The sequence below is a fragment of the Tetrao urogallus genome, assembly GCF_951394365.1.
Source record: "Tetrao urogallus genome assembly, chromosome: 10".
Taxonomy (NCBI): Eukaryota; Metazoa; Chordata; class Aves; order Galliformes; family Phasianidae; genus Tetrao; species Tetrao urogallus.
This window is the reverse complement of record NC_136823.1, coordinates 3,270,312-3,509,023: the sequence shown is the minus strand read 5'-3', so window position 1 is coordinate 3,509,023 and position 238,712 is coordinate 3,270,312. Positions and strand designations below refer to the sequence as shown.

The 238,712-nt window shown below is 55.3% G+C and overlaps 18 protein-coding genes across 20 annotated transcripts; 10 read left to right on the top strand and 8 right to left on the bottom strand.

Annotated features, from left to right (window-relative positions):
- Positions 1–12: 12 nt before the first annotated feature.
- Positions 13–2,040, top strand: LOC306950012 (2'-5'-oligoadenylate synthase 1-like; the record flags this gene model as incomplete). The annotated part of the gene is made up of 6 exons (XM_079540116.1): positions 13–201; positions 280–571; positions 671–846; positions 926–1,164; positions 1,242–1,377; positions 1,457–2,040. 6 exons carry the CDS (start codon positions 13–15, stop codon positions 1,976–1,978), a joined length of 1,554 nt encoding a protein of 517 aa, XP_079396242.1. The 3' UTR covers positions 1,979–2,040.
- A 680-nt stretch (positions 2,041–2,720) lies between these two features.
- Positions 2,721–9,061, bottom strand: SEMA3B (semaphorin 3B; the record flags this gene model as incomplete). The annotated part of the gene is made up of 19 exons (XM_079540582.1): positions 2,721–3,113; positions 3,183–3,322; positions 3,396–3,675; positions 3,751–3,792; positions 3,864–3,955; positions 4,030–4,249; positions 4,318–4,462; positions 4,528–4,597; positions 4,665–4,779; positions 4,853–4,998; positions 5,080–5,199; positions 5,285–5,378; positions 5,449–5,568; positions 5,641–5,703; positions 5,871–6,028; positions 6,558–6,681; positions 7,073–7,384; positions 7,536–7,835; positions 9,002–9,061. 19 exons carry the CDS (start codon positions 9,059–9,061, stop codon positions 2,721–2,723), a joined length of 2,994 nt encoding a protein of 997 aa, XP_079396708.1.
- A 9,207-nt stretch (positions 9,062–18,268) lies between these two features.
- On the top strand, positions 18,269–22,453 carry SLC38A3 (solute carrier family 38 member 3; the record flags this gene model as incomplete). Its single annotated transcript, XM_079540466.1, has 15 exons — positions 18,269–18,378; positions 19,203–19,284; positions 19,365–19,480; positions 19,585–19,658; positions 19,736–19,828; positions 19,909–19,990; positions 20,619–20,701; positions 20,769–20,827; positions 20,904–21,071; positions 21,149–21,228; positions 21,293–21,393; positions 21,486–21,610; positions 21,815–21,959; positions 22,041–22,144; positions 22,349–22,453. 15 exons carry the CDS (start codon positions 18,269–18,271, stop codon positions 22,451–22,453), a joined length of 1,527 nt encoding a protein of 508 aa, XP_079396592.1.
- A 2,275-nt stretch (positions 22,454–24,728) lies between these two features.
- Positions 24,729–34,694, top strand: GNAI2 (G protein subunit alpha i2; the record flags this gene model as incomplete). The annotated part of the gene is made up of 9 exons (XM_079540334.1): positions 24,729–24,846; positions 29,920–29,962; positions 30,342–30,483; positions 30,783–30,943; positions 32,654–32,782; positions 33,224–33,353; positions 33,552–33,705; positions 34,362–34,562; positions 34,668–34,694. The coding sequence occupies 8 exons, from the start codon at positions 24,729–24,731 to the stop codon at positions 34,550–34,552; spliced, it is 1,068 nt and encodes a 355-aa protein (XP_079396460.1). The 3' UTR covers positions 34,553–34,562; positions 34,668–34,694.
- Positions 34,695–35,986: 1,292 nt separating this feature from the next.
- Positions 35,987–38,365, bottom strand: GNAT1 (G protein subunit alpha transducin 1; the record flags this gene model as incomplete). Its single annotated transcript, XM_079540156.1, has 8 exons — positions 35,987–36,177; positions 36,353–36,506; positions 36,582–36,711; positions 36,787–36,915; positions 36,984–37,141; positions 37,215–37,356; positions 37,733–37,775; positions 38,260–38,365. 8 exons carry the CDS (start codon positions 38,363–38,365, stop codon positions 35,987–35,989), a joined length of 1,053 nt encoding a protein of 350 aa, XP_079396282.1.
- A 1,909-nt stretch (positions 38,366–40,274) lies between these two features.
- SEMA3F (semaphorin 3F) lies at positions 40,275–54,889 on the bottom strand (the record flags this gene model as incomplete). Of its 2 annotated transcripts, XM_079540157.1 has the most annotated exons (18): positions 40,275–40,691; positions 40,760–40,893; positions 41,956–42,023; positions 42,091–42,248; positions 42,449–42,490; positions 42,767–42,855; positions 43,427–43,649; positions 43,731–43,875; positions 44,045–44,114; positions 44,306–44,420; positions 44,503–44,642; positions 45,597–45,716; positions 45,982–46,075; positions 48,084–48,173; positions 49,029–49,148; positions 49,777–49,839; positions 49,926–50,086; positions 54,778–54,889. In XM_079540157.1, 18 exons carry the CDS (start codon positions 54,887–54,889, stop codon positions 40,275–40,277), a joined length of 2,361 nt encoding a protein of 786 aa, XP_079396283.1. The 2 variants fall into 2 exon arrangements, with proteins under 2 accessions (XP_079396283.1, XP_079396284.1); XM_079540158.1 differs by lacking the exon at positions 48,084–48,173.
- A 12,399-nt stretch (positions 54,890–67,288) lies between these two features.
- Positions 67,289–81,864, bottom strand: RBM5 (RNA binding motif protein 5; the record flags this gene model as incomplete). The annotated part of the gene is made up of 24 exons (XM_079540580.1): positions 67,289–67,436; positions 67,865–67,994; positions 68,073–68,170; positions 68,743–68,817; positions 69,026–69,205; positions 69,722–69,793; positions 69,868–70,014; positions 70,477–70,641; positions 71,101–71,192; positions 71,453–71,531; positions 71,876–71,961; positions 72,481–72,553; positions 72,644–72,721; positions 72,885–72,972; positions 73,410–73,507; positions 74,378–74,538; positions 74,972–75,037; positions 75,164–75,224; positions 76,170–76,253; positions 78,553–78,626; positions 79,100–79,169; positions 81,071–81,226; positions 81,309–81,768; positions 81,848–81,864. 24 exons carry the CDS (start codon positions 81,862–81,864, stop codon positions 67,311–67,313), a joined length of 2,736 nt encoding a protein of 911 aa, XP_079396706.1. The 3' UTR covers positions 67,289–67,310.
- Positions 81,865–83,038: 1,174 nt separating this feature from the next.
- PARP3 (poly(ADP-ribose) polymerase family member 3) lies at positions 83,039–85,870 on the top strand (the record flags this gene model as incomplete). The annotated part of the gene is made up of 10 exons (XM_079540278.1): positions 83,039–83,221; positions 83,349–83,474; positions 83,695–83,880; positions 84,051–84,186; positions 84,344–84,570; positions 84,669–84,815; positions 84,899–84,976; positions 85,150–85,327; positions 85,486–85,632; positions 85,701–85,870. The coding sequence occupies 10 exons, from the start codon at positions 83,039–83,041 to the stop codon at positions 85,868–85,870; spliced, it is 1,578 nt and encodes a 525-aa protein (XP_079396404.1).
- Positions 85,871–86,997: 1,127 nt separating this feature from the next.
- Positions 86,998–88,299, top strand: LOC306950020 (putative G-protein coupled receptor; the record flags this gene model as incomplete). Its single annotated transcript, XM_079540124.1, has 1 exon — positions 86,998–88,299. The coding sequence occupies one exon, from the start codon at positions 86,998–87,000 to the stop codon at positions 88,297–88,299; it is 1,302 nt and encodes a 433-aa protein (XP_079396250.1).
- Positions 88,300–89,337: 1,038 nt separating this feature from the next.
- On the bottom strand, positions 89,338–92,632 carry PCBP4 (poly(rC) binding protein 4; the record flags this gene model as incomplete). The annotated part of the gene is made up of 12 exons (XM_079540405.1): positions 89,338–89,653; positions 89,789–89,958; positions 90,035–90,087; positions 90,426–90,501; positions 91,245–91,289; positions 91,378–91,452; positions 91,554–91,682; positions 91,768–91,887; positions 91,973–92,089; positions 92,270–92,302; positions 92,382–92,405; positions 92,549–92,632. The coding sequence occupies 12 exons, from the start codon at positions 92,630–92,632 to the stop codon at positions 89,338–89,340; spliced, it is 1,242 nt and encodes a 413-aa protein (XP_079396531.1).
- A 1,755-nt stretch (positions 92,633–94,387) lies between these two features.
- LOC306950232 (putative protein-lysine deacylase ABHD14B) lies at positions 94,388–95,251 on the bottom strand (the record flags this gene model as incomplete). The annotated part of the gene is made up of 3 exons (XM_079540413.1): positions 94,388–94,570; positions 94,734–94,975; positions 95,047–95,251. 3 exons carry the CDS (start codon positions 95,249–95,251, stop codon positions 94,388–94,390), a joined length of 630 nt encoding a protein of 209 aa, XP_079396539.1.
- A 661-nt stretch (positions 95,252–95,912) lies between these two features.
- ABHD14A (abhydrolase domain containing 14A) lies at positions 95,913–96,982 on the top strand (the record flags this gene model as incomplete). The annotated part of the gene is made up of 4 exons (XM_079540271.1): positions 95,913–96,109; positions 96,212–96,327; positions 96,445–96,680; positions 96,800–96,982. The coding sequence occupies 4 exons, from the start codon at positions 95,913–95,915 to the stop codon at positions 96,980–96,982; spliced, it is 732 nt and encodes a 243-aa protein (XP_079396397.1).
- A 1,006-nt stretch (positions 96,983–97,988) lies between these two features.
- LOC306950085 (aminoacylase-1-like) lies at positions 97,989–101,339 on the top strand (the record flags this gene model as incomplete). The annotated part of the gene is made up of 14 exons (XM_079540209.1): positions 97,989–98,097; positions 98,337–98,401; positions 98,770–98,874; positions 98,944–99,038; positions 99,133–99,209; positions 99,431–99,520; positions 99,702–99,758; positions 99,846–99,919; positions 100,086–100,135; positions 100,342–100,486; positions 100,570–100,638; positions 100,722–100,801; positions 101,044–101,104; positions 101,175–101,339. 14 exons carry the CDS (start codon positions 97,989–97,991, stop codon positions 101,337–101,339), a joined length of 1,242 nt encoding a protein of 413 aa, XP_079396335.1.
- A 1,125-nt stretch (positions 101,340–102,464) lies between these two features.
- On the top strand, positions 102,465–109,722 carry SEMA3G (semaphorin 3G; the record flags this gene model as incomplete). The annotated part of the gene is made up of 15 exons (XM_079540579.1): positions 102,465–102,552; positions 104,519–104,679; positions 104,883–104,945; positions 106,145–106,264; positions 106,498–106,807; positions 106,911–107,053; positions 107,268–107,382; positions 107,472–107,541; positions 107,652–107,796; positions 107,965–108,196; positions 108,268–108,359; positions 108,485–108,526; positions 108,640–108,853; positions 109,049–109,188; positions 109,276–109,722. 15 exons carry the CDS (start codon positions 102,465–102,467, stop codon positions 109,720–109,722), a joined length of 2,382 nt encoding a protein of 793 aa, XP_079396705.1.
- Positions 109,723–111,420: 1,698 nt separating this feature from the next.
- BAP1 (BRCA1 associated deubiquitinase 1) lies at positions 111,421–122,286 on the top strand (the record flags this gene model as incomplete). 2 transcript variants are annotated; one of them, XM_079540481.1, is made up of 17 exons in its annotated part: positions 111,421–111,457; positions 113,567–113,596; positions 113,697–113,751; positions 114,481–114,613; positions 114,894–115,013; positions 115,377–115,438; positions 115,516–115,658; positions 116,513–116,591; positions 117,761–117,884; positions 118,228–118,345; positions 118,682–118,869; positions 119,455–119,588; positions 120,389–120,861; positions 120,941–121,047; positions 121,676–121,768; positions 121,893–121,965; positions 122,153–122,286. In XM_079540481.1, the coding sequence occupies 17 exons, from the start codon at positions 111,421–111,423 to the stop codon at positions 122,284–122,286; spliced, it is 2,103 nt and encodes a 700-aa protein (XP_079396607.1). The 2 variants fall into 2 exon arrangements, with proteins under 2 accessions (XP_079396607.1, XP_079396606.1); XM_079540480.1 differs by having other exon boundaries at positions 120,941–121,101.
- A 2,411-nt stretch (positions 122,287–124,697) lies between these two features.
- Positions 124,698–196,878, bottom strand: DNAH1 (dynein axonemal heavy chain 1; the record flags this gene model as incomplete). Its single annotated transcript, XM_079540465.1, has 79 exons — positions 196,817–196,878; positions 193,545–193,797; positions 192,907–192,979; positions 190,444–190,618; positions 188,721–188,868; positions 187,110–187,242; positions 186,396–186,566; positions 185,631–185,880; positions 184,237–184,394; positions 182,957–183,168; positions 181,654–181,952; positions 180,508–180,658; positions 179,612–179,805; positions 178,288–178,513; positions 177,785–177,904; positions 177,005–177,087; positions 175,785–175,926; positions 175,124–175,279; positions 173,853–174,051; positions 172,176–172,429; positions 171,097–171,309; positions 169,307–169,471; positions 168,540–168,661; positions 167,914–168,019; positions 166,370–166,549; positions 165,716–165,856; positions 164,686–164,849; positions 164,094–164,207; positions 163,306–163,494; positions 162,379–162,484; positions 161,304–161,417; positions 160,831–160,980; positions 160,202–160,288; positions 159,910–160,096; positions 159,700–159,791; positions 159,034–159,188; positions 157,225–157,402; positions 156,814–157,008; positions 156,251–156,370; positions 155,490–155,648; positions 155,102–155,203; positions 153,872–154,012; positions 153,257–153,417; positions 152,262–152,419; positions 151,952–152,125; positions 151,554–151,592; positions 150,309–150,487; positions 149,319–149,549; positions 147,760–147,956; positions 146,775–146,910; positions 145,774–145,982; positions 144,701–144,872; positions 144,182–144,373; positions 143,303–143,413; positions 142,093–142,278; positions 137,627–137,818; positions 137,020–137,187; positions 136,187–136,378; positions 135,795–135,926; positions 135,261–135,386; positions 134,488–134,607; positions 133,361–133,510; positions 133,058–133,218; positions 132,725–132,950; positions 132,445–132,640; positions 131,585–131,736; positions 130,922–131,122; positions 130,442–130,582; positions 129,859–130,017; positions 129,296–129,427; positions 128,638–128,808; positions 127,960–128,139; positions 127,698–127,874; positions 126,782–126,952; positions 126,475–126,605; positions 125,977–126,121; positions 125,528–125,734; positions 124,991–125,225; positions 124,698–124,819 (listed from the first exon to the last, which is right to left on the bottom strand). Exons 2-79 carry the CDS (start codon positions 193,755–193,757, stop codon positions 124,698–124,700), a joined length of 12,669 nt encoding a protein of 4,222 aa, XP_079396591.1. The 5' UTR covers positions 193,758–193,797; positions 196,817–196,878.
- LOC306950183 (HAUS augmin-like complex subunit 3) lies at positions 138,314–141,034 on the top strand (the record flags this gene model as incomplete). Its single annotated transcript, XM_079540352.1, has 5 exons — positions 138,314–138,733; positions 138,866–139,495; positions 139,643–140,082; positions 140,484–140,700; positions 140,816–141,034. 5 exons carry the CDS (start codon positions 138,314–138,316, stop codon positions 141,032–141,034), a joined length of 1,926 nt encoding a protein of 641 aa, XP_079396478.1.
- Positions 196,879–229,900: 33,022 nt separating the features above from the next.
- Positions 229,901–233,958, bottom strand: GLYCTK (glycerate kinase; the record flags this gene model as incomplete). The annotated part of the gene is made up of 4 exons (XM_079540528.1): positions 229,901–230,803; positions 231,365–231,540; positions 233,286–233,437; positions 233,672–233,958. The coding sequence occupies 4 exons, from the start codon at positions 233,956–233,958 to the stop codon at positions 229,901–229,903; spliced, it is 1,518 nt and encodes a 505-aa protein (XP_079396654.1).
- Between the last annotated feature and the right edge of the window lie 4,754 nt (positions 233,959–238,712).

Genomic DNA, 238,712 nt, shown 5'->3' with positions numbered 1-238,712 from the left:
GCAGTGAGCGGGATGGAGCTGGGTGTGAGGTTGGCGATGGGGCTGGAGAGCGTGAGCCAGCGCCAGCTGGATGGCTGGGTGGCCGCCCATCTGCAACCCAGCCCGGAATTCAGCACGGCGGTGAGGCAGACGGTGAAGGACATCTGCGACTTCCTCAAGGAGCGCTGCTTCGAGGGCATCAGCGTGCTCAAGACCGTCAAGGTGCCCGCAGCCCCCCGCCGCCCTGCGCCTGGGGTGGGGGCCGGGGGCCGGGGGCTGAGCCGTGCCGTGTCCCCGCAGGGCGGCTCGGCGGGGAAGGGCACGGCGCTGCGCAACAACTCGGATGCCGATGTGGTGCTCTTCGTCAACTGCTTCTCCAGCTACCAGGAGCAGGAGGAGCAGCGGGGCCGCATCCTCGCCATCATCGAGAGGCGGCTCTACGAGTGTCCCCCGGCGTCGTCCAGTGTCAGAATCAGCACTCCGTGCTACAAGGACAGCCGGGACAGACCGCGCTCCCTCAGCCTCACCCTCTCCTCCTACACCTCCGGCGAGTCCATCGACGTCGACATCCTGCCTGCCTACGATGTGCTGGGTAGGATGGGGCACGGGGTGGGATGGGGGCTCGGGGTGGGGGACATCTGTTGGGCTGTGGGGTGCAGGACGGGGCTCAAGGTGCCTCTCACCTTTACAGGGCAGGTGATTGAGGATGCCCGCCCAGACCCCGAGGTCTATGTGAAGCTGTTGGCCACGAGCTGTGGCCCCGGCGATTTCTCCCCCAGCTTCACAGAACTGCAGAAGAACTTTGTGAAGTGGCGCCCTGCTAAGCTGAAGGACCTGGTGCGCCTGGTCAAGCACTGGTACAAGCAAGTGAGTGGGGTTACTTGGCTGCTCTGTGCCCCCACAGGCACCTCAGAGCCCCACCAGCTGCCCACTCGTGTGCCCCCAGGTGCTGAAGCCGCAGTACCCCAACGCTAAGCTGCCCCCCAAGTATGCGCTGGAGCTGCTGACCATCTATGCCTGGGAGGAGGGCACAGACAGGAATGACTTCAGCATGGCCGAGGGCTTCTGCACTGTGCTGGAGCTGCTTGGCCGGTACCAGGACATCTGTATTTACTGGGAGAAGTACTATTCTCTGCAGGATGAGCAGATCGGTGCCTACCTGAAGAAACAGCTGTGCCAGCCCCGGTAAGGAGCGTGTCCCCATCCTACTGCTGTGCTCCAGGGGCTGTGCCCTGATGGCAGGACCCTCTCTGTGCCTGCAGCCCTGTCATTCTGGATCCTGCTGACCCCACTGGCATCCTGGGCCAAGACAAGAGCTGGGACTTGGTGGCCAAGGAGGCTGCCCGGAGCCGTCAGTCACTGCCCTGCGTCAGTTCTACCCGCTCCTGGGATGTGCAGGTAGGGCTGCTCACACGGCAGCACTGTGGTCCCACCTGTTCCCCTATGGCTATAATCCACCTTCCGTGTGTCCCCACAGCCTGCCCGATCTGTGACGGTGCAAGTGAAGCAGTTGCAGGGCATCAGCCTGAGCAGGAAAGTCAGACCCAGCACCAAAGTCTGGGAGCTGAAGGGGGAGATAGAGAAGGAGTGGGGCATCCCCCGCTACCAGCAGCGCCTGGCCCTGCAGCAGAACTTCAGCAACTGCCCCAGTGTGCTGCAGGATGGGGACAGCCTGGCCACCCACGGCCTCTTCTACGACATCACGTTGCTGCTGCTGCACACAGAGCCCCAGGAGATGGATGTCTTGGTGAAGGACAGCAACAACAAGACCACTGTCTACACCGTACGGCCCAGCGACACCGTGTGGCAGCTGAAGCAGCAGATCTGTGCACGGCAGGGCCTGGCTGTGGAGCAGCAGCGCCTGACCTACGAGACCAGGGAGCTGGAGAACCACCACAGGCTGGAGCACTACGGTGTGCAGCCCCGCAGCACCATCTACCTGCTGCTGCGGCTGCGGGGTGGTGCGGGACCCCTTCCCCGATGGTTTGTGCCCTCCTGAGCTACCCTAATCCCCAGCCTGCAGCCCTGCCCCAAGCCTGGGAATAAAACCTGTGAAACGTTCTCGTACTGTTGGGGGTGTGGAGTGGATCGGGGGGACCTGAACGCCAGGGAGCACGGAGACAGCGTATGTCCACCGCTCTGGGATGCTATTGCTTGGGGGAGAACAAACGGTTCCTGTGGAATCGCCCGCGGTCCAGGGAGGGGGGTGGGAGCAATGGGACAGACGGGGACACCCTGTCCCCGAGCCAGCTGGGCACGGCGGTGGTGATGCCACTGCGGGGGGCCCGGAGCTGTGCCCGCAGCGCCAGGACTGGGGCTGGGAGCGGGGCTGGGCTGGCGTCACCGCAGGCTGCGGTCATCGCCGGGGCTGAGCCGAGCCGGGGAAGTGCTGAGCTAAGGGTTTCGGTTTTGCAGGAAACGAAAGTGTAGCCGAGGGGCGGGGAGAAGCGCCCGGCATCCTACAGGATAAGGAGAGGGGGGGACGCTCCCGGCTGGGCGCACACCGCTGAGCCGGGCCCCGTGCTGCCTCCTCTGCTTTATTGAGCTCCATCAGTACAGCCCGAGGGGGACGGCCCTCTCCCGCCCGAACCCACCCCCACCCGAGCCCCGGGACCCCTACGCCGTGCGGGGCCGCCCCCCACCGTTCCCAGCCGTCAATAAATACACCGCCCCCCCGCCCCGCGCCTCCAGCCGAACCGGGGGGCCGCTCCCGGTCCGCTGCGCGCAGCCCCGGGGGGGCTTCACCGGGCAGAGGCGCTGCGGGGCCCGCGCTCGGCTCTCGGCCCGCCCCGGGTACGGCGGCGTCGGGCGGCCCGCGGCTCCGCACCGCGCTCCGACTCCGTCCCGCCCCGCCGCCGCGCGGGGGGCCCGGCCGGGGCGGGAGGGGGGGGCCGCAGCCGCCCGCAGGCCGCCTCGGGCCGCTCGAGCAGCTGCAGGAAGTCCCGGTACCAGGGAGCGCGACCCCCGGGGGCGGCGGCGGCGGCGGCGCCGAGGACGCCCAGCGCCAGGCGCAGCACGGGCTGCGTGAAGCCCTGCTCGGTGGCCCGGCACACGTAGAGCCCGGCGTCGTGCCGCTGCACGCTGCGCAGGAGCAGCCCCCGCTCCGTCCGCACCACCCGCTCGTCCGGCTGCACCTGCGGCCCCGGGCGGCGGTCAGGGCACGGGGATGGGAGCGATCCCCCGCCCCGCCCCGCGGCCCTCACCTCGCGCTGGGGAGCGTCGGGACCGCGCTGGTACGTCCACGAGACGCGGGCGCGCAGCGAGCGGGGCACGCACTCCAGGAAAGCGCTGCTGCCCTCCACCCCGTACAGCTGCCGCTGCGGCACGCGGCCCTGCGATGGCTCTGCGGGACGAGACCCCGCGTCCGTCGTCACCCTGCTGCGGGCGCGCCGTCCGCGCCCCGCAGCCCCACACACCTTCGGAGCACAGCAGGTTGGGATCCCCGTTGCGGACGTCCTGCCGGCGGGAGCGCCTGCGGAGAGGCGTGGGCTGCGCGGTGCGCTCTCGTCTCTGGGCGCGGGGTCCCAGCGCGACATACCTCTTGGTGCTGGGCACGAAGCGGGTGCAGGCGGTGCCGTCCCAGGCGCAGTACGGGTCCCGTGCCAGGCAGCACTCGGCGCACGCCTTGCCGTAGGCGCCACAGCGGTGCAGGGGCAGCTGGGCCACGGCGGTGGCTGAGCCGGCGTAGAGCTGTTGCTGCAGGGAGAGGGGGCTCAGCACCCCTGCGATGGGGCCCGTGAGTCCGGCAGGGCACAGCCCCCTCCTCCTTACCCGCTTGGAGGAGAGCTGCAGGCTGGTGATGGGGGACGCGTCCTGCAGGAGAGCAAGGGCAGCAGTTATAGATGGGGCAAGGGAGGTGTGCAGCCCCCAGCACAGGGACCCACCTGGAAAACCTGCAGCTCCTCCAGCAGCAGCGGCTCCATGCCGTGCCAGCTCTGCTGCGGTGCCGAGACCACCTTCAGCACAGTGCCCACATCTGCAGAGAGGATGGTGAGCGGGGGGCCCAGGGATAGCCCCAGCCCTCAGCCCCTGAGCTAGGGTGCCACGTGCCTGTGCCAATGAAGAGGACGTCGTAGTGGCCATCGGCAGCAGCCACCCGGTCGACGGCGATGCGGGTGAAGGTGTGGGGCACGCCAGCTTGCAGGAAGAGGGGCCGCTGGCCGTGGGGCAGCACCGGGTTGTACATCAGCGGGTGGTGCCGGGCAAACTGGATCACCTCATCCGGGAAGTCCTTGGTGGAGCTGAAGGTGCCGAAGGTTCTGCTGGGGCACTGCGGGAGGCAGAGCTGGGTCAAGAAGGGTTTCTATATCCCCCGGCAGCCCGTGCCACACCACCTACCATGCCCGGGCGGGGGTACGGCACGCGTGCCTGGTATGGCACCCACTGGTAGTTGGGGCCCTCCTTGTGCGCAAAGGGGCCCAGGAACGCCCGGCGGATGTCGGCCATGGTGTAGATGCAGACGGCCGAGCCCTGGAAGATGGAGCTGGGGAGAGAAATGGGGCATGAGGATCAGCACGTGGCACACGCAGGGCGCACGACGGGCGTTACCTGGAGGTGGAGAAGGCGGCATAGACCAAGGGGTTGCGCTTGTCCCTCGTCTGCAGCAGGAAGACGTCACCTGTGGGCAGGGGAAGCGTCAGTACAGCTCCTCCAGGCACCACCCGGCCATCCCAGTGGGCACTCACGGAGCTCATCGAAGTGCGTGTCGGCGCCGTCGGTGCCGGGCACGGCGCACACCAGGCGCGCCTTGAGGAACGTCGTCCACTTGTTCACCAGGCTGCGCTGCCCACCCACGTCGTTCTGTGGGGCGAGGGGCGGCCGCTGGGGGGTGGCACCACGGCCCCACGGCCCCGCTGCGGCTGCCCGCACCCACCCTGCAGATCTGGCCGATGCGACTGATGCTGGCCTTGCCCAGTCCCTGCTGCCGCTCCACCGCCATCTCGCGGAAGAAGAAGTAGATTTTGTCATCGTCGGGGTTCTCGCTCTCTGGCACCCAAAAAACATCCACGAACTTGGGCTCTGGGAGTGGATGGGTGGCACATTCAGAGCCTGTGGGCACCCACGGGGACCCGCCAGGCGCAGAGACCCCCTGTCACTGACCGTTGAGCCAGCGGGAGTCGTGCTGCTCCGTGCGGACGGACGGGCGGGAGCCCATGCTGCGGAAGATGGTGAAGTCGCGCCCCATCAGATCGGTGGCCACTCCTGAGTAGAGCTCCTCGCCTGGTGGGCACAGAGAGAAGGGTCATCGGGAGCCGCTCTGCCAATCCCTGCCAGAGCCCTGGGAGTGCCCTTGCTGCCCTCCTACCCACGAGAACGGAGGCAGCTGTGTGCCGGGGGTCGTAGGGGCTCTTCCCTTTGCCATCCTCAGCGCGCCGTGCGTCCAGCTTGAAGATGTGGTCCTGGGAGAGTGGGGTCAGTGCCGGCAGTGCCGTGTCGCACCGCGCTGCACCATGGCACCCCACATCTCACCTCGGTGTGCTGGCCCACCTCCACGAAGGCGCAGGTGGGGTGGAAGGCACCGGTGCCACAGGCGTACAGATGGGTCCGGTTGTAGGCGTGCAGGATCTTCACGAAGTTCATGCACTCGGCCTGGTGGTGCAGGGTGGTACCGAGCCCTCTCTGCAGCCCCCACGCTGCCCGCCCGCCCCATCCCGCACGCACTGTGATGTCCTTGCCGGCCCAGTTGCACTCTTCCCTCCACTCCACTGGAGCTGGCCAGTAGATCTGTGGATGAGAAGGAAAGGTGGCATCCCCCACGCCCAGCCAAGGGCACCATACCCGAACATCACACCACGGGATGCCACCTCTATCACAGAATCACAGAATGGCCAGGGTTGGAAGGGACCTCAAGGATCACGAATCGCCAACCCCCCTCTACCCGCCTCCTTTACCTTCCTGTCCCGCTGGCTGATGTTGTCCAGGCTCAGTGACAGCAGGTGGTTCTTGGCGCCCACAAAGAGGCGGCCGCGCTCCTCATCCAACAGCAGGGCCTCGTAGCAGCACGAGCGCTCCAGCTGGAAGAGTCGCAGCCCGTGGCGGGCCCGCAGCTCTGCAGGGCCGGGCCACTCTGCTCAGCCCTGCCCAACGCAGCCCTGCCCAACACGGACGGATCCCCAGGGCGCACTCCCATCCCAATGCCACGACCCCATTTCTGGGAGCCTGGACCCCATTCCTCGGTGCAGCGAGGGCTGAGAGCCGAGCTCCAGCTCCATGCGTGACCGACCCCGAGGTGCTTTGGGCAGGATCCGCAACCCCCCGCCGCCCCATCCCCTCCCCCAGACCCGTCCCACCGGCTCTCCCGGCCTGGCCGCCCCCGCCGCGGCCCACCATGCCACCATCCATCTCTCTCAGCGGGCGGCCGGGGGGGAGAAAGGGCCTTTTCTCTGCCCTGCCGAGCTAATCCCTCGCGGTGGGAACAAACGGCTCTTTGTGGCGGCTGCGGGCCGGGACCCCGTACCCACGGCCGACGGCAGCGGGACGGTGCCCCGCTCGGCGCCCGGCGCCGAGAGCCACGGAGCCGCGGCGCGGGGTTGCACCTGCAGTGCGCTTTCCCCCCGCCCGCCTCGTCGCACACTCACCCGGGAAGGACAGCCGGAGGCGCGGGGTGACGGCAGGTGCGGGGCAGCGGGCGGCGGGCAGCAGCAGGAGCAGCAGCAGGAGCGGCGGGCGGCTCATGGCCGGGGCTGGATCGCGGCCCCCGGGCTGCAGGCAGAGCGCGGGGGGACGTCAGCTCCGGTTACGGCCCCCCGCCCGCGGCCCCGCTTCGGGCTGGCAGCGCTGCCCCGCATCGGGCACGGACGGGAAGGCTCGCCATCGGGGCGCGGACGGGACTCGCCGCGTTCCCCGCCGTTAAGCCTTCCTTAATCCCCGCCGCGACGCCCCGCACGCAGCGCTCTGCCCCGCGCTGGGTGAACGCCGCACGGGCTGCCTGCCGCGCACCGCGCCCGCTGCGGGCCGGACCGAGCGGCGGCTCCGCCGACATCGGGAAGGGCGACCCCCGGCCCCGCCGCGCTCAGTGCCCCCCGCGCTCAGTGCCATCCCGCGGAGCCTCCGGTGCCGCCTCGCGTCCCCCACCCCGTCCCGCGGCACCCACCTGGGCTCGGAGCGGCTCGGCCCGGTCCCGCACGGCCCCGCCCCGCCCCGCGGCAGCGCGGGAGGGCGGCGGGGCGGCCCCGGCGGGGCGGGGCGGGGCTGGGCGGCGGGGGGCGGCCCGGGGGCACACGAGCGTGCGGACACGTGCAAACACGCGCGGGCACGCGGCCACCTGCGAGCACCTGCAGACACGCCTGCGAGCGCACGCACACGTGTGCGAGGTGCGCGAGAGCAGCCGTGCAAACGCAAACACGCACGTGCAAATGCAGGCTTGGGCAGGGACCGCACAGTGCAGGCAAGTGCACGCGCACACCTGTAAGTAAACAAGCGCGAACGGGTGCGCGCACCTGTACACAACGTGCGAATGCACACGCGCCGCACCCGCTGCCACGCACACGCCTTGCACCAGCGCGCAGAGCACGGATGCAGCCTTCGCTGCTCCCCAACGCCCGCCGTGCCCTCACGCCCATCTGCGTGTGCCCCGATGCACGCACGCTCTGCCCACGGGCCGTGTGACACGCGCGCAGCCGTGCCCTCCGCCTCCCTCCACGCGCCGCCGCACCCAGTGCCGCCGCCCCGAACGCCCGCCGTGCCACGGCCGTGCCACCCCGGTGCCACCCGCTGGGCGCACCCAGGGGCAGCTGCGGGCTCGAGGGCCCGGGGGGGGCGGGGGGGGCCGCGCTCAGCTGCGGCCCAGATGTCTGGCGCGGGCCCAGGCTGCAGCAAACAAAATTCCTGCGCTGCCTCCCATTTTCCAGCCGCTGCTGCCAAGAATAGCAAGTGCCGAGAGGTGCCGGCAGCGGCTGTGCCGGGGGGGGGGGCCGTGGAGGGACGCTGCCAGGGCCACCCCGCTCTCGTCCCGGTGGCAGCGGGTGGGTGCTGGCCGCGCTCCACGAGGAAGAGGACGCTGCGTCACGGGTTGCCGCGTTGCAAGACTTTGCCCGAGGCGCTGCGGGACGAGAGGCAGGGCCTGGCCGCGCTCAACACGCGTCCCCATCACCGGCTGTGGCGGCGCCGACACATCCATCCCCCGGGCATCCCTGTGCCGGTCCCAGGCCGGGGGATGTCCCCTGCCTCCAGCGGCAGGACGTGGTGCGGTGGCAGCCCGCGGCCGGTGCCAGCAGCTCGGCAGGCCCCGCCAGCAGCGGCCCCACCTGCAGAAGCCATCAGGCGTCTCAGGGCCGCGGCCGTGTCCCGGAAAAACAGCGCCAGAGCTGCCAGGGCCGGGCAGGCCCAGAGGGGGGGGTGCCACGTTGCCGCTGCCCCCCTCCCCCCCCCCGCCCTGCGTCGGCTCCCGCGTGACGGGGACGGGTGGGCCGGTGCTGGGGTCACGGGATGGGATGGAGCGTCCCTGGATCTCTCCTCCCGTCCCCAGGAATGCGGGAATGCATCGATTTTCCGCCCCGCTGCTCCTCAGCACAGTTTTGTCTCCGGTCCCCGGGCAGACCCCAGCGACGCGCTTTGTCTGTGCGGTGTGAGGGGCCCCCCGGGCACAGCCACCATTGCTCAGCCCTGCTGGCAGCATAGGGACCACCAGCGGCAGCCCCTGCCCGGCGGGGGCACCTGGGGCCCGGGCTGGGGACTTGTGCAGCCTGAGGCTGCGGCTCCTCAGCCGTGCGGAGGCTGCAGTGGGGATTTGACGCGCCGGGATGCGAGCCGTGCCATTGGCACGTAGCAAGGACAGGGGGCACCGCTGCCCCGGAGCCGTCTTCCCCTGAGCTGGGCTGGCTCCCCTGGCTCCCGGACAAGGATGCGGCACATCAGGACCCCGATGGGCCCAGCGCAGCTCCCACTCAGTCCCTCAACCCGCGGCTGACGAGCACTGCCCCAACACAGAGACCCATTCCCCGCATGGCCCCTGCACATTCCTGCCAGGATTAGGCCCGCTCCGGCCGTGCCAGCTAATCCCGTGTCACTGTCCCTGCTGTACCAGGTCCTCCCCCACCTCCCCACCATGTGCCGGCCAGATCATCCCATCACGGCCGCCCATCGCAGCGGTCCCCACGGGCCCGGACGCCGTGCAAAAAGTGGCCGCTGATGGCACGGCGGTGGCTATGGAAGCACAGCGGATTCTTATCGCCCGGCGCCGCAGTGCCGCTCGGCTCAGCCCGGTGCCTCCATCCCCACGGCAGCACCCAGCGCGGTGTGGAAGCCCCCCAGAGCAACCGCTCGCAGCCTCACCTCCGCCTCCCGTCCCCGCTGCTGCCTTGGAACGGGGCCGCGGCTGCCGCCCTCCCTTTATCCCGATCTGCCGCCGGGTGCCGGGCCCGGGCGGGGGCGGAGGGAGGGCCGCGGGGACGGATCCCCGTCCCCAACAAAGGGCGCAGTGTGCTGCGTGCCCCCCACGGGACGGGGCACGGCGCTGACGGCCGCGCTGGCCCCGCTCCCTGCCCGCGGCGCCTGGGAAATGTCACCGCAGCCCCGCGGCCCGGCCCCGTGCCCCCGTGCCCCCGTGCCCTGCCCGGCCGTGGGTGTGGGACCGTTCCGTGGGGTCGCGGCCGGCTCTGTGGGGTGACGGTGCCCGCGGGGAGGGTGCCGTGCTCCGGCTGCCATCCGCCGCCAGGCTGCCATCCCTCGGCGGGGCACTACGGAGCTGGAGCGGAGGGTGCACGCACAGTGATGGGATGCCCGTGGGTGGGAGCCCCGAGCGGGCACTGCTCCGCTGGGGATCGCACGGCCGCAGCCCGCGGCGCTGCACCGCACCGCACCGCATCGCACAGCACCGCACCGCTCCGCACCGCACCGCACGTCCCGCCGCCGCCGCGCGGGGGCAGCCGGGTCCCGTCCGCGGCGCATCGCTCAGCCCTCGGGGCGGCCCCGCGGGGAGCGGCGGGGGGCGGGCGGGGGCTGGACGGGGCCGTCCGCTGTTTGTTCGGCCGTGGGGACAGCCCTGGGGAGACGGGGACGGCCGCGGGGACGGGTCAAGGCCGTAGGTGCAGCCAACGGGAAAGAGGGGAGGAGAGAAAGGGGATATAGATGAAAGGGGAAAAGGGAGGCGGGGGGGGGGGAGGGGAGCAGGAAGGAGTTGGGGAAGATGGGCAGAACGGGGAGAAGGGGAGGAGGAAGAGAGGAGGAAAGGGAAGGGGAAAAAGAGGGAGAGGGGAGGAAAGGGAAGGGAGGAAGGGGGAAAAAGAGGAGGGAGAGGGGAAAGGAGAAAAGGGGAGGAGGAGAAGGATGAGGGGAAGGGGTTGGAGAGGAAGGGGGAAAGAGGAGGAGGAGGATAGGAGGAGGAAGGGGTTGAGGAAAAGGGAAGGAGAAGAAGAGAAGGAAGGGTTTGGGAAGGATTGGGAGAGGAGTGGAGGGAAGGGAAGGGGGTAGAGGAGGAGGAGAGGATGAAGGGGGAAAGGGGAGGAGGACGAGTGAGGAGAAAGGGGTAAAGTGGAGGGGAGAAGGGGGATGCAGAGGAAGGGATGGGTAACGGGGCAGGGTGAGGATGATGGGGGGCACCGCTGTCATGCACAGTGTCTTGGGCAGCACCCAAGAAAGGCAGTGCTGGTGCCCAGCTGGGACCCCCCCATGCCCCCACTCCTCCCTGTCTCCAGCTCCCTGGCCATCTGCAGCTCCTTGCTGCCAGTGCTGCTCCCTGGGGCGGCCCAGCTCCGTGCTGCTCCGCACGGCTGCATGCTGGGGAGTGTGCTGGGGGGCCAGCACTGTGCGCGCCCCACAGCTACCCCACACATCCCTTCCGCCCCATGTAGGCCCCCCTCCTACCCTGCTAAACATTAACCCCGTGCCCAGCGAGGCTTGTCTGAGAGCTGGTGTCCCCAAGGCCTCGCCCCATGCCTGGCCCAGGCACGTTTAGGGACACGTGCAGGGTGGCAGTGGCACCTGTGGCCTCTCAATCTACTCGAGGGAAAGGCAGCAGTGGCAGGGCTTGGGGTTATGGGGACAGGAAGGGCAGCAGGGCCTGGAAACAGGAGACACTGGTGGGAGCAGTTTGGCAGCGAGCAGTTTGGGAACATCATTAGGTTGTTGTTCAGCAGTGATGACCAGCAGCTGTGAAGGGCAAACCTGGCAGGGAGCTCAGGAACGGGGACCTGGCGTGTGGGGCCAGGACACAGGGATGTGAGGATGCCCAGCCCCACGGGGCTGTGGGGCAGCAGTGACACTGCTGCCTGGGCTGGGGCTGGAGCTGAGAGGCAGTGTTGGGTGCAGGAGGAACGCTGCCAAGCCGAGCATTGCTCATCCCCTCGGTGGGACGTGGGGCGTCCGAGCAGAGCTGGCACATGGCGGCCAGGACTGGGCTGTGCCCCGTCCCCCATCCCCACATCCCTCATCACCAACGCTGCAGGACACTCTTGGGAGGCTGTGATTGAGTGTGGTGATAAACCCACCCCATCAGATCTGCGGAGCCGTGTTTTGCTCCTGGCTTCTGTAAAGTTAATTGGGTTAGAGTTTCCAGGAAGAAATGAAGGAGAAAAACACTCTCCCGGTGTGTGGGGCCATTGAATGCTCTCTGGCGAGTTATAATTGCAAATCATGTTTTGAAATCGCATTAACCAATTATTCCTTGTTGTTGTTGTGCCCGGCTGCAGGACAGCGTGTGCATGGTGGTGGAGGAGAGCTGTGCCAGTCCCACCAGCAGGGCGGGCGGTGACACCTGGCACTGGGACCGGAGGCACCCGCTGCCTTGTCCCCAGCAAGAGAGGTGTCCGAGGCTTTGTGCTTCAGAGGAGCCACGGGGCTGCAGGTGAAGCTGTTTCCTCAGCTGTTGTGCTCCCACCACCACCATCTCAGCTGCAGGAAGGTCGGATGGCAGGAAGCAGAGCATGACCCCATCCAGCCCCCGGCGCCCAGTGCCCGTCCTTCATGGCTGAGGATGCTTGCAGCTGCCCCAGCCCCTGTCCTGGCCGCCCTCATCCAGCACCAGGCAGGGCTGGATCTCGGGGCCACTGATCCCATGCGTGGGCTTGTGCGCAGTGACACAGAGCACGAGGCTGAGGCCGCCTGGGAGTTGGGCATAGGGCAGCACTGGTGAGGGCAGATAGAAGGGGCAGAGTGCAGGTAATGGGGTGGTTCTGTGCTTCTGAGTCTGTTCAGTGATTCTCAGCCCAGGGGAGGCTCTGCAGAGACCTTACAGCAGCTCTTCCAGTGCCTAAAAGGGCTAAAGGAAAGCCCTTGTCCTCTACGGAAAGGGAATATTTACAAGGGCATAGCTGGATAGAACAAGGAGGAATGGCTTTGTACTGAAAGGTGGAGATCTAGGTGAGATGTTATAAGTAAATTCTTTCAGAGGGTGGTGAAGTGCTGGCAGTGCTGCCAAGAGCTGTGGGTGCCATCCCTGGAGGTGGCCCAGGCCACGGAGGGGTCCTGGGCAGCCTGAGCTGGGGGGCAGCCAGACCATGGCAGGGGTGGGCCTGGGGGCTGTAAGGTTCTTCCCAGCCCAACCATGCTGTGATCCTATGATTCCGTGATTCTATGATTACGGTTCTATGTGCTCCAGTCCCAAGGCTCGGCGACTTTTCTCCCTTCTCACTGCTCCGATTTCCTGCAGAGCCCGGCTGGGCATGGCTCGAGTTCATCTGGAAGGAGAGGAGCAGAAGCACGGCATGACGGGGCGTAAGGGAAGGGATGACACCGCGGGGCTGTGGGGCTGAAGACCACCAGCCATATTTGTAAGTCACGGGGGTCTGAGCCCTGTCCCCATCCCATCCCCACCAGGCTCAGCCCGCGGCTGTGTTTGCGCTCAGGGCGGCAGCTCCTGCTGTGTTTACAGCCCGGTACGAGGCACGATGCCACGTGGCTGCTGGGTGCCCGCCCTCGCTGGGGTGGGGAGGGTTAAACGGATGGAGCACAGAAGCTCTGGTTGTCCTGACCCCCCCGCGCCGAACCTGGCCGCTTCGCTCCAGCACGCCAGCCAGCGCTGGTTCAGCACTTACGCATGATGCTGTTATTAGAAATTAGTTAATGGATGTCTCCGACCGAATGAGAGCGGTGGCAACGGGCACATGGGGGGCAGGAACGGCCGCGGGTGCTCACGTGATGTGCAGCACCCACCCCAGTGCCGCCCTCGGGTGCTGGGGAGCGGGACGTGTGCGAGCGCGATGCTCGCTGGGTCCGCCGATCTGCTTCGTAGGAGAGATGTATGGGACCCAACTGCAGCCCCTTAGGGCCGTGTGGGGCAGGCCTTGGGAGAGGCGAGGTGCCTTGTTGGTTGGTGGTGCTGCAGCCTGAGAGGTGTGTAAGGAAGAATCCCCCAAAGCAGGCAGGCCGCTGGGTGCGATGGCGCAGGGACTGCCACCCATGGAGCCCCAACGCTGCAGTGCACATCTCCCCCTAAGCAAAACCCCATGGCCACCAGCGGGGTGCAGTGCCAGCAAGCAGGGCTTTGAGCCCCGTGCAGTGCCTGGGACCCACACTAAGGGAAACAGCAGCCCCAGGCTCCTCGGGATGCCCTCAGAGCAGAGATGTCCTCGTTAGCGGCTCTTTTTGAGGGGACAAACCCCAACATTTCATCGGTAAAAGGTGCTCTCAGCACAAGCAGGGAAGCCTGGAGGGGTTCCGGGGGCACCGCACTGTCCCTCCCCCTCTTTTTCCCCCCGTTCTGGAGGCATCCGCATTTATGCCCCCCCGCCCCTCTCCGGTGCCCGCCCGTTCCCAGCCCTCGGGGTGGGGTAGCCGCGGTGGCCGTGCCCGGTGGCAGCGGGGCCGTGTGCTGCGTGCGCCTCCCCCTCGCCACCGGCCTCCCCGTAGGTCCGCGTTGACGCTGCGCGGAGATTGGGAGCCGTGGCACGAGGGGCGGGCCTGGGCTCCCGTTTAATCCCCGCTCTGTCGGGATTAGGGCCGGAGGAGACTCGGTAATCTGCCGGAGGCTCGGCACGCAGCTGGGGCTGGCAGCGAGGCAGCGCCGAGGGGACGGGCAGGTAGGTCCGGCGGGACTCACATCCCCGCGCTGTCCCCGCTTTCCCCCTGTCCCGTGCTGGGAGCGAAGGCTGCAATAGGTTCCCCCCTTCGCCGTGCCCCCCCGGCGTCCCCTCGCCGTGCCACCCCCGCGCCGCTCACCTCCTCCTCCCCTAACTCCAAAAGTTCCTCCGGAGCCCCGAGCCGGGAATGCTGCAGAAGGAAGGAGCCGCTGGCCGCCTCCCCCCGGCGCGCTGCCCCACGGCACGCTGCCCCACAGCGCACTCGTTCGCAGGTGGCACAGCCGGATCAGCGCAGGGGCTGTTTGCTTTGCTTTGCCTTCCTCTTCCCTCTCCAGCTGCTGAAACCCTCCCACAACGTATAAAAAAATCCTGCGAATGCTCGTAAAGAGGCAGAGCTGCAGCCCTCGGGGGAGCCCCGCCGCCCCTCGCGTTTCTCAGCCCTCTTTGCTCTGCTGCAACCCCTCGCACTCCCCTCCCCATTTTTTTCCTTTCTTTTTTTTTTTTTTTTTTCTTTCTTTTATTTTCCACTTTAATTTTTAATCAGCCGTGCCAGCGATGTGTGTGTGTGTAAGTGCTGGAAAGTGCCGCGGCCGCATCGGGTGTCAGGGGCTCCCACGCGGTGGGGCCGTGTGTGCCGTGCGGGTATTTTTAGGGCAGAGCACAGCGCGGCCGTGACGTCTGCAGCGCTCCGTGTGTCTGCGGGATGGCAGGAGAGCTCCTGGGGAAAGAGAGGCACCGCCGTCGGGCTCCCATCTGCGGGCACACGGGGCGGCCCCGGGGCTGCGGGACTGCCGTGCCCACGCGGAGGAGGAGACGGGAATTTTCCATAGGCAAGCGGATGGTGCCCGAGCTCGGCGGTCGCATCTGACGGCGCACGGGCCGTGGCTGCAGAGACGGTGCCCAGCTGCCCGCCGCGCCCCCCCAGCGGCGGATGGGGAGCGGTGTGGATGCTCGGGGGTGGCATCGGGGTGCTGCCGCCGCGGGGAGCCCGGCTCAGGTGCAAAGGTCCCGCAGCGCCCGGCTGCGCTGCAGCTGCAGTCGCGCTGGGGCCGCGGCCACGGCAAACAAACGGGCCCCGGCCGAGGCTGTTTTCCTTGGCGCAGGGGGACCGGGGGGAGGACTGGGATCCCACGGGCTCCTCGGACTGAGAAAACAGAGGCCCCTGCCCTCTGTTTTCTCACCACGGGGTCCCGGCCACCCCCGCATCCGCAGCACCACAGGGTTGCTGACGCAGGGCTGGGGACAGCTGTGACCCTGGTGGATGGTGGTGCGTGTTTTTGGGTGCTGGACGCTTGGTGGTACCCCATGAAGGTGTGCGTTAGGACACTGAGAGGTGTCATCCTTCCTAGGTGTGATGGAAAAGCTCAAATTGTGGTTTCGGGCAGTCTGCGTGTTTAATCTCTGCCACGTGCTTGGCACCTTTGTTCTGTGCCTCAGTTTCCCCATAGCCCTTCAGGGGAGGACATGCCAACTGTGCCACCCTCTGCTCGTGGTGCCACCACTGTCCCCATCACGTCTCCAACCCCGGCATGTCCACCACTGGAAAAGTGCTGTGCTCATCCCAGTAACGAGGCGAGCACCGCTGCTTTGGAGAGAGTATGTGTGGCAAAGGGGCTTGGCTGGCTCAGAGGGGACCATGGCTGCCAGCGTGATGGGGCTGCCCATGGCCGTGGTGTTGGGACATTCAGAGAACATTCTGTCCTGGGGATCCTCTCCCTGTCCCGCATGGCCATGGGGCCACAGTGATGACAGTGGGGTCATGGCCAGGCCTGGGGCTGCAGGAGGTGTACCTTGGCTGACGTGCTGCTGGCCACTAGCATGGTGTGCTGTCCCCCCCGCCCTTCGGCTGAGTGCCTGAGCTGGACTCCATGGTGCTGCTGGATGTCCCCTCTGTCCCCATCGCATCCCCAACCCCAGCATGTCCACCACTAGACTGTGTGGGGGGGGAGCTACCTCATGGTGGTCTTCTATCTCCCGAGGGTCTCCATATGGTGCCCATAGAGGGCCTCACCCCAGGAGAAGGAGGGGTGGCTGTGCTCGCTGCGCCCATCCTGATGCAGCCCACAGTGCTGGGTGAGGCCGTGCTGTGTTGGGAGGTGGGAGCGCGGCACGTAGCTAAGAGCAGGGCAGGGTGCTAAATTTAGGAAGCCAGGTCAGGAGAAAAACACAGGTCTGTGTTGTGCTGGGCTGGGGGAGGGTGGCCGGCGGTGGCGTGAGGCTGGCACAGGGACCCCAGGCCATGCCAGCAGCCATGCCATCATTGTGCTGCTGTGCCTCCGAGGTGCTGCTGCCGTCACACTGAGCTGGGAACATGAGAGCACCGTGCTGACACCCGAGCAGCACAGGAACCCGTGGGCACGGGGGGGGTGTGCAGCCTCCATCCCAGTGCTGGGCTGCCAGCACTGTGGGGCAGCAGCTGCTGCTGCTTGGCGCTAAATCCGGATTACACCACTGGAGTGCTGCGTCCCCCACCCTGGTGCAGTGGATTAGCGGGTTGGGGTCTGGGCACTGCAGAGCTTTGGGGCTCAGGGTGTCCCCGAGCTTTGGCCCCGGTGCATGAAGTGGCACTGAGACAGGGGCGGACGTGGCGTCATTGAGCTCGGTGTGGTGACAAGTGATGGCTGAGCCCACGGGACCTGATGGCACAGCGAAAGGCATCCCTGTGGGCACTGCTTCGCTGCAGCCCCCTGTCCCCGGGCGGTGTTGGTGCCCACAGGGTGCCCACTGCCCCGCTATGGGCAGCCCTGCGAGGCCCCAGGCTGAGGGCCGCTGCCACACCATCTATTTGCTGTTCTACAGAACCTTATCACAAAGCAAACAGCGTCTGCGGGGGGCACGACCCATGCGTCACCGGTCCCTCGCCCCTTCCCCAGTGCCACCAGCAGAGACCAAAGGCCGGCAGGCGCAGAGGTGGCAGTGAGTGCCGCAGGGCTGTGCCAGCGCTGCCGGCGGGAGGAAGCCGGGGGCGACGCTCACAGCATGACAAATGGGGCCGGGTGTGCTAGGGGAGGCTGGCGGCCCCCGGACGTAGCCATAACCAGGAGGAGGAGGAGGGGGCTGCAGCGGGGGGCACGGGCACCTCACAGCTTGGCACTGGCACTGTAGATGGATATGGGGGGCCGGGCGAGGGATGTGCCGGCAGCGGTGGGAAGGCGCGGAGCTAACGGCAGCGCTGGGACGTGCTGGCAGCCCCGTCCGTGCCTGGATGCAGCCCAAGCTGAGGCCCAGTGGAGGGGATAAATCATCACCCAGCAGCCGCCTGCGGTTCCATCTCTTCCACCACGCGGCTCGGTCTTGCTGTCCTGGGGCCCTGCTGTGCCTCAGTTTCCCCACCTGGACAAGTGCCATGCAGAGGGGTGGCTCGGTGCCACACTCCCACCTGTGGCTCAGCCCCGTCACCCCCTGGTGCTACTGGATGCTGCTGGGCTGTGTGTGGCCTGGAATGACCCTTCGTCCTCAGGTGATTGGGACAGAGCGGTGATGTGACTCACAGGGTTAGGGGTGCTGCAGCCCTTCCCAGGTGTGCCTGGGGGCTGCTGTCCCCTGTGCCCCCCCAACCTGGGGTCTCAGTACTGGGCAGAGCCACACACAGAGCCAGGCAGTACGCAGTACTGCTGCTCAAGCCCAAGTGCTGGGCCAAGAGCTAAAGGATGGGTGCAGCCCCCAATCCTCATGGGGACCTACAGCAGTGGGGTGATGGGGAGGCTGCATCCTCCTGGGGCTGGGGATCATCCTGCATCCCACCCTGAAGGCAGGTGACTGTCTGTCTATTCCCATGATGGGGATCTGGCATGTGAACCCGTGGGTGGGGAGGACGCCCATCACAGGGTGGCAGGGACGCAGAAGGTGGCAGGGGACAGTGGGGGGCAGTGGGGCCGTGGCCCGACTGCCAGCCTGCCCCAGAAAGCAGCCCTGTGCTGTTTCCCAGCGGGGCGGGGAGGGCTGGGCGCGCACAGAGGCGGCTTTGTGCCGCTTGCCAAGGCGTCCCCGCTCGGCAGCCTGGCCGCCATCCCCTGCCAAGGACTCGTCTCACAGCCTTGCACTTTCCTGCTCCATCGGTGCCAGCCCTGACGTGCCCCTGAGCCCCTGCCGCAGCGCCCGGCAGCACCAGGGCTTCACACGGGGGTCCCTGGGCTCTCTGCCCCATCCCACACGCCGGTGCTGGGAGGCAAGGTGCTGCAGGAGGCTGAAAGCTCACAGGGGACGCACGGGGGTCCCATCCCTGCTGTTCCCAGTGCTGCCCTGCTGACGAGGACCCCTCTGCCAGGCCCTGCAGCTCCCACCCGGAGCCGGACCCCACGCCTCGCCACGCCACGAGGAGCCTTGAGCCTGCCATGGAGGGCCCGGAGCTGCCCGTCCAGGCTGAGATGGTGGAGCTGGTGCCCAACGGGAAGCACGCGGCTGCACTTGGCACCACCACCATCCCCTCGCTGCCTGGTGACAGGTAGAGGCTTGGGGACAAGTGCCTTCTTCAGCTGGGGCTGGGCATCAGGCTGGTGAGCCAGTCCCCTGCTTGGGACTGGGGGCTCTGGGGTCAGCGGGCTTGGGACACTTGGGGTGCTCACGGTTCTCAGGATGCTTGGGACACATGGGACACTTGGGGTGCTTGGGTCACTTGGGATGCTCGGGGCACTTGGAGAACCTGGGGCACGGGTTCTTGTGGTGCGTCAGATGCTTGGGATACTCAGGGTGCTTGGGGGCACTCAGGGTGCTTGGGGGCACTTGGGACACTCAGGATGCTTGGGGATACTCAGGGTGCTTGAGCAGCTCAGAACACTCAGGGTTCTTGGAGCACTTGGGATGCTCAGGGGGCTTGAGGTTCTTTAGGCACTTGGGACACTTGGGCTCCTTGGAGCACTCAGGCTGCTTGGGGCACTTGGAGCACTTGGGGGTACTTGGGGTGCTCAGGACACTTCTTGGGACACTTGGAGTGATTGCAGTGCTTGGGGAGGTACAAGGCACTTTGAAGGCTTGGAAGTCCTGGGGTGCTCAGAGCACCTGGAGAGACTTGGGAATCTCTGGGATCTTGGGATGCTGGGCTTGCTCGTGGCACTTAGAATGCTCAGCGTGCTCAGGGGCTTGGGGCACACATGGGGTTCTCAGGGTGCTGATGGGGCTTGGGGCATTGAGAAAATTGGAGAACTGCTCTTGGGGCTGAGGGTGCTTGGGGTGCCCTGGGGAGCTGGGTGCTGTGGGGTGCTGCTGGAAGGGCTGCATCCAGCCCAGCTCCACTCAGTCCAGCTGCCCTGCTCCTCCCTGTGCACCCAGGTTTGATGAGAACCAGTGTGGTGCAGAGATGGAAGAGTTCCTGCCCCATGGCACTGAGAAGAAGCAGACGCACTTCACTGATGTGAGTGGCAGTGCAGGACCCCCTGGCTGCCCCCTGGCAGCATCTCCTCCTTTTGTCACCTTCCCCTCTTTGTCACACAGTTCGAAGGCAAGACGTCGTTCGGGATGTCTGTCTTCAACCTGAGCAATGCCATCATGGGCAGTGGCATCCTGGGGCTGGCCTACGCCATGGCCAACACTGGCATCATCCTCTTCCTGTGAGTGCTGCCAAGACGTGGGGCTCATGGTGACATGGGGACTGACGTCCCCCGGGTGCCGAGGTGCCCGAGGAGCGGCTGGTGACAGCGCTGTCCCCTCGCAGCTTCCTGCTGACGGCCGTGGCTCTGCTATCCAGCTACTCCATCCACCTGCTGTTGAAATCCTCAGGCATCGTGGGTGAGTGCAATGCCCCCCACTGCCCTGACACCCCCGTCTCACCTCCCAGCCCTCACCCCTGTGTCCCCATCCCACAGGCATCCGTGCCTATGAGCAGTTGGGTTTCCGAGCCTTCGGCACACCAGGCAAGCTGGCTGCGGCCATCGCCATCACTCTGCAGAACATCGGAGGTGAGAACAAGGTGTGGGATGTGGAGGAGATATGGGGACGTGTGGCAGCCCCCCACCACGCTGCCCTCCTCTGCCCGCAGCCATGTCCAGCTACCTGTACATCGTCAAGTCTGAGGTGCCGCTGGTCATCCAGACCTTCCTCAACCTGGAGGAGAAGACCACGTGAGTGTCACCCACCCCGTCCTCCTCCCATCACATCCCTGCCCTGGATTCCGCTCCAGCTGTGCAGCCTCTGGCAGGGATTAATGGCATTAAAGCCACTGCTATTTTTGATCACTGTCAGTGCTGAATAAGCCCCCAGGCGGGATTAGTCCGGGATGAACTTCCAATCCCTGCCCCTCACTTCCTGCTGGGATCAGCCCACCTGTTCCTCCTCCTGCAGGGCACATTGCCCCAGAGGTGCTGGCATGGGGATCCCAGGCATGCTGGCACCAGAGGACCCTGGGGGTGTGAACACAGAGATCTCTGCGGCTTCAGGAGATGCCCCTTCCCTGGAACATCTGCTCAGAGGTGCAGAGATGCTGGCCTTGGGGTCCCATAGTAGAGAGGTCCAGTACCAGGTTATACCATCTCAATCGCCTGGAGATGCCATCTCACATGTCCCCAGGGATGCTGGTGCAGGGATGCTCCATGGCCTAAAGGGATGCCTACGTCCCTGGGCACACTGGCTCAGGGGACCAGGAGTGCCAGGCCAAGGATTTCAGGGGTGCCAGCCCTGCAGAGGGCACAGGGGTCCTCCGAAGCTCCCAATCTACATCGGGTATGAGCATGCCCTTGTCTCTGCTTCCAGGGATTGGTACCTGAATGGGAACTACCTGGTAATCCTGGTCTCTGTCACCATCATCCTGCCTCTGGCCCTGATGAAGCAGCTGGGTAAGTGGGGGCGTGGGTGGACATGGGACAGCAGGGGGCTGTGCCCATTGCTCTCCTCTCCCCCCAGGCTACCTGGGCTACGCCAGTGGCTTCTCGCTCAGCTGCATGGTCTTCTTCCTCATCTCGGTGAGCACAGGGCGGGGATGTCGCTGTGTGAGGGGGCACCCAGAGCCCCCCACTGACAGAGCGTCCCCCCCCCCAGGTCATCTACAAGAAATTCCAAATCCCCTGCCCGCTGCCTGAGCAAGGGGGGAACATCAGCAGTGGCACTAATGTCACTCTGGGCGGCGAGCACTGGGATGGCCCCGCAGCCCCACTGCCCACTGAGGTGGGGGCCTGCACCCCCAGCTTCTTCACCCTCAACTCCCAGGTAGGTTTTGTTCCACGGTGAGGGCTCCCAGGAGGCACGGGCAATGGGTTCCCAGCATTCACTTGCACGTTCTGCAGACAGCGTACACCATCCCCATCATGGCCTTCGCCTTCGTGTGTCACCCTGAGGTGCTGCCCATCTACACGGAGCTGAAGGAGTGAGTGGTGGTGAGGCTGGGGGGCGGCGAGTGGGAGGGCCGTGCTGACACCCATTTCCTGCAGCCCCTCCAAGAAGAAGATGCAGTGCATCTCCAACATCTCCATCACCGTCATGTACCTCATGTACTTCCTGGCCGCCCTCTTTGGCTACCTCACGTTCTACGGTGAGCTGTGGGGACAGGGGCATGGGGACGCGGTGGGGACAACCATGGGGAGGCGGTGGCACAGGTGCTGACCCACATCCCTGGTGCTGCAGGGCGCGTGGAGTCAGAGCTGCTGCACACCTACAGCCGGGTGGACCCCTTTGACGTGCTGATCCTCTGCGTGCGGGTGGCTGTGCTGACAGCTGTGACACTCACTGTCCCCATCGTCCTCTTCCCGGTGAGTGTCCCCTTGGGGGCACACATGGGTCACCCTGTTGCCAGCTCTGCTCATCTCCAAGCAGTGAAAGGGGAAACTGAGGCAGCAGTGGGACGGTGTCCTGGGGACGGGATGGAGATGGGAAGGTCTAAGAGGCACCGATAGCCCTGCAGGGATGGGAGGCTCTGCGGATAGTGTGTGACATGTCCCTGTCCCCGTCCCCAGGTACGCCGTGCTATCCAGCAGATGCTGTTCCAAGGCAAGAACTTCAGCTGGATCCGCCACGTCGCCATCGCCGTGATCCTGCTGACCTTCATCAACCTCCTGGTCATTTTTGCCCCCTCCATCCTCGGCATCTTCGGGTTGATTGGTGAGTGGCAGTGCTGCCCCGTCCCTGTCACCCAGCTGTCCCCCAGGGCTCACTCTGCCCACTCATCCCTTCCTGCTTTAGGTGCCACCTCTGCCCCCTGCCTCATCTTCATCTTCCCGGCCATCTTCTACATCCGCATCAGTCCCAAGGACAAGGAGCCCCTGCGCTCCACCCCCAAAATCCTGGTAAGCCCTAGGCCTCCACCCCAGGCTGCGGGGACTGCACTGCTGTTCCTGAGGGGTGAAATGGGGGGTGTGGGGATAAAGGCACAGGGGCGAGGGAGGGATGGGGTCTCCTGGGTTCTCAGTGGGGGCACTCCGGCCCCTCCTGCTCCCCATGGGGCAGTGGGGCAGTGGGCAGCCCCCCACCCTGTGCTCTGTCTCCCTCAGGCTGCCTGCTTCGCCCTCCTCGGGGTGCTCTTCATGATCATGAGCCTCAGCTTCATCATCACCGATTGGGCCACAGGAGGGGGCCGGAGTGGCGGCAGCCACTAGCCACCCTGGTTGCCCACCCTGACCCCCCCCCCCCCCATCCCCACCAGGACCCCACGGGGCTCCCACCTTCGCCGCCTGCCCTTTTGCCTGAGGGGACACATGGGGGACCCCAGCCCGTGCCCACCCCTCCTGGCTCCGCGCTTCAGTTTCCCCATCTGTGCAATGGGAGACCAGCGCTTCCCTACCTCACCGGGGGCCAAAGGGGACGTGGCCAACGTGGCCCACAGGCACCCACTTGTCCTCAGCCGGCCCCAAGTCCTGATGGCAGCGTCTGCGGGGCTGGTGGCCAGCACCTCAGCAGTGCCCGTGCCACCCCCATGTGCTCCGCTGTCTCCACCCCCTGACTGCCAGCTCCTCGCTGCCCCATCCCGCTGGCACATGGTGCCCGGGGGAAGGCTGGTCCCGGTGCCAGCGGGTGGGAACCTGGCGATCCAGGGGCCAGCTCGGGGAAGGTGAGACATGCCAGGGCTGGGTGCCGCCGGCACTGGGGCGGGTGGGTGCACCACAGAGGTGCTGGTGTGGGGCACGGAGGTGCCTGGGGCGGCACCGCTTGGGCTGTGAGATGGAGGGGGTGTGGGATGCGCGCTCCCCGACACCAGGGTGATGGGCACAACCCGGCCCCGCTGTCCTGCCACCACCCACCTGTCTGTCCGTCCATGCCAGGGGCAGCTCCCAGCCATGCCAAGAGCCTGGCCACGGGGACGCGAGCAGGCGGTGAGGGGGGCCGGGAGCTCGCCAAGTAAATAAGAGACGTATTTTTATATGGGGGTGGTGGAGGCTGGGACGCTTTTTATAAATACTGTATATAAGAGTAGTTCTTTTTTAATGTGCTGGGGGGCTCCCGGGAGGTCTGCATCGTGTGCGGGATCGGGGAGGCTCTCGCCGTGTCACCCCGACGTCCCCGCACCGAGCTGTCCCACGGCCGCCCCCCGGCCGCGCCGTTAAGTTATATGTGGGGATGAGCGCCGTGCAGGAGGAGCGCGACCGAGCAGATCCGTCAGAGTAACAATAAAGGATAAAAATGTGAGACGTGCCCGGTGTGGGGCGGGGCTGGGGGGGACCGCGGGGACAACGCGGACGCGGGGATGGCGCCGGGCTCTGCGGGCACACGGCGGCGCTGCGTCCCCGCCGACGGCCGCCGGGTGCCGGCAGCGGAGTGGGGAGGGAGAGCGGAGCGGGCCGCTTTCGGGTGCCCACGAGGCACCGATCCGATGCGCTGCTCCCACTCCCCAGTTAGGACCGGTGCCCCGAGCCCCTTCGCACGAGTATCCCGTGTCTCCTTCCCGAGGCAGGCCCGTGTCCACAGCCCGCGAGCGTTCAGTGTCCCGTCCCGCGGGGGTCCGAGAGCTGCAGCCGTGTAGCAGGGTGGCCTGGGGACGATGCTGGGGCTGAGAGTGGGGACAAACCGCCAGCAAGGATGGTAACAGAGTGGGTTTCAGATTCATGGTTCTAGGAAATGGGGTGCAATGGGGAGCTCAGCCTGGCGCCAGTGCTCCAAGCAGAGTGGGGACACTGGTGGTGGCTCGATGGGATGTGACAAGAAGAGCTACGGTAGGGCAGGGACAGGAAAGCTTGGATCACACCGTGTCCCATTGCACAGCCAGCACGGACACCCCGTGCCCTGGGCTCATCTGTTCTGGGGCACGTGGCACTATGCATGTTTGTCCTGAAGAAACCATTTACTGCACATCTGCCCTGGTCACACCATGACCCGTTGAACATCTGCCCTGCTCACACCATGGCCTGTTACACAGCTGTCCTGTGGAAAGAACGTGGCCCTGTGCACATCTGTGCCGGAATAAACCACGACCTCCTGTCCTAAGGCACATCATAGCCCGTGCACGTCTGTCGTGGGTCCTTCGCATCTCCATGCACGCCTGTGCTGGGCGTACTGGGGCCCCAGCTACACCTGCGTCGAGGAACAACCCAGTCGGTGCACGAGCGTCCCTGCGCACACCGTGTCCCCGTGCACATCTGTCCCGGGGAACACCAATGGCGCACCGCACATCTGCCTGCGTCACACCACGGTCCTCAGCGCATCCACGTCACTCCCCGGCCCGTCCCACTTCCCCCCTTCCCCCTTTCCCCCCTTTCCCCGCCCCACTCCATCCCCTTCCCTTTCCTCTCGCCACTCCCTCTGCCCCCAAAGTCCCACCCCCAAAATAAGCCCCGCCCCTTCGTCGAAGCCCCGCCCCGCGCCGAGGCCCCGCCCGCCCCGCCCGCGCCGCGCAGGGCAGGGCAGTGCCGGCAGAGCGCGGAGCGAGGCGCCGCCGCCATGGGCTGCACGGTCAGCGCCGAGGATAAGGCGGCCGCCGAGCGCTCCCGCATGATCGACCGCAACCTGCGGGAGGATGGCGAGAAGGCGGCGCGGGAGGTGAAGCTGCTGCTGTTGGGTGAGCGCGACCGCCGGCTCCCGGGCGTCCGTCCCCCGCCGCGATACCCCCCCGATCCATCCCTCACCCCCACCGTGCGCATCGACGCCCCTCGGGCATTCCCGGCGCGGCCCCCGCCCCCGTGATTCCTCGCCCTCATTTGAGGCCGCCCTGAACTTCCAGCTCCTCACCCCCAATCCCCCCACATCCCTGGGGGTCCCCTGCTCAAGTCCCCACCCACCCACCCGCCCGTGCCCCCCCGGGGTGCTTAGGAAGCAGCCACGCCCCCGGGTCCCCACAGCAAAGGCCCCGGGTGGGATGCAAAACCCCCGGGCATTCCTCCATCCCTCCCCTCCTTGTTTCGGGTGCTGTTTGGAGCCGCCCCCCCCCCCCCCCCCCCCCTTTCTCCCCCCGTCGCCTCGGCCCGGAACACGGCGTTTATTTTCTCCCATCCCGCTGTTATCTCCGGGAATGGGGGTCCTCGCGCCGCCCCCCACCTCCCCACTGCAACCGCGGGGCGCTGGATGCGGCCGGGAGGAGCATCCCCCCCCCCCCCCCGCTGCCGTCGGGGGGAAACGCCGGTACAAAATGTCTTTTCTCGTCGTCTCCTTCGAGAGAGGAAGCCGAGAGCAGCAGGAAGTCGTGGTGCAATCAGGCATCGGCCGATCCGCTCCAACACCGCCCGCCTCGATGAGCGCGGAATGAGCGGAGAAGGCGGAGCGCGGCGGTGCTTCCCCTCGGCGGGGTGCGGCGGTGGGGCCGGGCCGTGGGGGTCGGGCCGGCAGTGCGAGACGAACGGGAGCACCGGCAGCCCGGGAGGGGGAGCGGCGGCGGAGCTAAACCCCGCGGCGCTGCGGGGCGGGCACGTGGAGCCGAGACCCCGCTGCTGGGGCTGCCGGGGGCTCGGCCCCGCGCTGAGGGATGCGCCCGGTGTTTGGCTGTAGTGACGCCGGAGGGTTCCGCGGCTGGGGATGGGGAACGGTGATGCGGGGCTGATCCGTGCCGTGCAGCGGGCCGGGAGCGGAGTGGTTGTGCTCCTTGATGCAGGGTGAGGCTCCGGTCACTGATCTCGGTGGGTTTCTAAAGCCAAAAATAGAACGAAACAGCTCCATTTTTTAGTATTTTTGATTCCTTCCCCCACCTTAGCAGCTGTTCAAGTGTAAACAGTGCTGAAGGCCCTGAGCTCTCGGTGCCGTTTTCTGAACCAAAATGTGTCCGGAAAGCACTTGAGAGCTCACAGGGAGCAGCTGGGATGGCTCCCGGTGGGTCCCCATAAGGTGCTTGGAGTCCCTCAGCCCCCTCCTGGCGGCCCCCATAGCTGCATCCGCATCCCCAGAGCACAACACGGCCCCCAGCTGCTGCCCAGCGCCAGGCAGAAGTGAAACCGCAGTCCTGCAGAATCCTCACTGCTGCCAAAAGTGATGTTGGTATTTGGGGGACGAGGGCTGCACGCCCGTCCTGCTGCTGTGCACCCTCCTCTGTTTCTCACTTTCTGCCTGTTGCGTCAGTTTGGCGGAGCAGACCCAGGGGCTGTTGGTGGGCACAGCACCTGCAGGCAGCATTGGAGAGGGGGAAGACCCCCCCCCCCCCCAGAGCTGGATGCAGAGCTGGGTGCACTCCTCAGTGCTCCACAGCTGCCACGTGGGCTTCATGGACACAGTGCTAGCAGCCCTTAACCACACTCTGCCTTCTTGGCATGACAGATTCCTTGGCTTCAGCATCAGGGATCTCTACCTCTGCCTTAGGAAGCATTTGGGAAGCCCCAGATGCAGATGTTGCCCTCAAACAAAGCTGGTTGCTGGGCACATCGCTGGGTTTGCAGCACTGGGACAGCCGTGAGGGGCACTTTGGGGCACACTCTGCCAGGGCTCTCGGTGCTGAGGGTGCAGTTTCAGCCCTGGTGTTCAGATGCTTCTGTCTCAGGATGGGGACACCAGGCTCTGTGGCTCTGTCTGTGCACGCAGCAGCAGAGGAAGGGAGGCACCGGCTTTCAGCTCTCCAGCACTGCGTTGCCTCACGCGCCCACAGGTTTTCCTTCCTCCCTGTTCCCCACCCCACGCTCTGCAGCAGCCCTTTGGTGAGACCAGGCTTGTAGGGAGGTGCAGGGCTTTAGCCGGGGTGATGGTTTTAAGGGTTAGGTGATGGGGCCTGTGAGCCGCACTGGGAGAGATGTGGTGTCCTCAGGATTTCAGGGCCAGAAAGCAAGCAGAACGCTCCCTTCTTTCCTGGAAAAAGGCACAGGAATAGCTTTGTCCAGCTCGGATCGCAGCGGGGGTGTGGAGAGGGCCGTGCCCAGCCCAAAGTGCGCCCAGCCCAAACCCTCCAACTGTCAGCCCCACACATCCTCCCCACAACGGGTTGTTTTGGTGAGTCTCAATGCTTTTGCCCAGGAAGCCCGGGCTGTGCTGTGCTCCCTTGGTGGGCAGTGGGTGATGCATGGATGCGGCTCTGCGCCCTCACCGAGCTGCACACCCCCAGTCACCCCCCCAGGTCCAGGCAGTGGCACTGCGCTCACACCACGATGTGTCAGGGGGGCTGTTCCTATGTGCCCATCCCCACATGGGGTCTGCACCCACCCCGCAGCCTGGGCAGCCCCGGGTGCTGCTGGAGGGCAGCCAGCTCTGTGTTGAGGCAGACGGCCGCTTGGAAAAACACGTGGCGTTGCTGTGGGTTTTTTATTTTTTTTTATTTTTTTCTTACATGCAATTATTTTTAAAGCAATTTTCCAGCTATTTTAGATAGGAAGGAAAATGTGGAGGGGAATCTTTTTTTTTTTTTTTTTTACTTCTCCCTCCCCTCCCCCCGCTTTTATTCTGGAGTCTTTTTCACCCAGCTCTTGGTGCAGTGCTTTGGAAACTCCATTTGGTGGCTGGGACATGGCTGGTGCCTGGGGTCTGTCCCAGCCAACTCTATCCCTCCTTGCCACCTCTCAGCATGGGGGCACGTCCCCAGCCCCTCTGTCCCCCTGTGGATGATGGTGATTGTTTCCTATTTTTGTAGTATGGTCTGGGAAGAAGCGTGGTTGCATCCCTGGGGCCCTGGGCTCCGTGCCTCATTGAGACCTGGCCCTTTGGGACAGATGGGAGTGATGCTTTGGGGTTCAGGGCCACAGCCCCAGCCCTAGAGCACTGTGTCCTGCCCAGCAGTGGGAAGCTGTCCTGCTCCGGAAGCTCATGCTGCCTGGCACTCAGCCTATGGATTGTGTCGGGGCTGAATGGCCGGTAGCCGGTGTGTTCCGGGGATTGGGAGCTTCCCCCCAGCCCAGTAATGGTTGTCCCCTGGCTTCCCTGAACACCACGTTCTCTCCCCCATTATTCGCATCCCCATGCCACCCATGACCATTCTGGTGGCCTTGCCATGAGGCAAAGGAGCAGATTTGGAAGGGAGATGGCATGGCAGGCTGGTGGCTGAGCTCCCAGCTGCTGCATGTGCCCGTAGGGCTGCGCCCGTGCCACATCGCTGCCTGGCTGTGCTGGGCTGGGATCTGCTGCTCCGGGTGCTGCTGGGTGGCACCGCTCTGGCTGGGGTTATTAGAGCTAGTGAGGTACCAGAGCGCTCCTGCTAAACAGGGATTATGAAAGGAAAAAATGCCTTCCCTGCAGCTACTGTGACTCAACGCAGGGTTTAGAGGCCGCGGCTCCGCACGTGCGCGCCCACGCTCCTCCCAGCAGGCTCCCGCAGCGGGCTGGGGGTCACGCCTGCACCCCATTAACAGTGCCGTAGGGCTGGGAGAGTGGTGGGGAGCCACGGGGACGGCTCTGTGGGCTGGGATGATGTGCTGGGCAGGGATGTGCTTTGGAGATGCTCGGGGTCAGTGTGGACCGTGCCTGGTGCCTGCTGTCACGGCTTCCAAGGTGGAGGTGGCACGGGGCTGGCACTGCAGTGGTTCTCACTGCCCTTCGTGCAGTTGTGGTTCTATGGGGCCAAGCGCTGCCCCTGCTGCGAGCAGCAATTTTCCGCATGGCGTGGCTGGCTGCAGGGCTCCTTTTCCAAAGGAGGCAGGGGAAGCTCTGGGTGGAAAGAAAGCGAGAAACCCGATCCACCTCACCGAGCTGAGCGCAGTTTTATTTCCGTCGGGTCAAGCCTGCGAGGTTCCAGCCAAATCATATATTTTGGGCCAAATGAGAAACACGTGTCATCCGCCGAGTCCCATAACCAGAGAAAGATGCTGCGGGTGCATGCTGGGTCCTGCCTGGGGCATGCAGCTCCTCACAGCGCAGGCTGGGGACAGGGGGACACTCTGCCTGCAGGATAAGGGGCTGTGACCCTTGCTGCTTCCATGGGGTACCTGGCATAACTACACAGATGGTGATGTCCCTGCTGCTGTGCCTTGGCTGCAAGCTCAGGCTGTGCTCCTGCAGGTTAATTTTAGCATAATCTCCATTTTTTTTTTGAGCTCCTCTTCCCCCTCTGTGGCTGGAGTGCAGCACCCCTGCCATGAGCTGCCTGGGGGCCCCTATAAGGGTGGCTCTGCTTTAGGGATGTGGCAGTGCACACACCTTGGGCACATGAGGACTGTCCGACACCTCTGTGGTGCTGTGTGGGTTGAGGGGATGGGGCTGGCGTGGAGTGTGGCCAAAGAGAGAGACCACAGGGATGGATGGAAGAGAATGCACAAAGTGCCGTGCTTTGGGATGTGGTATCCCTAAACAGCACTGCTTGGAGCTCCTGTGTTGAGGGTTTGCTCCAGGCTGTTGTCCCTGTGCAGAGGAGGGACAAGGGATGGGCCGTGTCCCTCTGAGCTTCCCCTTTCTGCTTCCCCTTTCTGCAGCCGGGTGACCTCACTCCTTCCTCCCTCCCAGCATGGGGAGGGAGGGAGGGAGGGAGGGAGCGACAGATGCACGCAGCCTGCCAGGGTGGTGCATCCCCAATGCCTGGGGTGACAGCAGCACTGCCACAGGGCTGACACATTGCTGAAGCTGTCTGGGTTTTTCCCAGCCATGAAGAAACCCCTGGGTGCTGTGGCACTGCCCTGCTCTGGGCTCTGTCCCCACCTGCTGCTGTAGAAGCCCATTGGGTTTTCTCCTTTTTGGCCCACCCCATGGTGGCAACCCTAGGCTGTAGCTGATGGCTTGTGCCTTACTTCTTCCACAGGTGCTGGGGAGTCTGGGAAGAGCACCATTGTCAAACAGATGAAGTGAGTATCACAGGGACCTGCCCTGTCCCTGCAGCGGTGCTGGGGACATCTGGGCACAATGGCATTGGGGTTGGGCTCCTGGGATGCACAGGATGGTGCTGTGGTGGCTAAAAGTGCCTTGAGAAGGGCTGGGGTGCTGCCGATGGGATTTCTGTTATCACATGTGTCCCTGTGTTCCTGCTGCCCAGCTCCCACAGGCTGGGTGCTCTCCAGGGCATGAATATTTCATCAGCTGTCAGTGTAAGGGGAGGTGAGCTCGGGTGCCTGTGGTTACACTGGCAACAGAGAGACATAGTGAAAGCAAACACCTGGCAGGGAGGCGGCAGCAAGGCTGGTGGCACTGTGAGCAGGGCATGCTGACCTTGTCCCCTGTGCCCAGGATCATCCACGAAGATGGCTACTCAGAGGAGGAGTGCCGGCAATACAAAGCCGTGGTCTACAGCAACACCATCCAGTCCATCATGGCCATCATCAAGGCTATGGGGAACCTGCAGATCGACTTTGGGGACTCCTCCAGAGCGGTGCGTGTCTCTGTGTGCCTGCTGTGTTCATATTCCTTCTGGGAGCAGAGCCTTCCAAAGCAGGACCAGGCCTTAGGTGGCCTTGCCCAATCCCTTCTGCTGTCCCACACTCTGGGACCTCCTAAGGCAGGAAAAACCCGAAGGATGACTGGTGGGAGCGGGGAGGGAAGTTGTGAGTTTCCTGAGCTAGGAAAGGTGATTTTTGCCATTCCTGTGTTTGTTTGTTTTTCTATGGGCATCTGTGATGGGTTGGTGGGAATCGCTGTGGCTCGTGGGACTGATGCCTGGTTCTGCTGCAGGATGATGCCCGCCAGCTCTTTGCGCTCGCCTGCACCGCAGAGGAGCAGGGCATCATGCCTGAAGACCTCGCCAACGTCATCCGGAGGCTGTGGGCTGACCACGGGGTCCAGGCCTGCTTCAATCGCTCCCGTGAATACCAGCTGAATGACTCTGCTGCCTAGTGAGTACATTCCTCCTCCTCCTTTTCCTTCTCAACTTGTTACTATGCTATGGAGCTGTTCTGTGATGTTAGCATCAGGGCAGTGCTCCTTCAGGTGTGCAGCATCCAAGCGGGGACCCTCCCTAAAGGCAGGAGCCCCTCCATGCTGGGCATGGGTCTTCTTTGCATGGATGCTGTTTTCCTCTTGCAAGAAGATAATTGGATTTCTTTCTGTGTAGTTTTTTTCCTTTTATTTATTTTTCCCCCCTGATTGGTTCAGTGAGCAGGATTGATGGGGACTGCAGGCAGCTCTCGACCCCAGCCCCATGAATGCTCATCTGAATGGGGAGTGTGTATCATAGAATCATAGAATGGCTTCGGGTGGAGGGTCCTTAAAGGTCCCTCCCGTAAAGGTCCCATCCCTGCCATGGTCTGGCTGCCCCCCAGCCCATGCTGCCCAGGACCCCTCCATGGCCTGGGGCACCTCCAGGGATGGCACCTACAGCTCTGGGCAGCAGTGCCAGCGCCTCACCACCCTCTGAGCAAAGGATTTTCCCCTAACGTCTCACCTACATCTCACTTCTTTGAGCATAATGCCATTCCTCCTTGTCCTATCCATGCAGGGAAATATCCCCAATAAAAAATGGGGATGCTTGTTCTGAGCGTAGCACTCAAGATCGCTTGCTTTGTTGTTTTATTGTTTTCAAATGAGTTTATATGGCAGAAATCGGCATTCTGCTGGCGTAAGAGCTGGCAAGCTAGTGCTTGGAGAAGTAAATTGCCTGCATCTGGTTCGGTTTATCCCCAACAAGATTTAATAAATAAGTTAATCTGCCTAAAGCATGATCGCTTTTCTGCATTGGGAAAACGATGCCTGAAAGCGGCTGCCGGAGGAGCTCAGCTGTGAGCTTTTGGAGCCTGGTGTCCGTTGTGGTCCCACATGGGGCGGTGATGCTTTTTGGGAAGGGCATCCCTCTGGCTGTCCCAGCAGCACGAAGGACAAGCGTTGCTCAGTGCCCGCATCCAGCGGTCGGGGCGATGCCCTGCGCTGTGCCCGGGTTATGGATGGGGAGCCGCGTGCCTTCCCCTCGCTGACACCGAGGCCGAGGTCCGAGCCCAGCCCGGCCCTGCCTCCCCGCCGCTCGCTTCCTGTTTTTGTGGCAGCCGTGAGCCGGCTGATTTCCGGCTGTTTTTGAGCTCGCTGTGGAGGTGTGGTCCGGCCGTGTCACCGCCGTGCTGCCCCACGCCCTCCCTGGGGTCCCCACGTCCAACGCTCGGCGTCTCCCATAGCCACGTCCCCGCGTTCCATCGGCACGGCTCTCTCCGGATTACAGCCCCGTGCAGCGGGCGGCCTGCTTACAGTAACCCAATTAACAGGAGCCGTGCCGATTACAGCTGCTGGGGGCACGGGCTGTCCGTGGCCGAGCCCTGCGCCGCTTCCTGCAGGACCGGCCCTTTGTGTGCGTGTGACTGCGGAGGCACAGTGCCAGCAGCGGTTTCCGCTGGGCCGCGGCCCGTTGTCGTGGTGATGAATGCTTTCCTCCTTCCGTTTCCCTGGGCTGGGAGCGTCATGGCGGTGCGGGCACGGTCCCCTGGGCCACGTCACCTGCTGGGCTCTGCAGGCCCTGTGTCACCGGTGCTGGGGTCTCATGGAGACGCCTGGCTTGGCGTCTTGGCTCAGCTCTAGCATTCCCCACCCCCAACCTGATGCCGTCCTGCCCTCCTCTCCAGCTACCTGAACGACCTGGAAAGGATAGCGCGGGCCGACTACATCCCCACCCAGCAGGACGTGCTGCGCACCCGGGTGAAGACCACCGGCATCGTGGAGACCCACTTCACCTTCAAGGACCTGCACTTCAAGTAGGTCTGGCTGCAAACCCTCGGCGCGCCAGCCTGGTGCTGAGCTGCTGCTGGTGGCGGAGGTCGGGGTTGGCCAAGCACCTCTCTGTGCTCACCCAGGGCTTTGGAGAGTGTGGCAGGGGTGGGCAGGGTGGCCCTGGGGGACGCAACAGTGGCAGAGCCTCCCCAGCAGGCGAGCGGAGGGACAGGAGTCAGGAAAATCCATCCCTGAGGATGTGGTGCTCTGCGGAGCCTGGGCATCCTCTGGTGCCCACAGAGGGAGAGACACGTGGCTCACATTATCCTCCATAATGCCATCTGTGCATCCCCGGCCCAGCACTGGTGGTACACGATGGCAGCGCTTCAGTGGGAGGCATCACCCAGCTCTGCTGGGGGAAATGAGGCAGGGCTGGAGGTGCAGGAGTTGGGGTGCTGTTGACCCAGGCTGCCATTGCCCTGCAGGATGTTCGATGTGGGCGGCCAGCGCTCAGAGAGGAAGAAGTGGATCCACTGCTTCGAGGGGGTGACAGCCATCATTTTCTGCGTGGCCCTGAGTGCCTACGACCTGGTGCTGGCAGAAGACGAGGAGATGGTGAGCAAGGGGGTGGAAGTTCAGGTTTAGGGTGCTCCAGGGGATCCCTACCCCATGCTGCTGGCAGTGACCCACTACCCCGCTGTGGTGGCTGCTGGCTTGGTGCAGCAGTGTGGGGTGCCCAGTGCCCGGTTCCAAGGCCAGTGGCTCATGGAGTGGCAGCACCACCTGCCTGATGCCGTGCCCTTCCTCTCATAGAACCGAATGCACGAGAGCATGAAGCTATTTGACAGCATCTGCAACAACAAGTGGTTCACAGATACGTCCATCATCCTCTTCCTCAACAAGAAGGACCTCTTCGAGGAGAAGATTGTGCACAGCCCCCTGACCATCTGCTTCCCGGAGTACACAGGTGCACATGTGCTGGCCCTTTCTGGGCTTCATCTGCTGCATCCTCTTTCCTTAGGGTTCCAGGGGAGAATGGCAATGGGAACAGTGGCTCTGTTGGCTCTGAGTGTGGGGTCCCTGTTTCAGCAACCTCTGGGTCTCCTTGCAGGGAATCCTTAGGACTGGTTGGGAGGCCCTGAGGTGTGGGTCCTGCTGTGGTCATTGCACTTTGAACGTAGTGCAGCTTGGGGCGGAGGGTTGCCCATTGCACTTTGGAGTTGGGTGGCACTTGGGGTGCTGTGGGGACAGGGGAGGGCTTGGGAAGGAGTGGAGCAGCTGGGTCAGGAGCAGCCCTAATTTGAGGCTTATGGGATGCCCGGGCTGCAGCTGGATATGCTCTTAAGGCGATGTGTGGATAAAGCAGAAGTGATGAGAAGAATAAGAGGCTTAGGAAGCCGTGGAGGCTGAGATGGGGATGGGCAGAGAGGGAGCCCTGGAGCTGCACTGTGCACCTTGTGAGCATGGTGGTTACTCTGCCCTGCCGTGGTACTTGGGCTGGTGGCATTTAGGTGAGCTGTATCCCGGCATGACCACTTGGCTAGATTAGTGAGGCAGTTCTGTGGGAGGCTTTGGGGCCTGGGGGGCCGTGGCACATCCCCAGCATCATCTCTCCCTCCCCAGGTGCCAACAAGTACGACGAGGCCGCCGGCTACATCCAGAGCAAGTTCGAGGACCTGAACAAGCGGAAGGACACCAAGGAGATCTACACACACTTCACCTGTGCCACCGACACCAAGAACGTGCAGTTTGTCTTTGATGCCGTCACCGACGTCATCATCAAAAACAATCTGAAGGACTGCGGGCTCTTCTGAGGGCGGCAAGGTGGGCACGGGGCCCCTCCAAGACCCGCGAGTGCCATCCCCATCCTGCTGCCCTCCACCTCCCCTCACCCTGTACCCATCCCGCTCACGGCTTGCTCTCTCCTAGGGCGCACCGATGAAGAGAGGACCGTGCCCGGTGATTCTGCTTCTCCTCTGGTTTCATCCCCCAACCCTCTAAAGAGACGTTTTGGTGACGGCCGTGGTGGCAGCGATGGGGACGCACTGCCTGCAAGGCCTGACCCAGGGCTGTCCCCACTTGCCTCTGGTGTCCCCCCGCACCCCTTTGCCTTCCAGGCCGGGGACAGGAGGATTTCTCTCTTGGTTTGTAACCGGTCGCCATCTCCCCAGTCTCTCCTTTTTATTCGGTTCCGCACCGTTTACATCCAAAACGTGTTCGCAGGGGGGCGCGGCGCTCCCGGCATCGCAGGGGCCGGCGATGGGACCCCCCCAGAAACACGACCGAAAACATTCCTTTTAATAACCAGAAAAAGAAAGAAAAAAAAAAAAAAAAAAAAAAAAAAAGGCCACACACACACACACATACACCCACCTACACACACACACACACACACACACACCAAGCTTGGTTTACGTTGCTTTTTAAAGAAACCTTTTTAAGAAACTATTTAAAAGCGTCAAGTGCTAAGTGGTCGCGTCGTCTTCGTGCAGGTAATGCCGAAACCGTGTGCCTTGCAGGGGGGTCCCCTTTGTCTGGCGCCGGGCTGGGGGGAGAGGGCTGGTGCCCCCCTGCCCCTCTCTAGTAGGGCCTAGCAGGTAGGGCTAGCTGTGCCGGGGGGCAGACCCTGCTGTACGGAGCTGCCCTCCCTCCCCCCTCTCTCTCTCAGCTCCTGCTTTTCCCACGGGATGTTTTTCCGAATTGTTCACGTGATTTGAGATAATAAAATGTAGAAAGGAAAAAAAAAAAAAGAAAAAGAATGACCCCTCCACACCCTCTGCATCAATGTGGGGGGGTGATGTGGCTGCTTTTTTTTCCTGCTCTGTGGGTGTCTGGGGAGGAAGTAGGAGAGGCTTGGCAGCAATCTGAGGTCCTCTTTGCATGTGAACTGGGACGTGTGGGCTCAGAGCCCCCTCTGGGTGTCCACTGGGGGGGGGGTGGGTCCCTTGCAGGCTGGCACTCACCTGGGGATGCCATCATGGCGCGATGGTGCTATTCCCTGGGCATCCCGTGGTCCCCAGGGGGATCCAGCACCCCTCAGCACTAAGGGATGCCTCAGGACTTCAGGTGTCACCCAGTGCCCCCCAGCACCCAGGGGTGCATGCAGGTTGGGGGCTGGCTGGGGGGATGCTCTGGAGCTGTGCAGGTCACGTTGCTGGGGTTTGGGAACAAGCAGAAGCGGTGGCAGAGGGTGGGCAGGGGCACCAGTGGGGGGTGGGGGCTGTGGTGGGGGCTGTAGGGGCTGGAGCTCAGAAGAGCCCACAGTCCTTGAGGTTCTCCTTGATGATGATGTCGGTGACGGCGTCGAAGACGAACTTGACGTTCTCAGTATCAGTGGCACAGGTCATGTGCGAGTAGATCTCCTTCACGTCCCGCCGCATGTTCAGCTCCAGGAACTGCAGCTTGATGTAGTTGCCAGCATCATCATAGGTGTTGGGACCTACAAGCAGGGCCGTGGGTCCCCAGCACCCCACAGCCCCTGTATTCCCCTCCCATCTCCCCACAGCTCAGACCTTTGGCTGGGTGCTTAGGGTGCTGGGGACACCTGGTGGGTGTCTGACAAAGGATGCTAGCACCCAAATTCCCCACCCGGGGCTGAGCGTGACTGCCCTCACCATCGTAGTCGGGGAAGCAGATGCTGAGGTGAGCCTTCTTGATCTTCTCCAGGAAGACGTCCTTCTTGTTGAGGAAGAGGACAATAGAGGTGGTGGCGAAGTAGCGGTGGTTGCAGATGCTGTTGAAGAGGTGCAGGCTCTCGTGCATGCGGTTCTGTGGGAGGACACAGCCCCATCAGCCCCCCCGCAGCTCCCCAGCTCCCTGGTACCCCTTGGCACGGCTGCCTACCACTTCGTCATCCTCCACCAGCACCATGTCGTAGGCGCTGAGCGCCGCGATGAAGATGATGCACGTCACCCCCTCGAAGCAGTGGATCCACTTCTTGCGCTCCGAGCGCTGTCCTCCCACATCAAACATCCTGCAGGGCAGGACCAGGGGGCTCAGCATCTCCCCCCACGCCCCCTGCCCCAGCACTTTGGGGCTCAGCCCCTACCTGAAGTTGAGGTCCTTGAAGGAGAACTGGGTTTCGATGATGCCGGTGGTTTTGACACGGGAGCGCAGCACGTCCTGCTCGGTGGGGACGTAGCCAGGGGTCACCAGGCGCTCCAGGTCCGACAGGTAGCTGGTGGGCACAGTGTGAGGCATGTCCCACCAAGGGTGCCCCCACCCACCTACCCATCCTGCACCTACTATCCTGCCGAGTCGTTGAGCTGGTATTCAGAGGCCCGGTCAAAGCAGGCCTGGATGCCTGCATCCTTCCAGAGCCGCCCGATGATGTCTGACATTTCCTTGGGCATGGTGCCCTCCTCAATGGTGTCCGACAGGTGCAGCAGCTTGCGGGCATCATCCTGCAAGGGATGGGGGCTCAGTGGGGACAGGGACCAGGGTACAGCTCCACACCCCGTGCTGGGGGCCCCTCACCTGGCGGGCTGAGTCACCGTACTGGATGTTGAGTGTGCTCATGGCACGCACGATGGCCAGCATGGACTGCAGCGTGTTGCTGTAGATGATGGCGATGAACTCCAAGCACTCCTCCAGTGAGTAACCATCCTGGTGGATGATCCTGGCCAAGATGGGGACATGGGGCTGAGTGGGGTGCTGAGGGCACTCATGGGGCTGAGTTACAGGGTAGGGGCACTTGTGGGCACTGAACTGGTGAGTAGGGGTACCCATGCGGGTTGATAATAGAGTGGTGACTTCCATGGAGCTGAACTGTAGAGTAGGGACACTCTTGGGGCTGAACTATAGGATGGGAGAACCCATGGGGCTGAACAATAGGATGGGGATACCATGGGGCTAAACTATAGGGTGGGGGCATTCATGGAGCTAGAAAATAAAGCAGAGGCACCCGTTGCTGCAGTGTGGGCACTGAGGGGTGGATGCTCCCCTGGCTGTGGTATGGGACAGGTAGGCGGCACGGTGCTGCCCATGGGACTTACTTCATCTGCTTGACGATGGTGCTTTTCCCTGACTCCCCTGCTCCTGTGGGGACAGAGTGGGGGCACAGTGGTGACCACAGCCGTGATCACCACAGGGGGACATGAGGAAACAGGGAGAGAGGCAGCTAGGTCTGAGGGGCACTGGGGTAGTGCTGCTGGGGGCTCAGTCAAGGGTGTGCTGGGGGATCTGGAGGTGGGGATGAAGATGAGGATGCGGTGGAGATGGGGACGCAACAGTGGGGCATTGCAGGGGGACGTGGCCAGGGCCTGGGCGTGGGGTAACAGTAGAGGAACTGGGGGGCACTGGGAGAGGGACATGCTGTGCTGGGAAGATGCAAGGGCAGCTTCTAAGGGGAACATGGAGGGATCTGGGGGTGCTGGGGCGGAGTTGGGGTGCTTGGTGCTGTGGGGGTGTTGGATGGGGTGAGTTTCAGGGGTACTGAGGAGTCTGAGCAGCTACTGGGTTTTGGAGCATGAGGATGCCACGGGGGGAGGTTCAAGCATCCCCCGGAGCTGTGCCCACCTACCCAGCAGCAGCAGCTTGACGGTCCTGGCATCCTTCTCAGCGTCCTCCTTCAGCTTCTTCTCCAGCTCACGGGAGTGCTTCTCCTCAGCACTGGCCCCTGCGCCCATCCTCGCCTCTGCCGCCTGCCGACTCGCCCGCTCGGTGGAGGTCAGCACCAGGACGGGCAGCTTGCGCCAGCCCCCCGCCGCCTCCAGCGCTCGCCCACCGCCCGACTGCGGCCGCCGCTGCCACCCAAGTGGGCCAAGGACGGGGACAAGGAGCGCGGCTTAAGCCAGGCTCCGGATAAAGCCCCGAAATCTGCCCCGGGCTGAGCTCAGCAATCCCCTGGCTCCCGGCGTCAGCGCTTCTGCGGAGAGGACGCCCAGCTGTCCCCGCCCAGACTTGGTGGCCCAATGTCCCCAGGCTGTGGCTATGCCCCTTGGCAGGGATGTCCCCACAGTTCCCAGCCACGGTTATGGCCTCACTCCAGGGATGTCCCTGCTGCTCCCAAGCCATGGGTATGCCCCTGCAGTGGGGATGTTCCCCGCCATCCCCACATCCCCCATGTGAACCATCTCGTGTTGTACCCTCAAGAACCCCTGTCTGATGACATTGTACCCCAAGTGTCATCCCCACTCCCATGTCCCAAGCCCTTTCCAAGACCCTCATAATGTCCCTAGCTCCTCTCAGTGCTCCTTGCCCCAGCTCCCCGTTGCCCCTAGGACTCACCCCACACCACCAGGGACACCCCACGTCCCGCCCCCCGGCAGTGTCCCCCACAGTGTCCCCCCATTGCCACCAAAGCACCCCCGTGTCCCAGAGCCCCGTGTCCACCAGTACAGCCCCCGTCCCCCAGCCCCAGCATCCTACGCTGTCCCCTCTGCCCCCCCGCCTTCTCCGCGGGGCTCCTGCAGTGCCGAGTCTGGCCGCCAGAGGGCAGAGCGACCCAGCATAGAGCAGCACAGCTCTGCGAAGACCAGCTCAACCCAGTACAGCCCAGTACAGACCAGCACAGACTAGAACAGTCCAGCAGAGACCAGCGCAGAGCTGTACCATCCCCCCAGTGCTATCAGTACTGCCTCCAGTACCCCACTGCTGTCCTAGTCTGGCCATGCCTGACCGCAGTCCCCCCGGTAGTGACTGCAATGCCCCCAGTGGCAACTCTGAGTGCCCCCGTAGCGCCCACCATGGCCTCCTGCGTCATGTCCCCGTGCCCAGAGTCCCCTCCATCACCCTGCGGTGTTCCCAGCACCCCGCCATGTGCTCTCCTGGATCCCACCCCCAGAGCTCAGCAATGTCCCTGTCCCCAACAGAGCACACACAGGCATCTGTCCCAAAGCCAGTGTTTATTTGGGCGTGCTGCAGGCTGTGGGGAGGGGGGACACCTGGCCACCCCTGCACTCCTCCCCTACAACTATTTACAACCCCAGCGATGGGCAGGACGCCCCATCTCACCCCTCCTGGCCGTGTCCCCATCATGTGGCCGGCGTCCTGTCCCCAGCAGGGGTCAAGGCCATGTCTCTGTGCCTGCAGCCCACCCTCCTCCCAGCTTTGGCTCCAAAATAACCAGAAGAGGAAACTGAGGCACTGAGACTGAGCTCACCCAGTGCCACCTCTCACTGCTCGTTTGTCCCCTCCCATCACTGGCTCGTCCCCCTGCGTGTGACAGCACCATACCCCGAAGAGCATCCCCCCCTCCTGCACCAGGACCGCCCATCACACCGGGACCCAGAGCCTCACGGAACTCCAGGAAGGGGAGGGACGAGAGGCGCAGTCCGCAGCCGCCCCCAGGTCCTCCACCGTCCCCAGTGCCGGGAGGTGATGTTGGTGTCACCCCAGTGACTATGTACAACCTGCAAATAAATACCACCGCCGGCAGGAGACAGCGGGAGGGGGGCAGGGGTGTGAGCATGCGTGCGTGTCTGCCTGCATGGGTGTGGGTATATATATATATTTATTTATTTATAGATATTTTTTTTTAATATTAAAAGGAGGGAAAAATAGACCATTGTGCTAGCAAAGTCCCTGGGGAGGGGTTCATGTGTGCCCGCAGCTCTCTGGCGGGTGATTCCGGCGGCTCCGTGGCTTCTTCTGGTCCTGCAGCTCCTTGGCTTTGAGGGCAGCCAGCGGCTCGGGGGGGCCGGGGGCCGGCGGTCGCCAGAAGCCCTGGCAGTACTGGTCGAGGAGTCCCAGCTCGGGGCGGGTGAGCAGCTGCAGCAAGTCCTGGTAGCGCGGCGTCGGGGCTCCCGGCAGCGCGGCAGGGGGCAGCTCGCCTTGCAGCAGGACGGCGTGCACGGCGCGGGCGGCCAGGACACGCAGCTGCACCTTGGTCACCGTGTGCTTGAAGTTGTTCTCGGTGGCGGTGCAGGAGTAGAGGCCGCTGTCGGAGAGCTGCAGGGCCCGCAGCAGCAAGCCCTGCTCTGTCCGCAGCGCCCGGCCGCCCTCTGTGCGCAGCTGCGGGGACAGAGGGGCTCAGCTGGATGCCGACCAGCTGGACCCCGTGCACAGCCCCCGGCTCCTACCTCTTTCCGTCGGTCGCTGTTGTCCTTCTGCAGCAGCCATTTGACGGTGGCTTGTGGCGAGCGGGGCTGGCACTCGAGGAAGGCGGTGCTGCCCTCCACCCCGTACTGCACCGCCTCCACCGTGTTCTTGTTGGCTGCAGGAGCGGGACATGGCAGTCAGCACACACGCTCGTCCCCAGGCCCCATCTCCCTGCCGAACATGTTGCTCTGCCCCATGCAACTGAAGCATCCAGACGTGTTCTTCCTTGTCCTGAATGTATCTATCCATCCATCCATGGTCATCCTTCTTTGAATCATCCATCTGTGCTCTTCTTTCTCCCCTCCGTATCCATCTACCCCCCCACCTCCCCATCCCTCCATCTTCAACCTCTCACATTTCCATTCATTCATCTACCCGTTCATACATTCATCTGTGCTTTTCTTTTTCCCAGTGTAGACACCCAACCATGGCCATCCTACTCTGAAGCATCCAGCCACACAATTGTACTTTTCTTTCTCTCCAATCTATCCATCCATCTATCCATCTACGGTCAACCTCCTCCTTCTCCTTCTCCTTCTCCCAGTGTATGCACTGTCTGTGGTCATCCTCCTCTCAAGCATCCATACATCAATCTGTGCTCTTCTTTCTCCCCAGTATATCCATCCATTCACCCACCCATCCATCCACCCATCCACCCACTCACCCACTCATCTAACATTTCCATTCATTCATCTACTCACTTGGCCATCCATATGTGCTCTTCCTTCTCCCAGGGTATTCATCCAACCATGGTCAACCTCTCCAAAGCATTCATCCACTCATCTGTGCTCTTTTTTCTCCCCACTGTATCCTTCCATCCATCTACCCACCCGCTCATCCATCTGTCCATCCATCCATGCATCCATCCATCCGTCTTCAATCTCCAGTATTTCCATTCATCCACACACTCACCTCATCCATCCATCCATCCATCCATCCATCCATCCATCCATCCATCCATCCATCCATCCACCCACCTGCCCACCCCACGGTGCTTTTCCAGTTCATCCCATACTTTTCCAATATATCCACCCACACGCCCACCAGCCCTCAAAGCCACCCACCCACTCATCCCACTCATCCCATTGCCCACATTCTCCCACCTCCTACCACTCATGCTTCCCCAGGTCCTGCCCCATCCCTCTGCCCTCTCTGGGGTCATGCCATGCCCACTCACCGTTGGAGTTGTAGCCTCGGCACTGGCGCATGGGGTTGCCGTGCCGGACGTCCTGCCGCCTGCTCCGCCTGAGAGGAGGCAGGAGGTGACCTGGGGTACCTTCTTGGGCCCCCATGCCCTCCCCCAGATCCCCACCTCTTGGAGGATGCTGAGTAGCGGCTGCAGGCCTTGCCATCCCAGGCACAGTATGGGTCGCGGGCCAGGCAGCAGTCAGCACAGGCTTCTCCATATACATCACACCGGTGCAGGGCCAGGTGGGTCACTCCTACGGCTGAGGACACGTAAAGCTGTTGCTGTTGGGGGAACAGAGAGGACAGGGTAAGATGCCCCCTGGCCACATGGCCTCGTGCCCAGTACTGGGAGCAGTGGGGACCGTGCATCCCAGAGCCACTCAGGGGCACTCAGGGGAACGTGGGGTTCCTCAATGTCATACTACGGTGGCAACAGGCATCCAGGATGTCCTAGTCCCCAAATCTAGCCACACATCACTCACCCTCTTGGAGGAGATGGTCATCACCTTGATGGGTGCTGGCACCTAGATGGGAGCAGGAGTGAAGGACATGGAGTGAAGTACAGTGTGCATCCCCCAGGCCCACACCAATAGCTGGGGGGCTGCAAAGGCAGCTACAAGAATCAGCAGGAAGAGGGACAATGTTGCAGGTCTCCCTGGAACTACCCATGGGACTGGTTGGTGTCCCAAAAGCTCCAGGGTTGGGACAATGACACTTGGTGGCGGTGGTGTCCCATCAGTTCTGGGCATGGGGTGAGCAAAGGATGCTCAGCAGCAGCTGTAGGATAATCCAGCCCTTACCTTGAACACCTCGATCTCCTCCAGCATCAGCTCCTCTGTCTCCATGTCGTCCCGGGGCAGCACAATGACTTTCTGCACCGTGCCCCGATCTGCAAGACACCAGGGTGCCTGGACGCTCAGTGCCACCAGCTGGGCACCCGTGCCCTCCCCTCCTGGGAATGGGGTCCTTGATGGGGCCAGGAAGGACCCCCCATGCCCATCTTCATCTGTCTTGGTTGTGCTGTGACACTCAGGTCACCACTCACAGCTAGGAGCTGCCACTGCCCAGGACAGGGGGGCAGCAACTGGGATAGGCACTGGGATAGACCAGGATAGATCACGGTGGACAATAAGGAAGGGGAAGCACCAGGCTGGACAACGGTGTTCCTGAATGAGGCAGGAGAGTTGGGCCTGGGCCGTGGAAAGGATCGGGCTGGATGTCCCAGGATGGACACCGAGACAGCGGATAGACCAGCCTGGATGGCGCTGTCCTAAGATGGGCACCAGGGCAGGGGACAGGCCACGACACTCCCAGGGTCCATGGCACAGGGGTCTCAGCCCCTCGCCCTGCTCCACCCTGGAGCAGAAGTGCCAGCAGAGGCACCCAGCCCCGGCAGTGCCCGTGCCCTGTGAGGCCGCGCTGGAGCATGCTGCGTTCTCTGCGGTGCGCGGCGTGGGTACCTGTGCCCAGGAAAAGCACCTCATAGCGCCCATCTGCCGCGTCCACCTGGTCAACAGCGATGGTGGTGAAGCGGTAGTTGACGTTGGTGCGCACAACCAGAGGCTGCCGGTGGGCTGGATAGACGGAGTGGTACATCAGAGGGTGCGAGCGCATGAAGTTGATCACTTCGTCAGGGTAGTCCTTGGTTGACTTCATAGAGGGTGTGAAGGTCCCGCCGGGGCACTGCGGGCAGGCAAAAGGCGTTGGTGGGGTCTCCAGTGTCGTGGGACTATCATCTCCATGAGTGCCAGAGGTCTTACTTACAGTGCCTGGCCGGGGATAGGGCATTTTGCCCGTGTAGGGCATCCACTGGTAGTTGGGGCCCTCCTTGTGCGCAAAGGGTCCGTTGAACACCATGCGGATGTCGGCCATGGAGTAGACGCAGACGGCCGAGCCCTTGAACACTGACCTGGCAGGAGCAGTGGCACAGCCTCAGGGATGTGTGCCACCTACGTGCCGACACCGCCAGCATCCCCACCTCACCCCACACCCACTTCCACGTCACCAGGACCTCTACCCACCTCCACAAAAAGTCCCCATCCCCAGGGACCACCACGTCTCAAGGGCACCGCACTCACCCCGATGCGGAGAAGACAGCGTAGATAACAGGATTCTTGGTGTCCTGCGTCTGCTGGATGAAGACATCCTCTTGGGACAGAAGGAAGAGCGTGTTACCCCCAGGGGGTGGCTGGGGACACCTGTGTGGGCTGGGCTCTCCCATGGTGGGGCAGCAATGGAATTCGCAGCCCTCTCAAATGGAAGGTGTGCCATGTCCCCACCCCAGGGCATGGGGGTGCAGATGGTCACCCCGTGCCCTCCCATGGAGCCCATGCACTCACGAAGCTCATCAAAGTGCGTCTCGATCCCATCGGGTCCAGGCACGGAGCAGACGAGCCGGGCCTTCAGGAAGGTGCTCCATTTGTTCACCAGGCAGCAGTGTCCCCCATCATCGTTCTGTGTCAGAGGGACTCAGCACTCAGCCCCACACACCCCACCACCAGCCCCTGCCTGCACCCCGCCACCCCACTGCACACACCAGGCAGATGCGCCCGATGCGGGAATAGACGCCGGGGCTGAGCGGGGCATCTGCAGACTTCTCCCGGAAGAAGAAGTAGAGTTTGTCATCATTCCTCTCGCTGCTGTCAGGGATGAGCTGGGCACGGACGAAGGCAGGGTCTGCAAGGGCACAAAGCAGTGCTGTCAGCCTGGGAACACTCACAGCCCCCGCTGCTGCAAAGCCACCAGTGTGATGGCTTCCCCTCGCCATCCATCAGCCTGTGCCCAGCCAGTGCTGACAGCTCCCCCTCCTCGATCCCTGCCCCGGCAGCCCTCACGCCCAGCAGGACCACCCCATCTGCTCTGCTCTGTTTATTCAGCTGCAGCTCTGGGGCCAGGGGTGCTCTATGGGGGCAGGAAGAGCGCTCAGGGTCACTGGCTACAGGGACATGGTTGAACGCTCAGCTCTGTGAAAACCCATACATAGGCTATGCCAGTGGCAGCCGTGTCTCTCACCAGCTGGGTGCTCCCACCACTCCACAAAGCCCCAGCATGTCTGTCACCATGCCCCATAGAGGTATCGCTCTGTCCATCTGCTCTAGATTTCCATCCATCCATCCATCCATCCATCCATCCATCCATCCATCCATCCATCCATCCATCCATCAATCCCTTCCTTCCTCTCTCCCTCCACCTATCCATCTATCATCCATCCATCTGTCCACTCATTCACCCACCCATTCATCCTTCATCTTTGCACCCACCTGTCACTCATTCATTTGCCCACCCACCTATACATCATCCATCTGTCAATCTATCTGTTTGTCATCCATCCATCCATCCATCCATCCATCCATCCATCCATCCATCCATCCACTCACCCACCCTCCTCTTCATCCATCCATCCATCCATCCATCCATCCATCCATCCATCCATCCATCCATCCATCCATCCATCCATCCATCCACCACCACACCTGCACCTGTCCATTCCCCCTTCCACTCCACCATTCATGCACCTGCCCCTGGCTGCCGCCTCTGTGGGCAGGATGCAGTAGGACACCACCTATCTCATCCCTATGGTCGGAGCATGGGATCCCCGGGGCACCTGGGCAGATGACACCCCGTACCAACCGTTGAGCCAGCGTGAATTGTACTGGTCTGTCCTCATGGCCGTCTGCTTGCCCATCGTGCGGAATATGGCTGCATCAGTGCCCATGAAGTCAATGTAGACCCCGGCATAGAGCTCTTCATCTGCAGAGGGAAGGAATCAGGCCCCCAGGTCCCTGCACCTTCTCCCATCGCCCCATCCAGCCCTGGCCAGGAGTAAACAGGCAACTGGGAGATGTTGCCTATGACCAATCTGGAGAGCAATGGAGGATGCTACCAGCCTGCAAGGAACTCTCAGACAGTGCCTGGTGCCCGAGTGCCTGCAGCAGTGGGAGCCCAGCTGTGTGGGGACATTGGGGTGATGTGGGCAATGTCCCCTCCACCCAGCCCCGGCAGCCACAGGACTCACTTATCAATGCAGAGACGGTGTCCACTTTGGGGTCATAAGAACACTTCCCTTTGCCTGACTCCAGCTTGTCCGGCTCTAGGTAGAAGATATAATCCTGGAGAAGAAAGCAGAACAAGGAGCTTGTGACAATTTCCCCCTCCATCCCCATGGCACATTCTGAGGCAGAGGCCTCTGTGGGATGGAGTGCGGTGGCTGCAGGTGCTGCCAGCAGAGGATGGATGCAGTGGGATCCTGTCGGGGTCTGCAGGGCTCCTGGGAAGTCGAGGTCTGCGGGAGGTGCTCCTCAGTGTATGCTGGGTGCCGCTCCATGCCCTCCACCACGTAGATCCATTATTGCTTGCAGGGTTTCTACACTGCTTCCTGGCCCATCAGCACGGAGGGATCAAGCTGTTGCAGGAGCTGCTCGGAGCTCTGGGATCATACCAACTCCAGTCCTTTGCAGGCAGGGTTTGGCTGCAGGCACAGCCGCTGAGGAGCTGTCTTCCACCAACATCCACCGGGTGGTTCAGGGCCTGCCACCCCACCACTGGCAGCTGCTCTCTTCGCTGCCACTGCGACAAATCCGGCACCAACCCCTACGCCAGGGTGAAACGAAATCCACTTCCCGTAGACCACGTGGAACCTCCTGCCCTGCCAGGGCATGTAGGGCCAGGCAGGGATGTCCTGCATGTCCCTGGCATGCACAGCAAGGCCCTGCGAGCCTCAATGATAGGACAAGCAGGGTCCCCACAGAAGACAGGCTGGAGAGCTGTGTGTGGGGCCACCGCCATCCTGCTGGCCAGCTACAGCAAACCTGGGGACAACAGGATGCTAATTGCAGGGATGCTAGCCATGGGGCTGCTGGCCATGGAGGTGCTAACCTTGTAGATGCCAGTTGTGAGGATGCTAGCCATGGGGCTGCTGGCCATGGCACACTAGCCATGAAGAGGTTAGCCACAGGGATGCTGGCCATGGAGATGCTAGCCATGGAGGTGCTAGTCGTGGAGACACTAGTGGTGGGGATGCTGGCCATGGGGATGTAATCTATGTTGGTGCTAGCCATAGGAACAACTAGCTTCGAGGGCATGCTAGTTGTAGGTACGCTTGCCACAAGGATGCCAGACACAGGGATGGCAGCTGCTTGAGGCTTTTCCTCTCTCCATGCATCCCTTGATGCAAGTCTTGCTTGTGCCAGCTTCTCCTGGCCCATGGGCACCCAGCCCAGCAGCTAGAGATGGGCACGGCCCTGCTGGTACACCTCACTTTTGCCATCCTCATTGCCACACCATGTTTCTATCACTGCCACAAGCTTCTCCATCCCCAGTCCTGTTGGCAACCCATCCATGGGATGAGCCACATCACCTCCCCACCGGGCAAGCTGTGAGCTGATGCAAGTGCTTCATTTGCACTGTTGCTTCCCAACTGGCAATCAGAAATGCGTCCAGCCTCAGCACAAGGAAAGAGGTGCCTGTGTCAGAGCTGGTGGCTGAGAGCATCACACTGTGCTCTCCTAATCTGTGCTGATGAGGATATCCCTCTCAGGGAGGAGGGGACGTGGCAGGGACAGAGACAGGCAGGACCTGTCTGTGCGCCTACACGTGCCCTGTCCCATGCACTGACCCATGTTAGTCCAAGGGGAGACACTGTCAGGGCAGGCTGAATGCTGGCTGTCCCCAAAACCTGGGCACGTCACCTCCCTGACTCCACTGACGGAACGAGGCCCCCTCCCCAGGCAGGGCAAAGCAGATGGATGCTGGCCAGGCAGCTGCTCAGCAATACTTTTGTAGACCCTACCAAAACACCTCCAGCACACGGCTCTCCCGAGCCCCCTCCCTCTGCAGACAAATGGATTTGTAGGGATGCAGCAAGCCTGGAGACAGGCTGAGGGATGACTGCCACCCCTGACAGTGTCCCCTTGGGGACGAGGAGGAAAGAGTTAGTGAGAGCAGGAGAGAGGAGACGCCGGGCCGGCCGCCGCAGAGCACTTTGCAGAGAGGAGGGGAGGCAGTGGGGGGGGCCACAGCGAGGGGCCCCCAGCCCAGGAGCTGCCGGTGGGAAGAAGGAGCCCGCAGCTCCAGTGCGAGGCGGGCACAGCGGCGGCGGGCCCCCAGACCCGTTCCCACCTTGCTTTCTGCTGGTCTCGGGCTGCGGGGGCCATCGGCGGCTCTGCTCTCCCGGCCTCCCGGCTGGAGGGGCTGGCTCGGCGGAAAGCCCTGGGGAGAAGGAGCAGGGCACAGAGTTAGAGCAGGGGGGGGACGGAACCCCCGGCTGGGGGCTGTGGGATGGTGCTGGCAGGCTGTCCCCATGGCACTGTGCGTGGCACCGTGCTCTCTGCTGGCTCTGCAGGGACATAGAGCCTCGCCCCCAGGGCTGTCCGATGCTGTCCTCAGAGCGCATCCCTGATCATCTCCGAGTGCTGTGACAGTGAAATGCCATCGGTGGTACCAGGTCAGAGCAGTCTGAGTGTCCTCCCTTTGGCAGCGGTGGAGCACTGGGCTGCCCCATCCTCACGCAGCACCACGTTTCCTTCGGCTTGGCTTGCTCCATGCAGGCAGCACTGCCCTCGAGGACAGGACCCAGGGGCAGAGGTCAGCACACCATCATGGAACATCACAGCGGTCACCCAAAACTTCTTCCACTGCACATCCAACCCAGCACGCAGGGTTCCACAGCCTCTCTCTCGTGTCAAGCTGTGCTCATCAGGGCAGGGTGATGTTCTCCGTCATTGGCATCCAAGCATCCCAAGGGACATGCCACCGCTGTCCCTGCTCACTCATGGCACCAGGCCACCACGTTTCTCCTTGTGGAATGCTGGCACTGGAGCAGTGCAGGGCACATCCATGCTGAGGGGCTCCACGCAACAGCACCTCCCCTGCTGGATCGGCGTAGGGCTGGTGTGGGATCCCAGTGCAGAGAGAAGTCCTCGTGCTGCAGAACAGTCTCGGCCATGCTCAGCCTCACCTCGCTGGAGCTCAGCCTGTCACAGTCCCCCAAGCTCCCTGGCACTGGCCCCAGGAGGTGCCCTCCTGCATGGGCACCACCGCAGACCCTGTCCCCCCACCCCTTACCTGTGCTTTGCGCCCACGGTTGATGAAGGCGCAGATGGGGTTGTAGGCACCGGTGCCACACACATAGAGGTGAGTCCGGTTCCAGGGCTGGATCAGGCGGATGAAGTTGCCACACTCCCCCTGGGAAGGAGAGGATGGTGGAAGCTATGCAAGGGACCAAGGGCAACATATACAGCAGGATCCTTGGGCACCATCCCAGTCATACTTGGGGTGGCACTGTAGGGTCCATCCCCCAGGGGAAGAACTGGGAAGGCAGGAAGGAGACCATAGAGCCAGGAGGACAGGAGGATAGCATATGGCATGGGGCTGGTGCAGGGCAAGAGATGGTCTGAATCACAGGTTGGCATGGGCCATGGATTCATACAGACCATGGGCTGGTGTAGATCATGGGTTGATGTGGGCCGTGGCTTTGGCACACCTGAGGGCACAGCCTTGACAGTGGGATGATGATTTGTGGAGAACTCTGCTCAGCTGGGACAGAAAGGTCAGAAGGACACGGTCACACCTGGGACTGTCTCTCCTGTCTCGGCAAGTCCAAGACACCTCGGCCATGACTTTTCCATGAGGGCATGGATCGCCATCAGCAGAGTGGCCACCAATTGCCATTCCCAGAAGTGGGTTCATGATGGCCATCAAAGCCCTGGGGACGACTGCGGCAACCAACGGCATGGGGACTCAAAAGTCACTGTGACAAGCCAAGCCGGGCCCCAGCAGGATACCAGCCCTCCACTCGCTGGGTGACACTCACATTGCTGTTCTTGCCCGATAGGATGCACTCCTCGATCCTCTGCTGGGAGGCAGGCCAGTGGATCTGCGGAAACATCGGAGATGAAGAGCAGGGCTGCTGGCCCCACACCATCCCATCCCGCGGAGGTGGCCCACGCGGTAACAGCTTACGATGAGGGGCTCGCGGTTGATGTCGTGCAGGTCCAGCGACAGGACGTAGTCCTTGCTGCCCACGTACATGCGGTCGTGGTCCTCGTCCTTCAGCAGGATGCGGTAGTCACTGGAGTTGAGCAGGAAGTTGAAGAAGTGTGCGGTGCCGGTGGCCTTCAGCTCTGCGGGGCCAATGGGCACACATCAGCACGCCGCAGTGCCCCCGGCCGACGCTCCCCAAACCTCTGCCGTCACCCCTACACTCCTGTGCCCTGCTGTAGAAGCGTCCCCGTGTCCCAGCCCATAGGGACCAGAGCCCCAGAACCCAACTCCTGGGGAAGGGGGGAGCGGAGCCCCCAGCCCGCACCCCCCTTTGGGAGTTATTTTTAGCCTGAGTGTGGGAGAAATGAGTGAAAGAGGATAATGAGGGTCATGAATATTCACAAGTGCAGCGAGGCAGCCAGATGGAAGGCAGAAGTGCTGCAGATGATGTGGGACGGCGCCAAGAAGCACGCAGCAGGGGCAGGGCACAGCCAGACGGGGGGGAGCGGGGGGCTGCACCCCACCTCCCTGCAGCCAGCACGAGGCGTGGGATGGAATGCCCAACGGGTGCCACCATCAGATGCGACCTCCACCAGAAAGCATCCCTGTCTCCCAGTGCTGTGATGGCTGTGCTGGGGCTGGCAGCTCTGGGCACAAGACAGGGTTCCTCTGTCCTGCTCTGGGAAGCTGTGCTACAAGGATGTTCCCCCCAGCCCCAGGTGGGGTGGGATGGGACACAGTCCTTCCCTGAGTGATGTATCCCTATCCCTGTCCCCATTCTGTCCCCATCCTCTCCAATGGCACAACAGGATCGGGGCCGCCTCCGTGCCCCACTGATCACAGTGGGGAATAGAAATGCCCCCATGACCCCTCACCCCACACCCTGCTGCTGATGGACAGGCAGGTGAGCCCACGCCGCGACCTCTGGCCCCCTGCACTGAGCACCCCGTTACATCCCCCAGCCTCGGGTACCCAGTGGGGCCGCTGGTTAGTCGATACGCCCAGTGAGCACATCCCACTGCTGCTCATCCCCCCCTTAATCCCCTTTTAATTGCCCCATTCCACACAGGTGGCCTCCATGGGGGACAGGGGACCGAGCATTCCTGGTGGGGTGGGCTGATCCGCGCCCACCCCACCCCACCCCACTGCTATAGGGCCAGGAGTACACGATGTAATTACGTGCCCCGCAAAGCACCCCAAAAAGCAGAGCTGGGTGCTGCGGGACCCCAAAAAGCAGAGTGAGCAAAGGGTTAATCCCATCCGGGCCCTGCGGCCACCTCCCCAGGTGCTCCATCACCCATCCTCTGTGCTGCGAAGCCAATTACACCCGCTCTCACCTAATTAGTTTCTAATTACGGGCTTGTAGTGCATTCAACATAATTAGCATGTAAATTACACGCCGTGTTTATATTCAATAAGCGCTCTGCCCGCTCCTGGCAGTGCGGATGGAGAGCCTTTCGGGAGCCCTTCTCTTGATTTTAATCCGGGGGAATGAATTTAATTCACGTGCCGACGGAGCCACGGGGCTGCGCGGGATCGGGGTCCTGGCCCCACACGGCGCAGCCCCGACAGCCACACGGCCACCAGGCTCCCATTGTGTGCCAGGATTCGGGCGATCCAAAATCCCCGAGCCCCAAAATCGGGCGACGCGGTGACCACGGGCGCAGGGCTTGGTTGGTTCGTCCCCTCTGCATTGAACCCACGTGCTGTCATCGGGGCGATCAAAGCGCGGGTGGGTCGCCCCAGGAAAGCGGAATTGCTTATTTGTTTGAGCGTCACTCCGCTACCCCTTGATGGGTTATTTATGATGTAATTAAGCTAATTACATGTAATAAGAGAGTTTCCGTGGCCCCCAGCCAAGCTCTTTTCCCATTTAGCCGCTCACAGGTGGTAGGGAGCCGCAGGAGCGCGGCGGGGGCTGCGGGATGGGATGGGAACGGCTCTGCTTTGATCCCTGGTGCCACTGCGGGGACAGGGATGGGGACAGAGACAGCCCCAAACCCCAGCAGGGACAAGGGACAGGTGCCACGGCGCCCAGATCCAACCCCACATCAAAGCGGGGCCAGCCCCACGCCAGGCACTGGAGCCCAAACCCCCCCATTGGCACAGCCTCCCCTCCCACCCTCTTCTCCCCACTCCCCCCCCAAAAAAGCAGAGTTGTTGGTTGGATTTTCTTTTTTTTTTTTCCAGCCAAAAATGCTGATTCATCCCCAGCCAGGAGGGACTGGGACTCTGCTTGTAAAAAGACCTTGTGCCACGGAGCCTGGAGGGGGATGGATGGCTTCCCTGTGTGATCCCACCCCAAAAGCAGCAGGGGACCACGAGGCACCCCTGGGGATGGAGGCGGAGCGAGGACATGGGACACCCCACAGTGAGGATATGGGACACCCCACAGTGAGCATCAGGGTAACACTGCCATGGCCACATCCTCAGCAGCAGGGAGCTGCTTGTCGGCAGCAGGAAAGCCCCGAACCACCCCAAAACACTTCCCCCAGAGGGCTCCAGCGCGGCTTTCCCCACTGAGCATCCCACAGCCACAGCACGGGGTCACATCCCGCCCATCAGATGGACATCCCCAACCCACAGCCCAACAGAGCCCCATGGAAACCCATTCATTGAGAGCCTCCATCGCGTGTGATGCTCCATAACCCCACTGCTGCCCCACACCCAGCCCTGCTGTGCCTTTTCCAGGCAGTTTGCCACCGGCCATTAAGGCGGCGAGGAAGGAATCGGTGCAGGTTGTTGCAGGTAGGGGGCCGCCAGCTGAGCCAAACCGATCCATCCCCCTCCCTCCAGCAGGACCAAATTCGGGGCTGTTCATCACCAAAAGGAACACAAAAATACCAAAAAGGTGGTGGTGGCAGAAGGGACGGGTGCTACACAGCCCTTGTCCCCACCGTGTCCCCCCATCTGGCCATGTTTATCAGCAGCCACTGAATGATGTGCCCCACAGCTGCAGCAGCTTAGCCGGGCGCCAAACAGCCATCTGCCACCAATGTCCCCAGTGGGGCAGAGAAACTGAGGCAGGGCAACGGGCCGCACTCTGGGATGTGGCTATTATTACCATTACTAAACTGAGTTTTCGAGTTTTATTTTTTCCTACTAAAAGGTGGGAAGCGGCCCCACGGGGATGGCTCCCAGAGGTGACTGCAGGGACGGATGCTTTGAAGAGCAGCCCTGACCCTGTCTGCCTTCCTCCCGCTGACGCACCGCATCCTCCCCATCACTCCTGGAACTGACGTCCCGGTGCCCGGCGGAGGAAACCGGAGCAGAGGGGGCAGCAGGATGCGCCCGGCACGGGGGAAATCGCTCACAAGCAAGGAGGTGATTAAAAATATCCACCCTATTTCTGGCCGGCATGGCGCTGGGAAGAGCTGCTGGCAACGCAGGGCGGCCCTGCAGCCTCTCCCTCTTCCAGGGCAGCGCAGGATCGCGCTGTTCTTTCCATGTTGGTCATCTTCCTGCCCGGCACCAGGAAGGCGGTGACAAGAGGGTCCCCCCGGTCCCAGGCAGGGCAGGGACGCAGAGCCGGCCCCGTGACACCACTGCCCATCCTTCTTTGTGTGCTTTTCCCAAAACGCTCCGCGCACGATAGCATTTCACTGAGGATGACGCAGGGACTCAGGGAGTTGCAGCACACGGCGCTTCCTCTCCATGCCGGGAGGATGCTGCACCCATCCCTGTGTGTCACCTTCCCAGCAGCACCTTATCCCCTTGTTCCCATGCCCGGCAGGCAGCCTGCCTCTTGTCCCCGTCCGTAATCGTAGCACCGATCCGTGGTAAAACGTGCACAGGGAACACATCGCCCCGAGACGTGATGGAATGTTGGGAATTAATTGGTGCCCAGGGCTCACCAGGCGGCAGAGGCAGGTCCCAGCTCCCCCAGAGCCTTCCCATGGGATCCGGTCCCCCAGATCCCAGGGAGGGGGAAGCAGGGACGCAGCACAGGACCACGCAGAGCCGCAGGGGCAGCAGCGCTGTGCAGGCACTGCTCCTGCCTCTCGCCCAGGCTTGTCCTGCTGCCTCATTCCAGGGATTTTCATGCTGAGGCACAATCCCGGCTGCGTTTGGGGCTGCTACTCGCTGCGCTCTGCACAGTGCAGGGGCTCTGCTTTGCTCCCCAGCTGCAGAGTGCCCAGCCCACACCCAAGCCCCCATCTGCCTCTCAGCACCCATCTCCCCGGCTGTGAGTGCACATTTTGAGTGTCCCCATTGATCTGCACAGTGGGAACAACACATGGTGCAGCCCCACATGGCTCCCAGGGCGGAGGATGGTGACACTCTGGCTTCAGCCTGGCTCCCAGCGAGATAACAAAAGCCAGCACCCACCTCCATGTTCCCACCACCCCCCACGGAGTGTCCCCAGCCAGAGATAAGGTGGGACCACCAGGCAGGCACACCAGTGCCCATGGGGACCCACGGCACCAGCCCACAATGCAGGGTCTGTGATTTCAGTTCCGCTCCTTTGCTTCTGCAACCAAAAGCCCCGCATTCGGTGGTCAGCAATGCCAGACCTCCCCCAAAATGCCAGTGTCAGGGCTGCACCGTGGGTCCCAGATCTGGACCCACACCCCTGATTGGCTCAGGCACTTAAGGGTTAATTAACCCCCTTCCCTCCCACTGTCCCCCCCCCCCCCTTCAAACCGGCCCCCCGCCAGCTCCGGCACTAATACCGGCGCGGCTGCAAGCTGCTGTCTGGAGCCGGCAGCCGGGGGCCCCCCGGGGTGAGGATTTAGGGTTGGGCACCCCACAGGGCTGCAGATCCCAGCGGTGACCCTATACAGCTCATGGGGTGGCGTGTCCCCCCCCCGTCCCGGTCCCCACGGCTTACCTTTGAAGGAGAGCTGCACCCTGGGGGTGGGGGGCACGCCGTCCTTGCCGTGGGCTGCCCGCCAGCCCAGGGTCAGCAGGGTGGCCCAGAGCAGGACGGTGGCTACGGGCATTGTGGGGGCACGCTGGGGGCAGTCCAGGGGGAGCACGCCTGGCAGAGAGGGACAGCGAGGCGGGCGTCAGGGGGGGATGCCACAGCGAGAAGCACAGCCAAGCCCCACTGACAGCATGGGATTGGGCATAAATGGGGAGGGAAGCACAGAACTGGGGGGGACGGGCTGCAGGGTGAGGCTGCGGCATGCACCCAGGTGAGCTGTGTGTATCCCCCCCCCCCCCCCCCCCGGCTGCTGCCCCCCATCCCCTCCCAGCCCTGAGTGCAGCACAGAGCCGGGCTCACATCTTTCCAACAGGAGGGAAATCTGGACTTCATTATTCCACAAGCGAACACACACACACACCAAAAAAAAAAAAAAAAAAAAAAGAAAGAAAAAAGAAAAAAAAGGAGGAAAGAAAGAAAAAAAAGGAAAGGAAAAAAAAAAAAAAAAAAAGGATTTTTTTTTTTTTCATAAATAAAAGAAGAAGAAAAAAAAAACCAGGGAAAAAAAAAATAGAAAAAGAAGCCGCGCTGTGTGCCAGGCAGCTGGGCTCCCCGGGGCTCCGCACAGAGTGGGGCCACTGAGCTGCCTCCAACGAGGCACACACACACCGCCCTGCTGTCCCCACAGCTTGGGGACCTCCGGGGGACCAGGCACACACCTCGGGGCTATGGACCTCAGCTCGGGGCTCGGACGTGCCCGGGGGGCTCAGACATCCGGAGGTGCGCACGGTGCTGCGTGCCACCGCCGCGCTGCGCCCTCGGGGGCAAAGCGGGATGCCACCACACCGAGCCACCTGGGGACTGGCAGTGTCCCCACTGCGGTCCCCAAGGAGCTCCCCCGCGGGCACTGTTGCCGGAAGGTGGCCGTGCAGCGCGTGTCCCCCCCCGGGGCTCCACGTTTCCCTAAATATTTCGGTTCCCTCTCCCTCTCTCCGTGCGCACACCCATTGTGCCGCAGCCGGGGCTCTGCCCGCCGGACCCCCGCTGCTTCATCCCAACCCGCAGTTGGTTGCAGTTAATTCCACCCCCCCCACCCCGCCCCCCCATCCCCGGGGCGGCTTTTAGGAAATAATTCTGGCAAATCCCACTGTTGCGTTTGGATGGAGCCCGCGTACGCGTCAGAGACAGGGAGCGAGATGGCAAACAAAGGAAAAGAGGGAGAGGAGGGGAAAAGCGCACAGCGAGGAGGGAGGAAGGGGACGGCGGGGAAGGGGGGGCCGGGGGGAGCCCTGGGGGGGGGCTTGGGGAGCCCCATTGCATGGAAAAGGCCCGGCCGGGAGCAGCGCACCGGGAGCCCTCACCTCGGGGTCAGCGCGCTCCGGGAAACTGGAAACTGCGGCGGGGGGGGGCGCATTCCTGGCCAGCTCTGTGCCCCCCCCCCCACCTCGTTCCCTCCGCCCGGGTATTGCAGGGCTGGAGCGGGGCCGGGGGCTGCTCCCCGTTACGGGATGGGATGGATGGGATGGATGGGATGGAGCGCGCGGGGCTCGGCCGCTCCGAGGGAACCCCCGCGGGCAGCAGGGAGCGACGTGGGGAGGGAGAAAAGCAAACGGGGTGGGCAGGGGGAGGGCAGCGAGAGCCCGACGAGCAGCGGGAAAGGAAAAATGGTTAAAAAATAATTAATTAATTTAAAAAAAAAGAAAGAAAGAAAGAAAGAAAAAAAGGAACGAAAGGAAAGGAGGAAAAAAAAAAAAAAAAGAAAAAAAGAAAAAGAAAAGAAAGAAAGAAAAGAGAATCGCCGCAGCCCCGAGAAATAACTTTGCACAACTTCGCGCCGCCTCTCACCCCGCGGCCGGAACCCCCCCGCAGCGCAGCCCCGGCCCCGGGCAGCCCCGGCCGTACAAGAGCAGCCCGAGCGATCCCACCGCCACCGCGCCCACCGCCGTCCACGCCGCGCGTGGGTACCGCCGGAACGGGGGGAGCGGGGAGCCCCGCGGGGATGCGGGGGGCGGCGGGCAGCCCGGGAGCGTGACACGGGTGGGCGCCGGGACGCGGGCGGGATCGGAACACGCGTGGGTGCCGGGACGCGCCTCCGCCGCGGTGAGTTGCGCGGGGCGGAAAGTTTGCGGGCTGCGGGGGCGGCCCGGTCCCCGTTCCCGGCGGCGACAATCGCGATAGTCGCGACGGCGCTCCCCGCCTCCTCCCTCCTCCTCACGCTTACCTTTGCGGGGGCTCAGCGCCGCGCCGGGCACCCGCGGCCCCCCGCCATGTCGCGGCCGCAACTACCGCCGCGTCCCCGGCCCATGGAGCGGCGGTGCGGGGCGGGGCGGGGCGGCGCGGGCGGGGCTCGAACCCGCGGCGGGGCGGGCCGGGGGCTGCGGCGGCGGCCCGGCTCCGAGTGGGCGCCGCAGCCCGTGCGCTCGCCATGGGGCTCCGCTGCCTCATTTGCATAGCCCCGCCCCTCCCCCGCCCCTCCCGCCCGCCGGGCCGCGGGTTCGAGCCCCTCCCCGCTCACCTCCGCTCCTGCCTTTTGTTGAGCCGCGCCGCGAGGGGACGAGGCGGGGGGGATGGGGAGGGGGGGAGGTCGATCGGCGGGCCCCGAAGGCGCGGCCCGGCCCCGGGGGTACGGAGCCGAGCGGGCGGTGGGACGCCTTTGTGTGGCGGTACCGGGGTGCCCGGGCGCAGCGGGAGAGGCGCCGGGGTGGCGGCGGCGGCGGGCGGCGGCGGCTCCGGCGCGGGGAGAAACCGCCCGCCACAAAGAGCAAAGAGCCCCCGGCAGCGCTCCCGCAGCCCCGCGCCGCGCCGCTCCCCGCACGCCCTGCCCTCGGCTCTCCCCGGTGTGCGTGCGGCGCTGCGTGTCCCTGCGCTTCGCATCAGCAGTGCAAATAATGCCCGAAACCTGACCCGGGGAGCTCCCGGCTCTGCAGGAATGTCGGAAAAGAGGCGGTGGTTCCCCCCCCACCCCCCCCCCCACCCCCCTTTCCCGAGCCCCTTTCCCCGGGCCCGGACTAAGCACAAAGCCTTCCCCGCATTCCCCGGCTCCATTTCTTTCCTTGCAGGGCCACCGAGCCGTCACCTACCATCCCCACGTCCCCTCGGTCACCGCTCCGTAGGTGGTGACCCACATTTTGCAGCCAACAAAACTGGGGCAGCCGCTGCCACCGGCTGTGCTCAGCCCTCATCGCTGCTCGCAGTGCTGGTGGGCTCCGGGTTGGGGGAGCTGAGGGTAGGAAAACCCCTCCCAGCATGAGTCCCCATCGCCAGGACACAGCTTGCGCTCAGCTCCGCACCCTCGTGTGTCATTTAAACAAGGCACCAGAGCTGCTCTCCCCTTCCCTTCCTCCCCTGTGTAACCCAGAACTGCCTGACTGCTCGCCCAGGCAGCAGTATCTGTCCTGTGCAGCACAAGGAATGCAATTTGTGTAGGCTGTATGCCCCAAGTTGAGCAGGGGAGGCTCAGCAGGCTCCTGAGGTGCCCCAGCTCGGTGCTGTAGGGAGCAGGGTGCAGGGATGGGGACGCAGGGATGGGCGCAGTGATGGGGATGGAGAGATGCAGAGATGGATGCGTGGACAGGGATTTTCATCCCTGTCCTGGATAGGTGGAGGGATGGGGGTGCAGGGGTAGATGCAGGGGTTGGTGCAGGGATGGATGCAGGGAGCCAGGAGCAAGGCACACCCTGCAGAGCAGGAGAGAAGAGGCAAAAATCATAGGGTAAAGGCAGGATGGAGCCCTGGGATGCTTCCCTGATGGAACCCCATGCATGTTCGGGACAGCTGAGCCTTTGCCCCTCCAGCCAGGCTCTCAGATACTGGCTCAAATGGGACTTTATTATTGTAAGCGCCTGGAGACAACTCTGGCCAAGTTTCTGCCTGGGGACAAGCCAGAGCCAAGCTGTGCTACTGGGGCACCCTCTGCATGGCAAGGGGCTGGGGACCCAACACCCTGCCGTCACCCAGGGATGGGCAGTGTCCCTGGTGTGCCCCATCCCTCACTCCTCATGCTGAGACCCCCGAGCCCTGTGGCAGTGCCGGGAGGCTGGTGGCCGCCGTGATGGATGGCCAGCGCTTGCCAAGCGCGGCGTGTTTGGCCGACGCCGTGTTTGTCTTGGCAGGGGCGGGGATGTCATCTCCTCCACTCACAGGCTGACGAGCTGGGAAAGGCAGCGGGGGGCTGCCCGTGGGGCTGCCCTGATGGAGAGCAGCCCCGCGTGTCCCACAGGGCCGCCCTCAGGGCAGGGGCTGAGTGCAAGCTTGGTGTCACCTGCGGGAGATGAAGGCTTTTAGGATAACCTCCCTGTTTTCTGGGGCCACCAAAGGCTCTCAGGAGGCAGCCAGGCAGCGGAGATGGGGAGCTGCGAGATGCTGACGTGCCGTGTAAGTGGGTCAGTGGCACAGCTGTGGGCATCAGTGGGCACCGAAGGAGCTGGGGAGGACATGCAAGTGGCAGCAGGGATGGCTCAAGGGCTGCCAGAAACTGGGGCATCTCCATGCACGTGGGTCTGCAAAGGGAAGTTCTGCTGAGAGCTGTTTTGGGGCACGGGGTGAGATTAGGAGCAGTGCAGGGAGGTGTGGGGGTACGTCACCCAAAGCTGCCCTGGTGCTCGGTATGCTTGCTGCCACGGGTGCTGCCTGCTACTGACCCCTTTGTGCTCACCTGCAGGATGTTCTTGGCATCACAAGGCTCCTTGTTGCTGAGTTTCGGCAGGGGATCAAGGGGTTTCCCCCAGGACTTCTCCCCAGGACACCTCGAGGGATGCTGGCTGCTGTGCCCCAGAAGGATGCTTCATCCCTCTGCAGGACAATGAGGACATACAGGCTCAGTGCAGACCCCCTGGCTGGGGTGGGAGGGTGGAGTTGGGGGCTGGGGGCTGTTTGAGCCCCCTCCCCACCCCCTGGCTCCCTGCTGCCCACGCCCTCCCCTCTCCCCATCCATTTCCCACCACAAAAATCCTGCAGAAGTAATGTTCCGCTCTGCAAAGCGGGTCGCCGTGGCAACCAGCACAGGGGTACAGGACCCCGTCCCCATCAGGCATGGACCCCACATCCCACAGCCCCCCGGGCTCTGTCTGAGGGGTGGGAGCCATGTCCTTCCCCTGTCCCTGCCCAGGTTCAGAGCCACGCATGGCCTGGAGCTCTGCACCAGCTGGGGCAGGAAGGATGCTTTGAAAGCCCCCAGCCCCCCTGCCAACCTCCGCAGGGTAATTTCCATTTTCAAACCCCATTAAAAAGGAGCCTTTTTCCTCTTTGTTTCTCTTCTCCCTCTGTTCTTCCCCCCACCCTTTAGCTCTTTGTCAGCCAAAAATACTCAACCCACCAGGGAAGGCGAGCTGGGACCCACTGTGCTGCAGCCCCTCCGCATCCCCCCTGGTGCCAAGGGTGTGTGTAGGGATGGGATGGGGCTCGAGCTGCCCCGTTGGCTTGGGCTGAGGGTAAATGTCTGGAAGCATGAGCACAAATCGGGTTTGGGGCAGCAGGAGTGGCAAGGGATGGAGAATGTTGGGACGGGATGGAGGACGTTGGGCTGCTGGCAGCCTGCGTTGAGAGCAGGCGAGGGGCTCGCAGGCGGATGCGGCGTACCTGGTGTCATTGAGATCCTCTGTGCCACAGCGGCTGATGGAGGAGAAAAACAGCCCGGGGCGAATCATTCAGAGAGAGGCTGAGGGAGCAGAGAGCCAAAGGGAGATGAAACAGGGATGAATCACCGCAGCGGGCAGCACTCACCTGTGCCACGTGGCTGCCAATGTGCCGAGCTGCCCCGGGCACAAGTGGGCACACACAGCCTGCTGGGAGCTGCAGATCCACATCATCCAGCTCACGGCTTTGCAGAAAGGTCACGGGCCCCAGAGCTGGCGCCGTTTCGTTTTTTCCCACCGTCGGTGTGATCTGTGCAGAGACATGAGGTGGGAAAATGCCTCGGGTGCTGCTTAATAACCATTGCAGAGCTCTGCTCCAACACGGAGAATTGGGGTGAGGGGAGGCAGCGGGGCGTGCAGCTGGGGCTGGACAGACAGATGGATGGACAGACAGGTGGATGGCGGGCTGGTTGGCTGGCTGGCTGGACGGTGGAAGAATGGGTGGATGGATAGATGGACGGTTGGACGGCTGGCTGGCTGGTTGGATGGACGTGGTGTGGGAGGGACAATGGGCCAGGGACAGTGGATGGGGGACAGCATGTGAGTGGGGGCACATCTTGGGCGGGGGAGTGGGTGGATGGATGGACGGATGGATTGATGGATGGGTGGGCGGGTGGATGGAAATGTTGGAGCTTGAATATGGATGGATGGGTGGGTGGGTGGATGGGTGGGAATGGTGATTGAATATGGATGGATGAATGGATGATGAATGGGTAAATGCACGACTGGATGGATAGGTAGATGGACAGAAGGATGGATAGATGGATGGGTCGATGGGTCAGGGGATGGATGGATGGGTGGAGGGGAATGTGCCGGCATGCAGCAGATGGGTATCTGGGACAGACAGACGGACAGACAGACCTTTGCCCATTCTGCAGCTCCCTGGAATGGAGGCGCAGGGGGCTCTACAGGATGGGGCTCACCACAGGCAGGGAGCTCCTGGCACGGCACAGCCTGGGGGCACGGGGACCCGGTGGCGACAGCGAGGACATCCCGAGCGTCCTCCGTCCATGTGCCGGGGCAGGTGGCATCGGGTGTCTGCAGCTGTGAGGCCGCCTCTCATCTCTGTCCAGGCTGGGGCTCGCTTTCCCGTCACCTGCTGCCCTCCCGGCCCCGGGCCAAGGGGCGGACAGGGGGGGGGGGGTGTCAGCGTGTGGGACCTTGACTTGCAGCCCTCACATCTCACACGGCTGTGCGTGCTCCGCTGTCCGCACCCCAACCACCACTGCACCCCAACAACCTTTGTGCCCCGTTCCCCGTTACACTCCCTGTAAATCCTCCCCTTGCCCATCGGTGCTGTAATTACCAGCGATTGCTGCAGGGGAAATGCCCGGGGAGCGTTCCCGCTGCAGGCAGGAGCCGTGACCCTCATTCCAATCTTCCCTTTGGGCAACAGAGCGGATGTGCCTGTGCAGACGTGTGTGGGTTTTTTTTGCGTGCGTGCGCATCGCTGTGCATTTTCAAGCCGGCTTTGCACGCCCGTGAGACTGCTGCAGCCCTTTGCCGAGATGCTGCTCAGCGTGCGCAGCCTAATGAGCCGGCACGGCGGAGTTAATTGAGGGGACTTGTCATTAAGGAAGCGCTGCAGCAGGTACAGCAGAGAGATGCTGCCTGCCTGTCCCCCCAGGCTGACAGCAGCCCTGCAGGGATGGTGACAGCCTGCATCCCACGGCTGATGGCATGTCCCTGTGATGGGGATGCAGCCGCAGGGCGCCCAGGAGCATCCTGCTTGGGAAGGATGGAGGTTGGGTCCCTGTTGTGCCAATTAAGTTTGGGATAATGATCACGGGCAGCGGGGACCAAAAAATCCCCCCATACCCCAGCATCTGTGGGGCCAGGTGTCCTGCACAGGGACACTGGCTGGGTGCAGTGAGGTCCCCCAGTAGAGTGGGTATTTGGGGTCCCTTTGGTAGAGAAACCCCAGGAGTTGTGATACCACAGTGAGGGACATCAGTTGGACTGGCCTGTGGCTTTCAGCCCCAAGACTGCAACAGTGAAGCTGTCGTTGTCATTTCTCCTGGAAACCAGTGGGACGGTGGCAGAGCTGCTCATGGGAACGCGAGGGGTGCATGGCAGCTTTGTGCCACCCCTTCTGGATCTGGGTCTTTCCAGAGCCAGGGCTGTGGAGGGAGCAGGAGGTGCCTGAGGGAGACAGCAGCAAGCACACATCCATGGGATGAGATTCACCGTGCATCTTCCAGCCCCATGCTGAGGTCACCGTGGTGCATCACCCGCAGCACAACCCGGCCTGTTCCAGGTGTGCTGAGCCCCCCATGAAGTGCCCACAGACCCCCTCAGCCAACCACCCATTGCTATGGGGCGTCATGAGGGTGGGGGTGACCTGTTCTGCCCCACCAGGTGAGCCTTTACTCTGAAAATTAATGGTGCAGGGGGGTCTGGAGATGAAGGCACGGTTCATTCCCTCTTTACCCATCTCATCTTTGTGCACCCCCAGGCTGGCAGATGGGTGCCCCTCCACCTGCCTGCCCTCTCCCATCACCTCCCCCACCCCATCCCACCCCCCCTATAGCCCAGCTCAGTGCTCCTTATCTCCCAGTTCCCACCGTGCTGGCAGAGGAGCGAGGCAGGGCGCTGCATCCCCAGGGAATGGCAAAGCCGAGCGATAACGAAACCGCAGAGATGAGAAGAAATTACCTTGCCTGAATTTTAAAAACTTCATCCCTGGGTTGCCGTGGTAACCAGAAAGGTGCATCACGTTGCTGTGACAACCCCGAAACACCCAGGTTTTGCCTGGCGGGCTCAGAAGTGGTGGGTTTTTTGGGAGGGGTGGCGTGGGGTGCGGTGTTCGTCCTGGGCAGAAGCGTCACTGCACCCACAGCTTAGCCCCAGCGTCACACGCACCTCTCTAGTGCCTCAGGGAGGAATTTGGGGAGGGGGCTCCAAAGGCAGCCACATCCCAGGGGGCGGTGGGGAGGTGGTCTTTGGCTACTCGTGTCTGCTGTGGGGCACGCGGTGCCACGGGCACAGGGCGCTCCGCTCGCGGGGGATGCGATGCACCTGGCTCGTGGCCCATGGGCAGCATTGTCTGAGCGCACGTAAAGCTGTGCCACGGAAATAGCCCCTGTGAAGCAGCAAATAGCAGGTGACTCACACAGAGGCAAAGGGTCCAAAATAGCCCCTCCGGAGCCGCCTAAAATTAGTCCGTGCCGGGAGGTCCCGGCTGGGTGTCCTTGCCAGGGCACACTGCTGGGGGTCCCGGAACCACACCAGGCAACCCCAAAGTGTGCGTGGGGGGGCTTTGCAACGGCTCCCTAACCAGGATCCCACCTTGAGCAGGAGCTGCCCATCTCACAGCCAAGAGGAGGATGAGGCCGTGCCCCCTGCCCACAGGGCAGCCCACTGCACGCACCCTGCGCCGAGCATGCCAAACCTGCTTAATTAGAGGAAGGGATGAATAATTCCTTTTTATAATGCAGCGCGGTGCGGCAGATGCCGTCTGCCTCGTCTGCGCGCGCCACACGCGGGAGCCCGCGTTATTATGCTCTCAGCAGAGTTATTTATACACTGGGACATTTTTCAAAGCACCGCTTTGATGGTCTTCCACCAGCTCGGAAAAAAAAGTAGTCCATCCCAAAATAACCCGAGTGAAAGTCACAGCTCTTCATTACGCACATCTTCAACCGGGGGGCTCGAGAGGCAGAGAACAAAAAGCCGTCACATTCCTCCCATCAAATCCACCCTTTTCAAGTGCACTTCAAATGGGTTTGAGCGCGCCGTGCTGGCTCCCGGGCGCTAATGATGCTGGAGGCACGGCCCTATGGGGAGCCCAGGCAGGGTGCGTGTGGGATCAGGGCTGTAAGCTGCTTTGGGGTGCCAGAATGGGGGGAGCAGTTTCTCTCCCAGCACCAGGAGGGGAGCAAATCCCCAATCATCTTTCTAAGGAACCCGGAGCAAAGCCTGGCCGCTGTTCCTCCGCTGCGCATGCGTCGCTCGCTCAGTTCTGGTTGCTGTTAAAGGGGGAGAGAGAGAAAAAAAAAGCAAAAAAAAAGCCGTTTTTGTAGGTGGTGACAAATTCCTGTGAAAACGCCTCTGACACGGAGCTGTCTCCCAGCCAAGGCCCCCCCCGGGGAGCAGCTCTGCCTGGCAGGGGGCCCAGGCACACAGCCCACTGCCCGCAGTCACACGGGGAGCACCACGAGCTGCACCTTGGGATTGGCACGCTGGGCTTGGCTCCCTGCACTCAATACCTTGGGCTGAGGTGTGGGCACCTGGTGGAAGAGGCGGTGTGGAATGGAGCAAGAGCCAGATCCCAGCACCCAGCTGCTTTTGGTTTCTACGCAGAACATTGGAGCCCCCCTCCCCAACCCCCTGGGCGGGAAATTGCATGCACATTGCTGCACGTGGTAGGGCAATTAGAAGCAGATTTCTTTCCACTTGAGTGGGGAAATCCAGAGCAGGCGATTCCCAAGCCCAGCCGTGACAGTTGCACGCAACCTCCTCCCTACCAGCCCAGGTGGGGAAACTGAGGCACAGGCAGAGCAGTGGGCACCTGTGGCTGCATTGTGGTGGTGCCTGGGTGGTAAGGGGTAGAGGATTCTATAAGAGGAATGCGTGAAGCTATCTGGGAGACGTGGAGCTGCAGAGAGAAACACGGAGCAGAGGGTAGGCAGGGAGGCCACAGCTGTGCTACAGCGTGCTAAAGGCAGCTCCAGGATGGGCTGAGCCGTGCCAGGGGTCACAAACAGCAGTGATTAACAAGCACTCCACGGTGAGTCTGAGTGTGCAAATGACTTGGCCGCACCCCTCACCTCAATGAGCACGCAGGGCCGTGAGGCTGGCAGGAGAGCCCAGGCACACCGAGCTCTGCAGCGCTCACATCGGTCACAATGAACCATGGCCAGAAAAGGCCCTGGGCAAGGAGCAGGCAGCCCTGGGCCAGCTGCCGGGGAAGCACAGCCTGATGCAGATCCTGAACAGGATGGGGCACACCGTGCCAGGCACGTCCCTCAGCCTGTCCCCAGCCCGCATGGCTGCTTTCCCATGGATCTGGGTCCCCAGGGAGGCAGAGAGCGGGTCGCCTGAAGGCAATGGGCCACGGCGCATTGACTCACAAGCAGCCGCATTTCACTGCCTAAATTGGAGCTGCGGGCGCTGGCGGCCCTGCATCCCTTCTCTTCCTTGTGGGACTGGGGGCCAGCATGTCAGTCCTGCCCAGGAACTGGCAGTGCCACCAGCCCTCTGTCCAGTTTGCTTGCCCCTCGGTTGGGAACTCACCTGGTCCTCGCTGCAGCGTCACCAGCCAGCACTTCCTGGGCTCTGGGTTGGGGGCTGCCAGAGTCTGGCTGCAGGCAGAGCAAAGCCCTGCGCCTCAATTTCCCCAGGTGGCCTTGTGCCACTGAGCATCGATGCTAAGCAGCATCCCGGTGGGTCCCGCAGAGCAGGGGCTGCCCAAAGCCATGCAGCTCCTTACTTAAGATGCCCTTAACTTGAAAAGGGAATTCAGGCACTAAAAAGCACTGCGATCCAAGCAGAATCCCACGACGATTCAAGGCAACTTCCGCAGCCTCAGCCCAGCCCTGCCTGGAAGCCGCAGGGCTGGGGATCGATCGGCTGCGAAGCAGCAGAGCAGCGGCTCCAGCAGCTGGTGACACCGGGCGCTCACGCCTCGCGGCTCCCGACGAGCAGCGCCGTCCCCCGGCGGTGGCAGCCGGGCCACGCCTGCCCCCTGGCGGCACAGCCCGGCCCCCAGGGCAGGGGACTGAAGGGACACACGCTGCAGCGCCTAACCGCGCCCGTGGCTTTCGTACCTCTGCGTAGGACAGCGGTGCCACAAACGCCCCGAGTCAGACTGGGAAGCGCCCGAAGCAGAGCTCCCGTCCCACCGTTAGCCTGCAAGAGGTGACGGAGAGAAGAACTGCTCCTCCATCACCCTGTGCACAGCCTCGTGCTCAGCGCAGCCCCCCGGGAGCACGGTGAGGAGCGCAGGATCAGGAGCACGGGCAGAGAAGGCTGAAGGCGCTTGGCACCGACTGACAAACAAGCTCTGGCAGAGGAAAGCCGCAGGCTCGCTGTGACCCAGCCTCCAGCAGCTCCCCGACACTCCCCCTGCAGGCCCCAGCCAAGGCTGCGCAGAGAGCAGAAACCCTGCACCAACAAAGAGGGTTCACCCTCCAGGGCTCTGCAAAGGAGCTGAAGGCAGCCCTGGAGCGAGCCGCAGGAATGCTGCTGCTCTTCACTCCTGCAGCAAGGAGAGCTGGGGCTCTTCTATCTCGGGAGAGGCAAAGAGTGACACCTGCCTGCTGCCACGCTGAAAACTGACATCCTCAGGGCAAGATGCAAGCAGAGCATTGCACGGAGAGAATGCAGGACAAAGCCTCACCAAGGAAGAAGCAGAATCACAGGAAGGACAAGCAGCGTTGACAACTTATTCTTCATTCAACCCAACGAGAAAACAGTAAGAGAAACACTTTTGGATGTATTTCATTTGGAAATGAGCCAAACTGGCAACTAGAATCCGAGTCTTCAAAAAGTCTATACAAAGATGTATCATACAAAATGTACAGGAAAGTTCTCAAAAAAAAAAAATAGAGACAAACGATACAACAAAAGGAGAGCAGAGACGGTGTGAAACCACAGCTGACACGTCCCAGCCCTGCTCTGGAGGGCAGGAGCAGCATCCAGACGAGACGCTCCGAACACAGAATACATTACACTATATACAGGACCGTACAAAGATCAGCATCCCCTTTGGTCTAGCGAGGAGCTCTCCAGCATGAAGTTGGGGCAGCCTGCACAATCTGCTCGTGGAAGTGTGACATGCCGAGAGGGGGAAAAGTCCAAGGGAATGAAATGGTCAGCTCTAACCCATAACCAGCATACAGCCACGTCACCAAGGTACAGACTTTACTCCATCTCTGTGAAGCGAGCAAACATGGCTTTCCGCACTGCATCTTTGTAGGAATCTGCAGTAGAAACACCATAGGAGCTGCCCTTGGCTCCCAAACCAGCACCTCGCATTCGCACTTGGGCCTGGAATGGAAGAGACAAGGCATCAGCTTTGGGGTGCAGCACAGTGCAGAGAATGCTTGTCATGCTGGCTTCACGCGCTCACCCAGGGCATTTTACAAACACCGACAGCAGGAGATCAGACTGGACACAAACCCCACAGCTGCTGGCTTAAATCCACCCATCCTGCCCCAAACGGGTGGGCAGGAATAGATCCCAGCAGAGTAAGGCTGAGAGAGATGTGCAGGCACAGAAGCGCCAGCCTGTAGCACCATGCAGAGGATGCTGCCCAAGAGGGAGACACTGGCCCTTCACCCTACACAGCAGGCATCTTCACCACAGGATGAGACAAAGAGGCAGCAGACAGCACGGTGCCTCCCACAGGACCTCAGCAGCAAGCACTTCTGAATCAAAAAGCACCAGACTTAGAGGAAGCATCCATCCATACTTACCTCAATAGGTGCAGTGATGCCCTGGCATTTTCTTCCCAAGCCTGAACCTTCCCTCCAGCCCATGGCCTGCAGCATCTTGTTGCCTATATTACTGTTGTCGAGGCCATCTTTGGTGGGCTGCTCGTAATTACTGCAGGAAGAAAAGGTCAGTTAATCACACTGCTTGTCAGAAGCCGAGCTGATCACCCAGGAGCTTCCAGGTACATACACTGTGCCAGCATCGTACACCTTCTTGCGCTTTGGCTCCGGGGGCTCTGGGATGCCGTACTTCTCTCGCCTCTCAGCTGCTCTGTCTCTGTATTTCATCTGTAACCAGATTGAGTGTTGGTTTGAAGACAAATTTATTTACTATTTTTATGTAAGCATATACATAAAAACATTTAGCTTTACTGTCAGTGTAAATATTTAGTACTGGTATAAAAATGCACGGCTTCTCCTGGGAGCTGTGTAAGCAAGCTGAATGCCTGCCATTACAGAGAGCTGCCCGCTGCAGGCTGCCAGCATGTGGCTTGGCCAGTGCCAATAGAAAGAACTGGAACAACTCCCCAGAGCTGATGAGAACCTGTACAGCGTGGTACAACAGCCCAACACCAGTCAGGACCTGCACAGTCAGCTGCCTGACAGCTGCTGGAAGGTCACCGGACCCGGTTCTAGCATTGCCCCACTGCTGTGAGGCAGTTAGAACCTCCCTGATAAGCAGCAGCTGTGGTGCAGGAGACATTTCTCTATGTTTAACAGGACAGCCTTGGCCCAAGAATGGCTAGGCTTACACGGCTTATCTCATTAGCATCAAGTCAGGATAAGGACAGCTCAGCATTATCTGTGCAAGCCCTTTTCCATTAGCCACTCATCCATTATCTGCTCATCTGAACACTGACCTCTCTCTCACGCAGTTCCAAGGCTTCAAGTTCCTGTTCTGAGAGCTTTGATCTCCTATAGATATCCATGTTTTGCTGCAACAAGAAGAGATTCATGTTAACATGAAATGCAGAGCACATCAAGCAGGATGGACAACAGCTCTTTGTAAGCAGCTGACTTCTGGGAAAGAAGCAATCCACACGCAACTGCTTTTTGCAGTAGAAAGAAAAGCATTCCCAAGAGCACTCTGCTTTACACACTATGTTACGGGTATCAATCATCCTGGTAACACAGCACACACACCTTGTGCAAGTCCGACAGCTGCTGGTGCCGAATCAGTGCATCTTTGTTTGGGAACTGCCTTCTACACAGCAGGCAGGCCATCTTCTTCCAGTCAGTCAGCTTCTCCTCCTCATTCTCCATTCTTTCTAGCAAGTCCTCGTCGTTATCGCTGTCACCACTGTAGGCAGCCACGAGGCCACGCTGGAAGGAAGGGCAGCATTAAGGGATGGGTGCAGCAAGACAGCACAAAGGCACATGCTTTGCTGTGCAGAAGACACAGAGCCTTCTCAATGCTGAAGGGTGAAACAGCTTAAGAGAACCACGTGCTGCAGCACAGCTGCTAGACTTAATTCAAGCTAGACAAACAATAGCTTAAATAGAGGTTTTGAGGTTTCCGAAAGTTCAAGCGAGACTTTGAGGCTTCAGGTCATGACAACCCTTCTCTGCACCTCTCAGCTTCCGAACCTACTGCGCTCAGACAGGATCACTGTAACCACCACAGCATTCCACAGAGGGTGCTGTGGAAATCCAGGCTGGAAGGCAGGTGTCTGCCGGTCCTCCTCTTGAGAGCGCTCAACATGTGACAGTCAGCTTTAGCAATACAGGAACCCCGCCTCTTTCACCCATAAAGCACCCCATCAGGCCTCTTTCACCCATAAAGCACCCCATCAGGCCTCTTTCACCCATAAAGCAACCCATCAGGCATCTCCCGCTCACCTTCAGGGGATTTTCATCTTCCCCATTTTTCATCACCTCCGGTAGGATCTGCTGCCTCTCAGACAGAGCGCCCTGAAAGACAAGAGCACCGTGAGCACCAAGCTCTGCCACACCACGCTCCACAGCACGCTTCTCACCAGCCTCACCTTCTTCTCAAAAAGGGCAAAGCCTGCATCTGCAGCTGCCGACTCCTTCCGCTCCTCCTCCCTCGTGCTCAGCGGCTGGAAACTGTTCTTGAAATTCTCTTTCTGCTTGTTCAAGCTCTTGGCCCAGCGCTCCATGTCTTTAGCGATCTGAAACAGACGCAGAGTGGTTTGCTCAGACCTCTGCCTCCATAGACACCAGACTCCCATGACACCCATTCAACTGTTCCGTTTGTACAGACACTCCAGATCAAGGCAACTTCACTATCTTCTATACTGCAGCTGCTTCCCCGTAGATAGTGTTAAAAAATAGAGTGAAAGTGCAGTCTGCCTGTTTCGGTGTATGAACCCTTCTTATCAATCCACTCCTCTAACTGGCAGCTCAGTTGTACTCCCACTGCTCCTGGCATCATTTCGTATGCATCTCTCCTATGCAGTAGTTATTTCTGCACTGAAGTCTCTGCCAACCCCGCCTCTTCTCAGCCCTGCACAATGTCTGCAACGTGCAGGTACACATTCCACCAGCCAACCAGGACTGTCACCAGAAGGGCAAACTATAATCTTACCCCACAGAAGACACCAGCACAGCTATGATCCCACTTCAGCTTTTACCTGTTGAGCTGTTTTGCTCTTAGGCTTCTCTTTCTTCTCCTTCACTTCTTTTGTGGTGGTTGCGGTCGCCGTTTGTTGGTATGTGATACCCTCTGCTGCAGGCATGTAGGTCTCTTTTTCACCATCCCAGTACAGATACTGCTGAGTTAAGGCATTGTAGTAATACTGACAAAGAGAAGAAAACCATCAGATAGTTACACACACCACATAAGTTAAGCACCAAAAGTAAGAACCAAAAGAAATGGCCTGATTCAGTCTGATGCATCGCATGGAAAGGAGCTCCTCAGAGCAACCCAGAGCTCACAAAGGAGGCAAAAGACACAGAGTGGCTGAAGCCTGTGACCCCAAACACATGTTCTGACCAACAGCACTATGGAAATCTCTATGCCTCTCCCAAGAGAGCACAGCATGCTCTTTGCTGGCTGCTCCGCAATGAAGCAGCTCACTGGCAGCATCTGTAACAGTGTGTGTATGTGTAACCCTACACAGGACAAACTGGAGGAAAAATTAAGGGCTATAACCAGAGTGAAGTAAAACAGCCCCTCAGTTTCACTCATAAGGCAATAGACACAGAACTGAACTAGCATTAACAGATAAAGATGGGTGCTAAGAACTTATATTTACCTGAGAGTTAGGATCGTAGTAGAGCCCTGTTACAGGATCGTAGTAATACCCTGAAGATTCATCATACTGGTAGGTGGATGTATCAGGGACAGCTGAAAAAAAAAAAAAAAGTCCAAGTATAGGACAAGGTCATTCCAGACAAATTCACATTGGTTCCTGTGTATAATTCAACTATAACTCTGAAATGATTAAGAGCAGACGTGCCTACAAAGCACTCATACCATCTGACCAGAAGGCACAGCCAGGGGCAGCTGCACCACCAACTTCTAGGGGTGGGACACTCAGCTAAAGCAAAGCTTCTCGCTTGCTAGAGGAACAGACACCCGTCCCAGCACGGCCCCTCTCTGCTTACCATACTTGGTTCCAGGGACGACACCAGTTGGGGCAGCTGTTTGTGCCTGAGTGCTGGTGGTGGCTGGTGCTGCTTGTGTCTAGAAGAAAACAGAAGAAATCTTGATGAGAAAGATCTGTCACCGAGGTGCAAAAAAACAAGGACAGGGAGCCAAAGCATATGCAGCCCACACTAAGCATGCAAGAGCTAGCTCCTCTTTGCCAGCACACTTAGTACTCAACTTTAACAAAGAACAGAACTATCAGAGAAAAGAAATAGAAGGTGACTCTTCTATAAACACAAGTGCTGCATTTAACTTCACCCGTGACATCTCACAGCTCTGCTGTACCACACTCACTTTAAAGAGTGTGCAGAGGCCACAGTTAAGGCAGAAGTTCCACCAAATGAAGCCCTGGCACCGAAAGCAAGGAGTGCCACAATTACCGGGGAGTCAGGCGAGTTCGTCTGTTGGTTGTAGAGCTGGGGACTCTGGGACACAACGGCAGCCGTGGTGGTGGTGACTGGGGCTCCTGCCAACACAGAGCAGCAATGGATAAGCCGAATGATTTGTACAACAGCACTTCATCCTAGGGCTAAAATTACTCTGTTTACAGTTTCGGATCCTAATTCCAGCTCCAGCAGCCAAACAAGGCAATAAACATTCAAAAGGAGACAAAAACAGTGGGTATTTTCTTTCCAGACAAGGAATAGTTTCCTTTTCAGGAGGAAATATTTTGCTCTCAAAGCCAGTGATTCCTGGCCTCTGACAGTTGCCAGCACTGAGGATTTCTCTAGAGCTGCTCACGCGGTTCTCATGAATTCAAGGCTTTATGTCAATATTCTGAGACAGCAGCTGCACTCATCTCACAGACCACAGGTCCCACGTGAACAAACTCACAGTGCTTCTCCAGGAACACACATCCATTCGCATATAATGGCAGCAAAATCCGTCCCCCTTTACTGAGGAAATGAACTTCAAAGCTAAAGCAAAACATCCCTATTGCCTCTCATCACCGACAACAGCATCTCCCACACGTTGGAAACACCACCTGATATGGTAGCTGCATCCGAGTCCAACACACCTCCTTGGTTTTGGTAGTACTGCTGATAATCCTGGGAGTACTGCGAAGGAAAATGAATGAAAACACAGGATGAGCAGCAGATACCCAACTGTAACAGCTTGCAGGCTACAGAAGAGCCAGCAGCACCAACCTGAGTGTACTGCGTGTAGCCATCCTGTCCTGACTGGAGGTAGCTGTAGTCAAGGGTGCTGCCTTCTCCGGTTTGAGGCTGAAATTGAAGCAGGTTATTATTATTTCTTTTTAAATCAGAGATGGGCAAGAACTGCTGCATTTAACAACTTCAGTGCTGATTAGGCTCCTGCCTAATGATCAAAACCAGATCTCTAGATTTACACGGGTAACAGGACTGTGAACGAGTTTCCAAACCCTACCTGAGTGGATGACCACTGTGCTGCAGCAATGGCTGTACTTGCCACAGAGAAGGCACTGACCCTGTTCCCATCTGGCAGAAGCAAGTCCCTGAAACCACAGAAATCACACACCTGAGTAAGCACTGCTTTTTGTGAAGTGATCGCTATACAAGGAGGTGAGTCTGCCAGCATGCATGGATTTCTTGGCAGGTCTTAAACACTGTCATGAATGAGCCAAAGAACTGCTTGGCGGGTGGAGGAGCTGGGCTCAGTGTTGGGCAGTCAATAACCAGCCTGTAGGCCTCCAATGAAACAACTGTGCTGTGTACGAAAGAAGTTACAAGGGCAGCTACGGAGGACCGGCGATGCAGACGATAAGAAACAACTGCTGTCACTCTGCTCACACACAATAAGGAGCCACGTAACAAAAGACACTTAAAGGAAGCAAAACTGGAGTGATGGTAATCTTAAAAGCTCCAGTGACGACCGCGAATCTTTATATGGAGGAAGGGATAAGAGGGGAAATGAACTGCTACTGCAACTCACTTTCTGGCACTCTTTGCAAAGTCAACACCAATTGTTTTGCCATCAATTTTTAATGGTGGCTGAAGACTTTGTAAAATCTGCAGCAGTTGAGAAGCATCCTACAACAAGAAACACTCATTATTATGAAAAGCAGGTTACTGAAGAGGACGCAGAAGCTCTCAGAGCTCCAACTTTTCACACGCACCAGCTGAAAACACATAAAGCTATGGCAGCACCTCTGTGTCCCCTCATGCCATACATGCTGAGTACAACGGGATTACAGCCTGCTGACAGACAGTGTGCTTCCCAGAAAAGTGGGGTCACTTGATTAAACATAGTCTTTAGTTTTGCCCCACATTACTCCAGAAGGCAGCCCAGCAGAGGCTGACATCAGCCACCCATTTTCATCCAACACTGAACTGTTGAACTCTGCTTAAAGCAAGTCCAAACAGACCACACTGATTGTCAATTTGAACATCTCCAACAACAGAGGTGCCAGCACCCCTCTGGGAGCCTTCTTCCAGTATTCAACTCCTCACAAAAGGGAAGACATTCTCCTTGTACCTTACTGCCATTTCCCACGTTTCAGTATGCCTGCTGCCCTCACCAAGCACCCTTTGAGACTGTCTCTGCCATCCTCACAGCCTTGCTCTGGATGATGCTCAGAGCAGCAAGATTCCCTCTCCTTCACCTTCTCAAGATGAAAGGAGCCCAACTCTATGCATTTCCTCACGCTGCACGCTCCAGCCTTTTCTTGTGATCCAAATGACCCCAGACCGTTATTTGTGACCCACGCATGAAGCGAGCTTTCAACTCGGAACTGCACTCTGCCATGAACGCTTTTCCCCTGTGTTCACAGCATCCCCCCACTTCCCTTCCAAGCTGCAGCTAACGATGAAAGGCTCTGACACATTTAGTATTTGTTCAATGATCTATGAACCCCTAGGGAAGCACGGCAGACCTCAGCACAAAACCAATAAGGCCCTCACCATGGCAGAAGACAGCTGCACAAATGCAAAGCCTCTATTTTGCTGAGTCTGCTTGTCTTTGATAAGACGAATATTATTGACTGCCAGAGAGGCATACGGAGACAAGGCAGTCATGATGGATTCCACTACTGTGTGAGGAGCAATGTTTCGGAGAATGATGGCTGAGGAAAAAAGAAAGTATGACATTAGCTACGTACAGAAGAACTTGAAGTACTCTGAAAAGCCTTAAAAAAAAAACCAACACAAAAAAACACCACCAAACCCAAAACAGCAGTAGTTTTGGACAAGAGCATGTTTCTGTTTCAAGAGTACAGTATTTGGGGAGTTGGCAGGAAGCACTTGCTCTGCTGGGAAGATGAGAGGGCTGTCAATACTGTTCTAATGAAAGGAAAGCACTTCCTGAGCAGAAGCCCTTGCCAACATTCACACGTACCAGTCTACAAATTGGGAACAACCTAACCGTGGTAAGTGCTGTGCCCTGAGAGAACTCAACGTGGGTTCCAAAGGGCACTCTGAGGTACCAGGACTTTTCTGCACAGATTCACCAAGTCACTTTATACAGTAAACTCAAAATTCTGCTCGACTTTTACTTACTATCACAGTAATAATCCACAGACTGGACGGCTTCTGCTGTTCCAGGTGGTACCTCCTGTTCTGAATCTTCATAGGAAGGAAAAACTTGAATCACAATGTTGTTCTGTCACTCAAAGCCAGAACGTCACAGTGTAGCATACAACCTACACTCATCCAAATTCAAAGACACCCAAAGAGATGAAAGGAACTTACCAAATTTGTCCGCTCCACAGCGGAAGCATTTCAGTCTCCTTCTGAAGTTGTAAAGACAGCACTGTGTGGAGAAAAAAAAAAGTAGATCTAGTAAGGATTTAGTTGATTCACACTAATGGTGGCATTTGCTGTACTTTGCTGAAAACAAGACAATCAAGGTAAGTACAGCAAAGCTGAACCAACCACCATGATCAAGAACAGCAACACTCGTCCTCACCTGCACTGCAGCTGCTTTTCAGAACATCCCAGTCACCCGTACTCTAGTCAGTAAACTATCCTGAATTACACTACATTAACCAGTCCTTCAGCAAGCTCTGAAAACAAGTTATCTTTAAGTGATTAAAGCAGAACACAGTAGCCTGGTTTTGATCTTGCTACATCATCTCCACTTAAAGAGGGTCAAACAAGCGTACAGCAGTTGCACACAACATCAGCTGTCACCTGAAGGATACAGAATTCATCTAATGATGTCGTGTTCTGGTACAGCTCACTAATTGACTTCTGTATAAGCAAAAATGGCAGCGCCCCTCCAGTCTGTTTTACAATATGTGCACAACTACTGCATCCATCAGCAAAAGCTGCAGCTCAACCTAAGGCTGAAAGTATTATTGATTTTCTAAAGAGATGACAGAATCACAGAGAAATTCCCTCAGGGCAATGGCTGTTCTATCAGCTCTGCTGTGAACAGGAACTCCTGGGAGACAAGCTCTGGGTCAGGCATACATTAGTGGCAGCAACACACAGCTCCACTAACGAATTTTGCCTCAGCTGGCAAGTACACCACTGAGTCCCAGCCCTTATCTTCTAGCTGCTGATGTTCTCCGTGGACAATTCCATCACTCCAAGCATTTCTGCCACTGAATTTCCAGAACCTTTGCACTCCTGTGCCTTGCATTTCTCCATCGTTGTTAACGACCACTAGGCCCAAACCATGCACTGCTTTGTCCTGGTCACGGAGCTGGTGAAAAGAACTGAGATGAGAAACAGATAAAAAGACACACTGTACCTTGTTGCAAAGCCAGTCCTCAAATTTAGGCCGCGGGTTGCTGTAGTGCATCGCAATCTGCTTCCCCTGAATCACCAGCTTTTTCTGCAAAAGAAGTGGTTTCAATTATCCCTGTATCGAGGCACACGTGTTCATTTTCCCATGGCAGAGCACCCTTCGGAGGAATCAGTGCTCCTGAATTAAATGGACAACATATGGGGAGGATGTGGAGGACAACCACCGCCACCTACACCCTGCCCATCCAATCCTGCAGAGAGGAGGACGAGGGCAGTAAGAGAATGGGATGTGGAGCAAAGATAAACGGAATCAGGGAGTGTTGAAAAAGTTGCCAAACACTAAACGCTGCCATGGAACCAGGAAGTGTCTCGAAGGAGACAAAGTCCTAACTTGCTGCGTTCAGGATTAACACATTTTTAGGAGTCTCCTTGCCCCGTTTCTATTCACTTCTGGTATAGTATTGAGCGACTTTTTAAACATGTCCTTAGGTGACTGCTTCACTTCTTCCCCTACTCCAAATTCCCCAGACCTTTAAACAACCACATTTGGATTACTTTTCCAAGCACTTTCTTCAGAAGCGTCCCTTTGTAAATACAGGGACCCTGTTTAGACTTCTTGGAGGCTGGATTACAAGTGCCATCGAGTGCTTTCCTTTGACTAAAGCATCGGTTCAATTGGAAGCCTGCGCAAGAGCTTTGTGTTCTTCATTCAGGCAAAGAGCTCTCCACAATGGCTAACTAGAGCGAAGCTTCTCCTGGGGTAGGAAAAGTTCATGATGCTTTCAGCACGTCCGCTCGCTCTAACTTTAGAGGAATTAGGAATTTAGATCTGTTTTAGAAGCCCCAGCTCTCAGCCTCGTGCTTTGCCAAGTGCGGGCACGCAGAGCGCCCCGTCAATATACGGACAAAGTATTTCAAACAGGCACAAGTCAGTCTGAGGAAACGTGCACTACAGGCCAACCCCGATACATTTTAACACAAGAACCAGTTTTATGACAGGTTGGCTTATTGCAGAGGTACCACAGGAGCACCAGGACCAGTGGCTTCTCTGTACCAGGGTCTGACAGATACATCTAGCATGTAGCATGAATAAGGCTCTCACATTCTGTGCAACTAAATAGGGCAAAGCCATTTCTCCTACCGGCAGGAGGGAGGGTTGGAGGGCCCAGCGCTCACTGGATATGCACACATAGAAACAAAGCTGCTGGCACAGTTGCAATACATCATTCTTTCATCTAACAGTCAGCGACCGGGCTGCTGGGGAGACTCTATGTTTTCCCTACTACTAGGGTGGCTGGGTTACCGGAGTGAATTTGAGTATTTGTTGCAATCAATTATGCAGCGATACAGCTTTGTATATATTAAAACTATCTCTAGAATTGCACTCAGCATTCATCTCCTAACATGAGTCCTTCTGCTGCACCTGCCCACCCTACAGAGCAGGGCACCGTGGAACAGGACCCAAACAGTGCCATGGGAAACGACTCCCAGCACGAGCCACGTGGAGCTCTATTCCAGCACAAAGCACACAGCTACCTCCATCTGCTGGAGCTGCTTGCAGGGCTGCTGCAGTGCCTGGACACATAAACTGACGCAGCAGAACATGTTCCTCATGCTGCCCACAGATCCTCACAGCATATATTTAACTGTAAAAAGAACAAGCGGCTCAACGCACTTTGCTGGCTCCAAGAGAGTATTTAAGATCTGTTGTTAAAACAGACTGTGGAGATTCAAAAACTAGCAAATCCAGAGCGTGCTTACAGTGCGAGAAGAAAGCAGCACTGGGAAAGAAACTAGAGCACTTTCTGCATTTTGGCTCCTTGTCAAGTCATAGTCCAGAAAAGCCAAAATACACAGCACAACTTTGAAGAGCCCTCAGTTCCCATCAGATTTATTTGGAATGAACACATTTCTCCATCCAGAGGAGCCAGGTGTCTTCCCTCGACTCAGGGAACACATCTTTTTAATGACCTGGCACATCTTTTTCTGAATTTCACTCAGGATTAATACCAAGGTAATGAAAATCTCACAGTATCCGATGCCTTCTCTGGCAACAGAACTAGCAGGTGGAAGTAAAATAAGAGTCTTTTATGGACTATATGCTACTGTTTCCAGAGCCAAATAAATTGGCACCATGCAATCAGACAACGGCACATTTTATGAGGGAGTGCTCAAAACAGCCCATTTTCTTTTCCTAATGTCACCTGCTATTTTCTATCACTCTGAAAACTTTTAATATATACAAAGCTTTTATTCATTTAAATCACTGTTATGGAACAAACCACTCCTTCCACCTTTATTTTTTTTTCTTTTTTTTTTTTTTTTTTTTTAAACTGTACAGACTTTTTCCATTTTCAGGAATATCTAGACTTGGTGAGTGAAGCAACCTGATTGGCTTCCATCCAGCTGGTAGCATCTTGAAAGTGATAAAACTCCACGAAGGCGAAACCACGGCTTACACCTAGAGACAGCATTCAGATATAGACGGGATACTTGTGTTAGTCAGTTCCTTTAAAACAGGTGAATCTCTCTCCAACTGCTTCATTACTTCACGACAAAGCAGCTTTACAAATGCGACGTCAACTGCTGGGATCTGCTCGTTATTTTGCCATGGCAAGGAACCAAGCTCCCTTAACTGGCTACATTTCACTCCATTTGAATCCACGTTTACAGGTAACCATGCAACAGACTACATACTATTAAATGGGTTTATACTAGTATTACTTACCAACACCTGTTAACTAAAACCCCTGGAGACAGACTTCTTTTTAACAGGACGAGCTATCTACAAGTCTTCCAAAAAGCCACATTCCTTAGCCATGGCAAACTTTTTTTTTATTGATTGCACGTGCTTGCAGTTTGGGGATAATTCTGGATACTCTTTTGGGCTGGGGAAGAGGAAGGCCGTACCAAAAACTGGATAAGAGCTCTCACCTGTTTTTCTCTTCATCAGCCTCACGTCTGCAGGCTGAGGACCTTCAAAGGACTCAATAAGCTCCCGGATCTGCGTAAGATTTTATCAGACAGTTAAGTTTTCAAATATTAGCACACATCTCAGCCACACAAAGCAGCAATCCAGCCTACTGTACGCACAGCGGGTGCACAGAGCAGAAGAGTCTGAATATCATCTCAGAAAAAGCAGCAAGCCCTTGGGGTGAACAGGAGCCTGACACGCACCACAGAACCCACACAGCCCTCCGTTGTCCTCACAGCCCACAGAATCATCCAGAATCTGAATCACTATGGCCTTGAATTCCAAGGCCATCTGTACAGAATTTGGCAAACTCCGTGCTTGCTCCAATGTCTTAACAAAGAATGCTGCTAGCATCTCCAACCCTGCATGCCTGGAAACATCCAACTCCTAGCAGAGAACAGTAACACTACTGGGAGGCTCAGTGATACACATTCCCTTAAGCCCCTAGCCATAGCTGCAATCCTCTAACAGAGTTTCTCTTTTGCTTTTCAGAAAATAAGTGAGATTTGTTAAGAATACTGTCAAAGATCATGCTACAGGGACGCCAGCTCTTCAGACACAACCAAGCTGCTTAAGTTGGGTGTGACAAACTAGATAAATTATTGCCAAGGAGTATAAAGGAAAAACAAACATGTAAAACTATCTCCTAAGAACAAAAGGAGCTTGGCAGCTCCTACAGGGAACTCATGCTACAATACATACAACAGCAGGCGGGACTCAAAGGTTATTTAAAGCTGCCTGCTCATCTTCTGGCTGGAACTGACCTACCACCTTCAGTGCAAATACCTTCTCGTGAGAGAAGAGGAAAAAGCTGTTAAAATATGTACAGTTAATACCAGAAGCACAAAGGGAAAGCTGACTTCAGCAGAAAGCAATCATTCCAAAAATCATAACCTAAACTCTGCTGATGAGTTCGTAACTAAAATTACATTCAGCTTTCCCACAGATTATACTGCAGTTATTTGCAGAACCATAAAGCTGCACTGGTACAAAATCAGAAACAAAAATTGCTAAATATGTTTCAGGTAACTTCTGACTGAATTCCATTGTTTGGATGCTTTGCTCAGCGCTTAAAAAATGATCACACGTGGTGATTGAAAAGCATTGCCAGTATTCAGAAAGTACTCAATTAAAAGAAAAAAGAAAAAAAAAAAGCAGAGATCTACCACAGAAGTGGTGCAAAAAGATGCTCTGTGTTAGCAACTGCCACACAAAGATCTCAGGATCGTAAGGGGAGCGTGCCTGAAAACAAACGGATACACCTTGGCTTTTACAGCTGTTTCTTATCCCACCTCACACAGCAGCCGCAGGCTTGTGGTCTTGGTCACTGAAAGAGCCCAGTGAGAGGGCAAACAGATCCCTCCCAGGGGGGTGCGAGGTCTTTCCAGCACAGTCAGCTGATGGCGCACCACGCTCACTCCTTCCCTCAGCTCCGGAGCAGCCATTTTATGGCTGCCACAGCTGTACCCACACAGCCGCGTTCCGCACGGCTGCTCTCAGCTGAGGAGCTCAGCATCTGGGCTGCACCACCAACCCTCACTTCGGGCTTCCACAAAAGCCCAGAAAGTTATTAAATCACTTTTGTGCTCCTTATCTCCCTCCCTTAACAATCCTTAGAGAGTAACAACAAATAAAGAGGACATACGTCTATACCCTCTTCCACGTGCTAAGTGGGAAGAGCAAAAAACTACACGGAGTTTTAAATCCCACAAAAATCTTAGGGGAAGCACACCATTCACATACAGCTCTATTGAAAACGAACAGCTTAACATTGAGATGACCTCTGTTACTCAACAGCGGCAGCCGGAACCCTTTTAGGATTCAAAATGGAAGCGCTCCCAACACGTCTAGAAGGGGGGGGCCACCGTGATGCAGCGCTCAACAAAATGGCAGCAGCTCTGCACAGAGCAAAGCCCCTCCTGCCTACTCACATCGTTCTCGGTAACCGTGATGGGCAGGCCACGCAACATGATGGTCTTGCTTTCCTTCTCGTCGTTGATGTCGTTTCTGTAGTCGTGCTCTCCGTAGTCGCCATCGGAGTGGTACCCGTCCTCGGATTTATCGCTGTTCCTGCGCTCTCGCTCCCTCTGGAAGCCAACACACGTCAGCGCCCCGCTGCCACCCCCAGCCCGAGCTCCAGCCGCACCCCGCGGGCCCCGCAGCGCTCACCTCGGGGCTGTCGTAGTCGCGGCTGTCGTAGTCTCTGTCGTAGTCCCGGCTGTCGTAGTCCCTGCTGTCGCGGCTGTCGTAGTCCCTGCTGTCGCGGCTGTCGTAGTCCCGGCAATCGTAGTCGCGGCTGTCCCGGCTGTCGTAATCTCGGCAGTCGCGGCTGTCGTAGTCCCTGCAGTCGCGGCCGTCGCGACTATCGTAATCTCTGCAGTCCCGGCTATCGCGGCTGTCGTAGTCGCGGCTGTCGTAGTCACGGCAGTCTCGGCTATCGCGGCTGTCGTAGTCTCGGCTATCGTAGTCGCGGCTGTCGTAGTCGCGATAGTCGTCGTAGCGGTCCCCGCGGCGCTCCTCGCTGGACCGCTTGTAGTCGTCCCTGCGGCGGCTCCGCGACTCCCGCTCGTCGCGGTCCTCCCTCTCCACGATGGAGCCGTAACGGCCGCTGCGCTCCGTCCTGCTCACGCTGCGGGAACGGCGGGCCGAGCTCAGAGCGCGCTCCCTCCGCACCCCTCCGGGCCCCCGCCTCCCCCACCGCCACTTACCGCTTATCCGAGCCCATGGCGCTGCCCACGATCCGCAAGTCTCCGGCACGGCTCTGACCGCCACTGCGCGGCGCCGAACACGCGCCCACAGCCCCCGCTCCCTCGCCACAAAATGGCGCCGAGCTGACTGGCCGTCTTCTACCCAGCAGGCACCGCGCGCGCCGCCTGGAAGCTTCCAGCTGCTGCGCATGCGCAGCGGTGGCCGCCCTCCGCGGAGCACGCTGGGAGTTGTAGTTCGGCCCAGCGTGGGCCGCTCCGGTTCTGCGCGGTTATTGAAGTAGAAACAAACCCCCCTGTAGCTTGTGGCAGCACCCGCTCCGCGGGCGGCTTTGTGCCGCCGTCGTGGCACTGTGCTCTTTCCTGCGTGCTGAACTGTCTGATCCCAGCTCGTGCCCGCAGCTCAGCCCGTCCTCTGCTGAGCTGCTGAGCTGTGCGGTGAGGCGGCGCAGAACGGCCCGCAGTTGTGAGTGAGCTGTCTGGAAGCAGCGCTGGGAGGAGAACACGAGCCGTCCTACTGCCTGCAGCTCAGCTCTGCGAGGCCCAGAGCTCAGCACTCGCCCAGTGGCACCGTCCCCTCCATCTACTCAGCGGAAGGGACAGCAATGCAGCCTGCATTGCTGACCCTCCACTGAGGGCCTCTGGGTTTCTCCGGGCACGCACTGCGATGCTGTTTTGCTGCCTATCCCTTGGGGGAGTTAGGCTGCAGACTGACAGAGAGCAGCTGGAAAGTGTTCCTGCGGTCACTGCTCGCCTCCAGAGGTACTACAGGGAAAACAGACTCCACCTGCAAAATGCAGCTTTAGCACAGATGCGGATTTTAGCTCTTTGAAGGCTGTTTTCTGAATGGCAGTGAGGGAACTGCTGCTTGGGGGTGTGCCTGCTTGCAATTTCTGCTTGTCCCTGGCTGCTGCATCAGGGAGGAACTTTGGCAATGGTTGCCAGCTGTACCGCTCCCCTCTCCTCATTCCTCTTGCTGCCCCCAGCGTCCACTGCTCTAAACCCTGGAGCCTACCCTGTTCAGCTCCCCCCACAGCAGATCCCCATGCTCCACTCCTCCCGCCCAGTTCCTGGCTATAGGCATAGGACAGCCAAGGTACAGCCCAGCTGGACCTTCCCGGAAGGGCAACCCGGCATCTCTCTCTCCCACAGCCTGCTGCTCAAAAGCTGAAGCCCCACGGGAGCAGCTGGCCCATGGCCCCCAAGCGCCGAGCACCCCCTGCATCCCAGCCCGCTGATGGGGGCAAGAAAGCCAAGGGGGGGCAGGAGGAGGATGCCTGGAGCTCCGCGCTCACTGCCTTGAAGGCAGCCCCCAAGGAGAAGCCCCCCGCCACCATTGATGGGCAGTGTCCCCTGAGTGCAGGGCCTGATGCACAGGTGAGTGCGGGGAGGAGTATCTGGGGATGGAAGGAGGATGGAGAGGACTAATGGGGACCCCCATGTCCCCAAATGGGTGAAGCACCCCTCTGCCCCCAGTGCCACCCCAACCTGCTGCCTGCCATAGGTCTATGAGGACTATGACTGCACCCTGAACCAAACCAACATCAGAGCCAACAACAACAAGTTCTACATCATCCAGCTCATCATGCACGATGGCACCTACAGCACCTGGAACCGCTGGGGACGTGTGGTGAGCTAACCTGTGGCCATCCCTGACTGGGGTTGAGGTGCTCCCTGCCAGCTCCCCCATCCCAAATTCCCAGTCCCAAAGCGAGCAGCTCTGCCACAACCCTTCCCTGGGGGGAAACAAGGATGCGTCCTCATGCTGAGGAGGCACCGCAGCAAGGAAACCCATGGCACCAGGTGCCCATGGCTCCCATGCAGTGCCTCTGATCCTGGGTCTGCTTCAGGGAGAAGTGGGCCAGTCCAAGCTCCTGCCGTTCACCTCTCTGGAAGCTGCCAAGAAGGATTTTGAGAAAAAGTTTTGGGAAAAGACCAAGAACAGCTGGGCAGCACGGGAAAACTTTGTGGCCCAGCCAGGAAAGTACACCTTGATAGAGGTGCAGCCCGGCGCCGGGCAGGAGGTGGCCCTCAGGGTGAGTGGCATTGCCTCAATGCTGAGCCTGAGACATCCAGCAGGGTCAGCAGGGTGGGCTGTGGGATGGACAAGGAGGCAAGCTTGGCGCTCTCTACTGAGCACCACAGACATCATAGTGGCATCGGGCACGACCCAGGGACAGCACAAGGCTGGGGTTTGCTCCCACAGGCGGATGGTGTGGGTGATGGGAAGGTCTCCAAGTGCCGCATGCTGCCTTGTGCCTTGGATGAGACCACGCAGGAGCTGGTGGCCCTCATCTTCAGCAGCGACATGTTCCACCACGCCATGCAGACCATGAATATTGGTAGGAGGTGCCAGGGGGCCTGATGAGCGCGGAGGTGCTGGTGGGTTTCTGAGCAACCCCTTTGGCTGTAGTGATGCTGGGGCTGCTCAGCACAGTGGGGCTGGGGAATGCTAGCCCACGAGATGTGGGCTGACAGCGTGCGCTCCACCCCTGCCAGATGTGAAGAAGATGCCATTGGGGAAGCTGAGCAAGCAGCAGATTGCTCAGGGCTTCGAGGCACTGGAGGAGCTGGAAGCTGCGCTGGGAGAGCAACCCTGCAGGATGTCCCGGCTGGAGGAGCTCTCCTCACGCTTCTACACCATTGTGCCCCACAACTTTGGGCGGGCACGGCCACCTCCCATTGATTCTCCCGAGCTGCTGCGTGCCAAGAAAGACATGCTGCTGGTGAGATGTGGCAGTGGCATCTGTCCCTGTGGGGTGGAGAGGTAGTGGGAGCCTTGTCCTGGCCCACAATGACTGTGTCCCTGCTCTGTCCCCTCCAGGTGCTGGCTGACATCGAGGTGGCACAGAGCCTGCAGGCACAGAAGGTGGAGGAGGAGGAGGAGGTGGTCACCCACCCCTTGGACCGGGACTACGCCCTGCTGTGCTGCCAGCTCACCCTGCTGGAGCACACCTCCCAAGAGTATGAGGTGTGACGGTCCCCAGTGCCACGCAGACGCTCTGGGGATACGGTTATGGGCAGCCAGCAGTGACACCGTGTCCTTCCTTGCAGATGATCCTGAACTACGTGGCACAGACAGGGGGCCAGGTCTACATCCTCAACGTCTGGAAGGTGGCCCGAGAGGGTGAGGTGAGAAGAAGGAGCCTGAGGAGAACCCAGCTGTGCCCTCTGGACTGGGCTTCATCTGCAGGTTCAGGGCCACTTACATACAGCAGAGCGGGAACGCCGGCTGGCTGGGCAGGGGAGTTGGGCCAACCCTGTGTGCCCCTCCCTGGCCAGCCCTCTGCTCTGTGTCCCTCCAGGACAAGCTCTTCCAGGCCCATGACCACCTGGAGCACCGGCGCCTGCTGTGGCACGGCACCAACGTGGCAGTGGTCGCGGCCATCCTGAGGAATGGGCTGCGCATCATGCCCCACTCGGGGGGACGCGTGGGCAAGGGCATCTACTTTGCCTCTGAGAACAGCAAGTCTGCTGGCTACGGTGAGCAGCGGGCTGTTTGGGGTGTCTGTGGGGTCGGTGCAAGCCTAGCTCTTTGTGGCACCTCTGCCAAGCCCCTTCCATGCTAGGGACTCAAGCACAAATGAGTGGCAACTCTGGTGCCATCACTCCTTCCCCTTCATTTCCCTTCCCGGTGTCAGTGGGCTGCACATCCACGCGAGTTGGCTTGATGTTCCTGACGGAGGTGGCTCTGGGCAAACAGTACTGCATCACCCGCGATGAGCCCACGCTGCAGCAGCCGCCCGATGGCTATGACAGCGTCCTGGCCTGTGGTCGCACGGAGCCAGGTGAGTGGTGGGACTGGAGGCCTTGGGATGGCCCTCAGGGCTGGCACTAGTGGAGTCTTCTTGTCCAGACCCTGCACAGGATGTGGAGGTGATGCTGGATGGGAAGAAGGTGTTGGTGTGCCAAGGCAAGCCGATCCCCATGCCCGCCTACAAGGACTCGTCCTTCTTCCAAAGCGAGTACCTCATCTACCAGGAGAGCCAGTGCAGGATCCGCTATCTCATCCAGCTCCACTTCTGAGAGCACCAGGCTCCTTGTGTCCCCTCTTGGCAGTAGTGTGCTGCCAGCATGGAGTGCAGGAATCCAGCCCTTGTGGCCACTCACTTAGGTGTGAGATGTGGCATCCAGCCTGCTCCCATGAGCAATAAATTCACCGTGCCTTGCACCAGCAGTGTGGCTGCTTTCCTGCCGGCACGGAGGGGCTGACCAGGGAGCCCTGGTTGGTGCTATGGCCAGGGGTTACCCCTGTTGTGGGTGGCTCTGGGTGGGCTGCAGATCTCATAACCGTAGCCAGACTTGTGCTCACCACTGCGGCATAAGGGCTATGAAGGGATGAGCACGGATGAGCCTGTCCCTGTGTCCCCAGTGCCTGCCCTCCATTGGTACCATGCCAAGCCCCACTCTGTCCCCTGCATCCCCCCAGGCACAAGTCAGTGTCCGTGCAATGACACTTGGCTGTGCCACCCTGATGCTCAACTGGGGACTGCCTCAGGGACACCCTGCACTCCTCTGTCTCGCAGCACCAGCCCCCTACACTTTGCAGTATGTTTCAGTGTGGGAAGGGCCCTTTTGGCTGCAGACCCTCGGTCTTCCCTGCCCTGTCGCCCGCCGGCTGCTAGGACCCAGCAGCTGTCCCCAGCACTGTCAGTGGGCGGGGAGAGCCCGGGGGTGACAGCCGGTGCCATCGGCGACAGGCAAACAGGATGACTAATGGGTGACAGCCAGGGAGGGGTGGATGTGGCCTCCGGGAACCCCATTCCTGCAGCATGAGCAGTGCTGGTGACAAGGACCGGTCCCAGGGAAGGAAGCATTGCCCGTCCCCAAGAAGCCAAGGTATGTTGGTGTCACCCCACTGCTTGGTGACCCCCAGCAGTGAGGAGGGAGACCCGGAGCAGGGGCTGCAGGCATGGTGTGGGTGGGGTTGGCTTTGTCCCTCTGTGGAACAGGAGATGGGGTGTCGGGCTGCCTGGGGTGCCAGCAGGTCCCCCTGTGTCATCCCTGCCCTGCCATCTCTCCGCAATATTTAGGAGACCACCTCCGGGTTTCTCTGTGGCTCTGGTTTTGCTCCTTCATCTTCTCCTTCCCCAGCAGGCAAGGGGCCATGAGAAGACAGCGGCCATGCCCACGGTGGGCTCTCCCTCCATGGGATGCAGGAATGCTGTCCGTGTGATACCGGCAGCAGAGCTGCTGGCTTAGTTCCTGTGGGTATGGCTAGCCGGATGGGGCCGAATGCCACGGCCAGCCTGGAGTACCCCACCATTCCAGAGCAGTCCACAGCACAGGAGGTGCTGGGCCTCCTCTGCATGGTCCTGCTCACTATCACTGCCCTAGTGGCCAATGTGGTGGTGATGGTGGTCATCCTGAAGACGCCCCTCGTCCGCAAGTTCATCTTTGTCTGCCACCTCTGCGTGGTTGACCTCCTCTCTGCCATCTTCCTCATGCCTCTGGGGATCATCTCCAGCTCCTCCTGCTTCGACAGGGTCATCTACAGCATCGCTGAGTGCCAGGCCTTGATATTCCTTAACGTCTGTTTCATCAGCGCCTCCATCCTCACCGTCTCCATCATCAGTGTTGAGCGGTACTACTACATCGTCCACCCCCTGCGCTACGAGGTCAAGATGACCATCAGGCTGGCTGTGGCCGGGGTTATCCTCATTTGGGTCAAGTCTGTCCTCATCACCATCCTGGCACTGGTGGGCTGGCCTCAAGACAACGGGGCCACCAGCGCCAGCCGCTGTACGGTCTATTGGAGCCCTGGGGCCCACAAGAAGGCTTTTGTCATCATCTTTAGCATCACCTGCTTCATCCTGCCCACCATTATCATCTTTGCCGTCTACTGCAGTGTCTACCGGGTGGCCCGGCTGGCAGCCCTACAGCACGCACCTGCCCCGGCGGCTGCCCCACGGCCCCGTTGTGACTCCATTGCCAGCCAACTGACCATCGTCACCATGCGGAACCTGCCGCTGCCCCGGCTGGCACCTGAGCGCTTTTTGGGAGGGAACAAGGCCATCCTCACCTTGCTGCTCATCGTGGGACAGTTCCTGTGCTGCTGGCTGCCCTTCTTTGCCTTCCACCTGCACTCCTCTGTGGGTGCCGCTGCGGAGGGCGGTGGGCACAGCGAGATGGTGGTCACCTGGATTGCCTACTCCTCCTTCGCCATCAACCCCTTCTTCTATGGGCTGCTTAACCGACAGATCCGCCAGGAGCTGGCCCGGCTCTGGCGCAGTCTCCTCCACCGTCCGCTGGGCCAAGAGCTGTGCTTGGCCATTTCTGAGGCCTCTGTCCAGGAAAACGTCCTGCAGTTCCTCCAGAGGGCTACCTGCACGCTGGAAACCCATGCTGGGTGCATCAGCCCCAGGAACAAGCTGGAGCAGGGCAAGGGGGGCTGCCCCATCCCGGGCCAGGTTCCCGAAGAGAGCGTCCAAGAGCAGAGCTCCGTGCCACTGTAGCTCTGGGAACCATCCTCTTTGCTCCTGGTCCACGTTTTGCCTGCTGTCCCAGTCTGCATGCTGGAGGAAGGGCTCTTGGCCATATTTCGGGTGCTGTCATTTCCATTCTGCATGCTGGGAACATCCCTGGCTCCTGCAGCACATGGGACATGGGAAGCTGAGGAGCTACAGCTTGGGGGACCATTCCCCTGTGGGACTCCTGCCAGGGTCACCCTGCACCCTCCCCAGCTCAGATAACACCACTAACACCATAACACCAGTGCCCATGGTGCCCAGTACCTCCCCTCCTGAAAGTCAGGATGCTGCTGGGGGGGATGCTGTGCCCCCAGTCTCCAAAACCAGGAAACCCTACTCCAGCAATAGGGGCTGGGGAAAGGTGCCCAGGGCAGGGAGGGGGCTCAGGGAAGATCACTGGCCACAGGGCCACCCCTCTGCTGTCACCTCATGCACTTCCCTGAGCTGGGGGAGTCTCCACTCGGGAGGTGGAAAATGTATCTTTTTCACATAAATTTGATCTTTTTATTAAACCATTGATAAGTTACAAAGGAGGAAAAATATAGACTTATATATACAGCATTTCCAAGCCAGCAGGCTCTTGGGGGTTGCTGGGAGGGAGGTGACTGCCCAGGGGAAAGTCCCCCGACACAGACAGGGGATGGGGGAACACCATAGAGGCCAGGCAGCCCCTCAGCGGCTCTGGGGTTCAGCCCAGAGGGTTGGGGATGGCAGGAGAGGGACAGCAGTGTGGACAAAGGTAGGGACAAAGGACACCAGGGAGTTGGAGGATGTCGTCGTCCCCCCCCCCCCAGCAGGGACAGCCCTCCTACCCATACCATAGCAAGTTTGGGAGGGAGAGGGGACACAGTGCTGCCAGGATGGGCATTGGAGCAACTCTTTTTGCTCCAGAGGCCATCACTTCTGGGCCCCCCTCCCCTGGGCATGGGATGCTGGGGGGACGACTGGGGGAGGGATGGAGGACAAGGGGTGTCCTTGGCACCAGGTGGCACCAGGACCTCCGTTGTTCACCCACAGAGGGGTTCAGTAGGGCGAGAACTTCTGCCGATCAGCTTTCTTGGTGCCGTTGGCCGCCGAGATCTTGGTCGTGTAGGTGGCAGTGCCACCATTGGCACCTGCCGCGGAGGATGGGGACAGCGCCAGGAAGGAGAGCGGCTTCAGGCCGATGAAGTTGGAGAGAGAGAGGGCATAGGGGGTGCCCAGCAGAGCCGGGGGGGTGGCAGGGACAGCAGGCAGCGCTGCGCTGGAGCCCGGAGCGAGCGGCTGCGAGAAGCCCACACCGAGATCCACGGAGCCAGGGCCGAGTGGCACCTGGGAGGTAGATTTGGCCGTCTCTAAGCTGGGGGGGTCAAGCGGCATGGTGAGGGGCACGGTGACAAAGGGGCCACCTGCCCGCTGTAGGGCACACGGACCTTCGCCCCGTGCCTTCTGTCACCGGTGCCAGCATCCAGCCCCAGCCCTTTGGGGCGCTTACCAGGTGGTGATGAGGTACTGAGCCAGCGTGATGCTGACGGGGGACCCCGTGATGGTGATGTGCCGCTCACTGGAGCCCTCGGTCTGGTTCCCAATCTTGATGTGGGCGCCCGACATCTGCCGGATCTCACTGATCTTGCTGCCGTGCCGGCCGATGATGCAGCCGATCAGCTGGGGGGGGAGCACCAAGGTGAGAGGTGCAGGACACGTATGGGGAAATGGGGACTTTGTGAGGACCCACACTTACATCATTGGGCACCAGGAACTCCTGAGAGCTGCTTTGGGAGTTTGAGTCCAGCCCTGGAGGGAGAAATGATGGAGTTAGGGGGGACTCCAGCAGCCCTGTGCCCTCCAAACGTGGGGGGACGTTGCTGTGAAGACAAACCCAAAGGACCAACAAGGAAAGGCCATAGGGAAGATGGGATGTGGGCAGTGGAGCTCCTGTCATTGGGGTGGAGGGCTTGGGGGCACTGGTACACCGGGAGACCAAAGACAGGGACTTTCTGGTGTGGGATGGCACGCCAAGGAGATGGGACTGGAGATGGGAGGAGAGGACATGGACTCCCATGCTCTTGCAAGCGCCCAGCACGGAACAAGAAGGGCACAACTCACTGTCTCTAGCTCCATGGGGAGCTCACCTGGAACCATGGAGGGCGGGTGGCCCAGTGGTGGGAAGGGGACGGTGTGCCCCGACATTTGCTGCAGTTTTGTGACCTGTCCAGGGAGAGAGAGGAGATGCAGACAGTAGGAAGGCAGGTTTGACTGCATGGTCTCACGCCCCTGGCTGGACTCTGGCATCCACACAGTGCACATCCCACCCCACCTCAACCCATCCCACTCTAACCCATCTCATCACACCGCATCCCATCCCATCCCACCCCACCCTATCTCATTATACTGCATCCCATCCCATTCCCCTACATCCCATCTATTTCCACTCCCACTGTACCCCATCCTATCCCATCAAATCTTACCTCATTACATTAAACCCCATTCCATCTCATCTCATTCCACCTCATTCTAACCCATTCCATCCTACCCCACTCCATTCCATTCCATAGTATCCCATTCCATCCCATTTCATTCTATCCCACCCTACTCTCTTCCCGTCATACCTCACTGCACCCCATCCCACCCCGTTCCATCATATCCCACCTCATTCCATTCCATCCCTCCCCCTTCCATCGTACCCCACCCCCTCTGTGTACTCCATCTTATCCCATTCTACCTCATCCCATACCATTCCATCCCACCCCATCCCACTCCATTCCACCCCACCCCATGTCATCCCATCCCCCTGCGTCCTACCCCTCCCCACCCCATCCCACAACTTCCCATCATACCACATCCCATCCCACTGCACCCCACCCCAGCTGCAGGCTGCCAGACCCCGTGCCCATGGTGACACCCCCAGGATTGGCCCCATGAACCAAGCAGCAGGGCTGGGAGAGACTCACTTCCGCCGGAGTGACCCCGCTGTATTGCCCCTGCATGGAGAAACCCTGGGGGGGGCAATGGGCATCAGCTGGGAACCACGCAGAGACCTGTGCCCATGCAGACAGGGGGTCCCCCTGCCCCAGTGCCCCTTACCTGGTTGGCAGAGAGCAGAATGGTACCCAGGGAGAGCCCAGGGTGGTAGGGGATGGTGGCCCCCTTAGGAGGCGACTGCACAGGGAGAAAAGGAGGTGGAGGGGATGAGCAATGGGGTCAAGGTCCCCCCAGCCCACACCACACCTCCCACAGCACCGTGAGCCAGCTGCCAGTACCTCCAGGATGACGGCACAGATCTGCCTCACACACTGGATGATGGTGTCCGGCACCCCCGAGACGGTGACGGCGCGCTCTGTGGAGTTGGGCAACAGGTCGCCAGCCACCTGCACCTGAGCCCCTGAGCTCTGGGGAGAAAATGGGGGGGCTGTGGGACTTGGCTGGGAACGGCGGGGGGACACTGTGCTCCTGCATCGTGCCGGGGGATCTCACCTCCCGGATCTCCCTGATCTTGGTGCCCGCCTTGCCGATGAGCGAGCCGCACTGGCTGGCCGGGATGACAAGACGCAGCGTCACCGGTGTCCTCCCTGCCGCCGTCCCATCCCCCAGGTCCTGCGGAGGGACACATATACAGTGTCTGGCTTCCCCTGGGAGTGGGGGGCTCCCAGAGTCCCACGGTAGGGCAGGGAGCGCTCACCTCCTCCAGCTTGAAGGCTATCATGGAGACGGCGCGGAAGACGGCGTCGGTGGAGCCGGTGATGGTGGTGATGCGCTCGGGGCAGGAGCCCTCCGAGATGGTGATGCGCGCGCTGCTCTGGGGACGGCGGTGCGTCCCGTCAGGGGCACAGAGCTCAGCACTGCTTCGGCTCTGTGTCACCCCCTCCCTTCGGTCCTTGCCCCATCCCACCCAGAGCCGTGAGCCACCTAAAGGCACCAGGACAGGCGGCCGGGGAGGGGACAGCAGGGGACCCACAACCGCCCCACGTGCCCTTACCTGCTCCCGTATCCTCTTTACTGTTTCTCCTTTCTGTGGGAAGAGGAACAGGGCTGGCGGTCAGGGCCAGGAGCCCCCCGGGGTGGCACAGCCCAAATCCCCCGGCTCTTACCTTGCCGATGATGCTGCCGATCTCCTGTGGGAGCAGAGGGCAGCTCTGTTAGCAGACGATCCCAGTATCACCAACCATGCGTCCCCAGGGGTGAGGACAGCTCAGACTTAGGGTGAGGGGCACGAAATCCTCCCCGGAACCACTCCCCCATCCCCAGGGCAGGTTACCTTGCCGTGCATCAGCATGCGGAGGGTCAGGGTGATGCTGAGCTGCGGCTCTCTGGGGCCGCTCGCTCTGTCCGGCGATGCCATGGCCTGGGGGACATGGGGTTTCCTGCGGGGTACGGCCAGGTGTCCCGACCCCTGGGCTGGGGGTGGCCGGACCCCCGGCTGGGGAATGCCTAGGGGAAGGGGGGAGGCACCCAGCAGCACCTCATGCTCGGAGGCGGCCGGGGAGGGGACAGCAGGGGACAATCGCCGCGTGTCCGGGAGCGGGTGGGCGGGATGCCGGCGGCGATGCCAAGCGGCTTTGGAACAAAGCACCCGCGGTGGGGATGGGGCCCGGTCTGCGGGCGCTGTCGGGGGGAGGGGGCACGGCTATTCTGGGTGCTGGCAGGGCTCGCCGCCGAGGTGGCCATCAGGGGAGCGGGGTGGGGCGGCGGCAGCGCCAGCAGCCCCCGAGCCCCCACGGGTGACCCGGCGGGGACAAAAGCGGGGGCACGAGAGCCGATGGCGAGGGGGGTGCGGGGAGGAGGAAAGCACGGCGCCGTCTGCCGCCGGGGGGGCGTGGGGACAAGGGCCGGGTGCCGGGCGGCAGCGGGAGGTGGTGAGGGGACAGCGCGACCACCCCCCATCGCCCAGAAGGAAAGTTTCTCCGCTCCCCCCGCCCCGCTCGCAGCCCGGTACCTCTCCGCACCGCCGCCGCTCAGTGCCGCATGCCGCCGGGGCCGCCCCGTGCCACCCGGGCCGCGAACAATGAGCCGCTTGACGGGCTCGGGGCAGGCTGGCAGCCCCGGCCCCCACCCCGGCCCGCTGGGGCCCCCCTCGCTCTTCCCCTCTCCCACAGCCCTCCCTCCGGGATCCTATTACAGCGGATAAGAGACACTAAAAGGAACAATGCACCCTGGGTAAGGCCATCTGCCACCGCTGGGGACATTCCTGTCCCCCCCCACACTTGGCTCGCACATCGCCCCTCTTTGTAATTGCTTTTTTTTGTTGTTGTTGTTCCTGGAAGCCGATCAGCTGGCAGGGCTCAAGGGCTCAAGGGCACCGGGCGGGCAACGCCGGGACGGCGGCACCCAGGGGTGCTGTTGGGGGTGGGCACCCTTAGGGCTGCGGTACCGGAGCAGCAGATGGATGCTGCAAAGCGCGGAGCACCCTGTGCCAGCAGGCCCCTACCCCGCTCCGTGCCCCCCGTCACACACCGACACGTTGCCAGTGTCACCCCCCCGCCGCCCGCGTGCCTCCCCCACTAAATCCTCATAGGCCCTGGCGTAAGCAGCTAAAGCCCAGGCAGGCTTGGAGGGGGAGCAGGGAGGGGGGTGGCACCCCGCTGCCGGCTCCATCTGCATCCCCAGGGTTGGCTCAGCAGCACCAAGTGGGGAAAGGCAGGTGGCGGGCACCGAGCGGCACTCTGTCTGTCCAGCCAGGCGTCTGTCTGGCCTCCCCTGCCTTTCCCCCCCCATCTGTTGGTGACCATAAATCCGCCGGGTGCTTGGGACATGCTGGCTGCCACCACAGGCAGGGGACGGCTGAGGATGACAGTCACCTTTTAAGCCCCTGTGGATTAACCTAGGAGTGGGTGTGCGGCCGGAGGGGTGGGAAGAGGAAGAAGAGGATGAGGATGAGGCCAGGAGGAGGGCCGCCGTCAACCAATGCGTGCGAGACAGTGAGGAGGGAACAAAGCAGGAGAGAAGAGGCTGGGGATGAGGCCAGGAGGAGGGTGGCCGTCCCCCGCTGCACGTGCCATGATGAGGAGGGAACAAAGCAGCAGGGCGGCAGCACATCTCAGGGTTTTATTTGGTCCCGACGAAGCGGTGGTGCCAAGGGCGGCTCTCCCCATCCCACTCACTCCAACTGCTGCAGGAAGGCCAGCAGTCCACGGTGCCACTCCTCGGGCTTGTCCAGGTAGCAGGCATGCCCGGCACCTTGCAGCACCAGCACCTGGTGGCGGGCCAAGTGTCGCAAGTTGCTGAGGCTGACCTGGCCCAGCTCGACGTCCTGGTCCCCATAGACAATCAGGGTGGGCGTCTGCGGAGAGGTACGCGGGTCACGCTCGCATTGCTGCAGCTTGCAACGCTAGCCCAGCGCAGCATTACACCTCCAGCAGGAGCACCTCTCCTACCCTTTCCCCATCTCCCAGAGGAGAGATGCGGGTGAGGAAGGGAAGATGCTCCATGCCCAACCCCGTTACCTGGACACCGGCGTACTGCTGCGCCTCAAACTTCTCTGTGCAGATGGGCGCCACGGGCACGTAGGCCTTCAGCAGGTGCCCGTGCTGGAAGAGGAAGGGCAGCGAGTACATGCCGCTGAGCGACGGGCTGACCAGCACGGCCGGGGCCAGGCCCAGCGCCTCCACCACCGCCTTCAGGAAGGCTCCCGGTGCCGGCTGCCCCACCGGAGCGGGGGCCACGGCGTCCTTGGAGCGACCCAGCCCTGGGAGCGAGGGGCTGCGTGTCACACGGCTGCCACCGCGCCGTCGCCACGTGCCCTCGGCCGTGCCTTACCCGGCAGGTCGACGGCCACGGCGCGGTAGCCGGCGTCAGCCAGCACGGCCATCGTGTGCAGCTGCAGCCAGGTGTCCGAGGAGAAGCGGATGCCGTGCAGCAGCAGCACGTTCAGCCGCGGGGCCCGCTGCGGGTGGGCCTCCCGGTAGAAGAGGCTCTGCCCCTCCACCGTCACGGTGCCCTCGGTGAGCCGCGCGCCGGCCATGGCTCGGTACCGCTCCGAGCCCGGCCCGGGCCTCGGGGCGCCGCCCGGGTCCGAAGGCCGCAGGGGGCGGAGGGAGCGGGGGCGCCGCCTGGCGGGCACGGCCGAGAGCGGGCGGGTGGAACCGAGGCTTGCCGAGCCCTGCGCGAGCTGAGCCGAGCCCTGCCGAGCCCTGCCCGAGCCGAGCCGAGTTCTGCCGAGCCGTGCCCAGCCCTGCCCGAGCACTTTCCGAGTTCTGCCGAGCTCTGCAGAGGTCCACTCGAGTCCTGCCGAGCCGAGCGCATCTCAGTACTACCCGAGCTCTGCCGAATGCTACCCGAGCCCCCCCGAGCCCCAACCCGAGCCCTATCCGAGCCCTGCGAGCTTTCGTCGTATGCAGGGGGACGAGGGGCGGAGCGTCCCCTCAACTCCGCCGAAAGGCCGTGGTGTTGATTTCGGGGACGGGGATGCTTTCTGCTCGTGTGGTTAGTGAGGATCGTGTGAGGAACGCCTGTTTTCACGGCGATCAAAAGCAAGCCGAGCCGAGCGCTGCCGAGCGGAGCCGAACCCTGCCGAGCGCCGCCGAGCTCAGCCGAGCCTTCCCGAGCCACGCCGAGCCGAGCGCGGCCGAACGAGGTCGGGCCCCGGGGCGGCAATCCGACCCTCGCACGTCCCGCCGTCCGCCATGCCCCGCGGCCGCCCGGCGCTGCTGGCCCTGGGCGCCGTGCTGGTCTGTGTCCCGCTCCTGCTGCTGCCCGCCGCCCGCCGCCACGGCCCGGCCCGACTCCCGGCCAACGCCACGGTGCGGGCGGGAGTGACGCCGGGTGACCCCGCCGTCGCCTATAGGGAGGCCGCCGCGCCGCGATTCCCGGCATCCAGCAGGTGGGTCTGCCCGCGGCTCCCCGCGTCCCGCCGCGCTGTCGCTGTCCCGCAGCGGGCGGCTCGCGGCCCCGCGCCGTGCCGAGCCCTCGTGTCCCCCCGCAGGCCCGACGTGCTGCTGCTGCACGGCCAGGCTTTCACTTCCGGCACGTGGCAGGCCCTGGGCACGCTGGCGCTGCTCGCCGCCGAAGGACACCGCGCCGTCGCCATCGATCTGCCCGGTAGGACCGAGAGTGCCGGGGGCGACGCGGGCTGCGGCCCTCCAGGCCGGCACCCAAAGGGCTCGCGGTGGTCTCCTGCTGAACCCCAGCCCTGCATCCTCTGTGTCCCCCCCCCAGGCTATGGGGATTCACCCGCCGCAGGCTCGGTGGCCACGCAGCGGGGTCGGACAGCCTTCCTGCAGCGTGTCGTGCGGCAGCTGGGCTTGCAGAGGCCGGTCCTCGTCAGCCCATCCATGAGCGGCCGCTTTGCCCTGCCCTTCCTCCTGGCACATGGCGAGCAGCTGGCCGGCTTCGTGCCCATCGCACCCGTGGGCACGCGGGAATACAGCGCCGTGCAGTACCAGCAGGTCCAGGTGAGGCCGGCAGGGTGCTGGGTGCTGTGCTCCCAGCTCTCCTGCAGCTTTACAGAGGTGCTGATCGGGCTGGGGTTGACATCCCACCTCTCCGATATCCTTTCTCTCCTCTTTTTCAGACGCCCACCCTGATCCTGTATGGTGAGCGTGACACCGGCCTGGGCCAGCAGGCCCTGCAGAGCCTCCGGCATCTCCCCAAGCACCGCGTGGTTGTGCTGCCTGGTGCTGGCCATGCCTGCTACATGGACAAGCCGGAGGACTTCCACCGGGCCTTGCTGGGCTTCCTGGGCCAGCTGCAATGATCTAGGTGCTGCTGCACTGAGCAGAGGGCAGTGGGGCCTTGGCTTTGTCCCTGTGCCTCGCTGGGAGGTGGGGAGGTGGTGTGGGGCTGGGGGTGAATCGCCAGCAGTGCCCTCCTGCAGCATCGCCTCTCCCTCTTGTGGTTGGGAGCAGAGGTTCCATGCTCATCGAACTGTGGAATCATGGAATATCCCAAGTTGGAAGAGGTGCTGGCTCCACACAAAACCACACAAAAACACAGAGTGATGTCCAAACGCTCTCTGAGCAGCAGCTTGGGGCTGTGCCTACTGCCTTGGGGGAGAGGGGGCTGTTCTGTGCCCACCCAGGGCCCCCTTGTACCTTCTCTGAATTTCAGAATGATGTTCTGGCAGGGCAACCCTGGTGCCAGGGCTCTGGGCACGGTGCTGCGATGCTGGCGGGGGAGGGGGGCCGCGAGCTGGAAGGAAGGATCTGCGAGCCGCCTGTCCCGAGGCCAATAAACACGTCGCGCTCCGGTCTCTGCCGTGTCCCCAGGCGCCTCGGGGCGGAGCGGGATGGAGCGGGGCGGAGCGGGGCCGGGGGGGCGGAGCGGGAGCGGGCCGGCAGCGACGGCGGCGCGGAGGTAGGGCCGGGGGCAGCGGGGGTTCGGGGCCGGGATCGGGCGGCGTCGGGCGGGGGGCAGCCCCGAACCTACCACCCGCTGCCCGCACCCCAGTTATGGGGCCGCGCACCCTCGGTTCCCCGGGTCCCCGCACCGCAAGCGTGGCACCGTGCGATCTTCTGAGCTCCTCGTGCCCTCCGCCCTACAAACCCGCGGTGTTTTCCTGGCTCCTGCGCCCCATTGAGCGCCGCGTGTGCGCGCACCCCCCCGCCACCCTCCCGCAGCCCCCGCCGACCCCACGGCCCCTCCACCCCCACCTCAGCCCCGTTCCTCCCAAGGGCCGAACTTTGCCCCGTCCTGCTTCGGAGGAGCGGGGGACGGAAGGAGGGGTTTAACTGTCTCTTCCCCCGCGGCTCTGCAGTCCGGGAATGGCACCCGGCAAGCAAGGGAAGAGCGCGGGGGCCTCGGAGAACCCTTCGGTGACACTTTTCCGAGAGTACCTGAGGATCGACACCGTGCACCCCAAGCCTGACTACGGTGAGGAGAGCAGGGATGTGGTGGGGGGGCACCCAGGGCTCGAGGCTGGCAGCATGGCTCCTTCCCCTGCGCTGCTCTTTGGATCGTTCTTTGGACCCACGTGCCTGATGCTCGAGGCCCGGGCTGTTGCAGTCCCAGCGCAAGGAAGACTGCAGTGCCTTATCCCCACCGTGCTTCGGGCAAGGCCACCCTTGCTTTGCCATGAATTCACCCCATCATCCATCTTTTCTCACCCCCAGATGCAGCAGTCCAGTTTTTGGAGCGTGTGGGCACCGACTTGGGCTTGGCGTGCCAGAAAGTGGAGGTGAGCAGGGCAGCCCCAGAGCTGGTCCCACACCATTGCTGGGGGTCAGGTCCTCTCCCCACCAGCCCACGGGTGGCAGGAGGTGCCTGCTGCTGCCCTAATGCTCTGCTGATCCTGCCTGTCCCTCTGACCTTTGTGGCTGGCTGTGCTATGATTAGCCAGGGACCAGGCAGGGTGACGCTGGCTGCAGATGTCCCCTGTGTCTGTCCAGGAAGGGACAGTGGCTGGCACAGGGGACACCCAGGCCTTAGGGTTTTACTTCCTCTGAATTGCTTGTGGCTGCCAAGTGGCCGCGGTGGTGGAATGAGCCTGTCCCAACCGCTGCGTCCCCCTGTCCCACCCCAGTGACATGCAGCCTTTGCTCACAGGTGTGCCAGGGCCGTGTGGTGCTGGTCCTCACCTGGCCGGGCACAAATCCCCGCCTGCGCTCCATCCTGCTCAACTCCCACACCGACGTTGTGCCAGTTTTTGAGGTACGGGGTCAGAGGGGCCGGGCACAGGGGTAGCCTCGTGATATGGGGTCACAGCTCATTTTCCCACAGGAGCACTGGACCTACCCACCTTTCGAAGCTGTTAAGGATTCCCAGGGCAACATCTATGCGCGGGGTGCCCAGGACATGAAGTGTGTCTCCATCCAGTGAGTGGGGGCTTGGTGCACATGGTGGCTCAGGGGTGTCAGCCCCGCTCCCTGCACCCAGCACTTTCAAACCATCTCCTCACATCACCTGCAGGTACCTTGAGGCCATCCGAAGGCTGAAGGCAGAAGGGAAGAGCTTTGCCCGCACCATCCACCTGAGTTTTGTGCCTGGTGAGTGTCCTCCTGAGGAACAGGGTGGGCTGGGTGATGCTGTGTGGCTCCCCGCATCCTGGGCATGGGACACCTCTGCTAACCTGTCCAGGTTTTGGGTTCCACTAGCTCTAGGATGAAGGGCTGTGTGGTTCTGGGGATGGCCAATGGCACCAGGCTAGCATGGAAGCACGGTGTTTGGGTGGAGGATCCCTTCACCCGTGCCAGTTTTCTCCCCACAGATGAGGAGGTGGGCGGACACAAGGGCATGGTGATGTTCTTGCAGCGCCCGGAGTTCAAAGCACTCAACGTGGGCTTTGCCCTAGATGAAGGTGAGTGATGGCATGGCTGTGCTGGGAGCCAGCGGGACCTGATGGCATCGTGCACATTTGGCATTGCCCCCAAGGCAGGGGCGCTCAGCACAGCTCCTGGGGTCCCCTTAGGCATCCCAGCCCCTGACCCCGCAGTGCACCAGTTGGGACACATCTGTTCCCCTTGCTGTGCCCACCACAGGCTTGGCCAGCCCATCCGACACCTACAGTGTCTTCTATGGCGAGAAGAGCCCTTGGTGTGAGTAATGGTGTGCCTGCCATCCTGTCCCTTGCTCTGCTGGGTTCTGGGGTGCTGGGTGCACCCAGCTCAGCACCTCTTCCTCAGGGATCAAGGTGAAGTGCACAGGCAGCCCTGGGCATGGGTCCCGCTTCATCACAAACACCGCGGCCGAGAAGTTGGTAAGGGAACAGTGGTGTGCCCTGTGGGGGCCTGGGGTGGGAACCCTCTGCGGTGGGCACCGGGCTTGTGGCTGGGAGCTGCTGATGGGGGGCATGGGGAGGGGCTATATGGTAAGCCCTGACCAGGTGGTTCTGGGATGTTTACATCATATGTTTGCCTCCCCAGCACAAAGTGATCACCTCCTTCCTGGCCTTCAGGGAGAGCGAGAAGCAGAGGTAGGATATGGCTGGAGGGGCTGCGTTGGCCTCACTGTGGTCCTTGGAGGGGCTTTGCCCCCCTGTGGCATCCAGGAGGTCCAAAGCGAGGGTCTGATCCGGCACTGCATCCCCATGCTTCTGTTTACCTGCACGGAGGTGGGGGCAGGGAGCATTTCCCCTCCTCCTCTCGGGACGGAGGGTGACTGTCCCCTGCATCCCCCAAGGCTTAAGTCCAACACAAGCCTGACCTTGGGGGATGTCACCTCGCTCAACCTGACCTTGCTGGAGGGGGGAGTCTCCTTCAACGTGGTGCCCTCTGAGATGGCTGTCGGCTTTGACATCCGCATCCCACCCACCGTGGACCTGAAGGTGGGCATGGTGCCGGCCCCGTGTGGGGGGAGCGGGCTGGGGGTGCTGCCCCTGCTCACATCCTTTTGTGCTGCCTGCCGCAGGCCTTCGAGGAGCAGGTGGCTGCGTGGTGCCGGGCGGCTGGGGACGGTGTCACGTATGAGTTTCACCAGGTGAGAGGCTGTGGGGGGGGGGGGTCGGCAGGCTGTGCTGCCCCTCCCCTGCAGGGTGCCCACCCGCTGCCTCCATCGCTCAGAAATGCATGGACCAGCAAATCACCTCCACTGAGGAGTCTGACCCGTGGTGGAAAGCTTTCAGCGGGGTCTGCAGGGACATGTGAGTAGTGCTATGGGATGGTGGCACCTAGGTTGCGCCCCCTGGTCCTCGTGTACCCTGGGGACACGGCAGTGTAGGAGAGGAGCCCTGAGCCATGTCAGCACCTCACCGTACTCCATTGTGTCAGAAAGAATAGGATTTAGCATCCTGTAGGGTACATGGCTTAGGGCCCTTGGCTGGGTCTGGGTGGCAGGCACCCCAGCTGTCCCTGTGCCACGCTGATGCCATGGCTCGCCCTACAGGAAGCTGCCTCTCAAGCTGGAGATCTTCCCAGCTGCCACCGACAGCCGCTACATCCGGGCGGTGAGTGCTGCCCCAGCCCAGCCGTGGCCCCGCTGCCCGCCCTGGGCTCACTGTGCTCCTCCATCCCCAGGCAGGGTACCCAGCCCTCGGCTTCTCGCCCATGAACCGCACCCCGGTGCTGCTCCACGACCACAATGAGTTCCTCAACGAGGATGTCTTCCTGCGGGGCATTGACATCTACGCCCGCCTCCTACCTGCCCTGGCCTCTGTGCCCCCACTGCCTGCCGAGGCCTGAGCCTTTGGGAGGGGAGAGGGGGCATCGTGCCGCGTCTCTACGTGCCCCTCTGCTGTGGCTGTGCTGTGAGCTGGCCTGATGGTGACACGTGTCCTTGCTGTGCCACCCTGGGGACCGTGTGCCAGTGGAGCCCGGTGTGCCTTGTGCTCCTGCAGCCATCCCTGACCACTTCCAGGGGTGCTGGGGCCATGCCTCCCAGCTGGTGCCCCCGTATCCTGTCCGTGCACATTCACTCAATAAACCTTCCTGGTAAGCAAGGCCAGGAGCAGGTCTGTCTGCCTGCTCGTGGGCAGTGCCGTGGGTAGCCGCGGCCCCGAGGGTGTGCTGATTTCCTTGGAGACAGAGGAGGGGCTGCACCAGCAGAGTGCTGCCCGGGTGGGATCCCTCTCAGTCTGCGGCACTGGGGGCAGGCGCTGAGGTTAATCCCTCTTCCTCCTCCTATGGGATCTTCCCAGGATGGCTCTGCCAGACCCCAAAGCCGGCAGCGATGTGCAAGCCCCGGCAGGAGCCCGCACTCATTTGCCGGAGGTACCCGAGGGCTTGGCCCCGCTCCCTGCTCCCACCCCCAGCCGTGCTGTGCCCAGCACCCGAGGGTGCCGCATCCGGTCCAGACGCTGTGCCCACCCCCGGGGAACTGTGCACGGGGCTGGCCGAGCTCCACCGGAGCACTTCGGTGCAGGTTGGGACCGGCAGAGCTCTGCATGCGGCACGGGGTTCTCACGCATCGCCGGCGCCGGTGCCGGAGCTCGGGAGGCGCGGCGCACCGCCCGCCCCGCGTCGCCGGCTGCTTTGTCCCCGTGGCCACCGCGACGTGGGGACACCTGCTCCCCGTGTCCCCACCCACCGCGTCCCCGGCTTGTGCTCTGGGAAAGCACCGTGCTCCAGCGGAACAGCACCCCTGGGGGACCCTCCCTGCACCCCATCCTCTTGTCTGGGGGGAAACCCTGGGGTTGCTCCCTACAACTCTTTGAGGACTGGAGACCGGGGACCCCCTGCGCACCCGTCCCATGGGACGCAGCCCTTGGGGCTCCTGGGGCGGGGGCCGGGCTGGGGCCGGGGCGGGCCGGGGCGGAGCGCGGCTGCATAAAAGCATCGGCCCCGGGGAGCGGCGGCCCCGGGAGGAGGATGCGGGCGGCGGCAGCGCTGGGCTGGCTGTGGGGCGCGCTGCTGGCCGCGGGGAGCAGCCCGCCCCGGCTCCGCCTGCCCTACCGCGGTGAGCCGGGCCGGGGGGAAAGGGTCGGGATTGTAGCGGGTGGGATGATGGGATGGGGATCGCATCTCGCTGCGGCTCCGGGGATCCTGGGTGGGCTGTGGGGGCTGTGGAACAGAGGGGAGGAGTGGGGCTGGAGGGGAGCAGCCCTCGTTCCCAGCGCCGGGTGGGGAAACCGAGGCACGGTGCTGGGAGCGCAGTGAGGGCATCCCACGGCGGTTCCCATCCGCGGGGGCTGCCACGATGGACGCTGCGCTCGGGTTTAATTTCATCTCGTCCCGCGCTCCTGGCTCTCCAGCAGAATGCAGGCACAGATTTCAGTCCAGCTTGACAGCCGAGCGGGGTTCCGGAGCGCCCGAACCCGCCCCATGTTGCATAAAGGCGACGAACAGCTCTAAAAAATAAAACAATCCCAACGGCACAAGGCAATTGTTGGGATGGGGAAACTGAGGCACAGCGGGGCCGCTCAGCCCAGGGGTGACAGGTGCCCGTGGTGGGATGGGATCCTACAGCTTCAGGCTGTGGAGGGGGGGGGGGGGGGGGCTTTTGGGGTCCCTGGCGGAGCTGGGTGTGGGGTTTGGGTGCTGCTTTGCTGCCTGATGGGCTCTGGCATCACGTTGGTCCCACGAGGGCTTGTGGTGGCGGGCGGGTGCCCAGCACCCCAGGGCATAGGGAACCTTTTGAAGCGTTGTTGTTTTTTTTTTTTCTTTTCCTTCTTAAGCTGATTACTCTGTTCCTCTTCCAAATTGGAAACAGAAGCTGAAATTTCCCACGAAACGAACGAACATTTCAATTAAAACCATTAGGAGCCTCTGAAGCGCCTCAAAAATAAAAACCGGGCAGAGCCAAAGCCTGCTCTCACTTAGCGTGCGCTTGGCTGCGCACTCCAGAGCTGCTTTTGGGGCAGCAAGAGGGACAGAGGGGACATGGCCTCCTGCGGTGGCACTGCCGGGGTGGCCGTGTCCCCAGCTCACCCCGCTGCCCAGCCCACTCTTTGCCATCCGCTCTGACTCCCAGCACTGGGACAATCCCTGCTGTGCATCCCGGGGCATCGTGCCCCCAGCTCCTGCTGTCCCCTCGGTGGTCTCCCTCGCCATGGGGACCCCCGGGCCGCTGACTGTCCCTGGGGAGGGGGCGTGCGGCGCCAGTGTAACATGAGGCGTGGGAGGAATCGACTGGGGCTGGGGAGAAGGGAAATCCACGCTTGAAACAATATAAGCAGCCTGTTGGCTTTGCCGATGTTATTCTGAGCTGGGAAAATATTATTGCTGGGCAGGAACAGGAGGAGACGACGGTGTGTTCTTGGGTTTGGCCCAGGGGAGTGGGGGAGGGGTCAGGGGGCTGGGAGGGTGCTGGGTTGGGGTTCCCCAGGGATTGGGGCAGAGGATCTCAGGGCTGCATGTGTGGGGCTGCTGGCTCCACTGCCCCCCATCCCCTCCCCAAGCCCTTCCTGGGGACAGACCCTGGGCCATGCTGGGTACACCCTAGCTGGGAATGGGGACACGGCAGCTGGCAGCCCCCTGGGCGTGTCTGGGGATGGCTGTGCCCATCAATGGTCCTTTGTCCTCCTCCTCCTCCGCTCAGGGGCCAGGCTTGGGGTCAGTGCTGCAGTTTTGAGGCTCGGTGAAGCCGAACCCCCTCCCTTCCTGCCCTCTGTCACCCAGGCTGGGGTTCCACAGAGCTGAGGCTTTCAGTACCCAGTGCTCCACCTTGCCGAGTCCCCACTGCCCTGCTCGGCACCCCAAAGTCGCTTCCTCATCACCTCAGCATCCCTTGATGCCCGCGCTGTGGCCACTCCTCCCCGTTGTGCCCTGGGACATCTCAGTGCTATGTCACGTCAACCCTCTCCACTTTTCCATGCCACGATGTCCCTTGGCCCCGTCACGCCCCATGCCCCTGCTCCTGCAGCATCCCACGGGGTTTTGGGGCCAGCATGGCTCCCACTAACGCTGCTCTCCCTGCCTCGCAGAGCTCCTGGGTACCAACCGCTCCGTCCTTTTCTTTGGCCACCGGGGCTTCCTGGGCTTCCGCTCCCTCTACCTGGATGAGTACCGTGACAGGCTCTTCATTGGGGGCAAGGATGTGCTCTACTCCCTGCGTCTGGACAGGGCCAGCACTGACACCAAGGAGGTGAGCCGGGTCTTGCAGGCATCGTGACCGCCCTGTGCCAGGTGAAGCCACCGCACAGCGAGGGCTCCGAAAGGCATCCCAAAGCAATTAGCTGCTGGGGGGTGGTGGTTCCCGAGCTTGTCCCAGCAGCCCAGGGATGAGGGTCACAAGGTGAGGGGCCCACTGTCCTCTCCACCTGCTCCCAAAGTACCTTTTTGTTCCAGATCTACTGGCCACCACTGCCCGGACAGACGGAGGAGTGTTTTCAGAAGGGGAAGGACCCAACAGTGAGTCTCTGCAGCTGGCTGTAGCTAGGATGTGGGACCATGGGACTGCTGCAGACATGGGGGAAACTGAGGCAGGGAGCTGGTGATGGAGCACCTGGCTCTGCAAATCCCATCGATGGGACCAGGGCAGCTCGAATGTGGAGGCACCTAGTGTGCAGGAGCAGATGGGCTGGGAAAGCTGAGATAAGAGAGCCAAAATCCATGGGCTGGGAGCCTCCCTGCAGCCCTTCATGACAGAGCATCCATGCATGGAGCTGCGCGTGGTCTCAGCAGGGTGGTGACGGAGGGGTGTGAGCTGCCGTGCTGCTGGCCACCCCCACTCCCCCCTGTGTGGGAAACGTGCTGCCCGATCTGGCTTAGTGACCCCATTCCCCTCTTTGCAATTACTTCACATCCTCCCTGCCCTGACCTGAAACTGGAGGACGGTGGGGGTTGGCCATAGCCACCAGGTTCCCTCACCCCACACAAATCCCTCCCAACAGTGCCCGTCCTGCTTGGTGTGTTTATTTACCAAGCTCTGACAGATCCAAGATGGGACAGCCTTGGTTTTCCCTCCTTTTTTTTTTTTTTTTTTTCCCTACACTTATTTTTTTAACTCATTTTGGAGGCTCTTTGCAGAGGGAAAATAAACAGCAGGGAGGCTGGGGGCTGTTCAGCAGCAGGCTCCCAGTAGACACAGGGCCTCACGATGATGGAGTAGGGTGGGCAGCACTGGGAGAGGCTGAGCACAAGGAGACTGTGCCTGAGAATGGTGGGGATGGAGCAAGCCTCCCCATAACAAGGGCAGGTTTGGGAGAGGATGGAGTGTGTGCACCGAGCTGGAGGGCACAAGGAATATGGCTGTGGTGCAAGGGATGATTTCTCCATTGCTGGGGAGGAGGATGATGTCCCCAGGGTAGTCATCCCTAGTGGTCCTCAGGGGAGAGGACTGTCCCTGCTGGCAGGGCCTGCAGATAGCCAAGGGGCTGTCACAGGCACTCTGTGTCTGGAGGCAAGGGCTGCCATGGGTCTCCGTCTCCCACATTTCCTCCCTTTGTTTCCTCCCCTTCACTCAGTGCAAGCAGAGGCAAAATGGGGGTAGGAGCAGCCAAAAGCCCATTCCTTTTGCAATGTGCTGAGGTTCCTGGTTGGTGGAGCCCACCCGGCACAGCCCCGCCATATGGTCCCCACCAGCCTCCCCCTTCCCTGCCTGTCCCCAGACCGACTGTGCCAACTACGTCCGCCTGCTGCAGCCCTACAACCGGACACACCTGCTGGCCTGTGGCACGGGTGCCTGCCACCCCGTCTGCACCTTCATCTACGTGGGGCACCGTGGAGAGGTAGGGGCCTGCTCAAGGCACCATCCCACCCCCATTCTCCTCCTTCCTGTGATGTGAGACTGCATGGGGACTCTGGACCCGGTGTTTGCCCTGGCCAGGAGCCAGGGATCTGCCACCCCCCTGGCAAACCCAGCTCCTGCTGATGGGTTGCCCCAAAAAGCGTGGGCTCCAAGTCCCATAGGACCCTAGACAGGCTTCCAACATGCCCCCATTATGGTCCCATCTTCCTCCAGACCCAGCATGCCTTCAGTTTGGATCCCGGTAGCATGGAGAGCGGTCATGGCAGGTGCCCACATGAACCTGACCGTGCTTTTGCCAGCACCATCATCGGTCAGTTGTTGTCCTTGGGGTCCCCTGTGCTGCTGGGCACTGGGACTGGTTCCCAATGGCTCGGGGGGGCCGTGGCACTCAGGGTGTCTCTGCCAGGTGGGGAGCTCTATGCTGGCCTCACTGCGGATTTCCTCGGCCGTGATCCCGGCATCTTCCGCAGCACCGGGACGCGCGCTGCGCTGCGCACTGAGGTGGACCAGCGCCTGCTCAATGGTATCGTCCATCCTGTGCCCTCACATGGATCTTCCTCACCCATTTCTAGCCATTATGTGAGCTGCACAGATGGCAGCCGCTGCCTTTCTCGGCTCTCTTCTAGACCCCAAATTCGTGGCTGCTTACATGATCCCAGACAACGATGACCGAGATGATGACAAAGCTTATTTCTTCTTCACGGAGAAGGTGGTGGAGGCAGACAGCAAGGAGCACACCATCGTCAGCCGGGTGGCACGGGTCTGCGTGGTGAGATGCTGGTGGCACCGTGCTGGACACGGCAGGGGATAGAGATGTTCCCCTTGTGCCTATTCAGTGCCTGGTTTCGGGGACCTAAAGCCTGGGGTGGTTTCCTGTATCAGTGGCAAATTCCTGAGTTTTGGAGATGGTGAAGGCTCCCAAGCCTCCAGGGGTGCAGAGCGCTCAGTCACGGCGGTGGCCCTGATGCCCCCCATCCCTACAGAATGATGCTGGAGGCCAGAGGGTGCTGGTCAACAAGTGGAGCACCTTCAACAAAGCCCGCCTGGTGTGCTCCGTCCCGGGTCCTGGTGGCATTGATACCCACTTCGATGAGCTGGGTAAGGGAGGCGGGCTGACAGGGGACCCCAGTGGCTCTGTGGCTTTGGGGCCACCAGTCAACCCCAGGGCTCGGGTTGCTCCTCCACAGAGGATGTCTTTTTGCTGAGGACCAAGGATGGGAAGAACCCAGAGATCTACGCACTCTTCAGCACTGTCAGGTGGGTGGCTCAGCCCCAACCCAAAGGGACATCAGCCCCAGTCTGGGCTGCACAGACATCTCAGAGCTCCCATGCCCTCCACCGATGCACCTGTCACTGTCCCCTTCCAGCCATGTCTTTCAGGGCTCTGCCATCTGTGTCTACCGCATGGCCGACGTCCGCGAGGTCTTCAACGGGCCCTTTGCCCACCAGGACAGCCCCCTCCACCAGTGGGGAGCCTACGAGGGCCGCGTGCCCTACCCGCGCCCAGGCGTGGTGAGCAGTTCCCACATCCCCATGGGGGGTGATGGGACCAATCCCAATGAGGTCTCTATCCCCAGAGTGGCTAAGGTGGAGATGATCCCAAAGTGGAATATGGGAAGGGACCCAAACTGGCTCTGATGAGGGGCTGGTTGCCAAGCAGCGTCCTTCCTGTCCCTGCAGTGTCCCAGCAAGACCACCAACCAGCCCCAGCGGCCATACAGCAGCACCAAGGAGCTGCCTGATGAGGTGCTGCACTTTGCCCGTGCTCACCCCCTGATGTACAGGGCTGTGCGCCCGCGGCATCACCGCCCGCTGCTGGTGAAGACTGACCTGCAGCATGGCCTGCGCCAGCTCGTGGTGGACCGTGTGGACACTGAGGATGGGCAGCATGACGTCCTCTTCTTAGGGACAGGTATGCGCTGCAAGTGGCACGTGTGGATGTCTGGTATGGCGTGAGGTCATGTTTCCATTCCCCTCCTCCAGATGCAGGCTCGGTGCTGAAGGTGGTGGTGCTGCAGAAGCAGAGCTCAGCTGTGACAGAGGAAGTTGTTCTGGAGGAGCTGCAGGTTTTTAAGGTGGGCGATGCTCATGGGAATGGGCTAGAGGGATGGCACCACGCTGTTGAGCATCAGGAGGTGGAGGCCCAGGGCTGCCCATGGCAAGGCTAGACAAAGCTTTGCATCTGCTGTTCTCCCTGCAGGTGCCGGTGCCCATCACTCAGATGGAGATTTCTGTCAAGCGCGTGAGTCTGGGGTTAGGGACAGGGTGGGTGACCAGGAGGGGCTACACGAAGTGGGATCAAGCATCACCACTGGGAGGTAGCTGCTGTCATTGCCATATTGTGCCGTCCTCCAGCAAAAGCTTTATGTGGGTGCCAGCCTGGGGGTGGCCCAGGTGCGGCTGCACCAGTGCAAGAGCTATGGCACTGCCTGTGCCGAGTGCTGCCTGGCCAGGGACCCGTACTGTGCCTGGGATGGCACCGCCTGCACCCGCTACCAGCCCTCGGGCAAGCGCCGCTACGTCCGCCACACCAGCTCTGTGCACCAGTGCCTGGACCAGAACCTGACTGGTGAGAGGCTGGGCTGTCCCAAGATGTCCAGAACCCCTATTACCCTGTCCCACGGTGCCCCAAGGAAAGCTGGGGCCCTCAGGGAGATCTGTCCCTGGTGGGCACTGAAGCCATGGTGGACACTTAGGGAGGCGATGGGGCGTAGAGTGGCTTGGCTTTGCCTTCACCATGTACACACTTCTGTCTCTGCCCCAGTGGATGACTTGGAGCATGTTGAAGAGAAGGTGCTGTATGGCATGGAGCACAACAGCACCTTTCTGGAATGTGTGCCTCGCTCCCCACAGGCCAGCGTGCAGTGGTTTGTGCAGAGACCCCCCGATGAGCAGAGGGATGAGGTGAGACGCCAGCACCCATCCTGTCCTGCTCCTTCCCTTCTCCCTGCCAAAAGGACAAGGGACTGACCTCATAGCCATGGCCAACAGGTAAAGACAGATGAGCGGGTCCTGCAGACAGAGCAAGGGCTGCTCTTCCGCCAGCTGCACCGCCGTGATGCTGGGATTTACTATTGCAAGACACTGGAGCATGGCTTTACCCAGACAGTGGCCAAGACAGCCTTGGAGGTGCTTGGGGGCGAGCAGCTTGCCCGTGCTACACCCCGGCAACGGGAGGACAGGCACCTGCCCTGTCCTGAGGCCTGGCTGGCAGCACCTGCACCCAAAACCTGGTACAAGGACATCCTGCACCTCGCCAGCTCAGCCGACCGGCAGCGGGTGGAGGAGCAGTGCCTGCGCCTGTGGTGCGGCCACCGCAAGGGCAAGATGGCCAAGGGCAAGCACGCGCTGGCTGGCATGGATGTGGGCAAGAAAGGGCGCGTGGCCAAGCCGCAGGGTGAGAGGATCCGTGTGCCCCGGCAAGCTGCAGCCACTTAGCGCAGGGGACCTGTCCTCGGGCAGAGCTGCGGCTGCACGAGGTCCTTCCGTCCCCAGGACTGGCTCCTGGGCAGGTCCTGTCCCCCTCCGAATGGGCTGTGTCAGGGGGACCAGGCCCCTCACTCCTGCTGGGGGCTGCCAGGCACAGGGTCATAGTTGCCTGAGTGGCGGAGACGCTGGGGAGCTTGCTGGCTTTCTCCACAAATAAAGAGGCCGAGTGTGGCACCAGTCCCCTCTTTGCCTGTGGGGTTTGATCAGGCTCTTTCCATGCCACCAGCATGGCACCCAGGAAACACAATACCTGCCCTCATAAGGAGAAGCTGAGAATCGTGCAAAAAAGCCTCCCAGGCTGAGTCCCGGCATCATGCAGTGTAGGATGAGGCTCTCATGGCCCCAGCCCAGCCTTTGTGCTGGGAAGCAGAGTGGCCTTTGTATGAAAAGGGAGAAGAAGCACTCGGGCAGGCATGGGGCCAGCACTGCCGCTCCTGTTCCTGGAAAGGACTTGTGGGCTCAAGCCCCATTTCAACCCTATCTGAGGGAAAGCACAGACCCTTTTGGGGCTGGGCAGGGTCAGAGGGTGGCAATCAGCCTCAAACAGGTTAGACCTATCCCTGGGTAAACACGGGAGAGGCTTAGGGGAAGGTAACAAAGCTAGGGCAATAACGGTGCCAGTGCAGCAGTGGGCAGGGGCTTTGGGGTGGGGACCAAGCTGCAGCACTCCCCAACGCACAGTGCTCCAAAGAACAGGGCCACAGTGCAGGCGCTGCTGGCCCCATGCTGAGGGCCTGGCAAAGTTCTCAGCCGGGCTGATAACGATCTTCCTGCTCCCAGCGCAGTGTGGCCCCACACAATGGTGTGAACCGAGGCCCCACCGGGACCAGCATTGTTCGAAGGCAGAGGAAGGGGAAAGAAAATACTAATAATTGACCCCCAAAATAGCTTGCACAAAGCCAGGGCTGGGCCATGAGATCACTGCTCCTCCCTGCAGCACAATGGCCGCAGCGCGGCGCCTTTGATGGGGGCAAAGTCCGTGGCAGCGCCGCGTTACCCCGCACGTGTCTGAGATATGGGGCAGAGGCTGTGGGGCCTGTGCTGCCGCTGAGTCGGTGAGGGGCCGCGGGGCCGACCCCTGCCCCACACGGAGCCCATAGCCCAGGGGACACAGCAGGGCCGTGTGTGGGAGCCGCAGGGTAACAAAGCCCCGGGGACGGGCCCGGCCTGCTCCTATTTTCAGCTGTTTCCTACGGAAGCTGAGGCCGGGCCTGGCTTGCCTGGCGCCTTCAGCCTTCACCAGGCCCCAGGCCTACCCCACAACCTGCTGCCTGGCCGCGCTCCCCCACACCGGACGCAGGGCCTGGTGGTGCGCTGCACAGTCCCAGCCAGTCCCCAACTGCAGGGGAACGAAGCCTCAAACACCGGGGCAGAGCGGGAGGCTCCGGGCCCGGCTGCGGCCTAGACTTCTGCGGGACTTTCGTAGCGCCTCCTCGCCGCCGGGCCCGGCTCCGGCCCAGATCTCCGCGGGACTTTTGTGGCGCCCCCCCACCGCTGCCCGGGACGGCCGCGAGGCGGCGCGCGGTGACGTCACCCGGCGTCGCACGGCGATGACGTGTTGTGCGGGCGCGGCGGCGGGGCCGGTGGGGCCCAGAGTCGGGCGGTCGGCGGGGCCGGACATGGCGGCGCGGGCCGGGCCGCAGGAAGATGAATAAGGGTTGGCTGGAGCTGGAGAGCGACCCCGGTGAGCCTCGGATCGGAGGCGGGGAGTCGGGCCTGAGCGGCGGCGGCCGCCGGGGGCCTGTAGGTGTGGGCCGGGGGGCGGCCTGGAGGCCTCTGGGTGCAGGCCGGGGGTTTCGGACAAGGCCTGAGGGTGGCTGTGCGGAGGAAGAAGGGGTTTGGAGCTCAGCTGAGGGCCGTAGGGGGCTGTGGGCGTTGTAGTGAGGGGTTATGGGTGGGTAAGGGAGGCAGCGAGGAGGGAGGCTGCGAGCGGGTGTGGGTTTGGGGTGCGGGTATGGGGAGTGGGGCTGCAGGAGCAGGAGGGAGGCACAAAGTGAGGCTCGCTGTTTGGGAAGCAGAGGGCCCCAGCGCGATCTGCTGAACCCAAAGGGTTTTGTGGATGCCATCTGGAGTGCTTTGACTGGGATGCAAAAAATTTCTGTAGATATTCTCATCCCTGAAACACCAAGGATAGCGATCGCTGACTATAGAGTGTGAGCAGAGCTGTCCTAGCAGGGAACACCTCTGGTACGGGGGGACAGGACACTCTGTGGTCACAAAGCACATGGGGGTGAGCTTCGGGTGGACTTCTGGGGTTGTAGGCAAGCAGCCTGGGCTGCCGTGCATCCTGCTTTGACTTTCTGTGCTCATTGAAGGGTTCTGTATGCTGCAGATCTCCTGCTCAACTGAAGTTCTGCTTCTCTTGATCCTTTTACTGATGTGTAGGAATAGCCCAAATCACTCCCATCTTTCTCCCCTTCTTCATCACCGCGATACCAAAAGCAAAACACAGTTTGCACCCTGATGCTTGGGATGGAGGGTGGTTTTCTTGCAAGGCAATCCATCCCCATGCAGTGATGCGTGCAGCTTTAGTACCAGCTTCTCACTAGAGTGCTGAAGATTTGCAGAGTGGCCATTTCTGCCCACTGCTGAGCCGAAGCCGAGCTATTTTTGATCCGGACCCCAGGCTGTGACATCTCAGACCTTAGCTGGATGCCAGGCTCCCTGCTGGGGATGCACAGCTATGTCCCACTGAGTCTGAATCTGTCCAAGGAGATTTCTGCTACTAGCAGAGTTGGCACCTCTGGTGGTGAAGAATTAATGCTCTCCTGGCGCGCAGCCTCTCTCTCCAGCTCGTTCCCATTATCTTTTGTCCTTTTGGGCACCCAGCCCTGTCTCCTGGCTGTGCTGCTGCCACTCTGAGCATTTGTGGCTGTTTGTGTTCACCTGGTGCACGAGCTGTGCAAATCATCACTGGCCACGCTGTGACATACTTGGTGCATTTTGTTGCCCTTGTTTTGCTGTGGTCAGCAGATTGTAACTTCTGAAACTTGAGAGCAAGTTTATTCTCTGCTTTGGCAGCTTTAGCTTGGATGGCAAATCCTCTTGGCTCTTTCCTTCTTGGTTAAATCACTCACATCAGGTTCCTTAAATCTCTCATGTATAGGAATGTTTCTCTGACTTGAATCCTTATTGGGCTTTCAGCAGCCTTTCTAAGAGAGTGCAAGAAGCAGATTTGTTATTCCAGTCTCAGGCTTGCTAACTCCTCACAGGGGGGTGAACTGCCAGAAAACTGGACCAAGTGCTTTTGCTGTGGCACCGCAGCTCCTGATGTCTAATAGCCCTCCCTGTATCTGTATCACTCATTATGCCCCTCTGAAACGGGAAATTACGGTCAGTGAGGACAGATTTGGTTCCCTGGGAGAAAGGAAGATGTTGATGAGCCTTTTGACCCTCAGTCCTTTTGTCAAGCTTGCTTTCACTAACAAAAACAGAGGTGGTCATGTTTCAACAGCCCTGTGATCCATTCGTTTGGCTGCTTTCCTCCCAGCTGAAGGAATAGCATTGCTTGGGAGCTCCCTGTCCTGTTTGTGGTGGGGGTTTGCCTTTTGGCAGGTTGGTTGTGTTGGCCAGTGTGCTGAGCTGGCTCCAACAGCAGGAGGCTAGCAGGGATGGGATTGGCTTAGGTTGTCTTGAGGAAGAGGATGGAGGGATGTGGGAAGCCTAAGCTCTGCTGCTGACCAAGGGTGGGGGGTAAGTGTGATCTCAAGTCACAGCACAGCTGGAAAAAAACGGCAGCAGTTTTCTCTCTGCACCATGCCCAAGCTAACCTGTTGGTTTTGTCCCTTTCCAGGTCTCTTCACACTCCTGGTCGAAGATTTTGGTGAGTCCAAGGCACCTTCCTGGGAAGCTGACTTCATGCTTGGCATTACCTCCAGCTCTTTGTGGTGGGCTTCATATCAGCTTCTGCTCTTTGTTTGCAGGGGTCAAGGGGGTGCAGGTTGAAGAGATTTATGATCTGCAGAGCAAATGCCAGGGGTGAGTTGTGCACTTGAAAGTGGGGGTTCTATTAAGCAAAATGTCTCTCTAGGGCTGAGGGGACTCTAGTGAGGCTGTCAGCACTGAGAACAATGAGCCAGGAGTGCTGGCTCCACTTTGGGACAGGCAGGTGAGCTCCTGCTCTTCTGCTGAATTATCCTTCCTGGCATTATGGGTTGTGATGGCAGGTTGGTCCTGGACACAGTTACCCAGAAAGACTTTGTGTGGGGGCACATTCTGGGGATTAATGTCTCTTCTGGCACAGAGAGCTCCAGCATCAAGGCTGCTTGCTTGGAGCGTGGGATTTCTCCATCTCAGTGCTTTGAAACTGCAGCTTTCTTAAAAGTTGTTGGCTGATGCCCTTTTGGAAATGAATATGGGATATTTATAAGAGAAGGGAATCGTTTGGAGGCTAAGCAATTTTTCAGAAGGCTGTGGAGTGCCTGAGTGCCCAGAGGTGGATTTTACCTCCTATTTCTCTGTCTTGAGACCTGTCAAACCCCTGGGTTTTCAAGCTCACCTGCTGTCCTGAGCATCAGCATGGGAGTGCCCTGGGTAACGGGGCTCTTGTGGTAGGGACGGTCACTTCTGGTGACGTGTGGCTGGTAGTTCTGCTTTCTCTCTCTCTCTCTGCCTGCGGTTTGAAACAGAAGGTCTCTGGCAGCGGGCAGAGCAGCCCCACTGCAGTGGCCTGTCCATCGTGGTGCAGTTGCTAACATCTCTCCACAGCCCCGTGTATGGGTTCATCTTCCTGTTCAAGTGGATTGAGGAGCGCAGATCCCGCAGGAAGGTCTCTACCCTGGTGGATGAGACGTCGGTGATCGACGATGACATCGTTAATAACATGTTCTTTGCTCACCAGGTAGGCTGAGGGCGAGGAGAGGGAGGCAGGTATCTCCTGTGACACCTCAGGGAGAGCTGGACCCCAGAGAAGGCTGAGAGCCTCTCTGCTCTGTGGGCAGCTTCTCGTGTGGCTGTGCTGTGCCTCGCTGCATGAGGGTGATCTCCCTTCTTTTGTGAGACAAGGTGCACCTCTAGTTGCTGCTTTAGAAGTGGTTTCTGCATACTGACCTTGTCGTTGATTATCGGTGACTGTGGAGGGTTGTTTCCTCTGTTGAAGCCAGCCTTGTGTTGCCCTGCAGCTGATCCCCAATTCCTGTGCCACTCACGCCCTGCTGAGCGTCCTCCTGAACTGCAACAATGTTGACCTGGGCCCCACACTGAGTCGCATGAAGGATTTCACCAAAGGATTCAGCCCTGAGGTAGGGATGGAGGCTATGCGAGGGTGACACGGCGTCTGTTTCCTGCTCCCTCTCTGGACCGTGCTTTAGCAAACTCACTCCTTTCCAGCCCAAGCCTGTGATGGAATGTGCTCCTCCTGCCTTCAGACCTGTCTTGAAGTCCGTGCTTCTCTCCAGCTGTAATTCCCTTTGCTTCTCTTTCGCAGTTGTGTGTTTGTCTCATTCTGGGTCTTCACCTCGTAACTCAGCAGAGGAGAGGCCGTGCCTGGAAGCTGCTCTTAAAGCCCTGTGTGTGGATGGAGGGAGCAGGGAGCTGACGGGGGAAGCACTTCCTTGGTTTCCTTTTACTTCTCCATTATTTTTCTCTCTTGCTCTTTGCTGCAGAGTAAAGGCTATGCCATCGGCAATGCCCCCGAGCTGGCCAAGGCCCACAACAGCCACGCCAGGTGAGTGAGGGTGTCTCCTGCAGCTCAGTTCTGCTGGAGCAGGCTCTGCACTGACCTTTTGCCCCTTGCTGTCGCAGGCCGGAGCCACGGCACTTGCCAGAGAAACAGAATGGGATCAGTGCTGTGCGAACCATGGAGGCTTTCCATTTTGTCAGCTATGTCCCTATCAAGGGACGGCTGTTTGAGCTGGATGGGCTGAAGGTTTATCCCATTGACCATGGTAAGAACCCTGGTTTGTCCATGAGTGTATTGTTTGTCAGTTACCATTAGCTAGTGCTAGTGAAGAATTATTCCAGATTTGTCCTGAGTGTTGATAGCTCATTTTGGAGACTTTACTCTGGGGGCTATAAAAAAGAAAAAAAAGAAAAAAAAACAACAGCAGCATGGGAAACAATTACTGCATTGTTTTTTCCAGCCTTACTGTGTTCCTCCCATGTTGCTGAGGGCCATGAAGTCCTTCTGCTGCTCTGAAATAACATGGTGTCGCAAGCAGAATTTGTCTCCTCACCTCCTTGCTGTGTCAAATAGCCTTTGTGTGCTGAGGCCCAAGGTCCCCAATGCTGATCCCAGCAGAACTGCTTGAGCTGCTCCCCTTTCTTACAACCTGACCACTTTGCTCTGTCTTTCAGACACTTTTTTTATCCTAGCTAGGACTTCTATATATCAGGCCCCTTGGAAAAGTATCCACTTAAAGAAATCTACTTACATTTCTTACAAACCAGAACAGATTCAGTGGGAGCTCAGCTCCGAAGCAGGGATTTCCTTGGACTTTGAGATCACAGAGCCTGTAAAGTGTGTTCTATAGGATTCAGAATTTGCCTGGCTGCCCTGCTGATGACTAATGTTTTCCATTCAGTAGGCAGAGGCAAGGTATACAAGCCATATTGGCTGCGTGTTGCTAACAGTGTGGTCCTTCTGGTCCCGTCCTCCTTCTTGTCTGGGTCTCTTATTCCTTGAGATGTAAGGGAGCCATGAAATTGCCTCGTGGGGACAGCAGGATCCCTGCTTGATGCTGTCCTGTCTGAAGCAGAAGCTGTGGCCTTCTTTGCTAGTTCTTGCTTTGTTTTACCACAGGGCCCTGGGCTGATGACGAGGAATGGACAGACAAAGCCAGGAGAGTGATCATGGAGCGCATCGGCCTGGCCACTGCAGGGTAATGTCCCGGGCTCTGGTGCAGGCACTGCCTCACCTCCTTGGATCAGTTCTGCTCATGTCTGTGCAATGAGCTGTGGAAGTGGGGGTGAGGACGTTGCTCAGGGGGTGGTGCAAGTGCACCACCAGCTTGCCTTCTCTTCCCCTGCCCCAGAGTTTGCAGACAAGCTGCACTTGGTAGGATGCGGTCTCTACAGATTGCCTTGTGGACAGGAGTGGCCACGTGAGGTCTGTGTTGGCTGAGTCTGTGGCCTTCTGCAGTGTGGGCAGGAGCCTGAGTGCTGAGGTCTGCAACACAGGGAAGAAACAGGAGGAATTGGAGATGTGTGTGGCTGCAGGGCTATGAAGGTGTTGTGGTGCAGAGAGACAGGCTCTCCAGGAAGGGCAGCAGAGGAGGTGAGGAGGAGCTCCCTTTTAGTCAAGGGAGCAGTTGGAGTGCAGGGAATGGGGATGGATGAGCCAAATGAAAACTTAAGGGTCAGAACTAAAGAGGTGGCTGTGGGTGACACTGTAGTGAGTGTCAGCTGTGGCTGCCTGACCAGGAAGAACAAATGGGTGAGACTTTCTACAGACAGCTAGAAGTAGCCTCTTGTTCACAGGCCCTGGTCCTCATGGGGGAATTCAAGCATCCCAGTGTCTGCCAGAGGGCAGATATCAATCTTGACGATTGGGAAAGGTACCTGGGGACTGCAGGAAAGAAAATATCACTCCTGCCTTCAAGAAGGGCAGGAAGGAGAAGCCAGGGAACTACAGGCCAGTCAGCATCACCTGAATTCCTGGGAATGCGATGGAACAGTAATCCTGGAAACCATTTTCAGCCACATGAAGGAGATTGTGATCAAAGGTAGTCAATGTGGATTCACCAAGGGAGAGTCAGGCCAGAGCAACCTGGTAACATCTGTGGTGAAACAACTGGCTTGTAGATGAGGGAAGAGATGTGAATATTCTCTGCCTTGACTCCAGCAAGGCTTTTGATGCCACCTCCTATGAGATTTGCATAGAGAAGCAGATGCATTATGGTCTGGATGAGCAGATGATGAGGTGGATTGCAAACTGGCTTAATGGCCAGACCCAGAGGGTGGCATTCAGTGGCACAAAGTCTGGTTGGAGGCTGGTTATTAGCAGGGAGCCCCAAGGCTCAGTATGTCTGACATCTATAATGTCCTGCAGGGAGCCATACCACGACATCCGTTTCAACCTGATGGCAGTGGTTCCTGATCGGAGGATGAAATACGAGTCTAAGCTCCATATCCTGAAGATGAATCGCCAGACTGTGCTGGAGGCCCTGCAGCAGGTGGGGCAGCCCAAGCCCTGTGGGAGTGCAGGGCTGTGATGGCAAATAGGCCGTGCTGTCAGGGCATCTCACTGAGCTGTAGGTACCTTGGGTGGTTGGTTCTGTGATGGTTTTGTGTGTGTGTGTGTCTTGAGGGTGACCTCTTCCCAGAAAAGGAGTATTGTTTCTGCTTGGCCTTTTGCTGCTCTCTTGGGTGTTAACCACAGGGTTGCTGGCTGATCATACACAAATGCTTGGAGATCAGCTTACTTCAAGAGTTCTCCTTCTGCAGTGCTCTAATGGGAGCGATTAGTTTGAACCCCCTGGTCCAGCAGTCACTTCCAATCTGTCTTTTGCCTTCAAGCTTATCCGAGTCACGCAGCCTGAGCTGATCCAGTCCCAGAAGTCTCAGGAATCTCAATCTCCTGAAGAGGCAAAGCCAGCCAACAGCAAGACTGTGGCCCCAGAGAGTACCCATCCAGGTAGGCTCCCATTCCAGTGGTGCTGTGAGCCATTCCAGCCTGCTGTGGAGCAAGCGCTTCCACTGGCTGATGACAATCTCTGGCTTACCTAGAGCTTGAGGAACTTCTATGGTCAGCTTTATTTTTTTTTCTCCAAGCCCAGTTGACCAGTTCTGTTGTAAACCCCCCAAGTACCGGGAGGAGGGACACAAAGCTTGAAAAGGGGAGGACTTGTATTTAAGAACACTTCTAACAGCTGGAAGTAGAATGGGAAGTGGGTTTCATAGAATGAGAAAGGGGTGGCAGAGGATATTGAGTAAACAGTGATGTCCATGAAAGGCTGTGCTTGCATTGCAGACAGCACTGATGAGCCTGCCAGCCAGGGCCACACCGCAGCCACGCAGAGCCCACCCACCAAATCAAAACCAATGGCAAAGGCAGCAGCAAGCAGCATCAATGGGGTGCCTCCAGCAAACCCCAACCCCATCGTGCAGAGGCTGCCAGCCTTCCTGGATAACCACAACTACGCCAAGTCCCCCATGCAGGTAGGTTGGAGCTCCAGGCCAGAAGTACATCTGGTTTGAGCCAAGCTTTCCACATCCAGTCCCCCAGCTTTCCAGGACTGCTGCTATCAGCAGGCCTAAGGCCTTCCTCCCAGCATGCCTCCCCTTGTGCTACCCAAGCTGGAAGGTGGGAGGGTAAAAAGTGACCTGACAAAAGACACTGGCTTTAATGTGGGTCCCTTAGCTGTTGTAGTTCACTGTGTTGCCCTGGGAACTTGTACCCCTGGAAGGGGGCTGTGCAGGAGCAGAAACAAACACACCAGATCTGAGCATAAAGGCTGTGTGTGAGCGAAGCCCAAAGGAAAGAGCTTCCTGTGGGAACACTTGAGGACCTGCTGTGGGAGGAATGGGGAAGATGTAGGTGACAAGAACAGAGCCCAGCTCCCTTTTTTTCCTGCTGTCCTGGCTGTACACAAACCAGCAGGACTTAGGCAGACCTAAACTGTGAGCTTGGGTTCCTTTGGGCTGCTGATGCTCTGTCAGGCCCGTGGTGCTTGGATGGACCATGGATACTGTCTGCTGGGCTCTTCCTCCTCACCCAACTGGTGGAGCAATGGTGTTTTGCAGGAGGAGGAAGATCTTGCAGCAGGAGTGGGTCGCAGCCGGGTCCCGGTCCGACAGCACCAGCAGTACTCAGATGATGAGGATGACTATGATGATGATGAGGAGGAGGAAGTTCGTAACACCAACTCAGCCATCAGGTAACAGCTTGAGTTGAGGGTGGGGGGGCAAAGGAAGTTCAGCTTTGTGCCCAACCCTTCTTCATAGCCTGCCTAGCTGACCCTGCTGGATTTCCTGGTTGCTTTCGGGGTAGTGGGACCTGGCCTGAAATCACTTCGTAGCTGATCCATCACTGTACTCTTTGGTTGGATGGCAGAGGCTGAGCTGCATGTAAGGATGCCCAATAGCTAATGAAATGAACACGCTCTGCCTGGAGGCTTCATTTGCCACCAGTATAACATGATGGAAAGCACAACAATGACAGCAGAGAAGAAAGTCTTAGGCTGCTGCAAGTGAGGATTTGCTCAAATGCAACAGCTATAGGCACAAAATAAAGAAGCTGCTTACCTTCAGAAGGCATCAGGTACACAGGGATTTCCAGTAAGATACCCTCACCTCCCCCTGCCAGCCCTTAAATGAGGTCTGGGAAGGGGTGGATCCTGCCTTCACCCCTTCCTGTTACTTAGGTATATTGCATACACCTGAGCTCCTCTGGGTTAGCCCTACCTTCCCACAAGCTGCTCCACCACTGCGTCAAGCCCCGATTTACCATTTCCACTACAGTCACCATGGGGGGAATCCCTGCAGCTCAGGGAGGCAAGCTGCTCCCAGAAAAGCTGTTGGCACTGGGGGTGACCGAGAAAATGTTCCAGGCCTCACATCTCAGGTCATCTCAGCAACATGGCCTCAAGTGCTGAGTGTGGAGCTGGCGGTGCCTGTGCTGCTGAGCTGGGCCCCCTCCTTCCAGCAGCATCACCTTCCCTTCTGCGTTCCTGGGCAGGTACAAAAGGAAGGGGCAGGTAAAGCAAGAGCACACAGCGGGGGCCGCGGATGGCCAGCTCTCCGTCCTCCAGCCCAACACCATCAACGTCCTGGCTGAGAAGCTGAAGGAGTCCCAGAAGGATCTCTCCATTCCCCTGTCCATCAAGACGAGTGGTGGTGGAGCTGCTGTGGCCATTGTCACTCACTCCCAGCCCTCTCCCACCCCCAGCAATGAGAGCACGGACACCGCCTCCGAGATCGGCAGCGCCTTCAACTCCCCGCTGCGCTCTCCCATCCGCTCGGCCAACCCCACGCGTCCCTCCAGCCCCGTCACATCCCACATCTCCAAGGTGCTGTTTGGTGAGGAGGACGGCCTCCTGCGCATTGACTGCCTGCGCTACAACCGGGCCGTCAGGGACCTGGGGCCCATCATCAGCTCTGGGCTGCTGCATCTCACAGAGGATGGCGTGTTCTGCCCGCTGGCTGCTGCAGGTTGGTGCCAGCTGTCCCCTGCGGTGGTGGGACCGTGCCCTCTGTTGTGGCTCCTAATGCTTCCTTCCCTTGTGCGCAGATGGGGGGAAAAGCTCCCCCCCTTCCATCAAACCCGGTGAAGAAGCCCAGGTCACCATCAAACTGGACGAGAAGGAGAGCAGTGAGGCCAGTGGCAGCAAAGAGAAGGTGGGACTTGGCAGGACCAGTGATCACCCTGGGGGGGAAAAGTATTCTCCCAAGGTGAGTTTTGTGCTGCAAAAGCCCTAGGGACGTGGAGCCCCCTGCGCTCGCCCAGAGACGCAGCAGCACTGGCAGTGACTGAACCACATGCACACGCTGTCCCACTCGTGCGCCGCTGCGGCCGTGCCTCGAGGCACAGGGCAGTGCAGGTTCTGTGCCGTGTGTCATCCTGAGATCTTCTGTGTTGGCGGTGGGTAGAGCCCCTGCCTCCTGTGTTTGAGAGGTGCTCCTTCGGGCTGGAGCCAGGTGGGGCCTTGCCCAGGTCCCTGCCCTCCGGCCACCAGCATGACCAGGCTTGGGTAGCACCAGCACATATAGGGCTCCCTGCAGGAGAGCTGTCTGGAAAGATGTCTTCTGTTGGGTAGTGAAGCAAACCAGGGCTGGGCTCAGGCAGAATGAACCAAGCTCAGAAGTTCCCTACAGTGTACTGTTTTTGCCCCCTGCCAAGTGTTTTTTTCTCTTTGGTGAATCCCAGCTCAGAGAGGAATGCCCCCTGCTCACCCCGTAGCTCCCCTGCTGGGTGCTGGCATGCGGGTCCCCATCTGCTCACGTTTGCTCTGCTTGATCCCGGCAGGAGCTGCTGGCACTGCTGAAGTGTGTGGAAGCCGAGATTGCAAACTACGAGGCTTGCTTGAAGGAGGAAGTTGAGAAGAGGAAGAAATTCAAGGTGAGTTTGTCCATGTATCATTTGCATTGCTGGCTGAGCTTCCTGAAGGCTTCTGTCTGTGGCCACGCTGATGGCAAAACACAGGGCGTGTGGTTCAGTTGAGAGCAGTGCAATCTATTTGTAGATCGATGACCAGAGGAGAACCCACAACTATGATGAGTTCATCTGTACCTTCATCTCCATGCTGGCCCAGGAAGGTAAGACACGGGCAGCAGAGCACAAGATTCGAGTTCATTTGGGGCCTCCACCACTGGGCTGCGTGGAGCTTGCTGTGCTTTGAGCTGCGCTCCAGCATCAGTGCTGCCAGCTCTGAGCCCCCTCTGCTGTGCACAGTGGCTGCTTGCAGCGTGGCCTGCAGTGTGTTTGCTGCCTGTTTCCCTGCAGGCATGCTGGCGAGCCTCGTGGAGCAGAACATCTCCGTCCGCAGGCGGCAGGGGGTCAGCATCGGCCGTCTGCACAAGCAGAGGAAGCCGGATCGCCGGAAACGCTCCCGTCCATACAAAGCCAAGCGGCAGTAGCCTTGGGGTTGAGACTGAGAGCAGCTCACCCTCGTGGCTCTGGGCAGTGGCACATGGATATATGTTACCCTTTGCCTGAGGGAGAGGGACCCCAGTGAGAAGCCTTCAGCTGAGGTGGAGCCTGGGGACAAGCAGAAATGGGGTTTTCCTCCGAGCCCAAAAGGCAGCAAGGCCTTGTCTTGAGGAGAGCCCTGCGGCCAAAGGCGAGGCTCAGTGCCCTGCTGCCTGTCTGGCTGTGGCCACGCTCAGGTGCTTTGGGCCTGTCTTGGGGCCGTGGCTGGTGATGGGAGGAGGGAAGAGCCCACCTGGCCGGGGGGCTGGGCACCACGGGGGCACTGGGGCTGCTGATGCGAGGCTGTGCTGGCCGCAGCTGCCTGGGGTTGGTGCTCTGCTGTGTCCAGGCCTTCAGCTCTGCGCTTCCCCAGGACCCTCACACCTGTGTTTTCTGTTCTTTACCTTCCTTGACAAAATTGATTTTCTGGTTCTGACCTGCTTTTTGGCTGTGGCTGAGCGAAACAGCTCCTGGACAGAACCGCTCTCCAGCACTGTGGCCCTGTGTGACCCCATCTGTGTGCCGATCCCCTGGGGTGGCAGTGTCACCTGTCCCCAGGGCTAGAGTCCCCCCCTGGACTTTGTCCCTTGCTTTCTGTGGTGGTGCTGGGAGGGCAAGTGGCCCTGCTTCTACAGCCGCTCTGCTAAGGACCAGCAGTGTGGCCCTGGCAGTGCCTCTGGATCACACACAATTGCTCCTTGTTCCCAGAGAGCTGTGAATAAAGAACGCAAGGTTGGTGGCTTGGCCTTGGTGCTGGGGGGCTGGAAGCTGGACCTGGAAGTGCCTGGTGCCCTGAGCGAAGCCTTTCAGTGTGGGAAGAGGTGACGGGAACTTCAGTGGCAGGCAGAAATGGGATGGAGCCCAAAGCTGCTTTTCTTGCCCAAGCAGGCTGCAGTGCAGGAGCTTGCTGGCCACGCAGACCCCATCCCTGCCCCCCAGCCCTCTCTGTTCTTGCAGAAGGTTTCTGCCCTGTCCCCAGCAGCCGGAGGTTAGCGCCTGTTCTGATGGGGGAAGAAGTAGCTGTGAGGGGGGAAGAGGAACAGCTGCAGGGGGGACTGACTTTGCCAAATGTGCAAATTTGTACAGATCTTGACCGTGGAATTATTATTTTTTTTTTTTTTTGTACTTGTTGAAGGAAAGAAAATCCTTCTGTTTCTTCTTGCTGTGTCTCATACCAAGTGCTGTATGTAATGGATCTGTCTGAAGGAATAAAGCTCTCCTGTAACAGTCACGGGGGGAGCCAGTGTGCAAGAGAGGGGGGAGGTGTGTGTGTATGCAGCTGGGAGCACCAGAGTGAGAGGAACCCCCAGGGCCGGGGGAGAATTGCCAGGAATAGGATGGGGGCTGGGCTGAGGCTGAAACACAAGCAGGGAGAAGAGGCTACCGGGCCTGATAAAGCCAGAGACTACGACTCAGTCCTTGTCTTTCACACTGGGACATGTGCAAGTGCAACAAGGAGACTGAAAGATAAAAAGGGAAAGATGTTAGAGGCTGAAGGGATCAGGAGTGCAGGTAGCGTTCCCCTCTGACCTCCAGTGGAGATAGGGACCTGACAGGAAGAACAAACCAGGCATGTGGAAGATAGGAAAGTGATGTCCAAGACAACCAGCTCAGCTTCATCAAGGACAGATCATGCCTGACCCATCTGGTGGTTGAGTCAGTGGAGTGATGGCTATGGTAGAAAAAGAAAGGGCTTGTGCAAGGCTTCTGACATGGTCCTGCACTACTTCCTTATCTCTAAGTTGGAGAAAGATGGACTTAAAGGCTGGACTATTCAACAGATAAGGGATTGGTTGGATGGCTGCAGTTAGAGGGTTGTGCTAGTGGCTCTGTGTCCAGGTGATGAGTGCTGGAGGGATTCCCTCTTGGGACCAGTGCTCTTTAACAGCATTATCAGTGACATGGACAGTGGGATCAAGTGCACCCTCAGCACAGTTTGTGGGTGACACTGAGCTGAGGTGCAGCTGATAGAACGGAAGGGATGCCATCCACAGGGACCCGGACAGGCTCAAAAAGTAAGAACAAGAACCTACTGAGAGTCAATAAGGCCAAGGGAAAGTGTTGTATTTGGTCTGGGGCAATCCCAGGTGTGAGTATGAAGTGGGAGAAGAACTTGAGAAGGGAGGCTCGGAGGTCCTTTCCAACCCAACAATGCTGTGATTCTAAAAGAGGTCTAATTGTGGGGATTACAAACAACAGAATGTAATGCTGGTGCGGTTCAACTCCATTTGTAATAAAGGGTGTAATGAACAGCTGGGGAGAAAAGAGGAGGAGAGTAGCTGCTGGTGGTCAGTTCCTGCCTCCTGCTGACTGCCCTTACCTGTCCCTCAGGTGGTTCATCTGCCTGGGCAGCTGCTGGCTAGAAGTCCAGGGCGCAGATCAAGGCTGTGCCTCGTTTGATCCAGTGCTTCTCAGGCTTGTCTGTGGGGATCTCCACAGCAATCACGTAGTTGGTGGAGTGGCCCGTTGTTGACAGTGTCCCTGTGAGGAGGGAGGCAAAGGGGCTCAGCGTGGCACTGCAGCCCTGCTGCCAGGGCACAGGCAGGCACAGCAGGAGCTATAAGAGCTCCTGCAGTCTCTCCTGGGCTGCCTATCCTTCCAGCGACTTCTAAGGTCTTCTTTGCTTCTGGGGGCTGTCTTTAGGGCACCTACCCGCACGAGCGAGTGTCTTGTAGATGGGGCACAGGTATATGCCAGCAGCTGGAGGCTTGCGATTGGCGACAGGAAGCAGCCAGATGACAGCCATCTCGCTGTACAGCTCCTTGGGACGGGACTCTGCCAGCTGAAACGCAGAGGTGTCCCAGCGGGCGCCCTCAAGAAACAAGCCGTAGATGTAGCAGCCTTCAGAGGGAGGGCGAGAGAGCTCGCTCACTGACTCCTTCATCATCTGTGGAAGAGAGTGGGCCTGGGGCTGTGAGCAAGGCTTGGCCCTGCAGACCTGTGAAACCCCTTACTCTGCTCTTGGTCAAGGCAGAACTACCAAAGGGAAGCCTGCTCCGGCTCTCAGATATCTCTGGGCTGGGTTTTCCAGCAGCTCGGATCATGATGGTGTGGGATGGCTTGAGGAAAAGGCTGTGGAGAAAGGATTTGAGCAGGTCTGGAGAGATAGAGAGGGCACTGGTTGCATCATGGACAGCAAATGGCAGCAAATCCCCAAAAAATCCAGCAAAAACAATCTAACTCCCTTACCTTGAAGCTAAATGAAATGTTGTCAATGGAGATGACAGACTTCCTAGCAAAGTTTTGCAGTGTGCCAGTGAGAAAGGCCTGAGGGAAGAAGAACCCACTGATCCAGAACACAGAGGGGATCCCGTGGCTGATCCACTTCTGGAGGAATTCAACCCGCTGCACCAAGTCATTCACCCAGGATGCCAAGGGCTTCAGTGATGGGTAGGCCTGTGGGGCACATGGAGAGGAAGGTATTGAATGCAAACAAGGGCACCCTAAAGCCCGAGTTGCTGAGAGCTGCCATAGCCCAGGGACTCCTCCAGCTTAGGGCTGAGAACCTCTGCGCAAGGCAGGAGACATCTGCAAACCAGAGAGCATCCATGTGACAGCCCAGCCCAGCTGTGGAGTTTGATGCTCTCCCTGGGGTCAGAAGAACTCCTGGGGTAGCGCTGCTGGTTGGCAAGTGTTACCTTGGTGTTCCACACAGTGGGGACGGAGTTGCTGTACAAGCTGTTGGCCATCAGCTCCAGCTGAGAGGACATCACAACCAGGCCCTTGAGAGCTTTCAGCAAATCCTTCAGCGTCTGAGCAATCACCTCCAGGAGACTGTTGTACCTAAGAGAAAAGAGCTGCTGTTTCTGCAGAGGGATCACAGAACGACCTGGTGTGGGGATTTATCCCCCGTGTCTGCCTGGATTACTGTGCAGTGAGCTTCACATAACCCTTGCTATTCATCCTCTTGGATGGAGCTCTCTGACTGCCCCCAAGCTCTGAACTGCTGACAGTACCATGCAGACACTGATCAGTCGCTGCAGAACAGGGATCAGCTGAAGGCTGTGGCTGGGACAGCAGACTTGATACCTTTCTGCCACCCCACTGCTCAGCAGTGAGATTCCCTGAGGGGAGCAGGGGCCTGCACATCCCTGTCATTCCCCAAGGGACCGGGACAGGAGGCTGCAGGGAGTTACCTGATGACCTCCTGCACCAGTACTGTGTTCATAGACTCTTCATAGAGCAGAGGGTATTTGCAGATCACCTCCTGCAGGTCCATGGGGGCAGGCAGCTTTGCCAGGATCTCATTTGCAGTCTCCTCCACCAGCTGGAAAGGCAGACAGCAAGCAGGTGAGCACCCAGCCATGGTTGCAGGGAAGGGGGAGAGCTGACATCTGGATGACAGAACCATTGGCTGCTGGACAGGGTGACACTGGCATAGCATGTGAGCATAGTCTGTGCTCACTGCTTGTGCCAGAATTCCAGTGGAACTGGGGAACCCACCTCTTCCCTGCTGCAGCCACCCAGCGTGAATGTCTTTGGTTGCAGCTGCAGGATGGCCCCTAGCAGAGCAAAGGTCTCCTTCTGAGCAAAGGTGATGTTGGCATTGTCATGCAAACCGAAAAGCTCCGGGCTGTCATTGAGCGGCAGGCTCCTGATGTACTGCAGGTACCCCTGGGGAGGAATTGCATTGGCTGTGAGAGATGGCGGGGCTGGGAGGACAGGAACTGTGAGCCCTTTTGGCTGCCATGGGCCTGGCCAGAAATAACCAAAGCCAGGGCTGCTCGAGGAGCCAAATGCAGCAGCCTGTAGACCTGCAGGCTCAGGTAGAAGCTAGGCCTTGTCTTATTGTTTGAGCTTCTGACATTTGCAGTTCCCCGTCTCGTGTGGCAGCCAGGAATGGTAATTCACAAGTATGACTTAGGGGCAGTGTCTGTGGGCCCTGAGTTATGCTGGCAAGTGCAGAAGGGGAGGCTGAGGGAGCGACAGCTCCTTTGAGCCACATTTGGAGGCCCTAGCTCAGGCATGGCTGGGGAGTTAAATCACACTTGTGTCAAAGCAAATACACATTAAAAGAACGGGCAGCTTGGCAGTGAGCTTCCTGCAGCGTCTCCTGCACAAAGCTCCTCAGGCATTTCAAGTATGTGATATCAAAGTGGTTCAGAGCACAAATGCTTTCAGATGAGGTATGCTGGCAACAGCTACAACCTCCCTCCTGTGCACATCAACAAGATTTTCCTCCCGTTGCTTGAAGAAGATGTAGCTTCCCCAAAGCAGCTGGAGATCTCCACATTCTTTTAAGCTCACATTCCCCCAGGGGAATGGAAATACTGTGGGTTTCAGGCAGAAGCACTCGCCCTTTGCACCACGACCACCCCCCTGGATCTGTAAAGCTCCATTTCGTTACTCGAGTACTTACATCGAGGTCTGCAGAGCTGCTGATCTGCTTGTAGATCCCAGATTCAGAATAGGCAAACTCAGGAGTCAGAACCTCAGGCTTATAGAAATCTTCCAAAATATTCATCACGCAGCGCCTGTCCCAGTCGTCGGTCACACGGCCCCCGTAGTTGATCTCCCCAGCTGTGTACTTCAGAACCTGTGAGGGATCCCACGAGGGCTGTCCAACCCGTGACCCATCATGAGCTGTCACCTGCCCAGAATGGGTCAGCTCACATGCTTACCTTGTATGGGATGTCTGTGTACTCGCTCAAGAACATCTTTAGTTGGCTGATGCAGATGCGGAGGTCTCCATCCGTGAACTCATAGGGGATGTTGAACCCCAGTGGCCCAAACTTCCTCCTCTCCAGCATGTTTCCATGGAAGAAGCAAAGTGACAACAACAAGGATTTAAACTCTGTGACCTGTGGGCAGAGAAGGAGGGTGAGGAGATGCTCAGCCTGGGAGGCGGCATCCTTGGAAGATGTCTTTTCTGGGACGTGGCAGCAGGCAGAAAATGAGATGTGCTAAGTCACCAACACCAGCTGGAATCTGGAGGTGGAAACCTCAGCCAAGCTGCTGCACTGGGGAAGGCTGTGGGCCTGCTCTCTTGCTCAACACTACAGGTGCCTTTGCCAGGCCTCCACAATACTGTTGCTTCTGTTTGTCACAGTGAAATTTCTAATTGGCTTTCACAGAATAGATGCAGGCTTATGAGAGATACCACCACTCCTTCTCTAGCGTGTGAGAGGGAGGTGATCTTTAAGGTCCTTTCAAACCCCAGCTATTCTATCATTCTGTGATTCCACAGAAGTGCTAAATGAGAACTCTAGTGGAGATCTGAGTCTGGAGAGGAGCGGTGTCCGGGGGGAGAGTGTGCATAGGAGCAGGCACGGGTTGGGGACAGCAACGCTGGGCCTTACCTTGGGGCAGGAATTCAAGAAGTCATCGCTGAAACTGATGTAGGACTTGAGCAGATTGGCTTTGACCCCACGGGGAGGCTCAATGGTCATCTTTGAGCTGTTTTGGAGGATGGACACAGGGAAGCGGTTGCTTGGTAGACTGGTGAGCCAGAGGCGAAAGTCCTGATGCACCTGGAGGATCAGAAGGCAGTAAGTGCTCCTGCACTGACACTCCACTGTTATGGGGAACCTGTGGCTGGGATGGACCTAGGTCTGGGCTTCTCCCACTGCTCCAGTCCCCCCATCAGAGAGCAAGCTGCTCAATTAACAGCTTAGTGCGAGCCTCTGGTTGCTGGAACCTCAAGGCTGTGTATGACACCAAAAGTCCCAAAGAATGGAAACTTCAGCAAGTGGTCACAGCAGCTGCAAAACTGCAATCTCAGAGGAGATGAGAGATGCAAATATCATGTCTCCCCACTACAGTGGCCACCAGGTAAGGTGTTTTCTCTGCATCTGCAGAACAGGAGCAACAGGGCTGCATGCTAAGCAATGCAGCTGGAAGAACAGAACATCAGAGTAAGGCACAGCACCCTGCTTACTGGGCACCAGAGCCACCACTGTTGTGTGGGATGGGAGCACAGGGTTTTCTCCATGTTCCCAGCCACAGGATGCACGTCACCTTGTTGGGGTTAATGCCTTCAATGAGTCTCTCCAGTGAAGGCATCCAGCTGGGGGCCAGGTGGCAGTTCTGGAAGAAGACCCAGTTTCCCTGCTCCATGGCACTGGTCATCATGGCTTCAGCACGGGGGCCCTGTGGAGGCAGATGAGAAGGGATCAGATCCTGGTCTTTCAGGCTATGCCCTGCTATGCCAGACAAGGAGACAGCTGCTGGGTGGAAAGATCACTTTCCAGCTTGACAGCTTGGCTCTGTTTCCAGGGTTTGGCTGGATTGTCACCATCTGCTGATGGTGCAACAACGGCCCTTTGCAGCTCAGCAGTCTGTGGGTCATGGTGTAGAAGGTGGAACTGGGGACGTATTAGGAGGATGGAGGACTCTAGCAGCGGAACAGCTGCAGCCCTCCCTGCTGAATTGGCTCCTCCAGCTAGCAGAAGATAGGTGAATGAGGACCTTGGGGCAGAAAAGTGCATTCATTGTGCTGCAAAGATGTCTGGCTTCTTTGGAACTGGGTGACATCACCAAAAGTGCCAGCAGGACCGTCCTTCCCCAGGTCAGCAGCTTACCTGGCCTTGGCCTAGGGAAATGGCAGAGAGTTTTTTGGAGAACTTCATCTCTTCAGCAAACTTGTAAAGGTCGGCAGCGGGGTCAGTGCCTGGGGACAGCACGAACACGAGGGGGGTGGTGGCACTGGCGTCCCTGAACACGACGGAGAGGTCAGCGGTCTGCAACAGAGACAGCTTGTCACAGTGCAGGGCTGTGCATCAGGGCTGCATCTTGGCACCATGCACGGCACCACCTCACCCAACCTGACCTCCCTGTGCCACCGGTGTGGCACTGGAGACAGAAGCCAGAAGCATGTCCCATTAGGGCCTGGTAATGCCCTGCTTTGGCAGAATTAGGATCAGGGCAGTGATTAGTTTCCCATTTGAAGCTGTATGCCTGTGGTAACTGCTCCATCCCGGTACAGTTAGTACTGCTAGACGAGAGGGAGGATTTCCCTCCTCTAAGACATAAGTATTGTCCAGCTTTGGAGACTGCTGGCACAGTCCTCCTCTGTGGCTGGAGGGAGGCATCCTTGCTGCAGCTGGAAAAAGCTGCTGGCCCTTTTGCAGCTCTCCTCCAGCAGTGCTTCTTTAGGCTGATTACCTGAGGCTCAATGAAGTGCCGATCCAGGTTCAGTGCCACAAAGTCCTGCATGGCATTGGTGATCTTATCTCCCCGCAGACACCGCAGAACCAGCAGCTTCTGGAATTCATCAAGCTCAACGTCCCACTTCCCAGGCAGGGGCTCTCTACAAAGCAATTATTTGTATTTTGAGGGGAACGGGTCAGATCCTGCAGCTCCCTGAGAAGCACTCAAGGAGTGCTATGGAGTCTGAGGAGGGACAAGGACCTTCCAGCCAGACAGCTGAGGTTGTTGTTCGTAGCTTTGAAACTATTGGAGCGCAAAACAGAGCAACAGCTGTTTTTGCACTCTGCCTTGGGCAAGCAAGAATGCCAGCAGCCCAAGCTCCAGCCAGCACTGCACTGAGCAGAGCTGGTACTGTGGCTGAATCAGCACCTTGTGCTCTTCCAGCGATGCCATTTGCCTGGCACAGTACAACAAAACTGACAAAGCTTGGGACACTTGCCTGTGAGGCTCGTGGCTGTCAAAGATGGCCCTGAATGCTGCAAGGCTGGCAGCAAAGTCATTGGCAAAGCCGGAGAAGTTCTTCAGGTTGCTCAAAGCCAGGATGTCTCCCCATGCTCGTTCATTCAGCCAGTCTGGAGCTGGGTTCTCCTGCATCTCCTTTATAGTTCCCCCTGAGAGCAGGAATCGCCACTCGTCCTGAGAGCAGGACAGTACAAGGTCATGGGTTACAGCCCACCTGCCTGGCCTGAAGCATGCAGGTTTGTGCTGCATCTGGTAGTAACCTTATGGCTGCTGCTCCTGCCAGGGGTGCATGGGGAAGAATAAGTGAATCAGAAGGTCTGGTGAGATTAACATTGCCTTTCAATTGCTGTAGGCTTTCCTCTGTGGTGCTGCAGCCTCTAACCCCTGCCTAACCCCTCCAAATTCACCAGCCTTTGCAGCAGACCGGCAGTGCTTCAGCCCTGCACATAGGCACAGGGAAAGGCAAAGAGATCTGAATGAACAGAAAGGCCCTAGGTTTGCCAACCAGCCTGTCACATTTACACCCAGCCCCAGGGAACAAGGCTTCTTTGCCACACCTAAGCAAGGGGGACCGTACACCTGAGCCTGGGCTGCTCTGCTGGGGATCCTATTCAAGGATTGGAGTGATTTGCTTACCATATCAATCCGCCCATCATTTATCAAGATCTGGGCGCAAACGAGGAAGGCAAACATGAGCTTGTGCTTCTCAAAGAGGCTGCGGCACACACTGCTGTAGAGACTGAAGGTGATGTAGTTGTTGATGTTCACGATCCGCTCCTTCACAGTATCTGGAAAAACACAATGACACAATGAACACAAAGACAAGGCAGTGGTGACGTGGAAGGGGCACAACACAACAGATGGTGCTCTCAAATACAGCCCTAGTGCAGAATCCCCTGAGAATGACATGTCATCCAGATGTGTCAGATGTATCCTGATGTGCACATGCAATCACAGCAGTGTGGAGGAAGGGGTCAGGACAGGCCTCATACCTGAACAAAGCAACCCCAAAGAAAGGGTGTTTTCTGCAGCTGGGCAAAGAGCTGCTCACTCCTGCTTTTGCTCAGAAGAGAGCCAGTGTGGAATAAAGCACTGCCCCAGCACCAGGAGGGAATCACTGCACCACAGCAGTCAGAAGGGCCCTTTGACACTGTCCTGGCTGCCATGCACTGCTGGGTGGATTGCAGTGGCAGCCAACAGCCACACGTGGAGCTGGCTCCACGAGAAGCAGAGCCGCGCTGCTGCCAGGATGGCAGGTGCCTTGCCTGTGCCCTTGCATTACCATCTCCCTGCCTGGTCAGATGGGGCAGCAGAGGAGTGCAGAAGAGGAGGGCAGGCTGAAACCTGTGCTGTGCAGGCACAACCATGGGCAGCTCTGGACCACGCAGAGAGCCGATGCAAGCGGGCACATCTGCACTGACTCTTCAGGCTCTGGCTTCTAAGCCAGGAACACGGTGTGAAGAAAGGGATGGGAAGGGAGCATTTCAGGCACGTACCTGCTCTCTCGGAGTTGCTGATCCCCATGAGGAAGATGTTGAGGAACCACTCCAGTGAGTACTGGTACATGGGGTCCACGCTGGACAGGTCTGAGACACAGAAGTAGAGGATCTGTGTGCGGACAGCAACAGGGGCATACTGCAAGCGTGTAGTGTTGATGTCCTCCTCTGTCTGCTCTGCTACCTTCACCTTGGTCTGAGAGACACAGGAGATGTTGGAGTTTGTGCCGTGCTGGCAGGGGATGGGTGGCTGCAATGAATGAACACCCACACCCCATACCTGGATCTCCCCTGCCTTGAGCTTGGATGCTTCTAGCACTTTGATGAGCTCCAAGTCATCCACAGGGTTTCCTTCAGAAGTGCTGAGCCGATACAGGATCTGGTCTTCTATCTCCTTCAGCTCCTGACGCATCTCAGCATTGCTAAGAATCAGCTGGTTTCGAGCTTCTTCTAAGTCAGGCCTCTCCTCAGCCACCACTTGTCCCAGCAGCTGGTCCTCCAAGCCACTGAAACAAAAACCATGGGGTGAGGTTAGGGACAACAGGCCCGAAGGCTTGCAGGCCGTAGAGAACAAAGCTCAACGTTGTGAGCAGCTGCTGGGGTAAGCACGTACCTGGGTGAGATGGTGAAGTTGATGAGGGTGAGTTTTGTGGAAACTTCAGGGCTGTAATGGGGATTGGACAGGTTGGTGGTGATGTACAGCTTGAAATCCTCATTGTAAGGGATCACCGCATCCCCCAGCTTCAGCACTGTTCTGCCTTGCTGCTTGTAGGTCTGCATCAGAGACAAAAGGAGAAGGGCTGGGACATCAATTCTCTGCACTGCAGAGAGGAGACAGCCTGAGGAGATGCACAGAGCAACTCAGAGTTGCTGGCAGACCCCCATCCAGCCTGGCCACAGCAGCAAACCAAAGGACCTGTTTTAGCAGGATGGGTTCCAGGGCCGGGTCCAGCTCCTCGCCGACATTCTCCAGCAGGAAGGGCTTCCCATAGGTAATGGCATTTTCCAGACTGCAGAGGAAGTCCCTGTCACTCAGCTTGGCCACCTCCAGGCCGTTCACCTTCTCCTGAAAGGCAAAAGGGGAATGCAGAGAAGAGCCCGGGGCTGTGCAGATCTGATACTAAGGGCTCTGCTGCTATATTGGGGAGATGAAGAGTGAATGGGGCTAACAGCTCATCTGGGTCCTAACTAAAGCTGCTCAAGTCTTGGACCCAGATTAGGGGCCGCATCTACGGCACTTGTGTTGATGTGATGTTTGCTGAGGTGTGCAGACCAAGGCTCAGCCAACCTCACTGTTACCTACCAAGGTCACCTAATCCCATTTCAGCCGTGTCCTGCCCACCATTCATGTGCATGGCACACCCCCTGCTAGGCAGATTTAACTTGCTGAAGCAGCAGAAGTTATATCTTTTTTCGCTTAGCAAGTTTTTTGGCTATTTTTGCAAGTTTACTCCGCTCATGGAACATCACCAGATACTACATTCATTTTAGCCCAAATGAACACCAGAAAGCAGGGGACTGGGAGAAACCTCCTTCAAGCAGAGCCCAGCAATGGCATCTCAGAGCTCGTTTGCCTGTAAAGTGAGAGCAGGTGGGTGGGAAAACCCACAGAATACAACAACAGCAGCTGCCAGAGTCATCTTCTTGGTCCTCTGAAGGGGCACCAGAGGGTCTCTGGACAGAGGGAAGAGGAAGTGGTCTTTGTCTCTGGCACCAGGTACTGGTTAAGCAATGTCAGTCTGAGCTCTCTGTACTGGGGGCACTGAAGGCTGTTATAGGGCATATTAGTATTGTTTTGTGTGTTTTAGAGTATAGTGAAGAATGAAAGATCCCCAGAAATTGATGCTTTGCTTGCTTACGGAAGGCCCCTGCTTCCTTGTGTTGATTCCTCCAAACAGGGAAATTCAGCTGGGATGAATACAGACCTTGCTTGATACTGGGAGGATCATGGTGCAGCTCTGTGCATAGCAGCCTCAGGCTTTGTGCTGCAGAAAGCTGCTTCCCCAACCCCACAGGCTTAGCTTTTTACCCTGTGGATCTTACCAAGTTCTTGATCCACTTGTTTGCTTGTCTTTGAGGGTCTATGTAGTGAGTCCATCGCTGGGAGAACTGTGTTATTACCCCATTCTCCACAGACAGCGTGTCATTTGGTAAACCAGCAACCTAACTGGGGCAAAAAAATCTTAGTTTAGCAGCCACTGGGAGCATTTGGAAACACAGCACAGCTATCTCCTTGTTTCAGGAGCTGGCTGGCCTGCTCTCTCTTTAATGTGTTTATCTGCTGTGTGTGCTGGATTGATTCTGGGGCTCAGATTCAGGGAGCACCTTTTGGCTCTGTTCAGTCATGCAGGATGGTAGCTACAATATGTAATAAGGCTTATCCTGAGATGCCCTTGCTATCCTGGCTCCTGTGTGGTCTTGCTGTGGAGATCATGGTTGGGTAGGGGATGGCGGTGAGGGTTCTGAAGAGATGCAGTTCTCTTTGGAGCAGCTGAGCAGCAGGACAGAGCTGTGCTGCTTGAGTTGGGGGTGGGCAGGCCACGGCCAAGGCTTTGCTGTAATCTCGTGCTGCGTAAAGTGGAAACCCAACAGGTTGAGCTGTATGATGCACCCAGAGCTGCTGCTGCCCTGGATGCTGCCAGGTCCCCTTCTGCTCATTGAGCAGTGCGCCCTGAAAGTAACTATTGAGCTCTCTTGGGGTCTCTCCTTTGATAAAGCAGTTCCTAATTAATTGTGCTGAGTGTTTTAGCCTTTACCTGAAGCAGTCCTGTCCCCTGCCTTTTCAGCCTCCTGTATCATCTTTCCCATTAACTTGCCTGCCAGGAGTGGATTTCCACAGGGTCCCCAAGGGTGCTGATCAGGTTTGGCTCCTCGGTGTGAGGAATATTGTTTTCTGAGAGCTTGCTCAGCCACTCCTTGCACAGTGCCACGCGGTAGTGTCCCTGCCACAAGAAGCACCATCACAGACTTTTAGTAGCAACTATTCCACTGTGTGCAACGAAACCCTCCTGCTTCTATCCAAAGTGACCCTGTGCAGCCTCTAGCACAAATGGAGAGAGATCCAGGAGGGAGATTACATCTTTTTGCCCTATTCTGTGTGTCCAGCTTGAAGGGATTGTGGTGTTACAGCTCTGACCTTGCTCTTAGGAGGTAGCACGTGCCAAGGCAGTGCTGGCAGACATCCTGGGCAGCCAGGTCACCAGAGGGGCTGGCAAGTACAGCAAACTGTGTCAGCTGCTGACCACAAAGAAGGGCAGAATCTGACTTGAAGCCCATCTAGCTGGTAACAGCAAAGGGCAGGAGAGCAGAGCAGCCAATAGAGCCCACTCCAGAGAGCACTGCATACTTACTGTAAAAGGGCCCAGGTAGGCGACAAAGCCAGCTGCAAGCAGCACATCCCCAGCAATGTTGTTGATCTTGTAATCCAGGTTCTCAACGGTGTCCTGCCAGCGCACCTTCTCATCAGCCAGGCTGTTTATGAGCTGTGGAATAAGATGCACATGTGAGAGCTGCTGTCTTGCTCTCATTTGTCCCTATAACTGGCTTAGGGAGCTACAGCACAGGGAAGATTAGTTACATCAGCCCTAATGTGCTGCTGAGATCTGGCCAGGCAGCTCCAATCTAGCATTGCCATAAGCTGCAGGCACATAATGTTGCTGGAAGTGGCATGCACAGATTTTCACCACTGTGCTCCTTGGCCTGAAGTCAGGCTTTCTTGTAAGTAGGCAGAGCTGTTCCCTACCGTAGCAGCACGGCCCAATCTCTGCTGACACTGCTCGCACTTCATCTCCAGTTCCTTCTTCTTGGCTGTGCAGCTGTTGTACTTGGCTTGCAGAATGGCAATACCACTTTCAACATCCTTCAGGCGTTGCTTAGCTTCCTCAAGGACCTGCTGAGTAGCACGCAGGTCCTCTTCTGCCTCTCGCCAGGCTTGCTGGGGAGATATGCAAGGAAACAGTGGTAATGCTGTGCTTGTGGTCAGGCTCCTCCCCAGAAGCCAAGACCATCCAGCAGGAGCTAGTTTGGGAAAGAACTGTGACTTTTTTTTTCCATACAAGTGCTAACTGGAGCTGAGATCCTTCCCTGTGCAACAAAGGTTGACCTGCAGAACTCCATGGGACATTCTCCAAGCCCAGGAATAAAAGCAGGAGTGAGGAAGTAGTTTGTGTGCAGTTTCAAAAAGCCAGGAGGCTGCACGAGCTTACTGCTCAGGATGTGGCCCACTCTTGAACAGGAGGAAAGTTTCCTCTGCTTACCCCAGAATAATAATACAGAAAACACTAGGCTTGGAGAGGATTAAGCTGAAGCACAAATAAGATATGGGAGTGCTCCTGGAAGTAGTTTCTACCGAGTTAGGATTTGGCCCTAAAGACACGGCATCAATTCTGTCTCAGTGTGATTTTTTCCCCACTTTATTAAGTAATGGGTTTCTGGGTTTAGTGGCTCTGTCAGGGCTTGATTGGAGTCTAAATCCTGAGCTGCACACCAGAGCTGGGGACTCTCATCATCACACAGAAAGGGCTGCAGTCCTGTGTCCCCTGACACCAAGAGCAACCTGATCATGCTGCCTCTTACCCGCTTGGGCTCCACAACCTTGGCTGCAAAGTGGTACTTGTGCATGGCACGCACCCACTGGCAGATGGAGGTGCAAGCTTTGGAGACCTTGGAGATGGCAGCTGGCTGGAACTCCTTACTGTCAATGTATGGCTGGATGGCCTTGATCACGGTGTCTGGAATGTTGTCCTGTGAGCAGTGGTGGGAGAGAAAGGAGACTGGAGATGAGGGTGCTGGAGATCGGATGGAGGAGGGTCAGAAAAGGCTTCTCCCAGAGGCTGCAGCCTGCCCCAGGACTGCTAAGGGCAGTGAAGGCATTGCACTGGAGCAAGAGAATCACACTGCTCCATCATGAGGCCTGGAAAGCACAGCAGTGGGCTTGGGTAAATCCCTTCCCATACCATATGTCAGGATTTCCATCTGGCTCTTTCAAGCAGAAAGAGCAGAAGTCCCACAGACCAAAGCAATGAAGCCAGCTGATACAGGAGCTTCCAGGCCAAACACTTCCTTATCCTCAGTGCTACGGAAAGGTGTTGCCTGGAAGGAGCTTTAAGCCTCATTGCTCTGAGCAAGAACTGTGCAAGGTAATGACAATCCCCAGACACAGCTCCGCTCTGTTGCCACTTACCTTATCATACTTAAACAGGCTGTCCAAGAATTTCCCTGGGTCCTGGAGAAGGCCCCTGCCTGGTTCCCAGTAATCATCCACCTTGGTGCCCAGCTTCTCCCCTAACACTTTCTTGGGTTTGACTTCCTTCATGATGCAGACTGCTTCGATCACCATTTTCACACCGAGGGGAGGCCGCTGCATCGCTCGTACCTTAAACCCAAATGGAGACAATGGGTTGGCTTGGTCCTTGGTGAGATGGGCTTTTCAACCTCAGCCGGGGTGGAGGAAGGACGCTGAGAGGAGGGAGAGGTATCAGAAGAGAAAGCTGATTATCAGAAAAGCTACGGAGAAAACTGAGGAGGCTGGAAAAAGCTCTGCCCCAATGCTCTGTGATGGATATCTCCAGGCTGTAGATGTCTTGGCAAAACAACCAGAGCTGGGTATCCCTGCACTTCCCCCTTTCCCAGACACGGGCAGGCTTTCTCTCTTGTTCTGTGGGCTCTCATTTGTCTTGTACCCCCTCTGAGAATGCTGCAGGGCCTGCAGTACAGGAGTGGGTCTGCATCAGTTGTGGAGAGACTGCTGGAGTCTTTCCTCAAGCAGACTGCTAGGAGAGCTACTGGGGCACCCCTGGGATGGCTGTGGGTGTCAGGGCTCTTAGGAATAACTCCTGCTTTGTCCCTTCTAGTGTTGGCCATCCTTGCCATGTCCAGCCGGAGACGTTCCCAGACCTTCCTCCAAGACAAAGTCAGCAGAGGGGCAGAGTTTGCGAAGACGCTGCGGCTGTTCTACCCACAGGCAGATACCCTCTGTGAAAAGGACTTTGACTGGCTCTTTGACTGCCCCGAGACAGAGCAGTTCATCGCGTGGTTCTGCAAAACAGTGGGAGAAGAGAATGTGCTGAGCCCAGCTGAGGTGCAGGCCTACGATGCTCTGGTGGCTGCAGGCAAGCCTATCCTGGAAGGCGATGCCCTTAAGCAGGTGTTGCAGAAGTGCCAGAAGACCCCGCAGCTCAAACGTGTGATACCAGAGGCTGAGGGAAGTTCTCTGGAGGCCTTGGAGCAGGAGATCCAGGAGCTGAAGGGCTGCTGTGCCCAGCAGCTCTGGCAGCTCAACAAGCTGCAGGTTTGGGCAGCCAGCCTGCAGCAGGAGCTGAGGTATTTGGAGGAGGAGGAGAAGGCGACAAAGGAGGTGTTGAGGAAGGCTCATGTGGAGCTGAGAGTGGAGATCTTTCGAACCACCACTGTCCTGAAGCAGCTCATTGAGCTTGCAAAGCAGCAGGTAGAGGAGTATGAGAAAGCAAGGAAAGGCCAGCCGCCAGCACTGCTGCATGAGATGGACCTCAGAGGTTACATAGAGCTTGAACAACAGTTCACCGATGCATTTGAGCGTTTAATGGAGCAGGTCCTGCCTGGGAGTGCTCAGACTCCAGAAAGCAGAGTGCAGAAAAGGCTGGAGGCTGTGATACAGGTGGACTCAGCCTCAGAAACAGTGGGAGGAAGAAGAGCAGCCCCTCGTCCAGGGCATGCAGAGATGGGCCGAGGAGTGGCAGCTGAAAGCCAGGGAACAAAGATTCAAGGCTCAAGGGCAGAACCTCCAGCGGATGGGAGGAGTGAGGAGCTGAGTGTGGGAGACGTGGAGGAGAAAGGTGACAGCCCGGATGCTACAGAGAGAATGGACATCAAACAAAAGGGGCTGAAAAGCCTTAGGACTAATGGAGATGAAATACAGGGCAAGCGAGACAACTTCTGGATGGAGCTTGTCCAGTTGGAGACAGCATATATCTGTGCTCAGATGGAGGTTATAGCCATGTCGGCCAAGGTGGAAGGCAACTGTGCTGCATTAAATTGGGCCCAGAAGACTCTGGAAGCTCTCAAGGAGAACAAGGTAGGATTAGTGCTCCTTTCCAATCCCATCCTTTGTAGCACGGTGTGCCTGTGCTGGGGCACAACAAACGTGCCTGGAGGCCGTGGCCAAGCTGGGCAGTGCCAGCAGTGTGCCTGACGGTGGTCTCCCTGATCTTCCCTCCTACAGGATGAAGTAGAAGCCGAGCTCCGAAGTCACGCTGCCACGTTCAAGAAGCAGCTTCACACCCTGCGCTGTGACATTGCTCAGATTCAGACCCACCAGCTGCTGCCCCAGGTGAAAGCAGCAGCAAGCCTCTTCCTCCTGCCCATCCTGCAGGAAAAGCTCCGTCTGGATAACGCTCGTCTGCAGGATATTGGCCAGAGGCAGGAGGAGGCAGCTGCATGGGTGGTGAGCCAGCAAAGCCGCCTGGATCTGTTGGAGCTCCAGCTGAAACGGGAGAAAAAGGAGCTGGACCAGAAGGCTGCTTGGCTGGGAGAGATAGAAACTACCCTGAAGAACGCCCAGGCCAAGCTGCAGGCGTATCATGACTGCTGCAAAGAGGCCAGGTCCTCCATGAAGGGTTCTGCATGCACACAGAAGAAGCCCGAAGACTCCATTGCCATGCGGTAAGGTTCTAGGTCTGTGTGTGCATGAGAGTGAACAAGACATGGAGGACATGGCACGGGAACAGGGAAAGCTTCTGGTAGATGAAAGCTACCAGACAGTGCTCTTCTACCAGTGCTGGGCCACCCTGATTCCATGGTGGAGTGAAATTCTCCAGGAGATGCTATCATTTTCTTCCTGGCTGTTTTGGGGGTGATGCAGTGAGGAATGGCCTCGGAAAAGAGCATCTCCATTCAAACAAAAGTTTTCCTAGGTGAAGCATAGAGGCACATCTTCAGCTGTCCTCTCACTGTCACACCACAGCCACTGGCATCCTACTCCCATAGCACACATTGTCCCCTGAGCCCTGTTCTTCCTTTGAGCTGTCAGATGCTCACATCTCTGGTTGCCTTCTCTCTTGCAGGCTCTGGGGTGTGCTGATGGGGCAAGATCAGGATGAGCAGCAATCCTACAGCTACAAGGCCATAGCAGCCCGTAGCTCCCAGCTGGTGCAGGAACAGAGGGAGCTGGAAACACAACTGGCAGCTGCTATACCCCAACAATCCAACCTGGAGTCCACCATAGAGGAACTCTACTGGCAGCTGTACAATGACTCCAAACAACTGCAGCTTTGCTCTCCAGTAAGCAAGGAGCTCTGTCCATCCATTCCCCTGCTCCATTAGGGTTGCACAGTAGGTGGACTGATCTGTTTATCTACTGCGTGTGTTTTAATGCATTTGGTTTCTGCCCTTCAAGGAGACTGCTGAACTGATGCAGCAGCTGATCACCGTGCAGGATGTTCTGCACCAAAATCTGACAGAACTCCTGAGTGACCTGAAGGTTAAGCGCAGCTCTCTGCAGGACCCCAACCTGCAGGCAGAGCGCAAACTCTACCTTCATTTCTTCTGCAATGAGGATCGGCTGAGAGAGATGGTGGAAGAGCAGGAGAAGCAGGCTTCATCTTCCTCCGAGTGACTACTGATGGAGCTGCCCTATGCAAAGGAGTAGATCAAAATGATGCCTTCTCCTTGTTGTGCAAAGTGGTATTCTCATCTAGTTGGGATGAGACATTTGTTTTGGACTGGGAGAGGTCCCTGGTAGCCCTGGCTCCAGTGGCAGGGTATGGTCATGGTCAGTAGTTAAGCTTAAAATCAGCATGGAGCTCATTCCTTAAGTGGAGAGTTTCTGAAAGCCCCTGGGAGGGTAAGATGATGTTTAAGAATCTGAAGCACTTTGAACTGGCATTTAGAAACCTTGTATAGTGAGGAGACTTCTTGCCATGACAGCTCTACAATGGGATGGGTGCTGCCTGCATCCTTCTCCACCTTCTTGGGGAAAGGAGTTGTGCATGTTTTGGGGGAAATAAAAAGGTCTGTTTTCACAATTGCAGAAGAATGAGTCTGTCTCTCCTCACCGTAACTGTCCTGCCCTGTGCAGTAACAACTCCTACCCTGTATCTACTACCACAATCCTTTGCTGAGGACCCTATCTATAGCTGCTGCTTGCTGAGGTTATGGGTATGGGTTGTGATGTTTCCTACTGCAGACTCGGGCTACCTTTTTATCTCTGACCATTCTATTTAAAGCCAGTTTCCTTGAAGTTAGCCCACTGAGCCTTGCCTCTTCTCCTCAGCCTGGTATTAGATCCCCTTTCCAAAGAGCTTGCTGGCTAGGTGGGCCACCAGATCTAAGTCCATGCTATGCAGCTGACACTCAGAGTGGCATCATGACATTGCTTGCTCCCATGGACCAGGACAGCACTATGGCTGACTACAGTATGACTCTCTGTAGGATAGAGAAGTGAAGAAGTGGCTGGTGGAGGATGTGCAGGCAATTAGCCCACCATATGTGCCCAAGGGACAGAGGTGGGGGAAGAGGCTGTGGACTGTGCAAGCTCATACAAGAGGAATTGCAGCAAGGTGCTGTTCAGCTCAGCTATAGCAGACTAAGTCCAAAGCCTTGCTGTCCTTCCTGCCCCTCAGAAACACATTCTACCACAAGGCCCACCTGTGCCACCATCCCCCTTAAGCTTACCTCTGTAACATCACTTTTTTTCAGGTTTCTCAGGCTGGCCAGAGCAGCATCTAGGGCAGGAAGAGCTTCAGCCAGGTCCTTCTGAGCATCATCTGCAATGGCTTGGGCTCTCTGGGCTTTTGCATTGGCCTTCGTTTCCTCAGCCTGAACAGCAGTTCTTGTCTCTTCAGCAACAGCTGTGTCCACCTGCAGTAGCAGAGACAGTCTCAGAAGCACAGCTGGACCCAGAGCATCTATTTGGTGCTCTGCATTGCTAGGTAAGGATCACAGCAGTCGTAATAACTGTAGTTTTTCTTCCAGCGTACACATGCTGCTCTGTCATAACAGCAGGAGATTGCAGAGACGATCCACGAGCTCCAGCTCTGGCTGCCCTGGAACAGTGTTAGCCCAGTAGGAACCAGCTGTTCTACCCATTTCTCCAGTTAGCTCAGGGAGTGGATGCGACAGCAAACATACAGGGAGATATAGGAATAAGATGTGCAGAGATTTGTTTCTACAGCTATTCTTCTGTCAGTCCTTAAGGATTCAAGCACTACCAGGAGGTACAAAGGGCATGTAGAATGTAGCCAAATCTTGTTCTGTGAGTGGATCAGGCCACCTCTACGAAGGTGTGTGAGAGGAGTGAGTGTGTAGACCACTCTGCAGGCAGGGCTGTGTAGTGCTTGTGCCTCAGTGTAGCCACACCACAGTGAGAGATGGGCAGGGTGGAACTTCAGGAGGAGGGAAGAAAGAGATCCCTTTTCCTCAGCAACCTGAGTGTGTGATAACCCCTGAGCCTCAGGCTGGCAGGGCAGGCTGGATCAGTGTCCAGATGTATTGGTGGGAGGTGTGGGAAGGAGCCCTTCTAGCAGCAGCTGTCTGGCCTTTAAGCTGCCACAGGCTACCCAAGGACTGAGTAATAGCCTGTGTGTGCAAGGAGCTTATCCAGCGAGGAAAGGGAGCTGCTAGCTTGATTTCTTTCTTCCCTGGGCTGTGGCTTCACGGAGGAATGAGCCATTAGCAGCTAGGAGGGTGGGAGGGTGCCCAGCAGACTTCTCCCTGGCTGTGCTGCTCTGTGTAAATATCTACTGTACTAAACTAATCTGGAGCTCTTGTACTTGCAAATAAAGCACTATTCCTTGCAAGTTCTGCAAGGTCTCCCCCCACTCTGCATTCAGTATGAGCAGTCAGGTGGAACTATGGAAATTGTGGGGCTGTCTAGCAGCAGTACCTGCAGCTGCTCCATGGTTGCCAGTGTGTCCTTGGCTGCCTGGGCCAGGAGAGGGCGGGCAGACTCCAGCTCTTCCTGCATCCTCGCTACATCCTCTGCTGTTTGCAGGAGCTGTGGGAGCAGAATAGAGTGAGAGCCCCAGGGAAGGTATGCGTTGCCCTGGTGGGTGTTTCTTGCCTGGTGTCATGCTGTATGATAATAGTTCTTGCCGTGCTCCACAATCCAACTCTAATGCTGTGGTGTGCTTAGACAGGACTGCATAACAGTGCCTGTGTCACAGGCAAGAGGTCAGCGAGTGGCTGGCACGTGGATGAAGTCCCAGAGACAGCCTTCCTGGGGGGTCAGCTCTGCTGCTGCCTGCTCCAACTGCTGGTTCATAGCGCTGGATTAGGGACCTCCTCACTCACATTTGCGATCTGGGCTATTTGTGTGTCTTATAATCCAAACCCAGGCTCAGGCATGCATTATTGTCTATAAAGAAGTACTAGCTGTGCTCTGAACATGTCTAGCATGGGAAACATTAGCTTGAGGCTGTTGTTCCCAAGCTGCAGCCTGCAGGCGCTTTCCGTACACAAGCTCCTGGCAGTCAGTAAGCAGAAGCATGCTGTTGTTATAAGGCTTTCAATTAAAAGATTAATAAGGAAGATCCTGAGAGATGGGCTAACAGAGAACTCTGCGGTACCCGAAGTATGGGGACCATTATTGCTTTTAGCACTGTTGCAGACTCAGATCTATGGGAAGACTGAGCCCAGCAGAACGCATCGTTCTCATCTGCTGTAGCATGAGTTTTGTCCTGTTAACCAGCTCTGTGTGGGGCACCTCACCACATCTCTCCAGCTATAACAACAATGCTCAGAGCATGGGTTGTGGGGGACAGACCTTGCCCAGGCCTCCTTCCATTCTGTTTTTGGCTGTCTTCAGCTCCTGTTTCTTTTTTCCAATCAGGGAACAAAAGATGCTGAGGAAATCGAGGTAGCTCTTAGGAGTGACATAATTGTGTCTGGCCAGCTCAGCCAGGTACACCTGGCACTTCCTTGCTACACTCTGATGGATTTCTACACACATTTGAACCTAGAAGAAAGGAAAAAAAACAACTTTATTCAGTGTTAGGCAAGCCTATAGAGCGTGCATAGAGAGCACAGGGGGTGAGCTTAAAACTCCTTAGTGTACACTCACAGCACAGCTTGTATGTGCATGTGGGCTTCAGTGCCACAGAGGGTAAGAAACGACCTTGGTATTTCAAGGCATATGAAATCTAATTGGGTCTGGATTTTAATGAACTGATTATGAAACATTACTGCTCCAGGATGGGACCTTTCTGCAGGTATCCTGCATCTGTTGCCTATGTGCAGCTGGAGATGGAGCACGTATAGGAGCTGTGCTTTGTGTGGCACCTACCATCCCATCCACAGTATCGGTGCTGGCACCAAGATGCGGGTTCTCGTGCAGGAAGGAAAAGGCAACACATTGCAGGGCTTCAGCAGGCCACTCGTTAAACCAGTCAATGGTACAGCAGTTCACAAGAGAGGGAAACTGTCTCAAGCGTGCACGGAACACTTCTCCAATAGGGCTGGATGGGAAGACATGCAGAAAAGAGGTGTTACAACTGATTATAGATACAGGGATAAAGCAGCTTTCCCACTTGCCTAGAGCAATCCTTAAATCCTGCAGTGCAATAGGGAAAGGAGCGTGCCAAAAGAAGAAGAAAGGAGGAGGAAGGGAATGAAAATTTAGGCATGTTTCACATGTTGTAAGGTGCAGGTCACACATCACATCTGGGGATATTCTGGGAGGATCAAGAGGGTGGTGATGTTTTCTGCTCCCTCTGCAGGAAGGGCACTGAGGAGGTAAGGAAACAGTGTGATCTGAAGTCCATAGCAAGGGATGGGTTGTAGAGACTGTGTCACCAGACCAAACTGATGGCAATGATTCTCCTGTGGGTATACATGCTGAGACTGCCCTGCACATTCATGCAGCCCCTCCTCAAGCTTGAATTTAATCTGTATCACAGGTTGATGGTACAAGGGGCAATGGTTTTGAACTGAGACAGGGGAGGTTTAGGTCAGATATCAGGAGGAATTTTTTCACACAGAGGGCGGTGAGGCACTGGAACAGGTTGCCCAAGGAGGCTGTGGATGCCCCATCCCTGCAGGCATTGAAGGCCAGGCTGGATGTGGCTCTGGGCAGCCTGGGCTGCTGGTTGGCGACCTGCACACAGCAGGGGGCTGAAACTCAATGATCATTGTTGTCCTTTGCAACCCAGGCCATTCTGTGATTCTGTGTCCTTAAACTTCCCAAACTTCATCTTAAAACCAGCAAATCATAAAAAGGAAAAAACCATCTCCTCCTTGGAGAAGGTAATATGCAAACCCTACTTCTGTTCCAGAGTTGAGAAACAAAAATCCTGTGAAGGCAAAGCACAGGGAAGGAATAATTAACACTGATAGTAGTGTCCTGCTCTCGAGCCATACCTCATGCACAGCACCATGTGGATATTGCTGCGAACCCGGCCTGTGTAGGCAGCCATCAGGTTGGCCTTGGTGGGCTGCAGCCCCAGCTCTCGCACAACAGGCTTCATGGCTGTCATGATCTGCTCTTGATCATCAGGGCTGTAAATGTTGGGAACATCGCCAGAGTTGAGCAGGTTGTTGATATCTTCAAGGAAGGACTCATTTTTAATCTAAGTAGATGAGGTGGAGAGAAAAAAGTTGTAAGAGAGCCAGGTTTCTGTATGCCATATAATGAAATTCTGGATAAATACAGCCCACAGCCTCTGCTCTAAGAAATTGTTTCTATGATTGCTGAGCTCCAGTAGGGGATATTCATGTCACAGGGCCAGCATTTGCAATTGAACAGCCATGTTCAGCCACTTCAGAGGTGGAGATGTCTGGGAACAAGTGTTGCTCGTTCACTATCTCCTTGCAGATACATTATGCTTGGGGTTTTGCTCCATGCCTCGCAGTGACTCCGTGACCAGCCCCCAGCCCCAGGGTGCTTGTTTCTCCATCACAGCTGAACATTTCGCTGTTAGGATAAAGCTCACTGATATGAGAGGCAGAGTAATCGTAGGGAGGTGTCACAGTCTGTGGGATGATCTCCCTGCAGAGCTGCACTCACCTCTCCGCCCTTGCTACATCAGAAACACACAGCATCCATCTACTTGTCTAAATGCAGCCTCCCATGCCCCCGCCCTTCTCCCACAGATGCTTCTCACTGCAGGGAAAAGGATGAGCGAACAAGCCGCGTTTGACAGATGCTCATCTCTCTGCTTAGGGCACCGCTTGAAGCAACCTGGTTCCTATGATAACGATGGCAGCATAAAAACCCATGGGAAATACAACCACGAATTCCAGGAGTTAGTCTACAGCTACCCTTTACAAGGCAATGTTATCTTGTACCAAGCTCCTCGGGGAAAATTCTTCAGCTTAAAGATGTGATCCTGACTCCTTACGAGAAGTCAACGCTGCCATACCTGTGTGTCCACAAACAGGAATGTCTTGGGTATGCTTTCAAGGCCTGCCTTCATCATGATCTTCCTCACATCATCTCGCCATTCGGTCACACCGTAATTCTTGGACAATTCGATCTGGAAACACTCATATTCTGCCCTAAGGGAAAGAGAAGCCTTTGAAATTACATCCTGCCTTCTTTTGCCAGTCCTGAGGATGCATTTTGGACATGGGGGAGAAGCAAGTTGTTCTCCTGCAGAGTCCTGAGCACCGCTCTGTCCTTGGACACGTTTAGCCATCAACCCAAGAATATGCTTCACTCACAGCAATACCTGAGCCAGCTAGGAAATATAACTCCATTAGCTACCAGTGTCACACTGTAAGTACCCAAGTGCAACCCCTTACGCAGTGCCTTGGAGTACAAAAGGAAGCAATTCACCAAGGGTTTCTTGTGTGTGATGCTGCAATTTGCACCTGGTTTTGCCAAGGAATCACAGCTGTGTTTTTGAGGATCACATCCCGTATTCAGGACTGAAAAAACTTGCTTCTCCAGCCCGTTTTAATCCCTCTTCTCATTTCTCCCCTGAGGCCCTTTGGCTCCCAAGACTCACAGATGCCACAGGGCAGGCTGTCAGTGTTACTTGGTTACTTTGTCACTGGTAATTCTCATCTCCATCTTCCTGCTGCCCTTCTCCCAGGAAGGAGCCCTCATCTCCGCCACAGCCATGCTGAGTGCTGCATAGGCCATTTTGCTGATGTGGGCTGGATTACATTTGTTCATTCACTGCATGCACACGGCAGCAACATAACTACTAGCAAGCAAGAGCCCAACTTTCCCAGTGCAGATGTATGCACTAGCTCGAGTTCTAGCTCTTGAGTGTTAAACCTGAAGAGTCAGCATCCACAAAAACGTGCAAAGCAGTAGCAGGAAGGGCAGGAAAAGAGAATCTCTGGAGGCAGCCCCCATGGAGCTGCTCCACTTTATGTGCATACGAGCACATCACTTACATGTGAGATGCCAGCCTGGTGAGAGACTGCCTCCCACTGCCCCCAACACCCAGGAGAAGGGCATTCCCTGGGGCCTGCCGCAGGATCCGGCTGATTCGGCAGATGTGCTGCATTGCATCCATGAAAAGCTCCAGCTTCAGCTCTGCAGTGTTGGTTTGGTTGTATTCTTCCAGGTAATCCTCCAGCACGCCTTTCAGCTGCGGGCAGAAGCACACAGTTATGGCTGGCAGTTACAAGCAACTGTGAGGAGGCGTAATTGTAATTGTGTGTAAGCACAGGTAGCCATCTGGGAGGGCAGAGCTTGGTGCTCACTCGGTCCTAGGGGCAGCTGCTTCTCTCAGTCACAGCCTAGGAGCTACCTGCAGGGATGGCTCTGTTTGCTCCACGCTCCTATAGGAACTGCCAAGGAACTGCGCTGAATTTAGCTGATGGTGATGGCAGCAGCTGCTGAATAGAGACCTTTAAGTAACTCAGGCTAAGGTCTGATGATCCTGGTGATGCTGCTTGCTTGGAAAAGCAGCAAGGAATGATCCAAAACAAAATAGCTTATGGCTGCCTGACCCGTGCTGTTCCAGGATCTGCATTTAGGAGGGCTGCTGATTCTATAGCTGCCTGCTGAAACCCGAGGTTAGGGTGCTGAAAGGGCAGGTGCTGGAAGGAAACCTTGCTGGCTATAGGCAGAAAAGGTAGATTGGCACAGAGGTGCACTGCTTTTGTGGTCCAACCACTACAAAAGATAACTGGACAGTCTTCTGACTTTTCCAAAGCTCTGCTCAACAGCATGCACAGTCCAGAGCACACGAGACAGAAAGATGTTCAGGATTTGGTCAGGATTCTCACTGTAAACCTAGCCAAGTAACAGCAACTAGAATTCCTACAGAGCTGAGGTCCCTGCCTAGGAGACCAATGACCTCTGTGCATCAGGGGACTGTGCAGCAGCTTGGTAAGCATGCCTGCCTCGGCTGTGCTCGCCCCAGTGGGGGACAGACCTAGCTACTTTGCAAAAAGGATTGGGAAGCTCAGTTAATTACCAGTCCTTGTCACACAGCTATCACAAGAGGGGAGATGACAGGATAATCATCCGTTTCTGATAATGAGTGCAAAACGCACTGCTCATTGCCTTTGCTTAATTACCACTACCAAAGTACTCACAGTATCTTTTTCCAACAGGGAATCTGGCAGTAACATTAATTAGTTGCAAAGGTCAATTGTGAAGGCTTTAATGGCAAATGTAGTATTGTTTGGGGGTAATGTGCCATTTCTCTTCAGCAAATTTCACTTTTCATTCCTGAGTATGGCTTATTCAGGGGACTTGGCATAGCAGACAGCCCCCAGGATACAATACACAGACAGCCTGTTCCACCTCAACTTCCCATCCGTAGCAAATGCAACCGCTGCCTGTATCTGGAGTAGAATTTCACATGAGAGCCCTAAGTCAGTCTGTGATTCCATGTATCTTCAGTTCAAGCAGCCCCTTGGTTATTACTAACTCTTTTGTTTGCAGGAGACTTGGAAGAGATGAACATAATTCATACTGTCAAGATGCCCAAGATCCTCACCTTTTCCTGGCTGTCAATTTCTTCGTACAGTTTAATATGTGCCCCTGGTTCCATGAAGTCCCCAAACAGAACTGGCTGGGACGGGACAACCTCCTCAAAAGTGGTGTCCAGTTCCTCCATCATGCTTTTCATCAGGTTGTCAAACCAGGTCTGGTCCTCCTTGGTGACCAGGCGATCACAGAAGACCCGGCAGCTCTCATGGTACCACAGTCTCAGCAGGTGGTGTTTGTCCTGGTAGGAAATCCCAGCAAACATCCCCATGAGAGAAGCAAAGAAGTGTTAAGAATCTCTCAGCCAGGAAGGCTGGTTTCCACCAAACACCAGCCCCACTCCTGCTTCAAAGCAGCTGGACTGGAGAAAGAACTAGGAGGAGGAAGCTGCACTCCCTCCTCTCAAATGGGACCCTTGTCAAAACAGCTGCTTGGCAGAGAGATCATTACAGCTGCAGTTAATACCTTCTCTATTTGTCCTCATGCCAAGGTTTCTTGGAGAGATCTAAAATTTGGTGTTATTTGTCCTTATCCTCCCCTCAGCATGACTCGATTTAAGCTGTTCTCACAAATTCTTGTATTTTCTGCAAAGATCCTTCTGTTCAGGTGTGGCACTGAACCAGGTCCCCAAGTACCTTCTGTGATGAGCCAATACCTACAGACAAAGCTGTACTTACAGAGCAAGGTTCTCAGGGACTTGTCCTGAAGAGACAGAACCCTCTATTAGCATAATATTTTAAATAGGACAATCTCTCTCCCCCTCCATGGTCCTCCAGAGCTGTGTCCAGCCGTACAGGAGTGAATGGCATTGACTCTCTGTGGTCACACAGCTGGTACTCCAAAACAAGGAAGCCTTGGGGAGGTGGGATGTTCGGAGTCCTATCGATCACTAAATCCATGAACACTATGAAAATGCTACTTCAACAATAAACTGAGGTGTGAGCTGGAACATTTCTGGTCTTTCCCTGGGTGGCACGGTTGTGCTGATGGCAGGACTGACCTTGATGTTGCTGGGCTGAGCCATGAGCATGCCCTGGAACACCTTGGAGAGGTCTCTCAGGTTAAAGGTGTAATGTGACTTTGTTGGTGTGGGCAACAGCTGGGATGTGATGGTCAGATACACGTAGATAGTGGCATCAACCAAGGGCTCATTCAAGTCTTTGACTGTAACTGCTCCAGCTGCAGAGACAGAAGACAGAGAGGGTGCCAAGGTAGCAGCTCTGGGACAGGAAACTCCTAGCAGTGCAGACAAGTGGCACTGAGAGGCAGAGGTGTTGCTAGGATTTGGCCAAAAATGCACTTTCTTTTCCCCCTTAGTTTCCTAATATGGACACTGTGAACAAATCCCAGCTTATTGCAATAGGGAGCTTCCCTTCTGAAGGGGATCAGATCTGAGCAGGGCAGAATGCATCACAACAATTCTGCAGTCTTAAGAGCACACGTACCCCACAGGAAAAGGAGATACTGCCAGCAGGCAGTTGGTACTTACTTGAAATACTGAGGTATTCCTTCTCTATTCCTGTACCCCCCTCTGTGAAATCTTAGCTACTTTTAAGCTAGAAGGTGCCCTCAAACTAAATCACCATGCAAATCACTGAGCTCAGCAAATGAAAAGTCGCTGAAGGATGACTGAGGGATGACTTGTTATGTAACAGTCAGTGGAAAAATTTAAACACAGCTGCTAGTTTCACAGCACAAAATACTTTCCTTAATTCTAATCAAAATCGTTACCAACACTCCTGGGCACGTAGAGCCCTGTGACATGCTGGTACTTCAGATATTATTTCTGAAGTTTTTAGTTCTCTTTTAAATTACAGCTAAATACTTCACTGTGTCCCTGAGCTCACAGTCAGGTACTGGCACCTGTGAACACTGCAAGCACTCAGAAAGCTCTGCTTTGCCTTTCTCATAGCCCACCGTTCTCACTCCTTTGTGCTGGCAGATTTGCAGAGGAGAGCACATTTGCAAAGATGATCCTAAATTCCCACCCTGTCAAATACAAGAGGAGCTGATTTCACTTCAGATGAGCCCTTTTTCTTTTTTTCCATGGGTGGCTGTAGCACCACGATCAGATCTTCCCTGCTCAGCTGTCCGCAGACTGCAACAGATGGGGAGTAACAGAAGGCTTACTTCTGCAGAAGGCTGTTGTCTGGGCAAGTGTCTGCCTGCTGAAGGCACAGGTAAACTGTTCCATGCTGTGCCCACCAGCCTGTTCAGTCTCTTGCATCTTTTTGCTCTTACTTACGCACTGGATCTCTGTAACTTCTTTCTCCTAGGAGGCCAGCTAGGCAACAAAGACAAAAAACATGAGTTACTGCTTTGCTTGTGGAGGTGAAGGATATCTGCACCATCTACTGCAAACAAAATTCTCGTTAAAATGCAAAGGCTACGTGACATTTTATCAAACTGTGAGAGCCAAAGTTGAAGTTAGATAGTTTGGCCCAGAGACTAAACAGCACATGAGTTCTCTGTTTGCTAAGGCTCAAACAACAGTTTCTCAAGAATACCTTCAAGTGATTAATTCAAGTTCCACCGTCTAACACTTCCATTAGATCACCAATATTAAATTGTTAATAATAATAATAATAATAATACCCCCATTGGGTTGACTATGAGGAGGAAGCAGTTGTCTGCTGAACTCACCCATCCAACTGCCAAGGATGTTGGAGAAGATGGTCTTCTTGCTGCCATCGTCCATCTCCGTGAAGGACAGGTAATTGAAATGACGTGTCAAGCGTGGAGTAACAGCATTCCTTCCCCCTCCAGGAGGTCCCATGGCACAGACAAAATTAATATCCACCAGCTTCTTAAACGTACCTTGAGAAGTGTGAAAGCAGGACCGAATTCTGAGCTGAAACCAAAACACCCCGGCCACAAATCTCCCCAGAAAGTTCATGTATCTATCAACAGGCCAACTCTTGCCAGGGGCACTGGGCAAAGATCTGGGTCGTACCGATCTGCTTCCTGTCGTACCAGCCCTGGTGGTCCATCCACTGCCGCAGCAGCTCGATGGGTGGCTGTGCACCAAACGTCTCCAGCATGGGCATGTTCAAGTCATCAATAAAAAAGACAAAGTACCGCCCGACTGGAGGCCCAAACACACCCTTCCTCCTGTAGGGACAGAGCTCAGTAAGGACACGGGACTTGCAGAGGCAGTCTTAACTCAACTCAAAAGCAGTTTTTCCTCCAGTGGCTTCCTGGGTCAGCAGTTTCAGCTTCTTTACACTTATGTCCCATAAACCCCTTTACATATGAGCCTTTGCATGGAAAAGATCTAGTGTGATGTTTGAGGCACAATTCTGTACACTCACGTCCAGTGTCAATTAAATGCGTGAGTACATGTAAAAATAAAGCTTGAGGCCATGAACCTGTTACAAATTTTAAACTGACAGGTTTGAAAAGGAAAAAGGGAGGCTGCTAACTACGGGTGGAGACTGGGGGTAGGATTGGGGATAGAATCACAGAATGAACCATAGATTCACAGAATGGTTTGGGTTGGAAGGGACATTTAAGATCGTGTAGTTCCACCCCCCCTGCTGTAGGCAGGGATACCTCCCACCAGACCAGGTTTGCTGCTCACAGCCCCATCCAGCCTGGTGTTGAGTGCTTCCAGAGTGGGAGCATCTACAACCTCTCTGGAGCAGTAGTCTTCTCCCCTTCATTAGTTTTTATAAACGCCCCATACGGAGGTTTGAGAACATTTGTGTAATTTAATGTAGTAATTCTGGAATAACTATGATTGGAGCATCTTTTACAAACCCTCCCTTATCCTTACCACTGCATCAAGTTATAACTGGCTCCCACAGCCCTAGCTCACATCCGCTGTTTGTCCAGCTTCTTACCCACAGATGTACGTGTCCTCCGTCCCTTCATCTCCTGGGATGAAACTAAATGGTCAACCTAATAGAAATACTAAGCTCAGGGAGCAAAAACCAAAAGGAAACTTGCCTCTTCTCCAGTTTGCTGTCAATGAGATCCTGAGTTTGGTTGGCAGAGGTTTGTGCAGAAAATGTCAAGAAGTGGCTGACGTATTTGAGAGGCAAGCTCTTCAAAAGCTTGTCTGTAATTGTAAGAGTCTTCCCCGTGCCAGTGGGACCGATGCAAAGAACCTAGAAGGACAACCAGCAGTACCTGCTGAAGGCAATGCAAGTTCTCGCCCTTCTCAGGCTTTCAAAAGATCAGAGAGGAGAGAAGGCTTGTTTTTTTCACTAAGGAAAGAGGTTCGGGGTAACATATCTCTCAGCCTGGAAGAAATCCAACAAGAAAGGTATGAAACGCAGTGGAAAGAAACAGGTAATGAGGGACAGTATTGGGCCATCATCCTAGGTGGGAGCAGACCTAGAAATTGGTGCATTTGTCAGGGTGTCTAGGGAGTGAATGGAAAGCTCTTGTTGCTTAGGCACAGCTCCTGAGCAGAGAAATGCAGATCCATAAGAATAAGAACTAATTTAAAAGCATCAGGTAGCTGCCAGGTTCTGATTGGGCTGGGAGAAGAAAAGGTGCCCCCTGTTGAAGAGAAAAAACGTTGAATATAAAATCAAAAAGACAAGGGTGGGCACGTACTGGCTTACAGTTGATGAGCAACAGCTCCAGCAGGTGGGCCATTCGGACTGTGTTCACTGTGGGCACAATAATGTCACAGTAGTTGGTATCAGGAACCATGGTGAACTTTTCTGTGGGGTCCAGCCACTTCTCCCAGCGCACCTGAAAGGCAGGAGTGCATTTAGAGGGGACATCTGCATTGATCTGCTTTCAGCCGTTGCAGCTCTTTGTGTAGCAGCTCAGATCATCAGGTTCCCAGTCCCTCTGTCTAGTCCTGCTTCCCATTACCTTCTGTAGTGCAAAGCTGACTTGCTCCCTCCAGGAGGGAGGTAGCTCAGAGTTAGAGATCATTGCCTCAGCAGCAGCACGTTTGCCTTTCCTTCTGAAAACTGGAATCAGAGACTGACAAAGCATTTGTGGTATCTGCAAGAAGTGGGATTCTGTTCTAAGCTAGCTTATGCTGTGAGCGTCCACATGGCAGAAGGCCAAAAAGGGTTTTGCTGGGATCCTATCTTCATGTTTGGTGCCATCACCTCTGTTGCACTGAGATACACTGAGGTTTCAGATTATACAGGACATGGATGACTTGTGCAAGGATCAAGCCACAAGCTAATGTCCCAGGGATACAAGTGAGACAGTGCTTTTGCCAGGGATGTGCTACACAGCACTGACAGAAAAAACACATTCCTCAGCATCCCCTCAGACACTGACCCTGGCAAGTTCTGCTAATCATTTGACACACAGTGCTCTGGTACTTTGCTTCCCCTTCCTGAAATCAGAGGGATTCCTTATTTTTCACTGCCACTGGTGTCTGTTTAGTCAGATGGGCTTTGCATGCCCTACTGCTCTACTATCTGCTGTGCAAAAGATGGCATACCTGTGCCCTCTCCTCCTCCAGACTTTGCTGCACACAGCTCTTTTACTTCGTGCACTGCTTTTAAATGCAGACAGACCTCTACATCTGAGCTCCTCCCTGCAGCAGGAGCATTTCTAAAGCCCTCTCACTTTCCTGAGCACTGGTAGAAGATCACAGTTAAGGTTTGAAAAATCTGCCTCACAACCCCGAGGGCAAAAACTATCTTCTCTCCTTAATGAAATGCTTGGTTTTACTTCAAGCTTTCTCACTGGTTTCTTACAGGCCTTTCTTATTCATCTTTGATGAGAAGATTCTGCCAAATCTTACAGGACTGTTTTGCTTCCCAGTCCCTCCCTAAAATTTCTCCTCTTAGAGATGGAGGTGAATTATTTTACCTCCCAAACGACGTCCTCATCGAGATCATCTTCAGTGCTGCTCAGTCCAGCATTTAGTTTGTAGTCATAAACCAGTCCTTCTTCTGGGAAAAGTAACTGGATCTGTGAGAATAAAGCCACAGTGAACCTTGCTGCTGCTTAGCTGAGTTTGCATGTGGGTCTGGCTGGATTTGCATGTGGATTGGCCTTACAGAAAGACTTCAGTAACGGGATGCTGCTCCTGCCAGGGGCTCCCAGCCCAGGGGTCCTTTGAAATTGGAAGACCTTGTAAACCAGATTTCAGGAACATGCCCAAACAAACCTTCCAGGCATTCAAAGAACTCTGACTCCCGCTCCTCAATACTACTTCCTCTACAACTGAGAAAGGATCTGCTTTCCTTTTACTCACCTTTTCCTTTGCCATCTTCTCCCTCAGCCACGTGCTGAAGGCGACACGGCCTTGGGAATCTCCAGTGGCACCCACACTCCAGATCAAGGCAAATACAAACCAGGGCTCAATCAGCTCTCCGATATGAGCTGCAGCCTCCCGGGGAGCCTTCCTAAATCCCTGGAAACCACAGAAAAGCAGAAATAAGGTTCTCAAGCAGGGTTAAGGTGAACAAAAATCAGACTCTTTTTAGCCTGCTTGTAATTCTATTCAGAATACGTGTAGCTTTTTCTAGACTATTTTTCACAGGTCTTTTTGATGTATTCTGTGGATTAAAACTCACTGTTTCACTAATGTACCTGAGACACTCCCTTCCCTGAACTAATGTCACTCAGTGGGAGCTGGGAGAAGAATTTAATCCTTGGTTTTTAATTTGAAAGCTTTCCAGGCTTCTTCAAGTCTAATTCTCAAAGAATCTGCCACCTGAAGTGTTTTGCTGCATAGCTCTGATCTCTGCTTTCTACTTATTCTCCAATTCCCTCAGCTGTAAATAAAAGTGAATCTCTTTTCCGCAGCCTGGTAGGACTAAAGCTTATCTTGTGCTCTTTCAATGGGAAAAGTATAATCCTTTTAACAAGATGCTGGATTACCTTCTGCCATACAGATAGGTGATGGTGTAACCTTTCTTCACCAACACCTTGTATTCCAGTCACTCGCAATACGCGACTTACTGCCCTGAAGAGTTACAGGTGCACACAAGTAATAGCAGCAAAAAGTCTTACCTCAGCAGGAACGAAAGGCTGAAACAAACATTCCAAGAGTGTGAGGAGGCTCCTTGTGAGGTTGCCATCTGTTGAGGCAATTATCTCCTCCACAGATCCCCGGACAAAGCCAATGGCTTCCTGTAAGGAGAGGCAGGAACAGCTCAGTGTCACCAAGCAGCACGTTGAACTTTGCTTACCTTCTAGGGGTTCTGGTTTCTCTTTTTCTCCCTGCAGGCTACATTTAGCAGGGAGGGTACAACAGAGAGGGCTGCCATGTGTCACAAACACCACCATTCTGAGTGGAGAGAATTAAGTCAAACCACGTGATTGCCTTCTAACTGGAAGAAGCCTTCGGGGCCTGCATTTGAGTCACTGCTCACATCACTGCTGTTGTTTGCTCTGTTCAGAGCTTTCCTTTGCAGTTCTGAGTTCAGGAGCAGAGCAGAAATAGCAAGACTTATGACTTTACCCCTGGAGTAACTCTACTGTAAGAAATGGAGCTGCACCAGAAATGACTGCGTCCGTAAGACAATTAGAAAATCAAATATCCACGGAAGGGCTGTCACAGCATGATAGGTTACCGTGAGGAACCTCCTGAAGAGAGATGCCAGCTGCTGTGAGAAGGGCTGCATGACATCTGGGAGTCTTTGCAGCCAACATTCCGTGAAGGGCTCCAGCCCCAAGATGCTGGGTTCCAGGTAAACCATGCCACAACGGGAGACTGTGGCAGGGGATGCAACAGCCAAATCCTGGACTTCAAACATCATGGTCATACTCTGGAGATTCCAAAGGGGAAAAAAGAAAGGATCTCTTAGCATCATTTGGTGATGTTGAAACTGTCCTCTTTGTTGCAGGGCCCCTCTTGTCGCTACTTGTGCAGCACAGGAGGGGTAAGGCTAAGGGAAGGGGGCTGAGACTTCAATTTCTATTCAAGTCCATCACACACATCACATGTAAAGTAAAAGGCAGCAAAAGGAGGAGGGATGAATTACCTCTGTCATCTTGATGATTTCGCCCGAACTGAGACACAGCTTCTTGTTGTCATCCAGCACCGTGTTCATGTTCTCAATCCAGAGAGCATCAACTGGCCCATCAAACATGTACCACTTCTTGCTAGTGTCAGTGGCCATGGCTCCCTGCCGGATGAGCGAGGAAAAGATTCCATCTGTCCTGAAAAGTGGGAGGAAAGGCTTGGTCCATCTTATTTTTGCAGAAGTCCATGGCAAAGCTTCAACCATACAAAACAACAGAGCCAGAATCTTATCTTAGTCCATGCACCAAAGCATATCTGGACCTCACTCGCTGATGAGCTATGGAAAAGCTTATCTCAGTCTTTTTTTTTTTTAAATGGAGATGCATCCAGTCTGAGTTAGCACAATGAGACAGCACCTTTGGCCATTAGGATCAGAACTTCACAGCATCTAACCATAAAATGTCAAGTTTTAACTTGACCTTTAACACTTCTGTCCTCAGTGAAAAGTGAAGAGCCCATGCAAGTATCCAGTCCATATCATTAATTATCTGCTCTATGGAAGTGTATTTTATTTTCTATCAAGTGTAGAGGTAGTCTTGGGACCGCTATGCTGTTAAATCAAACACTCTGGTTGGGCAACTATAGGTTAGGAGAATGAAAAGAGTCCAGCTAAAGAGTCCAGCTCTACCCTCCTTATGACTGAAGTTCCCATCATCAGCTGTATCTGAATGCAGGTGGTGCAGGAGCTAGCAAACAGGAGAGCAGACACACAGGGAATGGTGGCTGCTGGCAGCAAGGACTTAATCTGCACACAGAAAACCGGAGCGCAGTGTCTGCTCAGACCATAAACTCCACTCCCATTATTAAATACATATTTATACAGTGATAGTGAAGTCCAGGGTATTTTACTGAGATCAAGGGAAAACAGTCTGCTCTAAAGCTCAGCTGATTAAAACAGATGGATTTATGTCTGCAAATGTGTTTCGTGTGGTTGCCGTACTTTTTTTGTCATGTTGATGTGACTGTATGCTGCCCTTGGATAGAGTTACATCACAAATAAACCATCAGGCTTAACTAGAAGATCCTATGGAACGACTGTCAGTAACAATGCATGAGAGCCCAGGCTTGGAAGCTCTGGTTCTTGGCATCAGTAGTGCTTTCTTGCTTGCACTTTTCCTGGAGGCAATGAGTTTAATATCTATTTAGTATCCCTGGGTTTATAGAACACGCTCAATAGTTTGTTGCTAAGTGGTGGGGGACAGGGCCATGGGGAGATTAACACAGCTTCTCACACCTTAGCCTCTGGATGAGTGAGCCACAAATGGAAACTCAGGCAGTAGCAGGACAACTGGGCTATTGAGATAGACAATCAGGCGCCTTGGCATTGGGAATGAAATGCTCCTTTGTGCCTGGAAGTCATCCCTCAGCATTATTGAAGGCAACCAGCATATTCATACAGAACAATCCAAGTGCGCAGTACAGAGATCACTTTCCTTCAGAAGCAAAGCAAGTTTTTAAGCTGCTTTATCTTAGAGCAGAGGAATTTGCTCCAAAGCAATTGAATTATTCCTTGTTATGCAGTTCATACTGCCAGCTGAGCTGCTGTACTGTCTGGGCATGTGTTGGCAGCCAGGCCAAGTGCACAATAAAAGATGTCAGCTTAAATCGTCATGACTGGCTATTGTAGCTCGGTGAGGGATAAGAACTTGATTGCTTTTGATTTTATGCCACTATCCTAAAGAGTTCTCAGCTTTGAAGAGAAGACCCTCAAGACCAGAAGATAAGGGTATCCAAGCTGGAAGGAAGGAAAGCAGGTTTTGTACTTTACCACTCGTGCGTTAATAAGTTAAACTCTCCATAAAGCTGGCCCATTGTGATGGATTTGGGATTCAGTACAAAGTAGCTGACTGGTTCGTAATTCCCACCACTGGCTGCAGGCTGACCTTGCAGTGACGTCATTGCAGCTGCCAGGACTTCATAACACTGCAGAAGTAGGAGAGCAAGAGGATAAACGGCCATGGCTCCATAACAACAAAGCCGTGTGCTCACAGCAACTGCATTTAAAGGGCAGTGAGAACGGAGACACAGGGAAAGACAATGCCATAGCAAGAGGATGCCTAGCTGTACTCATAGAAACGAGGGATTTTAGAAGCACGGGGAGGAACTTTCATCTCCTTTGGAAGAAGCATCTTGAGGTACCACATGCTGCTGAGTCCAGATGTTCAGGCTCAAAGTACAGCTCAGCCTTAGAAATCAGCAGCAATGCCAAGAAGCCTCAGCTTAACCTCCCAACTCCAAAGAGCAAGCCACTATTGTACTTCCCCATGGGTATGAGCCAGTACTAAAAGGCAGCATGAAACCATCTTTGTCTCCTAGTTTCTATCTGAGAGAGACTGGAAACGCTGCAGTGTGAGCCTTCTGTGAATTTTAACCCTCTGCACTATTAGATGAGCAACAGTTTGCTGGGGCCAAGGTCACAGTGTTTCAACCATACCTTCGTCTTCCCAGAGCCTGTCGGCCCCACCAACATGAGGCCGTGGCGAACCACAGTGGTTTCATACAGCTGGATGCACTTAGTCACAAAACCTGCAGAGGAAGGTGAAGCAGAGTGGGTCTGGGACCACCTGTCTCTTTCCTAGGGCACAGCACTGGACTCAAAGCACAAGGCCCAAAGAGAGTGCTTGTGGAGAGCCTCCCCCCTCACCATCAACATCCTTCAGACTCTTCTTGACGCAGGCTCTGCGAATGGCTTCTTCCAGGATGCCATAATCAACAGGCTGTTCTTTGATCTTGGGAAATAAGTCGGAGACTATACCTCTGAAGAGCTTGAGGTCATCCTGCAGAAATTTGGGTATGTTGGCATCCCTGATAGCCCGCAGGCAGATCAGATCCTGCAAAGATTTAAGAATTCATAACTTGAAAGATCCTGCCTCTCCTCTGAGGCTGCAGAAAAGGTGACATAAGCCTCTGACAGTGTGAAGCACAAGCATATTTACCTCATCCATAGTAGGATTTTCCTTTTTCAAGTTGCCAGCTGTTGAGATGACAGTCTTCACAGCTCTCATTCCAAAGTCATAGTGGTCCTAGAAGAGGCACAGAGGAGACAGTGTTATTGGATACGTGAGCATCACCTAAAAATCATCATAAAATCATGGAATGGTTTAGGTTGGAGGAAACACAAAGGATCATGTAGTTCCAGCCCCCCTGCCATGAGCAGGGCTGCCCCCCAACTAGCTGAGGTTGCCCAGGACCCCATCAACCTGGCCTTAAACCTTAAACCCCTCCAGGATGGGGCATCCACAACTTCTCTGGGAGCTTGCTACAGTGCCTCACCTCTCGGTGTAAAAAATTTCTTCCTAGCATCTTATCTAAATCTCCTCTTTTTTAGTTTAAAGCCATTTGCCCGTGTCCTATCACTATCAAATCATGTAAAAAGTTGATCCCCCTCCTGCTTGTAAGCTCCCTTCAAGAACTGGGAGGTTGCAGTGAGGCCCTCCCCAAAGCTTTCTTTTTCCAAGCTAAACAAGCCCAACCCTTTCAACTTTCCTTCATACGGAGGTACTCTGTGCCTAGACTGAGAAAACTCACACTTGTAAAACATATTCATGGACATTAAAGCATCTACCTGCGTGCTGAGCTGCTCTGACAATAGTTTGAACGTTGTGGTGATCTTCTTTGCAAGGACTTTAGCTTCATTAAACCCAAAGGAATAGAGTGAGATCTCAGCAATCATGGAGTAATCCGGGACCATCATCGCCACCGGACGGAAGAGAGCCTGCAATGTACAATTCCAGCACAAGATAAAGCAAGGTTTGTTTTTTTCTTGCTTTCTTCCAGCAAATTGAGAAGGCTGAGTTTGTGCCTCAGACTGTGCTGAGGGCACAGCGTGAGTGTACCTGACACCTGTCGGGATAGCGTGCCTGCAGACTGAAAGATGAGAACCATCTGCTTACAGATGTGATTCAAAGCTGAAAGTCATCCCAGAAACCTTCCAAAACGTTATTTCCTAAACTTTGCAATGACCACACTGTGGTCTGGTTGGCATCCAGTACGTGAATCGCAACTCTTCTTTCTGCCTGTGCTCTCTACTCTCATTACCTTCAGGTTATCTGGTAATTCAGTACGTCCTGCATATCCGGGGTTCATTGTGATGAACACTGCGCAGGATGGGACCAGGGGGATCTCCTTTCCTTCAAACACGAAGCGATCCACCTAGGAAATAAAAACTGTCATCCGTCTCAAAGCCTGACTTACGAAAAGGCAGCTGAACCTTTGGCGTGGCAAACAGTGGCTTTCAGGAGTTAAATTATGAAGCACAGCCATGCGCAGCTGCACCCAGCTGTAGCGATGCAATGTGGTCCCACTGCAGGAATCCACTCTTACCAGCAGGACTTCTCTCTGTTTAAGAGATCAGGCTCATAGAAGGTTTACTGATAGCACACTTTTTTATTTTTTGAACAGAGTTCTGCTCCTCCAGCTATAAACACACAACACCTTTTCAATATTTTTCTTTCTGCAGGAGAGTTTGGACCTGAATTAATCTGTGGTAGGAGAGGGCAAAAAGAAACTGAAATCCTTTTAGATCCGTGTAATTTCAGTAATTTCAGATAGGTGATAAAGCAGTGCAGAAGAATTCACAGACAGCAGGTTTCTAATTCCGAGTCAAAGTCAAACAGATTCAGGTCTTAACCCCTGTGAGTCTCCAGAGGAGCAAAGCAGAGGCTGGCTGCCAGATGGCTGACAGCTGAGTCTCCACGTAAAGCCAACAATTCATCTTACATTGCAACTGTGAGTGCATGAACATGCATTTTTTTTTTCTGTGCACATTGGGTTTCATGAACCCACAAAAGCTTGGATCATAAATGTGGTGCTGAGCAACTCGCAGCAGAGGGTGGCTGCCTTGTATCACAGCTCCAATTTTTATCAGCTCAGTGTCTCCCACACTGAAGTCTGCTGGCACAGCATCTCAAGCTGAGACTTTGAGTGTGGGCAGTAGTGGCAGTGAAGGCTAAGGTGAGGTTATAAAACTCATCTACAGTGAACACAATAATCTGACACAACGTGCCACAGGTGGGGTATTATTTATACCTCTCTGAGCTGCACCTGTACGTCCCTTGTGACAGTGCATGTAAAGACAGCTGTCTGCCTTTGCATCCCCATGTTTGTTACTTACTCTCTGCTGCTGTGCTTTCTGAATGGTTGTGATCTGCTGGGCCACCACAGACAGCACCTCGATATCAATGCGGTTGAACTCATCAAAGCAAGCCCACGCACCAGAGCTGAGCAAGAAGAGAAATAAGAGGGGAGTAAGGAACGTCAAACAGGAGCAAATACACTGCTGCAGGTTTAGCTAGGCTTAGAAATTATAAAGTCACATACTGGGGAACAAGGAGTGGACCCAACATCCCAGCGTCACAGTGAACAGGAGCAGGAGCCATAGTCCATCACCCCAACTATGCATCCCAGGTCAAGGCCATTTTTCAAAGCTTGGAAAGCTATGTACAAAGCTGGAAGGCATTATAGGTGGGTAATCTTCCCACAAAGCGTGGTTTAAAAAATAATTTCTTACAAATAAAACGTCTGAGAAAAGAGTGTCAGCATTTGTTAGAGTAACTAATTCAGATTCACCAGCATGCAACAGACTAATTGGACCAGCTCTGTTTGATACACAGAGAAGAGGAAAGCTTTTCTGAGAGCATTCCTCAGGGTTTAAAGCAATCTCTCTTGGATACTCAATTTCAGATACACCCAGCAAGCTCTCCTTAACATTAAGCTGCCTCTGGGCTGAATCTCAGTCCAACGTGAACAATTTTAGAACAAAAGCAAGAGCTGGAAACATTTGCACAGGTGTCTAATAGAGGGCTGGTGCAAAGCATTTGAATTCCGCCTTAAACGAACAGGATTTCTTTTCATTTTTATTGTTTTAATTGGCTCAACTGTCCACCTATTCTGGCAGTTTTGTAACTTTGCTCATGCTGGAACACAGCAACCTTCTTAGTGTGGCTTTGCTGGTTCTTTGGGGCTGTTATGAAAAATACCCACCTATTTCCAGCAACCAGCATCCCTACCCTCTCGTGGGCGATGACACGCAGTGTTGTACCTGGCCAGTCCCTTGAAAAACTTCCCCATAGCCATGAAGTCAAGCTGGTCAGAGCAGTTGAACACCACAGTTTGGATGGCTAGTGCCTTCCCCAGCTCTTTCGTTGTTTCTGTTTTGCCTGTTCCTGCTGGTCCCGCAGGTGCTCCTCCAAATTTCAGGTGCAAAGCTCCTGTAAGCGTCAGGTAACATCTGCAACAAAAATGAGACCAGATAATGAGAAGTATTTCTACTACTGGCTTCAGGAAAAGGAGAAATGAGCTCTCCAGATGGAGACAGGCAGGAATCCATCATTTATTTTTCTGCAGAGCTGCTTAGATATGCAGCACTTTGTGAAGGAGTTAGCTATGTGGCCTTGATTAGTATTCATGAGGGCCTGCATGGATAAATCCTCCTGCCACTGGCTATAAATTCACTCCCCAGAAAAAGGACAGTTACAAAAGGGTGTAACTATTATTACTGCTGCATATTCCAGAGTATTAGACATCCTTTTTATAGGGGTTTGCAGAAGAGCTCCTTAGCTATCAGGAGGGCATTTTAGACGAGCCAGAGTGCTGCATTAAGAACAGAAAGAAAGTAAGCAAATCGGTGTGAGCACTGATCACTAGGAACACAGTGGGACCGATGCCAAGGTGTTCTATCTCACAGAGACAATTACTGCACAAACGATTTCTATTTACATACATTAAGAACCAAGCCTGACACGTTCAGATTCTTGGTTTAAGCTCTCCCGAGGCTTGTTCCTCCAGAAAAAGAAGGTACATTTACTACCCAAAACCCAATTTCCTTACCTGTCAGTGAGGGGTGTGATAACTAGGCGGCCAGTGTTCCCAAGATACTCATAGCCATACACAAATTCAGCATTGACTGCTCTGATGTACAGGTCTCCCTTGGTCCAGTAGGATCTAGTGATGAGTGAACACGACACCAGAAGGATATAAGCCTTCTGGCAGACAATACATCAGCTCATAGAATTACAGCCTGCGGGTTCAGAGACCTGCATGTCATGATTTGCCTTTAGAGAAGATAAGGTAACACAGCGGGATGTTCAGAGCTTTCACAGGACCTGAAATGAGGTTTTCTATCAAGCACTGCACTCCTACTCAGGCAGAAGCAAGCCCTTTTACACTGAGGCATTTGAGACTCTGTGGTATAGCACAGTCTCTATTGCTGAAGTGTCTAAGTCTGTCTCAGATGCCTTAGAACTGGCATCTACAGGAGACCTGAGTCCCACTTCTCACAGGGATGTTAGAGGTGCCTCACAAATACTGCTTACAGATCATGCAAACTCTTGTTCCCATTTGTCACAGACGTGGCTGATGGGAGAAGAGAATAAAGACTGGCCAGGGAGACCAGGTGAGGTTCAACAGCTGGGCTCTCTACCTGAGCTGGGAGATCCACTCGAAATCATTCACGCTCGTCACATTCTCCTCAATCAGCTTTGCTGCAACATCCTTGGCATGGACCTCAATCACAATGAGAGCTGACATCACTGCTCGCTGCATCTTCGACAGTTTGCCACGGACCACAGCAACCAAATCAGCCAGCTGGGTAAGGAAAATACTGTGGAACAATCCATACCCCAACAACCCAGGAGTACTAACACGATGCAATAACCTTACTGCCTGCTAAGTACAGACCACAGGTTGTGTCCCAGCAGTTTCTGCCTCTTTCTTGTCAGAGAGGCGAATGTTCAGGAAGCAAATACTGCTCAGGGCTGCCTTGCCATGGAACTTCAGAGAATCACTTCAGAGTATCTCAAGTTGGAATGGACCCCAAAAGGTCATCATGTCCAACTTCTGACTCCACATAGGACCGTTCAGAATTCAAACCTTATTTTTGCAAGTGCTCTTTAAACTCCAGCAGCCTGGGGCTGTGACCACTGCCCTGGGGAGCCTGTTCCATGCCCGCTTCCCTCTGGTAAAGAACCTTTTCCTAACACCCAGCCTGACCCTCTCCTGACACAGCTCCAAGACGTTCCCCTCATGTACTGTCACTGTCACCAGAGAGAGGAGATCAGCACTGCCCCTCTGCTCCCCTCTGGAGGAAGCTGCAGGAGTTTGCAGTGATACTATTAGCAGTTCTCGCATTGAGATTTATGACAACAAACGTCCTAATCATTAAGATGATGGCAACCTGTTACTTATTTCTTGAACCATACCATGCAGGAGTGCATTTCCAAACAACACCCTGTAGCAATATACATGGAGCCAACCAGGTTTTGGGAGCTGATTTCAGGTAGTAGACACGTGGTGGTTCAGGTTAAGAGACAAAAGCACAACCCTTGGAATTCTGATGGTGCAGTATGTCAGTGTTTCTGCTATAGCAGATTGTCCTGCCTGTATTCACAAGCTATCTGATGACCGAGAATTTCAGTTCTGACAAGATCTTACCTTTACCTTCATTTTCCTACCTGAGCACTCAGCTGTGGGAAAAGCCTGCTGGACAAATCTCCTGATTGCAGAGCTTCAGACACCTCCTTTGTCCAGAAAATCTGACAGCCAACAATGGTCACCTGGCCAGGCCATTGCAAGACCCACGTAGTACGAGGGGTCTTGAAAACAAGAAAATAAATGACAGTAAGAATGACTCATTTCCTACTGTGAGATGCATCACTAACAAATAAGAACTGAGTTATTATTTAAGAGACTTTCCTTATTTATTTACTTTTTATTTCTTATTTTCTACCAGCATAGCTTTTATACAGAACCAAGACGCATTCCCTGTGATCACTGACTGTTGCCTTTACTGGCCCTCAGCACAGCGTGTGAAACATGAGTGCTGGTGAAGACCTTCTAAGAGAGTATCCTTCTACGAAAGAAGAGGGGAATAGAAATGGATTCAGAGGGCTGTTCTGTGATGCAGGGAGGTATTTTGTAGTCGTCAAATCAGCGTGCAGAGCTTGCATCCTCTGGACCATGAACTGTTTGCTGAACTATGCCTTCTGCAGGTTGTATTCAACAACTGCTAGAATATCACCAATTCATTAGCCCCATCACTGGTGACTTCTGTGGTAAGCCTAGGACCAAGCCACCACAGAACTGCAAGTCTGTGATAAAACTCTCACCTCTGGATAAACACCAACTGATCTTTCTATGTTGTCCCGTACGCTGGCCTTCATGGATTTCTCAACTTCCAGCAGCCAGTCCTCCACACTGTCAGTGGGATAAATGGCAGCAAACAGCTTCACCTCTTCTCCTTCAGCAGAATACATGTGTGTGATCTGCAGATCCTCCTGGAACTGTAGCTAATGTAGGAAACGCAACAGGAGACGTGAATGGCAACTTTCTATCCCTGCCTTCCAGCCACTGAACGACAGTCAGGATGCAGCATAGAATGCTCCCTATAAATGTGGTGCCCAACTTGGCTGGGAATAACAAAGTGTCACAGATGTGCAAGACAACCTCCTCAAAAAAAAAAAAAGGAGGGTGATCACACAAAAATAGGAGATTCACATCACAGGTTTTGTTCAGGTGAAGCAAATCGAATTATAGGTGGGATGAACATTTCTCAGCCTGTCTGGAATTCAAACCCTTGATTCTTGTTCAATTCTGTAGATTCAGGTTGTTTTCCTTGAGGTCAGAGTGCCTGGTTTTAAAAGTGAAATTTTAACAGCTTCTCTGCTGCCCCAGCATATCACTGACAGTCCCCTTATTTATTCCAATGGCTTTGCATCAGGTTTCCAGTTCAATTTCCTTTCTATTTTCCCAAGCTAATGACTAGGAGATTGGTTTCCATGTCTGAGTATTGCAGTGGCGTGAACTGTGTCTAGCGTGGAGTCTGAAGTCAATTAGGAATAATAAAGAGGAAAATAGCAGGGTTAACCCCACCCAGCCCCTAAATCAGGATGAAAGCAGAAACTCAGTTCAATTTAGCCTTGTTTACTCCCTCCTGAGACTGTCTGTAAGCAGGGGATACCACCCTCACCAGGTGTCTGTGAGTAGAGAGCTATGTCTGAGCTATTTAGCAATTAGGCTACTGGACAAGATGATCTAGTGAAAGATGTCGCTCGTCTGCGGGTGCAAAGATCCAACACAAATCCAAACCCAAATCATTCTGCTACTCTCTTTCTCCCAGCCTCCATGGTGAGACAGACAGGTATTTTCAGGAGCGTCCACTCCTCCTTAGTTGGTCATCTAAGAAACATTCCAGTAAGCTGTCTTTTGCAGATGCCTGTCTTCCCCCGTTGTCTAAAAGCAAATCATGTGCATCCAGTTCTCAGGCACATGTCTGGCTCTGAAATGTCTGAAGTGAGGTTGCTCGGATCCCTCTCCAGGGCAGCCAGTTAACTGTGGAGAGCTGTTCTGCTGGAGATGTATTTTTATACTTTGCAGCCTGAGTGACTTATCCACCCCACCTCTTTTCTTAATGCTGTTCAGAAAAGGGCAGAACGAACTCAAGGCTTTTATCCCTCGTGGAAGAGGGAAGCTGCCTGAAAGAGCCAACTTGTTGCGTTCTCCTGGTGGCAGTTTGCATCTTGCAGTGCTTACAGGAGATACGTTTCCACACAGCAGAATATGAAAACTCCCCCAGATCTCAGAACGCCCCTAAGTTCCCATGACATGAGCTCCCCAGAGGTGGGCCAAACCTCTAAGCGCTTGCTTTGCTTACCTGTGCAATGTTCTCAAAGCATTTCCGAAGGTGAGGCTGTACAGCAGTGGGGTCTTTTGTCTGGGACAGTATTTCCAGCAGCTCATCGTCCGAAAGGAAGTAGAACCTGAAAACAAAGACTGAGCTGTGGGAAGAGATTCTTTTTAACACAGCATCACGGATGGAGTCCTGGCAAGAGGAGGAACAAGCCCCATTTTTGACTGCTCATTGATCTCTTTGTATTTGTGTAGCCATCTACCTCTCTCTACTTCTTCATTAATCAATTACATTCATGAAAAGCAGCTTTCAAAGAATAGCAGCATTCCTTCAGGAATAAGGGGCAGTTACATGGGGGTTATTTTGCTTCCTGCCATCCTTTACAGACCAATCCCAACGGAAAGGCACAGATACACACTATGCAACCGGACCACCCTTCACTTACAACTTCTGTGCCTGCCTGTATTCTCCCCATCAGATGGCAGCATTGAAAGGCACAGCCTTTCTCGATGTTTGCACTCTCATGACAATATCATAAGCTTACATTTTTTTGCTCTGCTCTTTCTTGGCACAGTTAACTGGAGTGAACCACTCCTTTCATATGTTCTGAACCAGAAAGTGTGATCCAGCCCACTGAAATCTGAGGTTACCTGGGAAAAGCACCTCTCTTGGTCTCCAGGTATTCACTCAGCCCTTTCTGCACGAGCTCCAGTAATTTGTTACATTTTTGCAGGTTTTCTAGCAGCACAGGATCAGGGCACAAAGACATCACCTATAAGCAGAGCAGGGACACAGGAAACGTCAGTATTCTGAGCATGTGGGCATAAGGCACTGGAGATAATTGAGCTGCCCAGTGGATAGGATCAAAATGATTCATTCACAAGAGAGCTTTCACAAGGATCTGCAGAGGTGCGAGCTTTGTGGGCAAGGAGGGGAAATAGTACTTATGAATATGACAAATATATGTCTGGATTGCTTTAAATACTAACATTTGTAATAAGGAAGACAAGTGGTGATGGAGTCCTGGGAATTGGAAAGCAGAGGAGTGCAGAGCACTTGGATTGGGACACAGAAACCAATGACCCTAAACTACCTTACAGATTCAGCCTTGAGGAAGAATTGAGGGAGGTGTCTTGTGGTTAGAGTTGGAGCTGGTTACAAGAGTTGTTGGACAGTCTTTGTGCTAGGGAAGACACCATGAGAGACAGCAGACTGATGCAAGACTTCACAGAGAATGACTCTGTGGACTTAGCATGGAAAGCTCACGGTCCAAGAGAAGAAATCTAGCACACTGATCTGGGCAAGGCCTTACTGTTTATACAGCACTGATCATGCCCAGATCATTGCAAAAGCAATAACTCTTGTGTGATACAGCTCCAAGGAATTTGGGATAACTGCGATTTATCAAGGCACTCACCTCGGGATTTTCATTAGCGTTCTTCATGATGATCCTCCAGTCTGCATCCATCATCTGAAAGCACTCACTTTCCACTGGCAGCTGTCTTTTGATGTCTTCTGACCTAAAGATGGGCTCCAGATAGAGCCAAGAGCACTGGCAGTTCAACCATTCCTCAAGGACATCCTAGTGGGAAGGACAGGACACCTCTCCATGAACCTGTTTGACTAAAGCAATCAAAACTGGGCAACAAAACATGCTAAGAAATGAATGAATAAAACAAAAAAGGAACTGATGCTGCACCTAAACCTACCACAGTGTAAATTGCAGAGCCAGGAACTGGAAGGTCCTTCTCCTCAGAAAATAAACAATAAAATTATATAAACACTCCTATTGCTAACTGCTGTCAGCAGGCATCAGAATCAGCACTTATGAGTTTAATGGAGGCGGTATGGATCTACGTATAAGTTGATACTTGATCTCAAAGGGGCTTTGTGGTGCCAGGTCAAATTTTTGCGGCTCGTGTTTCTGTATTTCACAGCAGATACTGCTTTTGTACAATGAGCTGGGAATTCATTTTGTGAAAAGAGCTTTTTTGGGCAAAAAGAATGACAAATAAAACACCTCAGACTGTGCAGTTCTGTCACATCCTCTCCCCTGTCTCACATAAACTAGCTAAAGCCTTGCCTACAGAACAATCCACAAATAGATCTTCAAACAATCTTCTCCAAATTAAGAGAACGAATGAAAAGTCAATCATTTAAGGTAGACATCACAGAGTTAACCCTGTTTGTCATGCATTTGCAGGAAGACTGGAAGGTGTGGGGAACCTGCCTAAGCCCACAGAGCGGTGTGTCTGACTGCCTTTCTGCCTGCCAGAGGAAACCATCCTTGCTTACAGGAAGCTGTCTTCTACCATTCCCTGCACACATGCAGTCACTTGACCTAGCAAGAAGTGGTTTCCTCATAATGCAGACAGCTGTGTTTGCCATACCCCATCAGCTAACCCTGCTAAGCCACATCCCAGGAGAGGATTCATGAGCCTTTACAGACAGGAATGAGCGAAACCTAAGGAAGAAGGTAGGAAAGGCAGGGTGCAAACAAAATGTCACAGTCAAAACTACGCAGTAAATAACTGCATTTCCCCACATCACCTTCTGCCTTAGGGCTTACAGTAGCATTTCTGTATCCTTGTGAGACAAGATCAGCTCTCTAGCAGCCTATGGCCCAAGCTCACCCAGATGGTAAGCACCAATAAACAGGCAATTATGAATAACAAGCAACAATGCTGCTGTAAATCAAACAGAGAGTTCTCCAGCAAGACAGTTATACAGAAATTTTTCCCCTGCAACAAAATGCTGTTCTGCTGGTAGAGCCCTGCTGCATCCTGCACATTCAGGCTCAGGTCTGACACAGAAGGCATTGTTTTCCAGATCTTGTTCTGAACAGCAGCATTCTATCCTGTGATATGTAAATGGTTTTGTGTGGACAGCACTCAGGGTTTAGTTCAACATGATTAGCACATGGCTTGTAAAGAAGCTGTAAGGCCCACTTAGTGTAATGTTATTAGAGATGCCACCAAGAAGTGTTGTCAAAGGTAGTAAAAGGGCTGAAATTTCATCACTTCTGTTTGCAGAATAAGGCACTGAGTTTGTCCCCTTTTTTTAGAGTCAGAGAGATTTAACCAGACTTCTGCCTCCCAAGAAATTATCTTCCTGACAGTTGTGTAACCCCCCACAGTGCTGATGTTAAAGCATGGCAGCACGTGCTAGGTGCTGGCCTTCAGATATATGTAGCTAAGAGACTAGTACCTGAGTCATCTTCAGCTTATTTTCCCATGTGTTCATTCTGTCCTCAAAAGGTTTTTTGAATGGTGAGAAGGACATGCTCTGAATCATGACAATATGATCATCTAGGAGCTGAGAAGCTTCATCAGTGTTCTTCAGAACAAAGGTACCCGTGTCTTTGTAAAGCGACACAGTAAATGAAACAGAGCTCCATTCACTCTCCATCTTGTTGAGTGCCTAGAACAGAGGGACACATTTAATTCTCAGGTACAACCTATGCGATGGTTATTGCATCTCCCACATCTCTCCTAATGCCTGCTGACAGATTTTTGCCCTTGGATTTCACTGAAAACTGCAGCTGTGTATATAATGCATCCATTTGCCCATGGACTCAACGCCTTGATGCTGTCCTAAAAGGACATCTGGAGAGGAGAAGGCATTTTCAGAATCCAGAGCATCACCGATACTACTTGGATGCACAGAGGATGCCAGCAGAGTTTCTGTTAATGATAATGGTTATGATGGCTTTGTGGAAGGGGCAGCTATCCACTAGGAACTCACCTGAGATCTCAGAGTACAAAAACTGCCATACAGTAATGATTTTCAACTAATACCACCTTAGATCACATCAGCACTGATGAACTGAAACTGGAAGACTATCCAGCCTATAAATCTCCAGAGCCAGCAAATCCTCCCTGCACGCATTCACCACATGGAAGGATTTGCGACCTCCATTTCTAGTCACAGCTAATCTTCCTGACATGACTTTTGGCAGGCAGAACGCTGCCAATCGAATGATTTTATCTTGAACAGTTACCAATCTCACACTGAGGTGAGGGAACCAACCAGTGGATCAACATAACCATCAGGTACTGCTGTCACGCTGCAACTGTGGGTTCCTTGCAAAGCAAAATAACTTCCAGTGCACGAATTTAATCAGGTGGCCGTTGCTCCCATGTCCAAGGGACTCCTGAGATGTGCTGCAGAATGCACATAAAGCTCTGGAAGCACATGAGTGCCACCAAGGCAACGAATGGCTGCTCAACAGAAGTCCAACAGAAATATCCCTAAAAACAATGGGACACAAATCCCTCTCTCCTCACATTCTCAATAGCGTATTCCTTGCCAGCTATCTCAGCCACTTTGGTAATACTCTCAATATGGTCCTGCAGGTTCATATCCAAACAGCGACGAAGCGTCAGATCGGATTCTAGCTTGATATCCATGTTCGTATCTTCTGACAGCATCTCCCAGTGCCGCCTTTTCATACCAGGATTGTTCAGCCCTTGGATTAAGGGGACGTAGAGTCGGAACTCTTCAATCTTGTCTCGGAACTCCATTGCCACACCCTGGCATGCTTTCAGGAAGAGAATCGGGAAAAAAAAACCATCAGCAATAACAGCGTGTGAGGAAGTGGCCTTAATTTCCTACAAAAGTTACCTAAAGCCTGAGGCGCTTGTAGACACAGGGTATGGGCAGGAGACACAGGGTAAAAGCAGCAGGAGAGAAAGCAACGGAAAAAATGCAGGCTTGAAGATTGTCTCTGTGCTGCTGCTAAGCAAGGATACAAGATGCTTCCAGAAGCAGGCCTGCCCATTAGCCTCACAACTGCTAGAAGCAAGTCCATGCTAAGCAGAAGTGTGCCATAGCCCAGAGCTCACCGTAAGATTCCCTTTTGAGCTCTGGCTGCCACACACGCCTCTTTTTGACTGCACCCTGCGTGGCGGTGCTGCGTAGTGGCAGCGAGGATGTGAGCACCCCACATCCCTGCTGGTGGTATGCAAAGGAGGCTCAAGGCCAAAGCACACGTTATACCAGGTGGAAGGGAATATTGCCACGAATATGAGCAGGTATTCTTAGTATTTCTGTTTACCATAATGATTCATAGTTACGCATCCACTCATCACCTCCTCCACTGGGGCTGATTCATGGCATTGTTTAAGAGAGAGTTCAAGTTAAAAAGGATGAATCAAAAATTTCCCACTGCAAAATATATTTCAATCTAAGCCATCTGGTAGATTTTAGAACTAGCTCCAAAGAATGACCAACGGATCTCCCAGCATCAAGGAATGGGAAGTTAAGCTGTGACTGAACACTCAATTCCACTTTTACTAGGGGTGATGATAAGAAGATCTTCATGTGACTTGCAAGGGCTGGATGAGATCATTTATATTTCATATACATTTACATAGGAAGAAAAACAGTTCCTGCATTCTACAAATTATTTCCAGTCCTTGCAATTTATTTTTTTTTTTAAATAAGATCTTTTATGACTTTCCATTAAATTAATTGGCCCATGGAAGAAATAAGATTGGCCAAAGAACAGCACCCAGCTTCAAATCTCTTTCCTGCCTGACCTAAGGCTTTAAACCCACGAGCCTCTGGCCTCTCATTAGCCACCAGACTACATATTCATTCTTTATGAGTAACTAGATAATATTTAATAATTTGTACAGAGTGAAACAAACTGCAGCATAAGAGGATGGCTCTTATCTCAGTGCTGTCTTGAGAATTAGGTATAAAAGTAATCCGGAGGGTGGTTGTTTCTATGCCAAGCTAGTACTTGAAGCAGCAAAACTAGCATCTAGATGTGAATCATACCTACAGAAAAAAAAAGAAAAAAAAAAAAAAGAGAAAAGCCGTATGAGCAGTTTCTCAGCTGGCTCTAATACACACCACACACTCATGTGACATCCTTACAGTTCCCTGTGCTGAGCATGCTGTGATGTTCTTCATATCAATACGTGCACCACCATCCTTTCCCCACACAGTCCAGGTACCTGGTGAGTTTTTGAACTGCCTCACGCACTTCTGCATTGTCTTAAAAGAGTTATTGACGTTCTTCTCTAGCTGCTCAGCTTCAATTTCAACGAGGGGACCATCCATCCAGCTCTTACACCAGTACAGCCAGTCTGACACCGTAGTCCAGAGATCACAATATGGCTGGAAGTCCTTCACCATCCTGGATAGCTTCTTGTACTTTAGAAAGAAAGAAAAAAAAGCACGTCAAAAGGCTTAAAAAGGGCACAATTCTTTTTCGAACCTCAAGCAAGCAATGAGAAAACTACTCCTTTCAAGAGGATGCATCAGACTGTCTTCTCTTGGGACCACAACATAGATTCCAACAAAGAGCAAACAGCAAAGTTGGGCATTACATGGCCAGGCTGCAGCACATCTGGGATAGAAAGCACCCCCCCAACTTTCCTTACAAATGCTCTGTTGTGAATGAAGAGGCCTTGACGGGCAGCCCACGTACACTCAGAAGAAGCACACAGTGCACTTCCTTTTGAACATATGGGAATTTGGGCCCTTACAGTGAAATAATCACAGCCTGAGAAGTAGGAAAGCACTGTGTAAGCTTCACTTCTGCTCTGCAGCCAGACTGGGTTGGATGTGGGTGACAGTGACGCATTGACAGCTGAACAGCCACAGGCAAAAACGAGTATTTCTAACCATATAAACTGTTGCTGTAGGAGAACATGTCACCATCTGAGCCCTGCCACCACTGCTCACCACTATGCAACCACTGTCATTTACATCCACACAACTGCAGTAACTGCCTTACAGAAATCGATGCATATTATCTGCTGCATTGAGACGCACCCCTCTGACTCCTCTATCAACATCACTCAAGTCTGAGCACGTACACCCAAAATCTCTCGTAGAAAGGGCAATATAATCCCTGGATCCATCCAAGGCCAGGCTGGATGTGGTCTGGGCAGCCTGGTCTTGTGGCTGGCAACCCTGCACACAGCAGGGGGTTGGAACTAAATGATCATTGTGGTCCTTTTCAACCCAGGCCATTCTATGATTCTATGATATCAGGGTCATGAACACTCATCTGGGACCAGCTCTTCTTCAGCACAGAGTGATAGAGCAGCACAGCCACTCTATGGGATTAAGGAGTGCCCCTAGTCAGCATCAGAAAACCCAGAAGAGCACGAAGAATTTCTTCTGGAGCAACTGTGACTTATTACTTGCTTTACCTACCTACCTACCTACCCAGGAGGCCCAATACAGGTTAGGATTCTCTAGGTACGGGAATACTTACATTAGTAACTTTCATCCCAAAGATTTTTTCCCGGTTGTTGTAGAGAATGGCCAAATTCTGAAGCTCCTTCAGCTGCTTCCCGACCAGTCTTGCTTCGTTAGCCAAAGTATGAGCTTGTCTGATGTCCACCTGGACAGAAAATTCACCTACAGTCAGCTGGAAGAGAAAAGGCAGGCGTGAGGTGGGGCTGAGAACCTGAGTTCTGGAAATCTCAGCTTCCTGGTGTGCTCATTATATTCAAAGTTAAGATTTTTCCAAAACTCTGCCCTTGTTTCAGGGTCCTCCATGCAAGGTGAGCTCCCTGACTTCTCTTATTTCACCCTTGATGGCAGCACATCATGGAAGATGCTTTGTAGGGAACTGAGTACGTAAGAAAGAAGTGCTTGCAATGCCCAAGAATTAGAATGTTGTGTATTACTTTTGCAGAAAACACTGATTTTTCACCAGGAAGAGTATTGTATTAAAAAATAAATTAAAACAGAAAGTCCTAAATGAAAGCCCAACTACAATAAAAAGCAGAGGTTTCTTTTGGATAATTTTGGGCCCAATAATACATCGACCTAAAATCACTTAAATCTCATCTGAAGTTTTCCATGGGTAACCACAAAATGTTTGAAGCCCCCCCCCATCTCTGGACAGTTTATTGTCAGTAGCTTAATACCTTCATGTCCTCCAGTTTCTCTTCAAATGTGTTGTGATCCATTACTTGGATTTCACGGAATCTCTCTTCATCCTGCACGTGTTGGAGCTGAACAGCCTCCGTCTGCACAGCTATTTTCAGGGGCCAGTAACTTGCAGCCCACCTGCACTCACATGATGCCATGAGAGAAAGAGAGAGGCTTTTTGAGCATATGTTTGAAACGCTGAAAAGAACAGAATGAGAAAGCAAACTCCAACCAAACAGGGAAGCTTTACAAAAACAGAAATTCATGTGGTTTTGACAAACAAATCTTCCCAGTTTCTTGTTTCTGTGCAGCCCTTATGACTAGGCTATTGAATTTGAGAACTCTCAAGAGAGGTGGAGGGTCTTTTTAAGAGGTACAAACCTAGTAATCTTGCTGAAAAGCCAGAAGACAGCAAAACAACAGTAGGCATCCAGAGGGAATGTCTTTCTTCGACTGTGTTCACAAAGAACTGGAACAAATGGGTTGGGAGTTTTGGATTTTAGCTTTTCAGGACTACTGATAAAACCAGTTTCCTGTTAAGCAGGGAAGTGAGAGACCAGGATAACCCTGGATAGATAAGTGACCCTGGATAAAGTGAAGCCCTGGCGTTTGCAGAGTGCTCCAGGAAGCATGATGCAGATACAGGAGAGGCTGTCCAATGTGGCTGCTTATTCTAAGGCATGTTTCTTGGTTCTTACTTAGCCATTGCTCACTATTACTCCATTTGGACTCGTGAGCTTGTGCAACGCCAGATGCAAGCTCTGCAGCATTATACTCAAGGCCATGGACCTGCCAAGCTCCTGGGGATGCAGCCACCACCTACTAGCGCTGCATGTGCCAGGTTTGGCCAGTAGACCCAACGCTAAGCTGTGCTAGAGCTGAGCTGCTTCTCTCTGGAGTTTCTGTGGGCTTTTGTTTGTGGGCTGTTGGTTTTTTTCTGCACTGTGCAAAGGTCTTCGAAAAACCAAGATAGAAGAGCTTTAATATGTTTTAACAGGTTAATAACTACCAGTTTGCCTTGGCCCAGGCCTGAAGGCAGCTTGAGTCCACACTTCCCTGTAAGCTCCATTTCAAGAATTCAGTGCTCATATAGCAGAGTGGCACTTAAAGGTTCTGCTGGAGCTTTTGATAGACACATAGACCCTGAAGCACTGGGAGTAGCAATTGCTGCAAAGTGTCCCACTTTGACAGTGGGAGGAATGACACTCGTGCTCACTTGTCATTGAAATCTTCCTCAGTGAGATTGTAAAGGAATTCCTCCATGACTTTGTAATCTTCCATGACTTCACAAATCAGTTCCTGCACACAGTGAGAGAAACAGACCAAAAAAGACACCTTTAAAACACGTTAATCCCAACACCATTTTCATGAGGTGCCTTTGGAGGGCCTTAGTCACACAGGCTTAATGGGATGGAAGGCTGCTTCTCTGTTGTGTGAACAGTGGAAATGAATTTCCAAGCTCTCCTTCCACTAATGATCAAGCCACCGTATCTCTCTCTCTGTTCTACATGAGTGAAACGTGCTGGTCAGTAGTGGAGTGCTTTGGGTTATCCTCCAGCTATGGGTTATCCTCCAGCTATGGGTTATCCTCCAGCTATGGGTTATCCTCCAGGTTGTTCCTTTGGCATGGACAAGTCAGCTTACAGCTTGCTGCATTTGTTTATCATGCACAACTGGAAAGAGACCTACTCAGCAAATTGCTTTGGGGTAACTCAGCACTAAGGTGTCCTATTAGAAGAAATTAGTTAAGCACTATAAGCATTTGGCAGCAGAAATGCTTTCTTTGCTTTGCTTTCTTCTTTGAAAGCAGTATTAATTTTCAGTGTTTTTTAGTGTTATACATATTTAAAAATACAATTCTGATAGCTAGGAATCATATGACCTTGCATACATAGACAAGTAAGTTTAAAAAGGATTTTTGCTTGAGACACCAAACATTGCACTAACAAGTTTTCTCCCCACTGCCCTTGGTGCCTATGGGAAGAGCATGCCCTACCTCCTGCACAGCCAGCTGCTCAGGGACTGCCTTCATCCACTCCCGCAGCTCAGTCAGCTCCTCAATATTGTTTGGTGCCTCATGTATCCTCGAGCTGACAGCTCTGTACGCATCGCAGATCTGCAGGAGGATGAAGCAAAAAGACCATCTCACTGAGAACTGGAAGCAATAACTGTCTGTATTTCAGTCATCTTCAGAGCAACTAGAAGGATATTCCAGCCTCCTATTAGGTGGAGGTTCTCAATCCACAGACACATTCCTATAAGATGGCAGGGGACTTACATCTCAAAAGATTTTTGTCAGGCACATAAATCATCTTTTGGTTGAGTCTGTGCATCTCTCCTCCTGATTTCTTTATTTATTAACAAATAACTCCAACGTAATCTTCCTCATTAATACGGGCTCAGTTGCTGCCTTTTGGCCATCTCACAACCACAGCAATTTCAAAAGCAGATGGATAAGACAAGACACTGACAGGCAGCGTATTAAACCAGGTGACTTACCTTCTTCACCCTTGCATGGAGGTTTTCAGCCAGTAAGTCCAACATGGCAGTGGCAAGTGCATTGTACTTTTTGGACAAGTTTTGCTTAACGCCTTCTACTCTGACACTGAAGGGACCAATGATGACAGAACTAGGTAGAGAATTGTCCAGGTTTTCCTTTTCAGACAAGTACGTGTTCACTATAGTCGTTACCTCCTGGGCAGATGGACATTGCTCTTGGTAGTCTCTGCAAGTAAAAGCACCAACAAAAGTAATCACGTAGCCCTTAAGTTTATCTGAATGTCCCTGCTGTTCAAAAGATGTCCAGACATGCCCACCCAAAGACATGAAGTTAATGAAGTTCACAGCTATTAGAACAGATCCTATTTGAATGCATACAACTTCTGTAGCCACAGACTGAGAGGCCACCAATGCCTTTTAGACCTTACAACAGAAGACATGTCTACATAGGGAGTGGAGTGTATTTATATCACAATAAAGTACAACAAGACACTGAATTGGTGTGCAGCTGGGGAACGTTACAGGGGAGGAAGAAACAGGACAGACACAAACTGATTTGTTCAAATCTACACCGGATTTTAGAGCACAATAGGTGTGTCAACAGAGGAATATGAGCAAAAAAATTAATTTATCTGCAGGAAAGGAGTGGAAGAATGCTGGAAGAGGTGTTAAGGCAAGAGGAGAGGCAGAGCCAAAATTAAAGTGCAGGTATAAACAGGGGAAGATTAGAAAACAGTGTGTTCTGGGAAGACATAGGAGCTTGTCACACAGCATTTGTAAGTTACTGAATTTGGAATAACAAAAGAAAATGGGACTTCAGCTCCACTGTTTGTACTGACTGGAGAAAAGATGCCAAAAAAAGACCATTAAAGTAACTGGAGACTAAAGGACAGCATAGGTGTAAAGAGGAGCTTCGGCAGTGAAAACAATGAGGCTGAAACAGAAGAAAACATTACTTCCTACAGAATGTTATCAGCTTGAACAGACAGTGTTTGAAGGAGGTCAGAGTCAAGCATGCTAATTGGATTTTCAAACAGCATGAGTCATTTTTAGGGCCATTAATATCTCCAATTACACTTACAAACATGTCAGGAATGTGACTGCTCTCAGAAGCACAAAGAAATTCTCACTGCCATCACCAATTTCCTCTAAAATCACGGACCACTGCCTGTGGCTGAAGGCTGCCTCTGGTGTTATGGGCATCTGAGACACTTCATACAGACTAGTGGGCTCAAAACAGGTCCTGCACTCTCCCATGCATCCACACAACAGCTTCAGAAAAGGTTTGCTGTTTGTTTCATAGGCATGGCGATTCACCACTTACTTCAGGAAGAACTGGACATCATTGTTATGGAGCTCCAGGAAGTTCTCGTATTTCTTAGCGTAGGCTTGGAGGGGGATCAGTGCCTTCTGAAGGGCAGACTGCAGAGCCACACGCATTTCTTCCACTTCTGGTTCATGAAGGTCCACTGAGTCCAGAAAGGGTGTCCCTGTGACAGGTATGTTCTCCAACACGTACTGGAAGAGGAGGGATAGAGCTCTTTCGGGACTAGCACAGCCAACCACGGCCCCCAAAGAAGAGGTGGCATCTTTGGGATGTCATCCTTCTACAGTGCCTCAGAAATTGTTCTATCCGTGTCTTGGTACACCCCAGAGAGAAGGATATAGAGAGCTTGGTCTTTTATAATAAATGGAGAAGGATACATACGCAGAAGAGATCTGCACCACGCTGCTGGCACTGGAATAGGTGCCAGTTCCTTTATGAACCTATTTTTGCTAGCTGCCATGAACTCAACGCAACCAGGCTACTTAAGACATAAAATCATAGAATCACCAAGGTTGGAAAAGACCTAAAAGCTCATCCAGTCCAACTGTTCACCTATTCCCAATAGCTCCCACTAAACCATGTCCCTCAACACAACATCCAGCCTTTCCTTGAACACCCCCAGGGTCAGTGACTCCACCACCTCCCTTGGCAATGTCTCTCCATTGAACCTGCTACTTCAAAAACAGAAGTCATGCAAAATAAAGGGGTGCACAGCATGGAGAAATCCTGTTAGAATAGAACTGTATTAGCACAGTGATGTGCCCAAACTAATTAAACTGGATTGCCCGCTACCGACTTCTGCAGCTCTCTCCCTCAGTACAGGCTTGAGGGTGTCTGTGCCCAGCTGCAATACAGCCTGCACAGCTGTATCACTATGGATGCAGAATAGTCACCTTCTCCAGCTGTGGGATAGCGTGAGTCACCAGGATTCCCTTGTCCAACAGAGAAAGGAGGGATTCCTTAAAACTCTCTGCAGGGGGGCTGAAGTGAACACCACTGTCGTCGAGCACGAGGTCAATAGCAAAGATTGGATTCCTTCGAGGCCTGCAGTGGGAGGAGACGAGGAAGAGCAGGGATGTTTTTTGAGATGACAGTACACAACTGATGCTAATACCTAAACACCAAGAGATGAGAGCAGAGAAGAGGAGGACACCCCTACGCAGATCAAAACAAGAAAACTGCATTCTGGTGTTACCAGTAAGGGCATTGAGACCTCACATCTGAGCAGGGAGAAGGAAGTGGCAATCATGACATCCTAAGACCCCCAAAAGTCATGACCCTATAGAGCTGCTTTACAGAAGACCTGCAGACACTTTTCAAAGCAGGCATTCAGCCTCTCCAAAACACTCCCAAAATGCACTTCCCAGAAATGGTATGGAGCACTTCCTCATCTCACATGGCACCAGCCCAGATCACGATCAGCTGAAGTTAGCGTAAAGACTTCCACTGGTTTCAAAGACTCTGGTAAAAGCCCCATATGAGTGGCTTCAGCTTCTAAACGTTCTATTTCTAAACCTCTCCTTTTAAAATGACAATTTTATTTATATATATATATATATATTTTTAATTTTAAAATACTCAAAGGAAAAAAAAAATGTGGGCACCTGGACTGAATTCAGTATTCTTTAGGACAGATCTTAATCCTGAGTTTTAACACAAGAATGGAATTAAGCATCCATAATGCCTCTTGGCATTCTTCTTCCTGGCCTCCAATAAGTAGTTAGCAGTAATTAATTGCTCCTTTGAGGATGCTGGACATGGTTAGTCTTTGGAACATTAAGGTAAGGTAACAGACCTTGGTTTTGCTGTGCTGTCTCATCTCACTAAATCAAGGACACTTGAAATCTGTACTACCAGAACAACAATCTTTGTGTCAGGCTCCCAGACCCATGGGAGTACATCAGGTGGGGGAGCAGGGAGCAGCCTAAACCCCTCCTGCAGTGCAAAGCTTGCTTGCAACGACAGTACTCAGAAAGGCAACGGCACTTCACTTTTCCGCTCTTTCCATCCTTTGACCTTCTTTTCTCTCCCTTCCTTACCTGTAGGGACTATTGATGAGGTCATCTCCCCATTCCATATCTTCCGAGCAATTCAAGATACCATGGCAAGCATCCAGCAAAAGCTGGATGAATGTGATCAGTGAGTTCTGCACCAGGTAGCGCACCGAGTCCTGCAGGATGAATTTGACGCGCTTCATCAGCTTATGTAGTTTGGACATCTGGTAGACATCCCAGCTGCTCTGCTCCAGGTTGTACCAGCCTTTGCCTGCGTTTCTCAGGCCGATCTTCACTGCGGTCGTTAGCGTATTGATCCAAGTATCCTTGAGAAAAGCCTGCACCTAGGGCAGAGAAACAAAGTGAACTGTGTCATCTTCCAAGGGCTGATGAAAAAGCAGTATGGTCGGGATAGCTGGGTCTCTCTGTGCAAAGTAACTGAGTAGCACTATTTTAGCTGTGGTGGCTCTCTATGCACACACGTGTGGCATCTGCCTCAGCGTCCACCTTCACTGATAGACACACAAAAAGAAAGCCCAATATTAAAAAGCAGGAGAGCTCTGTTCTTTCTTTTCATACAGTCTTCCCTTTTTGTTCTTTTCTATTGAACAGTATCCCTGGAGCTGTCTGTGTCAGGGTCTCTCATAAAAAGTTGCATAGACAGTATGATGAGCAAGTAAAGGACACACTGTTGTCTTCTCTTGACAAGTGAGGAGAAGGAGGGAAGTAGCCAAGGGCAGCAAGCAGCCTGCAGTGTTTTCTTTTATTAAAATACCACCAAGTGTCACTTCTGCTCCACAGGCAGCTGCTGCTTGTATGCAATAACACAACCTCAGTCACTCAGCGGATGACAGCACTGCCAAGCTGAAGCAGCGTGGAACTGGGAAGGACCCATACCTGCTCTCTGCCCCGATTTACTGCAGAACCATCAGTAAGCTGTGTACTGTGCGTGGCCATGTTCCAGTGTGCAAAGTGCTGTCCTCATTTAGAGAGCGTGAAAATCTTCTGGTGAGAGTTATTACAGAGCTGCAATTTTTTTTTTTGTCCTAGTCTATTGGCATTGCAAGCGGAGTAATCTAATTAAGTACATAAAGAACATAGAGTGTAGGAAAGCATTACCCCCATGAGCCTTCAGGAGAAATCAGAGCTCTTATGCTTTGCAGCTGAAGGGATGGGGAAATAAAAGCAAATGGGAAACCCGTAATTGCCAATCAGGACTGCAATCTGCATGAGAAAAGGAAGAGGAAAAAGGGGTTCTGCAGCCCTATGTGGCCACTTGACCGAGGCATGACCAAGCTCATGGACAGCACTGGCTGATGCTGCCTAGGGGGCCTACGGTTCCTCTCACCTGAGTGAAGGTCTGGGTCTGAATCTCTTCAAATTCCTCCAAGCTGACATGCTCGGCTAAGCTTGTGTTAAACAGAGACATGGAAGCTGCCTTGTTGCACTCATCTTGCACCTGCATAAGGACGAGGACGGCTTCTGGCTTTGTCAGGAGCGAGACAAAATTGAAGGCTGCTTGTTGTTTGCCAAAAGGATAGTCTGGGATGCAGATGAGCCCTGGCAACAAACAAAAGAACACATTACTGCCTGCAAGGGCATCTCAGTTTCTGTTATGGAGGAAGAGTACAGCCCTGTTTTAGGTCACAGTTTGTGAGAAGGACTCGCCCCAGGTATACTCATGCAGTTTCAGTAGATGGCTGGATGAAAGAGTGGCTGTTCTGCAGCAGTGACTTTCTGAACGCTTCCAGAAGGGGCTGAGAGGAACTCTTGGTCCTCGATGCTCCCAAAACTTTGGCTCATGACATTTCCTTGATTGAGAACACAGGACTGGCAAAATCTCCTCATTGAAGATACAGCTGAGTCATTCAGTGAGAGGCTACTTATGAGCCATGTCAAGGTGTTCCAATTTTTGGAAGATTTATTGCACAAGATACTCTCTCTTATGTAGTCATGTCACACAAGTGTGAGAGCCTGAAAGAGCCTGAAAGAGCCTGAGTTCTTCCACGTCTGAGGTATGCCACAGCCGAGCACAGCAAACAGAAGGAAGTCAGTCCTAGCTTATTGCAGTGAAAGACAGGTAATTATACCACCATGCATTTGGTGCCATTGAGGGTGCAGATTTACTGCAGCTTAGATGATGAATGATAACGTGCTATAGGAAGGTAACATGAACATGCAAGTACACCCCAAAAAAGAGGGGGCATACTCAAAATAGTGATAGGACCAGAGGGAATGGCTTCAAGCTACGGCAGGGGAGATTCAGGCTGGACATTAGGAAGTATTACTTTTCAGAAAGGGTGGTCAGGCACTGGAATGGATGCCCAGGGAGGTGGTGGAGTCACCGAGCCTGGGGGTGTTCAAGGAAAGGCTGGATGTTGTGTTGAGGGACGTGGTTTAGTGGGAGCTATTGGGAATAGGTGAACGGTTGGACTGGATGATCTTTTAGGTCTTTTCCAACCTTGGTGATTCTATGATTCTATGAAAATCTGGTAACATTTCCTCCTGCTGTCCCTTACGAGCACTAATCACCACTGTAAACCTGAGAGTTTCTGCAACAAAGCACAAATCCTATCATAGAGATTCTACAAGCATGCCACATTCAAACGGCTCCACCATTTCCCATACCTTTCTCTGGTACTTTCCTCTCCTCTTTGTCTGGCAGGGTGACATAAGAAAATATCTGAGGTTTGGAAGTGATTGCTCTGTCAAAGATCATCCTGTTCATAGCGCGCTCGTAGTCTAATTTCACTTCTTTCTCCAGACAGCCCAAGCAGCCTAACACTCTGTTACAAGACATGGAAACAATGGTAACCCACAGTGTCAGAACAGAAGCCAGATTGTAGCTCTACTGCAAAACCCACCCTTCACTCCCTCCCTCCCTCCCATATTTGTTCACTTACTACACGCTAAAACAGCTGGAACAGCCAGCAGAGCTTACAATCAGACATTTAAGTGAGGACCTGAGACTAGGACTGCAGCTTTCTTAAGTGTCTTTTCAGATCAATGCAAAATCTCTACTGAGGGCATGCAGACTGAGCAGCATTACAGAGAGGAGTGTAAATAACCAAGAACTGAAGAAGCTTGCTTGTAATTCTGGAAGAGCTGGGCTATCTGGGACATCCCCCCAACTGCCTCCTGCTGAGCATCTATGCATCTATGATATGTTCTAGTTTCCTCAGCTAGAACATGCATGTAAGTGCTGAAGCCCTGCTCTGCTTGACCTAGGAAATCATCACCTTCCACCTCAGGCAGGCATGGCACTTTTCTTTCTGCCTATATTTCTGCACACAGACAGAGCCCAATTACTCACCTGCTCTACCTCCAAGGTTCACAGAGCATGAAGCCCCTCACACCTTCTTGTCTCTGAGCAGGGCAATAAGTCATGGCTGATTCTCAGCAACACCACTAATGGCTCATGATTCATCAACCCAGGGACTCTTAAAACGCCTCCCTGATATGAACTGCACCTCAGAGAGACACTTGATTATATTCAGGTGGAGATCTTCTGTTCTATTTGCTTCAGCCTGTGCAGATCTTTTGATTTGTTTATTAGAGCAGTTAACAGGTAGACGTGTCACCAGCAGACAACAGCCGTTTCTCTGGAGACAGATGGTGGTCTGCAGATTAATTGAGAAATGACTGATCTGTGCCATCAGAAGCTCAGGGAGACAACAAGTTCAACCAGGGCATTTCTGTCCTACTTTCTGCTGCTGTAGGTCACTTAACTGCAGCTGCAAGCATGGCTCAGTGGATCTGCATGCAAAGTGCATCTCCCTCACCTGGGAATACTAACAGGTAACCCATCCTGCACAGATGCCACTGGGGCTCTCATCCTACTTAATTCTGGTGACTCTCTGGGTAAGACAGTGGTTTGCACATGCTGAAAACCAGGTGAAACCCGTGGGCTGAGCTGGATGCTCTAGATCTGCCTCAAGTGCCACTCGTTCCATCAATCTATGAAGTCCTACAATGTTAACTGCTTAAAGGCTGAGACCCAAGATAGGTACTTGATATTTTACCTGTTCTTCTGCAGTTTGGGTGTATGCAGAGCCCACAGCTTCATTTTCTCCAGGCTTGTCTCGCTGATGCTATTCAGTCCATCTGTAGGCATGCAGTCCACACACAGGTGATACAGGAGCAGCATCTGCGTCTTTTTACGCAAGAAGTTGGCAGAAACTATTCTCTGTGCAAACAACTGAGGATCTTCGGCCAGAAACATGAGATGAACTCGTGGCACCCAGTACTGACATGGCAGCAGCGGGGCTCTTTCTGAAAAACGAAAATAAAGTTTACAAAGTCCTACAGGGAACACAAAACTCAGAATGGTTCGCAATGCTGACAGCAGCTATTTGATGGACAACGTAATTGGGTCAGCTTAATGGAGATCAAAGTGAAGGAGCAAGTCAGGACAGCAGGAAGCAAGGAGCATGAAATTAGCAGCATCTCCAAGTTTTTCAAAAGGTGAACGTTTGATCTTAATCTGCCCATGACCCCCCTCAAAATGGTGCTGGCTCAAAGACCAATGTTTCACTTGTTATGAAGGCAGAGAAGAGGGGAGACAGAAAAAGGTAGAAATTCCATAGGGAAGCCCTCAAATAGGTTGTGAAAATGAGGCATGAAGGTCTCTCCCATGAAGGTTTTTCAGGACAGGCTAAACAGATACGTGTCAAGAATAATATTGAGAGGATTAAATGACTTCTTGACATCACTCCCATCTCTGCCTAGGAACAGTGTGAGTAACGTACTGCCTTTCAGGATGTGTGCCAGTTCCCCCAAAGCCTTACTTGCACCACCTTCTGCAGTTATTCCTCCATTAAGGATGGGTCTCCCTTCTTCATCACGCACCAACCCATTTTTATCTAACTTATGCACCAAATAGAGCTTCGTCTGCTTGTCATAATCCAGAACACCAACATCAATCCACTTGTAGGTTAACTTCTGGCTGTTGGGGTCCTCTGAGAAGAGAATCAAGGATTAAAACAGGGTTAGTTTTTCTAACTAACCTAATAGGGTTTTTTTAGCCCTTTTCCTGATGGCTATAGCAAATAGACTTTCCTGATCAGAGTGATAAGGCTGCAGTGAAATCAACTTATTAACTTGAATCTCTGTCAATCTCGGATCAATACTGCTGTGATAACTGAATAACTAACTCAAGTTTCACCACATACCATTTCAAATTATTTGCACACCCCAGAGCACTCAATTTTCCTCCTCTGAGGAGTGATCAGGTGTGATGTTCCCCAGGGCAACTGTACACACACACACACACAGCAAGAAGTCAGACACCTAAAATATGGAAACAGTCAGACTAGGGCAGGACTGGCAGCCATCAAGATCCTCGATCTCTTGCTCTGACTGCTTGAACCTGATCAGTAGAAGCTATTGCTTTTCTGCTATTCAGAGCTGCATTCATCAGAAACTACACACTCCCTTCTGCTGAATGGGCCCAGCAATGGCTAGCGATGCAGCATTTGAGCAGTAACTCATTCAGGCTTTACCGTGTCCCAGTACATCATCTGTAGGTAGAAGTGCTTTCCCAGGCACTGGCTTTCTTTCATGAGATCCTGGCTCCAGTCCTAGAGAGATCCACTCTTCTGGAGTTCGACAGTCATATTCTTCATTGTCAAAGATCTAAAAAGCCACAAAGTGACTGAAATAAAGTCTAGCTTCGTGGTACAAAATTTAATGAAAGCAAAATCAGTGTGCACAACAGAACATCTCAAGCTGGAAGGGACCCACAAGGACCAGCAAATCCAACTCCTGGCTCCACAGAGGACCACCCTAAAATCAAAACCTATGCATGAAAGTGCTGTCTCAAACTCAGGCAAGTTGGGGCCATGACCACCCTTGCCCTGAGGATCCAGTTCCGAATGCCCTATCATCCTGACAGTGAAGAACCTTCTTACAGCATCCCATCTACACTTTCCCTGATGCAGCTTTGTTTTGCTCCCTCAGGTTGATCACTGGTCACTAGAGAGCAGAGATCAGTGCCCGATCCTCTCATGAGGAAGCTATAGAAGTTTGTAGTTCCTGAACAGGCCACTAAAAGTGAAAGCAAGTAAGGGCAAAAGCTGATATTTGACCAACAGCCTTCTCCCAAACAGCAATATCTTCACCTCTAGTTCTCCCCAAGGGAGAGATCAGCACGTGGATTAGTTCTGCACACACATTCTGCTGATTACTGCATTCAGAAACACCCAACAACAGCACACACGACACTGTGGAACATCCTCAAGGAGTATTAGTTTAACAGAAAATGTGGTCACCCTGCAAAAGATGCTCACCATTATGGGGATATCCTTCAGAGCCCAGTGTTCTAAAGCAAGGGTGTCCAACCTTTTGGCTTGTGTAGGCCATACTGAGTGTGGTCTTGGGCTGCATATAATGCCTCCTATTTATTTCCATGAAATTGACAGCAGATACCAAGAGCACACTAACACTATTCAAAAGAGCAAATTCTCAGCTACAAAGCTGCATTTTTCAACAGTGCCACCATTAACTCCATTTTTTCCAACCATGAACAAGAGCCTGTACTTGTAAAAATCTGTACCAGCAGTGGGTCACTTCTGCACAAACTATTGCCTCACTGTGCTCACATCTCCTGCTTGGTTTCCATAAACACTCAGCAAGTGTCAACGCATGTCAGCGGGTGCCATTTTTTTCCACATGGAGGAATTCAATGACACACCTTTTCTTCATGTGCACTTCCACGACAGACACCATTCTGGCAGACTGCCCCTCTGCTGCCATCTGTCACACAACAACACGTCCTGGAATACAGGTGGGAAGGTTTAATCTCTTCTGCCATCCCACCAACATCTGCCTCTGACATCATGGGCCAACAGAATAAAACAGGAGGCATAGCCTTTGGAGCAGCCTTCACAAAATAGATTACATAGTTAACGTATGTGAAAGTAACAAAACTTATATTGTTATTTATTTGCAGAGCAGGGGGCGGCCACAGTGCCAGGCTGCACGCAGCCTGCAGTTTGGACATGCCTGCTGTAAAGCACTGTAATATTGTTATTGTCAAATCAGTGTCCTGTGATCCTCAGAAACATCCTGCGGCGTAAGCAACGAGATCACAAGTGCCAAATGTGCTCTCCTACCTTTAGTGGGAGGTGGACGGGATATTTCTTCTCCTCGATAGCTGGCATGCTGTCAGGATCGTAGTGCCTTGGTATCAGCTGATCGGAGTCAATCCCCTCGCTGGCTAAGAGCTGAGTGATATCCAGGGTGAGATACAGCTGTCTCCTCCTGTTGGGAATTGGATAAATGACCATTTAACACACCCAGAAGGGCTTCCAAACCTGTAACGCTGCACACCCTTATAGCAGGATGCAGCAGGGTTCCCAGAAGGCAAAGGACATCATCAGAGCTTTAAAATCTAACAGCCCAACGCAATGAAAGCAGGGTTGCAGGAGCCTCCATTGCCAGCCCACTCCTATTGCCAACAGTAACTTATCTGAGTTAGCTGTGGGCACTGAGCTAAGGCGATGTGGAAATGCACCTGGTTTCAACCCAAAGCAGCTGCTGTCTGGATCAGCCCCACAGTGACAGAAAGCTGGATCACAGAACACTCTCAGGGACACGGAGGACTATGTCACTGTTCTACTCTGTGGATCCTATCAGGGTTGATCTAAAATATTTTTCCAGCAGCTTGCTTTCTTCTCCAAAGAGACTTACGAGGTTGTTTTGTTTGTTAGCTTGTTTGTTTTTCCCCCCTCTTTCTCCTTTTTATTGTTTGTCAAATGCGAATCACTTCAGAGACCCACTTCAACAACTCCCACAATACAGTTGGCTCAGCAGGCAGAACATGGATGTGCAGCAGGAAACCTGCAAGGAGCACTGGGGCCAGGAAGAAGCAGGAACTTGTGCAGCTTTTCTACTGCAAAGATGATGACAAGTAATTCTAAGTTAGCAAGTGCTGTCTGAGAGCTCAGAAGTGATACAAATCCTATACAGTGTCCAAACTTTTAGGTTGTGCACTCCATCAGTAAAAATTTTTTTCAACAGCCCTCCCATACGTATATTTTTATTTATAAATTATATACACATACTCAAAGACCAGTAGCACAGCAGGGCTGCTCTGAAAGCAATGCCTCTTACATTATTATACTGGAACAGATGTCAGTGGGACATCAGGAGAGGTTGAACCTTCCCACCAATAATGCAGGACGTGCTTTTGTTGCGTGGCAGATGGCTGCAGAGGAGCAGTCCGACAGAATGGCATCTGACACGGAAGGGTGCATGAGACAAAAGTGTGCCACTGAATTCCTCCACGTGGAAAAAATGGCACCCACTGACATTCATTGACACTCACTGAATGTTTATGGAGACCAGACAGTGGATGTCAGCACAGCAAGTCAGTGGATGGTGCATTTCAGCAGAGGTGACAGCAATGTGAAATACAAGCCACGTTCCAGACAGCCATGCAGATTGTTATAAACACAGCAATGCAGGCTCTTGCTCAGTGCTGGCAAAAAAAATTTAAAAATACATAGCTAGTAGTGGTCACCATGTTGAAAAACATTGCTTTATAGCTGAGAATTTGCTCTACCAAAGTGTTTGCTCAGATGCAACAGCTGTGGGCACAAAAATGAAGGGAAAAAGCTGCTTAGCTTCAGAAGGCATCAGGTACACAGGGAGCTCCAGCAAAATCCCCTTGCCTCCACTGCCAATCCTTAAATGAGGTCTGGAAAGGGGTGGGGATCCTGGCTCCAGCCCTTCCAGCCACTCGGGTACATTGCATGCCCCTGGGTTGGCCCTGCCTTCCCACCAGATCCTCCATCACTGCTTCAAGCTGTGATTTAGTATTTCTGCTACACTCACCTCTCTATTTCAATACTCCGAGGGCACTGCCCTGGAAGTGTTTGGAAGGCAATCTGCACTTTGGGCTTAAACGACTGTTCAGGGAAATCGGACTGGATGAGGTGCTCAGTGGTTGGTCCAATCACTTGTGCATCCAGAAGATTCACAGTATCCTCAGGCATCTTGAAAGTCGTGACTGAGAGACAGAAACAAACATTTGAAAGCACCAGCCATCGCTCCACACCTGCACATGTGGCATAGAAGCCTCTATTGAGAGTGATTGTATCAAATTTTAGTATGTAGGGTACTGACCCGGCTTGGGAGGAACTTGTTTCCATTCCCAGCTTTGACACACGCTACCAATACGATCACGTACAAAATTCTGTCTCTAGTGCATGGTTTCCCCAGCCTCAGAAAGGGTTGGGATTCCCCTGCTTCCCTGGGATGCTCTGAGAGAAAGATTCAGTGACAACATGGAGGAACTTTGAAGAGATGGTGATAAGGGGCTTGTGAACAGTGCAGGAGACAACAAACTGCTCAGGCCATCTTCAGGTGCTAAAGATCCTCCTTACACCTTACTTGGGACAAACCTCTCCTCAGTTACTGCTCAAACACACGTCCCACTCACATCAGCAGTGGTTTGAGATCCACACAAAGTAGAACAGCTAGCAGTCTCACCATTTGGCCAAGAGTTTTCAATGGAAATGTGCACAAAGCAAGAAGTATGTATTTCCAAGAATTGGCTAAAATTAAACCGTGTCATTTACTCCATAAGTAAACTAAATTGTTTACATTGCTAAACAAGCTGCAAAGAATAGAACAGAAGCAAAGTGGGAATTTGAAGCTTAACCTAAATTAAGTAATTGCATGCAAGCTTTAAAAAGCACTGTTCCCTAGACAGAGCAAAGCATTGAACCAAAAATAGATTTTGGTGGAACGAGAGCTCTTCATCTGCTGATTCTTCATTGATATTTCTAAATACTTGACTTGGCTTCAGGTTCTGGCTCACAAGCCACTGTTGTGGATGTCAAGCTCTGGTGCCAGGCTTTCACCCTGCTACAGGTGCTTCTGCCTGCATCAGGGTGAGTTCCACCGAATTCAAAGCAGTTGTGTACAGCAGCCAACAGTGCTGAAGCCAGACACGTTTCAGGATGATCAGGTACAGAGAGAGTCCTTTATTGCAGCCATCTGCCTTTCTTATGCAGCCCCAACACGACCCTTGTAGCCATGCATTGTCTGCTCACCCAGAGAGGAGACAAACACTGACCCAACTCCCTTCTCTATTCCATTCTCTTAGGAAGGACTCCTTAAACAGGATAAACAGGATCCTAACATTTGCATGGTCTATACCAATAATCAGGTTACGATGATTTTGAGGAATCCCTAAAATGTTTACTGCAGTTCCTTTAACCTCACACACATCTCTCACTTGGGGTCCTTACAGAACGGCCCTGATTTATATTTGTTGCCAGGGAGCACAGCTGTTCCAGTTTTGTCACTCCACTGTTGCAAAATCCATGGCACCATCCATTACAGCACTTTGTGCATTATCAACTATTTATGTCAATACTTAGTGTTTCATTTGCATTACATTTCCAGCTTTATAGCTTCTTCCTCCTTGAAGAAGCAGCAGATCATAAATAGAGATCTGTCTCCACTCATTAGAGATGAGTCTGTCTTGTCAAGACTCACTTGAGGATGCAATCATTTGTCCCCACTCACAAAAATAAATGTCACTTCCAAACACAGGAAGGTAGTATATACTTTTACCATCTTTCTCTAGCCCTAAAATCCTCTCTCATGCACACTTTCTCCCCACGCTGCCAGCCTATGATCCACCCCCCAGGAGGCTCTAGGGGCAGGGAGAGGGCTGCCAGATCTTTCAGCTTTGCTCTGTGCCTGTGTTTGTGCACCCACAATACACACTCCTGTAAGCAGGTGGGACCAGCAGCTCAGTATGCACAAAGAGCCTTTGCAGCTCAGAGAGAACCAGGCACTCTGGGACACAGTTGGGTGCAGAATGAATAAGTGAGAGAGAACCATGATTTTGGCTATGGGTACCCAGCTACTGAATACAGCTTTAAAGAGTCCAATTTCTGGATAGGCAGGGAAAGGGCATTGCTGACCCCATACCCAGTGACAACACACGTAAATTCAGTGCTCTCCTGGCATATGACACCGCCAATCACCATACAACAAACTCCCATTGACAGCAATGCAGTCTACCCAAACCCTGGGGGTGAAAATATTCAGGAGAAAAGGGAGCATGGTTTTACCACGTGGTCAGATCACTTTGCTCTACCTCTAGATGAAATTCATTTTTTCAGGGGATACTCAGGCATCTTAGCACCTTTCCTGGCTCTGACAGGGGAAGGAAAGCAGTGCACTAAGCTATAGCCTCAGCCTAGTTGTGAGCACACTCAGTGTAAGCATCCATAAGGGTTATGGCCCATATCCTGCTGTACCACCTCTCAGTGTATTTACCTTTAGGGCTGTGCTGTTCGAGGTCTGCCTGATTTAGCAAAGAAGGGTACGCACGGGGTGCAGCATAAACAGCCTGAAATGCAGTGAGAGAAATGTGAGAGCAGTTACAGCACAGCGGGAGGGGGGGTTTCTGGGTCAAGACAGAGAGTGAGACAATGAAACTCACTTTACCAGAACTTCAGGGATAAATGTGACTGTCAGTAACAACCAGAAGAGGCACACACTCCTGGAAACTTAAGCCCAATGCACAGAGGAGATTTGCCAGCAGAGTGCAGCCTGAAGTCAACTCAAAACGTGGATGGAGGGTTGATGAGGTAAGCAATCATCAGGGTTTTACTTCCAAACATTTTCTGCAGTCACAACTGCTCTGCCTTACCTGCCCCACTGGTAACCTAAACACAGCTATGTCATGAAGACTCACATAGCACTGGCCATAAGGGAAGCAGAACATCTGTGACCAGGAAAAACCTCAAGGCTTCACTTTGTAAGGGTCAAGGACTTGCACAAAGGCCTCTGACAGAACTGAAGGGCTGGGATGAGCTGGGATGAAAGCAGTGTTTCTCCACACCAGGTGCACCTTGTTTTATTTCATTTAAGGAAGTCCACGGTAGAAAAAAAGAATTGCTCTTTGCACTTACCACTGAGATGCTGGAGGCTTCTGGAGTGGGGACACCAGAATTATAAGCCTTTTGTCTAACAGTTGAGGACTTTTTTGCCCCCTGGTTGCAGCTATCAGGAAGCAACAAACGCCTTCCTGGTCTGTGGTTCTGACATGAAGCCTCACGGCTGGTACTGGGAGGTTTGGGGCTCCTGCCCAGGGAATTCATCAAATCCTTGTTTACTTCATCCATCTTTTTAGGAGAATGACACTGCAATGCAATCCTGGGCTTTCTAGAGCGAAAAGACATCGAGCCAGTTAAACACTCCATCCTTGGCACTCCTCCACACCCTCCCACTGTGCTGGATATTGTGGGCTTGCTAAGATGAGCGGGTAACAAGGTTGGTTCGACTCCCTGCTTGGGTACCAAGTGCTGCCTTCATGATCTGGGGGCCATCAGTCTCACACAGCTGACTGGATGGCTCAGCAACCCTGGGGAAAGAGTGTTTTATTATGCCAAATGGGTTCTAGAGGGGAAAACCAGCAGCATACACATGAAAAACTGCTTTCCTGAAGCAGCAGGGGCTTCCTGGATCATGGCAGCATTCTAAAGGCTGCCAGGAGGATCTGAGTCAACTGGGACTACAACAGAAGTGCTACTTTTGCTGCACCAAAACCCCTTAAAAACCTTGTCACACTTGACTCCAGTGGGGGCAGGCCACAGCCTAGATACCAACACAGCTCCCAGATGTGAGGCCTGGCCTTTTCATTTAAATAATTCAGGAGAGATGTTTAAGCATTGCCTGACGAATATTAAAATATAGCCAGAAGCTCCTCTCTCTCTCTCTCTCCTCCTGCAGGGGATATTTTTGCTGGTGATCTCAGCTCACAAATAATTCCTATTCTTCCACTCTGGGAGATGCAAGTCCAGGCAAATATCACAGCTGTACGGCTGTATTTTATAAAAACCTTCATGCACAGAGAGATACTAATTAAGAGCAGCCCTCAGACTTCTGACAGGATGGTAATGCAGCCCTTGATTTTAGACTTGTCTAAACACAGAGGTGACTACAGTCACTAATTAGTAGAGCTAAAGCGACACAAGCCCCTCCAGCCTGCAACACACGTACTGACAGAACGATGTGCACAAACCTGCCAAGCTTTTCCCTATAAATTATGAGTCAAAGCCCTCTGTGGTGTCTCTCAAGGATATCTTGAGTGTGATACGGCTTATTCATTAATTCCTGCTCAGGGCTAGACCCCAGCTCCTCACCCAGCCCTACCCGAGGCTGTTTGTGCCCTGCACCCTTCCTAACACTCATTCATCCACCTCAGTCACTCCTGGAGGCCAAGTCCCTGCAACAGACTGCTAAATGGGGGTCCTCCAGCACAGCTGCAGCTAATCCTTACAAAGATCCTGCCTGCTCTTGTTGGCCACAGCTGGTGTGGTGCCTGCCTGGAGTCTTGTTCTCACTTGGAGATTGCAATGAATGGAGTGGAAAACGATGCCCACCCCACACTCTCTGTCAGAAGGGAATTTTTTTCCCCCCTGAATTTCACCTTGCTGTCCGTCTGCACGAATGAATCAGGTACACACAGCGGAGAAAGCATTACATGCATGCCTGAGATAAGAGGGAACAACTGTGCGGGTTTATTACTGTAGGTTCAAGCCAGTGCACAATTTTGAGAGGTTGAGGCAAAAAAGAAATCGGATAATAAATCATGGTTACCATGATGCGAATCCTTTAAGTGACACACAGCAAACAGATTGCACAGGTCTGGGAGACAAGATCAATAATACTCTCTCCCCTCCTTCAAGCTAGAAAACCTCAAATCTTTCTCCTCCTAGCTTCTCTCTGGCACAAGAACTGCAACTTCAGACCCTGAAGAATGAATTTTCCACGGAGGATTTTGGTTTTATTAGTTATTTTATGCTCTGGCCATATCTATTTTAGCAGCCCAGCAGGATTGATTGGTATCGGCCAAGATCCAAGGATTCCTGCCGAATCACTGCTGGGCTCCATCAGGCCGGCTGTTTGGGCACACCAACCAGCAGCAGCGCGGAACAAAGCCCACCTGAGCATCCCTCCTGGGAGAGGGGAGGTGGCAGTGCAACTTGCTGTACTTTGACCTTTTAGGACCTGAATCCACAGCCCATCCAATTCCAAAGCTATCTCCATAAGGAAAGGCTCATTCAAACCCTGAGTCTACTCGCCTTTTTGCAAGACTGGCAATCTCTGCCTGGATCCCTGTGTGTTCACTCACACCTCCACAAAACCCTGCCTGAATTCTTCTCTCAACAATCAAACAAAACCCTCCTCGGTTTCCAGCTCAAAAGCCTCCACCACACTCCTGCAGCTGCACAGAGGGAGGGTTGGGTGTTTAGAGCTGCTGCCACCAAACTGACACATCACACCCAAAATAAACAACAAAAGCAAGCCTCCAACATGTTATATGTTACCAAACATGCACACGAGTAAAACAGCTTGTCTGTACATGATACAGCTTGTGGAGAGAGAGAGAGAACTGCTAAATACAAAGGCAATGCTTCTTTCTGGCCAGCACTCCTCCCAGAGCTCAGCAGGGAAGCTGGTGCTCCCAACCAGCTCTAGGAACGTTCTCTGTATTGGTTTAAAAAGTGAGATCCACTCTCTTTTACTCAGCCTAGATGCTGTGTGCAGGGGCCTTTTGTGAGCAATCAGTTCTTCCCTAGCCTCCAGCTCCCCCAGAAGTAACAGAGGATGTTCTCCCAAATCTTCACCCTAGGGTGGCCCTGGATGCCTGGGCAGAGGGCATGTTGTGTGTTACCAAGGCTGTTGGCAGCCTGAGGTTTCAGACGGATCTGCTAGAGCAACCTCAGCCAGCGTGAAACAGACAGTGCTCAGGGTTTTCTTTGCTGCCCAAGAGATGCTGAAGCAAAGCTGTACACTGGCACAAGCCCTGTCTGTGTCACACTCCAGCTGCGTGCCACCATTGCTTGGAGCACAACCCTCTGGGCAGTCAGGGCTTAAGCTGCCGACAAGGAGAGCTTTAAGCCATCAAGCCTTCCTGTTTTAGCCACAGAAGGCCTGGAAAACCTCCTCTTTCCTGCCTGAACATCAGCTCAGACAGGCCCTCTCACACCTGAAAAGCATCTTTCCTACCTACACAGGCATGCTGCTCTGTGCTAAATGGAGGTATTTAAACCAGAGCACGTTTTAATGGCACTGCCGGTACGTCAGTGACAGTGCCTGTGTCTCATCGTGGCAAAACTATAATTACAATTTCTCGGCAAATCCGGGCTTTTACACATCCTCCAAGTCAACCTCCCACGTGTCTTCAACGTCTGGCGGAGCAGGTTGATCCGCTGCCTCTGCGTCTTTCTCTGCTTCGGTCCAAAGCGTCAACAAAACGGACTCAGCCTCTTTCCTTCCATACAGCGTTCAAAACGGCCTAAAAACTGAGACGGAAGAAAAGCGCTTAAGAACCGAGCCGACCCCTTAAGCAAGGCTGCCGACTGACATCCACCCCTCCGCCTTCCGGCTCACCGAACCCGAGCCCGGTTCCGCTCCCCTGGCTCTCTCGGAGCCGACCCGCCGTACCCGTTTCGCGGAGAGCCGCTGCTGAGCGCTGCTAACCGGCGTCCCGTCGTTAGGGGAGGGGCGGCCGCTACCATCCGTCGGGAGGGGCTCCTCGGGGCCGCCCGGGCCGTGCGAGCGGCGGCTGCGGTTGGGAGGGACGCGGGGCGGGTGGCATTGAGCCGCTGTGCCGCCACGGGGTCACGTCGGAGCGACCACGGAGACACCAGAGATCCACCGCAGAACGCGTCTGCCAGCAACGAGCCGCCGCCGAGCGACCAGACAGCCCCTGTGTCAACAGAGAACTGCTTACAGAGATCCCTCTGCCACTACAGAACGTTTCTGCCAGTGCAGAGCCATCAACAGCCCCTCTGTCGCTACAGAGCCACCGCACAACCACTGGCAGAGCCACCACAGAACACCTCTGCCACCATACAGCCACCACACAGCCCAGGCTGCCCCCACTGCTACCACAGAGCGCCCAGCACAGCCACGGAGTGCCACCACCACCATCAGCCCACCTCTGAGTTCCCACCATCACCCAAGAACTACTGTCGCCAAAACACCACTAGGAAGACACCAGTGTCATCAAAAGGGAATAGCAGCTACCATCAAGCTATCTCAGGGACAGCGTTGCCACTACAGAGCTGCCACCGCCACCACAGGGTCAGCACAGAGCCACCATTGCTACAGAGCCATCACAGATCCACTAGCAGAGACCACCTGCCTCCCAGGGGTTATTTATAGTGGAGCTGATGTACCTATGGACATCCTAGGCCACCACACCTACAGGGCTTGTAACTCCACCTGGAGAACATATAATGACTAAGTGGGGGGCAGGTGGCACTGGGTTCAGCTGGGAGACACCCAGCAATGCAAAGGGCTGCAGGGGAAGCATCCTGCCCCCTCCACACTCAGCCCAAACCTACGAGAGAGGGACAGGTTTGGCTGCTCTGGAGACAAGTGGGGCTCCCCGTGTGGTCCTGTCCGGGGGCACAGGGGGCTGTGCCACCAGGAGGCAGCAGAACCCAGGCAATGAGCATCTCACCGTGCCCGGCGTGGGGTTCGTGTCATCCTGAAGTTTGCTGGACAAACCCCCAGGAGTAAGTTCTCCATTATGCCGCCGGCCCCGTGCTTTATTTAATCAAGGCTTTCTTCGATTAAGTGTAATGTGATTATGGTTCTTTGCAGGAGGTCCCAGGGGTGACATTGCAGACTGTGACTCTTGGCCCAGAGGACTCAAAGGGAGAGCTCCACTGTGCTCTCCTGGGACAGCCCTGTGCCCCCTGCGGCAGGTGCAGATTCACAGCAGAGCCTTGCTGTCCCCCTGGTCAGCCGTGCTTCATTTCTGACTGAGCTTTCAAAGTATGACACAAAATGCTTCAGTGAGCCAGGAGATGAAAGCGGAGCTGTTTCAATCGGCTGGCCCTTCAGAAACCTGCCAGGCCAGAACTGAAAGCAGACAGGTGTGCGATTGACTGCGCTCTCCAGCACTGTGCTGCAGCGAGGTTTCATTTCCTGACCTGCCTTCAAAAGGCCCTCATGGTTCCCTAGAGACCCACTCCCCAGGTTGCAGCAGGGAGCACCCAAACCCTGTGCAGTTTCCAAAGTTTCAGCGCAGCTGCTTGCAGTGCTGCTGAGTGTCTCTGTGCTGCCCCCTCATTTCAGCCTGAGTTTGGATGCTGGCCCCAAAAGTTCAACGCTATCTTCCTTCCAACGCTTCTTCCTGCTCCTTTTCTACCATGTGCTTTTTCTAGGCCACAGACCTTCCGCTACTTACAGCTGATGCTGAGTTCCCAAGAAACTGGTTCTCTGAAAACAGGCTCCTGAGCTCCTGCAGAACCAGCAGGAGTGACCAGGTCAGCAACTCACCTGGAACTGGTTGTAGTGCAGAGCTGGTTGGAGAGAAGGAAAACACCGCCCTCCCCATCTGACCAACAAGACCATTGGGGTGGTGAGAGCGTGAGTGAGGCTAAGCAAAGTCTTGACCCACAGTGAGGGGCAGCTCTTGTCTCCCCCATCAAACCAGTTTCACTTAGGGGATGGTTAGCATGTGGATTGGCACCAGAAAGGCAAACTGTGACACATGCTAGTGGTTGTCTTTCTGTGCTGCTCCATTGACAAGAGCCTGGCTCCTCTGCTTTCTGTTGTCCACGAGCTTTTGCATCTGCCTTTCTTCCCCTCCCCTTTCAATCCTTTGGCTCTGAAACATCTATCCTAAACCGACAGCTCAGAAAATACCAAGGCAGTGCATTGCACACAAGTTCACTATTACAGGGAGCAGCCTTCCTCTAGTTATGGGAAGAATAACAAAATACCAAAATGCCCAGCTTGTGTGGACCTCAGAGATGATGCACTGGTTGTTTCATCACTTGCACCTCTCTGACGTGGGTGGCAGGCATCTTCAGATTTAGCAGTTTCCATACCTACCCCACACGCGTTTTGCTGAAGGTGTAAATGATCCTCCAAACACGAGGCCACTGGAGAATAAGGCCCTAGATTTCTCTGTCTCCACACCTACGTGTGTTCCCACACACAAGAGAGCATTGATTTAGAGTAAAACACCACATGTTGACAATGTGAACTACATTTGACAGAAAAAACCACGAGGAGGTGACAAAGCAGGGAGAGACAGGAGGAGGTCTGGCTGCATCTTGCTTGATGCCTTTCTCCTGAAGATACAGTTTGATTCTGGGAAGGCAACACCAAGTCAGATTCACCTTTATACCCCTGCTACTCATTGCAGCTCTTTCCATAACAAGCTGCTGGTTGTCTTATGTTCATGCAGTGTGGAACTGGTGGAGCAGTTCATACCAGCCAGCTGCAAATTCTTTGCATTCAGACTCCACTTTTTCCTGCAACCTCAAGGAAAGGATAAGATGTTGACCCTGACAGAGCAATCTTCATGTTGGCTACTATTCTTTCTCATCTCACACTCATGTCCCACCACCAGTCCATCCAGAAGGCTTCCCAAAGGAATTTCCAAGAAAGGTGCATGGAAAACACAGGGCTGGCCAGGAAGATGGCAGTGAGAGCTGTCAGTACCACACCTGTACAGGAAGGGAGTGGTGGTGATGGAGGAGTTAAGCAAGATGAGCTCTCAGCAGTGGTGAGCAAGCCTGTAGTAGGTTATTGTTAGCTGAACTGGCCGTAAGCATCTCTAACACAGTGCTACTATCTTCTCTGTAGGGCTACAGGAGTGCTTGCAGAGGAAAGGAGGCTGTTGATGGCTGGGACACAAGTCATCCCAGGTAAGAGTAGTGGGTTCTGCCTCATAAGGAAGCCAATATGCCCAGTCTGTACTGGGGAGGATGTAGCCTGAGAGGTGACATTTCCTGGCACTCTTCAGAAATTTCAGAGTTTCACATACAAACACCCTTCAAGCATGCAAAACACAACACTCAGGAGGCTATAGATAGAACTGCTCTCTTCTAGGAAATACATCACCCGCCTCCGGCAAAAACCATCCTAAAAGAACTGCAAGCCATTTCTGAAAGATACTAGCAGTCTTACAACTCAGGCTTTCCCAGACAACATGCAGGGACTGAGGTCCTCAGCCAGCTGACTTCGTGTGTTCAAGGAGGTCAGGAGGACGTGTGCTTTTTCTTGAATAAGATCTGGGAAATGACTTGAAGGTCTGGAAATTTTCTGTCAAGCTTCAGGAGCAACATCAAGATTTTCGGAGAGACAGAGGCATCTCTGCTCCCTGCTAGGAGTGATTCGGTGCTCATGGCAGGGGGTGGGGAGCCCTGGTTCAGCTCTGTGTGTTAGAGCAGGCTGGTCAGGCTGAGTGCTCTATCTTCTCTCAACAGGTAAGTGCCCACAACCAGCATTGCTCAATCTAATGGATTCCTATCAAAGCATTTCTTTCAACCAACTGGCGCTTTATCAAGGAATCCCCAACTTGCTTGGATTTTTTCCACTCGAAAGCAAGTGCCAAGAGCTGGAATAGATTCTTATCTGAACAATAACACTGCAGAAGCTGTACAGAGCAAGCCTTCAGCCAATGGGCTGAACAAAATAAATGAGCTACATCAAAATGGATGTATTTCTTTGCACCAGGCCTTAGAAGAAATCAACAGAGACAGAGATTAAGGCATGTCAATGTGCCAGAGTGGTGCCTTTCCACCCAAGAGGACAACCCCATATTTTTGGATTTAGATCGACTTCACAACATATCTCCCTGACGTTTGTTTGTTGGCTGATTTATTGCACCAAGTGCCAGCCTGACTTCCTGCCATCAGCAACACAGCGCTGTCAATATGTGGGCATTGAGATCATTTGTCTGACTGGTTCATCTACTCTTGGGGTGCTTTCTCACTTGGAAGTGAACGCTCCCATAAAGAACTGTCTCTAACACACAGAAAAACCATTAAAAACGATTGGTGGAAAGCAATGGAACGGTCCCATAGCACCCTCCCATGATGGCCAAAGAGACCAGCCATAGTTATCAGGCCCAGGTGCCAGCTGCCCCAGCACTGCCACATGCCAGGGGATTCTCAGGTCAGTGCTGCTGTAAGTGACTCATGCCAGCCTTATATAAAGTGACATTTCTGGGGTCTCAGCAGGGAAGTGAAGCTTCAGGTTGAGTTCCCTCCACTCAAAGGAAGCGTCACTCTTAGGAGATGCTGATTCTTTTGCCCAAAGTAGGGGACAGAGCTTGAAAATCTGAAAGGAGCCATGGTAATGTCGTTGCTTGAGAGAGACATAAAAGGGAGAAACCAGGCAATCAAGACAGAAAAAGTACAGCTTCTAAATGTGTATTGCCATCCAGCCAATTCCTGCCTCTCCCCCGATGCCTCCTCTGCCGATGCTCCAGTCCCCACTTCAGTACCTGCCAGGTCCTCTTACAGAGCTGACATTTCCATTCCTGACATTTTCTGCAGCTCCATCTGGGAATTAATGGCCGGATATTAGCAGCGATGGGGCCGTTTATCATAATTAGTCTCATGAAGCTACTAAGCATCCAACTATTTTTCATCAGCACCGAGGAAATAAACTGCAGAATCCAGTAGATGCGACGGACGATTTATTTATTGATTGATTTATTTTGGTCCGTCAGGATGCGGCTTTAAAGTTTGCAGAGATGAGCAATGCTTCTCCAAGGCGATGACGACAGTGAGGCTGCTCGCCTTGGGTGCACAAGTGGCAGGAAAAAGGCTTTGAACCCCTCTTTGAGACAGTGAGGAGGCATTTGGTACCCTGCATTTGCTCTGCTGCCATGAAATGACAAGTGGCGACAGGCTGAGCCCTGCCTTGACAAGCCCAGGAGGAGAGACCATGGGATGGCATCAGGAAGGGAAGACATCTCAAGGTGTGCTTTTTTTTTCCCCCAAAGGGAAAGAAAATGCTGAGCACAGCTGACCCTGCAGAAGACAGGACGAGGACCAACACCTCCAGGACTGTCACATAGAGGGCCATGCCAGGCAGTCCTGGCACCATCAGCCACCTGCTCTGGGGGAGATAAGGTTCACCCTGTGGTACCTCACACCTGTTGTGCTTTCAGTCTTAGGTTTTAAGGGCCACTGGAGTAAATTCCCTGTGTTGCTTTGGGAAACAGCGCTTGCATTCCTCTCTGGGGACAGCTGGCCAAGTCCTTCACGTGCTATTATTCATCCTGGTGGCTTGCTTTGAGTAAGAAGCCTGTGCTGCTTCCACCAGCTGGAGAGTCTGGATGAGCACCTCGCATGGATGGGATGGGATAGATGGGATTGCTTTGGATGAGCAGGCTCCATTTCTCTTTTTCCAAGCGAGAAGCGGTGGTTGCAGGGCTGTGGGTAGCTGCTGCCTGCCGCGAGGCACAAAGGGCTGCTGGGGCTCAGTGCTGCTCTTCTTCCTCTGTGAGTCCCACAGAGTCCTGCTTTAACTGCCATACAGCTCAGGGCTCACCTGCACAGCACCACCTCCTCTCCTGCAGGCTGATGATCAAGATCTTTCTGTCCTGAGGTTTGCAATGCAAAAGTTGAACATTTGTGTTCAAATATTGCATTTTTCTGCTGATGTGAAGCTGGTAATTACAGCCAGATGGGACCTGGCTCCCAGGCAGATGCAGGGCCCAAACACTGCAGGATGGTGGCTTTATGCAGCCACGTGGCTTTATGCAGCAGGAGTATCGGAAGAGCTGAATGTAATTAAAAACAATGCAAGAAGTTGCATGTCCTCCAACAACAACCATGTTGTGAACAGCCCAAGTGCCTGGGATGCTGCCCCTCTCCTCACCTCGTAGCCCTGACCGAGCTCAGGCACCTGCTGCAGCACAGATAATAGCTGCAACCTGAAGCAGGAACTCAGTCGAGCTAACCGTGCGCAATTTAAGGAGCACTGCTTAAGAAACCCTCGCAGGTGACACATCCAGAGGAGATGATGACCTATAAACGCTGCAGCCCTTGATCTGGAAATCACTCCCTCCCCGTTTCACCTCCATCTCCCCACCAGCCACCCCGCTGCCTCTGCAGCAGACGCTCTGGTACACTCTAGGTGTGCTCCCAAGCCAAGAGGTGCAAAGCCAGAGCCTAATCTCCTGCCCAGACAAACAGATGTTTAATTCCCAAGTGCTGGAACGCATCCTCCTTGGGGTCACAGCCAGTGTTACACAGCAACCTGCTCACACACCCAGCTGTGAGATGTGCCCAGCCATCTGCCTGCCAAACAGGAGCCAGTTGCATGGCAAGGAAGAGGGAAAGCAGCAGAGAAGAGCAGGAAGTCCAGGAGATGTAACACAAATCATTGTTTTGTGAGAAGAGCTAGAGCCATAGCAAATACATAGTGTAATCTGAGACAAATGCTAAGCCCTGATAGGTTTCCTGATAAAATCAGGATCACTGTTAGTGAGAGGCAGAGAAGAGGAGCAGATAACAGTGAGATAGGGAGCTCTGATACATCCATCATGCCTGCACCAAAGCTCTTGGACCCCATCATCTGCGGCAGACCAACCAGAAGACTTTGGATGTGATTCATGTTCATGCAGCCCTTACTCCTCTGCTACCATCTCCCTGCTGTAACTCCTACCAGGGAAGCTGCTTCTCCCTTTTCCTGAGCTGTGTGCACTTCTGATTTCCCAAATCTTCCCCCAAAATTCCAAAGGCTTTCCAAAGAAACTTATTTCTGCTGGCATGCACCTAAGGAGAGTGCTATCGGCTTGAAAAGGAAGGGAAAAAGGGTAAGGGAAGTGAAAATGGGAAGGGAAGGAAAAAAAGGGAAAGGGGAAAAAGGGAAGGGTAGGGACTCATCGTCTTTCTTCTTTCTGCACCCAATTTTGCATGCCATTAGCTTCTTGTGTTTATGTAGTAACCTTATCCAACGCCACGTGGGTCTACGGAGGCTGTGTTGTACTGCTATTGCCTTCATGAATAATGGATCCCCTTCTACCTTCCCTCTCCTCTTCCCTGTTAGATCCTATTTCATGTTGGGCACATCTGGTGTGTTTTCTGCATCTCTGGGGTTGATCTGAGCTCTCTGATTCTCAGCTCCAATTCTCTCCACTTCCCAGATGCATACGATATGCAAGGAGGTACCAGGAAAAATTGGAGAGTTTATTAGCAGCGGCATGTGCAACATCTATTTCTTGGGTTCTTTAAGGTATTTCTATTGCTTCCAGTCAGGCTGTGAAGCTTCTCATGCCAGGGCCCTGGCCCTTTTAATACTCATGGCCCTAGCCAGCTTTAGCTAGCTGTCCCCTTGTTCTTGGCTCTGCCTGCCACGTTCAGATGCTGTGGGACTGTGCCCTGACTGGGAGGCACTGCCTAGACTGGGATTACCTGTGCTCTTGGCTGGCCTGGTAGGGAGCTGCTGCTTCTTGCTTCTCTTCTGGACTTTCACATTGTAAAGGCAAAAACGTATAGCTCCAGGAACAGGATAGCCACCATTCTTGTTCTCAAAAGTTAAGTCTCTATGGCTGAAAGAAGCGCAGAGACATTGCTATGAGTTTTAGGGCCAGTAAAATGCAGGGGATGACTTAAACAACGCAGTCTGGAGAATTTCTTTCTCCTCATCCCTGGAAATACCTGGATTTATTCAGTTTTGCATGGTAAAGGCCAGTATTTCTGTCTTATTCTTCTCCAGAAGCCCCAGGCCCAACAGTGAGACAGTCCTAGCTTTAGCAGGGAATATACTATGGCATTTAATAGCATCATGGGTGTCTCTTCACCTGCTGCAGTGCCACTTTGACCCAATATGAGGACTGTTGAGTTCAGCCACATCTCTTTAGAGTGACTTGGTAGAATATGTGGCTATGAAGAGTCATCAGAGTTGTTTGCTGACCCCAGTTCAGTCCATCTCTCTTTCTCCCCCAGTCTGAATGTTGCAGGCTGTGAGAAGCTCCAAGCTTCCAAGCCCTTATGTGGAACTATATTACCATCATGTTTCCTTCTGCCAAGCTCAGCAGCTCAGTCTGTAATCTTTGCTATCCTCACCTCACGTTGCTTTTCCTGCAGATCTCCTCCCTTTGTGGGTATCCTTGAAGACATCCCGTATTGGCTGATACAGTAGAAAAAAAAAACCAACCTGCAAGCAGAAGAGTGAACTGGGCTCACGAGGGCTGTTCCATATGGATGCTTATTACCCATGGCCAACTGAGGTTGCTGCAGGCTAACCCTTCTTCAATCCCAGCCCACTTGTGCAGAGCCTGGATCACACATCAAGCACCCACACGTGGCTGCCAGCAGTAGTGCTACAAGAGGTCAGTCTTTGGATCCAACCCAAGATGATGAAGATATTCTGAAATAGGATTGGAAAAGTCGGTTTGTTCACATCTCCTGACAAAACTCAAGCTGCTCTTGCTGTGCTTGTCTTACTACAGCAGGTTTCACCTCCAAACACCCAAAGCAGCCTTTGAGTTTGCAGAATAAAACTGAAACAAGACCCCATTGTCACAGGTTCAGCAACTGGGTTGCTCAGCATTTCTCACTAAAACTAAATTTTTCAGTGGCTCCCCAGCTTCAGTGGTTTTCACTGAGTTTTCCCTGTAGACCATCTAAGTTTGGGATGCAAACTGCATCCCAAATGCAAATGCAAAATGTCTGTATAGGTTATAAAGTTTGGCCATTGCGGAACAAAACATGGACACACGTGCACATGCAAATTGCTCAAAGGCCAAGATGGTTGCAGCATAAGAAGCACAGGGTCAAAGTCATCTGCACAAACCTTACTTTTTTTCCTAATGCACAGATTTTAATTTTAATGTTAATTACACAACAGAGCTATTTCCTAGAGGACCCTGGTTCATCCTGCTCGCAGGACATGCACTGAACAAACATTCTGACAATACTTTGTTTCCACGGCACTGTTCAGAGCACGGAGCCTCAGGCAGGGCTTACTGCACATTATTCAATATCTGCTAAGAAGGTAAAATTATTAGTCTCCTAATGAGCTTCTCAATCGAGCTCACTGTAATAGCTGAATGCTTCAAAACTGGTAATGATTTTGGCTTTGCAATGCCCTTGCCATAGAGAGGGCTTTGCTGTGGCTGTTTTATAGAGGAGACACTTGAGCCCAAGAGGGTTAAAAGGAAGACATTTTAGGGTGTGCTTTAAGAGGGATACGCTGAGGGTGCCCAGCCTTTCTGAAAGCCAGATGTCCAATGACAGGGGCATGGAAGTCATCCCACCCAGCCTCGGTGCACCCACCAGCACCAGCTTGTTTCCTACAGGATACAAGAAGGTGACATCAGTCGTTCAAAAAATACAGCAAGCAACTGTGGGGTCAAGCCCAGACAGAGAGGTAGCACCAAGCATCTGGCGTGTGTCCTGGCTGCAGGACCAGAGCCGTGTCCATTCATCACACAGGTGGTGGCTAATTCCTGCTACCCACAGCTGCTTCTGTAATCCCAGGCAGCACTGACTTTCTTGTCTGTAGTCCAAGAAACCTTTTGTCATCGGACTAGAGACCACCACAGAGTTCCCTTTTCCTGACTGCCCCTAGGAAGGGCATTTGGCTTTTGTTTTGGGTGAATGCTTTCCTGATTCGGGATGGGAGTTGGGGAACACGACACGTGTTTCAGGAGTTAAATCCACTGCAAGAACAGAAAGGATCTTCATCCCCAAGAAGCTGATCCATAGTGACAAGCAGGAAAAAAGGAGAAAAGAAAAAACAAAAAGAAAAAAAAAGGAAGGAAGTTGGACAGAAAACTGTTTGCAAGGAGCAGACCAAAGGCAGGGCTGAGAGCGGAGCCTACCCTCCCTCCCTCCCTCCCTCCCTCCCAGCCCTCCCTCCGCTGAGCACAGGCTGCAGGGCCCTGGGAGGCCCCTAATCTACTTTGTGGTACAAAAGGCCCCGTCTGCTGGCTTTCCTTTTCTTTTTCCCTCTGTAAAGATAAAGTGGGGATCAGTTTCCAGGCAGGGAAGGGGACAGAACAGGAGCCAAAGTGACCCCGCAGAGCACCCAGGGGGATGCAAGGACAGAAGTGACCTTCAGGTGGGTTGGAGATGCTGGGGACACGGGATCTTTGGGGTCATCACGATCCTCCTTAGGTGTTTCAGTTACTGAAACTTACTTAACAGTTCTTCTCCTAGTTTAAGGAGAGGCTGCTCCTGAGCATCCCTGCTCTCCTGCTCAGTACCTTCCTCCCAAATACTACTAGAGCTTTTCTGGAATGCTTGCCTTTCACTCACTCCTATGTGTGCATCCTCCATCATTTTATACAGCTTTTCTGCCTCTCATGTACTCTTTCCACCACCCTGAGTAGTGATGCAACTAGAGAACAAAACCCCTGCAGACTCTGTTTCACAAGTCTGGTAGTGAAACAGGATCTCTGGCCTCTTCCCTACCAAGGAGAATTTTTCTGCACAGATTCTTAGTGAAAATTCATCCTACCTGCCCAAAAAAATTAACAATTTTCTGCTTCTACTGGAAATATCGCAGGCCCCCTAGGGCTTCATTTAGCTTTTTGTGCCTTCAGCTAATTGGTGCTTGATAATCATCTGCAACTGCTACAGCAAAGTTCACCTCCTCCTCAGTCACATCCAGCTGATACGCTCCCTGTCTATCACAAAAAGCCCTGGGTCTCCTCTTGCATTTCATGCTGTTGGATTTCAGCTTCATTCTGCTCCTCCTGTTCAAGGTTGTCTGCTGCTTACAGCCAGCTCTCCCTTTATCCTCTGCATTCAGAGTGCCTCCTCTTTGGCGTCATCAGCTGGCTTAGCCTGAGCGCTTCCACTGCTCATGACAACATCATTCATGGAGAGAATAAACAAGATCGATCCCAGGATCGATTCCAGAGAAACTCCAGTGGTGAACTCTGTCTGGTCTGCTACATCCTCCATCTCAAGGTACAGCTTCTGGACCTGTCTTCTACTTCTTACCTCATCTTCAGTTTAATTAGTCATTTCTCTGTTACTACATAAAGCACAGCTTGCTGCATTTGTTTAGAAGTTTTCCTAGACAAAAGAATTAGTTACCAGAGACGAGCAGGCTGTGCCTTGGTTGAACGCTTTCTGTGAACCCAGCTGGGTTTAGCTGGGTTTCCTCCAGCTGCTTAGCCACTCTGCACTGCAGTTTTGTAGTAAAGCTTTGCATGCTCCAAGCCCATCCTGCAGACTCTCCAAACCCACTCGCACATCCTGCTAAAACAAAACAACAAAAAGACAACAACTAAGGAATTACGTTAATAATCTTCAGTGCAGTTCTTTCCCTTCTGTGACAGGTTCTGTCTCTGAACACCTTGCCACCAGGCCTGCAGTATGGCACGTTTTTTCTTGGAATCTGCAACCTTGTCCTGGCTTCAGCACATTCAAATATCCAACTTTTGTCTTTCATTTTGTTAATACCTACAACTTCATACTGTCTTCCTCCACCCTGCGTGCTGCCCCTACAACCAGCAGTATTGGTTGGGGGCCACATCAAAAGCACCTGCTGCCTAGCAGGTCTACTGTGCTGAATTCCCCATGGCAATAGAATCACAGGCTCATTCAGGTTGGAATAGACTTCTAGTCCATCCACCTGCCACCAGCACTGCCCACTAAGCTATGTTCCTGTACCACCTCTACACGTTTCTTGAGCACCTCCAGGGATGATGACTCCACCACCTCCCCAGGCAACCTGTGCCAATGCTTAAACACCATTTCAGAGAAGTTTTTCTTAACCTGAACAATCCTTTCCTCTACGCCTAACACTGTTTCTAATCTACTTTACTGCTTCCAGGTCCTTAGCACAGCATTTCTCTTGTCAGCAGAAATGGTAGGAGAGGACATTGATTTGGATGGCACTGAGGTTCCTGCAGGTGAACCCCTCTCTGTCAACACAGTGCCATCATGTCCCACATCCAGCCGTCACTTGGGGCTTGGGACACATTGATGCTATGCATTAGCTTTGCTAGAGACGTGCAAGGGCAGCACAGCCCTTCAGGCACTGACGTTGCCATTGGGCTTGTCAGATGCTCCGGGAGCAGAGGGGACCATGCTGGAACTGGGAGCCACCACCTTTCTTTGGGGTGTCAAACCATAAGCCATGCCTTAATTAAATTCCTAAACCCTCACTCTCAAGCTGCCACAAAAACCAGACCCACCGGGGCTCTGGAAGTGGGGACAAGGGGGTAAAGCAGGCAAGAGGGAGGGCTGGGCACGGCGCCTCGAGGGGGGACGGCCGCCATGCTGTGACCTGCAGCAGGCCTGGTTCTGCACAGACACCGCCAGCACCGAGGCCCACGCGGAGCTCCGGCCTCCCTCGATCTCACCACAGCCTCCGTCTTGCCGTGGAAATAAATTGCCTCGGATTCCTGCAACTCAGGCAGAAAACCCGGGCCCCTTGCTGATAAAACCAGGCGGCCTGGACAGCGTTGCCGTGACAACCGGCACTTTCTTCCCCATCCTTTTGTTCGGCCTCAGCCCCGGACTTTTGTACCCAGCAGTAATGGGGCCAGGCTCTTGGGATGTTTACAGGGTGAGGTGAGAGGAATTTCATTCAGCCGCGCCGTGCTTGGCCCGTCTCCTTCCGCAGGGCGAGCGTGGAATGTTATTGACCGGGGCCCCATGCAGCGACGGAGGCACTGAAGAAAGCACTTTAGACTTTTGGGCAAAGAAAAGAAATTCCTGCCCTTCCCCGTGCAAACATACCTCAACTCCCCAAAAAGCGCCTTTTGTTCCCTTATTCCTCTTTTTTTCACCCACTCCTGCCTCCAGCTGCACACTAAACCCTCCCTTGCTCCTCGCTGGCCGCACAAAGGGTCACCAGAGCCCCGGTGCCCACAACCAGCCCTAGGCCAGCAGCAAGCACGGTGCTGAGCTTTGGGAAAGGGCTCATCAGGACCCACTGCCCGCTGAGAGCACAAAAGGCTGCCCCGAGATCCAATACTGGAGCTCCCAGGGACACCACTGAGGAATTCCCATTAGTTTGTGCTTGGGGAAAGCCTTCCGCCAAACACCAATTTGCTTTCCTCCTGCCAGGCACCGGCAGAGCTGTGGCAGCCTCCCAGCCTGGTGCTGCAGGGCAGGAGCCACACAGGTGCTGTCTGAGCTTTGCTTTGCTTTTGTTTCATCCCCTAGCAGCAGACAGCCCCCCGAAAACCTGTGACCAGAGTCATGGTGGGTTGATCGGTGCAGCTCGCCCTGCGCAGCTCTCTTCCTTCCTTCAGACCTCATAATGCCTCAGGAGAAGGTAAATCAGAGAATCTTAGGCTCATAGAATCGCTCAGGGGGTGAAGACCACAAGGTCATCCTGTCTAACCGTCCACCTGTGCCTGTGACCTTTCTAGATCATGTCACTCAGTGTGACATCTGTTGTTTCCTTGAGCATCTCTAGGGATGGTGACTCCACCTCTTCCCCGGGCAGCCTGTTCCAATGCCTGACCGCCCTGTCTCAGAGTAAATTTTTCCTAATATCCAACCTGAGCCTCTCCTGACAAGTGCTGGGTTTGGGTGAAGGGCTTTGAGGACCGACTGCTGGCAAGGCAATGACATTTCCAGCACCTCCTTCCCTGCACTGCTCCATTTGTTGTGTTCAGAGCAGAGAGATGGAGACTATTCCCCTTGCAGCGAGAAACAAGTAGTGAGTTTTGTCAGTTCTGTGGAGGAGATGAACAGAAAACAAAGCCCAAGGATCACGTTTGGCTGCGAGGGCACAAGAATGAGTCCTATGGGACTGGGCACCTTGCTCCTGATCAGGGGAAGCAAGTGATCTGCAGCTCTCAGCAGCCCCAATGCCTTAGAATCATTCAATCCTAAAAGCTGGAAAGATTACCAACATCATCCAGTCCTACCGTCAACCCACGCCTGTGACTGCTCTGGACCACGTCACTCAATGCCACATCCCCACATTTCTTGATCACCTCCAGAGATGGTGACTCCACCACTTCCCTGGGCAGACTGCTCCAAGAGTTGGCCATTTTCAGAGCTGATTTTTTTTCTAATATCCAACCCAAACCTCTCGTGGCACATCTTAAGGCCATCGTCTCTTGTCCTTGTGCCTGGTGAGGGATGCTGGTGGCTTTCCTTCACCCCTGGGTACACCTTTTGGAGTTATTCTGTCCAGCTGCTTTATTAGGAGTCTGACTGGAGGGAGGAACCAACCCCATAGATTTGCCCTTCAGCTGCAAAGAGGTGGAGGAAAGAGATTCGGACACCCGTGTTCGTAGCACTTGTCTTTGAGTCTCTTCCTCATCCATCATGTCTAATTAAAAAGAAATAAATAAATCAGCAATGGATTCAAGAAGTAATTAGTGAGGGGGGCAGAGGAGAGGAGAGACGGCACAGACAAGGGAGGACCACAGGCACCTTCTCCTGGGACTATAGCCAAGGAAAGCTGAAGCCCAGGGCGAGCACAATTGCCTCTTGGCAAAGAACTGTTTGGTTGGCACCATTTCAATGCTGCTTGCCTCGAAGGCATGAAAACCCATCTATAAAGGATGCTGGGAACCAAGGGGAAACAAAACGCACACCAGCCATGAATAATGGGGCAAATGTGTCAATGCAAACAGAAACATGCTGCAACCCTTCCCTTAGCCCAGTCTTTGCAAACTCTTTCTGAAAGCTTCTGTTAAGGTGAGCCCTCCTGGGTCACAGTCAAGCAGAGTATGCCCACAGACATAATCAGGTTACCCGAGGATTTAGTTTCCAAGTGCTGGTTCCCTTTCAAAAGGCCAGAGTGGCAAATTCCATCATGGGAGCTCAAGCTTTTGCATATAGCTTCTGAGTACCCCCTGAGACTGAAGCCGCACTGAAAGAGTCCCTTTTCTTGCACCCCTAGGAGGATTAGCACTCACATTACCTGGGTTTTCATCCTTGAAGGAGGGCTCAGGGGAAGGGAAGGGAAACAGACACAAGCATCTGGATCTCTGTTAGGGAGTGGGTGTGATGAAACGGGGAGTGAATTTCAAGAAGGCCACTGCTGATGGAAACAGGACTGTTGGAGGGACCGAGGCATTGATCCTTAAGGCACAGGAGAGAAGGAAGAAAGGTATTATGTTAGGGAAGGTTTTGAAACATGGGGAAAATTGCCAGTGCCATCAGGCACGTGGCTTCGCAAGCACCTCTGCAACCCAGTAGCAGAACAGGAGCCAGAACAACGATAGGTAAAAAGATGCCATCTTCCCTTTTCCTCCATGCACACCAATGACTCAAACTCCTTCTGATGCCCTGGGACACGGCTGTCTGGAAATGCATAAACAAAAGGGCTCCAGAACATTACCACCAACACATCACCTGTTGGCAACATCAGCTATTCGAAGAGATGCCCCCAAAAGCCCATGCTTCTCTGCTGCGTGAGCTTTGATACAGACCTGGATAACACGTGGCTGTCCAGCTGCCTTGGCTGGGCAGGCTGAAAAATATCACCTGGGGGCCAATTCTGACACTCCCAGCCTCAGCTTACCTCCCCGGGGAAAGAATGCTCTGTGCCACTGCTCTTGGGACGTACAGCAAAGCAAGGCTGTCACAGCCCTATGGAAAAGACCCTCTCCAGACCCAACCCAGACCCTCGGGGGATCTCATGGGCTGCTCCTCAAGGCATCCCTCATAAAGAGGCAGAGTTACCAGCCCTGTTTCTAACCTCGCCTTGGAGGAAGCAGTTTTCCTTCTCTATACTTCTCCATGTTCAGCAGGCTCTGGTCGAGGTCCCATTGAGAGAGAGCTGATGCAGCAGCTCCAACGATGCCTTTCTTCAAAGGCAAAGCTTTCCACTGTGGCCGAACTGCTGAACGTTAGGAGAGGGAACGGTGGCAGGATGGAGCATAAGTTGTGCCAGTGATGTCTCATCAGGCCAACAAGAGCTTCACCTGCCGGGCAAAACAAGAGGCAGCTAATAGGCTTTAGGACACACAAAACAGCAGGAAACCCATTTTTCTCTGACCGTCATACTGATGTAGCCTTGGGTTTGTTTTTTTCAGCTTTGTGTTGGAGGAAACAAAAGCAATTCCCTTCTGCAGCCCATCTGAACGAGAAAAGTGAGATTCAGTGGGGGTGCCTGGGGAGGCTGGTGTTATCACAGAGCCTGGTGGCGATGGAGTGGGAAAAGAAACCAGCGTGGGCCCAGTGCTGTGCTAAATTTTGTGCTGTCGTGGATGTCTCAGGCTGAGACACGAAGCTGGGACATGGTTGTGTTGTCTCTTGCTTTTGCCCAAGCATGCACAGGGCAGTTCTGCATGGGGTTCACTGAAGGTGTTAAATGCAGCCAGACCTATGGCACCTGCAGCTCTGCTGGAGTGCAGTGGGTTTCTCTTGCTTTCAGATACGAAGCATAGAGAGATCCATAAGTCAGAGGCTTCAGCACAAAACTATTTCCTTGGGATCACTGCTGGCAGAGAGAAACAGAGATTTTTATCAGAAATTCCCTGCTAAAATACAATCCATATCCTCAATCTTCAGATCGATGCAAGAAAAAAAAAAAAAATCCATGCAATGATTTTCTTCTAGTGCTGCAGAGCGCTCCAGGAGATGATTCAATAGCAGCAGCTCTGCCCTCCACGTGCTGTGTTTGTGCCTTGCCCTGCTGGGAACAGCCACTGCCCCAGAGCTGGGCACACATTTCTTTTGTGGGCAACACGCTCTGCGAGTGCTACTGGTGTAGGCAAGTTGTTGCTGTTAATGTAACGCACTTGAAGATGAAGCAGGAGCAGTGCGAGCCCTCCAGCAGATGAACGCTGCGTGTTCAGAACCTACATTTACCCGTGTCCTCTGGGCTGTTCCAGCACGTCACCTCCAAGCTGGCTTTCTCCACCAGCAGCAGCTCGCTTGGACCCTGAAATCACGAGAGGTCAGTGGTAATAAAGGCAGCAAATCCCCCCTTCTCGCTTTAAGCCCAGCCTCGTGCTGCAGACCACACGGCGCATCGCTTCCACCGCCATCCATCAAGGACAGCCGATGGCAGCCTCCGACAAAGCCCATCATTTCAGCCGCGTGCTTCCATCGCCTCCAAATCAGCGGCTGATGATACACAGAAGTGCTGCAATAAATGTTTATGGCAGCGCTCCTGCGCCTCCTCAGCCTTTAATTTCAACGGGTTGCTGTTGATCAGCATGTTGAGCAGCACCCGTTTGCATCATTACTGCTGTATGCAAACAACTTGTGCCGGGACTGGCTCCAGCCCCGCTGCCGTGCGGATCTCTGCTCGTTAGAGGTGCTCACAGATATTATCTTATAACTCATGGAAACAAATGGTTTCCTCCAGCCTCGAGCCAGCGTCCTGTGCTGAACAAAGAGCATACACTATGTATATATTTATACGTAGATAAATGTAGCCCTGGATGGATTTTATTAAAACATTTACCCACCTCGGTGCTCCCTCGCGCCATCAGTTCAGCTCTGCACTGGCTGTGAAAGGCAGCAATTAAACATTCCCCTAAAGCAGCACGAGGCTGTGTCTCTGCCAGCAGAGCATGGAGCAGGCACATTGAGCAGAGAAGCCAACAGTCTGAGGGCATTCCCCTACCTAAAGGAAGCATTTCAACAGCAAAAAGATGCTGCGGGGAGGTCAGGACCTGCTGGCGCAAGATTCCGTGCAAGCAGCCGTACCCACTCTTGTTTTGGGCCCAGCAAGCCCAGCTGCAAGACCAGAGGTCCTTCTCTATGGAGAAATATGATTGCTTTCTTCTGCTGTGTGATTCTTTAGGCATTTGGAGCCCTGCAGCACTTGCTCCTCGCTGGGCATCTCCACCTCGCAGAGCCCTCTGGCACAGAGCTGGGAATCCCACCTCGTCATGGAGGTTTCTTTGAGGAGCAGCCCACGAGGTCCCCCAAAGGGCTCAGATAGGGTCTGCAGAGGGTGTTTGCCATTGGATTTTGGCAAAATGGTCTATGCGGGGAGTCCCAGGTGAGCCTGGCTGCCTCGGGCACTTCACAGCCACGCACAGCACTGCACATCCCATGATGGGCTGAGATCCCAGTCCTGGCTGTGTCTGGTATCCCACTATGAATGAGGCCAGGCTGGTGGGCCCATGCACAGCTGAGGCACATGGCTTGTGATAACCTCAAAACTGTGCAGGCAGCTCAGAGAGAAGCCTCACACGGAAGTGGAGCAGGATGGAGGGCCAGGTAGACCTGTCCTCCCACTGCCAGGCTCAGAGGGAAGAAAAATGCCACAGGAGCTGGGCAAGGGAGGAACCAGTGGTTTTGTTCTGCAGCTTGCTGCACATGTCCCTGCAGAGGTAGACACAGCCCAAGGAGCTGGAAGGAAAGGAGCAGGAGAAAGGCTCAGGAACAGCACGGGCCCTGTGAAGGGGCAGCAAAGAAGAGCTGGGGCTCTGCTTGCTGCGGAGATGAAGTTCACAGCTCGGTTGTCAGCAAGGCAAGGAGGAGGGGGGCTTCCTGGGAGAGGGATGGAGCCAGCGAGTGCGGGTCGTTAGCCTTCTGCTCACATCGGCGAGGGAAAGCGGTTTCATTTGCTGGCCTGATTGGACTGATGAGATTTCCATATTCTTCATTAAGGGGCTGCCAGCAAGCGTGGCTGGCCTGCCATTTCCCATTACTCACAGCCTATCCATTATGCAAAAGGAGAGGGAAGGGGAACGAGACAGGAGCCCAGATAGAGGCTGCAAGAATCCTGCCATCCTCAGTGGCACAGGATGCTTGGCGCATGCTGACGCCTTTCTTACCTCCCCTGCGGCTCTCCAGGACCTCCCGGGGCTGAGGCTTGGCACCACCTCCCCCTCCACCCCTCCCCATCCATCCCCAGGGGCACAGCTTGCTGTAGTGCCATTTAATGGAGCTGCACGTGGGCCCAAGGCGGGGACGCGCATCCCTCCTGCCTGACCTCAGCTGTCACCCACACGCTCTTATCTTTGCAGGGCACAATAGCTCCCAACCTGCTTCCCCTCCAGCCACTTCTCCCCTTCCCAGTCAGTATGACAGTGACCCCTGTGACCCCTGGGGACACAGTGATGCTCCTTGATTATCACAGAATCATCATGGTTGGCAAAGACTTCTACAGATTGCCAAGTCTACCCATCCGCCCGTGCTCACCTGCCCCCTAAGCCACATACCTCAGTGCCACATCGATGCGTTGCTCTAACGCCTCCAGAACGGTGAATCCACCACAGTTGACACAACAAGTGTCCCTTTCTCTCCCACACACGCAATGAGACCCCACCAACAGGACCACACATACCTTAGCTTTGGAGTGGGAGGTCTCTGCTGGGGGGCTGCAAGGAGGGGAGGGTTAATTGCCCAGCCCAGATGCCATCATTAGGTGCTCATTAGCAGCGTAGGGCACCCAGTGCCTTCCTCCCTGGCCAAGCTCCAGCCTGGCAGTAGAAGCTGCTGAGCAAATGCAATTACAGCAAACAACAGCCACACGCACAAGCGCTGCAATCCACACCTGGCACTAATTAACTTAATTAGCCCTTAATGAGCTACACTGGTCGGAAGGCCTATTTTTACTTAATTATCCCCTAATGTGCTTGGCAAAAAGTGGGAGCTCTGATGGATGGAGAGGCACTGCCTGATTCCCTGTGCTCCAGCAAGATGCTCCATAATCCTGTGCCCCCAGCCAGCAGGGCTGCCTGTTACTGGGATGGGACAGGATGGAATGGGATGGGGGTAAGGGGCTGCCTAGTGCCCCATCTGCACCAATCTGGCAAATAGGGTGGCAGGAGCCATTGCTGCCTTGGGGTCCCCATGTGACTGTCCCCATTGAGGCTGGATACAGGGGCAGAGAGAATAAGAAATGGGGTTTAGGCTTGGCTGGAGTTTTGTGCTCTCTGGGCCCTGGCAAATGTTGCTCCTAGGAGTGTGTGACCCCTGGGGGACATGGGGATGCTGGGCTTTCTGCTGGTTTCTGACTCTCCATTGCATTCCTGGGTTTTGGGGAACAGAGCTCATGGTGGCCATGCCCTAACCCCAGTAAGCACACCCATTGCAGCAGCCTACTGCTCCCTTTTGGGGCTGCTGTCTCTGAGCCTCCCCGTGCCAGTCCCTGCTTTGTCACCCTCATGCTGTCGCCTTGGTAGGATGACATCCCTGTCTTAAAGCTACTTTAACAGGGGTTTATTTCTCATTTCTTCCTCCTTAAGCTCGTGCTGCCCAAAGCTCAGCAAAGCAGCTGTGCCCCAAGCAGGACAGCACATCCCCAGCTACCAGGACTGCTGTCTCCCTGATGGGGAGCACACACACACTGGGAGGGCTGAAGAGCGGTGTCAGGGTACAGCAGAGGGACACTGTCCCCAGGGAGCATGATGTCCCTGTGGCCCCCAGGCAGCAGCCCCATTCCCATTGGGCATCCCATCCCCAAGGGTGATGAAGCCACCCTGCTGGCAAGCACCGGGTGCCACAGTGACATTCCCAAAGCCACCATACGAGTGGGGACCTGCAGGGCACTGCTTGGGGCCGCATCCTGCAGCATCCCTTGGGGGAAAGCCCCCGGGGCGTCACACTCGGGCTTTGTGTTTATTTCCTAATCTCTCATTTGAAATGGATATCGGGGAGGGGGGGAAGAGATAAATTAGCCCCATTCTTCTGGGAAGAATAAAGCGACCCTGCGAGGCGAGGCATTGTTGGCCAAAGGGACAAATGCTAATTTCTCCTTGCCTCCACCAAACGCCGGAGCGAGAAATGCAAATACCGCTGGCAGAGGGCTGCAGATAAAAGTCTGGGTGTCTGCGTGCGCTCACGCAGATGGGTTTGAGTGCCGCGATAAGCTGGCAAACAAGGTAATTAAAATAATTAAAATGCTAAACAAAGGGGAGGACGGAGGCGAGCGGTACAAAGGGCTGGGAGGAGCGCGAAGCCGGGTGGATCCGCACGGGTTTGGCAAACCTCGCCGGGTTGGAGCACACGGTCCCGACGCAGGCAGGGAAATGGTTGTTCCAAACCTCCCTCTTCTGAACGACATAGATTATTCGGTTCGAAATACTGAAGCTGGAGGGTTTTGCTGTTGTTGTTGCAGGCTGAGGGGAAACGCTTGAGCAGAGGAAAGTTTGATTTCAAAGGGGATGTGGAGCTGCTGGGATGGCACTTCCCATGCCGGTGCGCGGGGCTGCAGTGAGGATGTGGCCCCCACATAGGGGGCAGCCCGTCCCGGCTCTGCCTTTGCTTCATATTGTGCCTTTGTGGCTCTTTGCTCTCCCCAGGCCTGGCACAGGGGACAGTGCCACGCACGGGGCTTGAGCACTGCGCCACCTGTGTGCAGCGTGCAATGGGGACGTCCCTGCTGGGCCGCAAGGTGCAACGTGCAACGAGGACAGCCTTGCTGGCTGCATGCATGCATGCACCATGAGGTGCAGCAGGGACGCTCCTGCTCAGCTGCACTGCCCCGTGCCAGGCTTTGGGAGACCTGGGGAAGCCCCCTGTTCCCAGCCCTGCCCACGGCCACGTTCCCAGCACCGGGAGCCGAGCACAGCGCAGAGATGGAGCTGCAGAGCAGGGGAGCAGCACTCCTGGCACTGTGCCTGTGGTGGTCGGAGGCTGGCAGACAGCTCTTTAACACAAACAGCCGAGCTGTTAGCTTTTCCCTTAGGGCCACCATCCCTTTCGTTTCTCAAATACCAGATTACAGCCTACATTTAATTCCATTGCCGTGGGGAGGAGGATGGCAGGAGAAGGGCAGCTTCGGTTTGAGTTAGCTGCGTCGGATGAGCGGCAGAGAGTTATGGGGGTGCACCAAAACACTCCATTTTGGGGGAATGTCTGCGGGGAAAGCGAGCCTGGAGGAGCCAGGGCTGCCCTCCAGCAGGTCCCAAGTCCCTCTGGGACACGGCCTCATCCCCCATAAGGATTTACAGCACGGGTGGCACAGCATCTCGAGTGGATGCCGAGCCCTTAAGGTGCAGGGAGGTGGGGTCAGCTGGCTCCGAGCAGCAGCCCCACACTGCGGGGCTGAGATAGCAGGCAAGGCGATGAGGGGAGCGGCGCTGACAGGCAGAAGCAGCGAGCGCGCGTAATTGCAGGCTTTCACCGACAGCAAAACAGCCCTTTAATAACCGCTAAGGAGCGCGGGGAGAACAATCGTCTGCGAGGGGAAACAAACAGATTTACTGGTGTTACTGTTTTTCCACAGCTGCTCGATCCCCAGCACCGTGGGGCAATGGGGGGCACCGTGGGGCACTGCAGAGCTCCTGCGGGATGCAGGAGGAGCACGGATTCCCTGCGGGTTTTCACCTTTCTCCCTGCTATCCCAGCAGCTCCCGATGGGGAGGATGGGGATGTCAGAGCCACCCCTCGCCCCAGGCAGGGCACAACAGGTGAGCGCAGCCACCCGCCCGCCCCGGGCTCATCCTGTGCCTCTGACCAATGTGACTCGCATGTGTAATTCATTTTTAAAAGGGGCTTCTTGCTTCCCTCCCTCCCCGCTGCCTGCTGGATTTTCCAAGCAGAGGGAAGGGGAGAGGGGTATGAATAAAATATCACCGTGACAGCTTTTATATATATCCATGAACCCAGGCTGTGAGCTTCATTTTTAAATAAGGAGCTCGACGCCGTTCCCAGGGGGCCGGGAGAGCGCCGGGCCCAAAACAGAGGCGTATTTTCCTCTCCCGTCGCATCAGCTCAGAGCTGGGTTAATTACGCCTCTCTGTCCTGATTTAAGTACGGGAGCTTATTCAGTACAACTGTTCCTTTATTAATGATTTGCAACCCAATTTTAACCGGAGGAAGCCAGCAAAGAAGGGAGGGGGGGGGGAAGAAAAAAAAAAGAAAAGGGAACCTTTTTGCCAGCGCGCTCCGCTTGCTGCTGCATTTACATAACTTCAAAGTGATGCATTTTTTAAGCCAACCTATTTCTCGGCACAGCTGGACCGTATGGGCAGGCACAGGGCTGCCCTGCTGCGATGGGATGTGCTCCTGGGGCTGCTCCCTCCCACCGGGGCGTCACAGAGCATCCCGAGTGCCATCCCTGCATGGGATGAGCCCTTGGAGCCATCGTTGCCTTCCCACCCCATGGCCACCCGTGAGCGGAGCTGGCCCGTCGGATGGCACGATCCTTTTCGCTCTTAGGACACGGCGGTGAGTGAGGGCTTAACGAAGGGATGAATGATGAGTCCCATTTTGTTTTCTTTCTGCTCGGAAATGGGCTGGAAGGGGGACGTGATGGATAGCGGGGCCTCACTGGGAGAGCTGCTGCTCAGTCGCCGATTAAATATGAAGCAAACAACGGCACGAGGATGAGCACAAGGACAAGCCCCATCCCCTGCCATGGGGCAAAGGGACACGGCCATCCTCTGAGCGTCCCCATAAGTCTCAGTGCCTCCATCCGTGGGTTGGGCTCTCACTGAGCTCCAGGTAGCGCCCTGCTGGCACCGCCTCCCACAGGAGCGATTCCCAAGAAGAGGGATTCTCAAAAAGAGCCGCTCCTTTGGGGCCGCCGCTGGGGCTCACCCCATTACCTGCTTACTTCTGCTCCACCGCCCAGCCGCCAGCAACCGGGATTACAAAAAATAATTCCCCTTGAAAAAGAGGAGGCAAAAAGCACCCGTGCTGTGGGAATGGCCGGCTAAATCCCAAAGCCTCTTACCTGGTCACATCTCGGTGCCTTTGTCGCTGCACCAGCCCCAAATCCCTCCAGTGGTATGGCAGAGCCCTTTATAATGAGAGCAGAGCAGCACAGCCTTGGCCCCGCATGGCTATGGGGTGCACCTGTCCATACAGTGTGGCTGATCATAGAATCACAGAATGGCCTGGGTTGAAAAGGACCACAAAGATCATTGAGTTCCAACCCCCTGCTGCGTGCAGGTCGCCGACCAGCAGCCCAGGCTGCCCACAGCCACATCCAGCCTGGCTTTGGGTGCCTCCAGGGATGGGGCATCCACAGCCTCCTTGGGCAACCTGTTCCTGCTACACTCGTCCTGGCATTACGGAGCGCCTGGAAGCCCCGTCCTGGCACGATGGTGCCTCCTGCCTATCTCAAGGGGTGTCTCTGTCTCAGCCCCCGACCCAGCTCTTCGTTAGGACCTCCGTCAGCGCATCCCGCCCCCCCCCCCCCCCCCACCTCCCTTCAACCTCGTGGCCGCAGCTCCGGGGCCCCGCGCGCTCCGCCGCCCACCGCCACCCGCGGGGCCGTGGGGCCGGGCCGGGGGCGGGCGGCGGGGCCGGGGGCGGGGAGGGGGACGTTCGTCCTCCCGCCCCCCGCGGCTCCGCGCTTCGGCGGCGGCGGCGGCTGCAGACGGGACCGGCGGCGGCGCGGTGCAGGTAGGGCCGGCGGCGGGCAGCGGGGCACGGCGGCGTTCGGGTTCGCTTCGGCTCGGCTCGGTGATGCGGGGCCGGGGAGCGGAGCCGGAGATCCCCGAGGTCCGGTTCCCCCTCGGGAACGTCGTCTCTCCGTTCCCCGCAGCCGGAGCTTTGCGGGGCGCTGCTGCCGCTGCCGCCCCCAGGACTTGGCGGTGCACGGCGCGGGGAGAGCTGCGGGGCGGGGAGCTGAGCGATGAGCGATCTCCTGGGGACATCTCGGGTAGCGCTGATGGGGAGGGACATCCCGGGTGGCCCGGTGGGCTCAGAGCTCCGGGCAGAGTCCGGGCGGGATGCTGTAGGGACACTCGCTTGACGGTGACATGGTGATGGGGGGGAGCCCACCCGAATGGGTTGCGCCTTTGGGATGCCGCCTCCTCACCCCCTGCCCCGCTCCCCTTCTCCCTCTCTGCGGGGCCCGGGACCCCCCTGAGCCTCCCAAGGCCACCGCGGCAGCTCCAGGGCTGTGACATACGTGACACAGCGGAGCTGCCTCCTCATCCCCCCCTTCCCTCCCAACCCCACGTCTACCTCGGTAGCCTCCGGTTTCTTTTTCCCCCGTCCCTCTTGTTGCAGGATCTGTGGGTTGTTGGTATTTTCTTCCCACCTCCACCCCCCTTCCCTCCCCCCTCCCGGCCTGTTTTCCCACCCGTGCTCTCATCGCTCGATCCCTCGGCTTTGTTTCAGCTGGAAAAAAAAAAAAAAAAAAGCATTAAAAAAAAAAAAATAATAAAAGCTTCCCTTGTAAAGTTGGCCCTGGCGGAGCCTCTGGGGAGCGATGCTGCCCGCCAAAGCGGGGGCCAACAGCAGCCCTGATTCCCCAGCACTGGGGACGCTCTGTCACCCCGATGAATGCACGCAACCTCCCTGGGACGGCAGCGTCCCTGGGGACAACGCGCTGGCACCGAAATGACCCCGAGTGCTGCCAGACTGCGTGCAGGGCCAGCCCCATCGCCGGGGTCCGGCAGGGTCGGAGAGAGCTTCCATGCGCCCAGCTCTGCCTTTGTCTGCATGGCCGGGATGGGAGGTGGGGGGGAGGTCCGGCTTTGCTTTTTTTTTTTCCCATTTCCACGCGGCTCTGATAGGGCATTGCGTCCCCAGGAGGGGATCCCGTTTCCCAAAGCTTTGAGCAGGATTAACGCCAGGTGAAGGCACGGATCCGGGCTGGTGCCGCCCGCGTCTCCACACAGAGGCTGCTTTGTGGCCCTCGGGGAGGTGCTCGGTTTCGTGTCACCATCTCAGGTGTCTCCTGCCGGAATCCATCTCCGTGTTTATCAGCAGCGGTGGTTGTGCCGCTACCTCCGGCCCGGCGCTGGGATTTCAATGGGACGCTGTGAATGGCAGCGGGATGGGGGGGGGTCCCCGGGGACGGGGTGACACCGGGCACGGTGTGGCCACTGCACCGGGAGACGTGAGCGAGGACACTGAGCTGCGCCGGAGGAGCTCGAGGTCACTGCAGTTCCGTGGTTCCATTGTGTGGTGCCTCCCATGAGGAGGTTCCCTCTCCATACAGAGGTGACGTGGGGACCTGGGGGGCACAAATGCTTTGGCGCCTCTGCAAATCGCCGCTGCCTCATCCCAAGATGTTCTTTATGGAGCTCCCATGGTGGGCCTGAGCCATAGGGCAGAGCGTGCCAAACCGTGCTCCACGGGGCCTGGGGGCTGCAGCACCACAGCAGGGCCGGCCACCCCGCATGGTGCGGCAGCAGCAATCCCTGCCGTGCTGCAGCACCCGGCATCCGGCCACCCCACATGGCCACGCTGCCACCTCTGGCCCTGTTGTCCGGCCCAGGTGGCAGTGGGGCTGTGGGCGCAGTGGCTCTTGTGGCATCAGCCTGTGCCTGGAAAGTGAGGAGGTGGGGATGGGTGGGAGCTCGGCCTCGCACGGTGCCAGGGGGACACGTGGGGACGTGGCAGCCGCCAGTGGGAGGTGGGTAGGAAGGGATGGAGGGGCTGCTGTTTGTTCCCCCTGTGTTGACCCTCGGGGTGACTCAAGGCTCAGCTGCAGCGTTGCACACAGTGACTCCCGTGTGTCTCCAGCAGCACTCGGGGCTGGGGGTGGTTTGCAAACACATCACAGTGAGGATGGCGGTGACGGCTCTGGCTGCTGCGGGCACAGCTTTGGAGTGTGCAGTTCGGTCTGTGCTCCCCCATGGATCAGAAGGGCTGTGCTCAGAGCTGGCCGGGTGAACGTATCAATGCCAAACCTCCCTGTAACATCCACGGCTCAGCCTCAGCCCCAGCACTGCCATCAGTGGGGGCACTGGACCACGGGCAGTGGGTGTGGGTGATATTGGGGTGGCACTGCTCAGCTCCAGCTCTTCTCAGCTGCATCCACCCGTCTCTGGAAGCTACAATCTGCAGAGCCCCGGGGGGCTCACGCTGCTGTTATTCCTGAGACAAAGAGGGCCAGGCAGCGTGTTACCTTGGCCTTCATTTTTTTCAGCTGGGACCATGCAAGTGCCATCACTGAGGTTGCTGCAGGAAGAGATGGAGCGGGCACGGAGGTACTCACCGCCACCAGCACCGACACGAAGGGGCTGTCCCCATGTCACACGACAGTCCCAGCTCACATTGCTGGGCTGCAGCAAGGTGGGATGTGGAGAGTGGCTGTCACCTGCTGGGAGCTGGCATCACCCGTCTGCCCAGCCACGTGCGTGGTGCTTGGCTTTTTGGTGCTGCGAGCTGCATATGCGTGGCACTTGGTTATGTCCCCATCCCCGTGTGACAGTGAGTGGCACTGGCCATGCCCTGCCAAGCCCAGCGCCGTCCTGCTGCCCGCAGAGCTGGTGGCAGCAGTGTGCCCCACGTGGACTTTAATTATTGGGTTTCTTCCTTCGCAGAGTACATTGGCTGACCTTAATGCAATTAATTAGGACTTAATCAACTTCCGGTGGCTGTGCGCATCGTTCGGCCATTGCTGCCTCTCCAGGAGAGCTTATGGGAGGGGAAAGCAGCAAGGAGGGCTGGGATGGGGCTTTAAGGCAGGTCCCGGTGAGTCAGGCACCTGTGGCACATGGCACGTGTTATAGGGTCATGTTCTGCATGTGTACTGTGTTACATGTGAATGAGTTTTTGCTGCTTGGGACCATGGTCTACTGGCACAGGGTGCCAATGCTGTGCTTCCCTCATTGCTGACCCCATATGTTTGCACAGTCCCATCCCCTCAGGTTCCATTTCCTGGCGGGGTGGCACACGTCCCCCATGTCCCCACATCCCCACTCTGTGACGCTGAGATCCCTTGTGCTGGCAGCTCACTGCCTGGGGACCAGGAGAGGTAGCCGGAGCCACCATCTCTGATTTGTTTGTTTGTTTGGCTGCCAATTCCTTAATTTTGAAAAGCTAATTAAGATTCCACAGCCCTTGCCACCCGGCTCTCCTTGGGAGGGTCTGTGGTGCCTGCAGTGCTGGCCAGCCCCAGCCCTCCCATTTGTGTCCCTCTCCGCACTGCCAGCAGTGCCACCTGGATGCGGCCCTTCGAAGGCCAGCGAATAGGAAGTGCTATTTGACAATAATCCCTGTGCTCCCCAGGGCAGCATTCTCATATTGCAGGTTATTAAAAAAACACAAGGCAGGCGGCGATAACCAGGGCGCGGGGAGAGCTGGAGCACGGATTGCTGCTGGCCAACCTGCCCCAGTGGGAGGGCTGCAGGGGGTGGCATGGCACAGCAAGGCATGGCATGGCATAGCATGGCACACTAGGGCATGGCATGGCACGGGACAGCATGGCACAGCACGAACCAGGACAGCGTTGCTTCCTCAGGGCCGGGCAGAGGGAGGCTGGTTTTGTCCCGTAGGAAATTCAATCCACCAAGGATCCACATTTACTTGAGATAGTAGTTTTGGGGTTTTTTTTGTGTGTGTGTTTTTTTTTTGCTGCAAAAATATTGATTTCCGTGCAAGAAGGCTCAGCGCGGCTTAGAACGGTTCCTTGTGTGGTTTGGGGGGTTTCTTTCTGGTTTTAAGTCAACATTTCCCCTTAAAATGTCACTCTGAGAAGGCTTCTTTTTTTTTTGAACAAAGTCTGTGATGACATTTTAAGTGGAGAAGCCGCTTTCTGCTTCGTTTCCATATGTCATCTCGGAGCGGGGTGGCTTTATTTTTTCACTCCAGCATTCCCCAGGGGAGGAGCAGGCGGGTAACTTCAGTGCCACCCCCAGGGCCTTTTTGCTCCGCTTTGCAGTGATGGAAACTTCTCTATGCAGAGGTTGTGCCCCAGCTCAGCCCCCCCAGGGAAACCCCTTGAGTGCCAGTGGGCGCACACGGGACAGAGCCTGTGGGTCAACGTGGGCAAAGGCGTGGTTTTGAAGCTCAGCTCTTTCTGCTTTCCCTCCACTCCTGGTTTTATGTGGTTGAGCTCGCTCCACCAGCAGCTCGTGGATGAAGCCAGACACTGAAGTTATCAGGCTTTTATTTATTAGGGCAATTATAGCTAATGATTCACACGCTCGTGGAGAGTAATTACTCCCAAACACGGCACCGTCGGTGTTCCTACCCAGCCTGGGTGCAGTGATTCACGGGCACAGCTTTCCGTATGACCCCTTGGCCTGCTGTCCCACATGTTGGAGAAGCAATCACAGACCCCACAGAGCTGCTTCCCTGGACCCTGAGGTGGAAGAGGGTTCCTGGGGGTGGATTTGAGGATCAGAGCCTCCTGGTGCTGCCGCACGGTGGCTTGGATTGGCGGTGGTGTTCCCTAAGGGCTGCCAGGGCCCTGGGTGGCACAGCACGTCTGCAGGTGATGCTGCAATGTGGAACAGAGGTACGGAAGCCTTCAGTGCGGATCTTTCGGGTGGGTTTCCAGCACTGCCGTGCCCCGGGGCTCGCTCTGGTCCTGCACTCCATGAGCATCCATCAAAGAGCAGCGACCCTGGGGAACTGATCCCCGGCTTCATTCCGCCCACGTCCACCTTCGTTGCGGAGGAGCCGTGTTTGTTCACGCCGGTGTCTGGCCTCCTGTCAAGAGCTCCTGCAGGCAGCCTGGAGCTGCTCCTAATGGGCTGCCAGGGGATTTGCACTGACAGCAGCGTGCTGGGCGCTGACAGCTCCCTGGATCTGCTCACTCCTCTTCTACCAGGCCAGACAGCGAGGGAACGCATGGGGATGCTCCAGTGCAGGGGGATGGCTGTGGGGTGAGCCCCTTCCCCTCCCCACCTTGTGTTTGCAGCAGGGGGGTGTTTGGGGCTGAAACAACGCGAGTGGTACAAGCAGACACAGCGTGGGGATGCTCCAGGATAAGCGATGCTGGACTCAGGTTGGTGCAGGGGTTGGGCTCTGTTAACACAGAGCAAGCGGTCACACCCTGCTGAAATGCACCTCTTGTTTCACACAGGGCTTCTCTGCCTCCCCACGGACCCCCGAAGGAGCTACAGGGCTCCCTGAGTCCACCCTGGCTGAGCATGGAGCGCCTCACTGTCCTGTATGGCTTTTTATTCCTATGTGATCATACATCCCACTTCATATAGGGATTGAAGCCGTGCAAGGCGCTGGGGTCCGACAGCGGGGAGCAGCCCATGTGCTGCAGGAAGGCATCCACTGCTCCATCCTGCAGCAGCTTCCCTGTGTCACCGAGCACGCAGGAGGAGGAAGAGGAGGAAGAAGAGGAAGAGGAGCCAGGGAACGGCTGCAGCATTGAGGGCTGCCCCAAACGCAGCACTCCTCAAAGTTCCTCAGGAGGCCGCCGCCGCTCTGTAAAGGTTTGCATTAAATCTGTCACGTTAAGGAAAATAGTGGAAATTACTCAGCTCGGGGAAGAGATTAAAGGCGGACCCCTTCCGATCACTTCATAAAAGAAGGGCCCCATTAACACCTAGTGAAATATTAGCCATTAATCAGGCTCGGCACAAAATAAAACCATCCACATTTATCATTATTGGATCCTTAATGAAGTGATAATGGGAAAGCTGGGGAGCTGTGATATTAATGCCTCCTAAGAGGCAAGAGCAGAGCCAAGGGCAGCAGCCAAGGTTTTTAATTTACTGCCAAAAGCTTGCACCGTTCATAGCACCGATACTTCTCCCAGCCACGAGCAGTGCTTGGCTGTGAGCAGCACACTGTGCAGAGCCTGCCCACCCCAGCATGACCAGCTTGGGCTCTCCCACAGCCCTCTGCATGGGGATGAGGACACCTCTCCCAGAGGTGCAGCACGTATTGAGGTGGCTAAGCAGGGAGCTCTGCCTGCACGCACGGTGCTGAGGGGGAGAACATCGTGCCTGGCCACTCACTTTGCCCACCTGACAGAACAGACACCAAAGAAGAGAAGAAAGAAGAAAGACAAGGCTATCTTGCTCATCTGAAAAAGAAAAGACAAGGCAAACACAACACCCATTTGTCTCTGCCAATTCCCCCGGATCTCCAGTTTCCAAAACCTCCTGTTTGAGAAAGATGACGAAAGTGAAGTTATTTTGGAACAAATCAGTTCCTCTGAAGAAAACTGTAAATTTGTTGGGGGAAAAAAAGGAAACTGCTCTGGACAATTTTATTTTTAATTTTTAGAGGGTGGTGAGGCGCTGGCTCTGCTGCCCAGAGCTACGTGTGCCCAGCCCTGGGGTGTCCCAGGCCACGGAGGGGCCCTGGGCAGCCCCAAGCTGGGGGGCAGCCAGCCTATGGCAGGGATGGGGGCTGAGGTCCCTTCCATCCCAACCATGCTGTGGCTCAATGATTTCCCAGGAGAAGGCAGGGAATGGCTGGAGCTGGAGTCACTCTGGAATTCGCTTGATTAGAATTAAGACATGAAGCATTTGCAGCACTATGGGGCAAGGTTCAGCCCGTCCATCTGGGCCCCAGCCCACATTTTGGCTTGCTTGCCTGCAGGGCTGGCACACCAGGCACACAGTGAAAGGCAAATGCTCCGAAGCCCAATGGTGACCCTCGGAGTAAACACCCAACACAAAGCGCCTTCTCCTGTGCCATCACCCCCAACAAGCTTCGTGACGCTTGGCAGCTCTCCTCAACAGATCTCCAAGCTGCTTGCCAGCACAAGCAAGCTCAGGCACGCTGCAGAAGACCTTCAGCCCTGAAGCACAAAGGAGACGTGGGATTGTAGTTACCCCCAAGAGCTGGGTTTTGAAATCCCCTCGCGATGAGCTCAGGCTGTGGGCACAGGTTCAGGATGGTACTGATACCAAGGGGAAGGGGCTGGCCACCTTGGCAGTCCTGCCAACGCTCCTACTTGTCAGATATCAGCTTAAACAACAAAGCAGGAGGTGCACAGCTTCCTCAGAAATCCACCCTCCAATCCTCTGAGCGGAGCTCACTGCTGCCCAGTGACACACTACTCACCGTGCTGGCAGGATGGAGAATTTGTGCCACGAGATTAGATCAGCCACAAGGAGCAGGCTAGTCTGTCTGGGAAGAGTCTGAGTCAAGCGTGTCCTATTAAATTAGGGCTGGATTTTCAAAGGAGCTCAGCTCCCACTTAGGCTCTGTGACAAATAGGCAGATTTTTCAAAGGAGTTGAACGTGTTGGGTCATACCGGCTGCTGAGCTGAAGTCCTTTGAATAGGTAGCCAGAGCCCAGCTAAAATTCAGCCCTGCATCCTGGGAAACCCAGCTCATCTCTGCTCTCCCATGTATTGCACGGCAGTCAGCAGCAAAACAGGCAGCACCACGGTGTTCTCAGAGGGTTGGGGAGCAGCTCCTTGTCAAAGCAAAGCTCTGGCAGCTTTGCCCTTTGATCATCTCAGCAGCATGGGTCAGGAGAGCTGAGCATGAAGGCTTCCTTGCCTTTTGTTCTGCAGAATTAGCAGAGTTAATCAGAGTGACAGCGACTTCTGCCTCAGCACAGAAGAAAGGTCAGTGCTCAGGCTGGATGTGCGACTGTTTTCTGGCCAGTTGGAAAACAACACCATGAAAGCTCCTAACACACAGCCTGCCGGCACAGAGGCTCTCCCAGGATCAGAGGGGGTTCCCACACCACTCTGGGAGCTCTCTCCAGCAGCTGTGCCACGGCCTCGCTTTCTCCATGCCTTTCACCCACAGCTGAAGCTGTCACAGCAGTAGTGGCTCTCTGCAGAAGTGCTAAATGCAACATCCACATCCACAGTGCGACTCCTTACCTTCTTCTAATCCCAATTACAAGAGCTTGACTGTTCCCGATGCTTTTACTGTGGATTTGGTTTTTCCTAATTAGTGGACTCTTTCTGTCAGAGATATTAGCACCCTTGACAGCAAGCCCTAATTTAAGTAGTTTCATCTGCAATGTTTATGGCCTTATTTACCCCTGCTCCTAATTAAATGCATCCGAATATCTGCAGAGGGAGCTCTCATGATCTGTCCGTGGCTCTAATTAAAATAACCTGGATGTCCATGACGTTGGTGCCCGTCAAGCCAGTCACCAGGAGATGACGTCCACGCTGGAAGTGGCTGAAGAAGGCATAGGAGTCATTGTTGCTGAGAAAGGTCTCTGCATCGAGGCCTTCCTGCAGCGCCTCAGCCACCAGCTCTGGGCTGCAGAAAGCCCCAGCTGCATCTGTGGGCCCGTCTTGCCCGTCTGTTCCCCCACTCAGGAAGACGACATCACACCTGCCCAAGCTGCTGGCCTCAACGCCCCGTGCCCTGTGCAGCCCCAGCCCCACTCGCAGAGCCAGCTCTTGGTTTCTCCCTCCCTTCCCAGTTCCTTGAAGCTGAACCGTAGTTTCTCCTCCAGCCAGGATGCAGACCGGTTTCCGGGGCTCCATTCCTTGCAGGGCCTGCAGAAACTCAGCCATGTTCAAACCCGGGATGTCTAACTCTGCCGCCAGCCGCAGGAGGTTCTCCTTCACCTCAGAGCCCCGAGGCCCTTCCCCAAGGCTGGCCAAGCGCAGGCAGAGCAGGCAGATCAGCTGGCAGTACAGCACAGCAACACGGCCAACATCCCCACAGACCGCCGCACTGAGAACCAGGGTCGCGTAGCCCAGGCTCTCTGCATGGCGCTTGGCCTCAGCCAAAGCCAACGTGTTTGACCCAATGATGACGTTGCAAACATGGGAGTAGTCTTCTGCAGCAGCAGGCTTGGTGGGAGAGCTGGAGAGAACTGCTTCCACGGAGCTGGGCAGGCTGTGCAGCAGGTTGTATTTGGCCAGGATCCGAAGGCAGTCTTGGACGCTGTGGGAGCTGGCGGCAGTGGGCCCGCTCGCTATGATATCCAGGGGGTCACCAATCACGTCGGAAAGGATGAGGCTCACCACCTGCCAAGAGCAATGCTGGTGGGTTACTGTGGGAAACAGGGATGGCTGACTGCACTGCTGTCCCGGCGTGTGCACTGCTTTGAGTTACACTTTGCTACCTTCATCTCAAAACAAGGGGAGATCTTGGGCCTTTTTTATTTTAAAGTACCCTGAGAGCCACCTTGCTCTTTTGTAACCCACTGAGTGTCCTTTGATGCTGGACTATCACAGTGGAACAAAAACAGATGCCACCGTGCCTGGGCCGATAACCTAGCATGGGTTCAGCTGGCACACCAGTGAGAGAACAGCCTCTGGGTGAGCTAAGGTTCTGAAAGTGCAATGGGAGTGAGCAGAGCAATGAGCAGTGCGATGGAAACTCCTGCTGGGTGAGGGCTGAGGTTTGCCGAGTGGTGCAATTGGATGGCCAGGTGTGAATTCCCCTCCTCCACCTCTCTCCCTGAGAGTTTGGGTCCTCAGTGAAGTCGCAAACCCAAAACAATGCACAAACAGCACTTTGGTCAGTTGTTTAAACCACTGTTTAGGAGGCAGACCTCTGTGCAAGCAGAGGTTTCCTCTGGTTACCTGTGCAGGATATGCGAGGCGGGCCAGCCCTCCACCTTTCAGCAGAGACAGAATTTTCCGGACAGCATTCAGCTCCTGTATGGCAGCTCCTCGGGAAGCCAGCATCTTTGTGAGCTTCTCCTTCTCCTCCAGGAGAATGGGAGGGATGGGAGCAGGCAGCAGGGCTGATCCACCCCCTAGGATGCAGAAGAGATGGTAGACAGTGAGTGCACGTTACAGTGGGACAGGAATAAAGTTGGGCTGTCCAGTAGCTGAGCAGGAGCAGCCTTTCCCCTTCCCTCAGCACTCTGTGGAGGGAAGGCAGAGCTGGTCAAGGGAATGGCAAATGAAATCTCCTTCACCAACAGGCTTTAATCATGGCAGCCCAGCACTGCCTGCAGTCAGGTACACTTCACACAGACAGCATAAACCTCACTGGATCAGGGTACCACAGAGAAGAGCCAGAAATTCCTATCCCCACGATATCAGGCTGCTGGTGTGTTCCCACACTCATTTTCAAGGGCTCCCTGGATGGATGAGCAGGACCACACACTTCAGGACTCACAGAGCATGAAGCATTATGTAGATGGAGATGCTGCAGGTTTTGCTGGTTCCATTTATTCAACACAGAGCATAGAAAAAAACAGCTGTGGCTGCTCTAGGATAGGAAACCACCCCCCTAACTGCACACACCTAGGTCTGGGAGGAAAAAAAAAGGGGACAGAATAACATAGAACAAAGCACACCCAGGGTGACAGTTCTATCAGTGGGAATCCTATCAGGGCAACTGACACAAGTGGGCATTGGAAACGTACAAAAGAAGGTTAGGAAAAGGATGAGAATGGTGAAGTGAAATGGGTGGAAAATACAGAATGGAAAGGAGAAAAATGTGAGTAGAGAGTGAACATGCACAAAAGTACAGCTGATAGCTACCGTCAAAAGGCAAAATCTGCTCAGAGGTTTGGGACAAATCAGCATCAATAAAACATGATGAGCAAGAAAAACAAATGCAAATGCCTAGGTTTCAGTCAATAGCCAGGATTCTAGCTGAGAGGCAGCAGCAGTTGGGGACTGGCTGCTGTGTGGGAGTGCACGTGCACCAGGAGCCACAGGTAGATCCTGGTGGGCTGAGGAGTCTCTTGGAGATGCCAGTAGCCAAAGGACAGGAGGACACCCGGGGGAATCCCTAGCGAGAACAGCTAGATGTCAGCTACTTGGGTGACTGCCTAACAGCTCTGTGCTCTCTGCACCACATCACGCTTCAGCAACCACAATGGATACAATGACAATTACCAAGCAGAGACCAAGTGGTTTCAGCAGAGCTGCTCCAAGCCCCTGCTTGCTTTTGTCCTGAATCACCCAGCCAAGCTTGATCTGTGGCAATGTTACTGCATCCCTCTGATGCACAATATCCACTTTCAAATACAGCCCCGGGCCCGAGGACGTCCTGACCCAACGCTCAGGGCCTGGGGGGGTTCACCTGGATGTGGTCAGGGCTGACCCTCAAGGTGTGCAGCTGTGTCAGAGGCTTGGGCCTCATTTCCATTGGCCACAGTAAAAGTGAGGGGGAAAAGCAAAGCTCTAAGGAGGGTCAGTCCCATATTAACAATTTCAGAGCTTGTGAATCAACCAAGACTCTCCTAAGTCTGCATTTTCAGATTTAAGGAGGGGATAGGAAAAAAGTGCCACCCTTGCCAAAAGGTAAGAGCAGCTGACAGCCTGTGTACCACCATCCCAGCCTGCATCCCCAGGATTTGGGGCAGCCCTGTGCCTTCCCCTGCTGCACTCCTGAAAAAATCCTATGAGAGAAGGGAGAGGAGAAATCACTGAAAGGGCCAGAACAGCACAGCAGTCCCCTGCTGCACAGCTGCATTTGGCCAAGTAGCTGGAGGGGCTGTAGCAGCAGGGGCACTCAGCACAGCCTATTCCCTGGCATCCCCACCTGAGATGAGCACAAGGAGCAGGTCATCCGCTGTCAGGCCCTCAGCCAGCTCCCGAATGGCACTTGCTCCCCTAAGAGCCTCCGGGTCAGGGAGGTTATTCTTGGCACCTTCAATGACCTGGATTCTGCTGTGTGGCTTCAGCAGCATCTCCCTGCACGGGAAGGGAAGGCAATCACATCACTGACACGAGTACCTTTGCAGGTAGCCAGGCTGTCACCCAGCAGAGAATCACTCCTGGTGCACCAGAGGGGAACAGAAAGTGGACACGGTGGGCACCAGAGCAATGGCAGCTGGAAAAGACCGAGGGTGTTCACAGAAACAACCCACACAGGACAAATCTGGCAGTTTACTCCCACCCAAAATGTGCACGTGTGGGCTCCCTTACTGCATTCCCGCTCGCTGCAGGCTCTCCTGGATGCCCAGTGGCACGTTGATGATCCCCCGCACGAGGTGGTCTCCCAGGATCTCTTCTGCCGCTGCCGCCATCCCCAACACAGCTTTGCCAAACCCCACCAAGTACAGGTCCCTCTTCAACAGGAAGGCACGGCTGCTCACCAGCAGCTGAGGGCACCCCTCTCCCTGGAGCTTCAGTGCCCTCTTCAGCATTGGGGCTGGCCGGACGGTGCCCACTGCGCTGCGGAAGAGGGACAGCGCGTGCTCACGGAGGGACATGCTGCCTAGGGTGGCCAGGCTGAGCCGCTCTGCTCTGCTTGGGGTGGGCTTGCACACACGTTGCCAACGCTGACGAGTCCTCAAGCAACCAACCTGCAAGTGAAAGAGACCGTTTTCATTAGCAAAAGAGACAGGGCTGTCACATGGAGAGCAATGAGACCAGATTATGCACCACGGAATTTTAGCTCCTGTTTTCTCTTCAGTAAGGTGCCGTATCAGCTGTGTTTTCCCACCACACCCCAGGCAGTAGGGAGGGAAGCACAGCATCACATTCGAACTACCTGTCAACTTTTGGTTCCCCTGCAATCCCATCCCCTCCTGCGGGGAAGCTGAGCCCTGCCAGCCAGCTTTTCCATCACTATGTTTGCTACTGGCAAGCCATCATTTCAATTTGCTCAGCTTTTGACACCCTTCCAAACCATGCAAGCTGCTCTCTGTCCTGGAGAGAACAGGGCGGCCGGGCGGAACAGCTTTTCGCTCCATGAACTCTCTTCCATGCACCAGCCAAATGCTGAGCTCATTCTCTGGCCGTGCGGTGCCCCGTGCTCCCCTGCAGCATCAGGCTCAGACTTTGGAAAAGCAACAGCTTTGTTAGCTGCCTGCTCCCTCGCTGGCTGTGGAAAGACCAGGAATGAGTTTGCCCCATCAAAAAGCAAATTAACACCTGGCTTCATTCTCTTTTATATTTTAGTTCTTTCATTATCCATTAAAATAATATTTAGAGCCCAAATAGGACTTCAGATCCAGACAAAGTTCCCAGCTGGGTCTGTGAAAGCACATCTGAGCCACTGTCTACTATTAGAATTAAACGCAACAGATATGAGCAAGGACTGCAGAACCTCAGCTTCTCAAGGGCAAACACTCATCCAGACAGTGCAGAGGCAGCCCCTGCCAGCATACATTGTTGATGCCCTCCCAGCACTCCTTCCCTCCATTAGCTGGCACTGAGTTCATTGCTGGTTTCTCAGAACCAAGGACCCCTGTGATCTGCATCTCTCCAGCTCACGGCAATTATGGTGCAGGCAATTAAAGTAGGGTGCCAGGAGGCTGAGGCAGCCCTGGCAATATTCTTAATTGTAGAAACATTCAAATTACCTGCCAGTTAATTCTCTCTCTACTGAACGGATGTGTTTCAGTGCAAGGCCAGCTTCTGCCTCTTCTTCTGAGGGAACACACAAGTTCAGAGGTCTCTCTTTGTCCTAACACTCCCACAGCACTGCAATGTGTTAATCATTAAGCCAACTAGCTTTCCAACAGTTCCCCTGGGTCTAAACCTGCCTTATTTTCCTGCAAAGACAGGGGACAGACTGAAAGGCTCTGTGAAAATCTCCATACAAGCACATTCTCAGGCAATAGGACTTGGGCACAAATCTGGGCATAAATCATTGGAAAAAAAGGAGTTGCAGACAAAACCAAGTGGTGGATCACAGGTTTGCTGGATAAAAAAAGATTCAGTGCCTATGAGAAACAAATTTTAAAGGCAAAATGCAGGGCAGATAAGTTGCCTATTTAAACTCCCTTTAGATACTGCTTCCTTTAGGACTGTCTTTTCAACCCTGAGAAGAGATGAGTAAGAGAGCTCCTGACCACTTCATTAACAAGTTCCAAAATCTCGTGGCAGCAGTTTAAAAACCACAGAGCCTCAGCCTTCCTACAGTGAGGACCTGAGTAACTGTGCCAATAGCAGAGAAGTGAGACATGCACCTCTTAGGAACTGAGACTGAATATACAAATGTACATAACAAGCAATTGCTCACCACTCACCAACCAATGCCCAGCCAGCCCCCCTCAGTGAGAAGAAGAACCAGATGAACTCTCACCCCTTCAAAACTCTCCTTCCATACAATGTCATGTAGTACGGAACATCTCTTTGGCCAGTTTAAGTCAGCTGCCCTATTTCTGTCTCCTCCCAACTCTTCAGTGAGAAAATGGAACGGCCTCAGCCCTGCACAACACTGTTTAGCAGTAATTACAAACGCTGGTATGCTACCAACATTGTTCTTCACTTAGAACCAAAACACAACATCGTATCAGACACTCTGAAGTGAACAACCCTGTCCCAGCTGAAACTAAGATGGCAAGTTTAAGAAAATGAAGCCCCAAAGCTTTTAATAGGCTCTGCCTTGATGTTTCTGTGCATGGCTGACCCTGAAGTCCAGGGGAGCTGAGCAAAATCAGACCTGCAGCCGCAGAGCCTGTCACACGCGGCCTCCCAGCGGCTCCGCTCAGCTCCAGCTGCAGACATGACACAGCAGGCACGAGTCATCTAAAAGCAATCCTCTCCTCTCCTGGTGAAGCTGCAAAAATAAATGCCAGCTTAATTCATCTAGCACTTGTGTGCATACTGCTAATGCTTGCTCTGTTCTTGAAAGCATTTCACTACAATAGCAGGCATGTAATCTGTTTTCTGCACTCTGAACTCGGACTGTAATTTAACCACCAAGACCCGATCCAAAGTCTGGTGAAGTCAGCACGTGTGCATCTTTCCTCTGCTTCAGAAGGCCTTAAGGCATGCTATCTGCACAGAAACCCTTACACTGACCTCAGTGCACAGGTATACATGCAAAGCAAGCCCAATGCAAATCTCCCTGCATCCAGAGGCTACTCAGCTGTACAACACAACAGAGAGCTGCATTTGGCACAGACCCATCAGCTTTGGAGGTCTCCATGCTGTAACTCCGCTCTCTGACAGCTCTGATTAGACACACAGGCTCACTGGAGGCTCCCCTTGGAATGGGCGTGCTGCTAATGATGTCACAAATCCATGTTAATGTAATTTATTTATACATCTCAAGCACTGGATACTAAATGTCAACAAGGAACAGCTATAAATCAGTGCTAAGAAATTCGCTGTAGATATTAAAAAGCACACTCAAAAAGAACCCCATACTCCTTTCACGAGGGCTTTAAAAACAACATCAAGAAAATTGAACGCCCCACAGTGAGGGAGGGGCAGCATAGGAAGGAAACACAACCAAATAGTAGCTCTCAGACTACCTCTGTAGATGAAGGGTATAGAAACGATGCGACTTGCAGCAAGCTGCTGTATCTTGAACGTGGGGAAATAGCATCCTCACACTTCTGCATTCTCCTTTTCTCCCTGCTGTCTGGGAGGAATCCAGGTTGGGAGAAGGAACTTGAAGTGACTCCCATTGCTTCACACACTGATCTTCGTTTCTCAGGGAAGTCACAGAGGGGCGAACAAGGCCTCCTCTCTGAGGATCCAGGGTCACACGCTGTAGGCGTGAGGTGGAGGTTTTTCACCTTCCCTTTGTCCCTGCCTGGGACAACTGGCAGTTGGGGAATATTCTTTTAGAAAGTTTCCAGGGGTTCACACTAATCTTAGGAGGAAAAAGATGCTGAGAAGCGCCTGTTACAAAGAGAGCTGTAAGGGGCTTAGATTAATCCCCTTTAAATGAAAACTTCCTCAGCTTCCATTGGTGAATAACGTTCACCATTTGCATACTTGTTTGCATGCATTACCATTGTAATTTCTTTCTTCACAGGGCTCCTCCTAAGCTCACTAGAAACCTCCACTAACTACAAAAAGCAGCAAAACCCCAGCGCTTCATTTTTACCTTCTCTGGGAAAAAGGGAGGGAGAGAAGCTGGACTGTGATAAAACACAGGCAAAACAGTCGTTTGCATTACCTTTCATTAACTTTTTAATTAAAGCAATTCTGCAGGCAAGGAGCCAATGTCAGAAGGAGACAGAAACAATCCAGCACAGGGGCAGACAGGTGGCAAGCTGCCAGGTAAATTGGATGGTGGCAAGAGACCAAAAGCATAGACACAGGGGGGAATAGTCTGAGCCAGAAGCTCAGAGTCACACTGGGGAGGGAAAGAGTGCACAAACGAGCTGCCTGTGCCTGTGCAGAGAGAAAACTGAGCCAATGCCTTGCTCCATGGCAGGTATTTGAAAGGTGGAAAAATATTCCCCTTTAGGGCCTAGTCTCCCACCAGTGAGCAAAGCAGACTTGTTCTGGGTGCTGCAGTTAGAGGTTTGTTTGAGGGTTTGCATCACAGGCTTGTGGTTTTCTTAAAGTTGGGGCAACTGGGCTTTCTGCAGGTTGATTCAACCACACAGCCCCAGTGTTTCAGACGCTGCAAGGCCTGAGGATGCTCTGGGATGTCAAATTTAATTGAGATCTTTGGGGTTCTAAGGCAGTTTATTTCTAATGTCATCAGGACCTCTATGGTTTGCTCTCAGTGTGGCAGTGCTTGGTGGCTGGCCCACGGCATACAGAGCTACAGGACTCCAGAATCCCCAAGGGATCAAACCCCAATCCTCTGGAGAATAACTTTGAGTTCAAGCCGTAAAAGACAGATTACATCTTTGTTACAGCAGTAAACTACCAGATACAGCAAGTTGTAAGCATCTCTTGCTATTCCTTTCGCTTGCTACACAGCCTTCTTCTGGCCTCCTGGTAGGTAAATTACCATTAGACTCACCTAGGCTTACGGCTTCCATTTTTCACATGGGAGCTTACCTATGAAGTAGAGCACAGCGGAGATTTTACTGCGTTCAACTCCCCTGTTCCCACTTACTGACACATCTCTTCTATCATTTGATAGATCAAATTTAATCTGCCTGCTGAGCCCTGCTCAGGCTCAGACTTGACGTTCCAGATGGTCCCAAAAGCATCACGAGAAAATGTTCAAGGAGATGCGCTGAGCCCAGGAAGAAAACAAAGCGGTGAAGTTTTGTTCCAAGTGACTACTTGGGGAGGATTAGATGGGGGATTTTTCAAGACT